Here is a 288,358-nt window from a genome sequence, read left to right on the forward strand (position 1 = left end):
TATAAATAAGTCATTACTAAGGGTTTGCCTGCTTTTATTTACAGGTGAGTGATGACTGCTTACCTGGATCTCTTGACCATGTTTGTGATATCGATGCTTTCCAAAGCAAATAAAACCATAACTATGCTCCAGGTTTTTAATTAATTAATTAATTCCACAATTATTTGCTGATGCCAATTAACATATGAACATAGTATGTGTATGTGTGTTAGCAAGTTAAGTTAGCATCCTGGGCTCTCATTCAAATGTGGCCACATCAGGCTCCATTAAAAAAATGGTGAAGGCCATAATGCTAAAGGTGTTCACAAGCAGTGTTGGTCAAGTTACTTGAAAAAAGTAATCAGTAACTAATTACTGATTACTTCCCCCAAAAAGTAATCCCGTTACTTTACTGATTATTTATTTTCAAAAGTAATTAATTACTTAGTTACTTAGTTACTTTTTAAAACACGATTTACAACTTGAATAGGTGATAAAGTGATAGATCTTTCAGCCCAATTCTACTTTTTCTACATAACCCATCATACAAAATGTAATCAAATGGAAAAGTCTCTTTTAACTTTATGCATCAAGCAAAAATTTAATTATATGCAATATTCTCTGACTGGAAGAAATTTGTTTAATATTTAAACCTATTTTCTGCACATTCCAGCACATAAAATATTTTTTGTGTGTGTTTGCACTCAGTCTTTCAAATAGACGCAAGTAAAACACAGCAGAAAATAAATAACATCAAAGACTAGCGGTCCTGTTGCTCTATTTTCACCTGTAAAGCAGGAGTGGAGTAGGCGGAGGTTTACCCTGGTGCAGGTGTGCCGCAGCGGTCAGTGGAAGAATCCGCGAGTTTCTCTGTGAATTTCCCATTACGTCGTAGCGCACTCGTGCTTGCTTGGAAGTTTAGGGGTTTTTTTCGCTGTAAAAAGAAGTTTTTTTCCCACGCACGACGGACACTAATGTTTTTGTCACTTTTTATGGAATCAAACTCAAACTAAGGTCAGTACTTCCACGCTTTAAACGCTGCACGCTCATACTCTCTCCCGCACTCGATATATTCTCCATTGTTGATCTGCACACAGCTGTTGCCACGAACTTCGCACTTGCTTACGTCACTGTCATGAGACATTCTCGCAAAAAAAAACACGGTTTTAGTAACGCAGCGTTCCTACGGGAAAGTAACGGTAATCTAATTACCGTTTTTGCAATAGTAATCCCTTACTTTACTCGTTACTTGAATAAAGTAATCGGATTACAGTAACGCGTTACTGCCCATCTCTGTTCACAAGCCTACAAGTGACATGCCAGTAGCTAAGTCCATCTTTCATATACAGTGCATTATGAAGTACTCTGCTTTGTTTACCGGCTTGATGCCAGCATCATGTGACTGTTGTGTGGGCTAAACAGGTCCCTTGACAGTTAAGAGGAACTACAACTAGTCACGGTTATCTGTATTTTTTTAAACAGTTTTTGTAAAGTTCCCCAATGAAAAATTTCCCTTTTGGCAGATGTCTAAACTGTATTATATTATTTTAACTTGCCAAGGTGAGTAAATCCTGTTTTTTTTGTATCAGTGTTGCAGACAGCCACGGCAGCTTGATTGTGGGCAGACAAAAGGGCAAAACCTTGAAACTAAAGCACCCAAACTGAGCTCATGTATGATTAACACCGTAAGTTGCCAGCTATGCTGTCTTCTCCTCTTCTTCTTCTACTACTACTATTTCACCCCATTAGGGATTGCCAAATCTCACTATATTCCCACATCCACAAGTCTTCTCTGTGGTCTTCCTTTTTTCCTGCTTCCTGGCAGCTCTATATTCAACATCGTTTGTCCAGTATATCCACTATCCCTCCTCTGCACATATCCAAAACATCTCCGCCTTTCCTCTTTAATTGTGCCTTCAAACCATTAAACTTGAACTGTCTCCCTGATGTACTAATTTTTAATCTTGTCCATTCTGGTCACTCCCAATGAAAATATTAGCATGTTCAGCTCTGGAAGCTCCATCGACTTCCTGTCTTTTTGTCAGTGTCACCGTCTCTCAACCATGCATCACAGCAGGTCTCACTACTATCTTGTAAACCTTCCTTTTCACTCTTGCTGCTATCCTTCTCTCACAAATCACCCCTGATATTCATCTCCACACATTCCTGCCTGTAATCTCCTCTCTTGTGCATTGTCCGTTAGTTTGGATGTTTGATCCCAGGTATTTAAACTCATGTATGTTCACCTTTCCAACTATCTGCCTTTTTATTCCTTTCAAATGACTTTCATTCCTCTTCTCTCCAGACGATACCTCCACCTCTCCAGGCTCCCTTTCACTTACTCTCTACAGATCACAATGTTGCAAAAATCACAGTCCACAGAGACTTCATCAGTCAACCTGTCCATCACCATCACAAACAGGAAGTGACTCAGAGCAGATCCCTGATGTAATCCACTCCCACTTTGACCCCATCTATCACTCCAACCACACACCTCACTGCTCTTTCTTGGCATGAAGAAATACTGTTACTGTTACTCATCAGCCTTATCCCTCTGTAGCTTCTATAGCTCTGCACATCACCCTTATTCATGTAGCCATGCAACCTCATCAATATATTTATTAATCTTCAGGCACTGGCTAAGCTAACTTTAAACCTAACCCTAACCGAATGTATTCGTTGACATATACATATATACATACATACACATAAACAGAAGACTGACCTTCCCATTTAAGTGTTATGCAGCCGCCCCAACTTACTGCTGGGCTTCACTGTCACCAAATCATTTAGGGTGGATTAGGAGCAATGTAGCAATGAGAGGCGAGGAGACACAGTCAAGGATAAGTCAGGCAGGGAGTTTGGATCCCTGCAGTCTGCCTCCAAAAGCCGTCACCTCACCAGAGGCTCCAAACTGCGACATGTCACACCACATGACACAGAGACAAAGACGTGAAAGAGCAAGAGGAACAAATCATGAGGAACATATCGTGATGGAGGGAAAAGAACGAGGTGATTACAAAAGAAATATATAGTGAGGTGCAAAAAGAAGTTACACAATTGTAACGACAGCTTGACAAAAATACTCCCACCTAACCTTGAGTGTTCAACAAGGGCAGCCTGTCTGTGTGACATTGTGAAGGAGTCAGCGCAGTGTGTGTGTGCGTGTCACCCACATGTGTCAGTGGTAGTTAGCGATGTGGAATTGTGTGCCTGTGTGTGGGGCACAGCAGTGGAAATGACACATCACTCCATCAGCAAAGTGCTACTTTGCAACAATCACCATTAAAGAGATGATGCTCAGCAAAACAGAGACGGTAGAGGAGAGTTAAGAGGAGGACGGGGACCAGCAGACAAAGACTTTCCTACTGACCCACAACAGGAGGAGCTTTGTCATTGCTGTCCATCTACCACGCTGTGAGACACAAATAAAGGTACTGAGTGGCAGCTGTTGTACATATAATGCACAAGCCTCTGCTGCTCATTTACATTTCTCTGCATTAGTAGTCCAGACTAGACACAAGTCTTACAGAAAGAAACACTGACAAAGATGGCGGATAGCTGACGTGAATAGAAGCAACACTGCACTGAGGACAAATGCTCATAAGGCAAATACTGAACCAGGATCTTCTTTTAAAGCTGCACCTCGTGTCCACTCCACCAAATAATGTGTCCATTATGTTCCCTGTGATAATTGACATATTATCTATCTTTAATGCTTTTTTTTTTTTCATTTTCGTTGGCAGGTGTTGGTAGAAGAAAATAGCTTGTGTATGAAACTGCTCATAACATGATTTCTGGAAAGAGACGTTTCATTTTGTTTCTGTTTTTCAATTTTTATTTTTTGGGAGTTTTGAGCACCATAAGGCAGGTGTCATTTGGTTTCATTACATTTAAGATGTGAAGGTTCTCAGTCATCCAGGTCATCGTAGTCTACTAAGGAGTTTGGAAAGAAAAGCATCTGGACTTCTTTACATTTATTGAACTTAAAGAAGATGATGCAGACATTTCTTTGCCCAGCATCTTCAAAATTATGCAACTCCTGGGGTGTATGATTAGGATCTAACAAAAAAAGGGTTATGCAATTGCCACTTGCTTCACCTTATTACGCACAAGTTATCCTTTGGCACTGGCTGACTTACTGGCTACTGTAATCTGGTTGCAATGAGGGAAAAATCGAATTTTAGAGATCTACAAAGTCCCAGTTAGGAGGTCAGATTGATGGTAGCTTATATTGCTATTTAGACACTGTAGGTTTGCATCTTGTGATAACCTTTCTGTTTTGTGAAGTTTTTTTTCTTCCACTTTTCATTTCTTTAGTTTTCCTTGAATCCATTCATACCTTTGCTTCTTCCCTGCTTTAGATTAGGCAAAAGCAGGACATGGTTAGGCTCAGGAGAAGACACCACGGAACTAACCACACACACTGAAAAAATCACAAGTCAGGAGTGAGTCCCATCTCACTAATGTTACAGTCAGGTGCATTAAAAGCTGCCTTTTGTTTAAATGAGGCAGTTCTGTCACTCACACAAAGCAGCAATAATTGCATTGAGAGCGAGAACAGGCTGGCAATGCACACCAAAAACAATAATAATAGACAAACAGCGCAACAGAGAGACAGAGAGATAATATGAATATTTAATTCTGGAACAAAGTGTGCACATCATATCATAAAACAGATTTATATTTCAACAGTTCTTAACATGAACACACTTTTGCTTTGTTCCACAGGAAACTGAACAAATCAGTTTTGGACTTCTACTTTGTGATGCAGCGAGTGATTGGTGCATATTTACATTTCTGCATTGCCTTCTGTTTTTTACAGCACAGCAGGTTTGAAAGTGCTGACAGGAAAATTCCCCGAAACGTCCTTTCCATCCACTTTTTTTCCTCTAAACTGCTCTATGAAAACGAAGACAGCAACCAGAAATAAAACACCGTCTCGCACATCTGAAAGCATGCGAGGCATCTTCTGCTTCCTGTGCTGAAATTCAAGCGAAGGCCATTCTCAATTAAAATTTCAGCAGACACAAAGAGCCATAGAAGCATTCACATACAAGTCTGGCTGGTAATAAAAGAGACTTTATGGCAGAAAGTGATGCATGATCATTTCTTCTGTGTTATTAAATCGATGACTGATCTGATTATGTCCACCAGCCACGATCCCACTTTAACGAGGTTTTCACTGGTGAGACGGAAGCAGCTGTCACTTCTCGTTTTGATTTCTGTTGGCAAGGCCCGATGGTTTCTGAAGTACCTGCTGAATTGCTAAAAAAAAGAAGAAGAAGAAGCTTCAGTGTAGTGTTTCTCATGTTTGGCTGTTAGTGAGACAGAATCAGGTTAGAGGTAACAAAGCCCTTCTGGGGTTTGCAATAAAAGAGAATTCCCATTTGCAGTTTCTTCACTGAAGGTGCAAATAAACCTTAAATGGAAGTAAATTTCCTTCAAGAAGAAACTGCCTTACAGACAGTTCACATCTTCTCAGACATTTCCATCTGTTAAGCATAAAGTTTATTTATCTTTAAGTCTCTGAGTTATTTAGTTGCTCCACCCCTGCTCTGAAACTTTTTTTTTCACATTTATTACCTCTACTCCATGAGGCTATGTGACCCGTTTGGTTTGTCTGGTTGTTAGCAAACAAAAAAGTTCATAAGTTATGGGTTTTCATCGTTTTCTTTACCAGAGCTAGCAATTAGCCTAGCTTCCAAGCAGACGAGTGATTCTTTTTTAAGAGCTGATCCAGATCTGTGTTGACATGTGGCATTTTAAAAAATTGCAGGAGATAAACGGTGCTGAAAATTTAGCTTGGTTCACAGGATTCACAGCCTTTCTTGACTCCTGTTCAGCCACGGTTCAGAAATCTATCCACTCTCCCTCTCAGTGTGTCAAAGCTTCTTTTCATCCCACAGATTCATCTACCTGATCAACAAACTCTTAGCGAGATTCTCCGTGACACCTTTTGAAGATTTCATTTGTCTGGCTGACTCACAGGTCACAACGCACAAATTTTCCATTCAGGCTTTTCACAGTACTTTGGCTGAGGACCGAAAAGACTGGACTACGTGAGCTGAGGGAAGGACCTACGTGCCTGCTGGGTCTCCTAATCCTGATGGCATGAATAAACCCACAGCAGAGACACAGAGAGAGCGAGAGAGAAAGGGGCTTGTCGTGATTGGGTGCCCTGAAGCCTGGTCGGGGCATGACGTCGACCTGCCTCGAAACCAGTCCTTCTCCCTGCAACTACAATTTCCCTCGCTGTCTGTCAAACGGATGTCACAGACACTCTGCTGCACACACACACACATCTGTCACCTTATTATAGCGCACCTCAGGTCTTGACTGCATGCCTCAGAGATATGATGCATAATTTGTTTTGCTATCAGCCCCCTGCTGCCTCATCCATCAGCTGTGAAAGACATTTGTGGGGAATTGCGTTCCTCCTCTGATAAGGCTGCTGTGATGTCAGAAGCCCAAGCGCTGTGGGGATGATGACTCATGCTCATCACCGGAGGAACCCCTCTGCAACCCCACCCCCAACATATCTCCACACACTCAGCCCCGATGGCCTTCTTGCTTTTACCTCCTCATAATCCCCCATGGACTCCCACTGGTGCTCTCTCAGTGCAGTAATTGGTGGCCTGGGTTTGCTTCTCAGCAATGGAAGAGGGGGTGGGGGGGTGAAGAACAACTACAATATGGAGATGAGGTCCAGAGTATGAGTCATGAGGGGAGTGAAAGTAGAGCAGAGCCCCTCCTTTGATATTCCTCACTACAACCCTTCTCTCTTATGTCTTGCCACAAAATTTAAGGACCTCTGGTGTTATGGGAGTAAGATGTGACCTTGACTGAAGTGCAAGCTACTTGGAAATAAAATCACGGCTTCCAAAAGTCACACTTTTATTTATTTTTTTAATTCACAAGCGTATGGTTCACACGTTAGACAAACTGGCGTTAATGGCTGAAAATAAGATTCCAGCATCTGTCTCTGGGATATTTGCTTCATTTCGACAGACTCTTTAAACTCAGTTTCAGCTCCAGAACGACAGAAAACTGTCGGCACCAGCGGCTCTTTTACGTGGTGACTCAGGTATAATCAGTCTCTGGCCAATCATCCAGCGCTACTACGTCAGATGATGAAATCCGTTAAATCTGATGCACCATCTAGATTCAAGTGCAGCACATAATGACTAAGTCGTGATATCCTTCATCACTGCTGAACCCTCATCTTAGTGGAAAGTCAGCTTTTTGATATTCGTTCAATGGCGGGCTGAGAACTACTGAGTTCTAATTCTTGATTCACAAGTTTTTTTGTCTTTTTAAGTAAAGTTTAGGTTTTTGATTGTCAGCTTAGAGGACTGAACTGTTTTTAAAGTGTTTTTTACAAGCAGCCACTAAACATAAAAAATATGACTGTTAATAGGACCGTGTTATCGTTCGCAAAGGTATCACTTTGCTTTTGATAAACAAAAATTATTGTGAAAATTGTGTAGGATGAAATTGTTTCAGTTTTATTATGAAGTAGACTGCTTTTCTGGTTTTCTGAGGAAGAAGTTCAATTCAGAAATGCTCTAATCTGTGATTTTTACTGCAGATCAGACCGGAAAACACAACACACTGCCCTATCATACACAGTAAAAGAACATCTTTGTAGCCCTCGGCTCACGTAGTGGCTCAAAGTGTTTATTTGTGAAATATCTAATACTTGAGTGCAGCCCAGTGGTTCAAAAGAGGAAAATCGACGTGTTGATTCAGTACTATAGGCTCACTGCAGGCTCTCTCTGGGTCCTGTTTTTAGTTTAGATTCAAAAGAAAGTTAAACTCTAAAGCCTGAAATGCTGAATTTGTAAGAAGTATGAACGTTGCCTTTAGATACACAAGGACTAAATGACATTACAAACATCACTGTTATAGGTAGGTCAAGGTCAAAGTCAAATGTATTTATATAGCACATTTCCAGACAGACCATGCTGCACAAAGTGCTTAACAATAAGAAAATAAATGCCATTGAAACAGAAACAATGTATATTAAAAAAAGTACAACAATAAAAGTAAAAGGACAATAAGAGCACAAGAGACAATAGTTAAGTAAAGATGACCTTTAACCTTAGTGGATGGTGTTTAAGAAGCTGGGAAAGTTAAGAACATTTATACCAGAAGACTTGCAAAAGCCTCACTAATATTCTAATAACGACAGCTAATGACTTAGTAGCTAAAGGTTATTAAAAATTTGCTATTTTATTAACCTAAAAGCAAGGGTAAATGCACGGCGGTGCAAAAAAAGAACCAAGGTTTCTTTCATTGAAGTCACAGGCAGGAAATCAAACAGAGAGCAGCAGAGGCAGATTCAGGCCATACCAGGGTCCAGAGAAATAACAAAAGCCAGAAAGTAGCGTAACAGGATATAAAATAGTTCTTTCTTTGATACACTTATTTGTTAAAAGAAGGGACAATGCACATTTATTAACACACATATTAAATCCACTCTGCAACCACAGGTTACAGTGCTGCAATTTCACCCCTTCCATGTTTTTGCTTATTTTCAAGCCTCTTGTGCCACCAGGTGGTTGGTGCTATGCTAGACTTCACTGAATTCAAAATCGCTGTTTTTTCCATGCTTCTATTTGACCATAATATAATAAACAACATCTGGGTCTTCTTTCTTCTGATTGGCTGCCCCTCACAAACACAGAGTTTAAACAGCATCATAAATATCCAAGATTAGAAAATAGTGCCTAAAGAGTCTGTATAGCCCAAGATTATGTCTCACTGTGATCTCTAGGCTGACTTCATTTATCACTGTAACCTCTGTAATGCGTACATGAGATAAATGCTTAGATTTAGAGAATTGTGGGGGGGTTTTTTGTTTGTTTTTTTACCTGATTTGCCCATAGTGTCTGTCGGGCATTATCATCCTATTTTTCTTTAATATGTTGTAAACATTTAAAGCAAAACACCCTGAATGAAAGCTGAAAGTCTTCACTTCAGTCACATCTTGACTGTGTGGTTTCAAATCCACTGTGTACGCACGTCTAATTATTTAAAAAAGAAAAGAAGTTTAAATGTAAAAAAGTCTTAGTTAGTAGATAATACTGTTCATTGGATGTTGGATGTTTTTAGTGTACGTGCTGATATGTAATGTCATATAAATATGTAGCACTGGCGTTGTCTCACAAAATTATATATTCAATCGGTGCGTGTAATGAAAGGATCAGAAAGATGAACTTGAAATTTTATTTATTTTTGAGCTTTTATCCTCTAGGTGGCAGCATTTTGCACAGTATGAAACTGATAAGAGCTCCCTATTAGATACCACACTGACAACAAAATGGCTTTATCATAATGTTCCAGATTAGTTCAAAAGGAGGACAGAAAGGACGTTCTGTCTTTCAAAAGATGGGCAGAAACACGAGTCTTCTCTTTTTTTGCAATTTCATTCTTGTGACACACGCTGTGCCCGATAACTGTGAGATTTACTGCGATGCAAGACCAGCTGAAAGGCATTATATTCATTATATTTTCAACATGCATTCACAAAAGCCATTTAAAAAAATGAGAGTAAACCTGCAAGCGAAGAGTTTGTATTTTACTACTTTGTCAAATACATATAAAGACAAGCTTGTCCTTTCATCATCAACAGTTTCCAGGTTGTTGTTTGACTTTAAAATATCTTTTATAGTTTATAACAGTCATCGCTGCCGATGGGAGTAAACGCTGATGTGGAGTTCTAATCAAAACCCAGATTATCTGTAGCTACAGAGACTTTCTCATGAGAACATCTTCTTATCACACTTACACAGTGCTTTTGTACATCTTGGGAAGTCGTGCTTCGGAATAGTTTCTTACAGGCTCTAATCTCCTAAGAATAATAATACATGCAGCAGATGTTAGTGCAGTGTGTTACAGATGGGGGGCATAATCTATTTCTCCCTGCCAGAGTCCTGTGAAACCATGGACATCGTGTCACAGATTTATAACACATGTACGCTGCTGGCTCTACAGTTTAGAAAAACACGGCCCCTAAAAGAGATGCTGAGCAGCATCACTGAACTGGATCACTTTCTGACAGTTATTGTTAAAAATCACTTTGCATGATGAGAGTTCATATTAATATTGTCGCACATTTCAAGACATCCAGTTTGACGTGGTTTATAAAAGGCTTTATGAAGGATGTATATAAACAGAAGCAGTCAAGTTACAAATTAGACTATTTATCAAGGAAAATAATCAACCTGAAGGTCGGAAATTTCAGGTGGGGGGGGGTGGGGGGGGGGAGGCCTTTGATTTTGATTTGGATGATTATGAGACAACATAATCTAGTTCGGCTTAACAGAAGTACTCAGGGTTCAGCTGGTCTCAAAGCAGATGAATGAGCTGTGTCAGTTTCGGCTTGTGACTCATTAAACTGTAGACTAATCTTCTTGCAACCTTTTCCCAAAGGATTCCTGTTTGCCTGTCAGCTATAAACAGTTCGAGCCGAGTTATCATTGCTTCTTATGATGTTTGATTAATATTTAAATTAATGGAAGAGAGATAAAAATTAGAGAAATCTAAAAGAAATGCTTTTTAGTAGAAGACCTTTTCGTTTTTATGAGCTGCTACAATTATCTTCTGACTCCTGTGATTCATCGAGCCACCCAATAAAGGGCTTCAGACATTTATGTTCTTAGTCACATCTAAGAGACACTCTTTCATTATGAAAATGACACATCACTTGTGGAAAAAAAATTGCTGCTTTGTCGAGATTTGTGCACATGTGGTAAATGGGAATCATGTGATTAACAGGTGACTTGTATTTAACTTGGCGTAAGCCATTTGCTTTACAATACATTCAGCAGTGACACACTTCACAGTATTAAAAGCTCGGTTCAGTCCTTCAGGTTTGAAAATCTTGGTGTTTTTATTTTAAGTATTGCATCATCAACTTACACAGCTAGAATCGTCATCAGAGTGCATGTTTTACAAAGGATGGCCACAGGTTCAGAACAACAGGAGGGCTCCCTACTGCACTTGGGACTGCTTGTTTGGTTGGGCTAACTTGACTTCGTGGACCCGTTTGCTCAAATCAACCCCCTGAGAGAGACTGACACCAGAGTGGAGTGGGGTTTTACAAAGGACACTGCAACTTCCACTTCACGGGGCTGGTGCACTTCTGGCCAAGCTGTCCCCTAACCACCACTGAAACCTTAAACACAGGTAAAAATACAACTTTGTGATGAGGATATGCTAATGAATTTTGCAGCATGGCCAGAAATGTTTTGTCAGACCTCTCAATCAGCTGATCCAGGACTATTCTGCACTGGACTGAACATCTTTTGTTTTTGCATCGTACGCTGAAGAGCTTGTCTTTTTTTAAAAATGACAAACAGCCTTCAGAAGTGTGATATTTACTGAGTATCAAAGTGGCAAACAGCCCACTGACATCTGTGCAGACTAGTCATGGACTAGGTGCCTTTCTAAAGCTCAGCTTTAGTAAGAACACAGAGATCACACACATACATACACCCATGCACACACACATAGTAGACTCACATGAGTGAGGACAGACCTGGCCTCAGTAAAACCAGTTCTTTTAGTGTTGTTTTTGTTTTTAACCCGTCCTGGAATCATCTCGCATCTCAGCATTTTACAACGTGGGACAAAATGACACACATTTTGTGATAAACACTCAGTTTGTCCCATCATAGTAAAACACAACATTGTGTACTGTGTGAGCAGGTTAAAACACTGCAAAGAACTGATCGAGGTCTGAACAAGAAGAGAAATTCATTTGTCGCAGAACACTGAGACCTTTGTCGTGTCAGCAGTGCAGTTTCATAAAACCAACATAAGAAGAAAGCAGAAACAAAGATCAGATAAAGGTAATAACTTAAAACGGGGCAGAATAAATGTAAACTGTCCTCCACAGAGAGAGAGAAAGAGATAAAGAGAGAGGACACTGAGGTGTTCTGAGGTGGTTTTGGCTTTTTTTTTTTTTTTTTTTAAATATCTGAGCACCAAAAGTGGTGACTTTCTGATTTAGTGCCAAGTCCAACAACCTCAACAGAGCTCCGCAAAGAGCGTACATGTCGAACTCTACACTGTAACGATGTCCATCAGAGAAACCGAAGGTTTTGTTCTTTTGTGTTTTTATTTCTTTAAATGCTCAGTCGGAGGAGTTGTAAATGTAAGACACATTTTGTCAACTAAAACAAGTCTAATAGAGACTACAATCCTCCTAATAGAGGAAAGCGGAGTTTTAGACCCCTTTTATTTCATAGCAGCCGGCTCAATATTTGCCAGTAAAGTCTTGGCTATGGGTGAGTCTTGTGCAGAATTAGCTCCCCTCAGTACAGACCCAGAAACAAAGTCGAGAGCATTTCACCTTGCGACAGCAGAATGGGTATAAAGGTTCAGCCTGTGCTCCTGTTTCAGGTCTGTGATGCTCCTCACAGGCCTGGTGTGTGGCTGGGGAGTCAGCCCCGAACAAGGCTGGTGACTCTAAACAGGCGAGGCTCAGCACTAGGAGCAGCTTACGGGCCAATTACATTTCAAGTGTCCATTGAATAAAACAGCAAAAAAATGAAAACAAAAAAATGGCTACATTTTCTTAACCACTCTCCCACCCACCCGGCAAAAAATAGAAAGAAAAAAAAAAACAAACCTTAACAATAATCCATAAAATATACATTTTTTTAAAATAAGGAGTGAGGAATAAACATCAAAGAGAAGAGTAAAATAAGACAGAAACAAAATAAGTTAACCTTCTCCCCATTGTGTGTTCTTTGAGGGATTGCAGAATAAATATTCATCATATTCTTAGTTTTTTTTCTCTCACACACAAAATAATGGTTGGCAGCGCAACACGACAGTGGTAAAGAAAAACAAAGCGAACTGCAGCCGAAGTGCAATTCTTAATGCCGGTGGAGTAGGGATGGAGTACATTGACATCATACAACCCGTTTTCTTTTTCCAACACTTCAAACTTTCCCTCCACAGATCACCTGACCACCATTGGAATGCCATATAATATATTTTTTTTCTTTTTACTTAAACCGCCATTCACAAACAAGAGAATAAAAACTGTCTAATTGATTAAAAAAACAAACAAAAAAACAAACAAACAAAAAACAAAAACAAAAAGAAAACAGTGAGAAACAAAGTCTGCATTTTCCAACAAATGCCATTTTAGATCACTGTTTACAACTGGATGGAAAGTCGTTCTACTGTTTCTATCGAGGATATCGTTCCTTTTACCTCCTCGGGGCGGGGAGCGGGGACAGAGAGGGTAGCGTTTGAACGTTTCCATCAGCAAATTTTATCGGAGGATAAAAATTGTTCTAAACTTTCAATTTAAAAATGCACAATAAACACAGGTCAAACAGCAACAGAGGCAATAGTTCTATCTGTAAGCACTACTTTTTTTGAACTCATTTTTAAAGTTTTATTTATTAAGCTATCTGTATGTACAAAAAAAAAAAAAAAAAAAAAAAATGTGGACGGTCACATGAGTCTTGAGGGAGAAAAAAAACAAACAAAAAACGGGAAGGAGTTCAAACTGACGAAACAAAAAACTGCACGAGTTATTGCTTGTTACTGCTGGAGAGAAGTTGGACATCTGTTCCAAAGCTTGTAGTTTGGATTTTTTTCCCTTGTTGCTGTTGTTTTTGTGTGTGTGTGTTTCTTCCTTCTTGGTTTGTGCCATTTCTATGGACAGCTCTAAAGTAGATAAGTGCAGGATAGCTTGTAGTAGCTGCTTGTCGAGGGGAAAGAAACCAAAACACACGCACGCACGCACACACACACACACACACACACACACACACACAAAGTTACAATTTCCACTCTTTGAAAATGCACTGAGCACCCACATCCGACAGGAATGTTTTCTTATTTTTTTCCCTCCGTTTTTGTGGCTTGTTTTCCTCCGTGTGTGGTCGGAAACAATCACGACAGATGCGCTTTGTTCGCTTTAAAAGCTTAGTGGTGGATCTGATCTGCTTCCCCCATTGGTTGGTTGGTGGGTTTATTTCACAATAGCACCAATTCAAGGGTCAGAGCTTCTGTGGTGTAGAGCACAGGTAATATGAAAAGAAAAGAAAAACCTCGATAAGACGAGGAAGAAATTCAGGGCTGCGGGGACGAGCTGTGTAGATATGGCAAAGTTCAGCCTCAATCCAGTCCAGATTTAGCCAGGCCCAACGCCAGAATAATAAGATATAGGCAAACACCCACATTAGACAGAACCAAACAGACAATTATATTAATTAAAGAGCATTTTAGTCATATTTGGGGCTGTGTAATTTGAAATGCATTTGGGGATTTTAAAGGTGTGTGGAAATAGCAGATAAAAATCAACAGTTAATTTTATGTTGTGGCTTCAAACTTCAAGATGATGTCTACGTCTCTGCTCCTCCTTTTAAAATAAGATTTGAACCAATTGGCAGTCTGTGTTTGGGTCCCTGGTGTCAGTGTTGGTCGGAGCGGTTCAAAGTTCAGAGGCGAGAAAGAGCTCTCACTGGAACGCCTCCGAAAGTGGGTTGAGCAGCGTGGAGGGGAAGCGTGGGGCAAAAAAAAGAGAAAAAAAAAAAAAAAGGCTGGGAGCAAAGGGGGGACACTATTAGCTGGGTGCGTGCCAGTCATCGGAGATGAGACTGGATGTGTGTGTTTCATAGGCATGGCTGGATGGATATAACAGATGGGAGGGCAGGCGAGTTTGGCAGGAATGTGATGGTCACGTCGGTGGGGCGGGGCTCTAGGAGGAGAAGGCAAGTTTGACGCTGCAGGAGGAGTAGCCCTCATCACTGGCCATGCTCTGGAGGCTGCTGTGGTCGTCCAGGTCGCTGGTGCTGGCTGTGCTCACACTGTCCAGCTCTCCATGGGAGAACTCCGTGCTTTCCACGTCCACCTCAATCTCCTCTGTAGGATGGAAAAATGATGAAAGGGGAGAAGAACAGATCAATTTAACATATTTCCACTTTCATTGAGGATTATTAAGAAAACTATTCTCTGCTGATACTTTATTTCTGGATATTTTAAGAAACTTCCTACGTTTTATATTGTTTGCCATGTTGTTTTCTCCTTTGGATAAAAGCGGTGCCAGAAATTTGTTTGTTTTGGAGTTTTTTAAAGATACAATATCTTAGAGAAAAGCCTTACTTATACAGCAACATGCTGTACTGTATGATGACACAGTATCTTACACAGTATCTGGCTTGTGCCACAGCACTTTATGAAAACAAAAATACAGAATATGAAAAGAAAGGAGATTGTAGTCAGTTTCATTTTCAGTGGTTAAAATTGTCACCTCACAACCAGGGTGACACACTAATGATGGCTTTAATGCTTCTCTGTTAGGTTAGAGTCATTTTAACATAAAATACAAAGGAAAACATGTCCCTCATACTTGACATCGTTACAAACAAACAGACACCATGTTGGTTTTGCTTCAGTTCAGGAAACATTTTGCATTTTAAATCTGATGTCCTTCATCAGCACCTCGACATGCAGTCTCAGAGGAGCTCTGACCAACCCAACCTCAGTGCTATAAAATTAGACCGACAGCAGCTGGAGGCTCTAGCTGTTTTCACACATGCACTGCAGTCATGACAGAGGTGCATGTGAGAGCACAAATGTCCAGTGTACTCATACTAGAAATGAGCTGTTTTTTAACCTGCTGGCCCCCTATTGTAAAGTCCTTGTGATGGCAGATAGCGGAGCGCAGCTAATACCCTTGTGAATTTATCCATGTGTGAAAACATGTTTTGATAGCCGTGTAGATGCTTAATTAAAAATCATGCATGCCACCTTACATACCTTGATCAGAGTCAGAGCGGTCGGAGCAGAGGGTGGAGCCCACACTGTCCATGCGTATCCTCTCTCCCTCCCCTGGGCTGTTCTGGGCTGCAGCACCACTGCCTCCACTCAGCAACTCCAGCTGACGCTGAAGGTGCCTCTGCTCGCGCTCCAGAGACTCCAGCTGGTACTGGCTCTTCCTGTCCGCCTCTTCAAGTTTCTGGTGAGGTGAAAGAGAAGAGGAGAGGAGTCTTCACCAAAAGATATTATAGACATTGTGTTGTGCTAAATAATCATATTCATGACTTGTAGGGATCATTAGTTATAAAAAACTTTACTGTCTATGACAGGGAGGAAGAAAGACATTCAGCTGCTTTGCAAAAGAAACTCGATCCTTGTTAATACTTTCTGAAGTCTTACTAGCTTGTAAATGAATTCATTGCTTTTCAAGGCTTGCCAATATCCTGGAGAACGCACAGGAGGGTTAAGTGTGTAAGCAAGAGGAAAGCCTCATAAAAATAATGCTGAGAAAAGAGGTTAGACAAATGAATAGCCAGCAAAGAAACAGGCCTTTTTCATACATTCATGTGAGAACACAAATGTCTGAATCAATGGGCTCAGACTAAACGGACTTTTCTCCGCCAGCTCCCCACAAACTCTGGTGTCAGATTGAGCCCATGTGAGAACAGAAAAGGTAATTGTCCAGAGAATTCACAGCCATCGAGCCTCCATAAAAGGGTGTGAACAAACACATGGACAATGCCCCAGAAGCTCTTTAGTATTCAGCAAATTAAACAAGTTTGTCCCCTCGGATTTTCCTGCTGTCAGCGACGACACCCCTAAATGATTTTCCTCACCTGTCTTGTTTACACCGTGTCGGCTTGTTTACGCCTTGCACCATTATGATACAAATGAAGGCCGTGGCAGGGCCCGATACAGCCACATTGTGATGTAACCTTGCAGCCTTATGTCATGGGTGCCAACATTAATGAGCGTGACTCCCAGCGACAGACCAAAACAATAGGCCATCAATAAGCGATGAAGAGACTCAAGTTGACAGCAGCAGCAGAAGTGCGAGCGGCAGAGCTGGCGGAGGCCCACCTCAACAACAATATCGCCTTTGTACATGTCCTGTCTGTTACGTGAGTGCATGCTATGCCTCGCTTTCCCCTTACAGACTGCTCACTCTCAGGCAGTCACATGCCTGCTTTTAAAGTGGATAACAAAGTGTGAAGTGTTACACTGCCTGCACAATTACTGTGGATTCATTTTATCATAAAGGTAAACACGAGTTTGGTCTTTCCAAGCAAAATATTTTTTCATGTGTGACGAATGACATGACACACCATGTCCTACAGTTTTTCTCAGTCGCTTTGGTGCATTTCTCACAACAGAATTAAACATTGCACAACAGTTAGTTCAACCACCACAACATGTAGTCGTTTTGGCACAACCCTGTGGCGGTTTCACGTTCACTGCGTCCAAAGGCAAATGCCTTTGGACATGAAGCAGTTGAGTGAGTACAAATATCTAAAGAATGGTCACGTTTGACTTCCTATTCATCACTATCTCCTTTCTTTTATCATGAATGTCACAATTATTCATACTTGTACCGGCTGAATAGTCATTGTCCTCACAACTAATAGTCTTCATTTCATTGCTTGTGTCAGTGCACTCAAAATTGTTGAACATCTTGTCAAACACTTTGTACACCCATTTTGAAAACCCTATTTTTAAGGAGTTTCCATGAAACCCCTGCACACGTTTGTATATCTTGACGAAGCGGGATTCAATCTTGCAAAAGGCGTGAACGAAATCACATTGGAGAAATAGCCACCATTGATGTCCCAGGCCAACGAGGAGGAAATATTTCAATGTGTGCAGCAATCTCAGAAAATGGCGTTCACACCCATATTCCTCGTATTGGTGCATACAATACACAACACCGGTTGGCTTTTCTGGACGCTCTTTATAGGGACCTAATCCCACAAAATGAAAGGGATGATCCTGGTGACAATCGGACAATGTATGTAGTGGTTTGGGATAATGTTAGCTTCCATCACTCTGCTGTAGTCGGGCAGTGGTTTGCAGCACACGACAGGATACTTATGGAGTTTCTTCCTCCTTACACTCCATTCCTAAATCCAATTGAGGAGTTTTTCTCTTTCTGGAGGTGGAAGGTATATGACAGGCATCCACATACCCAAATGACCCTGCTAGCAGCTATGGATGCAGCTTGTGATGACATCACAGCAGAGTCCTGCAGAGAGTGGAGTTGACACTCCAGAAGATACTTTCCCCGATGCATCGATAGAGCTGACATTCGCTGTGATGTTGATGCAAATATGTGGGCAGACAGACGGGAGCGTCTAGATATCAATGATTGATATGCAGCAGTGTCTGTTTTTCAGTTTTGTTTTTTTGTTTCATAACCACTGGAGTGAGGTTTACTGTCTAAGTGAGTTTATGTTTGCTGTAAAATGTTTGATTTACTGTATTTCCCCAGTTTGCACAATGCTGTGAACAGTTTCAATTAAATATTATCAAGAGTGCATATGGAGTGTCTTGATTTTCCTTTACAATTTATGGTTTTCAACATGCCATGCATGCTGTCCAGACTTGACATGTCATTGGGAAGCACCTACAAAGAAATCCGTCACAATGAGAACATGTTCAAACCATTTGATTTTGTGACCAAAGGTGCTGGTGTAATGACTTGTAATTGTGACAGCCCTGACACTTTGATTGATATAAGTACTTGCTTTTGATGAATGTATTATCTGTTTTGCTCAAGGGATTTGTTGTTGATGCATTGACAACTTATTTTGGACACCTGACTTTTCTTTTTGATGGAGTGACTCACTTTTGCAAGTTATCCACCATGTTTTGCAGTTTGCACTAATTGTTTTGAGAAGTGCCTTAGTAGTGGTGGAGAGTTCAATTCTGTTGTGAGAAATGCACCAAAGCGACTGAGAAAAACTGTAATACTTTCACCTTTCAAATTATTCAGTGATCTATCTAACAACCCTTCATTTGAATAACTGGCACAAAGCCTTGTTTTCTTTTGGGGGGGGGAGAAGTTCTCCAGTCCACAAGTTCTGAACAGAATTTTACATCAGGTGAATATTCGGTCATTTTCTGAGGCCCTTTGCAGGTGAAAGTGTGTGATGGTGTATTTTCCTTCATGATCATGGCATTCTTCAAACAGCAGACGTCTTTCTGAGCCAATGCTTAAAGAAAATATGTCCCAGAAAATAGCAGTGGGTTTCAGGCTTAATTTTAAGTGCATCTCCAAATGGAAAAAAGTCCTTTCTGGCACCTGCTTTGAATACCTTTTTCCCACTGATCCGTAATTGAGTGCCCAGTCTAGAACCAGTTACACCACAAGAAGCCTGATGTTGAACCCAAGACAACATCAAATTACTCGGGCCAAAATACTTAACGGACTGACCGTTCTCAGGCAAGTTCAACTGAAATGCTTTGCCACACAACACTATCTAACATCTCATTCAGAAATCTGTCTAAATGGGGGCTGGTTCTCAGAGGACACCAACAGGACTGGCTCTGCATGAGCACTGATGCTCATTAACCTTTGAAAAATCTCTCTTCGCATATTTTTAACCCAATCATGAGGCACCAACTTGTGAGTCTTTGGTAATTTGCACCCTTTCTTTTCCTCATTTTTTTTTCTGACCAAATGAATAATAAGGTTTTCATAGTCAGCTGGTAACCACTCAGTTTAAAAACCTTCAGAAAGGCATCGTCATTAATATCATTATCATTAAAGCTTGCAGTTTCTTTGTTCTGTTTATCACAAAAAAAAAGAAAAAGAAAAAACAGGACCAGCTTTAGCTAAGAGCTGGGTAATCATATGTACCTTTATGTGTGCTTTGGCTTTGTTGAGCAGGCCCAAGGTAGTGTGACGGCTGCAGTCAGGTCCTAGGGGTATGAGGGCCTTCAACCGCTCCAGACACAGCCGCAGGTGAGCTCGTCTACAAAGGAAAAAGTAACAAAGAGGAAACAAAAGCATAATTAGATAAATAAAAAAGGAACAATAGGGCAGGGCGGCTGTGTATACAGCAAAACATGAAATACAGTGTGGTAGTTGTTTGTCTTGTTCAATAGCCTCAGGCAAGTTCATGCAGATTGGGGGAGTTCTTTAAACAAAGCATTGAATGTGTAGCCCATTGTAACTATGTATCAAAGGTCTAAAGGCTCTTAGAGGAGCAGTGCACCCTAACAAATAAAATATGGCATCTCTCTTTACTTGTGATGTCAAGCTATTTAAATTATTCGATTTAAATTATTATTTCGTCTGTAACACCCTTGCTTCAGTAGCTAGATGTAGGCAGTATTCTGTTGTCTTTGGGGTGCTGGCCTCCACCCGTGACAGATTTGGCTTGAGTCTTGATCATCTCAAAATTACGGGTCAACAACGAGGAGGTTTATCATCTGCATGTATTTAATAAATCTAGGTATGGATACTTGTCTCGCCTACATTACAATAAGTTTCATCTGGCGATAAAAGGCATGGTGGTGGTATAATGGCATTTCCAGGACCTCTCTCAGCTCATGTAGTCCATCATCCTGACAGTACCTTATTCTGTGACTGAAGACAAGCCCCAGGTACTATCTATCCTGCTAATGGACCAGAGTTGAGAGGTAAAAAGAGATAATTGTGGCTATAACACAATCACTGCTCCATTAGCAGGGGCTGTCTTTCAGCTAGCCTGGAGGGAAAGGTGGAGAGACATTAGGAGGCAGTAGACTTAGTGGAGCAACCAAGACTCAGAAACGTTCTCTTGGGACGCTTACAGGAGACAAACTCAAGGGACCAGAGCAGGGCTTCACTGCACCAAGTTGCAAGATGGGCTAGACAGCTCTCTGCTATGCTCTTTAAGACTGTTGGATACATGTAAGTGCTGCATAGAGTATATCTGTCTGTGTGCATATGTGTAGGGGTGGGGGTCAGTGTGGATGGTGTTGATAAGAACATAAGAGCAAGCCATTACAGCCATTATGCCAGTAATGTGTGCGTGAGTGTGTGCTTCAACAAACACTGCATGTTTGGGGAGGGAACTAGGAGGAGCCCTGATTCAGGCTGCGTGAGTAAAAGTTAGGAAGTCACAACACACAGACACACACAGCCTTTTATTCTGGGAGTTTGCATGATGACTATCAGGACATCTGTCCATTTAATCAGTTCTATTCACAGGACAAAGCAGAGCCCCCCCGCCCCCTTTTCCTCTTTATCTGCGTAATGTATATCTGCGTGTCTCATCTCAAACCCTCGTCTACACATACATCAGTTGTCACTTATTCACATGCTACTCGTTTACAGCAGCCTTGAGCGATACACGCAGCTGCACCTGGGAGACGTCGAGGACGTACAACAAAGCACAACATGGCCGAATATTTCTGAGAGTGATTAGAGTTCAGTGTATTCTGTTAAAAGCTATAATCAGGATTATTACTGGATTATGTGGAAATAAGGCATTAAGCGTAATTTGCCATGTTTGCAGTCCAACCATTTTGAAATCAACTGAGCTATGCACGTAGTGTGTTTTCAGCTCTGCTGATATGCCAATATATTATTTATCAGGGAGCTGTTGCTGAAGAGCTGGCACAAATATTAATTCGCGTTACACCAACCTCATGCATGTACACACAAGTCTCATTCACTGCTTTTTTCTAGTCTATATGCAAGCATTTTTCCACAGATGGCCATCGGCTGTCTGGTAAAGAAGCGGTGAGGGCAGAGCGGGACACAGTGCTGATGTGTGGGTCTGTCTGTCTGGCTTGTTAGGCATTTAGTTAACAAACTCCAGACATCGGAGACCACAGCTTTCTCCTCCAGTCCCAGAGAGATAAATGTAAATATCTTAGCAGACAACCCCAGATAACCCTCCACTTAAAACCACTCCTCTACTCCTTCCATCCTTCTCTCATCCTGACCCACTGACATGGACCCCCCCCCCCTCCCCCCCAAAAAACAAAAAACAAACAAAAAGAAACAAAACAGAAAAAACAAAAAAAACCAAACCATGAACTGTTCTGTTGACCACTATCACCACATTTCTATCACTGGATATTACTGAACTTGTGCTTCTCGGCATGTAAACCAGTTTGTCACTGGTCTGGCTGCTAAATCAATTTTTTTCTTAAACAGCATAAAACCTCAAACACCAAAGGAAGAGATTATGATGATGATAAATAGTTTGTCACCTATTTTATCACTGTCCTTTCCTGCTTCTGACCTTTTTATAACCACCTTTGGTAATGTACTCAACACGAGCTACAGTAATCGCTAGTAGCGTTCAAAACCCTCTCTGTGCCTCTTATTGATAGACAGGCATGTGAAACGCCTGTGTGGCATGCGTTCTTATCTCTGGGTGGATGACATGCTTTACCGTGTAGCACTCCGATAACTATAAATGGCAAAGAAGTCCAAAAAGCATAACAAGGAGCGTCAGAAGAGCAGTATGTAACTGTGAAAATCAAAACTGAGAAGGGTTATTGTTGTGTAATTCTTCACTATCACATTGGACAGGCTGGTAATAGGAAGCCAAACTGGAGGTGTTATCCTCGACAGGGCAGTGTGTCAAAAATGATCGTGCAGTATGTCCCTAAAGCTACAGGCAAGCAAAGATAATGTCAGACACGTTCACCATGTTAGTCACCAACATTAACTCGAACACCAGGCAGCAGATGTGCATATGGTGCAGTCCCTGCACAAGGTGTTCAATTCAGAGCTAAATGACCTTTGAATGTCAGTGTGATCAACTTATTTCCAATCCTGATTGCAATGACCAGCCCTGTTGAAGAGGCTGGTCTTGAAGAAGGGTACAATAATGTGGCTTGAGCCACACAGAAAGACCTCTACATCACTGTGTCAATCTAGATAAAGTATAACTGTCTTACTTAGAGGCTAAAGGTCATAAGTTCCTGGCTACTGTTGATGCCTAACAGAGCAGGTCTCTAATCCCTAAAAAAGGCTTGTTTATCATGTAGACCAGCAGCCAAAGAGCTTAAGCCCTTTACAGCTTACAATATGAGTGCAGGCTTGTGACCATAAATACCTGCTTGCTGCAGGCAGTATCACCTCCACCCTGTTGTAGCTATGTAACCAGCAATAGAGCCTTCTGTTCCCAGAGTTCTTAGAAAAGGCCGGTGCCAGTTACATAAACAGCTATGGATTTACTGTGTAGCCCCATAACTTCATGTCCTCTGCTGCTAATGCTAAGGACTGCTTAAACATATTTGGTTAAAGGATATGACATCACAGGATCACAGGGTGATTCAGTGGTGACTGATGTGGAGTCAATTTCAGTGGAGTTAAATAACAAGAAGTTGATTCTGTTCATCTGGACGTAGCGTTTTCTGTGAGAGAAACGTTTGGTCACTCATCCAAGTGACTTCTTCAGTCTCAGCTGACTGCAGGTTTCCCCAACCTTATAATTGGCTGTGAGGTCAGTTTCTTGATCATTAATATGCAATCACTGGTCAAAGATTATGGGGTTTAAATAGCTCTCCTGAGAGGAACGACCACTTGTTGAGTTCATTTTTTTGTATGTGTGAGTAATATTTTTAAAGAAGATTTTATAATGTTAAGGTGAGATGAACATAAAGTCAAGGCTTCCATATCTGTACAGAAGACTGAGTGAGTGCTTGTTTTTGTTACATGGACTAATCAAGCTATGATATTAATAAATCCAATTGAACAAAAAATAATCATCTCATTCATCAAACAACAGATGAACAACGACTAACAAGATCTACTGTGTGACTGGGAATCTTTCCAGATATCTGTTAAGTGACAAAATGTCTAAGTAGACTAAAACCAGCGAAGAAAATAATTCCCTACTTTGCACTTCCAGAGTTTAATGAATGGCATGGCGATGTAGGTTGAATGAAGAGTTCTCCATCTGTGGCGGATTAGATGGCTACCCGTGGCTACCAGGACCTGTGCTACCAACTGTCACGCAGAGGACAGATCACTCAGTGACAGTAAGCAAAACAGCCTAGTTCTGTTCAGTAGAGGGAAATAACTGACAGTTAGGTAGTGAGTTTTCCCCCACACTCTCTTATAAAAATCATCAACAACAACAAGAAATATATATCCTCTAATGCATATGCACATTTATATGAATGCACTCCCATGATGAATCCTAAAAGACAAAGCTTACAGGTTGAACACTTAGAAAGCCAGCCTTTCCTTTTCCTCAGGAGACAGTGATGCACTTCCATGGAATGTATGCATGCAAGTTTGTCATGCTTGGAAGTCTGGGTGTATGAACTGTGTCTTGTGTTCCTGAAGGACCCCAGATGGGTAAGCAGGCAAGCACGAGCTCTGCCTTTTGGCTTTGGCATGTGACCGAGCCGCCAGGCAGCCCTGGGTCACTGCACTGCACTTTTCTTTCATATGCACCCCTCAAAATCTAGCTTCTCTGTGAGTCATGTGCACAACATTGCCTTTTTATTCTAATAATCACATTTCTTTTTTTGGTACTTGCTTTAGTTCAGTTTAATACAGACTTACCTTTTATGTATAAGGGCTAACAACACTTCCGAGTGTAATTTAAATGCTTCTCATCGTTGCAAATGAACAATTAAATTCATGATTGATAAGATGAGAATTTATACTTTAAAATTCTGCACTGCTCTCCTTATATGCCTCTAGCTGTTTCGCATGTTGTCAAAATGCGTCAAACTACCTCCAATGTGACTGAAGCAGAGTTCTTTTTAAAGAACCACTTTGAAGCGCTCCCCGTTGGTATGGAGGAGCTGCCCACCATTACTCTGACAGAACCTACGCACATCCTATGTACAGCAGCTCAGCACTCGCCTCCCTTTTTCTTGTATCATCCATGCAGGAACACACGTGCAGAAAAGGCTTGCCTTTGGAACAGCAATGAAGGGCACAAACACTGCAGCGCATCCATGCTTTCCTACGTATTCTGACATGTTGCTGTTATTCCCACACGATTAACACGACAAGTGAAATGTGAGGAAATCAGAACTGCAGTGTCTTGGAAATGTTTCAACAATGTATGAGAGAAGTGTGAAGATATTATGACTATGATCTGCAAGTAAAAATTCTCATTTAAACACATCCTCAGTTCCAGCAGAGACTGGCATGTGAATTAAATAACAGGCTTTGTATTAACCACATGGATTCCTCAATAAACACAGGAATCCTTAATGAAACCTTAAATGTTCACATCTTTAACTAGGATCTTCAAGGACTGAACACCTGAATGCAAAGAGTTATAATATGACATCTCAAAGGCACACTTTTGGTTCTGATTATTTCTCATTTAAAGTCCTCTGGAACCAACACAGTTACTCAAAGTGTGACTTATGGAGGGGAAAATGTAGCTGCCCTAGATTCTAAACTTGTGAATACGTAAATAATGGATCACTTCTCGGGCCATCTACGTTGTCTGACATAATTATTGTACATGCTTTTAAAGGAAGTCTCAGATTTCCAGCCCAGATACCAGTCAATGCACTTCTCTTTTGCAAATTCCCCACTCTCTGAAACCCACTTAACACACACATACAGAGACAGACACACACACAAAATCTGACCTACTTCTAGTGCATGTGGAGGGAGAGGATGTGACCCTTCGCTCAGTTATTACACTAATTACACGTCGCCACTGACTGTCTCAGTGGCAAATCTTTTAACGTGACATAAGAAAGGAAATTAAGACATCATTAAACACCCTATTAGGGAGGGGGAAGAATATGACTTAGAGGCAGTTCTTTTGTTCCTTCCTCCATCTGCGGTGTCAAGACTCATTTAAAGAAAATCGTGATTCACATGATGTCAACGATTACTGAAGTGATTACAGTATTTTATAATGCAAAGCCTCATTTAAAGTAGACTAAGCCATGTTCATTGAGGAGCTACATCAACTTCAACAGTAAATGATCTATTTTGAGGGGGAGTGCAATTAAATCGAAACAAACAAAAAAAAAATAAAATGTGGCCACAGATGTTTTTTTTTTTCCTTCCTGTGCTTTGGACATTATTTTCCAGAACATTCCAAATCCATTACTTCGTGGTTAAAAATAGCAAATGTGAGATGCTTACTGCTTAAGCTACCCAAGCCCAGCCACTACGGCAAATCACACGCAAGGCTCCTTCTCACAGAGGATACAGAGTGAAACCACATGTGGCACCGTGGTCCACACCACAGATGGTGACATGTAATATAAATGAACAGGGCGCTAATCAAATGGAAGTACCTACATTTGTCCCATGATACTTTTGGTGTAACTATAAGAACTGAACAGTTTTAAACAACTAATGCAAAGATTGTAACACTTTAGCCAAAGCCTGATGCAGGTACAGATCATTTTCATTTAGGTTTTTTGTAATTTATTCCTTTCTTTGTGTAAAAGAAACAAATAACTTTTCATTATCAACAATTAACTGTCTTTTAGCCCTTCATTTTACTAGTTTTGAACATTTTCCCAGTGCTTAACTGATGTTACACAGCAGAGGAACAAGGTGTCCAAACAGTGGTAAATGTCATCACCACCACTGGAACAGTCAGTTAGGTCAATTATTGACACTACGGTCACCTGTATATGTTACTGATATATTGGTTCCATTTGGAGTTTACCTTAAAAATGAATAGATATAAACAATATATCACATTAACATGTACATTAATAACTGTGTCCTGCGTAGCTCAACAGCACGAGCATTTCTAATGTTATACAAACAGATACACACAAAACAGTAAGGGAACAACAGTTCTCTGCTGTTCTCCGTGTTTGTTCACCACCTTTCTTTGTTGGGTTTTACTACAAAGGCCACGGTTGTGTTTTCTGCTAAAGTTACCTCTTCTAGTACTCTCTGTCTATTATGCCATCTATGGCTTTCTCTCTTTTTTTGTTTGTTCAGGTGGGATCATCTGTCCCTCTCACATGACTGCTGTCAAGCTGAAGCCAAGGTCAGATGTCTGACCCTACAGAGCAGGGCACCTTACGAAATACCAGTATTTACTAGTTTAACTACTGGAACAGTAATCAAAGAGGCACCAGCCTGGCTGCAAAACTGGAGCCTGTTGTATGTGCTTTAGCCAATTACAGGTTTATTATCTGAGCTATAAATGGCAAGTTAAGGAAATGAGAAGTGCAGATGGAGATGAGCTTACATTTAAGGTTTTACTTAAATGTAAAACAACTAAAATAAAAAACTTGTGTTGATTCATGATTTTGCAGATGGTTCAAACATTTGCCCATGGCTCGTCCATAACGTGCTACGAAGTCATTAACAGCTACTGACAATGCACGGGTGCCACAAATTTTTGAAAGCTATATGATTGTGAGATTATAACAAAGCTAAAAAGCTGCACAACTGACAAATTAAGATCCGTGAAAGTTATATTTTACCCATCGCTGATGCGTGCGCTTGTTCGCCACATTTCTACACGAACATGGCACGCACAAGATTAGATCAATCCTTGCTCTGAAGCAACTGTAGGCTTTTTTTCTCCTTTCTTTCTTTCTGAAAGCCTGATGCCTTCCTCATCTCCTCTATGAAACATGGACAGATGGGATGAATGTAGAGAGTCAGAGTGAGATAGCAAGGGTGAGGGATATAAAGAGTGAGGGGGGAAGGGGAGGGTTCTGCCTGTGTAATCTGCCCAGAAACTGGCCATGGGCACAAACGAGCGGCGGTCTACGTGGAATTCAACTGCGCTTAGTGATGGCAGAAGTTCTTTAAAAAAAAAACAAAAAAAAAAAAAACACATCCTTAGCCCAAAATTCATCATGAACATACATATTGCATGCACATGTGGCATCAAGAGCTGAACCTGCATATTAGTTAACCGAATTAATATTTGGATTTGTAAGTTATTTTTCTGTTAACCAGCGAATAAGCTGTTGGGAAAGGAGCTATGCTGCTCTTGTGGTCTGTTATCCAGGAGGGTGCACACCGTCTATGTTGCTTCCAACTTTCTCTCTGGGTGATCATTATTGTTATGTAAATTTAGACAAAAAAATAAATAAATCACAGCATGCCAATAATCTCTGATGCATTATGTCAGCCAAAATTAGTTAGAAAAATACTCTAACTGATCTTAGCCCGTTAGTATTAGAAAAGTTTGTTTGCCCAGTTGGACAGTGACAGTAGGTGAGGGCTCATAAAGTCACTTCCAGTTTTAATGGCAGGAAAATCTGGAGGCGTTTCTTTTTCACAAGACAGGGAATATATAAAAAGCACAGCTGCCACAAGGAACAGAATTTTGAGTGTACTGATATATATCTAACTAGAAAAGTTTCTTACATGGTCAGTGCCTTACGAGCAAACGTGATTTTTCACAGATTTTTACTGCATTTGATAAACAGAAAGGGATTGCGTCACATTTCCACATACAGCAGGATCCTTCTTGGCTAAGGAGTTAAATAATAATTAAAAAGTATTGGTACGCTACACAAACTATGCCAAATGAGGACAGTCTGGTTAGATGACAGGGAACACAACAAAACAAAAAAATAAAAAATAAAAAATGCAAAGGGTGTGAAAATGCATTGCCACATGTGGGTGGGTGGGAATGAAACTACTGAGCATTCAGGCAGTTTTGACCTCAATCCCAAAAAAAGAGATTCAGTGTGTGGAAAAGAGAGACAATTTTTCCAATGGCAGTAAGCTCACAATAAAAATGTATATATGGATATGAATTCGGAGCTAAAACGAGACTGGAAACCGAGGGCAATAAAATGCAAATGGAAGTTTTAAAAAAATAAAATAAAGAAAGAAATCACTGTAGACCTGCAGAATCCCTGCCACAAATCTAAAGGACACAACTGGTAAATAAAATAGAACACAGTTGACCAGGCCACAGCTGGTGTCATGCTAAACTTGCTGAAACACATTCATGACACATGGCAAAGGAGAGATGGAGGACAGGCTGAAACGAATGAAAACAGATGATACAAAACAAATCACTTTGAGAGAACTGGGATGAAAGCAAAAATGCGTCAATTTACCCTTTTCGAGCAGCAACCACAGACATAAACACGTGCTCACGCACAAATACACACACGTGCAGAGCGTGCTGGAATAGAGAGAGGGCGATGCGCTCTTTGTGTGGCTGGGCCAAGAGACTCTGGGGCTGAAACCCATCACTAACGCACGGATTAGTTCACACGTGCACACTGCCTTTTAATCTGGTCCACTGACAAAGGTTGGACGAGAGAGAGAGAGAAACAGAAAGAAGGAAACTGACAAATAGATGGCCTGAACAAAAAAGAAGGCCACAGAAACAGAGCCAGAGTTGGAGGGCAAAGGAGGAATGGGGGGTGTAATTGACGGGTCGGAGGTGACGAGAGATGGAGGGCAGGGCACTTTAAAAGAGTGATACCACCTGATCTAAAATACTACCAATACATGTGTCTTTGGCAAATGGCCTAAATCCCACAGATTAGATCATGTGACTGTATACCTACACTACTCAAAACACATTCATTTCTTCTTTTAGGGAGCAACCTCTTTTTCCATTTGTCTGCTCTTCAGCTTGAGGACACAATGGCACACACAGTCACTGACCCATCGGCAACCCTCAGTTTCCCTTCAGCCTTCTGTCAGTGGAGGGGTGAGGGCAAAAGCTTTGGATTAAAACTCCAGTATGGCTTTTCTCCAAAAATGGGCCTAGTGTAAAGCCAGGGACATCCAACCAGATGTTGGCTCTGGGGGCAGGTTGGGTCCTGTCAAACAACAACCCCCTTAGTTGTTCATGTGCTTTAATACATCCAATTGAGAGTGGGGGAAGGCATGTCAGCCGAATGCTCTACATCAACCTTTAATGCGCAAAATGTACACGATTCTCTCTCTAAATTTACTTAAAGTCACTGAATCCAGCTGGTGGCATGCAATTCTACTGAAGTTATGCATTAGTTTTAAACATGTGCATTTCATATGACTTTCAGTGCAGGTTTGATGATGAGAAAGTACACGAGGCAGTAAAGGGTGGAGACTTTTTTTTCCTATGCATCTCCATCACACTGCTCTCATTGGTGAAAAATTAACCTCTGTGATTGGTCAGAAGACAGTGGTGTTTTCCCCCTTTTTCCCCAGCTGTGAGGCTAAAAATAGAAGCAATAGTCAGATTTAGCCTAACTGAGTGTGTCTTGCACTTTCAGCTAGCATCCCCTTTTACCTCTTTCTATCCTAAGTCACCAGGCAGATCATTTAACAAGCTTCTTCAGGAAAAAGGAAGGGACGCAGGAACATTTCTTCCTGGAACATTATGTAACCCCAGCGTCACCCATTTTCTCCAAAGTGGCCTAATCAAGCAGCCCCACACAGTTTTGTTAATGGCACAGGTCAAAAAACCCAATGTGTAGGAGGAACATTTTGCAGAGTATTATGGTACAGACTGTGTGTACAGCCTGTACCCTAACAAGACCGAACACCTACAAACTAATAAAAAGAAAATGTTTCTATTTTAATCAGTGAAAATTTAACCAGGTTTTGAGTCAGAGAGGGGATTGTTTGATGGCTTAAACCTGCTGACTAAGCTTCTATAGCCATTCAGCTTTATTCCTTTTGGTCACACCATCCTTCCACAGAGTGCTGTGTAGATGTACTCTTGCAGGATAAAAGCACAACAAGAAGAAGCCCAGACAAGGGGTTAAGGGTCAGAAGAGCCGAGACAAGATGTGAGTGATGAGGAAGCCTTCAAGTGCCTACATATAATCCTCTGTATGGGTCTTCTTTACACCTGTCTACAGAACATTTGTGTCGGGACGAAACAAAGATCTACGGTCTTATCTGACGGCAAACCAGTGAGGATTGCCAGAACATGCTATGTCCATGACACCTTACAGACCTGTTTTCAATCAAGCAGTATTTGATACTGAAATTACAGATAGTAATAAAGGTGTGAGATAATTATAGCACCCCATGTAATAAGATGATTCAAACTGATCATTCATTTGACCAGGAAGTCTTTTAAAGAAGCAGTTACAACAGTTATTGAGCTTACATTGGCAGCATGCCAGTGATAACAAATGTTTGCAAACTTTTTTTTTCAGATTTTAACAGTACTTTATTCCATTGTTGTTTCCTTCTCAGTAAAAAGGTTCTATTTGTCTATTTTAAAAAAACAAACAAACAAAAAAAAAAAAAAAACAAAAAAAAACCACAATCTGGAGGCTTATGTGGATTTTTCACATTTTTGATGTTAAAAGGTAAGTGCTCCCCGAAAAGATGTATGTGACTGGCCTGCTAAGAATGCCAAACTACAAAAAGGCGTTACTGTCAGAACCCTCAGAAACCCAGCAGCAGGTGCGATTGATATGCAAATCAGAAAAGGCTAATCCAGTTTCCCTCCACTTGACTCAGAATAGTTCACTTATGCTACCAATGTGGCACAAGTGAAATGCAAACGTCTCAGCCTGTCTTATAGTTGGCTGAAAACAATACACACATTCCAGAACACACAATTTAAGTGTGAAGATTCTTTCACCATGTTATGAGTGAACTATAATTTTAAAAAGAGAAAATAACGTCTTCATTGCAGCTGGGAACCCTCCACACTAGTCGGTAGAGCAGGTAGACTTCTAGCCAGAGCTACAAATTGACTGTTTGCCAACTGAGTACAGGCTTATGTCCTACTGACAGGGCAGAAATGCTCATTGTACACACACTGAGAGTTTATATAAGGCTTGCGTGCTTCTTAAGGCTCCCTTAATTAGGTGTGTTTGACCAATCTCTCTACTCATCCCATCAGCATCTCAATAACTTCCTTGTACTGAGATACCATCGTTGGCTAAATCAAAGCTTAGCTCGACTATTCAGAACTGGGTCTGAGTGGTTTCAGAGAGAGGGTAGGTGACATGCCTCAGCACATGTGCATGCTCTAGCTGGGCTCACCAGACCAAAGATCAAGTCTCTTAAGCTGCTTTTCTGAGCCAAGAAAAGCTTACAAGTCGTCACGTTGGTCAGAACAAATGGTCCCAGTTTTAGACCCTGCAGCAGGGCCTGAGAATGGGCAGCACTCCCTGGACTCGAGAAGCAGTATTGCTTTCTTCAAGAAACATCAACACAGTCAGAGTAACCCAGGCTTATTCATGTTCGACTGCTCATTCAACCCAAAGGCTGGAACAGCAGTGCAGTGTTTTAAGCCCACTGGTTAGAAAGAGCAGAAATGAATGAGGGCAGTCAGTGGCAACAAAGTAATGTGCCATTTAAAAAATGTGCCACCCTTCTTTAGTGATATTTAGCTTAGACTTACTGGAAAATTAAGAAAAGCTTTCAAAAGTCTGAACACATAAAGAAAAATATTGCTGTATGGGTTGTGACTAGCTGAATCACAGTTAATTTTGTGTCACGCATGCATGCGTGTTATTGCGTGTTATCCACTTTTTACATTTTGGACTGGATTTATGCCCAGACATGAGCAGATGAATATGATTTGGTATGTTTGCAGTTTGCTTTAAGACCTTCAATGTCAGTGGTGTCCTCCTGATAAAATTTACAGCAGAGATAGCAAAGGTGTTTTTTCACATGACTGTCATTGATCAAGCAGTTTTTTTTGTTGGCCAGTAACGGTCTGCATATTCTGAAAAGAAAGTGGGCTTTAAAAGCAGGGACTAAACTAGGTAACTGCATTAATAAAAACCTTCTTTGAACTCTGAAATATGTGATCCCACTCAGCTGGAGACTATATATTGGCCTGAAAATTGTCATAATAGGTGTTGTTTATATAACAGCTAAAGGTAAATCCGACCAAGTTCATGTCAAGTTCATACACTTCACACATACACAAACAAAAGGTGACTGCAAATGAGGCATTACATGTTTAGACAAAAATAAAAAATAAAAAAAAATCAGGACTTCACAAACACTCCTTACATGCCAGGCAGGCCAACCTCTAATGGCTAAGGGTGTTTCTGATAAACATATCCACAGAATCACTCTCAGAGGTGTTTAGCTCATTCTTTGAGGTGCTAAAATACCCTGTGCAGTGGTCGCTTTGCTCACCGCTGTGCCATCATTGCACAGATGGAGCCATTTATAACTGCAATTAAGTTGTAAGAAGCCGTTGCAGTATTCTCCAAAACGATAGGTTTCTCCACTCAGACAATATCACGTCATACACACTGATAAGGAGGAGAAGATGTCAAAACCGGAAGCCAAGAGTTGTCAAGTGTTTTTTGCAACGTTCTTTCCAAAAACTCAAGTTTTTCAAATTACTCCAACATTTGTATTTGTATGTGTCCGAGCTTCTGTGCAGGATTACCATTATAATGGCCGTAAAAACCGACATGATTAGTGAAAGACTGTTCCACAAAGATTGTGTCTTGCAATACAGGATGTGATGTGAAACTTGTCACCAGAGACCCGCGACACGAGCCACATGGCGAGCATAAAAACGGCCTTAGGCAGCTCCTCCGTGTCAAATCAAAAAGAAAAGCTAACATTGGTTTTACTACCTGGGAAAATTTTCTGACTGCATTACAGACCTGGCCTCAACGAACTATATTAAAAATGGATGAGTGGCAGTTCAGGAGGAACTCAGATGATAAGCAATGGTTCTTGTTTTGTTGCCTTTTGATTGATGGCTTTATTATTAATCAATAAAACAAGCTTTTACTAGCTATAATAAATCCACAACTGCTCGAGCCCCTACAGATTCAACTCCGAGCCATAAAAAAACCTCTTAATTGTTTAATGTTATGCACATGCTTTACACAACACGCAACAATAAATCACCAACTAACCTGAGCACTCTGAATTTATAATCAACACGTTTTAAAGAAAATGACTAATAACCATAAGGCCGTGAGATCAAAGCAGTCGAACCACAACATGCAGTCATACAAGCCTTTTACTGTTAAATCCTACTAAGGGAGTGTAATTTAGCAGTGACATGTGGAGGTGAAATAAGGCTGTTAGAAGGTACATGATCAAAGCGGCAGATGACTACGTTATCTGGTCCCACGGTAAGCATCTGGAATGTGTGTGGGGATTTTTTCCCCCCCTTTCGGTGCCTTTTATCCGTGTCCTAACGTCTCTGCTGTCACACTGAGTCTACAAGCCTCAGAGGTTATCAAGAGCTGCGGTAGCCATGCAATGCAAATCATCTTGCCTGCAGTAGATACACAAGTTTGATAAGTGTTGGAAAAAGCTTCACCCAGGCTGGACCATAAAGGAGCTGCTTCCAATTTACAGGACTTGGAATTCTGCTGACATGGAACGAAAGCTGCTTCTGTTGCACGATCATGGTATAAGCCTGACACACTTGGATGAACAACTATGCTCGAAACATATGACTTACATTGGGGCATGTGCTTAAAGGGAATTGGATTAGCTTCTGGCAAAAAGAGGGATTATAAATGATTCTGACTTTGAGTGTGCTCTAAAAGGATTGATTACCATTTCAATTTTTACTCTTTCTTTGCAAATGGAAATGTGAATTACCGTATTTCCCGGACTACAAAGCACACCTGAATATTAGCCGCACAAGCTAAAATCAGGGGAAAATCCTGTTTTGTACATACATTAGCCGCACCTGATCAAAAGCCGCAGGTGTTTCAATATTGACTTATCATATGTAAGAGAATATGCACAAAGCGAATTGTCAGGAAAGAGATGGCTGTTTGGAGACACACCCCTTTTATTAATATTTTGAAAATCAAGTTATGGGTACATATTTGCACATGTGCTGTGCTTCATAAATGAGTAACAAATGTAGTACATAACAATAACCTACAGCACACCAGAAAAATAGATTCAGACTACCTTTTAGGCTCAGGTGCAGTGACACGGCTTTAACAAGAAGAAAAGTCAGTCATTCACCACCATCTTCCTGCGCACTAAAACCACCAAAGTCCTCTTCTCCAGTGTCGGAAACGAACAGGCTCAGGATGGCTTCGTCATCCACTCTCAGCTTCTTTCCTTCGTTGTCACTTTCAAAACCAAAGATAATCCTCATTGTCATTGTCAGTGTCAGAGTTGAACACCCTCTGAAGGGCCGTGGCGGTGTCCTCCTCTTCATCATGCAGCAGTCCAGCCCTTCGAAATCCGTTGGTGATCGTGGATGTTTGCACACTTTTCCACGCTGTCAGAATCCACCGGTAGAGTTGAGCACAACTTGCTTTTCGCAAGTTTATCGCCGCTCGTCATCCACGACTCCCGCTGAACGCATAGCGCTACTTTGAAGTTTGTTTTTCGTGCTACTTGTACGGCACTATGTTGCCTGGCGGATGGACATGTGACCAACATACCACTCTTGAACCCCGATCCTTCCGCCAGGCAACCTAGTGCCGTACAACAGCGGAACAAACAAAACAAATCGTCTTACGATATCACAAAAATCATGGACAATCTATAGAAAAGCCGCACCTGACTAAAAGCCGCAGGGTTCAAAGCTTGTGCAAAAAGTAGCGGCTTATAGCCCGACAATTACGGTAGTCTCTTATTCGCCTGCTACTAAGCTGCAACACCAAGCTAACTGTGTCAAGCTGAAAACAAAGACAAGAGTGAAGAGAAGAGTGGTGTCAGTATCCAGACTTGGTACAGGACAGCTTATTCCTGGCCTGCTCTGCTGCTGCATGTCTCTCTAAGACTGCAAAGTGCAGCCAGGAAAAAGAGGAGGGACGGGATAGAAAGTTTCACTGGACATTATGCACGTATTGCGAATGAAAACACACTGACACTAAACTAACGCACAAATGAATGGTCAGTCGTTTTTAACATTTAAACAAGTTAGCTTATTTCTGAACTTCTTCAAACCATCTCTAGTGATTTAGTGCTTTGCAGAAAGTAGGCTGTTTTTCAGGGGATTCTACAGACTGTGCCATTTAATTAAAGGAAGCAAAAACAGCACAGTCAGAAGATTCCTGTTCATACAAACTAAGCATTATTGTGACACAATTAGGATGCTTACTTTATGAAGTAATCATTTTTTGGAGGAGTAATATATGATGCAAACAGAAGATAGCATGGAGTATAAAACATCAGAGCAAATGGACAAACAAAACTCACACAGATATAGATCACCAAATCTAATTCAAACTTTTAAAAAAAAGCATTAGAGCAAAAAGGGTAGGAAAGTACACCTATTCTGCATCTCCTGTTATAGTTAGCAGTGATTCCCACATATAGGCTTTATACAAATCTACTCTGAATGACCATGGCCATAAAAACAAGCCTTACTACAAGATCAGCCCAAAGAATGAACAAATCCATCCTTCACACTGTGTTTTAGGAACAAACAACTGAGTTGGCACATTTTTTTTCCCCTTTGAAATGTATTTGCTGGGGTGGAACGCTGAAAGAAAAAAAAAAATGCAACTCCGCATGGGTGCTGCAATCTGCTGAGGCCATTCAGTCGACCAGCCGGCCTTGTGTGGCTTTGTATATGAGCACCAAGATGAGACATCAACTCTTGTCTATATTTAGATCACTGGACGGCTCTCCTTCCAATGTTCCCATCCTTTCAGAAAAGGCTGCCAGGGAGAATGGCGAGAAAAAACAGGCTGAGGTGATATGTAATTACACTGAATGGTTCCAGCCTCTCGCATCCTTTCATTGTACCCACACGCTCAGAGATAATGAAATGGAAGGCATGCGTTTTTTCATATATTTACCATAAATCCTGCAAGTCGGGCCATTCTTATTTATGGTGTCAAAGAAAAGGCTCTAGTGCTTGACTGTGCATGGAATAAAGAGCATAAACACCAGCAAGTACCCTAGTAGTGAACTCAGTCTGATAAGGGCTTCCAAGGTGCTGTTGCTCTTAGCAATAAAACCATCCCAAACCAAAGTCTGGTTAAATGCACCACTTCCTACACTGCAGATACCAACTTGAATGCAGACATAATTCAGTACAGAAACATAAGAAACTTTAGATGCAGATACAGTGCTGAAATTTATGCTGCTTCTACATACTACATTGATTTAATGTCATTTCACTTTAAGTTTTTAAATCATACCCTAGGACAAACGTATGTCTGCTACACACTAAAATTGCAGGCGTGTACACAAACTGGACACAACCATTGGACTGCAAACAGAAAAGCACCCGTATTTTATTTGACTGAACAAAATAGGCTTAAAATAATTAACATGATAGTCCAAAGATCTAAGCCTAGCCAGAGATGCAGCTTCAAAATCACGCCTCTCTGTTAGTAACAAACAAGTTGGAAAGTAAAATCATAACCCTGCTAACCAGTGCAGTTCTGCTATACTTTGATCTGGAAAATGAATGGATCTATGCTGTGCCAGAGTAAAATGGCATATAATCACTTGAACGGAGCAGTACGTATCCACAATCGGGACGAGGGTGTAGACATAAACGTGCAAGGAAAAAAAAGCCTGCCAGTACTAACAAATGCTTATGTTACAACCTCAGTAAGATGTAACTTACCACAAAAGAATGTGGCTCAAACATGCCCAATATCGTTATACGGCAACTTCATTCATTCGATTTTAACCCTTTTCTGACTGCTAGACTGGTCAACCATTACTGAATATCAACTAAGAGCTCAGACAGAAGTTTATGTCACACATACCCACAGAGTTATATGCAAAAACGTGGAGAAGGAAACTGCATATGATTCACTGTTACACAAAAAGGTGGAAGGATTATGCATATTAGAGGTGGAAATGGGTAAGGTGAAACGAAAAGGAGGAATTCATGAACCCAACTGGGCCACCCAAGTACTTTTATCTTTAAAGACCTGTTGAAAAATAAGCGTTTACTTAAAAGGCCATAACCTTGTAGGGGAAATGAAGAAGTAGGTCATAACAGACTTGATATATGTGGGTAGGGCATGTATGAGCCTGCAGTCTGTGGTCTGTGGTCTGATTAAATCCGAAATATGTTTTAAAGATGCACTGCCAACTCACCTATTCTTTTCCAGCTCGTTATGTGTCGACCTGCAAACAAAAAACAAAAAGCAGAAGCTGTTAAAAAAAAAAGAAAAGAGAACAAATGTACAATTTTGCCTTAATGAGCAAGCAAAATAAAAGGTACAGGGCGTCTTTATCAGAAAAAAAACAATTTACTTTACATGGGTAGTATTAGAATACTAAGTATGTATGAGCTAGAAAACCACGGGCTGAGACGTGAATGGTGAATTGGAGTGTCAAATTTGATTAACAGATTTATTAATTAATCTCAAACTAGACCAATTCTAAGCTCAGTGCACTGAAGCCTTTACACAAACAAATGTCAACGTGACATCCAGGAATGCACTGTGGCACAGTGCCTCTTCCTCAATAATGCAAGGGAGGATGTGACACTGCAGACACTTCCATTCACACTGTGCATGTGTGTGCGACTGGTAAAGTAGGAACGTGCGCACACAAATACACAAAAGCAGCCAGGATTCAGTGCTCTGTTAATAATCTAAAGTGAATCAGCTCGTCCCTAAGAGTGTCTGTGTGTGGAAACATACTGAAAGGAGACAAGGCCTCCCCCAGATTTTTTAAATGGCCAAGTTCCCTTTCACACAAACTGCACTCTACCTCCTCCCAGGGGGCAAAATGGGGGTAGGGGAGTGCTGCTGGATGCAACCTGGTCAAGCACTTTTCTATAGCGTGGGTTATCAATACTGCAGTATGCTTTTTTTCTTGCCATCTTGGTAATAAGCATGCAGGAAATATGGACGAAGCAAGAGGTAAGAACAGAACAGAGGGAATGCTGCGGTTCCATCTGTAAAAATTGGCCCAGACTCAGAGGAATTCATTTTTTAATGAATAGATTACTGTTTATTTAGTTGGATATGCTAGACAGTATGGTAAGTCAACTGTGGCAGTATATTTGATTTGACATGACAAGGTCTATGACCAGGCTGAGTAGCTACTATTACAACAAAACCCAGGCACATTTCAGACACTGCAGGCTATTTGCTTAAAACCTGAAGGAGCCTACATGCTCACGTGGATGCCTTCATCTTTTATATACATTATATAAGCACTGAAATCATGTATGGCTGTGCTCTTCACCAGGCCAGCCACACAAACTAAAATCATATGAATGGTGCATTTAAAACAGCATAATCTCTTTTTGTTTAATGGTGATCTCCATAAATGTCATAAAAAATGAGCTAACAGCCACACATTTAGTTCTTTATTGGGAAAATGAATAGCCACAGTCTTGTGTTGAACGCTGACTTCTTTGCACACATGTAATTATTTTCATTGTCTCCAACTCCGCTTATTTCTGTAACTGTCTGATCTGTAAAGTCAGATCAACAGTTGTGCTAACAGAAGATTAATACATTGGAGTGCATAATTTGCGTCATCTGCTGTCACAGTGGTTTCACTGAGTCTGTGTTGCTTGGTAACCAACATCCTGCTTTGTAACCTTTCCAAACTCTGAATGTTTTACCAAAATGTGAACCTTCATTTGGTTCCCTTTAAAAGCGCATTTAGGGAACAATGTTAAAATTCAGGATTCCAAGGAACTTGTGTGAAACCAAACTTCTTTTTTTACATTTGGGAAATCTCTTCAGCTGCTCTATTTCACTATACTGAAAAATGGCCTTTCATTTGGCCTAAGTCAACTTACGTGGGTTTTATCATCACAATCCTTTTTCCCTGCCTCCTGAAACCCATATCTGCATGTCTGGACAGTGACAGCAAGGCCACACAGAACAGCAGCATGCTTCCTTCTGCAGGCAGGCATGCATGTATGTGTACGCGTATGTGTGCGCATGTATATGCATGCAGGGAGTGGGTCAGCGAGATAAAGCTGCCCTGCTATAAACGGTAGGCAAGAGAGGACAGATTCAGATAAGCCCATCACTTTAAGCCTCAACACGCTACTGAGAAGGCAGATATAACTGGAGCAAGCAACTAAGAGTGTGTTAAAATAAAATGTAATATTAATGTAAATATGATAATGAATAAATTAGCATATTCTCTAAGATGTCGGCTTAACATTAATTTTAAAAGGGTCCTTGGAGTGTTTATAAGTAAGGAATAAACAAGAACATGTTTGAGACTGAAGCTTAGGTATATATGATGTTCTTTTTGTCATTAAAAATGCAGACACAGAAGATGGCTGCATTGTAGATCTCTTTGGCTAATGCACCATGCCTTTAATTTGCTCACTTGGCTTCTGTCATACACAGGATCTCTGAATGAAAAAGGCCCATCGAATGATCTTATTTTTTTAGTTTGCCAGATGCCCATCTCCCCATGGGAGTAAACGAAACCACATCACAATATGAAGCTGTGAATGGGTGTTTAATACAAAATGTGTTAACGCAATAGGCGAGTTGTAAACATAGCTCTATGAATAGAAACAACAAGCATTATCCCTGCACAGTTTTATTGGTAGTGCTTCTTCACATCTCGAAGCATTTAAAAACCAAATCTTTTCTCTTTGCCACTTGCTTCCATTTTCTCTCCTGCATACGTAAACAGTTTGATTACAGACTCTCAAAGTTGTCCCACTTTAGAAGCAGATTTCAGAAAAAGCATGCATTGTGAAAGCTTACAGCTTTTCTAGCATTTAACTTTACATTAAGCATCATTAATGTGTCCTTATGGATATTCTCACAAGACTAAATGCTATGAAGAGTTATGAATATGGTGTCAGACTAACAATATATCTGATCGTGACTGTTGCCATGCAGAACTAGGCAGCATTGTGCGCTCATGATGAGTAATGCGCAGTTCCTGTTTGGTGGCCTTCTCTTACATTAATATTAAAAAGCTCTTCAAGAGTACGAGTGGGCTTTGTGTTTGATGTATGACTGTCGATGGAAAGATTAATGTAAGCAGCCTAACTTAAAAAAAACAAACAAACAAAAAACCCACACAAATCCAGTGGATCCTCCCAACTCCTGTTACTAAATACAAGTGTCTGCCATCAGTGAAAGTAATGTGTTTGACAAGGGCCTTAATCTATGTGACAGTCATTATCAGCGAGTGTTACTAAGCATATGTTCCATAACAATCACCAGTAGCTTTGAAATTATGCAAACTGTGAACCCATGTTTTTTTTTTATAGAATATGAAGGTAAAGATGAAATAGCAAGTCAGTGATTATACAAAACATAAGTCCTATAAATGGCTCCACATATTCGTCTTTTGGTGTCTGCAAACAAAACATGCCATAAATAGCAGCGTTTCCTCTTTAGGGGATAAGACTAAATATCCCTTTCTCCCACAGTGAAGTGGAGAATGCATACTAGGGGGAAATACAGAAAGTCAACCACAAAAAAAGAAATTACTAAATTTAAAAATCACGGGAAAATGTTTCTGCATTGTTTAGGCAATAAATAGAAGAAGTAGAAGATGTTGCTGCAACATTTTTTTTTCTTAAGCGACATTTTTCGTTTTAAAGTCTTTACTTTCACCATGATCCCTAACCTTGACCACTGCAGTCCGTTTGACAATCAGCTGATGAAAAGCCAGCAGAGCCCCTGTTGCTGCCACCCCCCGTCAAATCCACCGAACCAGCGGTGTTGACGGTCAAACGTGCACGTAGCTACTATAGATGTCTCTACAAGTTCGAGGATCGATCTTTTGTTATTCAAATGTCAGTGTCTCTTTACCTAGAAAGCCCCTTTATCTGAAAAGCGTAAACGCTGCAATAACCAGCTGGCAGCAGTTTAGGATCACATGCTATCTGCAGCAGTGTCATCCATCCCAGAACTTCACTTTCATTACTGGCATATAAATAGCAAGACGAAGAAGAAAACAGACACTTTTCCCCAGCAATCACAAAAATGACTGAGAATAGTGTCTTACCTATTGTGGTTACTGCTGAACTTCTTATTTCGGAATTTCCTTTGCCTCTGGTAGTTTGTGTTCTGATTTGATGGAAACGTCGAGGCATATCCATGTTCACACTCTGTTGGAAAAAAAAAAAAAACTGGTGGTTAACTGACTAGCCACTTTTTTCTTTTGGGGGACACTTTCTACTTCGAAAATCACCCTTTTTGAGCCGACAACCAGTACAGGGTTGTCACTGCCAACTGAGACATTTGGAAATGTTATTACCTCTTTCTCTCCTTTCTATGTATTCTGCTGCTTCCAGTAACCGCTGGATATTTATTAGCTGAACAGCCGTCATTCTTTCCTGAGGCTGGCTGTGTTGGACGTTGCAATCTAGCTTTGCAAGCAGCAGCAACGACCGCTTTTTAATTACAGGGAAGACAGTGCATTGGTTATTATTAAAACTGACGTGTTATATCCTTGTTCCGTGCCTTTGCTGGCTCATGAACAGCCTTCGCCAAAAGGGAAGGAAAGAAAAAAAAATCCAGTGTTCGCAAGCTAGCAAGCTACAGCCAATCCTCGCCAGAATTCACTGTTAGAAAAAGAAAGCGTATCAAAATATTTAAAAGTTTCTACGAAACACGATATCAAATTTTTACAAAATTGGATAAAAACAATATAAAACGTCCCCGAGGGAACCCTGAACCAGCAATGCGCGTGCTGCAGCTCGTTTCCTCTCCTTTCCTGTTTGTTTACTTAGCTGCTCAGCTGAGAGGCGGGGATCCAGCGGCGGGAGAGGCCGGCCTAAGTGCAATGCATTCTGGGAAATCGAGTATTTTGGTGAATATGGTCCATTTTACCTCAAACGCAAACATTCCATTAAGTTCACAATTTAGCTCACCTTTACTGAGATATATATCGATTGGAAAATCATTCACGATTGTAATAATGTTTCAACTGCAACTACAACAGGTCAGTGTAAATTAATACATACATCTGGCAGAGTTCCAGTGCACAGATCAGCAGAAATTATTTTAAAAAATGGTGTGTTTACTATTGTTCTTGCAAAGTTTAGGAACGTTGTTGCTTCTTTTCATGACAACGTCATAAATGCATGACAAAAAATAATAAAGCATTAATTAGGGCTGCTTTTCATATTTAAATTACTAAATATCCATGTAATTCCATATTCTTGCCAGACTACGAGTCCTATAGAAAAGCCCTACAAATCCCATCCTTCACTGGGACAGTAGGCGTGTCTTGGTCGGCTGTAGCCAGGCCCAGCAACACGTGACGTTGCTATCGAGCGTAACTTCGATTGGCGAAAGGCTTTGACAGGCGGCGAGGGTTGAGCTCGCCTCTAGCCAACCGCAGGAACCTTGCGCCATGTGGAAGCCAGTGCGACACGCCCCCCAAAATAGCAGGAAGCAAACAATCGAGAGGACTGCTTTCTGTAGAAAATTTCCCACGTTGCATTATTATAGTCGATATCACTTCAAAGGCTTTCGCAGCGCGTTTCACCCAACGTGACTGACCTTTCTGCACGAAAAATGCCGTGCACAGAAAAATGCATATATAAATTCGTCTTTTCGGTCTTTTAAAGTCACGAGTTAGATGAAAGCGAAGCCATGAAAATGATCATAAAGAGTCGTTTTTAGTAGTGCATTGCCCAGATAACATGTCATTACATTGGATACGTGCCAATCCAATACCCATCTGAATGATCGTGCTTTCTGCAATCAGCCAACTTATCTATAATTACATCATTTCTTATAACGTGATAAACAAGAAAATCATGCAAGGTCGGATATTTTCTAAAAGGTCGAGTCAACGCCGCGAGCTATAGCCGTGGCGTTTATCTATAAAGTTTCAGTTTGTTTCACCGATCGAGTCTGCGGGGGCACAATGACATCATCCTAAACTGAGTTGGAGGGCGCTGCAATGTGGTCAGATTTATTATAACGGAATCGTAGCCAACATTCACACCCACACACCTAATCATTATGTCATATTGCTTTGTCTATGCAGCAGGGAGGTACAAAAATTATAGATCCCTGTGTTGGGAGTTGTGGAGAGTGACATAGCTCTACACGAAGATAATGCAGGTAAAAATAGTCCGTAAAATTACGAAAGCTTATATTTTTCTCCCCTCCCGTAACTGCAATAAGTAAGGTCACCTAAATCAGTCTGGTGCTCTTTCATATTCTGTGTTTACTGCAGGCAGCGGTGCTTAGTTGAATGAAGTCAACCCTTTGTTGTCTGAATCTGTTGACAGTGAAGTCTTTTTTTTTTCCTTCCTGAAATTCAGATGCAAAGGGGGAAAAAGATCAAACGCAGCACACAAATAAAACTCACTTCCGTCCTTCCTCTCGGCGCTCTCAAGAAACCTAGCAGCCTCCAGCAAAACTTGTACATTTTTCAGAAAAGTGTTGATCTGCTCCATGTGGGAGTCTTTGGAGTTGAAGACGTCATTGAAAGGACAACTAGACATCTCGAAATCTTGCTGATCCAAGAGAGACGCATCGGAATCAAAAAAGAACTCCTCACTCTTCAAACTTCTTCTTTGCCTCTCACTTTTGGCCATTTCCCCCCCTCTTAGTTTCCGAGCTTTCTGGCGACGGGCTGAGCGCAATTCGCAGTGAGGCAGCTTCTGGGGGACGCTGCTCTTGTCAGATGGTGTCTCTTTTCTTTCTTTCTTTTCTTTTTTTTTTTATGAATGCAGGGTGTTTAATGTGGAGCAGTGGCCAATGTCAGTAGATGATGGTGCATGGGAAAACAGGGAGCCCGGCCCCTTAGAGTCTAAGGATTCCTCATGGTCCCTGTGCCCGCCCTTGAAGAGAATACAGAATCGTGCATGCATGGACACTATACCAATGAATCATATTTACATGTTAACATTACATAAGAGTTTCATAATTCTGTTTTACGTGGCATCACATTAAACAAAAATAAGCATAACTTGAGTTTAAACAGCAATGGCAGGTTTGGGACTAACAGCTTTTATTGTATTCTACTGCTGTTTACAGAAGTCAAGCTATGAGAAAGGCATTTAAAACTTGATTTGAAGGTAAAAATAGTTTTTGTTGTTTTAATTTGTTACAAAGAAGTAGGAAGTTATTATTTTCTTCACTGACCACGCTATTTGAGCAAATAAAAAGGTTAAAAAAAATAAAATAAACGAGGCTCTGTGCATGTTTATCATGCCTATACTGTTTTCTCACCAGCATTTTTTCCAGATCTTTATGCCATAGTATACTCCAAACTGAACCTCCCACTGAAAGTTACCATCTGTAAATCCAAACAAAGATCAGTACTGGAGATTACTGGGCTACAAACATGTCTAGTCATGTTCCTGGGTCAATGGCCTAGGATTTCAGAACTCAGACTTTTTATTAAATATGTTATTATTTATTCCTTTGTATGCTTGTTTCTTTTATAATCAATTGTGTTGTTTAGCTGCAGTTGCTTTTTGTAGTTGAGTTTAGTTAATTTAGTTGTATCTCCAGGTTTAATTTCCTCTTATTCATTAGTCTCTATGGTATCTTAGCTCTAGGTGTCAATTGTTTCAGTATTTTCTTGTATTTTGCCTCTTCTGTTCCCATTGGGTTTTGAGTCTTGATTACAGTTTGTTTTCTATAAGCTCTTGTTTTCCCTTTTATATAAAGTTTTCTATATTCTTTTCAGTAACTCACTTCCTGTTTTACTTTGACAGTAAACTAGCTTTTGTATTTAGTTTTACTTTCTGGTCTTGTTTTAATTAGCTTCAGCTGTGTCCCCACACCCTCACATGTCCACGTTTCTTGATTACCTCATGTGTATTTAAGGCTTCAGTTTGACTCAGTTCTTTGTTGCATCATACTGTTTACTTGCTCAGTTTCCTTAGCATATTCGCTGTGTGGCTATTGTAGTCATTCCTGAAATCTGTAGTGTTCTGTGCCCTTTGTTCTTACAAGTTTGCTTCTAAAGTTTGCATTTGAGTCCCTCACTGCATATGTTTGCAGCATTGTAGGCCTGCAAGAAGACAAGCCTAAGATGAATTTACTATAAAAACACACACAAATTCCCAAATCTGAGCTTTAAAGAGAGGTGAGAAAGAGGAGCTTGAAGAACTGTGTTAGTATAAGACTGATCCCACTGAAATGACAGAAAGGGTAACTGAGAGATAAGTTCTTAGCCTTGATCTTGTGCCATTTTCAGTAGACCTTTAGTTAAGATGTTTTTATACTGCCGCAGAGTCCATTTTGAACCAGAACATGTCGAGGCAGAAGCCTGTATGAAGCCCTGATACACCCCCTCACTTTGCCACTTCAAAGAGCCAGCAGCAGCCCGTGATCGTTTGATGTAAAGTTCACAGAAGCAGAAACTTTAGTCCGACACAAGGGGGAATCTCTGAAGGTCCCTCCTTCCCCTGCCCCACCACCTCTTTACCCTCTGTGAGGGGTAGCTATGGACGAAGGAAAGCCATTTCAGAGGGATCCCGATTGGACTTTGAAAGGTGCCAGCGCCAGCACATGACAAAATGCGTGGATTTTCAAAAGGGCTTGGCAAAACCTCTTTGGGATTTCAGGACAGAGTTGAACATTATAGGTTACTGGGCCTACTTTTGTAGGCTCTGCTTTTCATGCTGTCTTTGCTTCCTGAAGTGCATAGCTCCAGGGCAACTTTTTTTTGTCAGTGAGCAAAGTGTTTATATAGCAATAGACATGAAAAGTATAGCATGAAAAGCTCTAGACGCAATAATAATATTTTCCTCCTCCTGAAGGTTTGGGCCATTCAGGTCACGTGCATTAGGAGGGATAAGAGCTGCTAAGCAGAAGGGAGTCATGTGTCCCAGCAGGAAACACTGGTAACAGTGAGACGGTACAGACTGAAAGAGACTATTGCTTAGGGGTACGTATGTCCTGTGACATACTGTTTGAAGCTCCCCACACACAGACACTCAAACCACTCATCTTCTGGCTATTATTCTGATTAAAGGATACCCCGTGATCTTTACTTTAAAGGTAAAACCTATGACCAAACAAGACGTAGTGAACTATAAACATCAAGAGAGGAGACAGGAACAGAGGTCAGGCATTTTCAAGGAGACACGCTCATTTTTACGAGCCTAAGGAACAAACCACAGCTCATAAATTAGGGGCATTAGGAGAGGCAAGGGACTGTGATAGGAAGTTACTAGTTTCATATAATGGAGATAAAGTTGCTAAGAAAAAATATGTAATTAAATTACAGTTACTTACTTACATAGAAACCCCCCCCCCCCCCCCCCCCCCCCCCGAGAGAGCATTTAAAGATAGGGCATTATCTCATCATTGGTATTGTCTTTCTCCTATTTTAGGGTCGTTATCTTACAAGATAAAGATATATATATATATATATATATATATATATATATATATATATATATATATATATATATATATATACATATACATATATAATAAACAAAGTTAAATGGAAAAAGCAGAATTGTCAAAATGTTAGTGATTACAAAATGATAAGATGCCATTATATTCTGCATGGTAAAAGGCTTATTGAATAAAATACTCATTTTGTTGCTTTCCACTTGAATGTGAACTGCCTCTGCCAGTCAAGAGTGCATTTCTCCAAGCAACATGAGTCTGCCGTGGCCTGCGACCGGCCAGAGCAGGTGGGTGGGCATGTCGGTGTACAAGAACGTCTTTCAGTACGAGACATTCAATAGTATCTTCCTCCTCAGAACAGGAAAATGCTCTGAAATGACTCTACGGTGCACAGCTTGTTTACCAGGTGCGAAAATGCTGTTAAATCTGTAACCTTTAGAAGATAGCTCTGCTCCATCGCCTAGTTTAAAACTTCTGCTAGTGTAGGAATGCAAATTGACTGAAATATACTAAGTTAGACAACTCAATACTGGAACAATTATTCATTATTTTTTTTCATCTTTCACAGAATGACAAAATAACACATTTTAAAAGGCTGAGACAGGAAGAGAGCATTCTGGCAATGTGCCCAAGGATCAAAACAACTTCTTCAGTGTCTCCTTTGGTTTTTTCTTTCCCTATCCCACCATTGGCATACACTGATGAGACAGCTGCATGAGATAGTGCGGTATCCCGACCTTTGCTTCAATGACAGAAAGCTATCACTTTAACAGATTGATGAAGCCAGCAATATTACACATTCGAGGTCTTAAAAGGCCTTAAGATGGCAAATTCAGGGAGCATGTTAGCATGCTGACGTTAGCATTAAAAGCTTAAAGTGCCACTGTGAGCCTCAAAGAGCTGCTAGCTAAGTTTTACCTGAGAAATTACTTATGAAGTGTGAACTGCTGACTTTAGTTAGTTGAATGATTCAGGACTAGCATTCTGAATTTAAATGTAGAGGAGCTACAGTGATATGATGATGATGATAAAGTAAAGGCAATGATGACAATCCATGATTAAAATTTATGACAAGTAACTACGTTTTCAGAGGATGTGAAAACACTTTGAGGCATATTGAATACTGACGTAATCCTGTTTCGCCTTGGGGCAAATTTCAGAGTTTGATTTTGCAGCAGTCATTATGCATCATCTCCGAATCAACGTCATCCGCCGAGTCTCAGTGGACTGAAGTGATATTAGAACACGACCGAATGAAACTCTCAAATCTTTCAAACGCACAACACAAGGAAGCTAAATGGATTGCCACAATAAAGATGCACCATAATGGTCACTCTCACCCCTTATTGCTCCCATGAAAACTCACTGACATTTTCATAAATGTCACCAGTTTACATCATTCTCGGAGGACCACTTCTGCTAGTGGTGTTCATGGGTAATTATACAACATCCACTATGTGCACCTCCGCACTCAGGAGGGAAGAGTTGGTGGAGAAGAGGGAAAAAAAACCAACATAGAGTAATATAAGGAGGAAGAAAATTGTTAAAATGACAATGTGAGAGTGGAGAGAATATAAACGAAGCTCCTCACAATGAACATGCACAGCCCTCCTGAGTGACACTTTTGTTCTAGCGTTGGGGCTGAGAGATTTAAAGAGTGGCTATTCATACTGCTGACCTTTTTACAGCTTTGTGTTCTTGTCTGGTTAGTTTTCCAAAACACCAGAAGCACCCCTTTGCTTCCCATTCACCAAAGGGAAGCCATTTGACCTCAACCTATGCTGTTTCCACACGAGTAAAAGTGTAAAGCAAAAGAGAACTGCTTTAGAAGACGTGTCTGTGAAGGTTCTCAGAAGACACACAGTACTCGTGCATGGCTAAAATGCAGAGTCCTGTAGGAATGTCTAATGTAAAGATACATATGAAATACTAACAATAAAAAAACATGGTATTTTCTGAGAGTGGTAGGCGACAACATGAGTGTGAGCGGAAGTGTAACACTAATCTAAATCAGTCTTTTTTCTGTCGTTTTGGCCTGTTGCTGTGGTTAACAAGACCTCTGACAGAGCCCCTCATTCTTAACCTTTGTGTCTCCTCCTCATCACCCATGTTTGTTCTCCATGGGAGGTCAAGCCTGATCACACAAACACTAAATACATGTCGTGCCTTGCTGTCTTTTCCCCCTTCAGAGATCAATTACTGTAATTTATGGGCTCCACGTGAAACAGCTATGGTGGATCTTTACAATAACGTGCGCGCACACACAAGTCAGCAAATCCCGGGCTGAATTGTCGTAGTTACATAACAAATAGCTATCTCTGTGCTTCAGTTACATCTATTTACAAAACTCACTGTGCAAACAGAAAGCCAGCTAGCACAGGTGTCCGTTTATAATTGCTGCCTGCACAAAACATCGTCCATCAGATAGAGCAAGTGCTTGTTCAAGGAAAATGATTGGGTGTGGGTGACAAAGCTTTTTTTTTTTTCAGGAGCTTCTTCTACTGACCTCATGTTGACACTGCAGGCTATGCTACTGTCAGCGAGCTTATTTACCAAAGGGCCACAAGCTGTGGGGTTCTCTGCTTTGTCAGGGATTTCTAGCCAAGATACTATAGTCTTCCATCAAGATTGCAGTCAGGCCTTTCCTTTGTTTTGCTCAAACCATACAGCCACTGGGGGAAAGCTTCCTGGGTATAATCTCCATTTCAGGATATTTTCAGCCTTTCCTTGTGATACAGTATCAAAACAACACATTATACAGCCCCACCCTAACCTCTTCCTCAAATCAGCAATGCTGATGCAGCTACTACTACACCTCTCAGTCTCAATTCTCACTTCCTGTCTCAACACTCTTCCCTGGGCACATTTTCACCACATCTTAAAATGCCACTCCTAGAACACACCTGCAGCATTAACAGCACCTGTTCCCTCACAAATATGCTGATGAACTGACAACTAGAACGTAAACCTAACAGGCGACAGACTAGTGTCTCCCCTCCCAGGGGCAGTTGCCCTTTACCTCCCGATGACCATTGTTCGCCTCCGTTCCCAGGCACTGACAACCGGTGACAATAGCCACAGCAGGAAAGTCAGGAAAGTGGAAAGCAAGTGCCCACGTGAGAAAATGCATACAAGAAAACATGTTTACGCATACATCCAAAGATGCATTGTTGCACATTTTACAGGCAGCATAACAACAGAGTGAAACAAACAAACTCGGCTGCACAAAGAACTGAAACAAAGGGCAAAATCGGAGTTGTGTGCAAAAACACGCAAAGATGAGGAAGCAACGAAAAACACGGCACAGACATGAATTCAAGCGATGGGAGGGGTGAGGTACACAGAATGGCATAGACACTGTTACAAACCGTCCCGTGCAACGCCCTATAAAGTATAGCAGAGAGAAGTCTGATGGTAAATGCTCATTAAGAGTTTAAGGGAATCACATAAAACCTGCACAGAGAGTACATACACATGCTCACAGATCTTTTTACCCAGTTAAGTAGAAAGATAGACAAAGAGGCAGATAGGGGGGAAAGACACACTTCCAACATGTTCATTCTCTGCTGTCAGTGAGAACAGGAATGAAGACCAGTGAGAAAATACTTCACATGCTAAGCTGTCATTTATCCACAGGGGCCTCAGACTGCTGTCTCTGCGACTCCACTGGAGGTGCAGCATCGTACGCCCCTGAAGATATTAAAACAACCTTCCCTATAGCCACCCGCCTTTACAGTGCTTCTCTGATGTGGGATGTTGCCAAATTATCCAGGGGGACCTTGGGGCAGTGTGTCTCCTCTGCAAATTAGAGAGTAGAGACAGCTAAGGAAGATCAGAAAAAGAGGGTGTGCGCGGGACAGAGAGAGAATGAGAAAGAGACTGCGGAATCAAAGAGCTAATGACTTGCATAGGAGGGGGGACATAATGGGACTCGAGCAAAACAAGTCGATGGAAAAACAGGACGAGAAACAGGAAGAGACATGACCTCATCCTATGTTCCTTGTTTAGCCTGATTATACTAGTAAATGGCAAAATAGCATTCATTTGTGCTCTCCAGCAGGTGCTACTGGAATCGTAGTAGTGATGACTCCCTCCTGGTCACTTCCTAGAAAACATCCGTGGGTTTCTAGGGACTGCCAAGTACATTCTGTTTCTTATGGGTTATATAAAGTTAACACAGAAAAAAGGATTTTTTTCTTCCACTTTTGTTCAAATTTAAACAATCATAAAAATTCAGTTTATTCCAGAAATGAACCTAACAGTGTTTAAATTGATAATTATACTTTTACTGACGATGCAAAGCCCACTCTTTGTGTATTGGTTTATTAGTTTCTTTATGTGTTACTCAAACAGTAGGTTGATTACAGATTCTTTGTCACAGTGGTAACCAGTGACTTCTCACCCACATTATCCTTTAAATACAGAATTTTCCTTTCCAGTGATCCTCCAACTTTGGCGATTTATTTAAGCTCCAAAATGTTCTTATGTCTCCTTCTGAGATCCACCTGTTGGCTCAGGGGGGATGTTTTACTCAACGCTCCCTGATCTGTAATTGGGTCATGTATTATGACGTGTTTTTTGTTACCGTTTCTTTATCAATGTGTAATTGAAAAAGCGTTTTTGTTGCATATGGCAAGTAAATTATCATCCACGAAAAACGTTCTAGCATCGTTGATTATCTAAAATGTTGCCTGCAGATTATGTCAAGCAGAAACCTTTATTCCGGTTGTTGTTTTAAGTCATTAGTTTATATATTAAAACACTACGAACGCCACACGCATTGTCTAATCCCTCCAAAACGGGAGGAGCAGTTAACACCATTGCTCTCATCTTTCCTGCAGCTGTAGATGAGTGACCTCACATCCCTGGAGAAACCAGACGATGGCGCGCACTCAAAGATGCTAAAGGAGAGGTGAGAAAAGGAGCCAGAGGAGAGAAGAAAACAGTGAAGGAGGCAGGGGAAGGCATGCTGTGGGAATCCTCTTTCTGTCATTTTCACACTGATTTCCTGTTGTCACTGCTCTTGTGTCCTGTCCCAGAGGAAATCCTCGATTCCTCTTCTTGCACACCCACAATTCTCATCTTCGGTTGTGTTTATTTCCCTTCCTGGTCTGCTAAATGCATCTTTCTTTTGGGTTTAATACCTGTGGTAGTTTCGTCTAAATTCATATCTGGCATTCTCAGGTTCTGTGTCAGACGAGCCAGCTTCATTTATTGAGCGCATTTCCAACAGGGAAGCTGAAGAGATATAAGCATATCCAATGTAGGGGTGAAAAGAAAAAGGGAAAAGGGTTGACATTGATTATTACATGTGTATGCTAAATCTGACCTTTCTGTTTATAAAATCCATCTCACGTTTACTGATCAGATGAGCTGTCCATGCTTGAACAAGTGACTGGTCTGATAGCATCAGCACAGCATCTCTTCTCTTCACATACTTACCCTTATTTTTCATTTTTTGTGTTTTCCTTTCTTTTCTTCGTACTTCTCCACCTTCCTCCCCCCGGGGTCTGTCTGTGAATCTCCTCCACTCCCTCCCCTCTCGTCTGTTTTTTGAGGCTGTTGGAGGGTGGGGAGGGGGTGCCGTCTGGCTGGGTGTGCTGCCTGCGAGAGGAGCAGCAACCTTACTTTGGGTCTTTGCTGATTTCATTATTTTCATTATTGGGAGACTTCCACCATGGCAATCCCATTAGGATAAGACGGAGCCCAGCAGGAGAGGGCACGCTGCCTGGGGGTGTCAGTCTGTGTGTGTGTGTGTGTTGTGCGTGTCCCACAGGATAAAACACAGCACTTAAGCATGGCTGTATTTAGCCAAATTGCCAGGGGTTTAAAATGGTAAATGTTTTAGTTTTGAAATTTGTCAGTTCAGTTCCTTCGTATAAAAGATAAACTGCTTTTGTTATTCTTTCAAATTAGCTACACAAATATGTAATAACTTAGGATTTGAATTACTGAGTTCAGTCAGACATGGTGAAGCCCAAAGTTAGCAGGCAATTTTCAGTGAGTTGACATAAATGAGCATCACTATATTTACTGTCATTTTGTTATACTGTCAGCTCACAAACAGTTAAATGATGTTTTCAAACTGAACTGGCCAAGTAAGGCTGGAACTATAAAAGTGATGCAGACAGTTTGCATGAATTTGCTATGCAGTTCTATATGAATTAATTAAAAGCAACAGTTGCCTCAAGGTGCTTTATATTGTAAGGTAAAAATCCTATAATATCAGAGAGCAACCAGATGATTTGCTATGACCAAGCACTTGGTGACAGTGGGAAGGAGAAACTCCCCATTAACAGGAAGAAAATTCCACCAGAATCATCTGCTGCGCGGAGAAAGAAAAGAGAAAAAAGGAGAGCAAAGGGAGATAGGACAAAGTACAGGCTATAGTTAAGAAAAGATGCAATTCACTGAATTGCAGTAATGCCGTATAAACGCCTGAGCTGGGGAATGAAGAGGTGAGTGGAAAAGAAGTGCTTATTAGTCTATTGCAGTGTAAACTGAGGCCTGATTTAGAATTCTTTGTAGATCTTCGTAGAGCCTATAATGTAACCTGTGATGACATTTATGCTTTTCTGGTTTATTACGTATTAATTACCATGTCATCCTGTGCCAGTGTTTTATATGCAGTACCAGCTGACAGAAAAAAAAATTGCTGGGACCTTTTTCCTTATTGGTCTATATCCAGACAGGAGAGGGACCTGATAGACAAAGGCTCTGCCTCCTACTCCGCTTTTACACACTCTAAAAGAACCACAAGTCAGCCTGTAAGCAGAGCCCTCTGTTGGGATGATGCTATCATTGAATTCTGTTCACATGAAATAATCATAAAAATACACCTATATTTATATATATCTGCATATACTATATCAAGCTCTTAATCATCATTCTATGTTCTGTCATTTCATGGTAATAGCTAATCAATGTGGGGTTCCACAGGGTTCAGTTTTAGGCCCGCTTCTTTTCTCTCTATATCTCCTACCCCTTGGGTCTATTTTCAGGAAACATGGGATTTCTTTCCACTGCTACGCCGATGACTCCCAGATTTATTTCCCACTTAAAAAGATAAATGGCTTCTCAGTAGACCCGCTGCTCAGATGCCTTGATGAAATAAGGACTTGGATGGCTTTGAACTTTTTACATTTTAATGAACAGAAAACAGAAGTGATGGTTTTTGGTGGCGCTTCTGAGGCCACTATTATAGATCTTGGTTCACTGGCACAGTATGTTAAACCAGTCATCACTAATCTGGGAGTTAAAATAGAGGCAAATCTTAAACTTGAAAGCCAGGTCAGAGCTGTTGTAAGATCTAGCTTTTTTCATTTGAGGGAATTAGCCAAAATAAAGCCTATCTTATCGAAACAGCATTTTCAGACAGTAATCCATGCCTTTGTTACTTCTAGGCTGGATTATTGTAACGCACTTTATTTTGGGGTTAGTGATGCGTCCATTAGGCGCCTGCAGGTTGTGCAAAATGCTGCAGCACGTCTTTTAACTGGAACAAAAAAGTTTGAGCACATTACCCCTATTTTAATTTCACTCCACTGGCTACCTGTACATTTTAGGATTGTTTTTAAAATTCTCTTATTTGCTTTTAAATCTCTTAATGGCCTGGCCCCCCCCTACCTCTCGGAGCTACTACAACCATATACACCTGCCCGTTCCCTTAGGTCCGCCAATCAGCAACTCCTTAAGGTACCGAAAACTAAGTATAAACTTAAAGGTGATCGTGCTTTTGCTGTAGCTGCTCCAAAGTTGTGGAATGATCTGCCCTTGCATGTTAGGCAGGCCTCTTCTCTCTCTGAATTTAAAAGTCTTCTTAAAACATATTTATTCGCTGAAGCCTTTGGCATTGATTAGAGGGGTTGACTCAATTTGTTTTAACATGTTTCAATTTATTGTATCTATTTATTTTATCGTATCTCATTTTTATTTTCTTTACGTATGCTATTAACATGTACAGCACTTTGTGAAACTCTGGTTTTATGTTAAAGTGCTTTAGAAATAAAGTTGGTATGGTATGGTATGGTAATTATATATATAGTTTTTAAATTTCATTTATTTATTATATTTTTTCAGTCTGTTCACTATGCCTTTTTTAAGATAAGAGATAAGATAAGATAGAACTTTATTAATCCCTCGGGTGGGTTCCTCTGGGAAATTCGACTTCCAAAAAAAAGCACAGCAACGACCGAAGTTACAGTTACAGAATTGTTATATATATATATATATATATATATATATATATATATATATATATATATATATATATATATATATATACACACACACACACACACACACACACACACACACACACACACATATATAAATACAGAGACAAATATAAATAAAATATACAAAGGGGATAAATAGAATAAATAGGAATAAAAAATAAAAATACAAGTGAATTGCACATTTCAAGTATTGAGTCTATTGCACTGTTGACTAATTACAAAAAGTATTGCACAAGGTATTGCACAGTGAGGTGAAGAGGCACTACAGCTTAGTTGTTCCCCCCTCCTTTGTCCTCCTGTTTCCCCGACCTCTCCCCTCCAGAGAGGAGTTAAACAGTCTGATGGCGTGTGGGACAAAGGAGTTTTTAAGTCTGTTAGTTCTTGTCTTGGGGAGAAGCAACCTGTCACTGAACAGACTCTTCTGGTTGTTAATGGCCGTGTGCAGAGGATGCCTGGCATTGTCCATAATGTCCAGCAGTTTCTTTAATGTCCTTTTCTCTGCCACTGTCACCAGAGTGTCCAGCTTCATGCCGACCACAGAGCCAGCCTTCCTGATCAGTTTCTCCAGCCTGGATGAGTCCTTCTTTGCTGTGCTGTTCCCCCAGCACACCACAGCATAGAAAAGTACTCCAGCAACCACCGACTGGTAAAACATCCTCAGGAGCTTCCTGCAGATGTTAAAAGACCTCAGCCTCCTGAGGAAGTACAGTCGGCTTTGGGCTTTTTTATACAGGTGCTCTGTGTTGCATGACCAGTCCAGTTTATTGTCCACCCACAGCCCGAGGTACTTGTACTTGTTGACCACCTCCACCTCCTCCCCCTCTATCTGAACCGGCAGTGGACCTGCTCTAGACCTCCCGAAGTCCACAACCAGTTCCTTAGTCTTTGAGGTGTTGAGTTGCAGGTGGTTTGTGTGACTCCATGCGACAAAGTTCCTCACCAGACTTCTGTACTCCTCTTCCTGATCATCCCACATACACCCCATGATGGCCGTGTCATCTGCAAACTTCTGAATATGGCATAATTCAGAGTTGTAGCAGAAGTCAGAGGTGTACAGGGTGAAGAGAAGAGGGGACAGCACAGTTCCCTGTGGTGCTCCTGTGCTGCTGACCACAGTGTCAGATGTGATGTCCTTCAGCCTGACGTACTGTGGTCTGTCGGTGAGGTAGTCGGAGATCCAAGCCACCAGGCAGGGGTCCACCTCCATCCTGTTCAGTTTTTCCTGAAGCATACAGGGCCGGATGGTATTAAAGGCACTGGAAAAGTCAAGAAACAGTATCCTGACCGTGCCTTTTCCCCCATCCAGGTGTGAGTGGGCTCTGTGTAGGAGGTACAGGATGGCATCCTCCACTCCGACACCCGCCTTGTATGCAAACTGTAGTGGGTCCTGGGCATGTTGTACCTGTGGTCGGAGGAAGTTGAGGAAGAGCCGCTCTAGAGTCTTCATAAGATGTGACGTCAGTGCCACCGGTCGGAAGTCATTCAGCTCATTGGGCCGGTTCTTTTTGGGGACCGGGGCGATGCAGGATGTCTTCCATAGGGCGGGCACTCTCCCCAGTCGCAGACTGAGGTTGAAGACTCGTTGTAGCGGCTCCCCAAGTTCAGCAGCACACGCCTTAAGCATCCTAGGACACACCTTGTCTGGGCCTGCTGCCTTTCTGGGGCGAAGCTTCCTCAGTTGCCTCCTGACCTGATCCACTGTGACACTGGGAGATGTTTGGGAGGAGGGGAGGGGGGGAGATGTCTTGCTGCTGAGAGAGGGATTGGAGGAGGGGGGTGTCATGGTGTCAGGAAGGGGGGGAAGCGAGGGAGGCAGGAGAGTGGGGAGAGGACTCTGTAGTGAAGGTGAGGGTGAGGGTGAGGGTGGGGGGGTTGGACAAAAATTACTTTTTGTGCCCTAATATACGTACGACATACATAAATTCATCAGATTTAATTTTGTGTTTTCTCTGCACGTGACTTATTTGTATGTAAACAAATCTGTAAAACAATTCTATGCAGAAGTCCGATACAGGGATACAGAGCCAAAACATTTTAGTTGCTGGAACATCTCTCAATAAAATCCAGTATTTGATTTTGAAAGATGACACATGAAGGTACCAAGTGAGAGTGAGAGCTTGTACAACTCCAGTGATTTTGTCACGCTGCATTCTTATGTAAATCACAGAGATACACAGACTTGCACATTCAAAAAATGTGTTACTGGAATCCTATAGATTGCACTTCCTACTATTATTGTGCATTTAAATGGAATGGAAGAACAAGGAAGCAAAATACTGCTGAAATGTTCAGCCATCTCTTTTGTTCCCTTGCCTTTTTACTAAGCCGTTCATATTTCAGACTTGTTTTACAAATCCATCAATCATCTGGGCATGAACTGGAGGGGGACAACAGGGGTTTTCGTCCAATGATTAGATAAAACTCTCAGTCTGTTCAATATGATGCCTAAAGAAACACTAATCAGAGTTTTCTCTTCAGTGCAAAGCAATACTTTTTGTTTTGCTTTTTCTTTAGCGGATGACTGAATTACTCCTGGCTGGCGCAGTAGCTGAGGGGTAGCTCAGTGTTTTTAATACTTCTGTGAAAACTGCAGACACTTGGCTACAATCTCTGTAAGAAGCAGTGCTTCCATCTCTATCTCTAAGTCTAAATGAGGCCCTTAAGAACCATAAGATGACAGAAAACAACACACATACTTATATGGCTTAAAGAATGGTCTGAATACATGTGACCAAGTGTAAGGCTAACGCAATGAACACAGTGAACTTTCACCTGGAGTAACACCAAAAGGTGAGGGCTATGATTTTCCTGCCATGTCTCAGATGCCTACAGTCAGGAGGAGTCCCCCCAAAACTCTCCAGTACTACTCCACTTCTACAACGATTATTTTTTAGGGGTCAATGGCTGCAGTTAACTTGCTACATCAGTAAAAGGCCTCTGATAATGATCAATCCATATTATATACAGTAGCACTGTATCTGGACTGAAACTGCTTTATTCTATTGCTTTGATCATTAATTTTTAGTTTATAAATATAATTAATGGTAGAAATCCAGTTGATCATGTGCCTTATTGTCCAATTAGTTTCAGAAACAGTGTGCATGTTTGAATAACATACAGCTAGGTCTGCAAACATTTGGACAATGACACAAGATTTGCAGTTTTTTTCACAGAACATTACAACAGTAGACAGCCATTTTTACATGCCCATGCTCTGCCTGGCCTTTACTGGAGTCACGTCCCATTGTTGCAAGTTTACGGCTCTTTCTGCATTATTTTTGTCTTTTCTAAGTGAAGACATGCTCTACTGGGTTGAAATAGGATGACTGACTTGACCATGGACCCATTTCTTTGCCGTAAGAAACTTTGGGGTTTCACAGCAGTTACAAAATCTTGGTGTCCAAATACTTATGAACCTAACTGTAAAGTCTACTTAATGTAGAAATGAATAACTGTACTCCATAGTACTGCACAGGTTTCAAAGGGGTGTGGTGAGTTGGATCTGCTGATACATAAGATTTCTTACTACATTGTAAATTAAAACGCTGACTTCACAAATCCTATTGGGATTATTTAACAGTTGTTACCAAGCGTCTAGAAACAACTGATTACAGTCTGTGGCTCTTACAGTTTTTTAGCTTGATGTGCAAAAAAAACGAATTATTCTTCAAGTAGTTTGTATAATCTTACAAAATCTGGTCACACAATGCACTAATCTCAAAACAGGATCACTGGGACTTTACAGCTAGATAAAATGTTGCAAGTCTTGGTTAGATCAGTTGTAATGGCCTTTGGCACAAACAGACCCTTGAACGCATGACTGCAGCTTCCAAATTCTAAAATAAGTCTAACATTTCAGTGTCACTCTAAGTAAAATACATGACCTTCTTGCCATAAATTTGGTGTTAAACGAAACCTGGATCACGCAGGTTATCAGAGATGTATTTACCATTATTGCTGTGCTACTCCAGCCTTAGAAAACTTACGATTGCATGGACTTGAAAACAAGCTGATGAAAGAGGAGTAATGCATGAGGTTTTTTTTTCATTCCCGTAGGGTTAGGTAATATGTTTAACTGATACTTAATTTTGCCCAGCAAGACCTGACATCAAAAAGCTTTTATAGATGTTCCAAATCATTTGATTAATATACTGACACATTTTAATTTTATACTTAGAATTTAAACTCAGAAATGAAAGTGTCCTATGTATCATTGCTTGCTCCTCAGTCTGAGTATCACTAGAAAAACGGCTAAATTTGATTAAAACAAAAAAAAAAAAACAAAAAAACCTTGCCTTCAAAAAGTTGGAACCACTCATGTTTAGAGTGTATTTTAGAGTCTTTTTGGTCCCTGTTTTGGTTTAATGTCTCAGAAAAAATGTTTGAAAACTTTTAGCTGGGTGACAACATCTATAGTCTTTGCTTTTTCACTTGGTAGCAACAGATGTTTTGTTATCTCATAGGTACCTGTATACTGATAGGCCTTCAAATTAGCAGGGAAAGCTACATTAAGGACAAATGCCAACTTACATGCTGTTGTCTGTTTACATTTTTTGCAGTACTCGGCACTGCTTTACATGTTTGATTGTACTGATTGGTTGAACTGAGAAGTTAAAGGCTAATTCACATTTTCACATTTGTCCTGCAGTGCCAGACTGTATTATATTCACACCTGACTGAGATTCAGCCAAAATGCAAAGCACCTCTAAACATTATCATTCTGAGGTGATCGCTTTTTCACATTCCCAGTGTAATTTCCACATGACACGAACAAGGTTTTTCCTTAAGCAGATAACATATGCAGATACAGATTGCATTTTAATGCCAGGTGTAAATTAAGCAGTGTATTTTGGCAAGTGCGCCATGAGGAGATACGTCATTCTTAGGTTGCAGGTTTGTTCCAACTACACCCACTAAGCAAAACTTCACTTTGCTGTGCTGCTGCTAATGACTCAGTATTGAGCATTGTGGTTTTCAAATGCATATGTTTGCGAAATATAGTGTCAACAAGGCCATCGGGGTGCAATAGATGTGGTTGCAGAAAGACTTTCTGTCCTACAGAAGTCTATGGGAAAGCTTCCTCTTTCCTGTGTCCTGTGTAAACACTTTGCTACTGAGTTTGTGGTATCAATACCGTGCAAAACATTAAGTCCATTTATACAATTTTGGTCTACATGTGAAAAAGGAGGATTATATTATATAAAAAGGAGGAAATTATTATGAGCCAATATGCTCATTGGCTACTTGTGATTTCCAAGTCATCAGCCAACGGTTTACAAATCAGATCTACAGAGAAGAGGCTGTGAAAATGCTCATCTTGAGACCTCACTTCCCAAGACAAATCAGTACCTTCAGCCATCCTTCGTGCTGCCTATGACATATGTTCTTCCACATTCTAGTTTGGCAAATCACACATTGTTTTTTAAGTCTGCTAATGTTAAAGCTTCTGTACTAGCATTGAACTTCTATGATCTCGCCAAGTTCTTCACAAAACTTGGGTAAACCCCCAGAACTATCTCAATAACTCATTGGAAAACTGAAATCTGACACTAAAATAGTCCCCTTTCTCCCTTTGACCAGCAATGGAAATAGGGTGACCTTAGCAGTTGGTTGTTTCTGGGTAAGTAGGTCCAGGATGGGCCTCAAGCAAGGCAGAGGCCCAGCCAAACAATAGGAGCCAAAGGGAAAGAGCAGTGGAGGGGGTCCTCCAACCTCTACAGCCAAAACTAGGTCTTCCATTCACTGAGTTGTTGTCCACAGACAATGGGGCCGTATGGGGGTGAGGGAGAAGTGAGTCAGAACTTTAGGGCCATGTTTAGCTTGTTGGTGCCAGGCAAGCATATTTAGGTGTGTGTGTTTATGTGCTGTGCTTATTTTTAAATGACAAACCCATCTACATAAGCAAAACAGAGAGCACAGACAGAAAGAGGCCTTATAGATTAGCAGTCCCATTGTGGCTCCTCAGCAGTCTAAATATGTCTCCCCATTGGACATCTGCGCCTTACCAAAAGCAAACGGCTCGCCTCTATTCTTCTCCCACTCTTATAGCTTCTGAATGGTGATTTGATGTGTATTGTTCAGCTCTCTGGTCATGAACCATGCTCTGTGATATTTTACTCCCAAAGAGGTTTTAAAAAAAGTTGAATGGGCCCTTTAGTATCCCATTTCCATTGCTGATTACATGTCAGATGTCACGTTTTTTCCTCTGTTTTGCCCATTCTGCCTCTCGCTGGATATTAAAATGAATTATGGGTTAAGGTGCAGCTGTCACTATATGGAAGTTTTAGTTTACTTTCTTCGTTTTGCCTTTACGTTTGATGTTTAAATTTGTGAGTCTTGATTCACTTTTCGGTGAAAATTGACTTTAATGGAAAGTTATTGCTCCACTGATTAATTCAAACATTATCTTTGAGGAGGGGTGTCTGGTCTTTTTCTCTCAAAAGTCTGGGCAGAGACACTGAGCTATGTGAACAATTTCGGCAAGTCAATCGGCAACTCCCAGGCAAACACAGCCTGCCATTGTGTGCCAGTGTGATGGGAGAAACTGCGGAGAAGAAAGAAGAGGGAAAAGTTGATATGCCATACTGTGTAACTGAGAGGAGGGACAGAGCTGAACAGAGCCAGCTGCAGAGGAAAAGAAATGACTGTTTCTAATTCTTTCTTTCTTTCTTTCTTTCTTTCTTTCTTTCTTTCTTTCTTTCTTTCTTTCTGTAAGATGGCAAAGGATGAGTAGAATTTACTGATAAACAGAAAGGGGTCGAATTGCCTCCACCTTGAAGAAAATCTTTAATTCGGCCCCTCTTTTGCGGGCTGTTCTAATTGTGGTTGTATACGTGTGTGTGAAGGGGTGTGCAGAGAAGAAATGGGTAGCTATCCCCCCTTCTTAGACAAAGGCGCAGATGGCTGGCCCTTCTCAGCTTTGGGGTGGGGTGGTGCAAGCAGACGCCCGCAATGGAGCTCCATGCCCTCCCATGGAGTTCATTTCAGTTCCCCACTGAAAGAGACAGCAGACGGGGGCGGGGGGGTTGTCTATAACAAGAAGGTTTTAGAGATCCTGACCTCACCTCCTCTTCAGCACCCCAATGCCCACTCACCACTGGCCCACTAGCCTTACCACTCAATATGTCACATAGGAAGGTGGGAGGAATGCCAAAGCACAGAGGGGGGATAGGACCAGACTGAGCCAACCTGGCCATACCCAAAAAAGGGTGGTTTAAGTTAAAGAGATCAGACTGTGCTCAGTTTGGTTTAACAGAGATTAGCTATCTTAATTTTGCACTGTAATGTAAAGGGAAAAAATGGACAAAATGAGTATAGCATATCCACTGTCCTTATCTTCAGGAAGATGGGGAGACATCTGGGCGTGCAATTTTACAAAGCAGCAACCTCCATGGCTTTAAAAAGGAAGCTGACTTGGAAGTGAAGATAACTGCTGTTCCTAGAGTGGCCACTTGAAGCTGGCTTCTAAAAGCCATATTTCGATATTAAAAGGGCTCTTGTGTTTGGCCACGAGAAGCTTCTCCAAAGATGTCAGTCATGACATTGACCCTCTCACCCTCATCAGTATCAAATCATCTGCTAAGAACCCCTGGAATTATTATTTTCTGACATCTACTATTTGGAACTTTTAGTACACATTTTAATTTTAATTCCACCTTAATTTATAACTCATTTTGCATGTACTCAAAAAAGGGCTCCAGGGCTTGTCTCAGTCATCCGTAACCCATCTTCAGTGGGTCTGCAACATAGCAGCTAGGCTGCTAACAAAAACTAGCTTGTGCTAGCAGTTCACCTGTTCACTAGCTTCCAGATCTTTTTTAAAAATGTTGTTAATAACAAATAAATGCCTAATGACCAGGCTTCTGCTGACACCTGATGTGATCAGGGTCTCTTAACTGTTCCACACTCTCAATTTTAAAATCAGTCTCAAATCCTGTTTTTGAGATTCTAATGCCTAGTCTATCATCTCAGCTGAATCTGTGGCTTGTTTTAAATGACCACAAGCTGAAAACTCATTTTTTAAAGGTTAGCATTTTCTTAACTGACCACATGTTTGACTGTTTGTCTAAATGCTTGAACATGTATTCTTATCCTTAACATGCAATTTATTCAACTGTGAAGCACTCTGTAATGTAATGCATGTTTTAAAAGATCTCTATAGTTCATTTTCCCCTTTAATAAAAAATTTATGCATGCAAGTAACTGTAACTGTTGGGCAGCTGGGTTTTTTAAACTCTTCCATGTGCAGGTCTCTCCCAGGACTGGCTCCAAGATGGAGTGCTGGTCACACCAAACCAGGTGAGGTAACACAATCCATTGGTGTTTCCTTCATAGAGGTGTTGTGAATTGCACTTTATCAAGCTACTCACCCAGGACCAGTTTGCCTTGGGAGACCACACCAGGGGAAATTGCTCCTGGGATCACATAAACCCCTCCGACATGAAAAGGTGTCGGTGTTCCAAATAGAGCTACCACTGCTAGTGTGCTGTGAGCTATTTTGCATATCCAGCTGGGAGAATGCCCCGGTGTTTACCCGGGACACATCAGAATACATCTTTCGGGCTCTCACCTGGTTTGGAAATGCCGCTGTTGTGTCACTGGAAGACCTGGAAGAGGTGATCGTGAATGGATGAATGGGATAGATGGGAAGACTTTTTGCTACATCTTACTTAGTCAGCTTTGGGCCAAGGCATGCTTGCTGCGTTGCCAGTTTTCCATTCATTATACACAGCTAAGCTAAGCTGGTTTTAGAGTCGACGTGATGCATGTGGTAAGCATCTTTTCATCTAACCCTCACAAGACAGCAAATCAGAATAATAATCAAAATGTTGACCTATTTCTTTAAAAACTGACGCCAACCTCCAGAAGAGATAACGTATCACAAAAATCAAGAGCTACACGGTTAGCTAAACACAGATAGTGACAAAGACAGAGATGAAGCGATAGAGAAAGAAAAAGGGGGACTATTTAAGCCAAAGTTATCATTCCCTCACTCTTATCTCACATACTTGTTTTATCTTTTGAAGGAGGTTGTTTTCATGTTTATTCATGTCACAGTCACCCACATTAACTTGACCCAAAGTAGGCTGCCTTGTTTTGTTCATTTAATCCACCTCAGACATCTTGTTCGGTTCACAGAGCTCTCAATCTTCCCACTCATGTTTAGGCTACACAAAAACATGTCAACATATATTGTCTACTTTCCCTAAGAGGGGTTTGATTAAGGGCAGGATTCGGTGAGAGATAATCTGCAGGTGATTATCTGTGGTAGATAGGAACGAGGAGTGGGAGGCAAATTCATAATTCCTATGTAATACACAGCACTTAGTCCCTTTGACCCAATGACCCATATCCTGCCTTGTTAAGGGGGAGCCTATATTGTGATACTGAAAGGCTTACAATGGCTTAACTGGAGAGACCTCAGGCACAGAGTGGCGCTTGTCAGCCCACTCCTGATCCAGGGGGATTTCACCACAATGTGTGCATTATAATGGATAGTGGGGTGTATGCAGGGGCTATGGCAGCTGTCCCATACACTGTACACAAAGTATAGTAGATATGTGAGTGTTAATGGAAGAAGAAGGGAGGGAGATAAGATTGTTGGCAAGTCAAGAAATTGTTTATTGGTCAAAGGATGAACCATGTTGTGTAAATGTCTGCCTGTGAGTGTGTGGTTTAAGATATTTTAAGCCATATTTAAAAGGGATGTTTGAGAGTTTAGACTTAGTTCTTAGTTTCAGATTAGAATGATTTTTAGATTAGGGTTAGAACAGGCATTGAGGTTTAGGATACAGTATGTTAACAATTATCCTCAAAAGTATAAAAATACTAGAGTATGCCTAAGTGCATGCATGCCTTTCTGATAGTCCTTTAAATCAGCTACTGAGACAAGAGTAAGACGTGCCCTTTTAGATTAAACATTTATGCATACTTAACCAGATTTCTGAGTATGTGCTATCCAGTTTGTGTCGATTCGGTATGCATTTGTGCACATGAATGTGCGCATTGCAGAGTGAGAGAGATAAAGGGTGGATTGTTTTTCAGTCTGTACGCATGAAGACATTGTGTGTATAATGGGACAAAGGACAAGAAATGCACGAGACAAGGTTTTACGTTATAGTCGTGTAGTGTGTGTAGAGTCGCCGAGTGTAGCCTGACAGCGAGAAGTCGCAGAGCCCTCATTAGTAGCCAGTGAATGGAGGCCAGTGTGACCCGAGTAGCAGTGCGCAGAGAGGAAAACATGACAGAAACATTTTTTCCCTCACGCTTTTTACTTTTTGACAACTTACAGCAACACAACACCAACAGTAGAGGAGTAGTGTTCTGTAACCAGCTGCAGCAGCTACATGTGTGTTTGTTGCTTCGTGAATGTAAATCAGACTAATTGTTTTTTTTGCAGTTAAGTGATGTGACGATGAACAGTTGCAATAACTGTAGTGCATTGTAAGCACTGCACAACAGCATGATATACCAGCAATTACACATCTTAAAGTCTGGTTAAAACAATGTAAAAGTAAACATGCAGACTCTGACTCCACTTTTAGGTCACAGCAGTGACGAGGGTGTTGGTATGAGGGTCAACATCTAAAGTGACCTGTGACTGTGCTCCACGCTGAGTTTAATGTGTGTCATAAACCGCTCGGAGTGAACAGAGCGGACGATAGGTCAGATGTGAGTTGAAAGCTTGCGCATGAGCCCACATCAAACACAGTGGTTTTTGTGTGGAGAGGTTCTAGTCTCATCGGCAAATGAAAATAATTTCCCTTGTGGGAAGCGTGAAATTGGGAAAATTCTGCCAGCAAATGTGATTACCATAATTTCTTTTTCTATTCAATACAATAGACAATGAACGTCGCACATATTAATCTAACATCTGGATGATGGTGATTAACCTTTTATCGTATGGTGGCTTTTTATTTTAGCGTAAAGTCTTCCCACGTGAAAAAAGAATCAATAAAAATAGATTTTAAATTGTAAATCTATATGTACACATAAATTAAGAATTAGACTATTGGTGTTTAATTCAAAATTTAAACTTATGTGATAAAATATGAAAGCGGCTACTCACAAGGAAATCATATTGTGAGACATACAAATATTAAAATTGACACAATAAATACAGAAATCACAAACAGTTCTTTTTTTACAGCAGCTGACCTTTAGAGTGATTTATATGCAAATGTACCAAGTACGATATTGCGTTTTTAATTTTTAAGAGCCAGACTTTTATGCCCTTCCCCTATTTCAAGCAAAACTTCAAACTCCGTTCTAGCGTGAAGATACAACTGGACAGAAGGTTTATCTTGATTCACAGTCTCCTCTGTCTGCAGTCTTTCACCTCTCTCCACCTCTCATATCTTCCCTCTGTCTGCAACACCATTTCCTCCCCTCTGCCCTTCATCCTCACCCTCCTTTTTTTTCCCTTCTTCCTTCTTGGCAGAGAGTGGTTCGCTGGGGAGTCACACTTCTGTCCCTCCTCCCTTCGATATCACCCACTGTTGCTGTTGTTGCCCTCCAAATCTCTGCTGGCAGACTACGGATGGGATGAGTGAGGCAGATAGAAAGAAATAGACTTGTACCTCTCCACTAAACTCACCTCGTCATCCCCCACTACTGTTGTTGTCACCCCTCCAAATCTCTGCTGGCAAGCTACAGACACATAGAGATAGAGAGGGGAGGTAGGAGGCAGGAGGGAGGAGAGTTGAGTCTTCTCAACAGGGGGATAGTTCTCAGGACGGCAGGAAATTGCCCATGTTGTTTTTCGGTAATCCTTTTTTAATATCAGGTTTTGGGACCAAGGGGGTGGGAGAGGGTACGAGTGCGTGAGTGTAGAGAGAGACACAATAGAGGGATCCAGGCCAGACAAAACGATTGGCGGCTCCCAGGGGGATGATATCGTGTCTGTGTGTACACACATCTCAAGTGCTGGAAATGAATAGCATTATGAAACCATCACAGTTTCTGTTTCTCAGTAATGCCACCATTGATATTCACTGAGATGAATAACACGAACAAGCTTTTTTACTCTTACAAAGCTCCTTTCACAAAGTTCCAGTGAGACAAATGAGCCGTTCCTCAGCCCTGAAATGTAAAGATAAGCTGCACCGATCGGTTGGATGACTCGGTGTAATGTCAGGTGTGTCTTTTGACTTACAAAGTCACATCACTTGAGTTGAGTGCTCCTCATCTCTATGGAGGGTTTCACCATTGTTCAGCCCATTGTTTCTGCTTTATAGTCCAAGACTTTATTGGTTTAGATCGCTCTGATTCCTGTCATCAACCTGCTGAAGGCCAGCAGACAGCTCTGATTCCTGATAAAGTTTAGAAACCTGGCCAACCATAGTTAGAAACAAGCCGGTGAAAAAAGATGAAGCATTTTGCAGAAATTGTAGGTGACAGATTGCAGATATTATCCTCAGGAGCTGAATGCAAAACTATACCTAACTGTCCTAAAATGTGAACAACTACTGAAACAACATTCACCAGGTGGCCAGAAGCTGAACGTCAAACGAATGCTAATGCTGCTTTATCACTGTTACGTGTGTAAATGTGCAGATGTTTGCTCTCAGGATCACTAAAAACTTAACAGTGACAGTTTTATAACCTTTTACAGCTAGTTTCCTCTTCTTTGGTTTGTTTGTTTTTTTTTACTCAGCTTCTAAAAACCCAAAACATTCCTCCAGATTTACTTCACTTCATACTTCAAGGCTAGATAAGTATGGGCTCATACTGATAAGGGGGAGAAGGATCTGTGCCTGCTTTCTCAGCCATTAATCAGTGTCACTTAGGGAAATCCAAGCCTCCCATTAGTGCTCCATTGTGAAGATAGTAGCTGACACACAGGAGGAGGATCAGGCCACAAGACACAACTCACAGTAGCCTGGTTGCACCATATTGACCCTCTGCATGGAAGATGCATCCCTTTTGTAGAGCACTCTTGTTCTCCTCCCCCAGACCTTTCTCTCGACTGGGCTGTGGCACATAGAGAAAGAAGAAAGGAAAGATGGGAGAAAAAGGAGGAAAAAAAGAAAATGATGCAGTGTCTCCATTAAGGCATTGTCAGAAACATGTATATCACTGTCTTTCCAGGATGCCTTTTAACCCTGTTGTTTAGCACAGAGGTGATATATCCCTGTCGACGAACAACATGTACGCTGCACATGTTCAAATTATCTAGGAGGAGCAGTCTAATTTCTAGAATATCTGGGTATGAAAGGAGAGAAAGGGTTGAAACAGAATGTAAAAGTAATATCTAGTGCTACTTTGGAAAATGCTTTAGATTTTAGAGAACATGTAATAAAAAAACATGTTAAAAAAATCTTTCCTTTTATTTAGAAACAATTTTCTAGATTTGGCAGTTACTTATTGTGGGAGAAAGTGCATAATTATACAAAAAAAAATTCTTGAGTCATCAAATAAAAAGGCATTTTTAAAAGATGCTGATCGTGTGATTTAAAGAGAATCTTAAACATTGTAGCTGTGATCATAGCATCATTGAAAGGCTGTCCCTCTTGGTGTAATAAGTAAGTAAAATGTAGTTATTAAGTGCTTTTCACAGACAAACAGTCACATAGTGAAAAAAGAGTCAAATGAATTAGAATATTAAGTGTATTAAGAATATTAACATAGCTGGTTAAAAAGATACAGGTATGGATAATACAATTAACAGGTAGCTTTAAAATAAATAAGTAATAATTCAATAAACTAACAGTAAGCTTTTCATTCCCAGGGCAGTAGTCCTGTCCAGCCCAGTTAAGCAGCATTTACTCCAGTCCAGCGCCCCCTCAGGGTCAGTTTGACTGTCAGACTGTCAGTATGATTGGACCTTTTCCCACTTCTGTCCAACCCAGCAGTGCAGCCCAGTTAAGTTTGGGACATTTTCGATCTCCTCATCTTAACTTATATGGCGAGGCAACACTGTACCGAGCCAAGTCGAGATCAGCACATTTCTCTTCCTTCCCGTGTCCCTGGTTTCTTGTGATAAGGATGTTATGTAATGGGTGTATGTAGTTGACAAGGGAGTATAGATCAAAATGAGTAGCCCTACGCCTTCCTTTCATTTTTTGCTGAGGATGCACAAACATTCCCTCCTCTCATCCCATTTGTAAAAGTACATCGATGTTTATCGCAATATTAACGGATAGCTGAGTGCATAGCACTGCCGCTGATCAATGTACTCAGAGGTCAGCACATGGTCAAATTAATAGAAACACTATATGCTCTTTAAAGTAACACATAATGTTCGTTTTTGGCACTGAATAAAAGTTGACTTTTAAAACATACTGATCAGAAGTCCAGCCCATGTTACTATTCCTTTAAACCTTTAACAAACAAAGAGGAAAAAGATGCTATTGATCATCGATGGAGGATTAGATTTGCAGTAGGGGCAAAATGGGAGGAGCATATAAGAGAGTATCCACTTACCCTTTTATTAAATTTTTCTTTAGCAGATAGGCTGTTAACAATAACTATCTAATGGTCCCACATCACCCTTATTCTTTCCTCCCTTCGTTGGCTTTCACTGAAATTCATAATTGATTTTAAAATTGTATTTGTAACATATGTATGACCAAGCTCTTGAATTTATTCATCTGGGGGCAAAAAAGTCATAGATTTTAAAACTATAGATTTTAGTCCTGTTCTTTATTACGTTTCAGGAAGATTGTCTCTCTTAGCATTGCTAGGATTCAGCCAAAAATAGTAATCTAATTGGCTCGCATCAGTCCAATCAGCTTCTCATTTATAGATAAAAAGCTATACAACCTTTGAGCCCCGTGTCCTCAGCACAACTGATCACCAGCTAGTGTAAAAAATGAGAGCATTTGACAGCTAATGAGTCTGAAATGGACAAATGACAAGTTAAAGGAAAAATGTGAACTTTTGACCCCTACAGTGAAGGGATCCAGGCGCAAGCATGAGAGAAGGGTTGCTGTGAATCAATACAATATTGTTGTGAGTGAGCAGCAATCTGCTGAAACACTTCTATTCACACGGCAGTGGTCACTTCCAAGATGAGTTCTTCCATCCATTATGGCGCAAAGGATCAGCGAATGGTTTGAATATTAAAATAATGTGATTCATATGCTATGGCCATCATAGTTACTATACATGAGCCCAGCTGAACGTCTGTGGGAGGGTGTAAGGTGCATTGAAGCTTCTGGGGACGTGTTCTGGTCCACAACACTTTCTCCTAGATTTTGTCATTCATCTTTATTGCTTTGTTGCTCATTCTGGAAGGAGAACCTTACTATCATAGCCAGTTCAAGTAATTCAGATCATTAGCATATCAACCACCACAGGAGCCTGCGTGTCTAACTATCAAGCCATTGTCAAGGACTCGACATTATGTCGTTGTACTCTTGGATGTTGATAATAAAAATGGCACTGGGTTTCCTGTTGGATGAGCAATAATAAAACACCAAGATAATACTCCTCAGCAGAGTTCCTTTTCTTGGTTTCCACAAACAACATTTATAATCTCCCTCCAAAGGCTCCACTGAATTGAAGATTAGGGGGCAATAAGTGAGATCCTTACTGCTTCATAGCGCAAAATGAACATAATACATCTTCAAGAGTTTGACAGAGAACCTGATCAATAACGGTGACTTCACACACACACACACACACACACACACACTGATTTGCAATTTTAACCTACTCACTGATGGAAGTCAGTTTTATAGAGGGACCATTAGAGGACGCACTCTATCCAAAAGCTAAATAACACAGGCGCAATATAATTACAGTATAATTCATTGAGATATCTAGTAGATGCTCACTGGGTGCTTTTGCTGGAGCTCTGATTAGTTAGCTACCTCAGTTCAGTAGAGAAAAATAGATTTTATTACTTCTGTCGATAAGAGGCCATCACAGTGAATCTGTGCTTGCAGAAGGAGTTCATTAAAGGTCACAGGCATCTTAATCAGAGATGTTGGGCCATTTGCTTTAGTAGTATCGGTTTCATGCGCACAAACTTGCACACACACTTTTGAGTTATTTGTTTCTAAGGCGATTTCACCACAAGTTTGCATACATTATTAAGATAAAACTGCGCTAAAGCGATCAAATGCCAGACTGAATTTACGAACATCTCGAGCCCTGCATGTGCTTCTCTTTCCTTTTCAGCCTTTCTTGTGCGATAATTGCCTCTCTCTCTCTCTAACTTTGAAGCCATCTCACCCCCTCACTTACTCTTTGGTAAATTTTGAATTCCACCACTTTTCACAGGGTTAACATCAGAGTTAGAGATGCTTCATTACAAACTATTCCATCACTTAAACCTGGGATGAATTTTACAGCTGACCTAAAAGGCGTGCAGGAGAACACAGAGCATTACTTTCAGATCTGACCCGTCTGACTCTAGTTAGACTCTAACTCTGTCAACGCCATAAATGTAGTTTTCATCATTATTTTTTCCTGTTTGCCAGATAATGCTCTCTATTTGTATTTATTAAAGTCACCGCTACATGCTGTAACATACAGACCCTAATCTAAGACACTCCCAATCTTTCTGAATCCCATTAATTGATTAATTCTAGCATTTTGACAGATGTTTCAATATTCTATATTACAAAGATACATGAAAGAGATTTGTGGTTTCCACGGGCCAGATTTCTTAAAGCTCTGCTCCACAGCAAATTCTTCTTTCACTTCAAAAAGCTACAGGATTTAATAAAGATGTACAGCATCATCTTCATGACTGAAAGGTGTGGACACACTTATTTTTGCAGCCGGGCTTATTGCATATTTATTTGTTGGACTTTCCCTTTCATAGCACAAAACTTTGTTTCCGGCACACAATTTAATGCCACAAAAAAGGACGCGTTACTTTAGTTGTGGGATTTGTGATAGTTGGAGCTTTCATTTAAAGTAATGAAAGAGAGAAATGTTATCAGGAATAGAACGTAACTGTGACGTGTGGATGACTCAAAGCTGTGACTGTGACTGCAGTGCCAAAACTCTGGCTCTGTTCTGAAGCTCTTCACTCAGTCGTCACCCAGAGTGCTGATAGCTGAGTCCCTCTCTGCACCTCAATGATACAAGTATTCATAGAAACTGAGCAGAACTGAACAGAAACTGTTTCAGTTTGGGGGCTTTTTTTGTTAAATTTCTACACAGAGATTGATGGTAATGTTGTCACCACCACCACATTCATCAATATGAAAGTGTAGCCAGTAGCTTCTTAGCTTATCTTGGGGGAAAAAAAAGTCTGGAAAGAGAGGAAAACAAACTCAGCCTACCGGCTTTCTTTATCTCACTATGAACACATTATATCTTGTTTGTTCAAGAAGACCAAATGTAAACACACCAATTTGTGGTTTTGGGTGGAGGTTGTGTCCCAGACTATATCTCAAACATTTGTAGTGATTTCCTGGAGTATTGTCATTTGAGTTGAGTTAAGTTTAGCAACTGCAAGCTATAATTTAGAGCGAGTGTTGTACTTTTTATATCTGTGAGTATGCTATGGATCCCTTGCATCTGAGTGAGATAAATTTTGTGATCCCAGCAAACAGCCAAGATGTACGTCTGGGCGTGGAATATATGTCCCCTAACAATCCCACTCACTGAGAGGCTGTGCACACACTTGGTGTTAACGACGGGTCTTTGAGTTAAGGCTTAGGGCATTGGTTCCCAAACTTTTTTTGCTAGGGCCCCTTTGTTTTACAAGAAAAACGCCTCTCTGTGCAAAATGGGTTTAAAAACATAAACTGCTGTGGGATACTGTTTGTCTGTGATTTAGACAGGGGGAACAAATTGTGGCAGGATCAGCCTGATGTTATTTGTATCCCGCTGTAACTTTACTGTATAAAGAGCTAACATCTCCAACATGTCAGGAGTAGTTAGTCATTACAAGAAGTGTTAAACTTGAGGGGGTAGGGACAAATAAGTATATAGTATATACTTCTGCCTACTCCTTTTCAAACAAATAATGGAATGATATTTTGTAATGATTGTGAAGGCACATGTTTGAAATGTTTGAAATAAAAAATTAACTGAACTGAACTAAAAATCAAGAATGGGGGATACTGTTTGTCCGTGATTTGGAGAGCCCAGCGCTGCTCACGACGCAGGGAAAACCAATTCTGTCAGGGAGACCTACCTCGGCACTTGTGCAGGTGAAGCCAAAGGGAAGATATGCTTCACCATATTTTCGAGTCTTTGGCTTAGAATGAAGTTGGTTTGGAAACATATTCAGCTATGCTTCATCTCCTGCTTTGCGTTTGTGCGGGAGCCCCGTGCTAGCAGTTTTTCCCTTTTCATACCGGGCCCCCCTGCAATGACCCCCCACACTTTGGGAAGCTCTGGCTTAGGGTATAAATTTAATAATAAGTTTTGGGATGGCCTCTTTCTACTTACATGAACAGAAGGAGGAAGTTCCAATTCCAGTCACTGACAAAACAGAAAGTGTTTCATGAGATATTCTACTTGTTTCTTTGTTTCTTTCTTGTTCTTTCAAGTTCCTGAAAGCCATTACACAGTGTTTATTTCCAAAGCAAAACTGTTTGACACGCAAACCTCGTATCTGGAAGGACAAGAGGTTTCAACATGAAACAGTTACTACACCCTTACAAACTGTGATTAGTGAGGCTTTACTGGCAAAGACCTAGTGTTAGAGGACTTTATAACACACTTGCAGTTAAGGTTAAATGGTCTGCATTTCATGTGAAGTTCTCAGCATTCTCGTGTGGCCTCCACAAGCAAAAAAAGAGGGGGGTGGGGGCTAGACTGGAATTGGGCCAGATTTACTTGAAGACTAGGATGGGGACGGCCGCACCTGCTGTTGTTATTGTACTGTTTTCAAGACCTCTCCTTGGAGGATGCATGCAAAGTATCACAAACGTGACAACATTTGTCTCACCTTCACTCAAGTAGAGTCATAATTATGGATATAAAACTATAACAATGACATTTAATGTGAGAGAACAGACTTTACCTGCTTACGTACTAAAAAAGAACCAGATTTCATTATGTATCCTCCAAGAAGATGAGGAAGAATTCAGCAAGACCAACTAGTCATCTATGATAACTACAAGTAAATATAATGAAATCATTATACCGAAGAGTGAGAAATTGGTCTTTTCTTCTTACTGTGTTTCCAAAAAAACGTGTCATTTAATTCCAATTTGGGCCACCCTGCTAAAGACAGTCATTTAATGCACATATGGAGCATTCGTATTAAGAAAAAACTGCAAAATAAGAAATTGTGATTTTTTTAATGGTTTGTCAGAAAGTTAAAATTGTCACAATTTGTTGCATACAAGAGGTATCTTGCATGAGAAAATCTAACACCAGTTTGCAAAAGCTGTGTGGCTCTGTGTGGGTGGGTGGTCCCAAGGGGTGTGCATTTGCACTCAGCCCTAACTGACCCCTTATGTTGTTTATCAGTCACTAATTCATCCCAGTGGCATCTGGGTACTACTGCAGTCTGTCGTCACTGTGAAGCTTGGAGTGGTAGGGTGTCTAGCTAGGTATATTGTGGTGGGGTGGGTGCTTGTGTGTGCATGTGTGTTTGTCAGTGCATATGGGATGGGCTGTGCTCCCAAAAAAAGGCCTATCATGGTTACCACACTCCCCTAGCAGAGCATCCATCTGGACGCAAGTAGTCTCATTGTTTTGACACTCACAGCAGGATGCAGTCTGGAGAGGAGAGGGGAAGCCCTCTTCACCTCTTTAACAGTGTTGAACATGATGTAGCAGGATGGGTCTGTGTATAATGTATGAGTGTGTGCTGGTTTACAAATTTAAAAGGATAACTGATTATTTGAAATTGAATTAAAACATTTAATTATTGAAACTACAGCAGTGGGAAGTGAGGCAGAGGGAACGAGGCTCTTCTCATTCAGATGACAAACTAAAAAAAGAGCCTGGATCAGACTTGTTCAGTCCTTTTCCTTTGTTTGTTGCAGGGTGTTTATGTTTATGTTCCCCTGTCCTTTCCTGTTATTTGAGTAAGTTGTTGATAGGGCCCTTATTTGATTTATTAGAGGAGTCATATTTATAGATTGTTTTCATTTTGGCTTTAAACTCAACCGTGTCAGTGGAAATTCCTTTAAGAAAAAATAAACCGTTAAACACCTCCTCTCCTCTGAGCTCACGCTGTGCCGGCGCAGAGTCTCCTAGAATAACACATCATAGTCAGTTTTCTACATCACTGTAATCAGTTTTACCCCATTTTCTTAACAAACACCATTTATAATGTTGTGTTGAAAGAAAAGTCAATATTCAATGAAATTCAGAGAATATATTCTCCATTACAGGGAAAAGGCATACATGTTCTACTTAGCGTCACGAGTTAAATTAGATGCATGACTATTTTTCTGGAAAAAATTTCAATGGTTTTATCACTCACACTGGTTTTCAGTAGAAGTAAAGAACAAACAATTACCTCACTCTGGAGCAACTAGATGGTGTCATCTTCACCACGAGACACACAAAAACACGCAGTGTCACGGGATCGCTCGTACAGATTTATTGTTCACAACAGGAACGTTGCCAGATAAAGTGCTGTATACTGGTTTCACATTCACTGACGCCAAGACAGGGTTACACTGGTTTTAAATGCTCTCTATGGAAGCCAGCAACATGTAAAATATAAATGATAACAGACAGAAGACGTGAGATAAAAGAAATTACGGCTCATCCGGTTTCCCTCGTCTCACTCTCGTCATACACCAAACTCACTCCCGTACTGGTGTCTTTTGTCGGGTTTCTCTGGATGCAAAGATTCAGTTCACGATGAGTCTTAGTTTTGGAGTTAGCCTGCTTGGAATAACACAACAATTTTCATTCAAAGTTCTCCATCACTAAATTCACATTAAACTGATTTTCTTTTGAAACATTCAAACATTCATTAAAGTGCCAAACTGAACGACCTGGCTCAAACATACAACTGTAAACCAGCACTGATCACAAGTGTATATTTTTTTAAGTAATGTTTTCCCCAGAGAAGTTCACGTTGCTGATATAAACCCAGCAAAGTGCTGAAAAGCAGAATAGTTGTAGACATCATAATAAGTGAGGGGCAGCCCAGGGTGGACAATCTATAGCAGCTTAGCATCAAAATTATACATTTCCCTCAATTTGGGGAAAACATCTGAGGTTGCAGGAAAGTAAATGTAAATAAGACATTTTTAAAAAAAGCAGTAAGGACATTTTGGGGGTGAAGAGGAAAAAGTGCTGCCAAGTCTACGTAAAGATGTGCAGACTCTAAAAAATCTGCGAGAGACATCCTTCGGGGAAGTTAGCACACACTATTGTGATGCTAGTTTTGCATATTTTGGTTTGCATCTTGAAATATAAATGCAATCAAGGCACAGTGGCTGCTCATGTGCACACACCTTCAAATTGGTTTTGACAGTCCATGCCGTGCAGTGACTGATTAGCTCCGACGCGAGACGGGCTTTTTGCCGTGGTACGGTCCAGTTGGGCTTTAAGTGTCAGGAAAACTTTCAGACAGTAAAATGAGGTTTTGCAAGACAAAACAAATCATCCTAAACAAAAGAAAAACTCATAAAGATACATACACTGGAAGTGATACAACACAGAACACGTTTTAAAGCTGTGGTTCCCAACCTTTTTAACTTCATGAAGAGGAACACATTTAAAGACGTTTAAGTCAGTTTATAGGATATAGGACAAGGGTGAGATTTTTGCAACAGCATCAGATGCGAATTAGTGTCTCTGAGTGGAACTGAACCAGCAACCTTTGACTTTGTTAGTCCAAACCACTACACTATGGAGATATATCCATGATGTCATATATTACTCCCAATCATAAGCCAGTGCCAAAAAATTTAGAGCAGCTCTGAACTGTTGTAGATAATATCTAAAGATGTGTATGACGACACACAAGTTACAAACAGCAGGATCAGACATTAAATCATTTTCTTTTTTTAAACATGCCAGTTCAAATCTAAAACTGCACAATTATTAGAATAGGGAAGGGAATTTGTTTGGAAACGTGCCCTGTGCCTCCCTCCCACACACACACTACTTGGGCAACTCTGTCACCTAAACTGAGCATGCCCAGAAGTGATAATGCAGCTGATACAAATTATCTCATGCTGCGTGATACATATGAAAGAAAAACTCTAGTAAATCTCCCAAACTGAGGTCACATGTAAAAAAAGGCTATAGCCTGTATATAAAGGATGGCTGTAGCCACATTACATCACCCACTCCTACACATCATGACCAATCTTACTGAGGGTCTGAGGGCTTGTTAATCACAGTGTAGGCCTTCACCAAATTAGACCCTATTTCATTGTTTATTTTATTCTAAAAGTAGTTTACAATATGAACACTATACTTTATTAAATAACAGACAATAAAAGGGGAGAGTTACTGAGATATTAAGTGAGAAGTCTACTTGCATCTTCTTCTATGCAAGTGGATTTCTTTCTGCAAGCACTCGCCCACTGCTGGCTATGAGTCAGAATCCAGGTTTAAAATGGCTTTATTATTCAGACTCAGAGTATACTACTACTACTGGATTTGTGTGGTAGGGTTGTGATTACTACAGTTTTTTACATTGAGAAGGGCTAGGGCTGCACTAAAGCCTCGACCAGTATTGACTTGAATTGTAGGTACTTCATTTTTTTTATTTCAAAGGGAAGGAGTGTTTGGAATAATAAAGCTATTTTTAACTCTTTACCCCTTGAAAGCCTGCTAGGAGTAAGCCCTTCAAATCCTTTTCTGAACTAAGCAGTTTCTGGTGATTGGGTTTGCATCAGAAGTTAGTGAGGGTGGTCTCTGCCTTTGCTGCTACCTTTGGAAAAATCTGGAAACTATTTTAATGGCAGACTAAAGACAACATTTTTATTCTAAAAGGTCAAAACTCATTAAGGCCACAGAGCGGGTCATCAAATAACGTCTTTATAGGGAAAAGCATTTGGACAGTGTGATGCATTTATAAGGATGCATAGTTATGGTTATTGACCAGTTTGAGGAAAATATTACAACAGTTCAAATAAAATGACTTGTCGTCACTCATGTGACTTACAGATCACCTCGCCCTTAGGTTGGGAACAACGGCCTTAAAAATCCGCTGTAATAAGACTTCACGTGTGAAAATAATGACAAGGATTATTCATAGCACAACAATAACTTGTCACGGAAAGATTTCCTTATACACAAACCTTACAAAGTGCTGCTTTATATAGCCATGGGATCATGACTCAATGCATATGTTTACTCTCATCATGACTTCTGTCCTTCCAGAGTTCTTGGGTCTGTTGATGATTTTCACATTTAATCAGTGCCATATTTTTCAGTTTGAACTATAAACACACATACGTATACATTCATATTAATTCACTCCTTGATTAAAGATAAAGGCACCAGAGTCCCCCCACCCACCACCACCCCACCCATGCTCACTCAACAAAGCGTCCTGTATGTCAGCACAGGTCTTTCTCTTCCATGAGGCTGTTCTACAATACTGAAACCTCATGAAAATGCAGCATTAAGCTTATAAAACTACTCCGTTCATGGAAATGTTAAAGTAAAATGATTGTGTATGGATTATGTCAAACTAAAGCTGAAGAATGATATGGACTGTGAAGCACAAACATGAAAAAAAAATGAGCATCGGGTTCTTAAAATACAGTTTTATTTGTGAATTTACACAGATTAGCAATACATCTAAAAGCAACTCCATTAGATAACCATTTATATAGGATTTTCACAGGTCACAAAGTAGCTTGGCTCATTCTGGCATGCCAAAGCAAAACTCGTTCTTTTTGTTTGTTTACTTTTTTTTGGTTTGTTTTTTTGTGTTGAACAGAAAAAAAAAAAAAGAAAAAAAAAGAGGGTGAGACATTAGCAAAGCAAGGTGCAAACAGTCAAAAACAGATGAGAAAATAAAAAGGATGTGATGCAAATTCAGTTCATCTGGAAGCAATTTTGCTAAAAAAGAAAAAAAGTTAATAAAAAAAAAAAAAAAAAAAAAAACACCACCTAATGCATTCTGCAAACTTAAAAAAAAAAGAAAAGAAAAGAAAAAAAAACCGTACTGCGATACAAATGGAGGATGAAAAAAGATTTCCTGGAGGAGCGATGTATCAAAGAAAACCAAAAAAACAACATCTGAGTGGTGAAAATATGGTGTGTTAGTATCAGGTTGTCCTTTTCCCCTGCTCCTGTCTACTACACACAGATAAGCACTTCCATTTCCTCTCTTTCTCCATCTTTCAGTTGTGTGACCTCAGTTCTTCGCCCGGAGCCAAAAGCTATCGTTTAACACGGCTAAAGATGTGCCCCTAAACCCTCCCGCACTCCCTCCAAATCCAATACTTCACATTGCTAGCTGGGATATTGGTACATCTGGTTAAACTGCAGGGGGGAGGATATGCAGCAACCCATCACACTTTGGCTTTGCTGAGTTCAACTGTGGGTCATCCGCCAGTTACAACAGGATCGTGTTTAGAAGAGAAATTACAGGAGGGGAGGCTTTAGAAGCTGAAATAATGACCGGGCCCGGAAAGGAATCATAAAAAAATAAAATGTCCTATGACCTCCTAATGATGTTCCAGTTCTTGGAGGAAATAAAACAGCAAATTAAGCAAGGAGGCGTAGCTGCTGTGAGTGTAGCCACTGCAAAAATATAAAATAAAATAATAAAGTTTTGAGGTGCCTGAGGGGTGTCGATGCAGTCACTGGGGTGATTTAACAGAGTTCTTATTAGGGTCTATGACGCCTGAGCAGGCAGATAAGAATCACAACCCTTGTCTTATTAAAATAATGGAGGAAAAAAATTACAATATGGCTTAAAAACACACGCACGCACGCACAAACACACCAAACAAAAAGACGTCACCGCTCTACTCTCCATGACCCATGCTTCCCATCGCAGCTGGGGACTGCGTTTAGCAGAAACGCTGCTTGAGCACAGTAATATTTTCTCACGTGTGACACCAATGAAAGATTATTCTGTCCGTCTTCATTCAACTCACTTTCTGGGTCCTGACCGCTCCCCGACACCATGCCTCGCTTTCTACTTGCACGACTTTTACCAAATTACTTCACGATCCTCCTCACTGGTGAAACCACTTGCAACTAAAATGTGTTATATACCACAAAAAGTGCTGCACCATGAAATAAAAAATATATAGCTAACGAGAAAAAAAATCTATAGCCAACATATCCAGTTTTCATATATCTGTGTTATATAGTAACTTTGTGTACTCTGAAGGTTAGAATATAATTTGAAAAAAAAAAAAAAAAAAAAAAAAAAAAAATCAGGCATCACTACAGAAGACAGCCAAATAAATTCAGTTGCTGCAAAAAAAATAAAACAGGAAAAAAAGAGAAATCATGCATAACATCTGTATTCTCTGTAGAAGCTTAGAAATGAGTACAAAACAGTCAACTAATACCAAATTTGTGTTCAGTAAAAATGAGATGACAAACTAGAAATAGAGATGCTTGCTTAAGATGAGATTGTTTTTTCCTCCCATTAATTTGGCAAAAAACCAACAAACACTGAGATGAAAAGGACAAGATGAAAAAAAAAAATGCTACATAAATATTCTCTCTCAGATAAAAGTTGTGATAGACTGTCAGCCTCACTGTCTCTACTCTTAAAACTCATCTGTAGTTCAACCACAACAAGCTGAAAAGAAGGTTTTTGTCAGAAGCCTGTGCCTACAGTAGCCTGAAGAGCGTGAGAGAGCCTCTCTCACAGTAAATAAATCAACACAAACCCTGTGGCTGTTTTCTTTTTCCCTCTGAGACCAGTTTTCCAGTGTGACTTGAAATTTTATGTGGTCTCGCTGTTCCGTATGCAGAGTCAGGTGACCGGGATATAAAAAAAAAAAAAAGAAGAAGAAGGAGGAGGTAAAAGGGCTGGAAGGTCTTAGAAGGGGAGGAAAAAAAGCGTTTCTTTTAAACGTGTGCAGTTTTACAACACTCGGGCTGCATTCCAATTATTTGAAGCAAGAAAAAAACAACGTGGTTTCACGTTCCATTTTTCAACCCGGGAATAATCACAGGAGTAGCCAAAAACTCAGGATCTAAACCGGCCTTCAATGACACTTTCAAGGAGCCCCGTTAAAGCCCTGCACAGGAGGTCAGGTGTGCAGACACCCCACTACCAGCCCTAGCCACCCCACATCTGTTGCAGTTTTAATCTGTGGCCTCACTTGCCCGCCCCAAACCCCTAAGCTTTCTTGTCTTTTTGCAGAAGGAGAAAACGTCTCTTTTTTTATTACAAACAGATTTTTGTTAATTCGTTTCCTCTGCCTTTTGCACATAAAACCTTTTGTTAAAAAACAAATAAAATTAAAAACATAAAAGGACATTTAAAACAAAATAAAAACAGACATTATTAAAACAGAAAACGGGGGTTTGCTTGCCCCTCATTCTTCTATGCAGATGATCTCCCCGTCTGCCTCGCCCCCTGCTGCCTGCTCGCTCTCAAGCCTCCGTCTTCTCTTTCTTTTTGTTTTTCTTCAGGAAGGATGGGGTGCGGAACTTCTTCTTCTTCTTGGTGTTGGGCGACTTGGAGGGCGAGCTCTCGGGGGACAGGGCCTCTTCGATTTTCTCCCCGGAGCGCACGGTGATCTCCACGCTCTCGACGCTGGTGGTCAGCTGGCTCACGCGCTTTGACAGCTCCTCGTCCACGTCCCCGTGGTCGTTTTTACCGTTCATCAGTCCTGTGTGGTTCTCTGCGGGAAGGGAAATTAGCCAGACACAAGTTAGAGGTGAAAACATCGGGCACAACATCTGCAAGATGTGATAAATTCTCCCACGACAAAGAAGAGCTCCCTGGATTTAAGTGTTCTTTGGAAGGGATACATGTAGGGTAAATCTATGAGCTGCAAGGCATTCTCTTTTCAAATAAAATATTCTTTGGCTTTTTACATCATGATCATGTTTAGCATTTTGGCATACAAGCTATTATCTGGTAGTTAAACAGAGTTCATTAAAACTGGCTCTTTTCTAGTCGTTTTCCACCAATAGGAATCTTCAGCTTGTGGATGTCCACCAAGAACAAACTCATAACTATTACTGGTGGAGCATCACTGAGGTGCATGTTCATGTTATCATATTGGAGGAATGACTGATTAAATCAATATATTTTCCTCACACTGAATATGTCTCATCTCTTATTGTGTCTCATTGTGTCCTCTTGTGCCAAATGCGAGGCTCTGTTGTCGGATGTACTAATCACACAGTGTCCCCGTGCTCTACATATTTCGTAATATCCCTGCGTAAAAACCCCAGTGACCTGATAGCCCAGAGAGTCTGCCCTCCTTTCAACCCAACAAAATGGGAGCTTTGAACAGCACACTGCACACACTGCCTTAATCGGTGTTCACGTAACATGCCGGGAAGCGTCACATCTCCGTTCTCTGTGCTGCAAATGCAGGTTAACCAATCCAGGGCGCTGGTTTCATATTACGCACCAAACGTGTCCTCTCAGGTTATTTTCATCATTGCATAAAAACCAGATGGTTGGACTAAAAGGCTTGCTGTACACCACGGCTGACCTCATGGTGACAGTGTCAGAAAATATAGGTCCCCTGAGTGAACGCGACGTTATTGGTTAATTGTTATTGTGTGGTTTTGCGTGTTTGCCCTGGAAGGAAGTGGACAGGAAGCCAATCCCATAGTGCCATTATTTACAACTTGTAGAGAGACCTCTATGATCCTGCCATTTCTTGGCGGCACACCAAATGGCTTCAAATGTCAATCTTGCGTGTTAACAGACGAAATACATTCAAAGGGCGGCAACAGGCAAGAAACCCAGTGATGTGAAACTTCCCATTACCAATCCCTCAGATCTGTGATGTTAACACCAAATGAACATTCACTCTTGATAAGTCTTTATAATGATGCGTGTAAGACTGCGACAAAACCTCAAGTTTAGATAAAAACACTGAATGAGCCAAATAAGAAAATCAATACCGTCTTGTATCTTTCATTAGGAAGTGATGCAGAGCATGTCGGCAAAGCTCTCAATTTATTGGCTGATCCATGTTCCTACTCTCATCTATGGCCACAAGCTGTAGGTAGTGACCAAACGAATATTTAACTGTTGGCAAAATGAGCCTTCTTTGAATGTCTGGGCTCTCTATTAGAGATAGGGGTGAGCAGCTCAGAGGAGAGATGCTGCTCCTCTACATCAAAAGGAAAGGCGACTCAGGCATCTGATCAGGACGCCTTCTAGGCAAGGTGTTTCAGGCATGTTCAACAAGGAGGAGACCTCTGGGCAGGACATGGTAGACAGCTTACCCCCCCAAGACTGTCTGGTGAGAGGGGGGTCTGGGCATCACTACTCACACCGTAGCAGACCCAGATAACTAGCAGAAAATGGAAGTATGAGTTTTCATCAGGAGGGAGTTCGTTTATCTTAGCAATAAAATGAGAGAAAAGTGCTGGGCTGATATAACCACAAATTGATGCCATTTCTTGAAGCAGCTACTCTCTGGCAACCAATTGCAAAATCACAGAAATCCCTGAATGCTTGATAAGTTTACAAGACTTCAAGTCTTTAAAAATTGCTTCTCCCATTGCTCTAAAAAACAAACAAACCTTTGGACCCTCAATGGCAAAATAATAAGTGTATAAAATATGAATTCATACCTTTCAGGCAATGCTACATTTTCATAACCCAATATAAATTTGAATTGTCCAAAAAAAAAAAAAAAAAAAGCCAGAGAGGTATTAAATGTAGTGAAACTGTTGCAGTTTCATTGAATTAGATGACCACGTTTTAACATGAAAGACTAGTTAGTACAGCATGAGCTAGTTCAGGCACTGTATAATAAGCATTTAGTCTATTGCAGTTAAATTTACGCTCTCATGCTCGTCCACAAACACACGTCGGACATTAAAGTCAAAAAGCAAGACAGTGAAGCTCATTCTGAAAAACAATTCAGTCTGTGAGTGAGTGATACCTTCTTTAGCTGAAGTGCTTTGCGGGGACTGGGTGACAGACAGAGACTGAGAGAGAGTGGAGCCATCGTCAGAGGTTAGCTCGTGCTCGCCATCTGCAGGGAGGGTAGGGACGGGGCCAGGTGGGGGGAGGTTGTGAGGGTTGGATGAGAGGATTGTGGCAGGGTGTAGGGGGTGGAAGTAGAGGGAAGACAGCAGGGGTGAGTGGGATGAGAGGTTGGAGGGAATTGGGATGAAGGGTCCGGAGGGAGTGGGGTGGGGAGGTTGACAGATTAGTGGTAACACACACACATGTTAGAATCAGGGCATGCACAGCTGTTTTCCAACAAAATTTACAAAATCCTTGTCTGCTGATCACCCAGCTATCAGAGTGCCATCAATCCACCCGCCCCCGGGCGTGGGTGGCTGAGCACACACTGTAACATTTTGCTAAACCTTAACACAGACAACGCTCTTGATGGTGACTTGTGGTCCACTGCTAGCTAGACCACCAAAGTTTAAACTTTCTTTATGAGATGTCTCATTTACATAGACTGAAGTATTTGTATTGTGAGACATTTAAATACAGAAAAATTTAGTTTAGGGCAAGAAAGAAAAGAAATCTCAGTCACTCTTATATAGAATAAGGAGATTATGAGAAAAGTTTATATTCTTCTTTAAAATAGATAAAGAAACAAGCATAATGAGTCCCCTTTGAACTTTAGATTCTTAAACAATTCTATCCAACCATAAGGAGCACATAGTGTTGCCACGCAGCTTAGCTACAGTAGCTTAATTTTATTTTAAACACCAATTAGTCTGAATGAAAGACGTTCCCTGATCACTTTAACACATTCATTAGTACGTTCGGGCTTACACATCGAGCTGGCAGTCGTCACAATCATTCACAACTCCTACAAGCACAGCGTATAGGACGTGTTTGCATAACAGCCTGATCTGTGCAGTGATAGTACTCGGTGTTCTGTATATACACAGATAAAAATGCGTGCGAGCCTCAGATGAGATGATCTCAGTGTGTGTAGTCATTTGCATGAGCTTTGTCACCTCATGTGAAACATATAGCACATAATACGCATCTGTACATGTGTTCATACATATCTATGTCACATATAGCTCAATTTGATCAGTTCTCTTATATAATGCGCATTATAATCAATCTGTTTTTTAAAAAATGATCAATATATACAATCTGCATGTCACAACTAATCGCAGGCTAAGCCTATAAACGTGTGTGTGCGTGTATCAGGCCTTTCCAGACGGTCTCCAGCTTGTCTCCAGATTGGTCACCGGGGATTCATGGGGCTATGGGGGCAAAAGTGTCATAGCAACGGGCTCTGATCATGTGGCGGGTGTGAAGACCTGCTGTCTGTTCGCTCTGCCATCTTAGTCACACTGGCCCCTTACACACATACAGTCGCACCATGTTTCATATGCACAGAAGAACATTTGCAGCCATCCATACACATGGCCTTACCCAAATATACACAACACACAAATACACATTCACTGTGCTCCAGTGTGACAGAAGGCCCCCCAGATATTGATTCGCTATTGATTTTTCCTCTGCCTCTCTGAAAGATAATAGGACAGAAGGCTAATATGATTAGCCTTGACTTGTGTGTGTATTTGTGTGTGTGTTGACAAGGTTAACACAGTTTAAAGCAGCCATAGACCTTGCATATAGATATAGACGTATAGGTATATAGATGTGCGTCTGTGCACGCGTTGACCGAGATCATTTAAATCTTTTGTTACCACCAGACTGCTGAGAGGGCACAAAGGAAAGTTGAGCTGTTTACTAATCAGTCTCCAAGGGGACGGCTTTGTAATTGCAGAACCAATTTTAAGAAATCCTGATTAGTTTTAAGCTCAAGTTGAAATCTGCTCCAGCTGTTTATTTTAAGGACTTTTGAATATCTGGCTCTTAGTGTCTTATTTTTTCCACAGTTTAAAGTCTTTTAAAACGTGCAAAAAACCCCTTTAATGACTCAAACACCAACAGTAGTTTTAGGTGCCGATGAGCTTTTAATCCAGGGGCAACACAAACTGATTTCACTCAGCTCTCAAGAGATACAAGCGGAACCGGATAAATTCATATTCAAGATTTCTTGAGGTCTTAGTTTTTCCTTCAGGGTTATTAAAGATGATTGTGATGGTTAATAGACCAGCATTTAAAAAAAAAAGAAGATTTACTTTAAATAAATGTATCAAAACCATGATATAAAGTGATAAATTAAAAGAAAAGGACCAGTTTCCTGCACCGGAGTAAACTGACGCCAGCACCCAGCTAAGCAGATGACAATTCCTCTTGCTGGCTCAAACTAATCTCCCGATGTGCGCGCTCAAATTGTATCTTGCATATTGATTATTGATCCAATTTGTTTCAAGCCCCGGCTCAATATTTTGTTGTTTAATGAACCTTCACCGATTGGTAAGGTCGTCTGCAGCTGGCAGCAGGAAAGAAAACTCTGGGTTCGAGTTCATCTCGCCATGTGTGCGTGAGCTTTGATGGTTGTTAACAGAAGTGTATTCGTGAGCGTATGTGCCGTACCGCTGAGGCCCAGTTGCCTTCTCTCCACGTTCTTGCGATACTCTTCCAGCGCCTTCTCTGACAACTCACTGAAAGGGTTGGGAGGCAGGGGAGCCATCTGCTCTTCCTCTGTGGGCACGTATGGCTGGGGAGGAGACAGGCAGAGGGGTGAGGATGGGACACACGTACACAGAGAGAAATAATCAGGAGGCACTGGCACACACTCTGAAATTTAAAAAACAAACCATGTACTAACACACAAGCACACACCAAAGGTACACGTACCAAAAAAAAACATGCACACACACACACACACACACAGAGAAAACAACACCGCCTCTTTAGTCATGACTGCACTGACCGACTTAAAAGAAAAATACGTTTTTTAAAAATGGCACAAACACCCACTGTGTCTGAGGATGACAATCATTCATTAGAGGATGACTAAGGCAGCTCGTGTAAAGATAAAACCACATCACAGAGTCCACATCTAATCAACTCCACGCAAGATGTTTTTATTACTCACATTCGTGCACACACACACAACGCACTTGAGCTTAAATCTCTGCTAAGCTTTCTGCCTAAAAATGTCAGAAAAAGACTCGTGCTCCAACAAATCATCACACTTCAACAACTCTCACGAATAAGTGCAGTTTCGTTTAAAGCAAACAAGTAATACATTGAAAACAGTTGTCAATTTTAAAGCAAAACACATGCAGTGGTTTTTGATCAGAACGAGTGATGAAGTGTTAAAAATCATAAAACGAACAAAAAAAAAGTAAAAAACTAAAAACAACCACAGACAGGAAAACGTACGTTGGTATTTACCAGAACGTTTATCTGCACCAGATCCTTCAAGACAAAACATTAAACCACGAAACCATCAGCACCACAACTTCTAGTTGAGACATTTTTACTTCACTTGTTCCATTAATTTATACATTCAATTCTATCCTTGCTAGTAAAGTGAAACTGTCAAGAGCTTCATTTCATCCGTTATAAATGTGTTTACTTGTCTCCCCCTAGTGTTCAAGAGATGTCATTAAAGTGGCTTAAACTGGCAGTCTGAACAATTTTGGATAAAGTTTTTTTTTTTAATAGTTTTGGAGAGTCCTCCTCCTCTAATGTTCTCACTAAGTCATTAAGATTAGGAAACTCCTGTAATATGCAGAAAAGCTCTATCATAATCACAAAAAAGCAAATCTCTAATCAGCCAGAACAACTAAGCCCACCTATAAGTTTCTCCTTAAAGTTAGATAAAGATGTCCTGCAAACCTCAACTGTTTTTATAGCATTATCAACACCAGCTATTCTGGATTTTCTTCAAATATCTGTAAGGACTTTCTGTTAATTGAAGAATATCCTGCAAAAACTGTTTGTCATGTACCCCGGTGTGCCCTTTAAGAGGAATTAAAAGTATTTATTGTTAAGTCACAGCATCTAACTGCTTAAACTTTATGCATTTTTTGTGAAAACCTGTCTTGTTAAAACAGATATTAGATGTTACACATCTACAGTTTACCACCAGATACTTTCTTCTTTGAAGCTCTGCTCTCTAAAAACGACGGTTTCCACAGAACACGAGGTTTAGAGGCGAGAAAGAGGAAATTCTCACCTTTCGCGGTTCATCGACAGGGATGCCTGCAAGGTGCTGAGACCGCGGCCCTGATGACATCACATCAAGCCGGTTCTGCTCTCTGATCTGTAACGGGACGAAACACACGGTGACTTACTCTAATAACCCAAACAAGTGAACACAAACATTCTGTCAGGAATCAGGACAACATGCCTGATACAGTCAGATGTTTCAGTGCCTAGATTTGTACTGATTTTGTAAGATGCTCTAAAACCAGTGCAGTGACAGTTCAAATGTAGCCGTCTTCACAAGCACTGACTACAAATTATACAGTAGTATGATTACATGGGGACCAGACTATACACATAAAAGTATGGTAGAAAGAGACACTCTTGACAACAACTGTACAGTAGGCGATTCTTTAAAATTATTTTTATAACTAATCTACTTTGATACTATAAATGTTAAATTTAGGGGACTGGCTGCTGTAAATCCTCACCTCTGTTAATCTGAATGATTGATTTCGACTGTTTTCTGCTTTGTTTGGTGATTTCTAGATAATCTTTATTGAAACATTATTACCTTTATAGTAAAATTAATACTATTACTATTTAGCATGGCTCTAGTTAGCTACCCCCTGGTGTAGATATGCTCATATTTGGCTTTCAGAATAGTAAAACAAAAAAACCTGATACTTCAAAGTAGCATTGTGGCTGTTATGCCCTCCTTAAACATATGAGGCTATGATAGAGATTTATTTAATTATTAATTAAGTGTTAATATCCTCACACTTTTAAACAGAACCCAGCACAAAATAGTAAAGTGTATCCTACAATTTCTGTCACTCCATCTTTAGATTTTCGTCACGTTGAAAGCATCAAGCGTCTGCTAAAAATGGTAGTTTTACTTACTTTGTTCCTCTTCACCAGCACTTCAGTGGGATCTGTGTTGAGAGGGACAAACTGATTGGGATCCTCGATACGAATTGGGGTTCCTGGGTCATCTGCCTTCATCCACTGTTAACAGAAGACCAGTGAAAACTTTGTTTCAAAAAATATAATAATAATATTAATAATATTAAAAATAATAATGATGATGCAGCTGAACCCCTGTAGTTCACAATTTAGCCACTAGATGGTGATCTAGTACCATTTGTTCTTAGCACTGGGATGCAAGTCCAGCCAAAACACAGCAGTCCACAGTAGCTGTGGGTATGTACACACCAACTTTCCCAGCCACACTGCTCACCGTGGTTGTCCGGCTGTTGTAGCGCTCCTCTCCACCTTCTACGCTGACCTTGGTGTAGCTGTTGGGTGAATTGAGCCAGCGTGTCTTCTCCCTCTGCTGCCGCTGCTGGAGAAACTTGAAGGGCAGCCGTGTTGCACCACTATCCGCGTCCTCTTCGAACATGAACGCTGTAACCGTGGCGGGGATCTCGACGTCGCTCTTGTGCCTCGGCTTCTCCCGGATGATGGGGTGCCGGTATGCATAGCCTGTCCTGTAGCCCTAAAAGGCGTCGCAGAGGATCACATGTAGGGTTTGCTTTCTTTTATCTGGTTTGTGCTGATCCATACATTTACATAGGCCTTGTCATATGTCACAGTAGTCTCCCCACATCATCCATGACTACTGCTCCAGAATAAGTTTTGTATCATGACATTGATTTCACAGCTGACATTATAAATAATAAACATTCAATCGGTTTCGTTTTTAGTACATGAACGACAGAAATAAGCATTGATTCCTGTAATGCTGGTTGGCCTGCCAGTTTCATAGTTAGTCACATGGAAAAGAAAGACTGTGCTTTGACTGCAGGCTTTCTGGCAACACAGAGGACAGCGTTAGATAGTCATTTCCTGTCTGACCCCCTTTTTCTCTCACCCTTTTCCCTCCATCCTCTTCCTTTCCTCTCTCTCTCTCTCTCCACTTTATTCCCAACCATCTTTTTCTCTCACATTCCCATCGCTCGTCCCTCAGTGCACTCTTTTAGTCCAGCTGGTTTTCAGACAGTTTTCCACACCAGGCTTGACAGCGAGGTTCCGTTCTTTTGTCTTTCCCCCTTTCCTTTTCATCTCAGCCCCCACATCTCAGTCGATACTGACATTTCAACCTAACTGAGCTGGCGTGATCTCCTCCTGCAAAATTCTGCTTTATATTCAGACATTTCTAAATATTCACAGCTGGCAGCTTGCCGAGACACAGTATAACTACTCGATTTTTCTCCCACTTTCTCCCTTTTTGTTACAAATGTGCCTTGGTCCTGTCCTGAATCCAAGAATTTATCTGACACAAATGCCGTTTATGAAGTGTGTAAAGGGGGAGAGTAGGAAAGCAAGGGAGACAAAGATGAACTATTCAAAGTTGCAACAGTCTGGGAGGCAGTGATTCATTGAGAAAGCAGAGGGGGAAAAGAGGAGAGAAAGGTGGGAGGGAAGCATGGAGAAAGGTGAAAAGTGTCGGGTGAAGCAGGCGAGCGAAGCACACGCGGATAGAGATGCAAGGAGGACAAAAGGCATGAGAATCTGAGACAAGGAAGAACATTCAGCAAATCTCCAGGGACTGAACCACTCCAGATTTTTAAAGTTATCACTGTACTAACAAAACACTCCTCCATTTCCTTTAAGTTTCATTTGCTGTTCTTTCCAAAGATGAGCTTTGGAATCAGCACTGCTTCTTTGCATTGCAAGTTAAAAGTTTAGTTTACTGTAGGTGGCGCCCTTTTCCAGTATTGTTCACCCACACTAGCCACCACAGCTAGTAGCTGAATAGTTCTCCATCATTAGTGCAACAGAAATAAGACTGAAACAAACAGAAAGGTGAACTAAAACGAACCTCAGACCAAATGTGTGCCATAGTGGTTAAACACCAGATGTGACACTTTTATGAAATCCATATAGGCCTGTTATTATCGTTTTATAAATCAGTAACTGAGTGCTTTCACACTGGATACCCTTGGATACCAGGGATTTGTGTCTACTCCTGGTTTTGAAGCAGGGATCTTACTCATGTTAAGTGAAACCAAGATGGGTTACTTTGCTAAAACAAATGATTACACTCCTGATTTCACAAAGCCACAACAAGTAAAGATTAAAATGATTTATTTTATGATTATTATGCATTTTTTGTGTCATATATATCTTTTTTAAAACTATGCAAGTGTTTATTTAGGTCTTTTTTGTGTCTTTTTCGGGGGGGTTTGTGTGGTAAACTGACAAAACTTTCACTTTTGATGTTTAGGTTTTTCTTTATACACTTACCAGATTATCCAGCATCCTCATCAGAGACTCAAACTCCAGCTCACCGATTTTCCACTTGTATTGCCCAGCCATGTTGACAGCACCCGCCGAGGCGACGGCGAACACTCGTGATTTGTACTTCTCCTGGTCCAGCACTATAAGGTTGTCCACACCTCCAGCACAAGAAATGGCATTAACCTGAGGACAGAGGGAGACAGACGTGAGCTTCTACTGGTGGCTGGTGGCTTACGCAACACAAAAATAAACAACACCCCCCTCCTTCTCATAATACATGTGCGGCATTGGATCATCTATCTAAAAGGAGCATAAGCAGGAACAAATTTCCTGACCATTTCCCCTGCAGACTAAAAGTGTCATTTAGCAAAACCAAAATGAGAGACCCCTCCGGCTACCACGGCATTGAATTTACAGTAGATGACATGCAAACATGCCTGAGGGGATTTATTTCGAGAAATTAAGCTGGGCTGGGCTTTGCGGGATGGATTAATGTTTTCTTTTGCTTGACCAGGGAGAGTCAATCAGGAGATTTGGTTTGCTGTTACAGTGGAGCGGGGGGGGCACAGCCGTTCATCTCTAAAATCCACCATATTCACCAATGAACAGGAAGACACGCAAGAACAAAAAGCAAGACAACAGAAATCCAACACAGCTGTATTTTCACTTATTGCTACAACTGCCCCTTCAAAATGGAAACAGCTGCACAGCAGTCAGCTGCACCAACCAAACTACCACCGAGCAAAGTGGGCAGCGTTTATCAGCTTGTTACAGTTTGATATTCTGGGTAATTCACGTGGATGTTATTTTGACATGCAGCATCCACCTAATCGATGCTGCAAACCAAGCACACACCCCAAAGTCAATGACACTCACTAATAACCTCCACCAGCAGTGCACTACAACACACACCAGTAAAAGATCCACCATCCTGCAGCCCACAGGACCCAAAGAATCCACTGCTGGACACCAAAGGTCACTTAAAGAGGACGTCTGGCAATATGTTAACAGGTGCACAACAAACAGATCCAAACCCTTATAAATACACGGCAGTGAGAAGTGTCTGAATGACCACTGAGATTTAAAAAAAAATATTATTTCTTATGTTCCATTTCAAATACTGCTGCAGCTAAGTTGAGCTAATCCACAATCCCTGACAAACACGCCACCGCTCTCCGGGCTTATCGCCATCTTATCGGAAAAGATTACGCAGACCGACACATTACATGAAATATGAATATACACTTAAGATAACCTCAAAATGAACATGCAGTCAATAAACATTCATTCATGCTGCCCAATTCTCACCCCTTGAAATCTTATGTATCACCTTCTGTTCAGCTTTACTAATTAAAAACAAAACACGGAGAACACCATCCTTCTCTTAATGCTGCTTTGGACCAGCGTCAACAATAACACATCAGATTGTTACTCCCTTCATCAGACTCCTAATAGCCTTATTATAAAGCTGTGTTTGGCCAACATTTTCCACATGGGGAGAGATTATGAGTTAGAGTGTTCTTAAAATAGAGAGGGAGAAATGTGAAAGCAGCTGTGGAGATTAGATTTAGCAGGAAAGCTACCGCCCTCCTGGACTAATGCGTGTGTTTGGAAGCCGAAGAGAGAGAGTGTGAGTGTGAGCGTGTGTGTGTGTCGGGCAGGAATGTACTGGGTACCAGCAGCACTTGGCTCTGCAATGTGTACCTGGATTTCACAGGCATACTGAGCGCTGTAGATGTAGTGAAAGGCCTCTTCGATGGTCTCCCCGAGAGCAACCACGCCGTGATTCCTCAGCACCAAAACCTGGAACGCGCACACAGAAAAAGTCATTGTAAGCATCAGAAGAGTCCGATCACAGAGAGGCACTACAGGTCCATTTCTCTAACTTGTATTAAATGAGACCGTTAGATGGTGTTTATTTTATTTATTCAGCAAGTAACCAAGTCAATGGAAGTACTGATGGAGAATGTGCGTGCTCATGCTGATTTGTATCCAGAAGCTCTGTTTTCTCTAGTTCTTAAAAAATGTTGGCCCAGGGGACAGAAGAGCTTCAAGAGTTTGAAGGTTGAAATCATTATGATTTTATGTATCAACAAGGGCTTGGCCACTGGGTGATGACATCAGAACCTGGCAACAGACAAGCAGCGGAAACTCCCTTGAATTCCCAGAATGTTTTCCAGTTTAAATTCCATCAACCGGTGATTTTTTATTTTTTTTTTAAAGACGCCAGAAAGCAAGACATACACATGGAAGGCAAATAGAAAACCCAAAATAAGGGTGCCTGACTGCCCTACTATTGCTCCTTGTTCGAAATAAACACCCTGATATTTCAATCGTTTTCCTGTCTTAGGTTAAAGGGATGAGATCTAAAACAGGCTTGATTATTTTGAACTACCCCAACATATGGGCCTAAATTGCTCCAAGCCTCTAAAAGTTTTGGTCTGTTGTCTGAAAGACTGCAGAAACGCGACTCAAAGACACATTTTGGCTCTTTTTTATCAGCAAACCTCTGGGACATACACACTCCAGTCTGAAGCTAGAGATACTGGTAGAAAGCTTTTTAATACATCTGCACAAAGCTAAGTTTATTGTTTGCACTTTTTATTTACCGTGTGGATTCTTCAAATCGCAAACCAATTATGCAAAAGTGATGGAAGATGTTGCGCAATGTTTAGTCTCCTCGCTTCGCCTACCTTTGTTGTTGGCCCCAGGGCCTTCTGTAGCTCTATGCGCTCATCCTGCTCATCCAGACTGCCCTGGTAGTTGTAGTAGGCAATATCACCCAAGATCAGCGCCTCTTGGGAAATGGGCAGGATACCACACTTCATAGATGACACCTGAAGCAGGAGAAAGGTGAGAAGGAGACAGCAGAGACATGCCAGCAATGAGAAACGTTGACCGGTGGATTACAGCTGTATAGCTGCATTATTCTTTAACGTTCGGCAGCAGATGTTTCTCGTTGGTGCTCCTGTGGGAAGAAAGCTTGGAAACTCTGGCGCTCTCTGATGACTGCGGTGATGAGCCTCTTTGTTGTTGCAAAACTTTCATTTCTGCGCTGTCGAGTCGTTTAAAGATATTCCCTTTTGGTCGAGGTGTCAAGGTAATTTTACGGGATATCACTTCACTATTCAAATTCATCCAGCCTGAAATACCTCTTCTCAAATTGAAATCGCACCCCTCTTAAAAAAAAAAAAGCATCAAGCACCAATCTGCAGGGAAAATCATCACAGAGAGGTTTGCAAGGTTGGGTATAATATAACGTGTGGTAATGTGAACTTACAGCTGCTGTGGCAGGAGTGTGCACGTGTATGATGCAGCGGATGTCTGGACGCATGGAGTAGATGGCAGCATGGGGGCTGAAACCTGCGGGGTCGATCCTCAGGTTGGTGGAGCCCTGGTCGATCACATCCCCGATGATGTTGACTTTCACCTGGGGAGGCAAGGATAGGGTGCTTTGAGGATATCTGCTTTGAGTGGTTAAAAACACTTTAACCCAAGCAATAAGCGGCAAGAGTACGGCAGGGCTTTAGAGGCCACAGAGAGACGATGTACTGTAAACCATCACAACATCAGTGAAATCAAATATGCCGATACAAAACTAGCTCACAAGCAGGTTATAACCCTGCAGTGTTAACCAAGCAGGCCTAAAGATAAGCCAACATCTGTGAGTATGATGGCACAGAAATCACATTACAACTAGAGCTGGGCGATAGAACGATAACGATATGTATCGCGATATAACTTTTACTCGATAGAGAAATTAAGCTATCGCGATAGACCTCGCCGCTCTTGTCCTCTTAAAAAAAAAAAAAAAAGTCAGCCAATCCAAATTAAGTAGCGCAGAGCCGAACCAATCACAGCCGCAGCGTCACGTCGCGTGACTTGTTAGTACAGCACAAGTGCCAAGCCGCACGTGTGTTTGTTTGGGAAGCAGCCAGCGGGTAATGGAGCCAGCGCATAATGGAGGACATGAGTGTGCCGACTAGAAAAATCAACCGAGCGTGACCGAAGAGAAAACAGATGATGGTTCCAACGCCGGAGAGATTGTCAAACGGAAGAGCCATAGAAGTTCCGTAGTGTGAAGGTATTTCGGCTATTTCAAGTCTGACAAAAAACAGAGTAGCGTGCACTGTAAATTGTGCCGAAAGCAAGTCTGGAAATACAATAAACTGGTGCATGCGTCACACTGTGCGCCACGTTATTGTTTCGGTGAAATTAACTTCTACAATACTGTTACTGTTAATTCTACTCTCTGCAGTGTTTAAATGCTTACATATACACACAGTTACTGTCCGTCCACACACACGACTCTGTTCTGCTTCTGTGCCCCAGCTTTGTTTACGTTTTCAGACCGAGGCTTCTAGACTTCTGATTGGCCAACGTTTCTGCACGGTTAGGAATCTAGCGCCACCTGCTGCTTTGGCATGTTCATAGCAGCGTTTTCTTTCATTTCTCCCTTTATGTGTGGACGGGATTATTTTTTAAAACGAAAACGGAAAATCTCCGTTTTCAAAAATACCCGTGTACGTAGCCTCAGTCTCTGACTGGAAGCGCTAATTCGTCATTCGGCTTTTGTCAGACTAAAGTAACTGTTACAACTGTTTGAAAAGCTAAGCTATACAACAAGGAGAGATTGAGAATTTCCTTTTAGTTCTCAGTTTATTGGATATTGACAAAAGTTAGTCAGTTTTGTCTGTTCTTCTGTAAAACAAACTAAGATTTATTTTTAGAATTAATATTTTGTTTCTAAGTGGAATTGACAATTTAGTAGTCTGTTTCGTTTGTTCTATTTTGAAACTTAGACGCTTTAGCGGCTGCCTTTTGTGTAGTTTGCAATATTTGCCTTTATCTATCTGAAAAAGTCTCATGTTCCTTAAGTACATCTACCCTGTTGAACTTATTATGGGAAATAAATATTTAAATAAAAACAAGCTGCTGATTATTTCACATTTTACTTGTGAGCAACGGCACATTTAAATCTTACAAATATAGTTATTTGGCTTATATCGTGATAGATATCGTTATCGACTGAAATGAAAAAAACATATCGTGATATGAAAAAATCTCATATCGCCCAGCTCTAATTACAACAATTCCTCCTTTCTGTATGCTCATCTCTGGGAAATGAATTTACGCTTTACCAGGAAACATAATAGTGGAACGGAGTGGACTCACTGTGACAACTTCATTACCAAGCAGTTAACAGTTATTCGATTACATGACCGGAGAGAAAAGCATTCGAGTCAAAAGATATATAGAGGACCTGGAGGGACAGAGAGTACAATACCGGGGGGGGGAGAGAGACTGATAACTGGACACAGAGACTGTGATATAAAACCTGGAGGAAGAGCAAGTGCAGATGTCAGTCCTCACAGTAAAACCTAATAACAAACCGAAAACACAACTTTGCCTGCAGACCTTGTGCACAATTGGCATCACTAAGCACATGTTGTTCTGTGATACAAGCCAGAAGCAGCCTGCTCACATTTCTGACCCCCCCCCCAACAAGGTCCAAGAGTGTGTTATCACACCAGGAACACGGCATCCATCATCCAGTCAGAGGCTCATGAAACAAACCCAGTTCAAACTGAGCCAGCTCAAAAGTGTGGGGTTTGGTACTTAAAGTGTGCGTGGAGCAGGAAACTATTTCCTTCCAAAATTAAAGGAATTACATTTTTTTTTTAAACCCCTTCAAACTCGGTTTTTAATCTCTCATCATCATATTACTCAAACTAAAAACCCACCCTTCCCATCCAGGGCTTCTTCAGAGCTGTGCCTCTACTCATTAGCTTTGGTAGCAACAGATCATTTTTATTTTAGGAATAAAAAACGATTCAATAACAAAAACTGCACAAACCTACTGGAGGTGTGGCTTTAAGTTTTCACCTCGCAGAAAACTTGACACTCGAGTATTGATCACTGAGAATATAACAGATTTTTTAAAAGTAAGACCAAAGTGTTACCATGGGAAACTTGCCACTACTCAAACTTCTGAATAAATAATCTTGTTTTACTTGGTTTGAGGTTTATAACTACTTGGATAGTTTAGAGTGTATTTCCTTTTACATCCTTTTTAGATCTGGTCACTACTTATTCATTCTTTAGTAAAACAAGGAAATTCAGTAAGACATTTAACCTCAGAAAACTGCATACGACTAAAAATATTGTTGAAAATTAACCATATTGTGTTGGCACGGGGCCAATACAGCGCCTGAGCAATTACCAGCTCGACTGGTTAATACGTCTCTTTCCTGAAGAGAGTCCACAGATTGTTTCCAATCTTTGGGTCAAATGAGGCTGAAAATCCTCAGACGCATTCTGAGTGGTGTTCAGACTTTTAAAAGGCATATGGGTGTTTGGGCAGATGAATTTATTGATCTTTCCAGCAGAGGAAAGTGAATGGCACTAGCTAAGCGTGAGTAACTAACCCCATCTATGTCTCCACACACCCTCTCCTGACAGCCATAGCCAGCTGCCGTGTGATCGAACACCGTTATGTCACATGGCCGGTCCATTATTGGATCACCCCCGTCACGCCCTTCAAACTTCAGCCCTTCAAACTGAGAGGCCCTTATGGCCGGTGTAGCACCTCTAATCTTAAAAATAAGTCAAAGGACGTGTCAAAGAATCTGAAATGTGATGCAGCTGCATGGTAGGGAGGGGATTAGAAGCTGATAAGGAGAGTGGGGCCAGAAGCAGGCAGTTGAAACTGAAAAGGAAATCTCTGAATTCCTTCAAGGGTTCAAGGTTGCCTGATTCAAGCAAATCAAAGAGTAAAGAGAGTAATTCTCTCACCTTTTGACTCTGATGTGTAGTCAACAGTAATTTCAATGAGAAGTTTAGAGACATGAAATGGGAAACTTTGCTGTGACTTCAGACTAAACTAAAACAACCAGATGGACCAAACATTTTTTCTTTTCAACTCCAAACTCAAACTGACCTCAGAATCACCTCAAAGCTCAAAGAGTAATACTGACAGGGAGAGACAGATGCAAACTAACCAAAGCCAACTGCACCACAGCTGACCCCAACACAACCTTTGACACGCTTTATTCTGGATGACTTCCTCCTAATCAATTTCTTTGCCTTCCTAAACTCTTGAACTTAATCATGTAACTATTGAGCTTACTAAGACAAAGCCGGCTGAAAGTGGAGAGAGAGATTAAACAGATGGATATAAACAAAGCAGTGCCGGACTGGCATCAAAACACAAACACTAAGGAAAATCTGGAAGTGCCAGGTTACACGAATTTGTTCTGTCTTTCAGCGTATGCAGTGCTGTGGTCAACTTTACTGCCCGACCACAGGATAGATGGATGTGGTCCAGACAAACAAACTAAAAATACTCACAGCTGAATAAGTTTGCCATATACTGCTTTTAAGGATTCTGTGGCTTCTAGTAAAAGTTATAGCGAGTACGTTTGATTGCGTTTGCAATCATGGACATGATTAATTACACTTTACAATGATTTGAGCCAGAGACAGAAGGTAAGAGCATCATCTGTTACTTTGTGCAGCAACAGAGCTAAAACTAAGACTAACACAACATCGTCAAAGGTAAAAGTTTTCTTTTTGCTAATAGAATAACAGAAAAGTATACTTGGGAGGATGAACAACCAAGAAGCCTGAATGGACTTATCAGCCTTGAGCTGACATTTGACAATGAATATATGGCATGAACCAATGAACCAAAATAAATATGAACCAAATACTGCTGGCATTACTGCTATTGGTAAATAAATAAATATCAAGTTTTATCCTGATTATTTTGTTGCAGTACTGAACTATTATTTCTGTGTGCTAATCAAAGACATGTCAACGTCCATGTCTAACTAGTTAACTATTGCAGCAACAGGTTTTTGAGGCAGCAAAGTTACCCTAGTGAAGAGAGTCTGTTCTGGCGGTTTCAGGTAGGTACGCTTGTTTTGTGTCTGCACTGCAAAGAGAATTTATTGTCTGAAATTATTATCAGCAATTTGGCACTTTATTCCCTTTTAAGGAAATAAAGCAGATTTTCAGGGCAAGTTTACAGTGTCTGTGCTGAACTAAAGCAAAAAAGACAAACAAACCCCTATTAAATTAAAAACAGACTCAAAAATGACTGAGTTCAACAAGGACATGTTCAAACCACTCAGCCACCCACGAGGCTTTACTATCAGGAAGTAGCAAGTTAGGCGCAGAGATTTATATCACTACCTTCTAACCACTCTCGCAGGTCAAAAAGTGAAATCAGCTTGTCAGCGAGGTGCTGACAGATTTCACAATCTGGCTGCAGAAGCACACCTGCAGCATATTATCCCGGATTTTATCTGTTTGCGCAGGTGTCGAAGACAAAGTAGGAGAGTACAACAAAGCTACTACACAGAGGCGAACCCTGGTTCTGTTTTTTAAATTGTCAAATGGAAAAAGCAGAAATAAACAGAAGTCCGACAATCGGGATGAGACATGTTGATGAGACAAGAGCAACAGAAAGAGAAAAACAAAACGGAGACAAACCGAAATAGAAAGTGAATTAGAGGGAGCTGAAACGTACAGAGGGAGGTAACGAGGTTGCCAACGAACTCTTAAACCCATTATTGCACATTTAGCGCCGTGGTATGTCGAGCACAGCTGAAACTGGGGAGACCGACAGACTGAACCACCTACAGTGTTTGCTGACAGAGAAACAGAGCGGCTAATGTCAACATGAGAGGTGCCGGTGACACAGAACATGATAAACACGTACACAAAAGGGACAGTCAGAGAGAGACGGTGGGATCTCGTGCACAGAGAAGACCAAAAAGCACTGGAAAAAAGTTCATCTGGTAATGGGAGAGCGCTAGTTGAGTAAAGCAAATGCAAAGCCATTACAGTCCAATGTAATGCTGGCACAGTTACACAGAGAAGGATGCTGACGCAGACATTTACGATGCATTTCATTTGTAGCAAGAAATTAAATTAACAGGCAGAGCTTGTAGTTAAAAAACTGTCTTTGGATGAGACCACAGTGGCTCGTGTTTCTTACCAGGTTTGAAGCAGATGCCTCAGCAAATGAGAGTCCTCTGGGGATGATCAGGATGTGGTCTTGTTCTTTACTGACTCGGCCCTAGGAGAAAACACAGATTGAGGACTAAAGGTTACTTTTAGTTAGAAAAAAAATTAACCAGACCCAAGTTGGGACTGCATTAGAATAACAAAGCATTAAGAAAGAGTTGAAATATGGACTAAACAGTCAGATCTGCAATTAAAACATGCTTGCCAGCAACCTCCCTGTACATTTCTGTGGGCAACAGGGAGTCAGATACAGCATGAAATGGAGGAACTTGGGTGGAAGTGGACTGCAGAGTGGTTTGCCGTGGTCCAACCACTATGGGGAGTCTAAAGTGGCTCAGATAGCGTGCCTTATATGAGACAGCCATTTGTATGTGTAGAAGTGTATCAGCTGAGCCATCAGCTGATGTGGTCACAAAGAAATTATTGCAAAATGCATTGAGGCATTGTAAAGTCATCACTACTAGACTTTCTTGGGAATTTTGCACGGCACTTAAATAAAAAAAAAGAATAGTGCAATATATAGCATTTAAACAAAGGCATAGAATAGTAGAGGACATTCTGAAAGTCTGTGTGGACAGTTTTTGAACTGTAGTATCAGTTTTCTGTAGAAAGTCAAAGGTTACAATAATCTTTGTTGTGAATGACAAGCCAGGTATTTAAGTTGTGATATTAAAGATGTTTTTGTAACCTCGAGACAATTACTGTTAGACTGAAACACCCTTGAAATGACAATAAAAGCTTTCTCTGCAAACAGACCCTCAATGTTTGTACCCGGAAATAATACAGGAGACGGTAAAATTTATGAACTAGATAGATAATAGGGAATTTCCAGTACATCTGTGCTTTTGGAGTAGTGTCTTACTGTGATGTAGGAGTTGGCGAAGTGTGCCCAGCTGAACAGGTCCACCAGTCTGTAGAGGCTGGCCAGTTTACAACGTGTCAGCTTCTCGCCTTTCACCATCGTGGTGGATTCCACTCCGTACAAGTCGTTGATGGGAGTGACCATCCCCAGGCCTAAATGATCATGGACGATGAGAGGAGGGGGAGCAGGAATGTTAAAAATGCAGATTGCGGATCAGGTGGTATTAATATCAGTGACAACCATTCAGGACCAGACATCTGTAGCTAGCATCTGGATTTGTATCTAATGGTGTATCTGACTCTACATGAGAATCCTAATTTACACAGTGGGGTGATGCGAGCAGCACTCAGTCCTTTAATGCCTTTTGTTGTCTTTAATTACAATATTTAAAAAATTAGCTAAACCAAAAGGCTACACAGTTTCTGACGTCTAATTTAGCATTAGTTGTGCATTCCAAGGCTTTGACTTCACATATGGGACTCTTGGACAGAAATTGCAAAGGATCAAAACCCATGGAAATATGCACGGCTTTTCCGGAGTCTGGGGCTGGGATGTCTAAGAGTATTTATGCCCTTAAGCACACAAAGCTCATGTTTGTGTATAGATCTCCTATATTCCAATATTGAGGCTGTGCTTTTGTTTTTCAGTGCAGTTCAAAGTTATTGCACCCAGGGCGCGGATGGCATGTGTTAGTGTCTGGTTGTCTGGGGTAACGAGCACAGTGACCACTTACTGAGGGGGGAAGTGTTGAAACCGGCAACTGTGCTGGCCATAAAGAAGTCTGCGATCTGCCTGAGGGCCAGCAGGCCAGTGGGGTTGTTCCCCTTCCGTTGCTGCTCTTGGATCAGGCTCTCCAATTCCTCCTTGAAAGCCTGAGAAAGATAGGGAAAGACAAAAGGTTGAGAGGGGACACGAGCCAACTGAGAACGTAATGTGTCAAGAACTACAAATCTAACCCTCAAATTAAGAAAAGCAACAGTAAAAAGGATTTACCGGTTAATCTTCACATTGTGACTTTTAGCACATTATCAAGCCTCGTTTAAAAAAAAAAACAAAAACAAACATTTTTATTCCATATATAAAAATGAGCCTTTACGTTCAACACAGGGGGCTTTAATCAGGTGTTATGCAGCTTAACTGGGAGACACACACACCCACACACACACACACACACAAAACGAAAACATTTCACTGAAACTGGACATCCAGGTGTATTAATCTCAAAGTGAGGCAATATCACAAAGGAAACTAAGACTATGGCGAGACAGATGAAGATAGGAGGGAGGAGAAAGGAGTAGATTAGTAGTGACAGAGAGATAAAAGAGCAAAAAGATGTGGGAACATTCAAAGAGACAGGAAGAATGCGAGTAAAGACAGGAAGATCGTGGGAGACGTGCTAATCACAGATTAGACATCCTATTTGGGTGTCAATCTGAATCATCCTAAGAGCGCTCTACGAAGCTGGGCCCAGATTGGCTAGATACACAACAAGCTCCGGAAAGGTTGCTCGTCTGGTTAGCTCGCTGCTTGTGCTTTGATTGGCTGCTTGGTGTAACTGGGAGAAAGTTAGTTTGTAGCTAATCCTCTTGTCCAGTCATCTGCTGAGTCCACAGACACGATACAGTATATGCTAACAAGCTCTTATGCAGACCCCATAAACGCACAGCTGATTGAGTGACATAATACAGAGTACTGGGTAAAGCATCTTTCTCACAGTGCTCATAAATCAAGTCGAGTCATAAATCCTATTGTAGATGTTAGCGTTTGAAATATGATGGTGTTTAAAACTGCAGGTAATATTCAGCTAGGCTGTATAGATAACAGCAAATGAAGTAATAAACCCATCTGTATCTCCAGATAACCTTTGTAAGGTTTTAACCTCCCCCGGGGGCTTTCTCACCTCTCTACCAGCTGACTTTACTAAAGCTGTAACCAGTACGTGCGGGTTTCGGCATTTAATCACACATGTGATGTTCTTATACAGCACATGCCGACGACAGGTAAAGTCCGACAGTCTGAGTTTGAGATATTTGATTTGATCAGCAAGAGTTTATTTTGTGTTATCGTTTGTTTTGGTTTCAACTTTTGTTTCTACCTTTTCCTAGCAGACCTTGGTCATCCAAATAGCCTCATCAATGAGGTGTTGTAGGTAGGTAATTGCAAATAAAAGGTAAGTTGTTACTGATATACCATCAAGCTAAAGCTAAGTGATTATCAAATCACAGATACTGTTAGCATGTATGACTTAAGGTTTAAATAACTTGTGTAACTTATTTTAAAACCAAAAGATCAGAAGTGTTTGACACATCTTTACTGACTTCTATTCCTTCTTAGTGTTTATGTGCCATTTAACACAGAGTCTCTTCTAAACACATCTGTCCAGATCAATTAGTTGTTTTCATCATCTATTCATCTCATACACCTTTACATTTCCGTCTATCAGGTAAATCATTAAAATCTTTAGTTTTGTCTCCAATTGAACTTGCCATCATCACTGACAATAACAAAAACACTATGAAGCCTCTTTAAAGTCCTGATTGAAACTTAACACCAGTGATGGAAACCTCTGGAAAGAAAAGAGCACCGCAAGAAAGCTGAATGAATCCACAAACCCTTTTTCCGAGCAATGAAGCCTCCAGTAGGAAAACATCCAATATTGATACCTTTATTTCAGTACTTATGCAACAGTCCACACACTCCCAGTGGAGCTGCATTAGTGCACAAAAACATCACTGACACTTAACTTCCTCTTTTGCCCTTCAGTCACCACACTGGGATGAGTCCATTAGTGTTATGCGAATGTTTTGTCGTTAAATGTGGATCAACCCCCTGCGTCAGGACACTGCTGGTTCTGAACTACAGCCAGACATTCCTCCATCCCTGGTGGTGAGGTTGCTGGAGCAACTGGTCTGCTGCGGATGTCTGACAGTGGTGGGTCTTCTTTGTTTTAAGTTGCTGTTGTTCTGGGTGTCAGTGTTTCGGAGACTGTTGTGCAATCAGACTGACATTAAAGTCACTGTACTAAACCTACAGTAAATTAGAGCCGTGACTCAGAAACGTATCACTGCGGCAGAATCCGTGTTCCCGACTCAACTACAAAGTTCAGTCTGTGCCTAAAAGTTCTCTCTAATCTCAAACTGCGAGCTTGTCACTAGTTGTTCTTGTGAAACTGATGACATAACATGAGCAGAAATCCCATCATTTGGTACAGTTAAACCTTTGACATTGACATTCTACCGTTCCTTAGAAGTGGCTAACATTTAGCTATTTAAACACTTAGCACATACCCACCAGAGTTGTGGGCCTGGACACTACGCTGATAATAAGTCCAGTATACTGCATTTCTGACCTTTTCTCATTAAGTGCTGAGGGATACAAGATGCATAACAAATGAAAGGGAAAGTAGTATCAAGTGCAATCAAAAAAGCTACAGCGTTTAACTCTATTGACTATAAATATTCTTCCACCTTGGAATTCACTCATTCCATTTTGCAGTCACTTGTCTCCAGTTGCCTAGGTAACACTAACATATTTATTACCAGGTCATTTATTAATCAGCTGTTTCCTGCGCTCTCATTGATAGTTGCTTCCATCGCTTGCCTGGAAGTTGAGTAAAGTTTATCTCATCTCCAGCCCACTTTGGGTCATTTCTCCTGTAGTCACTTAAAGTTACAGAATATAATTCACGTTCTCTGATCCCTGGTCAACATTTCACTGCGAACACAGCTTAAAGGCAGAGAATACGATTGGCATCATTTCTTGATCATCAAATCCATCCATGTCCCTTGAGACCACTTCTAACAGGATACAGTTCTTTCAAAGAGTAAAGTTGATCATTCCAACACTGCAATGATTTCCAGGAACATGATTTTTCTCTACAGGGACTGGCAGACACAAAACATTCCAGCAAAATGCCTCTCATGACAGAGCTGCTAGATCAACACACTGTAGGAGTTAAGGACTTTGGTTTTTCCTTTAATTTGTCAACCAGTTTCCGTGTGACTCTTCAGTAGCTGAATGCGCCACCATGTTCAGCAATGTAGACCAAGGCAATGAGCAAGATGAAACAAGAGAGATGTGAGAGAGTTGCAGACCCAGAAAACAAAATAACAAGCTGAATAGCTTCATAGAGCTTACTGGAACCACAAAGAAACCACAGAACCACACGCTATTCATTGTTAAAAGAAAAATGTCATCCCAAAAGAACATGGTTCAGTCATGGTTCTTGTGTTGCTTTAGATTTACAACACAAGCACAATTACCTGTTCAGTACATGGATTCAAATGGCAAACATTTGTGCCAATCAAGTGGCAGAAAACACATGGGCATAGCAACACACACACACGCGCGCGCACACACACAGGCATCTGCTCTACAATTTATGTTTCGCCATTCCCAAGAAGATTATGACAGCAGGGATTAGGTTCCCACAGAATAATCCAGGGACCAAAAAGTGGATCGTATCATTAATATTCAGCAAAACCTCCACATCTCCACAACAACTAAATGACCGTCACATGTCAAGTTTCCCTTTTAGCCACAGTGCTCTACCTGCTCATCGTTTAAATACAGTTTCCACCTTGACAACCTTGACATGTGGGGGATGGGTGTCAGGTGAGTTTGGTTGTCACCAACAGACAACCAGGCTAATCAAGTCTCTCCACTTACTGGAGGAAAAACAAAACAAAACGATCCAATCAGAGAAATGAGGAGGTGTTTTCATGGCTGCTCCAAAATGCCAACAGCCAATCTTTCAAAATTGAACTGCAGCGCTGCTGAGAATGTTAAGTCGACATGAGGGCTGGAGCTCGGCCAGTTTCTCAGTGGAAGGGTAAAAGCCTGAGGGTGGTGAATATTAAAAAAAAAAAAAAAAAAAAACGAAAAATCAAACTGAGTATCTGTAGGAAAACACAAATGGAGTTTCAGATCTTTAGAATCCAGTCTATGTTATGTTAATTTAGCATTTATTTTATATTACAGTTGGCTGATATCGAGCTTTTTCATGCACATATTTGAGCTGATTGACTGAACCATGTTCTTGTGTGGTCTTGTGTGATTAGACCAGTAGAGAAAGATATTTTTGGTGCTATTCCACCGTTTCTGTTAAAACTGGTGTTGCAGATGCAGGTGACGTTTAAACCGTTGATGTCATCCTGTGGAAAAGACAGACGGGACTTTTTAATGAGAGTGTTGGAGCAAAGTCGACCTTGCACGTCTGTGCTTGTGCTCATCAAAGAAATCTGTGTTGCTCCCGATAGTTTCACCATTACCGCGCGCACACACACACACACACACACACACACACACACACACACACACACACAGAGCTCATGTCTTCATGTAAAATTACAGTTTTCTATGAGTCATTGCAACACAGTTTAACTGAGTGCAATACGAAACAGGTTACTGCTTTAAACTTTAAAAGATGAACATTAAGTTTCAAGTAATGTAGTGTCTTCTACAAACTATCTTGGGATCATTTACCGTCACAGGTTAGGTTTACGTTCACCTTGAAAAAATAAAAAGCCTTGCATTACAGCCAAACTGAAGGAACACAATGACCTGCAATTTCAGGGTTGCTGGTAATAAACTGCATCTATCTAAAAAAAAAAGAAAAAGAAAAGAAAAGCACAGGCCAGGTGAGGCCTGTAATTTCAGACATAGCCTCTACAGTTATGTCAGCACAATGCTTTTCCTTCAAGCCACCAACGTGACAGTGTTACAAAGCATACAGCTGCCTGCCTGCAAGCTCACCAATGCTATTGATTCCTCCTCATCTAACCTCTGAGCCTGCACCAGTAGAATTTGTCCCCAACAGCAACGGCAGCAACATCTCTCTCACGTACTCGACATAAACCCCTTACTGTCTTCTAGGATGATACACTTTACAGACAGCGAAATAAACATTGGGAAGAGGAAATGCATTCTAGTGACTGCAATCTAACAAGGTGGTTTATCGATGTATGAAAACAACCATCAATAGTGTTTGAGTGTCTTTTTGTGCATTAAAAAGATCTGCTGATAACAATTTTTGCACCCAATCCAGCTTCTTTCATAATACATAAACTGCCATCTCAGAACATATCCTGGAGCACATCATCACTCACCTGAAAGTACAACGCCACACAATATCGAACCCCTTGCAGTAATGTTCACATAAAGACGTTCTAGACCAGGGGTGTCGAACTCCAGGCCTCGAGGGCCGTATCCTGCAGGTTTTAGATATTACCCTGGGTCAACACACCTGAATTAAATGATTAGTTCATTACCAGGCCTCTGGAGAACTTCAAGACATGTTGGGGAGGTCATTTAGCCATTTTAATCAGCTGTGTTGGATCAAGGACACATCTAAAACCTGCAGGACACCGGCCCTCGAGGCCTGGAGTTCGACACCTGTGTTCTAGACCAACTTTATTCCAAGAAACTTTATTTAAAGGGCCATACAACCATATTTTCACAAATTTATTTGAAAACCAAAGCTCGGTCTTCAGTTTGGAACCGAGCATTTAGAGCAAACAGGTTTTGCATAGTCTCTGGCTCTGAACACAGCAGTCCAATCCTATGTTTACAAGGGGCAGCCAATCAGAAGCCAGCTGGGTTAAAAAGAAGGTGCCCTTAAAGAGAATGGAGCCAAAACAGTTCGTTTTAGACAGGGGATGGACTAAGAGTTGAATCATGCAAAGCTACTCTAGCTGAAGAATATAACTATAGAAGTGGAATCTTTTAATATATGTCGACTTTTATTTAGCGTCATAAGGTCACTATTAGTGGTGCATCTCTAGTTTTAAATAGTATCATGCAGCTATTTCATGGTAATTTGGATGTTGACTAGAGCACTTCTATCTCTGATTCTAAATGAAAAAATATATATATTGATTTAAGCTGCCATATGGAGAAACTTGATTATACCCAGTGGATTTTTTTCTCTCTTTTTGAGGTTACACAAAGTGGATGTAACACTTCAGCGTGTTGCTCTGTTATCCTGAGGGCGCTGCTTCACGGCTGGAAGTTCAAGACCTAAAAGATCCTGTGAAATGCCAAACTGAAACACAGCCGCCAAGATCTGGCTCTGAGAGGAAAGGCGGTGGTTTTTAAAAGAGTCTCTGGAGTGAGTTCAGCCACTAATGTTCTATCAAATGAGACCTTCAGGACTACAACAAGAAAAGGGGAAAAAAAACGTAAATGAGAGCAGGCATGACATTTGCTTCACACGAGGGGGTTCTCAGCAGAACCTAAAGCACCATAAATTATCCACTTGTGTTTTCTGGAAAGTGCATGCAGGGGGATTGCACTTCCTCTGCAAACCACAGGACAAGTGCAAATACGGCTGAGTAAATTTACCGCTTGGCATCAGTAAATCATTTCTGCAGGTGATGAACAGTCTGTGCCACAAGATGGAGAGAAGTGGAGAAGTGGGGGGAAGATGAAGGGGGGGGGGGGGGGTATTAACACAAGAGAAAACAAGACGGGCAATGACGATGAAAACGGAAGCAGCGTGTGAAGGCACAACTCCAATTCAATTTGGTCTGATTTAATCTCATTCTGATGGCATTTTAACCTTTTGGACCAACAGTGGCAAATCAAGTCACGTCAACCTAGTTCTCAGCAGTTAGAGGGAAACACAGAGGCTTTACTGCCATGACAAAATGAAGCGTGGATTTGCAGCCAAAATCCTCCTTGCAAACATACATAACAGAAAAACCACCCCAAGGCTCAAAGGCCACCTCGACAAAATTCTAATCATTGCATGTCACAGAAAACACTCATCAAAAATCATCAAAAAACAGTAGAAAGTAGAAAGATCTTCCTTTTCAATTCCCTCTTCAGACGATTGACACACACAATAACAAGAAGTTCTATAGCGGAAAAACATGTTCTACTGTTTATCTTAAGGCTACTGGCGAAACCTGGCCGTGTCTCTCTTTAAGTGCTTTAAATATAACGTCATCACATCAACAGGACGAGTCATTATTTTTCAGCCATCTCCGTTTTGTCACACTGCTGGTATGCCCGTCATTGTTGCACACAAGCAAAAATCACAGTTGTAGCTCTACAGTAGATAGCTGGATATGTTGAACAGCTCAAGGTTTGACTTTAGACTTTAAATGTAAACACAGCTGAATGAATGAGGCAAGTGGATCAAGTCAGCTGAGTTGATTCAGACCTGCCTAGTCTATATTCGTCCAGCTTTAAATACAACCTGCCATTGGAGCAATACAAACATGTAATCTGGAGCCGCCACTAGACCCATAACACTGGAATGAAAACAAATAGAGAAAGAAAAATGGAGAGAGAAATGAGGAAAGCAAAAAAAGAAAAAAAAGTATATACAGCTGGTTGCTGTAGTTGAATGAAAAAGTGCAAACTGAGAAAGAAGGAAGACAGAAATGGAGATAAGCCTGTGTCCAGCTGGTGCCACACACACACACTTCTTATTGTTGTTACGGCTGAATATGAATAAAGAAGCACTGAGACTAACTGTCTTCGTGTACGGGCTGCAAACACTATATAAGCCAAAGGGAACCACCTGTCACTGCTGACTGAAAGCTATTTGGCTCAAATTCAAAACCGCATAAAGCAGGAATACCATACAGACATACCACTGTAGCACACAGGCAAAGCTACAAGTACATACACACACAGTTAGATGCAGTTGCAAATAATAGTGAAGGGTAACCTGCGATGTTCAGATGTTAAATAATAAAAATTATTACAAGTGGAAAAAATATGTCTTTTCAAGATTGATACTAAAAAGTATTTGGTGTAAAAATGTCCACATGAGAAAAATAGCTGAAAATTATAATTAAGCATTTATAGACATGTTGAAAATACATGTCAACGTGGTAGATTCCTTTAGTTTGGAAAGTTTAGTTTTGCTTGCACTGGTGTTATAATGTCAGGCAGCTCTCTCACCGACCGCCTCTGCCATTAATTCAGTAATCTAAATCAGTGCGTCTGTATCAGCAGTGAAGTTAGAGACATAGCACAAAAAGGCCTGAGCCATTCGGCTCTGGATCAAGAACGCCCTGCAGCAAACTGTCTGCATTTAAGGGCCCTGTTTTAAGTAGACAGTCATTTTCTCTCCTACAGCTTACTTGCGGTACTCCCGCTCTCTCTCTGACACACACATGATACCAGCAGAGGATCAAGTGGAAACCTGGATCAGGAGCAGCGATACTGCCCTTCCAGACATCTGGCACAAAATACGGCACGCCAAGAAAACCACTCTGAGCATGTGCAGAATGTAGATCAAATTTAAAGTTTAAAAAAAAAAAAAAAGTACGGGTCAAACCACCAAGCTGTTACTACCCAGAGTTGATCACGCACATAGACACTTCCTGGATTGTACACAATCACTCTCCTTCTCTAGAAGGTTGTTTTGCATCTGCATCATTCATTGCATGTGTAACGTCTAACTTTATCCTGTCCCCAGCCTTATCATTTGTCTGTGCCTGCTGATTTGTCACAGCCTGCTGCTGTGCATACTCTTTAATAAGTGTATTTGTTACTTTAAAGTAATCCCAAGTACAAATGCATACTGACACATGTACACACCTTGCACCTGCGTCCCCTCGTAAACAGTGTGAAACATTTCAGCTAAAGACCAGCCTTGAGTCAATATCGCAAAGTAAATAACGCCAGTGTGCAGGCTGAAAGGCCCTGTTGTAAAATCTCCACACAGAGTGATGCAGCTGTTCAAAGGGCACAATACAAATAGCAAGATGTAAAGACAACACACTGTTGTCCTTACAAGAACTTGCGTTTTCTCAATAAGGACGGTTGGGATATTTTTGCAAACAAATTTTATGCTCAAAAATCCACAAAATAATATATGCGTGCAAAATAGAGCTAAAAAAAGACGACTTCTTTCTGTGATTCTGAACTTTTTGAATGTTTCCTTGTGTTGCACAATCTTCACCCTACATTTTGAAGTTGGCGCCAACAATAAAATGCAGCACAGATAAGATATCACGGTGCTTTACCTTTCCAGAACAATGAACGATTATTTTAAATAATAAAATAAAAATAAAAATCGAGTGTGCGATTGCCAGGAGGCTCAAACATCTAACTGCACCATAAAACAGTAACTCTTAAGAATTCAGACCTCCAAGGAAAGGAAATCGGATAACATTAGTTGTCTTTGCTAAGATTTTTGTCAAGGAGTTGTTTACTTTAAAAAACCTGACCTAACATGAGTGCTCTTAGTGGGAGGGCACTTGAAGAGATTCAACGGTAAGTTTGAAAGAGGGTGTGGCAGCTTGTGGTTATATTAAAGCTTGAGCAAAGCCAGCTGCTGACTGCTGTGATTCTTTAGTCGGTGTCATAATACCAAGGGAAGCATGAACGCACAAGCACATGTGATGCATTCACTGCTGTAACTTATTTTGAAACCCCTTGATTAGGGAATAATAACTGACACAAAGGAGAAAAAAGGGAACCGATTACACAAACATTTAGTCAGTGAGGTGAAACCTTTGCTTTGCTTAAACAAGTTCTCCATTAAATTGGAGGAAAAAAAACATTACTCTTTTTTGGCAAAGTATTAGACATTTAATACATCTGTTTATCTTGTTCACAGTTGTGGGAGGCAAGAGGAAGTTCCAGCAAGCACCAAACAGGTAAAACAGACAGCTCATTTATCAGGGGGCACAGAAATATGAATAGGCTGACATCTACTTTCATGTTTATAGTTGGAGACTAATAGCCAATGCATTCAAGAAATCTGAAAACGTGGAATATAAAGAACAATGCAGATATGAGCAGGGCATATAAATCCCACAAAGATAGGCTTTTTTGCCAGTCGGTAGATTCTCCAATCCTGCAGCTTAAAGCTTCCTCGACTACAAACATTGTTTGTAACCATGATGCTCCATAATCAGGCCCATCAGCAAGTTAGCAACCCGAAATGTATTATCCGTTTCAAAAATATCCGTCAATGGGCTGCTTACCACATTTGCCCTGCACTGTGCAAAAGGAGGATTCAGCCACTTAAGGTGTTGGTTGATACAGTTGAACTGCTTGGAAAACACTCAAGCTCTGTACAAGAAGGGCCAATGTTGGCTCCATCTTCTGTGCAGGCTGAGGTCTTCTGGGGTGTGCAGGTCCTTTACGACACAGCTATGGCTTCTGCAGTCTTTTATCTAGTTGTCTGCCAAGTAGGTGGCAACATGAAGCAGGACCAGAAACGACTCAATAAACTGGTGAATAAGGCCGGCTCTGTTTCCTCGACTCCACAGAGGTTATTTGTGAGACAAGGATGTTACCCGAGCTAATAACCTTCACGGACAACACCACCTATCACCTGTATGAGACAGTGGAGGCTGCACACTACAATACCCTATATAAGATAAATACCTAATAAAAGAAAATATTCAGTGTATCTATTATTAGTCACACTGCACTTTTTGTACATACAAAAAAAACTCTGTGACATATCTTTTGTGTTTTAACATATACACTTCCTCGGAGTGGGATTAATAAGCTCTGTCTATCCATCTAGAGGTTGCTCCCCTTTAGGCAGTATCCCCCAGTAGGCAAATGTACACTAGTGATGTCTTTAAAACCTCAACGTGTTAAAAATTGTTTGCTCAGTCTCTAAATTTGCACCAAGGGGTCACTAACATTGACATTTACGTGTTTAAAAAGAAACAAAATGATGTGTTTTTCTCTTAACTTACGGGGCTCTGTAGTATCTGTGTGACACGTTTCTTCTGCTCCAAAACGTTGAAGTCCTGTCGGAGGTCGGGAGACATGTTCCTGGCCCTGATGTACTCCGGATCATTCACGTCGACACGGTCGAAGTAGCGCTCCTTAGTACCTCCACCAGGCGGAGGAGGGGTGGTCACCACCCCCTGATGGCTGTCCGCACTCATGCCTGTTTCACCTCACTTGCTTGCTCTACAGCTGCCACTCTGACTGTCACCTGAAAAGCAGAAAGGTTGACATGTTACATGACACATATGAAGCAATTTAAAAAAAAAAAAAAGGCAAGCAAGGAGAGTTTAACATTTAAATTAAAAGAATATTTGTTCAGGGTGTTTGTGGTTTTTATGCACGTAAAATGAAGGGTGGTAATATACCAGGAAAAGGTGTAGCATGCAAATAAAAAGGGCATCAAGATCTAAGTCAGATTAGCCTGTAAGGAAAAATGCAAAAGCTGAAATGTGCCATGTATCGATCACAGGATTTATACTTTTGTCGCTCTTAAACATGAATATTTTTCAATGAAAGTTAGTTGAATGCCAACAAACAGTCATGTTTAAAATTAGCTAAAGGCACGTAGCATAAACGAGACCAATGATGAGTAAGAAAATGGCATGCCTACCACCTCTCTTTTATCAGATGAAAACACACGGAGGTGTATCATAAACAGGAAAAGGAAGTCCCTGTTATCTCTATACCATAGAGGTGCTACTCTTCGGTTTGATGGAAATAAAAGTTCTATCCTGCAGTTCATGTCATTCGCTTGCTGAGTCACGACTACATGTAGGTCTTGGTTAGGTCACACTGACAGATCAACTAACAAAGCATACAAATGGGGGCGGGAGGAATTTTGTTTTGACATCCAAGACCTTGACTGCTGAGGTGGTTTACTCCCACTGTTCATTCTCAGGTCAACTGGCATGACAAGCATTTTGCAGGATGCAGGAATTGGTAAATGCAACAATAGAAAATGACTTCAGCGCTTTGCTTTCAGGCCAAGAGTCAAAGCCAATAAAGTCAAAACAAAAATACTAATACAAAAGATTAAAAAACAAAATGCAAGCAGAGATTTAACATAAATAAACACTGCATCTTCCAGGAGCCCTTGTTAGCATACGCAGCTGCAGTTACAGTGCCAAATAGTAAGATGCTGGTGTATCATGAAGAGGCGGAGCTTATGGGATGGCTACCAGATGGTGTCTTGGCTTGGACAACAGAGGAATGACAGCAAAAAAAAAAGTTCAAGGAAATAGATCCGAAGTTTTTTTTTCTTTTTTTTTTAAAAATGCAGTAGTCATCTGACAGCACCAGAATTAAAATGTATAGGTTCCTGTGCCAGCACAGAGTCCTCCTGTATTTCAATTCAGCGTTGTCATCTTAGCTTAACACTATAAGAAACAGCAGGGTTTGAGCGGTGATTTAGATTGACACATGCCACTAAGCCACTCATTCAGGTCAAACGCCAATTAAAACTGTGGTTGAGATTAGACAAGAGTCACACACAAAACAAAGTTTAACGAACTCCTCACACATGGATGACAAATTAACCAATATTTTCCTTACTCATCACTCACATTGGCGTGTGACTGATTTATGGTTTTTCTCTCTCTCTTCAGGAAGAAGCCTGAACCCCGAGGCTGAAATAAAAAACACTCCATTTGTGTGTTTACTCAAATATCCATTAAACATCAGTATTTCCTATATGTCTTTACCTCTAAGAATCCAGGACTCAGGAAACCACTCTTTGTCTGCCTGATCTCCCTGCCATAGCTCTGATTTATACTATAAAAACAAATAAAAGCCTCCCAAAAAGTAAAATCCTCTTTAACTGAAGGCAGCTGGGCAGCACAGAGTTATGTAACATGATATTGAATTCATCCTCCTGCCCGCACTGTTTTGCTTGCTGAACAACTTTACACAGGCCTGATCAACAAAAGCCCAAGACAAAAGGTTTTGAGAGCAGGACTTTGATATAAAGACTTGTATAAAGATGCATTTGCTGTGCTGTCCTGTTTCGTGCTTTATATCCACAGCTTTTCCTATATCTTCGACTGCAGGTATTCTGAGGAATACCACGTGGGAGAAACTTGACAGATGTGTAAATAAGAAATGCATTTAAGGACGGTGTGATTGACAGTAGAAGCTCACGCATAAAGTTTGCTGACTGGAATCTCTGCATGGCTGAATGCAACAGCTGTAGTTTCACCAAAATAAAACGACTCCCCCAACCCCCCACTCACACTCACATGCCTGAATACACCACCCCATCCCTGCTCTGTCACAACTTCAGCAGTCCCCAGCATGAACTTCCACCACCCCCACCCCCACCTCCCCCAGTCTCTGTCAATAGATCATTGTCCTCATCTCGAATCATCTCAGTCTGTTCAGATCCAGAGGAATCGACGTTTTTGGAGCAGTGGGGGTGGTTGTGTGTGTGTGTGTGTGTGTGTGTGTGTGTGTGTGTGTGTGTGTGTGTGTGTGTGTGTGTGTGTGTGCGCGCATTTGAGAGAATGCACAATTAATCCGAGTAAGAATGAAACCCGATCCTCACATTACACCAGCAACATTTATAATCTTAATTTCATGCTCGATGACAGATGCTTACACTTTTTGAATGCAGCCCACTGAAGATGCCAGTTTATACTGAGCTTTGTTCAGTGAAAGACTGGAATTTACAAAGGCAATGGCCATTAAAGTGTGGCATTGCGTGATAACGCTATTATTGCAGTCGATGTAAACTTCACAATTCTATGGCTGATAAATGAGGTGGGCTGTGTTTACTGATGTGCACTAGACTGTGACTGCAGCACCCGAGGTCAGCACAACCTCAAGACCTTTAGTGACCTTTCCTCTTTTTCCTCCTTTTCCTCCCATCTGCACGTTTAGAAGCACCAACAGACAACATGTTTTCATCTGAGGGTAAGCTGTCCATGAAAAAGTTTCCATTTATAAAACAGTGCCACGAATCACTGCTACGAACCACAGAATGCTCAATGTGACTTTAGTTAGTTAGATAACAAATGCAGCGAGTTAAAATTGAGCTTGGCCTTAACTATCAGGTAAGAATAAGAGGTCAGGCATAAAAACCAACTGTACAATACAACTGTATTTAATAAGTTATTTCATGTATAAAATGACAGAAAGTAACTTAAAGTGCTAAAAGAATGACTTGAAATATCTTATTCAGCCAAAATACATCAAAGCAACTCTTTACAGTTCGTTACATCCTAATGTAAAATCTTATTTATGTGTAGTATGAAAATATTTGCTGCAGAGAAGAGATAGACGAGAAAAAAGGACAATTAAGGATGCGTACATGTTTGTGACTTTTCGCTGCAGTTCAACTGACCACTTCCTTGTATTTGAATTGGTTCTGTGGACAGCCTCCATTAGTGGAACTCGATGTTTATCTCTAAGACAGAGGACTCATCCATTACACACTAATACTTCTGACATTTGGAAATGGAGAGCAAGTGCCTGAGACAAGGCATAACTCTCCATCTTCATCTGATGACAGCTGGCTAATCTAGAAGCCTACACAGACCTCTCTCCAGTCCTTTAACTCTGCTCTGTTTCACTTTTATCCATCTCACTCTGATGTTTCGTCGTATACAATACGCAAACTTGCTAGAAAGGCAGGAGTAAAGCAAGAAGCCATGAGTAAACATATGTAGTCACAAAAACTCCCTAAAATGCCGAGTGACACTGCCCGGGCTCTCCACTCACACACATGCATGCAGCTACTGTCTTTATCGTGCTGGGGCAGATGGACTTCAAAAGCAAGCCTGCCTACATCTCTGCCACCTCTAAAAATAGACAAACTGCCTTTTGGGCTGTGTTACAACCCTAATAACAACAATACCAGGAAAGAATCTGTGCGCCGCTAATTATATCCCCGAGTGCTGCAAAAAGCAGCGCGAACACACACGCACACAGTGACCTGTAGCGTAAACTTTGCTAATGCACACACCCAAACACACAGAGACAAGTAGGTGCGTTCCCTGTCCAAACACGCCTGCGTGAGAGCTCTAGCAGTGAAACTGAAGGACAATGTTTGAGCCAAAAGCTCAGCAGCTTACATGATCCTCCAGCGGCTTTGCTATGAGATGAGGAAAGCTCCTCTTGAACCCATCACTGTGCCAGCAGCAAGCGTTACCCATGACACAGGGTAATGCCTAGGGTTGCCAACTCCCTGAAAAATAAATAAGGGACACCTCGTGGCCAGGGCCGGGCGACCCAGTTGTCTTCACCCTTCCCAGTGTGGTGAATTTTCTAGCTCTTTTTTTGTGTGTGAAATTATTTTTTTAACCATTTGACTTGAAGTTGATTTAAGTAGATGCATATTCTATTCTTTGTGATATGAACACATGTGAAACAAATGATCATTTAGCCATTTATTTTTAGCTCAAAATGACAACATTAACACAGTAAAACAGGTCTCTTTCTTAAACAGAAGCCTGTCATGCTTAACTTTTGAGAATATAAGTAAATCTTTCTTTAAAAGAACTCTGTCCTGCTTAACTTAAAATAATAGAAAACAATAGAAAGAAAAATATTCTTGTAACAGTGCACATTTAGTGCATTTAGTACAATTGGCTTCAGTTGAGGTATTATTTCAGCTTTTCTAAAGCTAATCAGCTGCTCCTGTTTGTAAACCCGCTTGTTCCCATGATTACGCATCATAACTCATCATCATTATTCATCTATGTATTACTTTTATGTATTAGTCATCAATTTGTTGTAATCATCTATCCTTGCAGTTGTTTATTACACAAAATAAATTATATTATCACACTTCTGGCCACATAGCGCTGATATTCACTGCACATGCCCATATTAACGTTTTCCAGCCAGGTGTTTTCCTTTTCCCATTCTTCCCTTTCTCTGAGGGGAACAAACATTGCTGCTCTAATGCTGGGCTCACACTGTGCGGTTTTAGGCCCATTTTGAGCCGATTTTTGAGTGATCGGACCGATTTTGGCCTTCATCGTGCGTCGTGTAGTATACGTGGGGTAACGAGAAGTGATTAACACCTCACGACCAGCTCCCGATCATCAATCGCTCGTGAGGGTGTCACCACAGGCGCTCACACTGCTCACGCGCAAACGTAAACGTTGGTGAAAAAGACGGCGCAGCACGGCTGTGCAGCGTGTGATCTGGACACAAGCGATGGAGGCACAACTTGTAGAACTTTGGAAAGCTCATCCGAGCCTTTTCGATGTGGCATCACAAAATTATCACGACCACAACAACCGTGAAAATAGTTGGATTTACACTGTTGCTCAATCACAGCTGCCTGATCAATGTTTTTCATTAGCAATTTAGCAAAGTTGATGGTGGTGGTGTGTGTGTCTGTGTGAGTGAAAGACAGAGAGAGCGAGCGACAGATTTTCTGTTATAACCTTCATGTTATGGAGGCACAGTGTGAGCACTCAGGTCGCATCAGAGCATCGGGCGGTATAGTGTGAGAGTACATCGTGACATACGAACTTCTAACCCCTGCGAGTCAATCGTGCAGTTTGAGCAGGAGCTGAATAACGTGACTGAAAAAAAAAATCGCACAGTGTTTGCCCAGCTTTAGGTGTACTGTCGTCCGAGACTTGCACCGCAGAGTCGGCGTTTGTTCCCCTGTTGGCCATGCTTGTTGTTGTGGTCATCTGTTGTCTTCCGGTATTTTCTCCGCAAGCGACCTTTCCTCGACCAATGAGATGAGCGGTAATCTGAATTGTCATACTCGAATTGTCATAAGTGTGCTGTCAGCTCATTGGTCACAAAGCAGGAGAGGGGCTGGGAATTATGTTTTCAAACAAAGTGTTAATTCCATAAACATTTATAGACTACTTTTGATTCTCACTGTATTACGGGACAAAGTGCGTCCCTTATTAGCTCAATACGGGACGTGTACTTTTGTTTCGAAATACGGGACGATTCCGTATTTTAAGGGACGGTTGGCAACCCTAGTAATGCCTGGCTATCAGTTTAAGCTGATGGTTTCTTATGAAATCTTGATTTAGAGCAACGACTAGTGACTGTGAATGCATTTTAACTTGCAAATATATTCAGTCTAATATGTTTCTCTCTATACTTCATCTGTAAGGATTCTAAAACACTCCCTGCTATCTTCCTTCACAGAGCTAATCTTCTCTGGTGCTCACACTCAGTGCACTATTATTGCCAGACGTGTTTACAGTGCAGAGGTCTATATGCCTGAGCGCCCTGGCAGCCACACTGACATGGAATTCCCCTAAAATTGCCAATCGTTTTTTTGGATAGTAACCTTTGGAGTCATGCCCCGGGTTCTAGTGGGAGCAGAAAACAGATCCCAAGTCGGATGAATGAAACAAAAACATCCGTCCATACAACAGAGGGAATACATACAAAATATGCAAACAGGTGTACTGACACAAGCAGCCGACACACAAATATAATGCAAGCACAACCAACCTTGTGTTTATTTCCTACGTGGTCAGTGAATGGGAGAGAATGGGGAGTAGTAGTAGGCAGCTGAGGCAAAACACATGTCTCTGTTTTTCACTGCTGCTTGGTGCCCGTGCACAAATTCCACCAGTGAGTCCCAGAAAGAAGCCGGGAGAGACGAGAGAGAAAGAGCGGGATACGAATAACCAGGCGGCGATCAGAAAACCAGTCTGTCCACGCGTCCCTGCAGATTTTCCATATAAATGCTCCTCGGTGAAGCTGCCAGCAGACAGCAGATTCTCCCAGATTCTTACAGTCTCCCCGTCTTGGCTGCTCCAGCGTTCATCAGATAGAGAAGTATCAACAGCTGTGAGTGTGTATGTGAGAGGATCTGTGTATGTGCGTGCCCTCAGTGAATGGGGGCGTGTGTTTGTGTGGAAAAGAAGCTAAAGCGACCACGTGATGCAAGCTTAATCCCCCGCCCACTGGCTAAAAAACACACACACACACACACACACACACACACACACACACACACACACAATCAGGCAAAGGCATACATACAGGCTTTTTGACCAATCAGAGCTCAGGCTCACACACTAATCACACCTCCCCTCCTCCACTGCCTTCTCTCTCCCTCTCTCTCTCTCCATCTAGTCTAGCCTTTTTCTTCCTCTCTTTTTTTCTTTGATCCATTCACATCCCTCACATTCCACTAGCCGCTCTCGCTCGCTTTCTTTTTATGTCTCTCATTCACACCCACTGCTGTCCTTCCCCCCTCGCTGGGCGACTGTACTAAAGGTCAGTGTTTATTAGTTTGGCTGGAAGCAGCATAACTGCAGCCGCACAACCTGCTGCAGCAGAAACTGCTCGGCTTTCACTGTCACTTCTGCCCCATTGAATCAATGCTATCTGGCTCTCTGATAAAATCAAATACCAACAGCCTCACAAAAGAACATTGTTAAAAAGTATCATTTAATGCCATAATTCAGTCACCCGTCTGTCAATACATCTGTCACATGACAGCTCTCTGCAAGTCTGTGGCCCTACTCACTTCGCCTATACATTTTTCTCATACTTGTTGCTGTTCATTGTATCTCTAAAGCCATTTTTGAAGCCATGACGACATCTTGTATTTCTACACTCCCTAAACTTGCTCAAAAGCACTCAAAGCATTTTCTCTTTCTTCACTCTATGCTGGTGAGGAATATGAAAAATGTGTCCTCTGGTTTTCCGTCTCTCTTTATCACCAAAGCTGTTTTTCATGCATGAACTCCAAACAATGTGACGAAAATCAGGTTAGGACGCTGTGAAAGGTTGTACACTACATCAGATAGTGTGTTTTGAGTTTTAAAAAGTGGGTGCTGTGTGCACTAAGAATGCAAAAGGAAGTTCACAATACACCCATACACTTTTTACGAATTCATCAACTCTTCCCTACATTATTCTCATATTAACACTGTCAGACATCTTGCAGACTCTTTAACAGACTCCAATCACACAAGCCTAGAGACCAGTTGGAGACTGAATGAGTTGGTGGGTGGTTGCTGAAAGTTAACTGCTGTCGTTACATGAAACTGGTCACAAAGAGGTATATGGTGGTCCACCCAAAAAAAACCCTAAAACCGAAAAAAACTAACATTTTTGTGATTTGTTTGGTCGCTATCAGACTGTCAGGGTTGCCTGTATTGTCCATTGAAGACACTGATATGATGGTTGGCCACAAAAGGTACAATTAACAAAATGGCAAACCAATACAGATTATGAACTTGAACAAAATATAAAATCTGGCCTTAAAACAACTGCTAAGCATTTGGACGAAAAGTGATTAGCAGAATGATAAACAGAAGTGTCTTAAAGGGAAAAGAAAACAGGCGAATGTTGCCTTTCGGTACACGTTAACAGGCTATACAGTGGGAACATTAGCACAGTCTCCAGCTGAAGGAGCATCTTCCGGCTCTGTACCTGTTGAGCAATCAAAGCAGGAAATAGACTAAGTCTCTACAACTGCAAAACACAGACCACAAACTCAACCCCCCAGTGGGGAATAAGCTAAGCCACAGATGACTTAACCACCAGAGAAACACATGGCACACATTTCCCCTTGCAATAGTTGAATACAGTCCAATTCACAAGCCATCCATGCAGAAGACAAACAAACAATCCAGGCAACCAAGATGTCAACAACTTGTCAGCCAGGTCATTCATTCTAATGTTTGCTTTTAAAAGATCAACGCTTCACATCAAATGCAAATTTACATATGGATGCTTTACACACACTCTGGATTTAACCTTGTAAGAATGTACATAGTGATGATGCAGATAAGCTGAGAGACTCAGCATCAGGTATAGTTAAATGAAGACATGCATTTGAAGCTAAAATCCTAAAATATGAATAATATAAAGAAACTATTTCTAGGCACTTTAGGTATTTAGACTGTGATCTTTCAACAACACTTTCAGGAAGTTGTCATTCAGAAGTACAACAGTGACCCAAAGCACACAACAGGGTCATAAGGACATCCTCAAGATAAGAACAAGACCTGCAACAGATGGCATGGCCCCCACAGAGCCCTGATCTTCACATCATCATTCAGGGATTACACGTGGAAACACTGAGACAGTCTTAATCTACAAGTCACTACACTTAACATGTTGTTAGCCAATTAATATAAACGAATGATAACATTAATTTGTTAAGCATCATAACCATTTTCATTCAACTTTCAACAAAGCAGCACAAGTTGCAAGGTACAGTAATGGCACGTCAAGTACCAGTTGAGTCCTGCAAAAGTGTGTCACTATCATAACAAAACTCACACATTACGCAAAATGTCATGAAATTTCCTTCATGAGAGCCCTAGATAACAAAGGGCTATAGTACACATTTGTTGTGATCGCCTGATGGCTTAGATGATATGGAGTTTTTGTTTAGGTTCCTGCAAGAGTAACGGTGATAACACTGCTGCAACAGACGCCAAGCCACACCCATTTGATATCTCACAGCTGGAAAATTGCCACAAGATAACTTTATCAAAGCCCTGCATTATTTTGTGACATCAGAATTTCCTCCTGAGTTTACATCCGACTTCATTTTAAAGCTCAATTTTTGCCTACAACACAAAGTGGTGAAAATGTGATGCTTGTTCAGGTCGCACAACAAATAAATGTGCTTAATAAAGAACCCAGGCAAGAATTTTAATGTGCTAAATGTATACAAGTTAATAATACTTGTGTGTAAGACTGTAATACATTCCAAGCATCTCAAGTTATTGTTGAATTTAAAACCAAAGGTGACATGTGCTATTTGTTATTTTCACTGGGGAATTACCCTTTACCGGGAAATCTACCATCATACGTACGTCATAGTCGCACACCTGTCTGAAATCCTACACCGTAACTTGATTTGCACCACCCTAGAAATGCAAGTACACACCATGCTGACGTAGCCCGCAACAATTGTGATTGGCCTGTTCAGGACCCTTGATTCTTCCTGCGTATTTCCGACTACTTTAGGTCACAAAGGAATGAACAAAGAAGTAGAAAAATAAGTTTTTTTCTTTTTCTTCAGAAAAAAGAAAAAGAGGAAGAATAAAAAAAAAGAAAAAAAGAAAAAAAAAGAAAAGAAAGAACCTGACCACAAAAAAGTGGGGATCCATGAGGGAAACAAGTCCCAGTGTTTTGTTTCCATTGGCTGGCACTGCATATAAAACAGTGGGAAAACACCACATAATAATGAACACTAATTGCACCAGCACAAGCATAAATGGAGTCAACAGCTTATCGTTCATTCCATCTTTTCAACAACAGTGGAGAGTATGAGATAGGTCAGACCTGGGCATGGTATGGCCTGTGAGCAACATCCGGCGCATTGATTGTACCAGACCATAAGGTCCATGGGAAAATAGGATTTAAACAAAAATCCTAATAAGTACATGTTATGCAAGCAACACTGCGAAAGCAAGGAGGAGTTTTCTTTAAAGATATAATGCATTTTGGGGTCAACTTGAATGAGAGCGTCAGAGGTCAAATGTGACATGATATTTGAATGCAAACTATATTGTGATATTTAGAATACCCATATATCAGTATCATTTGTTTGTATTGACAACATTTACAAAAGAAAGTTGAATTTTATGGACAGTTTTAACGAGAAGACATTTTATGAAGGAATCCCCATGTTTCATTCCCCACAGCCCCTTTTCCATTAGAAGAAGACAAATCCTTTTATTGTCATTCAATAAAAGTTATACATTCATAAAGAGTAAGTATTTTATAAGGCTGTCATGTTTCTGTATCATCCCTTTCCTATTTGACCCAAAAAGATCAGCCTCTTTAATGATCTGTTATTTTTACCATTTTAAGAAAATTATATTGTACAATTTGTCATCCAATTAAAGAATATTTGCTACATCAGTTTGCCTTGCATTTTATCTGAAATATAAAAGCTTAAATATGCAGTAACTAAAGCTTTCAGACAGTGGTCGCATCAATTATTATTTGTCTGCGAGACACTTACAGGTACAAACGATATGATTTTAACTGACATGGAATATTTGAGACACCAGAGTTAAATTCTTCCACTGAGTATATAAAGTGTATGTAAATGTAAATTCTGTCATAGTTGTACCTTCAAAATAAAATGAGACGAGTCACACGAGCTTGTTTATTAGCTAAAGTTAGCATCGTTGGTGGCTAAAAGGACTAAGCTCATGGCTGTGGTGTTGGCTGTCCCAGATACATCACATGCAGATGAAAAAATACAATTTACTCAGATAAAAGTCAAACATAAAATTAAGATTTTATGCATTTCCTTCGAACATCACAGCTGTAGCCGCTACTGACATGGCTGCTAGTCAACAGGAACTGCCTAGCAACATAAATGAAAAAAACAACTTTCTTTTTTCTTTTTTTTTAAAAAACCCGGCAATGACAGAAATGGCTAGGGGGGGGAAAAAAACCCTTTGTTATAGCGTTCATGTCGCATATTAATTACATCGCTGGATGTGTTGCTATAACAACAACTTCACACATTAGGTAGTACTGGATGATAATAGAAAACCAATCAATCCGAGTTGGTACTTATGGAAAAGTGGCTTATATGTCTGTATTGTCAATTCAAACAATAGCAGTGACTAACATGTTTTTTTAAATACCTTTATATAGCATTATCATCACTTTGACTTTTCAGGTCAATCCAGTGCCCTTGAAGGAAAGGTCAGAGGTCAAATGGGAAATTATATTTTAAATCTTTATACATTTAGCATTTGTTAACAATACACACCAGAGGGTTTTCTCAAGGCCTTTTGTCAAATTTCGGTCAACAAATGATTAAGATGACTCTGGATCTTGGTGGATGCAAGCCAAATTTTAATGGATTGTTAACGTGATCCAACTCTACACCTCTACAAAGGTTATTTTTTTGTTTTTTCCTCTCTCATTCTCACTCTCAAATCTACCTTCATATGTGAACAAACATTGTCTCAGTGACGAAGTTTAACAAATCCATATAGAGATTACCTTTCAGCGAGGATTACCTGTCTGCTCTCCTTTGAATTTCCACCTCAGATTTAAACCAGACTTAAACCGAACACACTTATTCAAATTGTTAAAACCTGGCATCTACTCTTGCCAGGAGCAGTTTATACAGGGATAAAATTAAAACTGACCAAAAATGAATCCAGTTTATTGAACTCAATTCTGCTTGACAGTTCACAACAATCCCAGTTTCTCATGTGATCCCATGGGAAAATTAATTGCCCACCCCTTTGATACATATTCCTCACACAGTCTGGTTGCCACTGGCCATGTACCGTATTTTCACGACCATAAGGCGCACTTAAAAGTCTTAGATTTTCTTCAAAAAGTACGGCGTGCCCTATAGCGCAGTGCGCCCTGTGTGTTGTAAGGAGGACGTAGTAGAGAACACCATGAGAACGCTAAAGGGTGAAGTGTGGGCGCAACCCTGAAAATGGCAACGAGACACGCTTATGAAGCACAGTTTAAACTGAAGGCCATCAGCTACGCGGAGGAACATGGAAATCGAGCAGCGGCGAGAGAATTTAAGATTAACGAATCGATGGTTCGCAAATGGAGGAAGCAGGAAAACAAGCTCCGGCAGGTCAAGAAAACGCAGCTGAGTTTCCGCGGACATAAGGCGAGGTGGCCCGAGTTGGAGGAAAGACTCGAGCGGTGGATCATCGAGCAAAGAACGAGCGGGAGAAGCGTTTCGACGGTCACCATTCGGCTAAAAGCAGTTTCACTTTCACTTTTTATGAAACGGTGCCATTTTTCCATCCGGACCAGGACTACGGTAGCGCAGCAACTTCCAGCGGATTATAAGGAAAAGCTGGCCATCTTCCGCTCCTACTGCAGCAAACACATCGGCGACAAAAACATCCAGCCCAGCCACATCACAAACATGGACGAGGTCCCGCTCACTTTTGACATCCCGGTGAGTCACACTGTGGAGAAGCAGGGGACCAGCACGGTAGCGATACGCACAACGGGGCACGAAAAGTCTTCTTTTACTGTTGTGCTTGACTGCCATGCTAATGGACAGAAGCTGCCGCCTATGGTGATTTTTAAGAGAAAGACTTTGCCTAAAGAGAAGTTTCCAGCAGGAATCATCATTAAGGCAAATGAAAAGGGCTGGATGGATGAGGAAATGATGAAAGAGTGGCTGAGGGAGGTGTATGTAAGGAGACCAGGTGGTTTTTTCCACGCATCACCATCGCTCTTAATCTGTGACTCTATGCGTGCCCATCTCACAGCCGATGTGAAAAAACTAATGAAACAAATGAACTGTGAGCTTGCTGTCATTCCGGGAGGCCTGACAAAGGAACTCCAACCGCTGGACATCGGTGTGAACCGCCCGTTCAAAGTAAGGCTGCGAGCGGCCTGGGAGCGATGGATGACCGATGGAGACCACAGTTTCACTAAGAGTGGAAGGCAGCGCCGGGCGAGTTACGCCACAATTTGCGAATGGATTGTAGATGCTTGGGCTAACATGTCTGCTGGCACTGTTGTTCGAGCTTTCGCAAAAGCCGGCATCATTTCCGAGGAGCCGCACGGCACGGAAAGTGACTCTGACAGTGAAGAAAGTGAACCTGGCATGTTTGATGGAGATTTAGCGCAGCTGTTCAATTCAGACACAGAGGATGAGGACTTCGATGGGTTTGATTGATGATAAAAATGTGAGTACCAAACTTTGTTTTGCTCCTGCTTTATTGTTAAATATGCACACTTGTATGCTTGTGTGTTGTTGATGATGACGATTACTGGTAATAAAAATGTGAGTAAGGTACCGAACTCAGGTTTGCTCCCGCTTTATTTTTAAATACGCATACGGTACTTGTATGCGCCCTATGATCCAGTGCGCCTTATGTGTGTGTTAAATACAGTAAGGGCACACATAACTGAGACTGCGCCTTTTAGCACAGTGCGCCTTATGGTCGTGAAAATACGGTAATAATAGGCAGATTCCCTTAAATGGCATCAAATACATGTGGAAGAAATCCCTGGAGTGTTTGCTCAACTGGCTGCAGCTGGCCTACACCAACAAACAAGCAGCCATCACACGACTAACAATTTCTTTTCCCGAACAAACTGTCTTCTACAGAAAGAAGAACAACAATGCACTCTGGGGACATTTTTGCAATGCTGATCTGTGAGAAAACATGAAGAATGCTTACAGAAAATACCTTTATTGGTATGCAGCAGCTGGAGGGGACCTTTTATTTGAGATTGAGGATAATCCTTCACAGCTCATCTAAAAGAAAGTGCTTAAGAGTAATAAACACCTATATAGCAATCCGAGTCAAGAGAAAGTAACACTGCAACAATAGTGCAGCAAAATCAGCTTGGGCATCTCTGTACACAGCTGTAAATCCTTTAATACAAGTGTATTATCCATTTATAATCTGTTATATGCATAATTCTATACAAGCAAGATTTTTGTCACACTGCAGCACTTTCGCTAGAAGAATATGCAACGGACAAAAAACCTGCTTTTCGCAAATCACATCTGAAGAAACCACTTAAAGATCAACTAAAGATCATAATAACTTATGAAGGATCACACTACAATCAATTGATTTCCTTGCACTCTATCCTGTATGGTGTTACTCTATACTAACAGCTCCAGTTGGTAAAATATTAGTTATATTCACACTACCAAGACCTGTGTCTAGACAGCATTCTCTTCTGCAGTGCGGCAAATATGCCAAGTATAGACTGGCACAGAAAGGAGACCGATCCCTCTCAACCCCTCCTTCTGGAAGTCGGTGCATCACTCAGCACTTTTACAAACTCCACACACACGGACGCACGCAGACAGCTGACTCTGTGAAAAAAAGCTCTGTGCACATTGTTGAATAAAGCCACTTTCACACAAAACCCCAAACAGTTAACTGTATAAAGATAACAGTGTAGTACAGATAGAGACACGCTTACGTTTTGAGCAGTTTAAGTTATTTTAATAGTAAAACTGAGAGTATCTGAAAGAGTTTTAACACAATATAAAACTATTAAAGATTAACTACAAAACCATAAGATAAACTTTTCAGACGTGACTACTGACTCCAACAATCTGTTATCAGCTTTCTGTCATTCAGACAGAATGCTGGGTAGTCAGTCTGTCGATGCTTTCTTGGTCATTAGCAGACAGGCGTGCATGGGTATCTAATCATTTGTATCCATACAGTTCAGATTTGCGCACCAAGTCTAGCCAGATTTCTGAATTTACAGTAAATTACAGAAAGGCGTGTCAAAGGTCTGAATGGATCTCTGGACATTTTTGGGAGAGCCGGGTTGGGAAATTTCAAGTTGCTTTTGCTCACGTGAGGAGGAGACTCACTTTTAGAAATCTCTTATTTAGATCATGGTGCTGCCTGGATAATGCTCTAAAGGAGAGTCTGGATATCACACAGACTTTGTACCATGGAACTGGCATCTTAAAGACAGTTTTATACAGTTTGGACGTTTGTGTTCTTACATGCAGTTCCACCCGGTAACAAAGTTCAGGGCTGCAGTGCATGTGTGAAAACAGCTTTTGTTTTGCCATTTCACTGAGTACAAATGAGAGCACCATCCAGGTGGGACCGTCTCAAGATGCTGCCCAATCAACAACATATCTCACTGGGTGATGAGAGCAGGCTAGTCTCTGAACAACAGCTAATTATGGCTGTGTGGACACCAAAATTACTGTTATTTCCCCTGGTTCAGTCATGTGAGACATGACAAACAAAGCTGCACTAATCCTATACATCTAAAAGAACGCTTAGTGCTCTAACACACTCCACACAACTGTTATTAACTTTAAAGATTAATGAGTCCTTTGCACACTACAGTACTCAAGTAATCCTACATTTTTTGTTGAAGTCATCCACTCCTTGAATCCTGCGATAAGCCGTGGACAAAAACGGAGCACAACAGAGGAGAGGGCCCGACAGTTTGCTGGGCTGAATGCTTGCTGGTATCCATTTACAGCCAAAGCCCTGCTATCAGCGTTCTGTCAGCATTTCCCACCAAACGGCGAGCAGTAAGAGGAGAGGAGCAATAGGGCACTTTCACTGATGTTAACTACCAGGGAATATATAAACATTTGAACTCATGACCAGGGGAAAAGGAAAAAAAAGGACACCACACGCACACACAATAAAATAGAAACAGACTAATGTGGAGACTCCTCAAAGGGAAAAGGATGGATGTGGATTTCTTAACATAATAAGACAGTTAATGGTTATAAGGAAAAACCCCTGACCTTACTTCAAATGCCATTTGCCCACATGTCAGGAAGTTCAAGTTTATTCCTTAAAGGAAGTATAAATTCACAGGACAACATCAAAACTGCTTCACAGTTGCCAGCTCCTATGCAACATCAGATACTCCTCTTGAAGGGAAACATTTTGACAAACAAGTCCAAACAGCAGGATGACACAAACTGCAAATTCCGGTCATTAATCTCACGTCTTCACTTATTCAAAGCAACCACAACCAATTAAAACCGGAATCAAAGACTTTTGACAAAACTATGTCACCAGTGTCCAAACACACACACACAATCCCATAAAGTTATCGCTCACACGCATGTTTACGCGACTCTAGTCTAGTTTTACACTTGTATAGGAGTCATAATAAGTAGTCACTAATCCCTGTTTGAAGGGTAAATAGGCATTAAGAGCAGAGCTAATGTTTAAAATAAAGAGACACATTCAGATTCACTTCCTGGAGCCCTCGCTGGTAACAAAGCTGTGCCTGTCTGAGCAGCTGTGTTATTTAGCACAGAGAAGAAATACACGCACACAGACCAATGCATGAACCTACTCGAGCGTGAACAGGGAAGCCTGCTTCTCCCTCAAGGTTCAGGTAGAGACAATAAACTTCTGTGGAGGCAGAGAGGGTGAGCAAGGAAGCAGCGGGCCTGTGTGTGTATTTTAAGGAGTTTGTTTCCTCCATTGACAGAGATAAAACGTGGCCTAGAAGGCCAACAATGGGAAGTCACCGCCCAGGCATCACCCTCTGTCAAATGTGCTATTTCAGGTCGACGGCAGAACAGCACGAGTGCTTAGGAGCTTCAGTGTTTGGAGGAAATTTAAACACACAGATAAGATAACATCTCGGCTCACAGGCGATCAGTCAAGATGAACTACGTGAGTCATCTGCAAAACATTTGACTTTAACTGAAAAAGATCGTATCATATCAGCGACTTGCACAATGAATTGACCGTAAAAACAAAAACGTTGTTATGGCCACTTTAGCTACTGTGAACAAGGAGGTAATTTCCTCCTTTACTTTATAATGCTCAGCTGTCCTTATTTCTAACCAAAGCTCATGTTTAAATTTAAAGTGACTCTTGTTTCACTGGAAATACTTCAGTTAACCTTGGTAAACAACGCCGCATCATATTTCTATGTCTCAGCATTTCTGGCATCTGCATTGAAATCTAAAAGAGTCTTTAACTACTTTTGAGTTTGAATTTAGCCGAGATTTACAGTGTTTAACAATGTTGGTAACACCTGTGACAAGCACAGGTGATAAGTTCCCAGCTGCATTGTAATATCTTTGCATGCAGTCTTTATCTCTCTTTAATATTTCTGGGGTTTCTACGCTTGTAATAATCATTCCCGTGTACTGTCGTCACTCTTAACAGTCACAGAATATCAGATTACCTCAAATCCACACACATGAAAATCTTCCCTTCCTTGTTGACAACAAAATGCCATGCACACCTCGAATCCACACTGCAGGAGAAAAAAAAATATTAATATAGTCACCTCCTTGTCCAGGGTGTAGTCTGGCCCTATGGTAGCTAGGATGGGCTCCAGGTTCCCATGACGCTGATAAGAATAAGTGGAAGAGAATGAATGGATGGAATGTAGTCTGAGCTTCCACGTACACTATATGGATAAAAGTACTGACCTGCATACGCATTACAGGAGCCGTTAAGCCATAAAAGTTTATGACATGAGGCTCTCGGCCCACAGTTTTTATGCTGATGTTAATGCGAGAGTAGGTTTGAAACTCTGCAGTGATTGAGTCAGCACAGCGTTGGCGACTTTTACACACCGGTTGCCTCAGCATTCATTTCCCCACTTTGTCACCTCAGGTTGCGGAATTCAAGGTCTCCAATTTTCAATAATGACACTTCCTTGTAAAATATCTTGGAATAAATTCTACAAACTGAGATCTTTCAACAGTGGCATCCAACTGCAGTACCGCACTCAAACTCAGAATCAGAACCAGAATACTTTATTAATCCCTAGGGAAATTATGTCAATGTAGGATGTTGACTTCTATGTATCATGTAAAATCTGTGAATTATTTAGACATAAGGGCCTGGGGTGATAATCAGCCTGGAAAATTAGGAGGGCGGCATATATTTTGGACTTTTGATTTTATTTTAAATCTTACAGCTTTTCCTCCTGATAAACAGCTTACCCACTTCATGGATGTCCCACCTGTAGCACAGTAATTAAGTAGCACGACAATTCCTGTTTTTCCCCACAATCTACTATAGAAATGAGTGTTTTTCTGTGAATTAACAGAAACCGTCTTTAAATTCTTAGTTTAAATCATGCTGACACACTTCTTTCATTTGTAACAGCAGAACTTCATGTAGAAAAACCAACATATACTTCTGAAATTTCATCTTTTTCTTATTTTAAAGAGATCTTAGTTAAACCTCTTCATGCTGACAGAAAGGGGAGTTTCACCGGTCTAGCCCACTCAGGATCAAAGGGGGCTGCATGTGGCCCGCCATGTAACACAAGGTTAAAATCCCTACTTTAGAGCAATCCACTTTTTTGGGGGACCAATAAAATGAAATTGAATTCATAGATTAATAGTTGTGTTTCTGGTACTTTTTTCTGAATTTCAGCAGACACTTTATCAGTTACTGTATTTATTTATTTCAAACACAGTAGCATGACTATTCAAAGACTGTCAGTGAACTAAAACGTCGAAGTCAACATCCTGCTCCTTAAACAAACTTTTAAAGGGACACAAAGGTGCTTTGTAGTATTACATCCCACAAGACAGTTCCTCTGAATGAAAACGGTAAAAGAAGCTCACCTACTTTTACCTTTGGCACAGAAAGCAGTGGTGCATGTCACACGGAAGTAGACAAAGACATTCAAAGCTTCAAGCTTCATTCTTCTCTCCACTCACTTAGTTTATGCTCATACAAGTAGCAGTAAAATAGCTCCCTGGATACAAAGCCCGTCACATTAATTCAAGGCTAGGACTCGGAGCACAAATCACTCAATCCTGCTTTCAATGTCATTTCAGAGATGACTACATTTTCTATTTTGACTTTCAATATTTTCATCTATATTAACGTCATTAATTCTTCTTGTTGTGATCAGAACTGTTGAATCATATTTCTGCTGCTTCTTTCAGGACACTGGTCCGCTTTTCATTTTTCTCTTTCATCTACACAGTCTTATATTTACAAAACAAGAAATACAATAAAAATAAGATGCATGGTGCATAATGCATTTGATGAGCATCATCCTAATAGTGTTGCAACCAGTCACAAATTTTACTGGTTCCTGTGTAAAAGAAAGTTTATTTCATTAAATAAATGAATCCCAATCTGGATCCTGTTGTACGATTCCTCTGAAAAACAGATCACATGCCAAATTAAGGTAATCCATAACACAAGACACACACAGACACACACACACACACGACTGCTAATCACCCTGTAATTATAGCTGGTAATGACAGAGTTACAGACACACTTTAACGGGCCCCTGTTGCTTCACCCACACAAACAATCACAATCCAAGGCCGGGCGTCTCAGCTGCTAACCGTTACCGTATGTCTTCACCGCCAGACACTGCCTTTATAGTTGGGCACAGGCTAAACAGCAGAGCGCTCTGAATTGCTCCATGGCTACACAACACAAGCTGTGCACTGAATTAGTTTTGGTGTGAATTACTTGACATTTTCTCAAAGCTTTCGCTGGCATCAATGCCTGATTGAGTGGGACTGGCAAAACTGGACTGTCCGATTCTGCTGCCTTCAAAACAAAATTCACTTTAGAAAGTTTTTTGTTTTGTTTTGTTTTTTTCCTTTTTTAAATAAATGGCCCCTGCTTAGGATTCAAATCACAGCACTCACCGAGTCTCGGTACACAGGTTCAGCTCCATCAGCGCACTATGGCCACTTATGAACAGGGTTCACATTTCATTTAAATGATTAACTCAAGGATGCAGCTGCCTTTTCGTACTACATGTTAAAATTTCTCATGTGGCCCTTTTTCCCCAACTCACTGAACACAGCTGACAAATCCAATATACCTTATAAGCAAGCGTTCCATTTTGTAACCTTACACTTGGGTTATGCTCACAGTCAACTACTACATGTGTGTGAATGTTGCATTTCTAGTTTTGTAAGGTTACAAAAATTGGTAATGGAAGACAAAAAAACTCAGGTTCAGAAATTTGGGTCTGACAAACAGTTCTAAAACCAAAGCTGTAAACAGGCTTAGTTATACTATTCATAAAGCTGTTTGGACATACAATTGTTCAGACAGTGTTGGAGGAACTTATCTAATTCAGGGTTAGGGGGTGACTGTCCAGTCTCTGATGAAGCACACGGTTAAGCTCATACGGGGATACATTGTTTGGCTCCTCCACATATCCGTAGTATGCTATGTTGCAGATTTCCCCAATAATTTGGGACGACACTCATAATATAAACGAGGCAACACGGCTTTTTCCTATGAGGCAACATCCCTAACCTTTGCACCACCTTGTCGCGTACACATTCCAATAATCTGCTATAACACAGACTTGGTTCTACAGAACTGGCAGATACAGTGTGTTTAATGGTCAGTGCGACTACATCACATATTCAAGTTCTCACATAAAAGCCTGCAGGATTAGGTCAAAAGCATGAAAATAGCTTCAGTATCATGGAAAAAAAAACTGATGCTTTCTATAAAATATCCTATTATTTAAAAATGGAAAACAGCAATAAAACCAAAACTTGGATGTAAAAAACATCTTGTATCCTCTTTCACCCCTTTAATATTTACAGCAGCCGAATAGATTTTTTTCCGCACTGCAGTAGCTTACATAGATTTCCTTGCAGAAGACAAGAATATACTCGTGTCCTGGATTTCAGTCGGATAATGAAGCTTTTTTTGAAGTGGCAGTCTTAGGGGAAACAGAGCGGAGCACTGAGCAGGAATGTTTCGCTATCACAGTAACAGTGGCAGCAGTCATTACATAAGACCATGATAAAGATAAATCAATTGAATGTGTTTTATAATAAAGTGGACCAATGTGCTCTAGCCATTAAATTAAGCAGTTCATTTCAATGCAAATCTTTTCTAAGTCAATCACTTCACACCAGACTGAACCTTTGTCTGGATGGGTACCAGTATCCGGTGCCATTATGGCACCAGTTCTGACATAAACGGTAGTAACCAGACCGAAATGCAGCGCACATTTTGGTGTTTTACTTCGGTGCTTTTTTTTTTTCCTGAGATGTCATACATTTTGGATTCCAGCCAATCATTTTACGTTTCCGAGGATAGTAGGCGGGCCCAGGTACGTACGTTCTTTTAGAACAGAGCTACAGATTAAAAATGCCCAAAGCGAAGCGGTCAAAGTCGGGTTTTCTTCACAGCAAAAGATGCAAACTCAGCAGCCTGCAACAAGTGCTTTAAGCCGATACTGTGCAAAGGAGGTAACACCTCGAATCTGATGAAACACCTGGCGACGAATAGCATGTTTTTAAAAGCCGAGAAATGCGCCGTATTTGATAGCTTGCTGCGAGACCTCACACCGAGCACATCTGTGCGTGGGTTGCCTGTTATCGGACCCGGAGTTAGCAACATCCCCCAAAAAACCTGAAGAGGAGAGTCCTGGCCCCTAGCCCTGCCAGTGTAGCAGAAATGATGAGGATGATGATGGCAGCAGCAGCAGCCGTTCTTCTCTGCGTGAGTAGCTTAATGTTGTTCGTGTGTAATTTACGTTGAGTAGGCTAACCACGTTATTACATTAATGCACGTAAGGTGAACTAGCAAACACTGTCGTAGTTACTGTACATGCAGCTGTCTTTTTGTTTGATGGCAGATACTCCCTTCACCCTGGCCAAAAAGGCTAAAATGACCAAAGAAAAAGTGGAAAACAGCTAAACATGAGAGGTTTTTAGACAAAGTTTGTTTTTTCCATTGATTAAGCACTGCTTCCAGCCAAAGAGTGATGCCATATATCCCCTATAGCTGCAGAAAAAGCTAACGTTGTTATCTTTTTACAATAAAACAGCTGAACATGAGAGGTTTTTGGACCAATTTTGTGTTCTCCATTCTTTAAGCACCGGTTCGAGCACCGTTTAAGCACCGGCACAGTTTCAAAAGTACCGGTTTGGCACTGGTATCGGATAAAACCTAAACGATACCCATCCCTAGTCTGCACCAGGTGACTAAACACACTTTGCTTGAATAAACATATGGAAACAAGCAGGGATTTTATCCACCAAGCAAAAAGCAAGTTTGGGGGGGATTTCTGTGCTGCATGGACAGTTGATGCATACGAGGTGTATTCCCTGGCAATCTTTCACAGGCTTGTCAGAGAAGAACTCGAGCTATTTTTCCCTCCATATGAAAAGCTGAACATTTTAAATCTTACTCGTGATCGTGTGTGTCAAACTGTGGCTGATTTATTTTTGCGTGCTTTATTAGAAACAGGAACGGCGAAAGTCAAAAATTGATGAAAAACTAAGCATGCAACATAAAAGCAAATATCCATGACATAGAGAATGCACCCCGGCAGTGCTACTGAATGAGCTCTTTTTAACAGTGAATACAGGATTTTCATGGAAGGCCACAGTCACATGGCAAATCGGTAAGTAGGCCTTTAATAAGCGCGTACGTTTATGCTTCAGGGGAAAATACATCTTCCAGAAATCTTTGTGAAATGAAGCAGAGCTTTTCCGCTCACAGAGAGGAGCATTCTTTTCCACACGGAAAAAGATTTCTTACCAGTGACTTAACTCCCAGCTATAATAAATGCACATCAACACTGGGGCTGGGTTCCATATTTTCGCACCGTCAGAGACGAGCAGCTGTGGAACGTCAGGAGCTTGACCCCGTGTGATAAGGTGGGAGTAGAAACAGTTTAAAACACTAATATTCAGCATGTACAATTATATATCAGAAGAAGTAGAGTTCGGGAGTTCATTGCGAGTTCGTGAACTTTCTCCTTTTCTAAAGAGATGTGATACTGAAGTCTATTCAAATAAAGCTCATTATGTACTGATGCAGCATTGAATTATCAAGCAATTATGCACTGTTCCTGTTGTCAAAGGGAGTTGCGACATTGTTGCTGAGAGCCACATGACTCCTCTGTGGTCAAGCAACGGGGCAAAACACTGAGTGGGCATCGACCACAGAGCTGCTGTGCGTGTGTGCGCGCATTTCTGGGGGGACTATCCATTACACAATCCAAGGAAGCAGACAGATTCGATATGTCAGAGTCTGTGTCTGGATGAGGTCATTATGCACGGAGCAGAACTGCAGGCCCATCTCACCAGCACAAACACACATGCAGTCGAGCATGAGCACACAAACAGGCGCACACTCGCACGGGTTTCTATGGCAACTCCAAACAAACAGTCGGTGCATGTGGTGACCCCACCCCAACAGAAAGAAAAAGGGAGAAACCAAGACTGAGAAGCAAAAACAGAAGTAAAAGTAAGATAGAAAGTGAGATGAAACATCCAGTCACATATGCTTTACTTTCTAGATCCCAAGTGTCATTCATAGGAGCATCTGCACCGAATATATACATAAAAGCTCTTAAATTATATTTACCATATTCTCATAATGCTAAATCTACTCTCAGAACTTAAGAGCTCCACATCTAAAACCAGATTCTCTTGTTAAGTCATTTGGAAAGTTTCACAAAAAGGCTGAGGAATTGTGAAACAGCCTCGTCCCACCAGTATCCCACAAGCCTCTTATGCTATCCTACCACACAGGTCGAAGACAGAGCACACAGAGACCGCACATCAACCAGCCTCCCAAAAGGCATTTTCATTTAACTCCAGAAAAACGAAAGAGAACACACCAACAATAGACACGCAGCTTTGTGTTCAAGTCAAGGCCACTTATTGAGGCTTAGCAACTTCCAAGGTCAGTCAAGGTTGAAAACACCCACATCCGCAGATTAAAAGAATCCTTACATGTAGATGTTTTGCTGGTTGGAAAAAAAAAAAAAAAAAGACAAAAGAAAAAGTTTGACCACTTTTGGCATTTTCCCATGTTTTGCATAGTCCATCCTGCCATCACAGAACATTTGACTCTGATAAAAGGTTAGGAGGTTAAGGGTGACATTTCACCAAACCTGTACGTGCCTAGGGTATTCTATATAGAAGATAAACATAAAGATAAGGTCTCACTCTAGAGACTAAAGTATCACATGAAACCAGCTGCAGGAAAGCAAACAAGCAGCTCTTCTCAGTGTGAGCCGCTGTCACCGTTTTGTGAACCGTTTTATCATATCAAACGATTCAATAACATGTTGTCAGAGGAAAAAGAGAGAGCCTCTGGGGTGTCTATTTGTTCATGAGTCCCTCAGTGTTTCCGGGCCTGTCAGGCTCGAGCCTCAGGGGTTGTGACACAAAGTCATACAAAGCATCCATCATGAAAAGTAAAGCAGGAGCAAAGGGTGCTGATGACATCCAGACGGTCGGGCATCTTGCTGCACGGGCCCCTGGGATCCTTTCCTAGTGTTGTCAACAAAATCTACTGAGAGTAAATGCAATGGAGCCCAAAAACATGGAAGAAGATAAAACAAGTTTATCTTTGTAGAGGATTAAAAGGTCTTTTAGGGGTTTTAGTTTTTTCATTTGGAGTAGCTGTCACAAGAAAAAATGTGTGTGTGTGTGTGCTAAAAAGCAACTAAAGAAACGGGCACTTCTTTTAAAAAAAAAAAAAAAATCATGATCTTTAATGGTATTCCAGCAGTGACTGTTTTGCTGGACTTGGGAATAACCTGCTAGCTATCCTGTACAATATTACAATATCAGTTCCACTTGGATTTGGTCAAAAAAGAAAAGTTGTGAAAGCAGATTACAAACAAAACAAGTTTAAAATAGAAAAAAGTATTTCTGGTTTGTACAGTTTCGCTAAAATCAACTTGAGTTCATGTGGGTTTGAAATTCTAAGAAGCCATTATCTTTACTCAATCTGTAATTTCCCACTTTTGTGGTGTGTAATTAAATCTATTCATCCTTTTATCTCCGTTCCCTTATCGCTGCCACTTTCCGGTTGCCCATATGAGTAGCCTGCAGTGATTCAGTGTGTTGCCCTCTTTCCCCGTCTTGGTATCACACATACAGTTTGTGTGTGCGTGCATGAGTGTGAAGGAAGGACAAACTTCCTGTCAGGATGTGGGGTCCTGCGGAGGGACAGCGACACACGGCCAGAAGTCATAACTTTCTGCTGAGACCAAGTGTGGCATGGTTTGTGTGTGCGGGCGTCTTGTTCTAGTGCACGCATTCATGTGCAACTGTGCGCATCTTAATTGCTCTGACCACTGAGCATACTTCGTTTCACTGCAGCTATGTCGCTGATCGTAGGAAATTCTCCAAAATGAAAGAGATTTCAGGCTCGTACTGTAGCACAGCCTTCATTCATACAAGCTTCACTGAGACAACTTCAAACATACATGAAAATGACCATTATCAGCGCCTATCCTGCAACTCAATCATAGCAAAGGGTTTCACTGGTCTATAGGGAGTCCGCATAATTAGACCACCAAGGCGGAAGAAAAATAGTCCACAGCTTGGGCCTCAAAGATGCCCTCTCTTCCTCACAGTCACCACTCACATCATTCCAACAATGTTCACTTATCTCAAACTGTGTATTCTATTTCTTGCTGTTGTTCATGTTCTTATCTGCACAAACAGCAAACAGTGTACAACTTGTGACGTTCCAAACTATTTATTTATTTATTTTAATGAAAAAGTAATTCCTAGAAAAAATAAATAAGAGCAAGGAGGAGGACGATTTCCATGACACACCAAGGACTTTAATATTGTGATTAATACGCACTATGAAATTAGACTTTGCTTAAAACCAAGCAGCAGATGGTTTCTGGCTATAGAGAGAACACTGCAACCTTTCCAGCCCCACTATCACATGATGTCCCAAGCAGCTTCATATGATGTTTTCATTTGCACAAACATACTTTTAGGTCATAAAAATGTGGCAGAAAGACATCACCACAGCAAACAAGGCAGTAACTTAACCCTCTCAGGCTCAAATTAAACTTTTTGTTGCTAATGCACAACCAAGTCCTGCAGTGGTACTTCTGAGTAAAAAAACCTCATAAAATATGTATGTGGGGTAATCAGGTTGTTAGTTTTTAATTGTTGCAAATCGGCAACGCCTGCCTCGAGAGGGTTAACGAACTGAATTTCAAAAAGTGGATATTAATCCAATTTTAGCTACATTCTTCATTTAACTTGGTGAAATTTCAAGGGACTTTTTTCTGCAGAAACACATGAGCTCACATGTAACGATCTCAGTCATTTTCAGCTTTATGGATGTGGATGAGCGTTACTCTGTGTTGCACAAGTAGGTCCAGCTGTTTCCTCACACGCCCTTCACGCTTCCAATTATATACCAGTTCACACACGAGCTACCATCCTTTCCCGTCAGAATGAGCATAAAGGATGCTGAAAGAAAAGCTTTATATTGTTTTAGGATCCAATTGTTCCGGACAACCAGTGTCCTACATGACTCACAGTCACCACGGAGACCGAGACCTAGTGATGCAATCAGGAAGGAAAACTTTGGAGCAAGCGTGAACAGAGCGAGGGCTGAAATAAACTTTCTGTGAAACTCCAATTTGCCCGAGCCGCGCGCGCACACACACACACACACACACACACACACACACACACACACACACACACACACACACACACACACACACACACACACACACACACACCCCGACTTCAAACAAACCATTTCAAGTACATTTGGGAAACCTACAAGTTCTCTCACAGTTTCCACAAGTAATTTCTCTTTCACTTTTCACGTATAGTGGTGGGTGAATGTTTTTGATTTAGAAGATTTTTTTTGTGAAGGGGGTGTAATGGGAAATACTGTTCGGTCTGAAGGAACCCCAGCACTTAAGCTTCTACTGCAGTGGCCGCTTTGCCAAATGCAAACCTTGTGGTTCCACGAACTGTTAAAATGGCCCAGAACATTAAATGCGTTGTATTATAATGGTGGAAGCTCATAAGTTTCACACAATAAAGCCATCACACATGTAATAGATTTTAGCATAAAGCGTAAGCTTCAGACTACTCTGAACTCTACACAGATATATATAGAGCCCTGCGACAAACTGAAGACCCATCCAGCGTCTATTCTGCCTTTTGCTCTGTGGTAGTTGGGATAGGCTCCAGCCCCCCACAACCCTGATAAGTTGAAGAGAATAGACAGATAAACCAGATATACCCAATATGGTCATTCTAGATGAGGAGTGTCAAACATAAGGCCCGGGGGCTAAAATTGGCCCAGCAGAGACTCCAATCCGGCCCACTGGACTAACATGATGAATGTCACAGAGGGCATAGATTTTGGATTTTTAACTTTAGAGTCCTACCAACACTCTTCTTTCATATACAACAGCAGCGATTCTTTGTTATGCAAAAAAAAGAGACATGCTGTTGAAAAATTGCACTTTTTCCAACAGCAAAATATCTCAGCGATGACACGATTAGTTAAATGTGTTTACACTGACAGAAAGGTTACTTTAAAACTGTTGCACTCGGGATCAAAGTGGGCTATATGGAGCACCACCAAGTAAAATGAGCTGTCTCTCTGTCCCAGATGCACAGATCTGTTTGAGTACAGAAGAACAACACACACACACTGTTCAAACTTTCTAAGGCAGCTCAAGCAATCAAAAAATGGCTTGTTTCAGATGCTAGATGAACTGAAGGGTTGCAGCAATGCCTGGTATAAGATAAAGATCTCCATTTATGGGTGATATTACAGATATTTGTCTGTGAAATAAGGGATATCCAACCATTCTCTTCCACTTATCCAATTGAGGGTCCATCCCAGCTGTCTTAGAGCGAGAGGACAGGTCAGATAGACAGGTCACTGTGGACTGTGGGAGGAAGCCAGAGTACCCAGAGAGAACCCATGCAAACACGGGGAGAACAAGCAAACTCCACACAGAAAAACCCGGCCTGATGGTGGAACTGAACTTAAGACCTTCTTACTAGTTCAATGCTGTAGTAGTTGGAAGCTTTGATGGAAATTTCAACAAGAAGGCAAAATACTTCTAGTATAGTAAGAGTGTGTGTGTGTGTTTTTAATTCTCCCTCTTTTTTTTTGGCTGCTTCACATCTTGAAATAAGGATTTTTAGATGCTGTCAACTCGCAGCATGCCTGCAACACTACCACACGTGTCAGTGTCAACTTGACAAAGATAGGGAGCATTCCATTGGACCTAATGACAGCCATCTTAAAGCCGCTGTAGATGTGTGCATGGCAGAACAAGAGAAAAGCAGGCGGTGGAAGGATTACACAACTGATGGTGGATCATAAAGTATTTAGTATTTATTTATTTATTGTCATTGTCAAGAACAATGAAATTGCGTTTGGGGCTTCCATACAACCCAAAAGAAGAAGAAAATAATAAATACCCCTTAAAACCCAAGTGTACATATTTAACCCAGTGTGACTCCAATGCAATAGGACAATCCTTGGCAATAATGTTCGTAGAAATTCAGACAAAGACCTGAGAAACATGACAAAATACAACAATGCAACCCATTCAATATTATTGTACTGTGAGATATGATATCAGATATGATAGTTATCTATTTAAGAAAGAGGGGGGGGGGGGGGGGGGGGCAGGAGGGGGAAGAGAATAAAGATATGATGCACCAATGCAGACCAGTTCATTGCTATTAAGAAGTTGGATATGGTTATTGTCCGTGAGAGGGGGGCAGAGAGTTCAGGAGCCTCACAGCCTGTGGATACAGGCTGTTGGCCAGTCTGGATGTTCTGGCCTGTATAGACCTGTACCTTCTCCCTGAGGGCAGCAGATGGAAAAGGTGGCGCACAGGGTGATGTTGGTCCCGCAGGATACTGTGCACCCTCCTCAGACAGCGAGTGGGGAAGATATTACTGATCTCTGGCAGACTTGTTCCAATAATTCTGCCAGCTTCTTTCACCACCCGCTGGAGTGCTTGCTGATCGGCCTTGGTGCAGCTGGGGAACCACACTAGAAATCCATACGTCAGAACGCTGCTGATGGCACAGTTGTAGAAGTTCAACATCAGAGATCTGGGAATGTGTGCGCTCCGCAGTCTCCTCAGGTAGTAAAACATGAGGGATTATCTTTTCAACCTTGAGACTTAAATGTCTGATTATTTCCCTACTAGGATAAAGACTACTGAGACATTAATTCACGAAAAACTGCTGCGGGCTAATGGTTACCAGGAACTACAGGGTGTCACTGTGCATCAGCATCAACTTCAGTCGGCTCAGCTCACTTGTCTTGGAAATTTGCGCCACAGTTTCTGGCTTTGATCCTACTGCTTGAACTAAGACTGTACAAATTTAAGAAACACAATGGCAACATTCAACAATTAGACTTAACAGTTTCCCTAAGAGATATTAGATGTTGCCCCGAAAGAACTCTGACCAATATTTTAAGAGTCACTTTGTTTGACAAAATAATTTTATGAAAGGCTGTAAGTACCAGCAACCATATGTGAACAGCATTACAGAATAGTAAAAGTTCAAAACACTGGGAAAGGCATAAATACCAGTTTCAAATAGCTACCCTTCATAGCTAAATGAAATCCCAATGGAATAGCCTTGACATGGCTTGACAAGGTTACTCACTGGTTAGTGGTTCAAGTCCCAGCTTGAAGTCTCAGGCTTCACAGAGACACTGACTTAAAAAAAACAAAACAATATTAAAATATAACTAAGATCATTACTTCAACATGAATGAATTCATGAAATACCTGATGATTAAAGCATCGTCACGTATGGATAATTATTTATCCACAAATCATTACATTTATTTACATTTTCTGAATGATCCCCATGCTCAGTGCAACCTTAAGTAAAAAGGGGGTACAGGTTCTCATGTTACGACTTAATTAGCCACCAATTTGTCGGTGAGGCAGGTAAATGCATGGATCACCCCCAGGGTCCACATTGCTGTGTCAGTTCCAGTTAAAAATGAACAAATGCAGGAAGGTAGACACTTTCTTTCCTGCGTTAGGTGGGGAAAAAAAGACAACTGGAGATGGAGAGTGACCTCACTGACTGCCTGCTGCTGCACTCTCAGTCTCCTGGCCTGTGATCAGGGGAGTATTGGCAGTGATAAAAATCACTGATACATTTTTCAGCTGCACAGGGTATTACCACAGCTATGCACTGAAAAATTCCACAACTCCCTTCTTTTTCTTTATCCCCTGAGACTAGCAGATACCCTTCTTCCCATGTGGTGTCCCTCAAACTCCTTAAACATCATCACCGTTTATTAACAACTGGATACAGGAATATCCCCAACAATCAACCACTGTAACACCAGACAGTAATCTAAGTAGCACCTCCGGACCAGAAAAAGACAAGTATTGCTAATGCGGCAGTGACTTGACTCCATTTACAAGGTGTCTGATGGAACATACAGACGGGTCGTCTCTCTTTTAATCTCAACGCAATGCCAGTTACCCTTGAGCAACACTTTGCACCAAGATCCCTTTCAATCTTTCCTCTCTGCTTAACCAATCACAGAAAACACCCACCAGCACAGCAGGTCCCTCCCGGATCTGGTGTTTAAACACGAGCATGAAAGGATTTTTCCACATTTAAAATGAAGGCAGAGAAGATTTATGACTGGTAAGTGGGCGATATAAGTCTGACCGGGTATTGCACACAGAGAAACTCGCCGGTCACAGAAAAGGAGACACCATCAGAGGTCTCTTATTAACAACCCACAATGTTTTATGGCTTTAACAGAAGACAATGGTGTGGAATGACAAGTCTAGGATTTGAAGGGAGAAATGATCTGATGGTCTGGTCATCTGCTTTTGACAAGCTTTTATAACCATTTCTGTGTATGTGTATAGATCAGGGGTGGGCAATCTCAGTCCACGAGGGCTGGTGTCCCTGTAGGTTTTAGATGTGTCCTCGAACCAACACAGCTGATTTAAATGGCTAAATTAGCTCCTCAACATGTCCTGAAGTTCTCCAGAGGCCTGATAACGAACTAATCATGTGATTCAGGTGTGTTGACCCAAGGTGAGATCTAAAACCTGCAGGGACACCGGCCCTCGTGGACTGAGATTGCCCACCCCTGGTATAGATACATACATATAGATAAAAAACAGAAGGTAAGCTAAAACATAAATAAGAATATTTTTATTTTAAAAAAAAAAAAAAAAAAAAAAAAGGAAGGAATTGCTGCGGGCCATTCGATCCCTGTACAACCGTTGCAGGAGCTTGGTTCGCATTGCCGGCAATAAGTCTGACTTGTTCCTGGTGGGTGATGGGCTCCGCCAGGGCTGCCCTTTGTCACCGATTCTGTTCATAATTTTTATGGACAGGATTTTTAGGCGCAGCCAAGTGGCGGAGGGCTTTCACTTCAGTGGCCTCAGAATCTCATCTCTGCTTTTCGCGGATGATGTGTTTCTGTTGGCTTCATCGGGTGAAGGCCTCCAGCTCGCACTGGAACGGCTTGCAGCCGAGTGTGAAGCAGCAGGAATTAGGATCAGCACCTCCAAATCTGAGGCCATGGTTCTCAGCCGGAAAAGGGTGGAGTCCCCACTCCGGGTCGGGGACGAGATCCTGCCCCAAGTGGAGGAGTTCAAGTATCTTGGGGTCTTGTTCACGAGTGATGGGAGAAGGGAGCCGAAGATCGACAGACTGATTGGTGCTGCGGCTGCAGTAATGCAGACGCTGCACTGGTCCGTCGTGGTGAAGAGGGAGCTGAGTGTAAAAGCGAAGCTCTCAATTTACCGGTCAATCTACGTCCCTACCCTCACCTATGGCCACGAGCTGTGGGTAGTGACCGAAAGAACGAGATCGTGGATACAAGCGGCAGAAATGGATTTCCTCCGAAGGGTGGCTGGCCTCTCCCTTAGAGATAGGGTGAGAAGTTCGGCCATCCGGGAGGGGCTCAGAGTAGAGCCGCTGCTCCTCCACATCGAGAGGAGCCAGCTGAGGTGGTTCGGGCATCTGACAAGGATGCCCCCTGGGCGCCTCCTGGGTGAGGTGTTCCGGGCATGTCCCACCGGGAGGAGGCCCCGGGGCAGACCCAGGACATGCTGGAGAGATTATATCTCTCGGCTGGCCTGGGAACACCTTTGTGTTCCCCCAGATAAGCTGGAGCAGGTGGCTGGGGAGAGGGAGGTCTGGGCATCTTTGCTTAGGCTGCTGCCCCCGCGACCCGGCCTCGGATAAAGCGGATGAAGATGGATGGATGGATGGATGGATGAAAAAAAAAAAAGCCTTGTGGGCGCAGCTGGACCACATTTGATTGACACAAATAGTAAAAGTTACAGTAATTTGAGGTATGATGCTTCCCATTTGATCCCATGATACTTTGGGTTCATTAAAAGGGAGCAACGTCTGGTTATTCCTGTTATTCCTACACTGAGCTGAGTTTTGTGAGCATTAACAGTTTAGTTTGGGTTGTAAAAGAATTAGCAGAGTGGATAATGTGCTGATGTACATATTTACTCATCAAGTTGTCCTCCCACCCTGATAACACACACACTCAATGAAAGGATTTATCAAGGTCGTACACGTAATTCATATATAGTGGAGACAGAAAAACACATTTTTTCCCCTGTGTGTCTGTTTGGTAGATTCTAACTTTACTTTGATTTCTACATCCCTCTTTGTCTCAGCTTTTCTGCCTGCAGCCTGTGTGCGAATCCATCCGTCTCTAATCCTCATCCTGTTCGGCTCACTGAAACCTCGGCGTTCATTTGTTAAACTTTTTCTTTGGCGTCCAGTACAGGCTGTCGGACTGTGCCCCCTCCTCTCTCTCTCTCTCTCTCTCTCTCTCTCTCTCTCTCTCACTGTCCCGCCTGCATTTCTCTCTTTAGATAACTTTTGCTCTCCATCCTTCCCCTCAGTCCCACCACCTGTGTGTCCTCCTCCTCCTCCTCTTCTTCTTTAACCCCTCTTTCATCTCCTTCATCTTCCACCAGGTCATTCTTCTCTCACACACTTTCTTGTTGAGAGATAGACAGTGCAGCATCTTGGCAGCCCTCCACCCTCCCGCCTGGACGGAAAAATAAACAAGGGTCCACATGTTCCCAAGGAATTTTAATGACTTCCATAACTCTGGCCATTTTACCTGCCAAACTCCATGGAGCGTGAGAGGGAAGCGGCGGACTCTGAACGAGCTAGTTTAGCGGCACTGATGACGAGCTTTGTGATCCTTTGAAGCACTAAGAAGCTTTGAAAGAAACCAGTCTGGGATGTTGTAAAGGACAAATCCGTGAGCTAAAAGTATACAGTGTCGAACAAAAAAAGCTGCAAATGTGAGTTTGTGTGGCATTTTACGAATGCCCTACAAACATAAACAAAGTACTGCATCAAAACGGTGAAGGGGATATTAAATGCCCTGGTGTATTGCTCAGTGTTAGAACTTTTTAGTGCAGCACAAGCAGCAGTCCTACTTATATAAGTATCCCGAAATTATGTTACTGTGCTAAAATGGTTGGCTCAACATTTGGCTTACAGGAATATTGCAGAGAGCACCTCTATGTGTCTCCCAGTGATCAACAGCTTCTGGCAGCTACATTCCTCTGCCTCAAACATTGGTGCACAAAATAGACGACTCTTTTGAGAGTCTTTAAAAAGTCAAAGTGAAATAAAGGCACGCATTTATTGTTGGTGTCTTCTCAAAGTTTTATGGTGATAAGCACACTTGTAATCACAAAACATGACAGAAACTGTTGTATGAAGAATTAAAGGATAGCTGTAGAGGAAGAGATATAAATCCTGCTTGTTTTTCATTTTTCACACCAGCACAAAAAAACAAAAATAGGCCAAGCAATGTGTAAAAAGTTCGACCAAACAAATAAAATCAGAACTGAAAGGATTTGTTATCATAGCCATTTAGCCGTTTCTCAACAAATGCCATGTTTAAATTGATCCATTCATTCAGCTCTGTGATCCCTTTGTTACAGACAGTCAACTATGATTTGTATAGAACCGTTTCTGTGAAAGACCACCACAGGCTAAATGACCGATAATAAAATCCCTAATGGCTATATTTTAAAGGGGCCACGACCATAGACTGTCAGGCTGAGCTGCACAGACCTGACCTGAGAGAAGACAAGGGGCTATGGAGGTCTCTTTCAAGGGCTGGGGCTGAGCAATAAATCTGAGCAAATTGTCTTCCCAGACTAAATCTTGAGACTTACTTAAAACAGTGAGAAGCACAAAAATTGTGAGTACATACATGAAACAACTCCACAAAATAAAGAAACTCTAGACTATCAATTTCATTTCCCACAAGAACTCAAATCGGAAGGTTTTAATCTATTAAAAAGGATTTATTCTCCCTTGCACAACGGATTATTCATTATTCAGATTTTGTGTTACATGTGTGCATCTTTAGCTTGTCAGACCTGTTCTACACCTTTATTAACACAGCATTACGAAATCAGACAATGTGTTTTATTACAGATGTGTCGGCAGCAGGGAACACCCAGCCCACTGGCAGGACCGCTGTTTAGATTTCAGTTATATTTTTCTTTCCCTCTCAACCCGGGACCAGCTGCAGAGGAAATGACAATAGAAGGGGAGATTCATAACATCTCCTCCCACCTACCCACGCTCCCAACTCACTCACTAATTTCTCCCTCTATGCGTGCCAAAATGGCCTTTTTTTTCCTGCCCATCTAACTTGTTCAACTTCCCACCCCACTTCTTAATCTGCACTTCTACTTGTTTCATCTCCAAGTTTGTAACCCTTGACCCATGTAATTGATACTTTCATAAATTCAGGAAAATCACACATGCACATTTGGTTTCTTCCCCCCTTTCCCTCTCAGGACTCCATCCTCTCTCACGCACAAGGAATCTGGGATGTGTTCTCCAACTTCTCTAACTTTAAGTCTTCAAATCTAGTAGTCTTTGGGGTGTGGACCCACAAAACTCCCCCAGGCTTGTAATGTTGGACCTTTATGCCTCAATGTTTTCACTTTTAAGAGGACTGCCGATTCCTTATTGTTTAGCATGTATAAAAGTGTTGCATTTGTTTCAAATAACTACACAAACACTTGAACCTTTTTCTGATATCCCCGAAACAAGTGGACTTCTTTTGGTTTGAAAAATATCGACATATGCAAACTTTAAAACATGGCAAACATAGTGCTTTTCTACTCAACTTTCTTACTACAAGACATGCCATTATATATGCCTAAGGATTTTTACCCTAACATTCACTTACTCACATGGATGTATTGAGGTTTAGCACCTTCCCAGAAAACCAAAGCACTAACCTTGCAATTGGTTGACAGCAGACACTAGCTCCTGGGCCACAACCCACATGAACTGACAAAGCGTAGAAGCAGAGCCTCTAATAATTTGGGTGAAGTGAGTATGAATAAGCACAATGACAGTATAACACAGTAATCTCCCAATCTTAATTTACAACAAACTAAATGAATAAGAGGAAAGAAACTAACAGCTGAGGTAAGACTGACAGGATTCACTAAGGACGGGAAACAAGTGTAGTGTCAGTACACCAACATCATTGAACTATCACTTATTTTACTTTGGTGCACGCACTGTTAAAAAGTGCTGGAACCAGATGTTCGTTACCAAGGCAGAGACTGTGTACCAAGTTTGGTTATAGCCAAACATCAACCCACAGCTGGTTCCAGCACGGAGCTCTTTAGCTCCACTCTGACGCAATCCCCTTGATGGGAGGCGTGGGACATCAAACTTTAGTCTCTACCCTCTGTGCTCTACTCATATATCCACTTTTGGACAGGAGAAACCCCATCCTGACTTTATAAATGACTTCTAGACTGTAGTTAAGAAGCAGAGAAGTTGGAAAAAGGGTCAGAAAGAAAAGAGTGAAAAAGGATTTAATAAGGAACCTGGGAGTCCTGAGCCAATCTACCAGGACAGAGAACTCATCCATCCATTATTTTTCTTCTGCCTATCCAAATTAGCGCCGTGGCTAGGCTAAAGTCTAACTCAGTTGTCATGTGACAAGAGACGGGGTACACCTTGGACAGGCTGCCAATCTGTTGCAGATCTAACACAGACAACGCGCATGCACGCACACACACATCAACGTTGCTCTGACTTCCCATGTTGAAGAGGCATTTCATTTGAAAATTCCGACTGGAAACTCAAATTCTGACTCCCAGCTTAATTTTGTATGCACCATTAGAATGACCAATTAACTTAATGTGCAAGTCTTCAGTCCCCTACTCTAGTGAGGTGTGTGGCAGAGCAGTTCATCTGCTAATTGGAAGGTTGGCGGTTTGATCCCTGGCTGCTTCAGTCTGCATCCTTGGGCGAGATACTAACCCCAAGTAGAAAAAGTGCTTGTTTGAATGGGTGTGAATGAGGCAAGTTGTGTAAAGCGCCTTGAATGCTCAGAGTAAAAACAACCAGTATTCAACAATTAGTCCACCAGTTTTATGGTGGGGAGCTTTGGAGTCCTGTCCAAGTTATTGGTCCAGTGGGTCCTGTACATCATATCCTTAGGATATGATGCAAATTTATTCATGAATTTGTGCTGGTTGTTTGCTACCATTTTATCTATAAATCATTCTTCTTGGGCTCCACTCCATCTTTTCTAATTCCTCAACCTGCCACACATCACATTACACTCAGCTGTAAATCCTAGGACAAACACCACATGTAGAAAGCCAATTACCTGTCAAAAAGCACTCTTTCCTTTCCTGTGAAATTCACACTTTGTTCTCAGAGCTTCAAAGACAAATTTGTAAAGAGATTTTATTCTGGGTGGGATTCTGTATTGGAAAATGAGTACTTATTACCTGGCATTTGTAAACAATTATGGTGATAGTCAGTAAGGCTTAACTATAAAATTATGGTGATAGTCAGTAAGGCTTAACTATAAAAAGTTAATGAAGTTCCTTTCAACCAGTTGACTTTTTCCACAGGAAAAAAAAAGAAGAAAAAAAGGCTTTGGTTTTAAACCAAGTGGTAGCCTCCTGTTTTATTAAAGATCAGCATTACTAACACCAATCATCAGGCATGTCAGGTCAAAAGGGTAGTAGCGTTCATAAAAAAAAAAAAAAATTAAAAAAAAAGTAGAGATATCTTAAGGTTAATGACACAAGCCAAAATTAGCCAACTGACGTCAAAAGTGGTAACGGAGCACAAAAAGGAAAAATGTTGTGATGCACAGCATCTCCAAAAGATGAAAAGGTCAGTGTCTTCCAGTATTTAATGTATTTTATGCTCTTCCATGTTCTTTCAATAGCCTCTAAACTTCTGTGTTGTCCAGTGCTTAAGTGGGTCCAGACGGCTGTGGATGGTGCTGCAATACTTGCACTTGGGATCAGGTTCACAAGACAAAGACAACATACAGTGTTAGGCCACACAAGCTGTGCAGGGAAACACAAGGAGCACTCTGCTTTGTACATCTGTGAGGTACTTTGGCACCAAGCACAGAGTGAATGTGGTTGAAATCAAAGCACAAACAGGTGGGAGGTTCAGTCAAATGAGGAAGAGCAAATTTACCTGTGGCAACGGGGATGCAGTCTGCTTTTACAAACATTTGAAAAAAGGGGGTCATTCTAAAGAGCTCACTGAATTTGAGTGTGGTACTGTAATAGGATGCCAGTCCTCAATAGGTCAGTTTGTGAAATAGATATTCTACAGGATGACTCAGAACTGAAAGTATAACCCGGGCACATGAGAGCTACAGCTTTGCATTCTGTCCTCGGATTTCTTTGGCTAACATAAATACTACCCAGAACATATAAACACAATAATGTAGCTCATTAAACTTTTAAAAGTCGTAAGGATTCAACAAAGGCTCAACTATAAAGTACTGAACTACAGAAGTTCCAGTTCCCTGTAACACATGACTCCTTAACTATGAGATCTAATATTAACCTGCCAAGGGATGCAGCTGCTTGGTGAAGACAATTTCAGAAACCCTTCCCATGAACTTTGACCTCACTAGCACAATCTGTAAAAAAAAAAAAAAAAAAAAAAAAAAAAAAGTGTTGGGAGAACCTAAATCGTTATTGGTTTCACCCCACAAGACTCAGCTCACTGTGGCCAGGGTAAAATGGGAGCCTGGGTTAGTGGGGTCCAGCCACTGCTGGGCAAAGATCAACCAATTTATGGTACTTAACTGACGTCATTATCCAAGGGATTACTCAGAGGCTGGAGTGCTGCAGTTTTCTGCTGTGGACGTCTTTCATGCATGACTCCAACAATAACAGCAGCAGCAAACCAGCAAACCACACGGCATCAATCTTTCTCTTTGGGAGCGTTTATTGCAATCTGATTGAGTAACAAGCTTGCAACATGAATGAAGATGTGAGAGAAATGACTAAAATGTCAGTCCCATGAAAACAAAATCCAACAGATCAAAATTCAAGCCTGGGGGGAAATTGAGGATTTGGAAGCCTTGTTTATGTAAATGTAATGCTTGAAAGACCTCAGTGCTGCCTAAATGCTCTCCACTGTAAACAAAAAATAATAATTTCACATTTACTTTTCTGGTTCAAAGATGATTTTGCTTTAAAACTACATGAGCACCTGCATTCAAGCTGAAATGTGTGCAGCCATTTTTTCAGCTGTGTTTGCCCGTCTATGGGACCCAGCCCAAAGCACTTAATTTAGAGCTGGAACGCAGTATTCAATCAGACCCTAATCATGATCTCCAAAAAGACCAAAAAGCTTCAGCGCTTTCATTACTCACAATCTGATTTTCTTTATGGAGCAAGCCAACAGGTGACACTCCACAGACCTTCAGTGTGTACTTTCATATAAACAGTTAAGGCAAAGATTTAAAAATAAATAAATAAAAATGAACAAAACACAGACCGGGCACACATGCACAAAATCACCCCCAACAAAAAACAACACAAACACATGGACTGTGGTTGAGGATGAATTTCTTGAAGGCAAAATTAAGTTCAGCTGACATAGACAGCTGGAAACCATGTTGTATGACATAATTGTGGGAATAATACCCAAGCTATTTACCTAACACGCACATGCACACACTACAGAGAGCATAAGGAATAGAGCCAGTGAGGTCGCTGAGGTTGATTGAGAGACCAGAAAAATACTCGCTAACAGTACGTGTTCACCCCCTCAGCCTCAGCATTGGGAGATAAATTTTCTTGGATAGTTTTCTGGGACGTTGTTGAACTACATGGTCAAAGCACAATAAGTCAGATGTAAGTTATATCTCAAAACCTTGACCTGAGAGCAGGCATGTGGTGTCAAGTTCATGTGAATACAAAAAAATATATATATATTTGTTTTAAAAAAAAATGCCTCGGGAGAGGAAATCAAGGCCAGAAGGACCGCAAATCATTTGGCCTGAAGCACCAACATTTTCTTCAAGGGCCCAGCACACAAAGTCATTTCTGAAACAATGAGAAACCTCAGAGGAGACCAAACAAAGCCTGCAGCAAGGGTCCTTTTTTATTGCTTTTTCTGCAGACGAACTCTGCACAAATATCTGATTGGACATTTCAGGATTCATTGGAGCACCAAGGCCATCGCCATGGCAGCAAGTACAATGTGTACACACCTAATAATCTCCTCTGCAGCAGAACTGAATCTCAAAGCAGAACATTTTTCTGCTCCTGTTAAACCTCCACAAAGCAACAGTAACAGCATATAAAGCTGCAGCTAGCAGTGCTTTGTATGTGCACATTCAGCCTCCTCGTCAAGAACTCACCAGATTTTAAGTCAAAGTTTGAAAATATTTTGATGTTGGTTTAAGGCTCAATGAGAGGATGAATACCAATTTCAATAATTTAAAAATTTTTTTATCCAAGACAGAAGCAAGATTTGACATGCTTGGCCATTATCAAGCATTAGAGCATTTGAAACCCCAAATGTATGATTTTCAAAAACAAAGTCTGTTGAGGTTGTGTGCAGTGCGCACTACTGCACCTAGTGTGGATTACAGTATTTTTCGTTCAGCCTGGACGATAAAGGTGAGGCAGCCAACAAAGACAAACCTGTGAGGACTATTTGCTCACCACACTGAAGACAACAGGAAGAGATTAGTGAAGAAACGTACAGTCTGTGAGCTCAGTGGCTGTATGCAGTAACACTACAGAGGCAGGTGTGTTCCTGATGTGAATCAGAGACTTTATTACTTCAGCACTGAAAGACAAATGTGACAGCAAGTCAGAAAAAACACAGGTCAGTTCTAAGCTTTGTAACCTATGCACATCTACGTTTAAATTTGCATACACTTTGTTGCACTGATGGGTAGCTTGAGATCTTAGCATAGCTCAAAAAGAACTGCAGCACAAACATGACTCAACTTGGCCCCAAATTTCCTTCACAAACAGCGTGAGAGCTCTTGGATAAGCTGCAGAGCATTTGAGCAAAAAATAAAAAAAAATCTGTTGTGTTGAAATCAGAGACTGTTGATCTGAAATGGTGTACAGATTTCTGTGATTCAGTTCTTGAGAAGAAAGAGAAAACAAGTAGAAATGATCCATAACCTCGAGGCATAAAAGGCAATGCCTTGATCATGGAAAATGCCTAAAGCTATATAAATCTAATGAAGTGAAGCAAATGTAAGCAGAAATTTCAGGGAAGACAAAAAAAAAAAAGACAAAAAAAGAAAGTGAGCAAAGCGCAACAAAACCACCGGTTTTCCCAGTCAGTCAGTCATTTATCCAACCATGAAAGGGGGCCTTTCATAGGAATACCCGGAAAAACAGTCCGAAATAGAAACAAGCTGCTCCTAATGGCTCCTTATCGCCGTTCAGTCGACAGTAAACTGATATCTATGAAAAGAGATTCACGAGAGCACTTGACTGTATCACTCCTTCCCCTCAAGGGAAAAAGGAACCACAAGAAAATAAAGCAACTTTTTTAATCCTTAACCTTAAACTAAAATTTCATATTATGTAAGAGACCAAGGTAATAACTCACGCCTTATCAATACAGCCCAGATGCAAAAATCCCAGCCCCCTCTACAAACTACAAGCACATGAACCTACCCCCTACCACCTTCCCATAAGCATGCTGACACTTGAGAGGGCGGCACCTCTCTTAAGCACACAGAAAGCCATCTCGGGTGCATTCAAAGCTCCCAGCTCTATTCTTCTCCGCAGTAAAAGAACTCCCAGTTTGAAAGGAGGGAATCGGGCCTCTGCTATTTCATTTAGCATGCCAGACAAGTCTCTGAATCCCTCGTAAACTTCCTAATGTGTAATGAACTTTTGTGAACAAGATACCAAGAAGGACAGTGCATGCCTTAAAAAGAAAAAAATGAAACAAAAACATGAGTTTACCACTGATGCGCACACTTTCCTTTGCTGCGGTCAGCTCTAGGGAATGACAGAACTGCAGAGCAGAAACATGAAGGGACAGCAGTGATACGAAGGGGAACACAGCATCCATTCAGTCACAGAAAATACAAAGATGTGCACAAAACACGGAATAAAAAACTACAGTTGTGGAGAATCTTCAGTACAAACCTGCTGCCGCCAAATCTTTCTCTTCAGACAGCTGCGATCCACCTGCGCTACAGCGAGTATGCTGCCGCTACTGCTCTCCCTCTCTCTAACACGCCTCTCCCATTGAAGCCGAATGCAGTGTAAAATTTTGCGTCGTCTGCCCGCTTTCTTTCACGCTCCTCCTACAGCATCTTTCCCCCCCTTCCTGGAGTTGCTCCTTCTTCCCTACTTAAGCAGGACGCACTCTGGTACATCTGGCAGAAAATACGACGCATCTGCTGCAGGAGCTGCAGAGGACTGGCCAGCATGAAGACAGAAGGGGGCTCTGTGAATTCAGCAGGAGGCTGATAGTGACGGAGGGGTTGAATATGGAAGGGGGGGAGGGGTGAGATGACAGGGTTATTCGCCCCCAGGGGTGCTTCAGAGATCTTTTGTGAAAAAGGTCCAAGACCTCCAAAAGGTGTTTTTTTTAGCCATTCCTTCTTTCAAACATTTGTATAGACTGGAACTTGATAACAAAGTGAGTAATGCATAAGACGGATACTTTAGATGGTTGTGCAATAAATTAAGCTCGCTCCTTCTATTTTTCCTCCTCCCAGTCCCCATTTAACTTCCTTGAAACTTATTAAAACACCAATTTGTATTTATTTTTTAATTCACAAATGGCTCTCCTATACTTCCAGTGTTGCCAAATCTTCCCCCTTCCTGCACTACACAGTCCCTCCCTCCTCATTAATCATTAATCCTCCTGATGACATTCAGCACTTGATAGCAGCTCAACTGCCTCCTCATGTGAGGAATCTCCTTTGACACAAAAGAGTTTGGAGGAGCGTTTGATCATATAAAGAAAGGAGGGAGGAGCTGCCATTTAGAAATGGCTTTTTAGTTTAGAAATACAATGATGTGCGCCAAATCGGTCCTTGGCTTTTAAATGAATAGTTGGATAGCAAGTAAAAGCCTTAATATTTAATGATGACGAACACAGACAGAGAGAGATGTTAACAACAACAACAACAACAACAACAACAACAAGTACTGCGCCCGCACCGCTCATGTTCTGACTTCACCCTGGCAGAGTTATCCATGCAAATGAGGACTCATCTTAACCTTCACACTATCCTGACTTCCGTGACTGTGAAGAACCTGTTGCACTGAGCACTTGCATTCCCGTGTACTGCACACAACAGATCTTTAAAACGGAACCATTATGCTCCTTTTCATCGCAATTATTTTAGCTTTGCATGATTGACAGTTCAAAACACTGAACTGTTCTTTATCAAAAACATTTATCTCCTCACTTTATTGTTTCAGTTGTACTTCTATGGTTAATCCATACAGAGTCGACAAAGTAGACTATACAAGTTGAAGATTCCATTGCAAAACATTAATACCTGCGCAGGTGGCAATGACTGCAACGTGTAGATACATTTCTAAGGATGTGCACTTTAGGATATGATATGGTTTTAGAAGAGTTTGACGTCACGCGCCTACAGCAATGAGTTAATAGAAGTATAATAGTATCCATTTAACTTCCTCTTAAATGGTTACTCCTCAGAAAGTTTGACTGGCCGGTTGGCGAGCCACGTTGGCCATATTTGTGAAAGCTGCTCAGTCACATCATAAAGTGCACTTAAGGCAGTCTAAAACCTGAGTTTTGGGGTCATGGGGATTATTTGCACTTAAATGGTTAAAAGTGATCATATGACATAAAATCAGGAAACGCATAATCGGTCCCCTTTCAAGATTTTCATTATTAAGATGTGGAAAAGCATCATGCATGAGACGTATTCTAAGGACTGCACAGCAATGCTAAAATGGGCCTCGTGTAACATTCCAACTTCCATCATGTATAGGAAATTGTTGGGGTGTCTAATTTATGGTTTGTCAGAGAAACAAACAAATCCAAATGAATATTTAATTGGTGCTTCTGTGGAAAATGCTTCCATTTGGAGGGTAAAACATTGGCCTTATTGCTGGCAAACCAAGGAGGCAATAATTATAGGAAACAAAAATACAAGTCCATACCAGCACAAGAAGCAAATGAGCCAGTTGAGCCTATAAATCAATTTGAAATCAATTATTCGAGCAAAGAGTATGGGATTTATGGGAGAAACAGCCCCAGCAAGCTACTGTATATGCAGCTTTCAGTCTCTGTGGCAGGGATTCCCTGCTTGCTCTGCTGGTCTGTGCGGTGAGTGTGGTTTTACGTTTGTCAAACTGCCTCGGACGAGCGGATCAATCGCTCGTGGCTGAAAGCAGTGAATCCCCACACTGGAAACTATTTTTAAGGAGTAGTGTGTTTAAACTGGTTCATGTGGCAGAAACATCTTCAGCATTCATTTCTCTGCAATGAACGCCTCATACATGTATTTGTTAAAACTACATGTTTCTCACAATAAGCCACACATCCATCACCACAACCTTCTCACTGGACATACCCGCACCAAAATAAACAACACAGCGGGAGCATGAACGGCTCTAACATGGCAATAAAGGTGTAAATCTAGGCTGGTGTGTATCTGTGTTTGCACACCTGTCATCTGTGCATATAAACTGACCTACGCTACATTGCTTGGCTGTCAGTATCACTCCATTAATCTTGATTTAGCACATAATATTCCTCAGCTCAGAACTGCAGACTCGACCACCAGACAGCTATGCGCGTTTACATGAATGTCCTCACTGACTGAGCATAGATGAGACACATTTCAAGGGCTCCATCTACATTTAAAGGAAAAGGGAGAAACAAAGTATAGCTCACTTTGTCACAGTACATGTGAAGCTCATTAACAGCAACTGTTTGATAAGCAGAGAAAGAGGAAACAGACAGTACTCTCCTCCTACTAACAATTTTGTCACAAACCTGCTGATGGTATCGAAGTAAATAGGCACCATTTTTTCCTGCCAACATCAAAATCAAAAAGGTCCACCGCCAGTATTCTTAAGCTTTTACTCTCAGGATTTTTCATCCTCTCTAATCTGGACCACTATTTTGCATTTGAGAACACTGCTGACATTGCACTGGAATGCCATATTTGCCATTTGTTCCATCTTGAGCCACAATAAATGATTCTTGGATATGATCAGCAGTTCTTTCCACTGCTACATGTGACTAGCATGCAGCATTTCCTCATCGAAAACAACACAGTTTTGGCCAAGGGCTGTGCAAACTACTGGCATAACTAAAGCATCACAAAGAAATTCTTTGAATGTAATAAGAATGTACTCATTTGAAAAGAATGCAAAGTATGGATATAAATCAGATTAAACGCCTAGAAAAAGAGAGAAGGAAAAAGAAGTGAACCTCTCTCCCCAGAATTTAACTTGAGTAAATGAACCCATTCTACTCCCTGCAAACCCAAGAGGATACCAAAGCAACGCAAGTGCTGACGCAAGCTTAAATCCCTTGAAATACCCAAAGGAAGTGCAAGGATTCACCTGCAGAGTCTGCAGTGGTCTACTGGCTTGTGTCCAACATTAGAAATAAAGCATGGCTGAGAAAAAGCAAAGCAGTGACTATTACAGGGATTTATTGTGTTTGCCGTAGCAAAATATGAGGCGTGTGTTGTGAAACGACTCGGGTAATTAATGCAGAAAGCTGCCATCTACAGTGGAAAATAATGTGTGTGTATGACTGTTTTCACAGGCAAGAAAATGAAGCATAGAAAGGGCTGATACAAGTGTCAGCAGCATAATCGCGTAACATAAAATAATCTCCTAAGAAGCCAATGAAGTTTCTTCTCATTTAGCCATATACGGTCGGCACCCTTTAATAAATTATTCATTAGTAAAATATTACTTTTGTCTTATAACGGTTGTAATTAAACCTGACAAATAGGCCCCAGGCTTTATTAATCACCCAGATGTATTTTTTTTCCTTGTTTGTTCACAGACTCAGATGAACCGTGTCCTGAGACGACCTTCTCCCCCTGAATGAGGTGTGGAGACTCTTGGTCTATGTGGGGGAGGGGGGCTCCGTTTAGTTTCCTGGGTTGACTGCAACATCATGTGACACATGGTGACTCACTAATGAGTCCGCGTCTGGCACAAGGTCAGGAGGTGCATATTACGGTCAAAAGATATATTTTGACGGGGGCTTGAACTCCACAGCGTGACCCTCAGTTTAATCGACTTCTTAGAATAGCACTAAAGCTATGCTGTTAACAGACCAGCTCGGTTAAACACATACTACTACCATGCGAAGAAATTACGCAACATGTTAAATTACTTTAACATGTTGTCAAAAAAATGTGAGCTATAGCAAAAACACCCACAAAATGTAATTATGCTGGAAAATATTACAATTTAATTCCATCTCCCAGTGCGGTCCAGAGGGAGCAGTTTTGACATGAAGCAGATCTCAGCCATAACTGAAAGGACTGAGAGGCCCAGCCTTCAAGTCTGACTTAAACGGCGACACGAAGGGAGAGATTCAGACAAACACAAATCACTGCCAAACATTGTTACTTACAACACCCACTCCACGGCACATTTCCACTGCCAGCTGCCAGATTCAGTAACAAAAATATTCAATAAAAACAACCTCTTATTTTATTTTATTTTAAAATCTGTCCCACATTGTAAATTAATTTCGGATGAGCTATTGGAAAAAACAAACAAACAAAAAAAAACTGGATTGAACACTTTCAGATGTTTTATGTATGATCAGTAATTAGTTACTGATTACTTTTTTCAAGTAACTTGACCAACACTGATGATGACTTAAGAGTATGGCTCTGTTGTGGACAATGTAATTGTGGCTATCACTACCCTCTAAATTTGAGCCTATTGGATAGACCGGCTTGTAAAAAAACAAACAAAAACACAATCTTTGGAAGATGTACTTTTATGGCCAGTTGTAGTAATGTAATTCTCTACTTTTGTACCCTGTAAAAACAAAAAATTCTAACATTTAAGAGTCAGCTTGGTGATTTGCTCTTTGTTCAGTGCAAAGAATACAACAAAAAGTTTCAGATGAGAGAGACGTAAAGTATCTCACTGTTTACCAAATCCACTTCAAAAACAGAACTAGGGCAAAGAAATAGAAACCCCTGCTACTAGATCTTCTAAGTCCAGCAGCATAACAAAGACCACATGCAGTACTATACATTTCATCCACCCACGCTTCATGGTACACAAAAGCACCACAGAAGCAGACCAAGGGAGCATTCTCTTATATTACTTCTGTTCTAGAAATCACAGCAGAATGACCCTCAATTACACTGACAAATACAGCTGTACAAGTAGAAAAGCAACAGCCACTAAACTAATGATTAAAAAACTATTTACTATTGAAACACACTGGTGGCTATACAGGCTTCAAAACATTGAGAGCCCCCAATTTAGAAGCACTGGAATTGACATGATTTTACAAAAGATTGAAGCTACCAGTCAAGAAAGGTCAAGAGGAGTGCTCATGCATCTGTTTATCGAACCTATTAATCAAGACACACACACACAAAAAGTATTTTATGATGCATTTTTCCATTTACAATCGACTGTCAGGTCAGTGAAGCCATCTATCCGATATGGACCTGACCACTGTCAGGTCATGTCAACCTCAGAGCGCTGAGCTGTAACACTCCCGACTCCTCATCTGCCCTTTACTGCAAGTCCATTTTCTGCTCTAGTGTCATGAGGGGGCTGTAATGAAACAGCCTATTGTGCACGACAGAACTGCACCCTGCCTTTGACACTTCCACAGTGTGCGAGCGTGCTCGTGTACGAATGTGTGTTTGTGTTTTTAAGTGCGCGTCAGTGCGCTCCTACTTTCCCATCCTTGCAAAGCACAAAGCGGTTGTTTGTTGCACTACAAAAGCCCCACAGGCCACCAGTGCTGAAAGCAGAACTTGTGTCAGTTTGTGACTATGCATTATATGCTTAGCGAAATATCTGCTTTTGTATCTATACGAGCAAAATAATGAAGAAATTGATGGCAGCCAATTTGTATTTCCTATGTGCATTTGTGCATGCGGTCAAGATGTGGCCGCATACTCCCAGCCTGCGTTTCATTGGGATGTGACTGATGATTACAAGACCCATCATGTGGCTCTAAACCAGAGATCTGCACCACAAAACCATGGCACACAAACAGACATCCATAAATCTGATCATTTACAGCTGCCAGACCAGACCAGGCCAGACCCCCGTTCTTCCATCTGAGCAAAACTAGCCAAAAAGAAAGAAAGAAAAAACAGAAGCAGAGGTTATCGAATCATATCAAATTTGGCTGTGAAACAATTCAAATAGAGCACATGCACAATCAGGCACAGGCACAAACACAAAGTAAAACAACCAACTCCTCTGGCTGCTGTCAGGACTTATGAGTCACAGAAGAGACAGCTGTTATTCATCAGGGAGACACCCATTCTGATTATAATTAAAACAGCTCAGAGCCATAAATCAGCGTGTCAAGTCCTTGGAAAGACCACTTTGATTAATACTGTTAAACATGGTCATCACAAATCTGTCCATGCCGAAAGACAGTGCAGCCACCACAGGGAGGAAAAAAAAAAATGCATCTCTTACCTACTACAACAATGTCTTTTCACTCAACTTCAAAACCTATTCAAGCACCTTAAAAATCAATACACAGTTCCACCAAAGGAAGAGGATTGTAGTAAGCTCTGCCCCGCTATGCTGTAGGGCTGGGTTGAACATCATTATATCATTATCCATGTCAGATATGCCCAGCCTTTTGTGATTTCCAACAAAGACTCTCCCTGAAAGTTCAAGAACTGCATGGGTTTTTAATTTCCACCATCTATAAAATCCATCTTGGGTTGAATGCTTGCAGGTTTAGAACAGCTGGCCATCTCTGCAGTGAGAATTGTTAAAATCATATAATTCAAACCTCCTTTATCCTGAAGATTCACTGAGTTTTCTCTAAACTGAACCCAGCTTAGCATGTGTTTGGACTTGTCTTTGACTGGGAAAGTGTCCGAAATAATGGAAGAAGTAGGATGGATGTGTGTCGTCAACTTTGTCCATCTTTAAGGAAATGTATCACTATACGGTTTTTAAATAAGAGCAAGTGTTGTTTACTCCAAATTTTAAAAAAAATACATACATTTTCATATTGACGTCTACAATAGTTTGCAGAAATGTTAGGCTGACTTAATATCAGATATGATTACAGCACTCTACCCTAAAAGTAGATGGATTTAAATGTAAATTCTAATAATATAAATGAAAAGTGTCTGTGTATATGCCTTGCCAGTTTTTGGATCAATTTTTATTAACTAAAACTACAAAATTCATTCACAAAGTAACTGGAATACAAAAACTAAGTTAGGCTGTTAAACCATATCTCTGTATATTCTTTCTTGAACCTTAGTGAGTAATAACAATATCCTTGGACAGTGAACCAAGGCTTTCCAAAACAAGAGAACGTAGAACTAAGCAAAGCACTGCACTGGCATGTCATCATCACCTAGGACTAGCATATCACTGTGCACGTTGTGATCAGGGTGAGGCACCACAGCCAGGTCTGAACACCGCACACACTTTACTGAAGGAAATCTAAAGGAAGAAATGGAAGCCAATCTTCAAAAATATGTTTTTAGATCAAATGTTGCTGGAGACAAGTGCCATTTACAGCACACTTTCAGTCTTAGCATTACTGCTCCTATAAATACTCGGGTCTTGTGCTTCATTTTTTGAGCTATTTCGCTTATCAACCTTTCTGTGCTGACACTCTCACTGTCATTGGGCAGCTCGGGTTTTATACTTCTGTCATTGTTGTTACAAAGACCTCGACTATTAGGAGATGCCAACTGTTTCTATGACTTTCAGCCACTCATAGAAACAGTCATATTATACTGGTTTACAAAGAGACAGGACAGATGTAAAAAAGGCATTAAAGTTGCTGTACACAAGTCAAATGAAGAACAAGAAATATTAATTAAAATCATTTTCCTTAAGTTTATTTACCACATTGTTGTGCACCCATTTCACAACAGCCTCTATTAACGTTTGCAAGAATTTAAATGATGCTAGTGTCTCTCATAGCTCGTCTGCGGTGTGCTGTAACATCGCTGAATTATTATTTTTTTTAAATTATCTTCATCATCCCTTATTACATCACTGCTCTCTTAGCAGAATGGAAAAGCTGCATTTTTCCCCTCAAAGCTGGGAGGCCCCAAAAACCTCTGATGACAAATACGTCAAAGGCAAGCTGATTGTCGCTTATGTCTTCTCAGCAGCAAGAACATACAGAACAGTGACATTTTGTAATTTTGCCACACGTTTGCCATATTTACTCGTTAGAACATGCCAGTATTCCAAGGACTTCAGCCTTGTTTGATTAACAGATTCGTTATTACAAGAAAATGCAATTACAAAGATGCTTAATACAGTTCAATAGTGTATATTACTTCTGAATTCCTGCTGCAGGATAAACAAAATCGCAGAAAGCACTACGAAACTCATTAAAGGATTACATCGACAGACGTTAATCCACTTTCTATTGTGGTATAATTTATAAATGGAGCATTAGAAGCTTAGCCAGATGGCTTAGCTGCAGTTTGCACTTTAAATGGCAAATATGTCCAAATCACAAAGCTGTCAGCAACGGATTCCCACTGGAGCTGAATCCTTGTCAAGAACAATACTAAATCAGTTGGTACAAGAGAATTATTGGAATGAAAAAAAAGAGCTATCCCAACTCGGGTTTGTTTTTTTTAACAAATTTTAATGCAAAACAAAATTTTAGCTGCTCAAATGTTGCTTGGAGATTGAATATGGGCTTGGTAAAACTAACGTAAAAGAAAATGTACATTAGAAGGATAATAGTGGATAATATTATCAAAGAGGAGTGCTCCAGCAGTGCTCAGAGATAAGCACAGACTCTAAAGTACTTTTGTGTCTGCAGTTAAATTTGCTGGGACCTGAAATGTTCTCATACAGGAATTAAAGAACCAGACAACTTGGTATGTAACACTTTGAGACACACCAGCAATCAGAGCTACGCTGACTTCTTCTGACCTTACAAGCTCTGAGCAACTACGTCTGAGAGAGATCCTTTAAAAATATCTGACAGAGAAAGAGGGAGAGCGACAGGGTAAGATAAGACCGAGGTGCATAACGAGAGACAGATCAAGTAAAGACATACAGAGTGAAAGAGGAGTGAGTGAGAGGAGGGAGATCTTGTGTCGCTCGTACGTCAACGGCCCAAAACAGAAAGCACAAAGCACGCCGCTGCTGTAAACACAGAAAAAGATCCTTTCATTTATCAGATAGGAAAGAATCAGACTGTGGCTAGGAGATCAAACTCATGGGAGTTCCCTAAAATTCAATGAGTCACAAACATACTACAGATCAACAGTGTTGCAGTGCTGAGCCAAAAGAAATTGTTTTAAATATAATTAACAAGAAACACAAAAATTTTTGTCTTACATATGGATGGCTGGAATCAGCTTTTACTGGCTCTGATCCAATAATATCTTTAGGATTTGGAGAAATACCTCCAAAGTGCTGCTGCTCTGCTGTTAGTTTCCTCCACATTACGTCAGCTTTGGGTGATGACAGATACAGAATAAAGAACTCAAATGAATAGATCGGATCATGTCACCAATATCCAGCTTTCTGGGCTAGTATCAGACTGATATCCGATCCACTACTGTCAAATTCCTAGAATTGAATGAATTCTAGGATTGGCTTTCAAACTAAAAGCAATACTGCCATATGGCCCCCACAAACTCAAACTACAGGGGACAGGCACACGATGCTTCCATCAGAAGACTTGGAAAAAAGCTTTGTAGTTTCAAATTCTGAAGATGGTCAAACATCCAAAACCCATTTTGCAGTGGAAAAGGGTTCTGTGGGCTTCTGTGGACAGTGGAAGTTTATTCGAGATAACAAAATTCTAGGACATTAGGACTATCATTTGAAAACAGAACAACGGCAACCACCAACCACGAGCTTTATTTATAACCAGGAATCATACTTGAGGTTTTGAACTGGAAAATCTGCACAAAACCAGAAAAGTTTCTACTGTGTGTCCAGGTATGTAGACAGTTGTATATGTTTAGAAAAAAAAAAAAAACCCAACTGTGTTTGTCGGGAAATAAAATTCATAAAAGATCCATTAATATTGGTTACAAACTAAAAGAAATCGCGCCACGTCATAAAAAGTGCAAAAGCTTTTGCACTGTAGTCTATGCAATCATCCTTATTAGTTGTAAGATTTTAAAACTCCTAATGGAAGTAAAATAAACACAAGGTCTCCACTATAAAGCTGGTACTGACTTAAAATTGCACTGGAGCAGAAAAACAAGAGTGACAAATAGGCTTAAAAATATCAGTCACCAAAAGTGGAAGCAGACTATGTGTTAACAGCCTAAATACACATTAAAGGCGATTAAAATTTGAGCTACTTTGCAGAAGGGAAAGGTCTGGTGCTTTTTTCTCTACAGAATGACTTTGAGCACATAAAATCTCTGGCCACAAGTTTACCACTGACCGAAGCTAAGTCAAGGCTCTCCACAAACCTTTCAGTATTACACTCCATGTACCTCCCTTTGTCCTTGATAAAACCATAGAGGAGGGTGGAGGCATCTGGACTACAGACCGAAGAAAATAAGAACTTTCCATTTCACTCAACACTACATTTAAGACTTTACTCACCATCCTCTGTTCTGCTGTAAAATAATACTCAAAGCAGCGCTGTGGTGTTTATGCAGTGAACAGGTGTTGCGAAAGCTTGTGCAGAAGCTTAAATGGTGCGTGCTGATGTCAAATTTCTTACCTCTCTGGGGACTGGCCAAGGTGATGACGTCTCGCCAACTAGGACAAAAACAAAATAAAAACTTTTTTTTTTTACTTTCTACCTCCAAGTTCAGTAAAACTCTGAGCCACATTGCGAGTCTGTGGTGAGGACATCTGACACAGAGGCTGATGCACCCACTGGTTTAAACATTTACGCATTGTGCGCTTATGAAGTCTGTAATCCTGAAATACAAATACAGCAAATTAGCCAGGAATGAGTGAAACAAACCTAAAATCAAAGGTAGAGAGGCATCTCACAACAAAAGTAATGAAGTCTACTTTTCCCCCTCAAGCCTTTTCATTATCCCATCTGAGTAATTTAACATACTCCCAAAAATCCAAACAAAAAAGAAGACATTTAACTAAGCTAAAATCTGAAATGTCTCATGGACTTCCATCAGGAATGGTCACAATGTGTTAAACTAGGTCGAAGAACAAGACGAGTCTAGAGTCTAGATTACGCAGTCTTAGGAGCTGAAAACGGCCACTTGAGGCTGCCCTCAAAAACCAATTGATCCCCAAAGAATTTTCGATTAAAATACCCAACTCCATGCATGAATGTAATATTTTTATAGTCTGTTACAAAAATTGATTTGGGTCTCTAGTGAATTTACTCAAGTCCACGAAGAGGTGCCTTTCTGTATTATTCACCAATTTGGATCCAGTTGATGCTTAAAGTTAGGGGCATGACTGCTTCACCTGACACGTGTAAATTGCTATCTAGAAGGCCGCACCTTCAGTAATTCAAGTCACTGAATTGGACCTCTGCACTGTTTTTTGTGCTGTTGATAACTTTAGAGTACTTTTAATTGAATTATCTGTCAAATATCATGGCTGGCTGTGGTGACTGTTTTACTTTCCATGCTTTTAGGGGTTTATACTGAGACGTCCCTGACCTTGTATCTAACCAGCTTCCTTACAAAGGAAATTGTAAATGTTCCCCCCCCCTCTTCTTTTACAAACGTTTAAGAGTGTACTTTAATTATCCCTTTACTACCATTTCCCAGTAGTACCCTGGCCATCACTGGATGTGGCTCATTTAGAACTCATTATTGTGCATGTATGAGCAATTGCACTGGTCTCAGTGTGTGTTCTAGGTCACAGCGGTCAGCAGTTTCCAACATAGAGACTAGGCTGTGCCTCTGTACTGTAATAGCGGCTACACCAAGCAGCAGGAGGCCTGAGGGACACGGTTTGCCTTTGATAGACATCCATGTCATCTGCATAAACACCAACTGTGTCAACACCAGGGAGCATGGGTCACTGTAGAAGAACGCGAGTGCAGACTGACAGCATGTTAAATGTGTTTTTGCTAAGTGCTGCGCCTGAATTCCATTCCAATGACAATTGGTTACTGGGAATCAAAAACATTACAAAAGTGTAACAAATATGGAACAAGGTAGTGCGAAAACATTGGGAACATTTAGGCTTGGTCGGTGCTTTTTTAGATCAACAAGTAACTGTAACTTAAGTAGGCCTGAGAATAACTTGAGGAATACCTCAATTTCCATACCTGGATGATTGATCATGCATCAAGACGTTTTGGAGTATATTTATATTTTATTTTACAGGATTATCTACCCAATAGTATGGTCTTCTATGAGGTACAGGCCATCCAAGAAGTCTTTCTTCAACTTTGATGAATGAAATTCTAACATTTTTTTTTCTAGTTACTTTGTAATACTTTACAGGTACCCACGTTTGCGTGTTATATGCCAGCTAAGTTTACAAGTAATATTTATAATAAAGCACTGCTAACTTAGTACTCTATCGAAATGTGCGAAGATTATCTGGTTCCACCTGATTAGTACTCCAAGTGATCATCGTGAGTAACGGGCAGAACAATTACATCCTCTTCCACTAGAGGGCAGTGCAACTACCCGCTATCATTAAATGGGTTGCCAACTGCCAGTAAAAAAGACGAAGAAAAAATGACGCAATAGACATGCGTGACGACGCGTGATTGCAAAAGATAAATATTTGAAAAGAAAAAGTAGTCGATCTGATCTGGGTCCTGGAAAATTCCAACCCAGATGAAGAACCTATCATGAATACTGGTCAGAATAAAGCAAAAAAAAAGGTATACTGGGGACAAACAGAGTCAATTCCACAATACCCGGTGCACGGGGAAAAATTATGAATATGCTTTTTGTGATATTTTTGTTTGTTGGTGTGCCGTACAATTTTTCTAATGTGAAATATATGTGCTGTGCATCCAAAAGGTTGTGAAACACAGCTCTATCCTCTAGTCTAAATATGGCCATGTTTGGCTCCAGAAACATCAAAATGGTAAAGGGCAGTCCTTAGAGATCTCTGCTTGGATTATTTCTGTTACTGTTCAGCTAAAACCCATCAGACAGACGAAAAAGAGGAGTTCCTGCTGTCTAGATTACCTAACTGTGGACACAATGACTGGAATTGTCAGCTGGTTCTAGAAATATGCATTATTGGAGCACTGCATGAGGCTGTATAAATGTAAAAAAGCACCAGATTTTACAGTAGTTATGGAAACACCTCTGTCCGGGTTGGCTGACTGAACAGGAATTGAAATCACCTGGTTGAAATGTTTTTGTGTTAGTGCAGGTGGAGAAAGGAATTTTCCTCCACTTCTCAGGTGTGGACTGACATGAGAAGTGTGAGAAGCATGAATCTCATTGACAGAGGGTCTGTACTCTTTTACAGCTCCGATGGTGAACTTCCTTTTTAAACAAAAGCAGAGAAGTCCGCAGACCACAGAGTTCTTTGGCTGAGTGATCCGACAGAACTCCAGGGTTCTTTATTCAGACCTTGGTATTCATCTACCCCAACTCTAGTAGCACAGCAAAGCCAATGATTTAGCTAAACCATGGCTATTGTGCTTCCACACTTTCACACCGTCAGCAGAAATAATAATTGGCATTAGAGAAATGGAACTAGCAGAAAGAACTGCTTCAAGTCATTAGCAATGCCCAGCGCTGCACTTAACATACTACTCACTTTTTCCTTGGGCGACATGCAGGGACAGTTACATAACCGTTTTTGCTGACCACTGTGGTGGCCCTACTGATTGGGAGGATGTGACTGTCCAACCATGCAGCATGACCCCCTTTAGCCTTATTACATAAAGTCCAGACAAATTAAGTGCAACTTTTTAACCATTTGCTGCTTTAACCTTATTAAGGGAGGTTACTAATGAAGTTTTCAACCAATTTTAGGTAGCTTCTAATGGAGTGATAGCACCTCCATGTCATCAGCTACTATAGAGACCTCTTTTAAAAGATAAATAAAAATAGACAAGATGAGAGAGAACTTTGCTTGTAGACTTGTTAGTTTTGCAGCAGTTACACAACTCATTACTCTGATTTTGTCAAAAGGGCTTAGAGAGATGAGTGAAAACCCCAATGGAATTTTGACAGTCTTTAAATTCAGACTCATGAAGAAGAGGACAGGTGTTCCCTCTACAGCTATTGACCAGATTTATCCACATTGGGAGTAGACAGCCAGAAATCAGGGCACACAACAAAGCAAAAAACTATCAAATCTTGAGGACAACCTAAAGGAAATACTGGCATGCATTAAGATTTGTTTATTTTCACCATCAGTTTCAGAACAGATGGCTGATAAGGCAGGCTGTCAGAACTGTGCCCGTTCAGTAGGATGCAGCAGCAGATGACAGTTTTTAAAAATGTTATTCGGATGTAAGACATAAACCCATTTATGCAAGTAAACACACATGGACTCGTGCAGCTTTGTTAACTGACTACAAGTACGCAAGCCTTTACCTTTTCTTCAGTTTCTACAGCTGATTTAATTACAGTACACAGAATTACCCTCTAGTATTCTCAAATTAAATCAAGGGAAATAAAATTAGAAGAGACATATTACATTTAGCTTGCTTAACTTTCACTCTTAATTGTTCTCCTTGAGTTCCAACAGCAGTTTGTCAGATGGTGCGTTACTGACGTGTGTGGATAAATTCTTCCACAGCTGTGCTACTACTGTGTTAACATTTAAAAGTGAAGAAAATAAAGTCGTTTTTCACATCCAGTCATTCATTTCCAATCTGTTCAGCTGAAAACAAACAAACAAACAAACAAACAAACAAAAAAAAAAAAACAACCCCCACCACCAACAACAACAACAACCACAACCCCTGAACTGAACAGTTTTCTCCACCTTCTTTTTGCAACAATGTCAGACCTGATGTAAGCATCAGATGTGCAAACAATTTGTGGGGCGTTATCTTGATTCCCACTCTGAGTTATGAGTTTGAAGTTCAGGAATTTACTAAAATATTTCTACGATCCACCAAACTCTATTACCGCAGCCCACTACAGAACTTGCCTCTAGTATATTCTACTTCATGCGTATCCCTATGATAGAGTACAAGTTGTTTTTGATACCCACTCTTCCTCAATCTGTTGACCACAGTCAAAATTTCAAAATCACTTAAGCCCATTTTAAATGTTTCAGAAGTAGCAATATCTAAATATGACATCAGACATGCCAAAACAGAGTTTTATTTCCTTTTGGATATTATGTTCTCCATTAGTCAAAAGATTGAGGATATATTTTAGTCCACTCTTAGAAAGTGTACAGGTAAAAATGCCTTTCCACTCATGCTGAACACTGAAAGCACTTCTTCAATACAACCCACATTCATTTATATTGCTTTTTATTTCATACACTTTTTAATCAAACAGGCACAAACTTCCCAAAGTGTTTTTCAGAGGTTCAGTATCTTGCCCATGAAAGCTTTAACACGAGGACTAGAGGAATATTAGGATTAGTAAACTACTAGCTCTTCCTCCTGAGCCACAGCTGCCCCTTGGTTTCTTTCAGTTTAATACAACCCTGACTCATGACCTCAAAAATATAAATATATACATAAAAACTAAATATTAGAGTGAAATTATACTAAACTACACCTATGCTTTTTATAATTTGACTAGTCAAAATGAACAATGTGAATGCTCGCATCAATAAACACGCCCCACCCAAACGGAACAGTTCTCCGTCAACACAAGGCAAACCAGTTTTCATTAATTAAGCATCAGATGAATCCTGTGTGGGCTACAAAACAGCTCCAAACACTAGCACCACAAACCCATAACGGCTTATGCAGTGTTAAAAAAAAAAAAATCAATCTTTTTCATCACTTTAAGACTCCACAACAGCATTTATTCAATAAGAAACTCACTGACCAATGATATTATCATGTTCATGAACTTATAAGATAAACTTTCAAGACTAATATTGTTAAATATTGTCCATTGTTCTTATGCAGTGTCAGAGCCCTCTGTTGCTCTCTCAGGTTCATCTTGTGTTCGTTGTTGGCAGTCAGCCACACTCACAAAGCCCATCTGAACAGATCAGACAGCTGCTTTAACAGGAAGAGAGTCATGTTGAAAGATGGGTTCAGGCAAAGTACATGACAAACACCATCCTGGATACAACCCCAATAAGCACTCATTTTTGTTACAGTTTATTTTATTAACAATAACAACTCCAAAATGCGATACACTGTTAATCCCAGAAGATAAACTCTCCTCTTTGTTTAGGCGAGAGGTCAGGCTCAGCCGTGCATCAGCTGAAGCTGATGTGCAATCGAATGAAACACAGAGATGTCTTGCTCAAGGGCATTTAAGCGGTACTTAATGGGAGCGCCAGTCTGGTTAAACACTGATCTGACACTTTGAACAGATATCAGTCTTAAGTTGGCGGGTCTATTACGTCTTTACTACACCATGTATCAGCAGCTGTGCACCAGCTAGGACAGCATGGAGGAAGTTGCAAAGGATCAGCAATTTGGACATACTTCATATTTGTTACATCAACAGCTTTTCTTTGTATGAATGATTCTTTTCCCCTTTATTTTTATTTATTTAAGCTAAATTGCAAGTTGGCTGACCCAAAATGAAAACCCGATCCGTATGATGCTTTCAGAGCCGGCTCTTAGTCGCTCTCACTCGCTAATATTCCATTTAAACCCTCGTCAGCAAGCACTTAATGGGACATGATGTGCTGTTGTCAATTCAATTAATATCATTATATCATCTGATATAGACTTAATTGCTTCACACTAACAAGAGGTGAATAACGATAATAATTTTTTCATTATTTTTTCCACTGAATTCATCTTTGGCCTGTTGTCACTGGTATCAAATATTTGTTAGTATATTTTTAGCCAATAAATACCATTTTGGTAAATTTATATTCTTGGATACATTTGTTACAAATTTATTTTCTAGAGTTAGGAAAGTAATTTCAAGCCTGATGTTCCCTTAAAAATAAAAGAATGACCTTCAGCCGCTTTGTCAGAATGAGGAATATAGTTCATCAATTTAACACTGGCACCAGATCAGTCCTCTCTATCAGCAGATACCCAAAGTCAAGGTATCTGCGTCATATTGGCGCCATCAAAATTGGATTATTTCTCCCCAAATCAATGAACGAGTTAGCTGATTGATGCATTTTTCCAAGACATTATAACATTAACTATCCTAATAAGTTCAACTGAGCTTCAACTTACAGCCTGTGTGCAGATGTGCTTTTGATTTTATTTTGAAGGTGGTTGTAAGATGGATGTTTCTAACTCTAACACACTTCATTTCAAGATTTTCAAGCTCTGCCAATGAAAAGATTTCCAATAAAACTCAACACTAAAATGACCAAGACTGATCTCTCCTGTCACCACATATATATCCAAACAATCTGGAATTTTACAAGCACATTTATACATAAAACATAAAGCTGTTTTGCTAAATATTCAAAGGCTTATGACTTCAAGTGCCCAGTTAGACACTAAAAGCACAATAGCCAACATGGAAGTTTGTATTGTAACAAAGAACAGCTGAAAAACTGAGCAAAATGTTTACTGTTTGAGATGGGTTTTTCCCTTTTAAACACACGACATTAAAACTGCATTAAAAGAGTTTTAAACCCCCCCTCCCATAGATTCTTGCGAAACTCATTTCCAGCAAGTATTTGGCATTCACTGTATTATTGGTGCTCTCATTATGTCCATGATGGAAATGTTTGGGACTTGAAAAGTTAAACTCACTCCCACACAGATGTGTCACAGATCGATTTGTCATGATTTCCCCTTACTGTGATGTTCCACAGGCCATGAAACACACTTTTCAGGCACAATAAAACAGATTGAGATTCAAACTACTGACAAGTGTAGCAACACTGCTTTGAGCACAAGACAAATGACACTCGTGCAAGTTAAAAGCAATTGTTCTTGAAAACCCATACTGTGTTACCGGCCCATCAAGGGCTCAGAGACAGTCTGCAGGTATCACACGACCGTGTTGCGTTTGTTTAACCTCACACCCAAAACATATCAGTAGCCATCCTGAAAGGACGGAACAAAAGATGGTCCCTGCCAGAGATTTCCTCTGCTGAGGTAGAGGAAATACAACATTCCCATACTTCTCATCCTGTGACAAGAGTCCAAACATGTGACACAACACCACATACATCTGATAGGGTATCTCCTCTAGACTGCAACAGATACATCCTCAGTGGAAACAGTGTCTGAGAGTGAGAACTGATAACTGTTTGTCATCTGTTTAAAACGCTTAAAGGAAAAACAGAATCAAATTATTTTTATGATTTAATCAAAGTTTAATATGGACTACTTCAGAGTACTGCTGGGAACTAGAAAAAGAGCCTATTTGCCCCATATTGTTTTCTCTTTATTGGCTTCCTGTTAAACCTAAACCGGATTTAAAACCACATCATCCCAACAGAGTACTTTGAAAAATATTCCTAGGAACCACAAGAACAAAGTAGAATGGGAAGCAGAGCCTACAGCTTTCAGGCCCCCCCTTTTATGGAAACAGCTCCCAGTTTGGATTCAGGAGAGCAGATTAGATTAGGCTCAACTTTGATAAAACTTGTTCAGGTCACCCTGATCTACCTCACCGAGCATGTCTTCTTCACTCACTGTTTATTTATACACCACTTTGCATTTATTCATTAGCTATTGTTAATCTCTGGCTCTCTAACAGTCCATCTTCCTTCCCTCACCCCCCAGCAACCCGTCCCTGAGCCTGGTGCTGTGAGAGTTTCTTCCTGTCAAAGGAGACTTTGTCTTTCCCACTGTCACCAAATGCGTCCTCTCATGTGGTCTGTCTGTCTTTATGTCTGTAAAAAGCTGAACTGAAAATTACCTTTAAAAAACAAACAAACCCTTTACAAAAAGGTTATACTATAAAACAATGTCCAACTATCTATACCACACAATATAGTGTCTTCTCCCAGCTATGTCCTGTGTCCAGGGAGGAGACACAAATACGTTGGGGTTGCACAATAAAGGGCATCTGCCATAAAAATCTACCAACTGAGCTACAAGCTGTGTAAACCCCTTCATAATAAGGCAGCCATTAAGTAAAGTAGCTCATGTTGGATAAATAATGGATAAAATAAATAACAATAATTTATAATGATTAAGCCACCTGTAAAACATCATTATGCATCTTCTGAACCAGTGTCATTGATTAAACTTAAATTAATATTGTGTATGTTATTACTGAAAGACATTTATACAATCTAAACAGTACCTGGTCATCCAAATTTCTTTACTTATACTTAAAACTGAAGGTGCAACACAATAATTCTGGCTTAGCTAGTGATGAGAAATAAAATTTGTGCTAAGAAAAACAGAACAAGATAACTCACAAATCTAAACTGACATATCGACATGACTTGACAGACTGAAATACAAATGCAGCGTTTCCTCAGTCTTTGCTTAATGACTTTAGGGTGGATCTTTTCTTTATAAAAGTGCAATGTTGCAATCAGAATACACAGGATATTATGCAATATTGCTTCTTAAGTAACTTAAACTCATAAGATATAGCAAACACTGGATGTGATGGAGTGCAATCTGTTATCTTACGACAGCCTGTTTATTTCTGTTCCGTCTCAGCAGGTTTCCCTCTATAATGACTGAGAGACTACGGGCAAACAATCCCACAGCCAGTAAGACCTACAACAGATAGATTCTGTGCTGCAACACAGATACATATATTTGTTTGCGCTTTTAATTTTCAGTTAGTATTAACCAATTTCAGAAACCCATGGACAAATTATAAAATGAAAGATGTAAAATTAGCATCTAAAAAGTAAGAAGCACCATCAGCAAGAACAGGAACATAAAAATGTGCAGTTTACTTAAATTCAATGAAATCTAAAGGGAACCCAGGTGTATACACATCAATGTGCTGTTCAAATACACAAACATGTAAAAGAGTGTAATGTGCAAACAAACACAAGCCATGCGCACACACAAACTACCCTAAAAACGTGCTGTCGGGGCTAGTGAACAGAATGCATCACTAATGACATGCAGCAGCCCTCCAGCAAAGCTAAGGCAGAGCAACAGCACAGTGTAATAAACGCACTGCTCCTGCACATACAGTACTGCGATTTGTCTTGCAGAAACATTAACCTCGATACCAGACTGAGGTGGGAGTTCAGAATGAGGTAAGGTCCCAGCTTTAGTAATGACGTCAAAGCGCACATAAAACCCTCTGGAATATTATACTGTATTTGTACTGGAGCTCTTGAGGACAAACTTAAAAGTTGTTTTAATGATAGCCTGAGCTGACCAAGTATTCGCTTTCAGGAAACTGTCAGATTTAAGGTAGAGTGCAGGTGATGAGCTACATGCCTCTGTACATGTAAATTGTTTTTTTCCCTCTTCAACTTCTTTTCCACCATCAAGTTACACCCGGACACTTTACCAAGGTTTAAACACTCAAAAATTTGCTGTTGCTTAAATTTCAGTGAGTCCTTTCATAGCTGTCTGACGTGTACACATTGTTCCAATGCATTCTGCATTTAGGGAATTTCAAAGACACTTTTGGACACATGGGAACTTTTTTGACACTTTACCTGTGAGCACGCAGATGTCCAACACAGTCGGGTAGAAAAGGAAACAGTCTGCCGGCATCCTAACAAGAAGTGTGTATGAGGTTCAGCTGCACTCATGTGAGAACAGAACTGGCAACTGTGCAAAGAATTCACAGCAAACAAGCAGGTGCAGCGGGTGTCACTCCTGCACGCCCAACCTACCCTATAAATAAATCTGAGTATAGAGCTCGGTATAGTGACGTCATCAGCGACTACATTATGGAACCATTGTTCACGCAAATCCAAGCAGACAATGGAATATATGGAGGTAGATGCTGCTTTTGAGTTAAATTGTGGAGATTGCTGTGTTGTAAAATTACACAACTGCACATTTGAGTAAGGTGGAAGCAGCAACAAGGATCTGATGTCACGGAGCCAACTATATATGGCTTGGCTAGCAGTTGAGTTGGAAGAAGAAAAGACATCCTAAGCAACATTTTGGAAATTATGTTGACCACCCCATTGTCACGTTGGTGACTAATAACACATGTAACTGTTGTGGTTACATGTCGTAATGCTGTTGCTATGTTACACACCTTAGAAGTGGCAGTCACCTTGGCTGTAGCTACATGGCAGCATAGCTAGAATATAGGAAACTCTTTCTACAGCTTCTGCAATAGTGCGATGCTGCCCCACTGTTACACGTCAAACGCACAGAAGTTGGAGAAAATGGGAAACCTGAACATCGGTAACTCAACCCCTCCTAACATCGCTCCTTTGCCTCGTTTAGCTTCTCTCCGTGTCATGCTGCTGATACCGCTGCATCACATCTTATTACAGGTAATTTGGGTGTTTTTTGGGTGGTTTCTGACTTGATTCTTGAAACATTATCTGGAGTTCATACCACTATAATGTGATCAAGGTTGTTGCACATCTGACTCTACCAAGTTATATGACTGTCAGATCTCAGGAGTACAAGTCTACATAACTCGATCATCGATCCAGCAAACAGAAAACTTACTGCAGTTTAAAATATCCGTCTGCCTTCTTTGGCCTCTTTTGAATTCACGTTACAACATTCATGCAGCATGCATACAAGGGTGGCATGGCCATGTGTAATTCAGCATAAGAATTACAGCGTGGATTTGCTTCATTATGATTCTGTCACCAACACTCACCGTCCAAGTCCATTTACTGGTACCGGTTACCTTCAAATACAACATTTCATTAAGGCCAGCTGTGACATGTGCTTAAAATAACATCAAATGATTGCTGAGTGATCCCTGGGAAGCACAGGTGCAAGAAAACCACATGGCTGACTGTCTGGGGTTCTCAGTGTCATTAAAATCAAAACAATAACAACTCTCACTGTGTGCCATATAAACGTCAGCACTGTTTTGTAAGAAGACATTGAGATTCATGTCGCATCTTGTCACACCCTACCACAGCACACAGGCAAATATAGCAAACTAAAGCATGACTAAGGATAACAAATAGTTTCCAAAACAAACTCAAGGTCACACTTGACAGTGCTGATGCTGCATTTTAGTCGAGCACAAGAGTTGAGTAAACAAGCTGACCCACATAGCGATAGGACAGAGGAGCACAGTACAGTACATACCCACACCAACACCAGGTTTCAGCAGCTAGCCGAGGCTCAGCGCACCTACTGAGATTTGTCACAGTGTGTGATGTGACAATACCATGGTGTGCCCCTGTGCGTTTCCACAAGGAGGAACCAAGCCAAGGGCGTGCCTAGCAGATGATGTGGTAAATGTAGCTGTTTGGTCACAGAGGCAATAAAGTGTGTTTCCTAAACAAGGCCAACCGGAGTTCACTCTCTCACACACTTACTTTCACTTCTTTTTTATAAAAAATACTGAAGTCACAAGTTAAACGATATCCAAGAATAAACAAAAAAATTATAAAAAAAAACAAAAAAAACTGTCAGAACCCAAATGGCCCACAAAAATACCACATTCAAATACAGTGGCCAAAGTGACAAGTTCATAACGGGTCCAGAATTTCAAATAATTACCTAACCGACTTTGAAACAACCAAGCTGGTAACTGGGAAACAAATGCCACAGTATACATATATTTATACTGGCTATATAAATAAATCATCTGATTGTTGCATACAGGCCTGAACTGTGTGCTTTTGTACTGTTTGAACAGGAGTTATGGGGATGTACCAGTCAGGCCAATGCTGAGGTTTTTGTTTAGGTTAATAATTGTTGGACCTTTTGCATCAGGAAAAACACAAACATTGTTTATTAGCTGGATCCCAGAATTTCCATACAGTGTGTGAAAACAGAATTTCAGCTATTAGTCATACTCAGAAATGGCACTAGTGCATCCTTTCCAGATCCCCCGGCAGCAAGGGGATCAACACCCATAATGATGGCATGAAGGCATCCATAGAAGCTACTCACATGACTGGAAACACACGCACACACAGGATTAGGCTCCAATTAGGCTGACATGTACATGCTGTGAGGAATGGATTCAGATGACATTTTCTTCCCTTTGTCAGGAAATATGCGAAATGACACTCTGTTAATTGAGCAGATTCTGTGACCTGGAAGATTTCTCATCTAATCTCCATATTCATGCACAGTAATGGGAAAATGCCCCCCTACACACTCAACCCAGTGAAAACAGCAGTGTGGTTCTGTGACAGTGTTGCAACTACTTGCACTTTAAATTCTGATTACACCCACACATAAGCTACAAGTGCTACAAAGCACTGTTTTACTTTACTTTACTTTCTTTTTAGTTGTTTGAAGGGAACCTGCAAAGTAAGAATGTCATTGCTCTGCAGAGCCATTTGTGTTTTGCAGTGTACATGACAATAAACATCTTGAATTTTGGTTCTTGGCAGTTTCCAGTGGGATCTGAAACTTGTTGACCTGTGTAGAGAGACTTTTAATAAAGCGACCACCAGGGGGTGGTTCATAGGAGCCATCGTCTGCCCCGAAAGTTCATTTGGCTCCAAGTCTCCTTCACCAGTGGTCATTGTCTGGCCGCGTTGCCATAGTTCCTATGCTCTAATATCTATGGAAACGCCTTCGAACTGCGTGAGTAGACCCATTGTTGACTCTCTGTCGGGCCTGTCCTCACACACACGCTCACAAAAGAAACTATACAGTGAAACTAATGCTGTAAATATCAACACACATGCACATATTAATAAACACACCTCCCCAAAGCTGGATAGAAGTCATTTCTACTTCACGCTGGGTCAGATGCTTTCAGTAATTCATCCGCCCACAAGTGTATAATAAGGTTATTCTAACCCCACCCCGCTGGGACCTCTGGCAACCAAACAAATGTGTAATCTAAACACCCAGCCCACATGCATATCTCATCAAACAGCAACGTCAGTGGATGCACAAAGGCATAAAACAAGGAACTGTTTGGCTCCGTCTGAGACCTCGGAGTCAGGGGAATCGACGTATAAAAAAAAATATGGAAGACTGATGCAGGAGATTGAGCGCAACAACAATGTAGTTTGTCGAGTTTTTTTTTTTTTTTTTTTTTTTTTTTTTTTTTTTTACACACAAATTATTTTTGGATAATAAATTGATGTCATTGGCTAAAAAGCAGCTATTTTGTTTACGTTACCCCTTGAAGGAAAGTAGGCCAAATAGTCGAGAATGGAAGAGGATAATGTTAATCTCTTGCTCCATTATAGAGCTGGCCTTTTTTTTTTTTTCCCCCTTTCTTTTTTTTTTTAAAAATGGTAATTTTTTTTTTCATTAAGTCTTCTTCCTTTGCTACTTTATTGGTGCGTATTCTAAAGTGGTTACCCAGTAAATGTTTAACGTATAAGCTTCAACTGCTGAAAAGAACCACAGGCAATTGAAACTATGTGGAGATTTGTACACAGACATCAATGGGACATTTTCATCTACATGACTAGTAAATGTGCTGCCATGGAAACTTGGCCCTGTATTACTGATGGCAAATAGTCTAGAACAAAGCACTAGGGTGGAAATTCCTGTATCTGACAAATATCCTTGCAATTAAACTAGCTTACCCACGCTAGTTGAGCTAGCCACAAGTCCCCCCAACACACAAACATATCCCAAGTTGAAAGGTTTAAAAGGTTGTGTATTTAATGGCCTAATCATTTCAAAGTTATCTAAGCTCATCTTATTGATTTAAAATAAATATAATCCATTATTATCATTACTACTACTACTACTACTACTACACTTACTTAGCACTTAGTTCCTCCTACGCCGAGCGGCGCATCGGGCAGCTAATGACCTCCATCGATGTCGGTCAGCGGCAACTGCTTTGGCTTTGTCCCAGGCAATGTCAACGGTTCTCAGATCATTCATAAACGTTCGACACCATCTGATCTTTGGTCGGGGTTGCTTTTTCTTGCCAGTGCATGGGAGCCATGTAATGGTGATCTTGGCCAGACAATAACGGGGTAGACGTCAAATATGGCAAAGCGGGAAGCGCAGTCAACTCTTGAGGTCTTCCTGAGTGAAGCCCAGCAGAGCAATGTCATCCGAGAAGTCCAAGTCGGTGAGATTACGTGCTTCGTGCCAGGGGACACCGATGCCAGCTTGGTCAACTGATCATTGCATGATGAAGTCAGTTACAAACAGGAAGAGGAAAGGGGATAGCACGCATCCTTGTCGGACGCCAGTATTGATCTTGAAGAAATCTGTGCAGCCGTCATCCGTCCGGACGCAGCAGCAGGAGTTGGAGTAGAGACCATGAAAGGCATCTACAAACTGCTGAGGGACTCTATAGTGGCGTAGGATAGCCCATAGAGTCGGCCGGTGGACGCCATCAAAAACCTTCTCGAAGTCAATGAAATTAATAGAAATCTTCCTTTGGTATCCCAATGTTGGTGGTGCTGGTGGTGGTCAGAGGGCCCGGTGGCGCCAGTGTCCGGCAGCCTCGCCTCTGTCAGTGCGCCCCAGGGCAGCTGTGGCTACAATGTAGCTTGCCGTCACCAGTGTGTGAATGTGTGTGTGAATGGGTGAATGACTGAATGTAGTGTAAAGCGCTTTGGGGTCCTTAGGGACCGAGTAAAAGCGCTATACAAATGCAGGCCATTTACCATGTTTGTTCAACAATCATGCGGAGGGTGAAGATTTGCTCGACGCACGACCGGCCACTCCGAAAGCCAGCCTGCTCTTCTCACAATTGTTCATCCACTGCACGTCGTAGCTGATTCAAAAGAACGAGGCAAAGCACTTTCCCGGGTACCGACAGCAACGTGATGCCCCACCAGTTGTTACAGTCATCCAAATCACCTTTCTTTGGAAGTTTGATGATGACACCTTTTGTCCAACATGCGATGTTGACCAGCAGGCGTTTAGGAGTCTTGTAAGGGCAGCTTCCAACTGGGGTCCACCATGCTTCAGCATTTCGGGGAGGATCTCGTGCAGGCCAGCGGCCTTTCCACTCTTGAGGAGTAGAATCAATGTCTTGACTTCGGCGGCGCAGATTTGTCCGATATCAACAGGAAGAAGGCCCATGGAAGGTTTTTGGCCTTGAACAGGTGGAGTGGCTCGGGTTGGTTCAGAGTATCGCAGAAGTGTTTGGCACAGCGTTGGTCTCTTTTCAGCTGCAGTAAGGAGGACGCATCCATTTTTGTCTCGGATTGGGACACAGCGGCCACCACGAGCCCCAGTTAGATCTCTTACAATGCGATATAAGGTTCGGGTATCGTTCCGGTCGGCTGCTTCTTTGTATTAAAATAGATTTGTATTACAAATCTATTTTAAATATCACTGGATTTTAAATATCCCTGGATTTTGGACTGAGAGGCTGGTTGATCATATCACTCAGTCCTACTCAAAACAATTTTCCATTCAGATAACATTGTAGCTCAAATGATAACAATAATAAAAACTTAAAATATTTTAGGTGGTTTGCATTGCTTTCTGTAAAACAAACAATGAGCCTTAAATTTCAGATTTAAAGTCTACAAAGCTATATTGTTCACCTGGGTAATAATACAGCCAAATTAAAATGCCACCGCAATACATTTGCCATCTTGTCTCATTGGGTGTAATAGACACACATACACATGCTTAAACAGCATGGCGTTTCATCCTCTCCAACCTTGTGGGCCTCCATCCTGTCTGACCAAACCCAGAGCAACTTGCCGAAACATGCCAAATGAATGACAGAGAGAGAAAAGTAAATCTAAGATGATAAAATTAAGCCAGCATGTGCACAAACGCACACATTCCCCAACAAAAGGAAAACACTCGAGTCCAAGACTCAATCAATTTGCAGTGAGAAGGGAGAGTGGAGCCACATGTTTTTGATAAGTCCTCTAGCAGAGCAGGGTGAGGTAATGATGAAGTCATCTCTGTCCTCTGGACAGGTTCAAATTCACTGGGCTGTACGCATTTTAAATAGCTTTGGGCTCACAAACACGTATACGTTTTTCTTGTGCAGTTCTGCGCAATAAAAAGACTGCATAAAACATTGAGGTGTGCAGGACGTATTAAGGCCAGGAAATAATAAAGGTGCACTAACATGTGGTCACTAAAGCAGCTCCTAACATAAAAAAAAACAAAAAAACAAAACAAAACAAAAAAAACATTCATCAATTACCTTCAGTCTTAATATCTGCCTCCTTGTTTTTCTATTCCCGTTTCCACAAAACATTACCAAGCAATCCAGACTTACTATAGACACGCCTCATTAACGGTCCCTACAGACTGCACCCACTCAACCAGTCACAGCCACTCTGTTATTAAGTCACTTAATCTATGAGGCTGTCAGTCCAGTCCCCCACCACAATGGACATTGTACTTCCTGTGCCTGAGCATTCATCTGAAGATTAACTCAGTCATGTCTTGTGCTATTATAAAACTATTCATAAGAGACAAACAAGAGATCAGCTCAGACAGAAAGACGGCAGTTGTGTTGAACCCAAAGACTCCCTTCTGCTTGGCTCGTAAAGGTTCTACGCAAATGTAACTGTGTGTGCAGAATACAGGTAAACATCATAGGAATTTAATTAAGATGCAATGTAAGTTTAGTTAACAAGCTCCAATTTGCTTTCCACCACTATCTAGCATGAGCTGGTTTACATCACTTTACCAATAATCATTTGACAGAGGGTGAGTCATAAAGTACTGAAAGTCATATTGGTGGGGAAATCCAGTTAGATCACCTGCATGTTGCACCAATGACACCGTACAAGGAAGGGCATACAGTATAGTGATAATAAAGGTAGATGTGCTGGTAGATGGAAATTTGGGAGGAAAAACAAATCTTCAAAACCATATCAGGAAAGCATGACCGAGTTGTGTGAAAGCAAAGCTTTATCATAAATTATCTGCAACAAAAGCTGGATAAACTGATAAATGTTAGTCATTTTCCCCCTCCACTCTGTCAAAGCCCAATAATCTGCAATATTCCTCTTCTTCAGTCAACTAACATTAGAACCAAGAGACAGAAACCTCACCATCTCCCCTCCCTTGAGTCTCCAGCAACTGCAATATTCATGGGGACCTTACGAAACACTTGGCGTAAAAAACACAAGAGAAAATTGAGTTTGCATCAGAGAGGATGTGCAGAGGTGGAGTAAAAATAAATATGGAATATGCTCCCCCCGTGCAGTCTAGGGCTGCCACAAACGATTATTTTGATAGTCGACTAGTCACCGATTATTTATGCGATTAGTCGACTAATCAGATCATCATCCACTGGACCTAAAACTACAGCTTATTGCACCAGCAGCATCTGCTCTTATATAACTATCATTAGCTTACAGCTTTAAGCTTTTAAGGTGCTAACTAAAAATAAAGACAAGATGATAGTTTATTCAATTTTAATGAAATTTGCAGATTGTTTCGGTAAAGTTTAATAAACTCCTTGCTATCTAAAATATAACAGGACACCGGAGTATATTCTCCAGCATCTCACACTTCTGATAATCAGCTGTCTGCTTGACGTTTATTCAGCTGTGTAAAAACTATAACTTTAATCTCAGCCAAACCGATTTACTCAGGAACAAATAAAATACTAAAAAAAAAGCCAAACAATAACATTTTTAATTTATCTAAGTGACTCATATATATTTAACCTGAGTCGCGAAAGACGGCGGTGGGTTTGAAAACAATTTGCCGGGAGTCCGGTGTTCTCACGGCGCTAGTGACCTAGCCCCCGGCTAGCTATCGAGCTAGTGGGTAACAGACGTCTCCGAAAACGTCGGAGCGCTTTTGAAAATATGTGGTGTCCTGATAAACTGAGCAGATATTTGAGGTTTACACAGCTACATTCTCGCCTGAAAATATGTTAAACGTTTATTTTGTGACCCAGAAAGAATAATAAGAGTAATATTAAAACTAACTAGCTACCGCCATTGTTGGAAACTAAGCTGGGCCGCGCTATGAATTCTGGGACACAGCTGCTTCTTCTTCTTCGGGGTTTAACGGCAGCTGGCATCCTTGTACATGCTGTGCTGCCATCTTCTGTTTCAGTCCGTTATTACACTCTTAAATCCTGCTATTATTCCTGCGTCTTTTGCGATCTTACAAAGCTTCAAACGACACGTCGACTATTAAATCAGTCGTCGACGATTTTGATAGTCGACGTAATCGTGACTAGTCGACAAATCGTGGCAGCCCTAGTGCAGTCACTGGTCTGGGTTAAATAGCTCAGTTATAGAAAGTCCCTGAAGGATTTTGAAGTAGGGCCCCTTCGATCTGAGTAAATCAGAGAAAGGGGGGAATACAGTTTTAGATTTCACGTCCATATGGCAAACATTCACAGCTTTTCAAAGAGCTCTGCTGAGCAAAATAAAAGAGGGGAAGAAACAGAAACAAAAAAAACAAAAACCCAACATCAAGCATGTCAGGGTCCAGGCATTTTGGAGTCAATTATCATATTTGTCTGGGTTCGTTTTAGGTTCGGACAACCAGACTTTGGCATGGAAATGGATATCCTTACAGAGCCTTTACAGGTTGTGAAATATCTCATACACAGAGGTGCTGATGAGATGGGGTGACATAAAGGCACAAAGAAAGCGAGAGAGGGATGGAGGAAGCTTTCTTCCAGGCTTCTGAGCATAACCAAAAAAAAAAAAAAAAAGGGGGGGGGGGGGGGAAATATGGGGGAAATTTAGGGAAATGACAGCAAGCAATGAAATACAAAGGAGGAATGACTATAAAGTCAGCTGCTGACCATTTAACTGCCCTTCACGAAACAAGCCTTGCCATATCACAGTTATTGTGACATAGGGTGTTATTAGCTGTGGGTAGGTATTTTGAACTGCCCCTACAGTGAGTGATATTCACTGTTTATTTAAAGAAACCAGATATGAAAAGATTTTTACTAGCCAGAGGTGCTTCTGCAGGAGAAAGAGCTGCCCAGTTAGACTTCAAAAAAGGCTTTATTGTGGGCAAAGTGGTACTCCCAGATAAAACTGAAGCTTGTTGTTTCCACTTACATCCAGAGAGCAAAAGTTCAACAGTTTTGCAAAAAAAAAAAAAAAAAAGGGTTTATTTGCTTCTGAACCACAAGTCTTGATTGATGAAAATTTGCTAATAACTCATGTGATTTAAGCTATAAATTTAAAAAAGAAAAAAGGATGTAGCAAACATCACAACAGGCCATTTTTAATGTTCTTACACATTCTGGATTTGGAGATGTCAGACTCAATTTGAAACTTTCTGTAGATGAAAAGAAAACATCCTGATTACAAGGATTTTGTTGTACACTTTTTAAGTATTAGAAACCGGCTAAATGCTAGACATGTGTAGACAGGCATTAGCCATCTCTGAAAACACATACTGTATGTTGAAATTGGGGATGCTCCACATATGGCAGACATTGGCTCTGTTGACCGAAATAAGCTGATCATGATTGGATTAACTGATGACAATGGCTTCTTTCTTTGTTTATAAAGCTTTTATGTCGCATCACCTGCAAGCTGGCTGGATGTTGGATAATGAAGTGATAAAAGGCATAAATAAAAGGGGAGAAAACAAACATTAAAAAGAATACAAACAATAAATTATTAATAAATGAATAAGTTAGTTGTTGTAATTTAAACACTGTTTTTACACTGGTGCAACACTAATAGTAAAGCTGATAAAGGACACTGAGTGCAGGTGCAGAAGGTACTACTATAGTATACTTGACCTTCAACTTTAAAAACTCACTGAAAATGAAAATGTTATAAATCCCTATTATAAAAGGTCAATAAAAGGGCTCCCAAGCTAGAATGTTTTCCACTGTTCGAATGAATAAATGAAAAGCTGTGTAGACCCACGGTACATGTATTATACACCAAACATGTGAATACCTGCAATGAGGAGGTCTCGCGTTAGAAGCAGCCAGTAGATCTGCAGGCGTGCACTTGTCCCCGACCTTCTCTGTCTCCGACTCGTTCAGCTTCAGCTCAAACGAGCAGATGTCCGGTAACTTTCACTGACGTTCAGGCAGTAAGGTGGTGTTGACCCGCTCCCAGCGGGTAGAGCAGGCAGCACGCATGCTGTGGAGATCATATGCCGGCTGAAGCGGAAACACGACATCAGCTCACAATATAGCAGGAAGTGAAATGTGCTGAAGTAGGCGGTGCATTTTTTTGCAAATCCCTCGCAGGAGACTGAGCGCACGTGATCCAGGCGTGCTGTTGTTGACGTGTATTATTTATATTTTGACCTGATTCAACCAGAAGGTGAATATAAAAGCTCTGTTTCACGGTTCACGGTTTAATCACATAAACATTAGTTTTAAAATAGATTTTGGACGTTTTAAATATGCTGTGAGTGTCTGTAGATTATTCGCATGCTGCATGCACACTACATTAACAAATTAAATGTCTCTTGGGAATACTGTTACATGTGGGCGTTAACTTATTTGCTCTTTATTGTACGATATACTTGAACGGCACTGTTCTGTAATGTTAAGCTTGCCTTTGGCACTCTGCGTGGAGCTGTTTAAATTATCATGATAGTTGATGATGATGTGTACTTGGGTTTATCCTAAGTTTGTATCCGCCAGCCGGAGTTCGCATGTTTTCTTCCTCCCAAAGTCCAAAGATATGCTTGGAGTTAGTTTAACTGGTGATTCTAAATTAGCTGTACGTGTGTCTCTCTGTGTAAGCCACGGGTCACAAACTCCAGGCCTCGAGGGCCGGTGTCCTGCAGGTTTTAGACATCACCCTGGGTTAACACACCGGAATCAAATGATTAGTTCGTTGCCAGGCCTCTGGAGAACTTCAACTTCGACATGGAGTTGGTCATTTAGCCATTTAAATCAGTGGTGTTGGATCAAGGACATATCTAAAACCTGCAGGACCCCTGCTGTCAGCCCTACCATAGACTAGTGTACCCCACCCCGTAGTAGATAGATTAATAGATGGATAGATGTATGGGATGAAAACTTATTCAGCAAACAGTAACCTCAGCAGAAAGAAAAACGCATAACTCACGCTACGCTGACTCCATCTACTGGTAAAATCAATGTAAAACAACTGCTCCCAATTCTACACGCACAGATGCACACACATACACGCACATACAAACAACAAAGGCCACTCTCCATTTCTTTCTAGACAAAAAGCAAAAAGGATTAAATGGATTAAAGATCTTTTTTGTCATTTTACATAGTAGAATGAAATTGTGGAAATTGTGGACGACAGCAATTTATAACTAGAATGAATAAAAGATTTTTTTCAATTAACTTTTGGCATGAGGCACAGGTTCCAGTCTGACTTGTCCTTCGCTGCATGTCTTTTCATGCTGTCTCTCTTCTCTTTCTACTGTTCACTGCTACAGAATAAAGGTTTAAAAAAGCCCAAAGAGGAAAAATAATTAAAAATCAAATCTTAACAGCACTAACAGAGGAAAAAAATATCAGAATCATGCGTAGTTTCGCTGGTGTAAAGTCTTATGAGCTAAGTATAACGTTCTAAGTGCCAATTTGTATGTTCAAAAACTGCATTTTCCAAATGTCAGAATTAAATTTTACATTATCTGCTGCATCTAAGCAAATTTTAAGCATGCAAGCTGCTGCAACATGCAAAACTGATGCACGATCCAGCCTTTATTTCCTCTACGATGGACTACCTCTACTAAGATGTCGTATTCTATCATCCTCCTCCAGTCAGACCTGTTTGCTGCTCAGAAACTTCCATATTTATTTCCACCTTAAATGATCTAAGCTTTAAAGATTACTCTCAATTCCTCAAATGCAGAAACATTTTTCTTGTGCATACAGCAATAAGTCATATGATATAGTTTCACTCTTTCATGCCATCATTCAAAGTACAGAATGGACCTCATGACAAAAATGTTTCTCAAAAGACATGGTGAAAAAATGCAACGTTTTGGGGGTACAAATGTTAGTAATTTGGAATATCAGTTCCAGATTACTTTGATTTGCGGAAATGCATTTTGGATATTTGAATACTAGCTCAGTTTTTAAATATTTGGAGAAAAGCTTTAAGAAAGTACATTTCAGTTATAATTCTTGTTATGGCATAAGAATGTGGATTACTGTAACTGTTATTAAATCATTCAGAATCCCTGGATTAATGATACAAATAAAAAGCTTTCAATTAATCTTGTCTGTGAAGGTTCTCAGTCATCCAGGTCATCGTAGTCAAAGGAGCTTGTAAAGAAAAGCGTCTGGACTTCTTTAAGTTGCTTGAAGACGTTTCACCTCTCATCCGAGAAGCTTCTTCAGTTCTAAGCTCAAATGGTGGAGAGTCCCTTGTCATTTAGCCATTTAAATCAGTGGTGTTGGATCAAGGACATATCTAAAACCTGCAGGACCCCTGCTGTCAGCCCTACCATAGACTAGTGTACCCCACCCCGTAGTATGATCCAGTTCTTTGCCATTGAGTGTCATGTGAGGCTGCACACTGTATAACCCCCAAAAAATCTGTTAACTCATCTAAAGGCATTCGTTGCCAGTCATTGTCATACAGTGCTGCACACCAATCAATCATCATAGAACCACAGTGATACTGTAAGTGACTTTGAGTACCCGTCGTACGGGAAGTTGGGAGATTGTTTATGATGGCATCTTACCAACATGTTAACAATGGGCTCCATTATAAGAGAATCGTTTTGTTAATTGTAAAGGGAATGTTTTAAAATTTGCATCACTTCACATGAGCCCTGGTTAGACTGCTTGTTTTTAGAGGGACCGTAGTGCTCTAAAAAATATCCTTATGCATATCAAAACGTTTTTCAGCTTGCATTACAGACATCGTAAAAATAATTTACAGCCTCTTTGTCTTCTAATATTTTATTTGTCAGGACATAATTTAAAAAATAATCAGGTCTTTGGCAGGTCTTAAAATTAGTTAAATACATCACCAATGAACTAGAAAACTTTACCTATTACGCTGTGTTATTATTTAGCAGTTTAACTGAGGATCAGCAAATGTGACCACATCTATGAAATCAGAACTTTTGGTTTTTCTGGTTGGGAGCATTCAAGTGTGAATGGCCTTGGAGAAGCAAGTGTTGTTGCATAGAAGGGTGAAGAAGGGACACGTGAAGCCACAATTCCTCCACAATCATGCAAGAAACAATTAGAAAACATGGATGTTACTTAAACGTGTTGCTCTCTAAAGTAGTTCTACAAGCTACTGTGTCAGGGGGGAGTTTTTTCACATGCTACATCTGATTTTATGATTATTATATATATTTATTTAATATAAATAAATGTAATATTTTGTAGTTCATCTGAAGTTGAATTGATGTAATTTGAACACCTGCTAAGGTGTTAAAGTAGTTTTTGTTGATTTATTTATTTTGGCATGTGATGGACACAACTGGGCAATGTTCATGTTTTCAGAAAATTCAGGTTAGACACAAAAAGGCTCGAGAGAAAATATCTAATTTCCCCCAACAGCATAATCCATTTTATTAATTTCTCTTTGTGTCAGAATTTGAGCGTTTTTGAGTGGGGAATGATGTTTTAATATTAATATTCCTTACAACAAAATGTCAGTGAGTATCTTATCTTTAACGCAGAGTCAAAGGACTGTTTCTGGACTAAAAAATCTTCATAAGATAAGATAACCTTTATTAGTCCCACACGTGGGGAATTTGTTTTGTCACAGCAGGAAGTGGACAGTGCAAAAGTTATGAAACCAAAATTAGAATATAATAAGAATAAATACAGTACACAACTGTACAGAATAAAATAAAATACTATATACAGTAGAATAAAATAGAATAAAATATACAATAGGATAAAAATAGAATACAAATGCTGCATACAACTGAGTAAAAATACAACGATACCAGAAAAGAGTATTGCACTTAGTGTTATTGCACATGTGTGGATGTGTGTGTTTGATCAGTTGAAGTCTTTGTTGTGGAGTCTGACAGCAGTGGGGAGGAAAGACCTGCGAAATCTCTCCGTCCCACATCGTGGGTGCTGCAACCACTGAAGGAGCTGCTCAGTGCTGTCACAGTCTCCTGCATGGGGTGGGAGATGTTGTCCAACAGGGATGACAGCTTAGCCACCATTCCTGTCACTCACCACCAGAGATGGGCAGTAACGCGTTACATCTGATTACTTTTTTCAGGTAACGAGTAAAGTAAGGGATTACTGTTGCAAAAACGGTAATTAGATTACCGTTACTTTCCAGTAGGAACGCTGCATTACTAAAACCGTGATTTTTTTATTTTTTTTGCGAGAATGTCTCATGACAGTGACATAAGTGAGTGCGACGTTGGTGACAACAGCTGTGTGCAGATCAACAATGGATCATATATCGAGTGCGGGAGAGAGTGTGAGCGTGCAGCGTTTAAAGCGTGGAAGTACTGGCCTTATTTTGGGTTTGATTCCATAAAAAGTGACAAAAACATTAGCGTCCATTGTGCGTGGGAAGAAAACTTCTTTTTACAGCGAAAAAACCCCTAAACTTCCAAGCAAGCACCGAGTGCGCTACGACGTGATGGGAAATTCACAGAGAATCTCGTGGATTCTTCCACTGACCGCTGCGGCACACCTGCACCAGGGTAAACCTCCGCCTACCCTACTCCTGCTTTACAGGTGAAAATAGAGCAACAGGACCGCTAGTCTTTGATGTTATTTATTTTCTGCTGTGTTTTACTTGCATCTATTTGAAAGACTGAGTGCAAACACACACACAAAAAAATTATGTGCTGGAATGTGCAGAAAATAAGTTTAAATGTTAAACTAATTTCTTCTAGTCAGAGAATGTTGCATATAATTAAATTTTTGTTTGATGCATAAAGTTAAAAGGTTAAAACTAATAAAACAAGTTTAAAAAAGAGACTTTTCCATTTGATTACATTTTGTATGATGGATTATGCAGAAAAAGTAGAATTGGGCTGAAAGATCTATCGCTTTATCACCTCTTCAGGTTGTAAATCGTGTTTTTAAAAAGTAACTAAGTAATTAATTACTTTTGAAAATAAGTAATCAGTAAAGTAACGGGATTACTTTTTGGGGAAGTAATTGGTAATTAGTTACTGATTACTTTTTTCAAGTAACTTGACCAACACTGCTCACCACCTCCACTGGGTCCAGAGGGCATCCTAGAACAGAGCTTTTCATATCCTCTTCAAAAGTTCTTTATAATTTAAAACAACAACAAAAAACTACAGTTGTTGCAGTCAAGTGAGAGGAGAGATATTGAAAATCCTTCTTTATTCTGGCTTTTCTAACTTTACCGCGCTCTCATCCATCCTGTGCTGCTATTACTGTAACTGCTATGACTGCCCTCTTTCCGTTTTCCCTATATTTAGTAGTCATTATTTATTTTACTCATGTGTGTGTGAGTGTGACAAACCTGTGTATACACAGCCATGTCGTCATTCAAGTCTTTGCTGCAATCAGTGACCAAAGCAAGCCAGAGACACCTGAACCTCTTCAAAGGCCCTCCAGTACACAAAACAGCTCATGGGCTCTCACATCAGGGTACCATACAGGCTTTGCTGCGCACCTCATCCTTCCATAAACTGACAAAGTGTGAATGTAACACAACATAAATGTCTTTCGACCTGTATGTTTTTGCCTGCTTAAAATTATAGTTCTAGCTGAAATTGTTTATTGTTACAATAACAGGCTTTTTAAAAACTATATATGGTACAAGTTGGAGATTTTATATGTGGAGAACCTATAAATTTTAATTTACAACATTCCTACATATAATCCGTGCTTCCTTTTTTGCGTGTGCAAACTTCTTATGAACTTTGCAGTTTCAATTTACAATTTGAAAAATACTGTACCAAAGTACCCTGGTTCTAACTTTCATGGCTACTTCCAGTAATTTCATGACCACCAGCTAAATGATCTGAAGTGACTTTGATTCATTAGGACACCGGATCAGACTTAGAAAAAGATTTTTTCCAACATCTGATGCAAGAAAACACGTGACGTGGATGAACACTGTGGCCGAATATAAAGCATTGTTTGATATATGACAGTAAATTCATGTTAACCATCATCATCCACCTAGAGTAATTTATGAATGAGGTGTGAATAATGTAGGCGCAGTTGCTTAACTGTTGGCTTAATCAATGATAGCTTTAAAAACATCTGAACAGGCTTGACATGCTTTGTGTCGTTGACATTTTTCCTCATGCCGTCATATGCAGCATAACAATGAACTCTCAGAGTAATTGCAAAGTCATTTTCACATTAGTGCCAGATCCTGTACATCTATGTGACAAAACATGTTTTTAGAGGTTTTTAGAGTGCTTCTTGGAAATGTTATCTTCTGTGTGTTTACTTTGGAAATTAACGTCTCTGTGTGCGTACAAATACAAGGTGTTTAGAACAGATTAAATTAGGCAACGTTCATGTAAAGTAGTTGTTAGAAGCAAAAAGTCATTTTTTTTAGATTATTTCTATCAGTCAGTGACAGAAGTGAGCCTATTTGCTCTTTAAGCTTTATCCATGTTTTGTAGCACGTCTTAAGAATGTGAAGTGTTTTGAGTGGGAAACCTAAACCAAACCATAACGCTATGATTCTGCTAATATAAGTTCTTCTAATATGTTATTCCACTATCCTTCTTCTTCCACACTTCTGTGGGGAAGTTCACCTTACTCTGCGTATACTGCATCTAACAATACCATGACTTTAATGTATCTGCTTCCCTTCCAGTTGCCTATATTGAGCTACGATTGCCTACTCTCTGTATGCATGCGAATCCATGTGCAAATGACTAGCCTGTGTGTACAGTGTGAGCAGAGAGAGGAACACAACCAATGCAATCAGTGATTTAAACAAGCCAAGTGACTGACCAAAACCACTTCAAAGGCTGTTAAATACATATTTAAAGAGTTACGTAGTATAACAGTATACGGTGATGGGCCATTAAGCTGCTATTTTTAAATAAAGTTGCTATTTTCTGCTATTCAGTTTTTCCCTTGAACTTTGTCAGAGTAGCAGTTTTGGTTTTCGTATACTTTTTAAGTAGAAAAAAGGGAAGAGGTAGAAATAGGGTGCAAAAGGGGAATTTTAAAGTAGAAATGTAGAAGCATTAGCGTGTTCAAAGAGCTGTGGCTCTCGTGTAAGAGTAGACTTCAAAGTTCCTCTGTGAGTTTAACATTGGGAACTTTAAACTTCCTTTGTTGTTGCTCAAGTTATTCAGATCACAATGGAAAAAAAAACAGTTAAAAAAATAAATCAAAACTGCTTAATCTGCTGCATTTTTTTGTTTTCTTTCATGCTGAATTTATTTTTTATGATTTTAGGTAGAGACATTAAAAAATGTTATGGTGCATGCTACAAAGAGCAACGTGTAATAGATCCTGTGACTAAGAAACTTTCAACTCAGTCCACAATGAAAGATTATTATTTTAAGTCTCAAAAATGTTCTTGAGCTTACTATTGTATTTTAAAATACATTAGTAAGGCCATTAAGTTCTTTTCAATGCCTGTACATTTCCGTAAAATGAACGTCATCAAGTGAGCCGCCTCTAACCATCCTGCCAGACATCCCTCCCCTACCCACGTGAATGAGACACTGTTCCCCACATGAGGACCAATCAGAGGCTGGGAGAGCACAGACTGCAGCTTATAAACAGAAGTGCAAGGAAGGCTGCATGCTTTTGAGTCACACATGAAAGACTCTTAGAAAGCAGAGAGACACATACCAAGAGTCTGTCCATTAATTTGCCATAACTGAACTTTTTCTGCTGTGACTTTTCCCCCCCAAACCTGCACTTTCAATATTTTCTGTTTATTCTGTGTTTTAGACACATCTGACAACATGTCCCTTCTCAGTGCTACTCTGCTGTTTCTTTTGCTTGGTGAGTAATTTTTAATCTTCTTATCCAGTTAGGCCAAATGGACATTATGAATGATTTATGTATTGAGCAACCTAGTTTATTTTAACTCACATGTGCTCATTTTCTTCTTATGAATGTTTTTCAAAGAAAGGTGTTAGAAGCATGTTGCCAAATAGTTATCATTTAACAGCAACTGTTTGTAATGATTAATGTATTTTGAAGTCAGTCATCCAGTAGATATCTGAGCTGCTCAAGATCAAAGCTTAGTATGCTGCATCTCTTACAGGGGATGTTAAAGTTGAACTCTGACCGCTTGAAACTAGTTAAGAAATTTGCCATTAGAGGTCTACATACACTGCATTGAACATGCTGCCTTTTGATTTGTCAACCATATTCCCATCTGTCACTTGCTTTATTTTCAAAAGAAAATCAGGCTTATTACAAGATGATTGTCAGAGCAGGATGGTGATCCAGAGAAAAATAGTACCTACTTATGGTGTAAGGTATTTAATGAATATTTAGTTTTGGGTTTGCAAAAAGACCCCAATCTGTTGTTGCTCTGGTATGTCAACACTTACACCTTAAAACTAACTAGTTATAGGACAGTTATGTTAGATTTTACCACTTCACTCTAAATAATGGGAGATTTTCTACTCACTTGACTATAGAAGCTTTGAAAATAAAGAGGGTGATTTTCTTTTGTTGTGAATCAATATAGTGTCATTTTAAATTAGAATGGAAATGGAAATCAAAATAGGGCTACTAGAAGGTATTTATACCAGGGCAACACATTGTAAAAGTAGAATTTCCCCATTTTAGTCTCTGAATAACATAAAGAAATGAAAGCTGGTGGTAACAGATAATTGGGAACAGAAACTCAAATGTGAACCAGTGTTTCTACCTTATGCATACAAACTTATCAAGTAGTTCTCTACTATATGGTAAAAATGTTTTAAAAGTGTTTCTACAAATGGAATATAAAATTTGTTCTACATATGAGACAAATGTTATATTCCCAACAAAATTATCTACCCATATTTTTTAATAAACACATTATCATATTATGTAACTATTTTTTTGACTTTCTCAGAAACTACTGTGCTGCCACCTGTGTGGCGCTCATATTTTCTTAAATAGACTGGTCACACACAACTAAGCAATTGTTATCTGTGTTTTTTCATACCTTCGTCAGACAATCTGGCCTTAAGTGGAATATTCATCATTTCTGTCTAATGCACATAAAGTGTGGTGTTTTTATATTATTACAAAATGTGGGGGTGTAAAGGTCAGGTACATGTTTATGGTCAACAGCTGATTTTGTGTTCGTTTTTATTCAAGGTTTTTTACTGTAAGACGTGGATGAAAAATCTTCTGCTACTTTGGAAATCAGATGAGGCCCAGTGTACAGTTCAGAAAAGACCGATTAGAAACTTGACTTCTTAGTATATTAAATATTCAACTTCTTGGTCATGTCAAGGTTGTAATATGTCTTGAGGGGATTTCTTTTTTAATCCTTTTTTAAGCTTTTAAGGATGTTTGTGCTGGGGTTTTTTTGTTCAGTGCTTGTGCATTGACAGCTGTAGTAATGCCGCGGCAATTAGCTTTTCCTTGTCTTCTTTTTCAGATTCCATTTCCTGTGTTCAGTTTCTGGCACCTTTGAACATGGGAGGAGTCATTGGGCTGGTGCAGTTTAACTCAATGTCTCAGATGGCCACTGTCAACGTGTCTGGGGCTGGATCCTGTCGTTCAGTAAACATTTCCCTCAGCGAGTTTCCCGTCATGTATGGCCACTTTGCTCAGCCCTGTTCTGAACAAAATATCGGCTCCAGCGTCTTCACTTTTACTGCTGATCTTGCCTCAAATTCTAACATCAATGTGTCCGAACTCTTTGCGCAAAGAAAAAACCTTGATGACTTCTCACTGTCGTTGCAAACGTGTAACGGAACTAAAGTATGCACAGTTGTAAGTCAAGGTCAGACCCTCGTAACTAGTCAGGCCAGGTTCTATGGGCCCATCGCGGGTAACGTTTATATCCGTTATAACATGGATAACGCCAGCTCCAGGGTTCTTGCAGATCTTGTGACGATCGGTCAAGTTAATGCCTCGCAAACTAATGTCACGCTCTATAGAGCTACAAGTACTGTTGCAAACTGTGATATTCTACTTAAAAGCTTAAATAATGCATCTTTGACTCCTCTGGGTTCCGTAAAGGTCGGGACCCCTTTGCAGCTCCAGAAATCCCGTCTGGACCTCAGTAGCTTCCAAACCACAAATGGGTTTCTTTTCCTTAGGGTGGGGTCAAGTTTCAGTTGTGCTCAGATCTATAATGTGCCAGTGAAACAGGTTAGAGCTGATGTGAACATGAATGGGATCAAAGGATACTTCAGTTTTCGTCAGGCTTCCCCTTTTGATCTCACAGAGTTGAGTGTCAATCTGACCAATTTACAGAGCAATGTTGCCTTTTACCATGTCCACGATTTTCCTGTTAGGTCATTAACAAACCGGTGTTCAAATGATAGTATAGGTGACCACTGGAATCCATTTAGTTTGAACAGAAGTAGCCCAACTTACCCAAGAGTCCCAGGGTCAACACATGACATGTATGAGGTGGGTGACCTCAGTGCCAAGCACGGGAGCATAGCAGGCAAAAATATGGTGGACATGACATTCACAGACTTCAATCTCCCTCTGTTTGGAAAGAACAGCATTGTAGGTCGCTCAGTCGTCATTCACCAACCAAATGGTTCGAGGTTTGCTTGCATGAGTATCAGCTATCCAGGCGAGGTTATTGTAGGCAGAGCCATATTTTCAAGCCCTGTGGTTGGTGAGGTCTGGTTCACACAGCTGGTGAACAACCCCCTCTCTGATGTATCCATATTTCTGAATTTGGCATACGGAAATCCTACAACACCAACCAAAAACCACAACTGGCATGTTCACGTCTACCCAATCAGCTCAGAGAGGGATGATGATCAAGGCCACTGTACCACAACTGGAGGTCACTGGAACCCCTTCAACATCACCATTGATGCCAGCTATTCCCTCCACTGTAACCCATCTGGTCCCCTATCCTGTGAGGTTGGAGACCTCGCCGGCAAACACAGTACCCTTGATCTTGGAACCACGTTAGAGGTAGTGGCAGCAAAATACTTCTTCACTGATGTCACCTCCTGGGTGCCCATGCCCGGCATTATTGGCCGCTCTGTGGTCATCCATCAAGCAGAAAGAGGCGGGCCAAGAATAGCCTGTGCCAATGTCACATTGGTGCAAGTTCCCAAAGCTAGCTTAGGTACATGGTTTGGCCCTGGAGTTTCTGATGGACAAGTGGGTTTCTCCCGGGCTGTGCCACAAGGTCCCACAACTATAAATGTTTCCTTAATGAGCCTGAACTCCATAGCTAGTGGTTATCATGTCCACGTGTTGCCCCTCAACCCAGGCAGTGCAGAGCCCTGTTCAAATGCAAACATCCAGGGCCACTTCAACCCACTAGCCTGGAACGTATCACAATCCCCCCCTCCTGGAGTTGGCACTGTGGACCAGTATGAGATGGGAGACATCAGCGGGAAGTTCGGCACACTTAATGATCAAAACAACTTTGAAGCTGTATACATGGACCCTGACATGTCGATGACTGGACCCTACAGCATAGTGGGAAGGTCGCTGGTGGTTCACAATGTCAGTGGAGCAAGGTGAGAATGTGTACTTTACTATTTGTGTTCTTAGCAGAGAGAAAGAAAGAACATAACGCAGCACAAAATTAAAAGGGAAGAAAAGAAAGCAATGTCATACACAGGTTACCACATCGTCTTTTTTTTTAGAAATAAAATTGTTAGCTAATCTTTTATTTTTAAATACTTGGTATCTGTTGCAAAAAAGAGGAAGTATTTATCATTTGGGACAACTCCAACAAGTGAAAGGTCTGGTTAGTTGCAAGTCCTTATGCAGAATAACCAGATATGTAAGTTGAGAGACCGACTTCTGGCACAGAAACAAAAACGTGTCAGTCTTTCGAGGACACCAGTGTAAAATGTCAGTTGCGGACATAACTTCCTGGTGTTTTGTGCCATGACAAAGAATTACTCAGCAAAATACTTTGTTGAAGATCCTCCTAGATGTCAGAACATGATACGATTTTCTTATCTTAATTGTGTTTCTCTTAGTTTATGTGTTTTGTTTTTTGTTTTTTTACAGAATTAGGTGTGCCAACATCTTGGCTGATAGACTCACAGATGGTGAATGGGTTATTGCCAAGGCTGTCTTTAATGGTACAGTGACTGGGACAGTTAGACTGGTAAGAATCATTACAGATAAAGTGTTTGGTGCTCATCTCATGTTTCTCATCTACTTTCTTTCTTTCGTTTGGTCTATTAATTTCAATAATTTCTATTTTTCTGTGACTAAATGGTTCCTCACAAAACAATAATCATCATCATCATCATTTATTTATTTATATAGCACTTTAAAAACACACCTGGTAGACCAAAGTGCTGTACAATACTAATATGCACATAGTAATAAAACCAGACATAGCAATAAAGTTAAAAAACAATAAAAAAAATAAAAATAAAAAAAATAAAATAAAATAAAAATGTCAGTTACCCACAGAGTTAAAAGCCAGGGAATAAAAATAGGTTTTTAATAAAGACTTAAAAACGGGCACTGATGCAGCCTGTCTAATGTGGAGAGGAAGGTTATTCCAAAGCATCGGCGCGGCAACAGAGAACGCTCGGTCTCCTCTAAGTTTCAGCCGTGACTTTGGGACCGAAAGCAGCAACTGCTCAGCTGACCGAAGGGAACGAGTGGGGACGTGGGGCTTCAACAAATCAGACAAATAAACAGGTGCCAGACCATTTAGAGATTTAAAAGCCAATAAAAGGACTTTAAAACGGATCCTGAATTCAATTGGAAGCCAGTGTAAAGAGGCCAAAATCGGAGTGATGTGATCAAATTTTCTTCTACCAGTTAAAAATCGTGCCGCAGCATTTTGCACTAATTGCAAGCGTGACAAAGTGCCCTGCCCAACCCCTGTTAAAAGAGAATTACAATAATCTAAACGTGAGGTAATAAAGGCATGAATAACGCTTTCCAAGTCACGCTTGGAAAGAAAGGGCTTAACCTTTGATAAACGTCTGAGGTGATAAAATGCTGATTTTACCACCCCGTTTACATGGTCATCAAAGGTGAGTGCAGAATCAATTTTAACTCCGAGATTTGTGATCGAACTCTTTAGTTGGGAAGTCAAAGCTGCAAGATCAACATCCAGAGTATGAGAAGAACGATTTGGGCCAAATAAAATTGCTTCTGTCTTCCGATCATTAAAATTTAAAAAGTTGTTTGCCATCCATGCTTTGACATCAGTAAGGCAGTCAAGCAGAGGTCCAGTTGGGAGACTATCAGAATGACTAAAAGGTAAGTAGAGCTGGCAGTCATCTGCGTATAGATGGAATGGCACTTTATGCTTTCGGAAAATCGCGCCAAGGGACAAGAGGTACAATGAAAACAATAACGGCCCAAGAATAGATCCCTGTGGAACACCCCAAAGCAGAGGGGCCACAGAGGATGAAGCCGACCCCAACTTAACACAAAAGGTTCTATTTAAAAGATAATGATTTACTGTATATGAATAAGTGTTTAACAAGTGAACATATCTGAAGTGGAAAAAACAACAACAAAGCCATGCAATTATCTCTTGCAACAAATGTAAAAAAAAAACAGTTTGATTGCCATCTAATCAGACAAGTTAGGGAGTGTGTACTACATTCATTTAACACTGCATTCCTTTGCATTACTAATGGCTTCAAGATCAGGTGAGGCATATGCTATTTTAATCTCATGAGCTCCCTTCTTTTGGATTTTACATTTTAACAAAAGGTTTTACATTTCTAATATTTAGCTCACACTGATGCTAACATCACAGGCATGATTTCCCACAGAGGATTCAACTTTTAGAAAGACAGCAGCTTTTCTTATCTTATACACCACATCTAAAGCGGTGTATTTAACTGCTACCCACTTGTAAAAGGTTGCTAATCTTACTAGCAGTGTGTAAAATACTGTATTGAGACCAGTTTGACAGAGAAACAAAAGAAGTTATAATTGAATGAGATGAGTGAATGAGTCGTAGTATAATATATCTGATAGCCTAAGAGCAGAACAATTGTTTCTTTATCATTGCTAACTTATTTTGAGCCAAGCTGCCACAAAAACATGACAGTGTATTTCTGCTGCACTGGACAGAATTCATTATGCCTACGATAGCTTGCAACAGGAAGCAAAAGGAAGAGGGGGACGAGAGCATTAGCTTAGCATCTATCCGCTGGCTAATGGTACGTGCGGTTTCACCAAACTAAAAGCTCACCAAGGGAACAGCTGTCTCTGGCAGCTGCCCTCCAGAGGCCCCATACTGAGCTCTGCACTACACTAATGGAGAGAAGAGATTGCAGTATCTCTAAACAGCCTATATGATTAAAGAGAAGTAGGCAGTTTGAGTAATCAATGTTGTTCTGCAACAAAATAGAGTGGTTTCACTCAGACAGACTGAGAATCAAAAGAAAAGTGAAATGAAATGTCATAGTGAAATACCTTTACACTTAAAGGTGGACAGCAGTATCCACAAATCTATACTCGGTTCATTTTAACGGCATTCATGCTTCAGCAAAGCAAGTGTTTAGTTGCGATTGAACTATGAGATTCCTTCTTTGTAATGTAAGCACTTTGTTTTCCTCATCCCAGCAACAGCAGGTGTTCCTCGATGGGAGTAGCAGCGATGTTACTCTGGAGGTGAACCTTAAGTCATCTGCGGGGGATAATGTAAGTACAGCTTTATATAATCTACATGCATGCAAAAAAATTATATTGGCCACCATCACAAAACTCAGTGTTCATCTGCCACCCATCAGTGTGAAACTCTCTTTAAGCCTTTAATGGGATAGATGTGTTAAAAGACATCATTCTCACACCTGTATTTTATCCCAAACTGAAGAAATCAACAGCTTCCTTGTTCATCACAACTAATCGGGTTGGCTCCAGTGACACCGGGTGCAACAGTGTGGGAGACACATTCAATCCCTTCAACATGACATCGATGGTGAGATCCTAATCTTATCTGCGTAAAAAGGACGCAAAAACGAAATAAAACAGAAACAACACACTTAAGAAATGAGAAATTGAAAGCAAAAAAAGTGGAAGAAAAAAAGAGTTTGGCCAGGTAGTTTGACCATAAGTTACTTGAAGGAAGTCCAGAAGGGTTGCTGTTTCCTGGCGGTTTGGGGACACATATTGTAATAAGGGGCCAGTCTGAGTCTAATTACAAGTTTCTTTAGTTCTTCAGTTTGAAAATTCGGAATTTCACTGAATTTAAGATTCAAAGGCTGCCCTGAAGATGATCAGTTTAAAGTGTAAATATAATAGTACATTTTTATGCTTGTAAGGGTATATGAATGTATATAATAGTATAAAGATGCTAAAAACTGCACTAATTATCAAAAGTAAATAATCTCAACGACCAAATTATTGGCTTTATATGAAAAAGATTTTGCAAAGGATCATGATCAACTTAAACCTGCCTAAATAATTGTAATGCTAACATGATTGACATGTGCTCATCTAATAATCTCTACATGTTTTTCTTCAAATGTTTACATGTAAGCATATAATATATGTATAAGACATAATATGAACATTTCTTTTACTTAATGGGACCAGTGATGCAATTGGTCAATAACCGGAGAATATTGCTAACTTCTCACTTCCTCTTCCTCTAACTTGTGCAAATCACTTCTTTCTTTCGCTTCCACTTGCAGAGACCCACCTGTTCTTTAGAAAACCCACTGAGCTGCGTGGTGGGGGAGATATCTGTAAGACATGGCATGGTTAGCCTGACACAGAGACAGTTCTATACTGACAGCATTATTCACCTCTCTGGAGACAGCACAGGTGAAATGAGTCACCATATGTGATCAGTGATAACAGCAAATACAAAACTTCAAAATCTCCAAAGAGGTGAGTTTACTTTGTTAAGTCTAATTGTTCGTTATGTTTTGTGTGTGTTATTAGTGGTCTTCAGATCTTTAGTGCTGAAGAATGGAGAAAACATCACAGCCTGTGCCGACATCCTCCCTGAATCCCCATCAGCAGCGCAGACGTTTCCCAATGTGACTACATTCAGCCGGTGAGTGTAATTACAACATACTGCATGATGAATACTTTTCATGTAATCCTAAATCACTCAAGACACTTTAATTGCTTGCTGGAGGCCATTTGCGTAGACGTTCTATAAAACTGTTCTGTACATAGTGCACTGTATAACCCTTTTATCAGTGCTGTATTAAATAGTTGTTGTTGTAGAGCTCAAGTGTTTGTATGACGTTAAAGTGGATGTTGGTGTCTTTATGTCCAGGTATGACTTCCGAAACAGGGTCGCTGACGTACTGCAAATGAACCTGGCAAGAGTTACTATCTTGCCCACATCTCCTCAGTCTGTATCTGGGGGAACATGTCAGCAAGTCAACTTCATGATATCTGGTAAGGCAGAAAAAATGTAATCAAACTTCCATATTTGGCAACCAAAAAAAGGAACAACACGATGATGTGAGAAGGTGTCATAATGTCAGTATTAATACAAGTATTTCAATAATAATAATGTGTATGTGTTAGTCCCCATAGGGAAATAGTTCCTCTGCATTTAACCCATTCACCCAGTGAAGCAGTGGGCAGCCACCAATGCAGCGCCCGGGGAGCAGTGTGTAGGGACGGTACCTTGCTCAGGGGTACCTCAGGGTAGCCGTTCAGTAGAGTTGAACCCCCGACCTTCCGATCATGGGGCCACCACTCTACCTACTGAGCTATCAGTAGGTAGAGTGAATATTGTTAACAATTTAAAGTTTGTTGAAGAAATACAAAGTACACTACAGCCTCTGGTAGGCTATAATGTCAGACAGTTGTCTTTTACAGGTGTCTTTGGCAAGGTATGTTAGGAATTCAACATGCTTCATCAGATGATTTGAAATAAAGACAAGCTGAAACTTTTTCCCACTGCAATAATGATTATTTTATTATGAACAGAGAACTTTAGCTGATGTTTTCAAACAGGCTATAAGTGTGATCTACCAGAGGATTTTTATTATTTTGAAAATTGAATTCAAATACTTTGGGTCAATGTGTGTTAGACTCTCCAAGATTGAAAATGTCAGTCGTGGACTAATGTGCTTCTAGCATTTATTTTTGATTTATACCCGACTTGTGTATCGTGAAGGAATTCGGTGTCACACCAGCAGTTACTCGATCCTTAGCCGGAACATGATGCAAATGCAACAGGTTGTTATGAACTGCCTGCAATCACGTTTTGAAGGAGTTCCCCTGGAAAGCTAAGCCACACTCTGGGAACTCACATGCATCTTCTGCTTCATGAGATGATTTAGAATGAAAAGCCAAAGCATTTTCCCCTGCTTTATTATGACCACAGAGACATTTAGCTGATGGACAACTATCAAACAGGCCAGCTAATTATCGGGTCATGTTTATTGTTTTGACAATTTAATGAAGATATTTTGGCCCAAATAACATTGGGTGCTTCAAACAGTCAAACTTCAGACTGCAAATGTAAATTTTTAATCATATTTTATTGTAAATATCTGACATATCAAACCTGAGTTATTGTTTGATTAAGAGACATAATACAATTTCTTCACCATTCAGTCCAAAACATTTGCACACACTATAGCCTCAAAGAACTCCTCACCTAGAACTGATCTAGAACTACTGCACCACCCAGGTACCAAGTACTTAAAACAATGCCTTTGATATAATTCATTTCCCGTTGCCTGGCTGTTACATTAGACTTTTTCCATTCTTGTTTATTATTTCATACTTTTAATCGAATATTATTTGATTTATGTTATGATTTTATAATATATGTATATATTATTTATATGAGGGGGCAGTGTGAGTCATATGCCTTTGTCCCCGAGTGTTCCCTTGTTCGTATTCTCAATATTAATGTTAGTCTTGCGTGAATGTTACAGCATCTATGTCAGTAAATGGTTCAGCTGCTTTAGACTGGCCAAGCTTTTTGTCAGGACATCGATACAATGAACAATAATGGGTATTGAAAATCTTCCGCAAACCTGGAATAATGAAAAGTAATTTGAGACTGGAGTTGAAGTCTGGGAGTCTCATTTTCTGTCCCTTCCTTTGTCCCAGGGGGTAACTGAGGAGAATTTCACAGCTTTCACACACTATATCACATGACAGGCATTTATACTATCCCAGTATGAAGTATAACAAAACAGTGAAACTCTAAGTATGCTAAGTACACTGGTATATGTGTAAGTAAGCACTGTTACTTTGTCTGTATGCTAAAGGGAATGTGAGCACTGGCCTGCTGAGCTCTGTCAAAACCAGTGACAAAATGGGCGTCTTCAGAGAGTCTGACATATGTACAAGTAAGTGCATTTTATACCGCTCTTAAAGCTTTGACTATGCTTTAAATGCCTTTTGGTAAAATGAAATTAACAATGTATTTAGACAACATATAGAAGGACACTTTGAAGTCCTTTTTTACAATCCAAACAATAAAATAATGCATAACACTTGAAAAACTTGGAAGCCATATGAGCTATTAATAGGGACTGGAACTGAGAACCAAACCTTGTAGAGAATCAGTTCCCAGTGGTTCAGTTCCTTGGAAATCATAAGTCTGATATCACTTAACGTTTCCACTTACAATCAATCGGCTGATTTCAGTTCGCCAAAAACAGTGGTCCAGTCAACAGTGTGGATATGGACATTACATTTATTTTTAAAAAAGGAAAATAGCATGGCGCTTTGCTAGCATGCTAATGCTAAGCTAGCCAAGAACCAGAGTGATGCTAAAGCTGACCCCAGCCCAGCAAATAACCTGAAAACCTGAACTTTAATAGGTAACAAAAACAGTGATGAGCAGTCAGGCATGACTGACAACAGTTTCTGCCTGTTCAAGTCTCTTTGTGCTAGTTACCTTACAATATAAAGTGCCTTGAGGGGACTGTTGTTGTGATTTGGCACTACATAAATAAAATTGAATTGAGTTTTCATCTTTGCTCTGTGCTGTCAGCTGTAAAAATCTAATATTTGCAGTCGCAGTTCGTGTTTTCAGTGATCATTGTTAGTCATTCAAATAACATGTGAATGCCTTTCTAATTTCTTATTAGGAGGTCCGAGTCCAAGTCCAAGTCCAAGTCCAGCCCTCACGCCATGGACTTTTCTTCTTGGCTTGATGTTCGCCTTCGCCTGTCTGCTGCCTTCAGCAACTTATTTATAGCCCGGAGACTCAGCCACACCTTCACCGTCAGTGGGGTTACATGACCTTAAAAAGATTGTGAATAGAATGTCTGTCAAATGCAACAGTGATCATCAAGCGAATGAACACAATCTGTTACATTGAAAAACAAATTTCAATCAATGAAGAATTTCCCTTTTTTCATTACTTTTATAAAAATCTAAAATATAAATATAAAAATAATAATGGTAGGTAACAAGGCTTAGGTAACAGGTAAGAGTTTAATGTTTAGAAATTTCTGCAAACTAGATTTTTTTTCTATTTATGTCATTTGGTTTCTTTAATGGGTGGGTGGTTTTATTGTATCTTCTGACCTCCTAACTTTGTTTTTCATGTATGCACTCTCAAAATATCCATGTGAAATTTTGTGTATATCTTGAAATTTGTGAATAAAGTACAATAATGTTTGGATGCCTTGTCAGTTTCCAGAGTAAATGTGTTTAAATTGCAGATGCAGTTTTTAGCTGGACAGTAATTCTGTTAAGATTTGCAAAATAAGATTTTTTTAACTTTTTCAATTCATTCCAGCAAAACAAACCTCCAAATAGCTGCAAAATGTCTAATGATTAGATTAAATAGACTGCAGTGTTATTCCTTTCATTAACATGGTGTCCAGGTAAAGTGCATATCACTTTTCCACCCATTCCCTCACTCTTTTCCACACATTCAGACAGTTTCCCACATTTTGATTAGTTTTAGTTTCAACACGTGAGCATCACGCAAACTGTCTGGCTCAAAAACCACATGAATTCCTGCTAAAACTAAAAGATGATGATCACAAAGAGCAGAAACTGACACTTAACTCTTTAAAAATATATATTTTTTTATAAGTTTAAAGGCCGTGCAATCAACCTCAAGTTTCCATCTATGTGGGTAAAAAGTTGAAAAGATTGCACCAAAATAATATACAGTATTTCAATCATTCTTAAAATTGTATCATTTAAGTTTTTCAAAAGTTTCAAAAAAAAAAAACTCCCCAAAAGGCAAAGGTTAAAATATCAATACTACAGTCTAAATATCAGGAGAGCAAATCAAATATGATACACTAGGTTTTAAAGTGTTACGGGAGAGAGGTAAAATGATCAAATAATCCAGAAAAAAAACACAATACGCAAAAGTTTAAATTGGTTTGTCATGGAGTGTAATAAACATTTGATCCCCAAGCAAAACATTACTCTGTGAAAAAGCACAGCAGTAGCTGTGGGGTGGCTGTAGCTCAGGAGGTCATCTCCTAGTCAGGTTGGTTGCTCTAGTCTGCATGTTGCTCTCTGATGCAGAGCAATATTGTGTGACAGTTAGAAAGCACTTACATAGAAAAACAAAGCAAAAAGTGCTTGTTTAAATGGGTGAATGTGAAGTTATGTAAAGCGCTTTGAGTGCTCAGAGTAGAAAAGCGCTATATAAGAACCAGTCCATTTACAATAAAACATATGTTGTAGTTGGTCAGCAGGTTTGCACACATCTCAGGGGAGAGTTTTACCCACTCTTTATTTATGTTTTTTCAGGGTTCTGTACCCATCAGTAATCTATTCAGGAGTATGTATCAGACAACCAGCCACATCTAAGCAAACAAAATTTTATAAATAAAATTTTATTCCATGTGAAAAGACAACAGAAAATGTAACAAACAAGACTGTAAAAATTATTTTTCTTCTTTTTCTTGTATTGGCTACTTCTTTTAGGGCTCACCGCAGCTGATCATCGGCATCTGTCTTACTTAGTGATAGTACCTCACGCTATCCCTAGGATCTCTGTTCTCTGTCACTACATCCATGAATCTTCTCAGAGGTCTCTCTTTTCCTCCTGCATGTCAGCTCCATATTCAATATCCTTCGTCCAGTATGTCCACTATCCATCCTTAGCATACCCAAATAATTACAACTTTGTCTCCAAACCACTCAACCTGAGCTGTCCCTCGGATATACTCATTTCTAGTCCTGTCCTTGTAAAACACTACCATCACTCTTGCTTCTCTGTCACAAATCACCCTGAGATTCATCTCCAAACACTCCACCCTGTGCACACTCCATTCTTCAACTTTCTTGTACAAAGATATAAAAAATGATAAAGATCGATCATTTAAATCCATAAAAGAAATAGAAATCTTTAAAACTAATAATAAACAAATACAAATTATTAGAAGCCACAACTTAAAACCAAAGGAATTGAACTAATGATATATTAGATGCAGGCTGATCATCGTGTATATTTGTGTGCTTGATTCAGTTCTCTCACATGTAGCCTTTCACTTACTTTACACACTTTGATTCTTTTCGCACTCTCAGAGATCTACTGCGTGGACACAGTCTTAAATATTAATGAAATGGTATTTCGTTTATGTGTTTGCAGTAGAGAGCGCATGAATTATTCACAGAGGAAGAGGCGAGTCTGGATCCCGCTACGTCTACTGGAAGAAGCTACAGTCACGTGACCACAAACGTCAACAACGAAATGGCAGCCTCCTGTTTTGTAAATTAACACAAGGTCCGAGCTGGTTAAAAGAGCGCTTCGATTTTAAATCTGAGTGTCGCATTTTCAAGGCGAAACCACCGGGTGTGTATTCAGCACTTCACTGGCTGCATGCGGGGGGCTACTTTACCGTTTTATGGTCGCTAGCTGCGGATTGAAATGCTAGCGTTTTGTTTCAAGGCGACTCAGCGCGAGTACAGAAGGCTGTGGACTGTTTTCAAAACGAGGAAAACGACCAGTCCGCCCACGCCTGTAGTATTGTCTGTCACGAAAGCTGCGAGAAAAGCGCTTCCTTTCAGCTGTAAAGCTGGATAATTAGCTAGCAACTTTCCTAATATTCCACCGGTGTGTTACCACACCCACATGTAAATCCATCGCCGATACTCGGAATGAATTAGTTATTTGTGTGTTCTGTTTGGCCTTTTCAAGGAAAAAAAGTGATGCCTTAATGGAAACAAAAGTCGGCTACAGACTCTGCGTTTGTCTGTTTTATTACTTTTTAAAAACACACTCAGATACAATAATTGGATTTTATTGAGAAAATTAACTAGCTAGTGGTTCAGATACTGAATGCAGCTGATTCATTTCATGTCAACTTGTAAACAACAACCGCACGCTGAGCTTCTAGCCAATAGGAGACCTCATCGATGTACAATACTGCTACCTGATTGGTCGGTTTGTGGATTCTTTTTACACAGCCTCACACTCACTGTGGAGAGTGATGGGGGAATCCACTGCTGTAGGTGATTATTGTGGTACAAAGGGTCACACAAATGCCACCTCAACCCAGTCAGCTTATTCTTTTAATATTTAACTCTGACTTCAGTAACAGTTGCTTATTCAGCATACTGCAGCAGAATAAAGGTCCAGGTGTGGCCTGTGACTTTGAGCTCCACGTGAATAGTTTGGTAGGTTGTCGTCAGTCTGTTCAGTTTCAGTCATCTGAATTCAACATGCCATCCGAAAAGTCAGGTAATCTCTAAAGAACCACATCTGTGTTTTGGAATTGTACCAGACTATCTGATTACCTATTGAGTACTGGTGTATCAGTGTTTTTGGACACTGATCTGTGCTTTGACAAGAAACTAGAGCCTATCTTATGATGCATTTTGAGATTGCTTTTTTTTAAACTATGTATGTTTAGATTTTTTATTTTTTTTTTATTTTAATGTTTTTCTTGACTTCTTTCAAACATATCTCCTTTGCCATTCAGAAAAGGCTATGTCTCCAAAGATAACTGGAGAGCTGCTCAGGCAGCTCCGTCAGGCAATGAAGAACTGTAAATACGTCTCTGAGCCTATACAAGCCTACATAATCCCATCTGGAGATGCACATCAGGTAAATCAAATCACATTTACTACAATAAATATCTTTACACAACCCGTTAGCAAGACACATGGAAAATCTCTCAGCTGCTCCTCTTACTTCTGTCCCTTCTCTAATTTCCCTTCTCACTGTGAACTCAATTCACTTCTTAATTCACTTTAATTTACTTCTCATGGTCTTGTCTGACCTTTGCAACTGATTGTAGCCCTTTGCTCATTACACTTCCCTAACCCTGCCCTTTTCTTCATGCACATGACTAGCAGCGATGGTGGCAATTAAAATGTTTGTTGGGTGGATGGCCACTTCACAGTGATTGTTAATGAAGCTGATTTCTCCCGTGTCCCTGTGACTTTCAGAGTGAATACATTGCACCGTGTGACTGCAGACGTGAATTCATCTCTGGATTCGACGGCTCTGCAGGTTTGTATTGCTTGTGCATGATTCCCATTGCACACTCAAGTGTAGGTATAATCAAACATTTTCACTGCAAAAAAATCTGGAACATTTGATAACTCAGAATGATATTTGATATCTCTCGTTCAGACTCGTTTGTTAAGGGTAAAGCAGAACAAAAAACACCAGTGCACCTAGTTTCATGTTGAAAAGTAGTTTTCTTTCCCATTAAAGGCTGTGAACTTTCAAGAAAGGTGTTGTTTTTTTTTTGTTTTTTAAACGTAAGAAAACACTGTGGAAATCTGGCCTTTTGCCCTGACATAACCACAGTTTTACACGAGACAAGAAGAATTCACTCTTTCTCAGGCTGCTTGTTCACTGCTGTCATTTCAGAGGTATAAACCTTATATGTTGCTTCAGAGAAATGAATAGATATGCTTTTTGTACAAATAAAGCCAAGTAGCCAAAAGAAAGTGCTGAACAAAATTTCTTCCATACTTTGCCATTCAGGCACAGCCATCGTTACAGAGCAGCATGCTGCAATGTGGACTGATGGCCGATACTTCCTGCAAGCCAACCAGCAGATGGACAACAACTGGACCCTGATGAAGATGGGTAATGTCCACCTTGGTGTTTCAGTGATGAAAAAATCTCTCTCTGTTACATAAAGTACAAACACCAACGGATCTTTTTTCTTCTCATTTAAAAAGTTAAATTTAACTACATGCGCTTTTAAAGTTTGAGGCTCTCTAATGGAGCAGCTGCACAGGCACAACATGGACATTTAGATCTATCACAGCATGAGTAATAAGGCTTGAGTCACAGCTAGACAATAAGTCAGAATGTTTATTTATTCTAAGACTGGAAAAAGTGTCCCAAACTTGAGTTTAGACACTATTTGTGTCCGCACCGAGTGTAGACACTCATACATTTTAGTATTCCATCTTCCACATTGGTATGAGTCATTTATATTATACATTCACATGTCTTGAAGGTGTCATAAACTGATTTTAATAATCATATACAGGGCTGAAGGAGACGCCCTCACAGGAAGACTGGCTGATCAGTGTTCTTCCTGAAAACTCAAAAGTGGGAGTAGATCCTTGGATCATTGCTGCTGGTAAGCTACAGTATCATATTCATGTTAGTTCAGTGAATTAGCATTGCAAGCTTTACTTGGAAAACCACTCATGCTGCAGTGAGGCAACCGAGGCTAAAGGAAATATTCCAGTATGCAACAAGAGTGCATGATTTGAACATTTCTAGCTCATCTTATTAGATTTTAACTTGCACAAAAAAAATGGAGGAATTCGTAAGCTCTCAGACAAATACACTTGCATTGTGTTGTAGAGTAGAGGCAGCCTGCAGCGTCTCCACTTCAGACCCACAAATCACCCTAAATAAATAAAAATTCAGTTAGGATCTGTATAATCAGAAGAATATTGTTTACAATCGATGGCCATTTCTTTTTAACTTCAAATTTATATCAATAGCACAGTATAGAAGAGCACACATGGTTGACAACAGATAAGACATCATCTAATACCCACATGGAGATAAATAAAGTTATCTGAATTGTCAAAAACCGAATGAAAGGACAAATTTGGGTGGATGTGGGTTGCCATGCAGCTTGCAATAACTGTAAGTAGGTTAATACGACTTAATCAGCATGAGCTTCATGAGATTAGCTGGTTGGACTTTGAAACTATGCGTGCTGGCTGATATTACTGCAGAGTGTGACTCTGTTGTCCATATGAAGTAACACTATGGGTTTTTTTTTATTTGGTATTTGTGCTTGTTAAGAAATCTCATATTGTGTTTCAGACCAATGGAAGAACATGTTCAAGGCTCTGTCCAGTGCTGGCCACTCGTTGGTAGCAGTGCAGGATAACCTTATCGATGCCGTCTGGCCGGATCGACCAGAAAGACCCAGCACACAACTCCGTAGCCTGGGATTAGACTTCACTGGTCAGTGCAATTAAATAGCATTAAAACCATTTTACATGTAGCCTCTTTTTATTTTTAATAGTAGCTTATTAAGTGTTCGTCTGTTTTTTTTAATTAAAAAAATGGTGTAATACTTTTAGAAATCCACATAATCTAGACACAGTTTAATGGCCTTTTTAATTACGTTTCCAGTCTTGAGTAACTAGATGTATAGGCATTGTATGAAACAAACTTGTGTCTTTGTGTGTTATTTATGCTTTGTGTAGGTATTTCCTGGCAAGACAAGATCACAACGCTGCGAGCCAAGATGTCAGAGAGGAAGATCACCTGGTTTGTTGCAACAGCACTGGATGAGATTGCGTGTACGGTTCAGTTTTCCTATCCTGCTCCTGAGTGCAGTTCAGTTAAGCTCTTCAATGTGCATGATTTAAATATTACTGTTCGGTACATGATAACAAGCAGAGGACACATGTGCGAGTGTCCCTTTAGATCGGTGAACGCTGAGATCCTTGAATCTAGATTCAAGGATCTCAGCGTTCACCGTGCTTTATTTGCTCTTGTTTCTGATTGTCCTGTTTATTAGATGAAGACTTATTTTGATTGTCAGCAGGTAACATTTAGGGCTGGATGGCTTCAACCAGCAGATTATAGTTGTAGATTATAGAGATGAAACCTGTAAGGATGAATGACAGTTCAATAATAACACTGACATTTTACACCACCCACTTCATACTGGCTCATTGTTTCATGAGAATTAAAGTATTCATTGCTATGTGATGCATCATAATAGAAGGAAGAATAGGGTATTTCTTTTTTTTCTTTTGTTTGTTTAATTTTTTTAATCTGTCATCTTATCGTTTTGTTTTCTCAGGGCTTTTCAACCTTCGCGGGGCAGACATTGAGTACAACCCAGTTTTCTTTGCATATACCATTGTGGGAATGAATACAATAAGGTGACGTCCAGTATGATGCATCAGTGATTATGAATTTGGACAAACAGTGCTTTACTGTAAAACTTAGACAGTAGTTTGTATAATTTGAGAGATGTCAGAATAACTGAAGTGCATTTTCATTGTGTTTAGTGCAATCACATCTGTTACTGCTAATGAAAGATAATTGTATGCAACCAGATTGTATACTATATGTATTGCGATATGTACACCGTATGTATTTAGTAGCTAGTTAAGGGCACATCCAGATTACACCTCCCAAAGCCAGAGGAACAGGGTTTCCTCCTGTGTTAACCATTTCACTTTTTCACTCAGCAACCCTTTCCTCTCTGCAGGTTTTTTGTGGACCTCAAGCGTCTTTCTGACCCTGCAATGAGAGAGCATCTGCAGCTGGACTCCCCTAGCAAACCTGAGCTCAGTATCCAGACATTTCCGTATGAGTCGGTCTACACTGAGCTCCAGGCCATCTGTGCTGCACTTGGCCCAAAGGACAAAGTGTGGATTTGTGATAAAGCCAGTTGTGCTCTCACACAGGTCATCCCTAAGGTGAGAGAAATGATTAATCAAGAGGGAAATCATTACTTGAGTCACTGCTAAATTTGTAAGTTTGCTCCCTTATGAAGAAGTGAACGTGCTGTAATTCATGTGGTAGTTTCATTTGAACAGGAAGAGACAGAATATCGACTGCAAATCCAAAACAAACACGTTACATAAAAGTTATAAACTGATTTTCATATCAGAGAGTGAAATAAGTATTCAATCCTCAAGCAGAACATGACGTAGTCCTTGGTGGAGAAATCCTTGTTGCCAAGCACTGAAGTAAGACATCCTTGCCAACCACCCATGAGGCAAGGTCTTACATGGAGCTGCAGACAAAGGGTGGTTGAAGGTCATTTTGTATATTGGCCACTTCTGAATAATCGTACCAACAGTTCCAGGCTCATGCAGGTCTAAAATCTTGTCTTTGGCATCCTTTAAAAGCTGTTTGGTCTCATAAATTCAGCAGTGATCGTTTCCTCACTGTAGATATAAATAGTTCATGTTTAGAGGCTCATCGTTGGCTTCTGGTGTTCAGGGGTTATTTGTAAATGTCAGAGAGTTTTTACAGTTTAGAAAAATATTGCCTGTCTGTTTCCTTGTACCTATCAGATGACACATTCTCAGATTATAGGGTCAGATTTTTGAAAACATGCTATGTTTTAAATTCTCAGAAATAGGACAGAGACTTATAAGATTACAGACATTTAAGTGTCTGGTAGAAATACTCATTTTCTCACCTGCATTAGCAAGTAAAACTTGAAAAATATATTGTAACTTTAGCAAAACTAACAACTCTTAATATGTAACATGAATCTGCTCTACCCGATGTGAAACTGGTTCATTACATTTATAAAAATACAGCAAAATACAATAAATATTTCTCATTTAGTATGAATATAGTTAAAAAAATAGTAAAAGAGCTGCATGTTTAATGTTTTCTCCTGATGTGTTTTTTTTTGTTTTTTTTGGGTGGGGGGGGGTAAAGACTCACCGATCTCCAATTCCCTACACTCCACTCTGCCTCGGCAAAGCTGTGAAAAATGCCACAGAGATTCAAGGCATGAAAATGGCACATGTAAGAATCACTGACCCCTGAAATATGTAGTGTAAAACATATTAGTGTGTCTAATATTTTTATAAACTGTGTGTTTGTGCTTTTGCCAACAGATCAAAGATGCAGTGGCACTTTGTGAACTCTTTGCTTGGTTGGAAAAGGAGGTATCGTATTTTTTTTGTTTTGTTTTTTTAATCTTATTTTCATGCATGCATCTCTGGAATTTTCAATTCTGGCTTCAATTCAATTGAATTCAGTTCATATAGCACCTAATCACAACAGTTGCCTTGTATTGTAAGGGAAAGACCCTCTATACACATTTTCACTTACTCCAGGAAACACACGTTTCATTTTTTTTCACTGTGAGTGTAGGAATGCTATGGTCACATGACATTTTGTCATGAGCTTTAACGTCTTCCTTGTTGTCTCCTTGTTGAGTTTCACATGCGTTGGTTTTTTTACAGATTCCAAACGGCAACGTGACTGAGATATCTGCTGCTGATAAGGCAGAAGAATTACGTAGGTGTGTTTTGTTTTGCTTTTTTGTTTAACATAACGTTGATCAAGCTCATCCAGTTTAGCTTCAACAGCTTCCTTCTTGGAAAGGATGTCTTTAAAAGATGCTGGTGCAGTTCCAATCTGCATCCTCCCTCATGTGCAACTGAAAGGGTTTTTAATTAAATGGTAAGGTAAAAATAGAGCACATAGCCGTCTTTACCAGAAACGGGAACCTCTGTCTGCCATCACATGGATGGATTAAGATCACTTATTGTCACTTGTCTGAAACTGGGCCGATTATGTTTTAATTATAAGCAAGCGTTTACAACTGTATTTCTAAAATGCATTCACTTCTCTAAGCTCTTTTCTTTATGGAAAACTAAAATATAATCACAATACGAAGCCCCTTTCAAAACAAGACAAGTCGTGTATAAATATACATATATGATGCAAAACAGGTGCACCTTCATTGAATGTCGTTAGTGAACCTGTACTGATGCAAACTTACGGTGCAAACAAAATCACACAAAAATGTGAAGGTGTGCACTGTGGCACGCTGAAAAGAAGCAGAAAGCAGAGTTTCTGTTAGATGTTTACTGTGAGCTCATCACTTCCGTGGCTGGTCCGTCACTTTATTGTCTCCTAAAACTTAAGTTTCTTGTGTTCTGTGACGGTTTTGTTTATTTGTTTTGTGAGCCTTTTCTTTTGCTTTTTATTTCTGTTGTTTTGTGTACTTTTTTTTTTTTTTTTTTTTTTTTTAGCATTTTTTCTATCTGTTACGATTTACTTACGTTTCAGTGTGCTTGAATTCTCTCGGTCACTGTGCGACCTTGATAATAGTTTTTTTTGGGGGGGTTTTGTTTTTTCCTTTAAACCCACTCAGATGTAAGGCTATTTGGTTTGAAGCCCCTTGTGTAAACTTGCAGAGTAAAAGTGTGCAGAGCACAGAATGGTCACAGCTCCCTCTACTGGACATAGGAAGAAAACAAAGTGCTGAAGTTCTGGTATTAATCTTAACCTGGTATTAAGCTTTTGCAATATTTTTATCCCTCTGGGGTAAAAAGGTGAAAGTGTCATATGTCATTTAAAAAAAATACTTTTTTAAAAACTAATAAATGGCACATTTGCCTTTTCTATAGTAAGCAAAAATAGTGCAAATATGGGAAACAAACTCCCACCAGGTGCTAGCAGGAAGTGCTGGAAGCAGGCGGAGAAGTTGTTATTGATTAAAATGTAGCTGTTTGCTGTATAACAACAAACCCCGATCATCTCAATCACATTAAAAAGAAGAAATTTGTCTGTTACCACTTAACTGGTAATTAAGAACTATTGCATGTGGCTACCTTTTGAAACCAAAGCTGTCATCAAGAAACAGTTGCATCTCGGAAAAATAACAGAAAAAAATAATAATTGGTTTTCTTTTTTAATTTAAAATGTCTGTGAAGGTTCTCAGTCATCCAGGTCATCGTAGTCAAAGGAGCTTGCACAGAAAAGCGTCTGGACTTCTTTAAGTTGCTTGAAGACGTTTCACCTCTCATCCGAGAAGCTTCTTCAGTTCTAAGGTCAAATGGTGGAGAGTCCCAGATATAAACCTAGTGGGAGTATCCCCCCACAGAGGGACAAAAGGACCCCCTGATGATCCTCTAATCACCTGAGCCAAGGTGTGAAACTGGGCGTGGGTCCCAATCAGCCAGAGTTTCGGGTGTGTTCATTGTGAAACCTGGCCCCACCTTATCATGCGAATTCCTGAGGTCAGATGGCCCAGGATGTGAGTGGGCGTTAAGGCGTCTGGGGAGGGAACTCAAAACTGGATTATAGATGGCAGAGAGTTGGTGTCGTAAACCCCCGCCTCTGTTCAAAGATGGTCGCTCACAGTGGACATAGATGGCTTCTTTCACTCCTCTTTCAAACCATCTGTCCTCTCTGTCCAAAATGTGAACACTGGCATCCTCGAAAGAGTGTCCTTTATTGTTAAGATGCAGATGGACTGCTGAGTCTTGTCCTGTGGAGGTGGCTCTTCTGTGTTGTGCCATGCGCTTGTGAAGTGGCTGTTTGGTCTCTCCAGTGTAAATATTTAAAATATTTCTCATGGTATAATTATGGCTGTCATTAATGCTTACCATTTTCTTGCACTTTTTTCAGTCAGCAGAAAGATTTTGTGGGTCTCAGCTTCCCAACAATTTCCAGTGTTGGTCCACATGGAGCGATCATACATTACAGGTTAGTTTGCAAATAAAAACTGTATTTGTGTCATTTTTGTTAATTCATAGTTTTAGCTTGTATCTGTGATTTCATGTTTTTGCTTGTAGACCACTGCCTGAGACCAACAGGACCCTCACCGTAAATGAAGTTTATCTCATCGACTCTGGAGCTCAATACGTGTAAGTAAGGTTGTTTTTAAATGCTGCAGAGCAGATGTCTTTAGGATAATCAGTTACCTCTTTACGTCTTTTGCAGTGATGGAACAACAGACGTCACACGTACCATGCACTTCGGGACACCATCTGCTTTTGAGAAGGTAAGTTTGTGCGATTGCTCAGAATATTTCCTGCCACCGGTTAATTTAATTGAATTACACTTAGGTTGACTCAGTACTGTTTATTTACAAAGACTATTATATGTATCTTTGTAATATGTGTGCTATTTTCCTCATAGGAATGCTTTACCTACGTACTGAAGGGACACATAGCTGTCAGCGCTGCCATTTTCCCCAATGGAACAAAAGGTGCAGCACTCGGCTCTGTCGTTAAGACTATGCTGATGTTGTTTTCAGTACACTGATGTTAAAAATGACGATTTTACACCAAAATAGCTAACAAAGTTCCAGATGACTCACGGTGATTAGTACTTGTTCTGTCTATTCAGGAATACAAATGTTTTATTTCTACAAGATAAACATTTTGTCGCTCATAACACGGGCATCTTTTTGGCCAATCAAGCTTGTTTACTTACAATCTTGAACTGTGTCTTACGCCAAAGGAAGAACAATCGTGTTATGATTATATCGCGTAAAAAGCCGGAAGCTGTCACCCTGCCAGGGGACATGGAAGTTTGAAATTATTACCATAGGTGCATCTACTAGTAGGCTAAGAGTTACCACTGGCTGCCACCAGTATTTTATGATCATACACTCAGTATTTTAACATGCACAAGCAGAGAAGTAAAAGACCTTTGACATTTTGATCTAAACCTCTATTCCTTTACCAGGCCACCTCTTGGATTCGTTTGCCCGTGCAGCCCTGTGGGAGTCTGGGCTGGACTACCTCCATGGTACAGGTCACGGGGTGGGCTGTTTCCTCAATGTTCACGAGGGGCCTTGCGGCATCAGCTACAAAACCTTCGCAGATGAACCGCTGGAGGCCGGCATGATTGTCAGTGATGGTATGATCTACTGTATAATGGATCATAAAATGAAGAATCTGTTGCATTTGCAGTGTTTACAGAGCAGCTGTTCGATTAATAAATGTCCAGTTATTCAGAGAAACCCCAGCAGCAAATTCAGGAAAGAGCTAAAACAATAAATACCGTGAGTACACTGGAAATGAAACAAAGTCAATAATTAATTGACTTTTTCCATTAACCTTCTATTTTTTTTCTGGGATATAATACAGTCAAAAACTGCTACATCATTGTATCTCCTCTGGAGATATCTGCTTATCCAAGTAGTGTACAAGTCAAAAGAGGAACCTGTAGTTTTTCCAGAGATTGAAAGAAAATCTTATAAAAATATCCAAATTTAACCTCCTAAGTACCCGAACTCTTTCATGGCATGCATTTTTTTCTTTCTCTTTGCTATTTGGGCTGATTGGGATGAATGTAAAAACAAAGAATTACGTGTTTGTTTGTTTTAAAAAAAAACTGACTTTTGTTTCTGAGAAAAAACGGATCCACATATCAGGACATTCACTTTTTGATAGATTAGTGGCAGTCTAATGTCCTCGTAAGTGGATATCAGGCACTTGTAGAGCAAAATGTAGTATTTTAGTCTAGAAAACCCAAAATGTGATGTCCACATGTGTGGACGCCACGTCCTAGGAGATTAAGGCTACCAAAGCTCAGCTGGCTATAATTTGTGTGTTTGTGTGTGTTATTTCTTTGTAGAACCTGGATACTATGAAGATGGATCTTTTGGCATTCGTCTGGAAAATGTGGTCCTCGTTGTACCAGCTAAGCCCAAAGTACGTGTTAAAACGGGTCAAATGAATGTTCAGAAATGCAGTAGATCAAACATACGACTTTCTTTTTTTACACATTCTCTAAATATCTATGAGTTGTTATAACCATTAAGATGTTCTTTACTTTTAATTATTTGTATCAAAATAATGAGATGAATTAATGATGTTTTTGTTTTTCTGTCTGTATGTGCAGTACAACTACAGAAACAGGGGTAGTCTGACATTTGAGCCTCTCACTCTGGTTCCCATCCAAGTGAAAATGATGAATACAGAGCTTCTCACTCAGAAGGAGGTAAGGTTTTGGTACTCGGATAAAAAGAAAAATCTGTATATGTATACTCGGAGTAGGGTTGTTCGATATAACGATATATTTTTTACGCAATCGTTTGTTTTGTGGTGTCGCAAAATGAACTGTTTACTCTTTCTCTTACATTGAATATAACCACACTACAGACAGACAAGCGTTTGTTTTTATGCGTTGTCGTTAGCAACCACCGTGTGTCCGCTTGTTCCACATAAACCTTTCACAATAAAGCTCAAGATCCTGTTGAGACTTTTCAAAATAAACTGAATCACGTGAAAGATGCAGAGTGTTTACGGATGGGAAGCAAAAAAGAGCCGCCAGGTGCTAAAAAATAAACCTTAGACTCAAACGTTAGAACAGGCTTTTCCCCGCAGCACGCCATGTAATAAATACTCACAAAAAAAAATGGCGGCTGTTACAACTTATGTCTAAAAATGTATCGTTTCATGCATCGGTTAAAACACTCGACTCCAGATACACGACGTCCAGCTGGAAACACTTAACGCAAGTCGAGCTGCCCGAGATTCACAGAATTTACAGAAAATGTTACATTTTTGTGATTTATATCGTTATCGGACGATAGATGTCTTAATATCGGGATATGAGATTTTGGTCATATCGCACAGCCCTAACTTGGAGTTTATCACAGTTATATATGTGGTAAAAACTTCAAATTCTGCACATCCAGTATTATCAGCTTTTTATTCTGTGCAGTGAAAATGAACATTCTCAGCTTGCAATGTTATTGAAATCCTGTATTACATTATGCCGTGTATATGTGGTTTGACTCTTGGCTCTCCTCTCCTGCAGCGGGACTGGGTGAATGAGTACCACAGGAAGTGTCGGGAGGTGGTTGGAGCAGAGTTGGAGAGGCAGGGTAGGCAGGAGGCATTAGAGTGGCTGATCAGAGAGACCCAGCTGATCATCTGAGGACCATGATCATTTTGCCCAGGATTACTGTTGATTGCTCTGCAGTGATAAACGTTTGTATTTTCTCATGTTTCTCCATGTCTCGCACCCAGCTTCTTTTGTAAAGCACATTACATCAGCAGTTTTATTAAAGATCTGTCAAAAGCAAGAAGCACTTTTATATCCTTACTGTTTTGTGAGGGGAAATAACTTCTGATGAACTATTAGCATATATTGAGTGTTCATGAAACATGGAATACATTATTCAGACTCTTTTAGAGCAAAAGAAATCTACAGTAGTAGTAGTTCTGAGTAGTGTATCACAGACTACTGAATCTAGGTTGTACAACTGATGTAGTGCCCTTCACATCTTGGTGAGAAGTTTTCATACACATAGCTGGAGGTGTCAAACTTCAAACCTTTCAGACTGAGTCAAGTGCCTCTAGCTAATCTTGTTAGAACTGTTTCCCACCCTCTAAAGCTGCATGTAAAATATTGGAGTGTCCAGGACGACACCACTTTTAGGATCACTGGCGAACTCTTGAAACGAGTGAGACAATGAGAGCACCTGTTGCTCCTCTGGTACGCCAATGGCTTTATTGGCTCCCTCCTCATCTTCATCCTTCCCTCCTACGGGCAGCGGGTTACTGTAGATGTAATAGATCCGGGAGTTATCCTTTGGTGCCTCTGGTTTCCTGAAGAAGGTGAGAGGGTTGATGAAACTCGTCGATCTCTTCACTGCTTTGACTGCCACGGGATCCTCCAGCTCGCCTCGGGTCACTGCGCTCTCGTATAATTGTGCTCTTTTTGACTGCCTGTTGAACAAAGCAGTAGTAATTACACTGACATGTAACTTTACTTTGGATTACCTGGTCACTCTTTAAGATTATCAGTTTTAATTTAAACAAATACACAATTTCATTCAGCTGTTACCTCAATTAAACTAGGAGTTGCACATATCTATAAACATGCTTTAGTCCATTAGGCTCACCTGGAACGGTTGTAGCAGACGGTAATGCAGTACAAGCCAGTGATGGAAAGTATACAAAAGGCCAAAGTGATGATCACAAAGTTAAACACTTTGATATCTGGGTGGCAGAAAGCAAAGGGAAAAACGGTTAAACTTTATGATAAGAGTTCTGAGAAATTAACAGAAGAACATTACGTACCAAACAGGCCGGAGCTCATGTTCTCGTCTTGCTGCTCCAAAGCTGCGGTCCCGTTCAGGTGGAGGTTCACTGCCGTCGGCACTCTGTCTTGTGCGGATTCACTCATGTTGCTGCCACTGACATCCAAAACAAGGACTCGAGGCTGGGCTGTAAAACTCTTTTCATTGGTTTATTGAAAAAAAACTCTGCCCATGTGACTGCAACAGCTTGAGTGAGTCTTTGTGGAGACCCCCCCTTCTTTGTCAGCCCTTGAGCTGGAGACCCCCCTCTTCTGCCTCTCTGCTACTCTCCCTGTTTACTGCTCATTATTCTGTTCAGGTTTCTGGGGGACACTGAGGGGAGGGAGATGCTGATCCCTTTATACTGTTTGTAATAAGCTCTGGGTGATGACCCAGAACCAGTGAGCTTGATTCAAGCTTCCACCACTGAAAGAGGAAGCAACGCAATTAAGCAAATGAAGTAATTTTTTATTGTGCAGTGCAGTGAAAGCATGGTCATTTATAGCAGAATATATATATATAGCTCTTTTGTGGAAGGATGATTATTATACAAAAGGTGCTTTACAGTTTTTACTAAATAAAATTGCAAGTGTTTCAAATTGCATTTTGTTATCTATTTAGCTTGAATTTGTAAGCATTTAGACATAAAAAGTCAAAGAAATAGTGGCAAAGTTCTGAGAGTCCTTCCTTACCTTCAAAAGTCAAAGATAATCCTTTTTTCTAATATAAAGAGAGGAAATAGCTGACTTTTTCCTCTCTCTATCGCTCTCTCTCAATAATTAGCAAATTAGAAATTCCATCTTACTTTTAATTAAATCTGTAAAGATATGTTCACATCATAGACTGTACGTAAAAGATGCATGGCGCCACCCACTGGTTGTTAAAAGTTAAACAAGTGTTTTTCCTGTTACCATGTCTGCTTTTTGAAAGCAGGCACCATAAGCATGGGGCAGAAACGGAGGAGCGTTGCACATTCAATGGTTAAAGAACATTTAGTGCTTCTGAGGTATAGGTACAAACTCTAATGAGTTCTAGTGTTACACAGAAATGGTTAACCCAAAAGTAGACAATCAAGAGGTGGCAAATTAGATAGGTATTTTATCTGAATGCGGATGGTGGTGAGAAGCTCAGGCTGCGATGGGATGGTAATAGTCAAGGATGCCCCATGCAGTGGAGTGAGGAAGGTCAAAGGAGGAGTGGAACTGCAAAGAGGGGAGCACAGAGGTGAATATAGCTTGGAAAGGTGGTCGGCACAGAGTTGGGTATCTTTAGAGGCTTGATGACTGTGATCCTGTGCTGCTGTGGTACTTTTGATCAGGCTCAGGGCTCCAGTCCTGCAGTCAAGCAAAGAGTATGACAGAGCAGCACTAGGAGTGGCAAAAGGACCCGAGTGACCTAAAGTGGATCATAAATGAGAAGTGAAATTAGGCGACATTTCAGACAAAATCCAAAATTCGGGACACTGATTTCCTTACCTTTTGTCTGTTATATTTTCACTCCTGGCTTTGCGTGTTTCGAGGACGGTAGTACAGTACAACACAACACTCCAATTAGACTAAAATCAGTTTCCACAAACTGTCAGGATCCACGGCAGAGTGCTTCCAAAGTGTTTTCAGAGCCAAAGCCAGCAAAAACGCAACAAAGACAGCATTCTTCTTTCTTCTTATGCTTCACTTCACCGTGCAGTGCCATGGGAGACATCATGCAATTAGCTGAGGATCCAATTAAAAGGGGTTTTGTTTCTCTTTGATGAGACGATCTGCCACACGAAGTGAACTTTTTGAGAATTTGAATGATCTTTCTAGAAATCTTTATGCATATTAGTTCTTAGAAAATATAATAACTTGCTATATCGAATTAAACAAGAAATTATTGGAAAAATAGTGGATAGCTTGCACTGTCAAATAAGGACTTCATGAAAACACTGCTGTCCTAACAAATTCATTAGATAGTTGTGTTTTAGGGTCCAGGGCAGCATGAGATCTCACTTGTAGCGTTTGGTAGTTCTTAAAAAACAAAAAACTGCTTCCACGACTGGCTAAACACGAACTCTCGCAGTGATCGTCTTCTCCAGCAGGTGTCAGACCTCGCCTGTCTGTTTGTACTTCAGCCTGCAGTCACATTACTTATTGAGACTGGCCCTGGCAGTTGAGGGTTGAGTGACAGCTGGGGTCTTTATATTCCAAGTCAGTGCACAGTAAAGAAAAACAAAGCCAGACTTTGTTTAACTGATTAGGAAGTATGCCATGACACAGAGGCTCAAATATGTGTTTACTAGCCTCCTAAACTCCTTTTTAAGTCTGTTTAATGTTCACATCCATTTTTTTCATTTTCCAGGGTTAAACTGTTTTGATTTAAGGGGCATGTGGGTGGCATTTAGTTGGTAAGGTTTATTTGAGCAAGGCAGTTTTCAGCTAACTCTGTTTGTGGTGACTATCATGGGAATAAGGCCCGAATACACCAACTAAATATTTCCCACTTTTACCCAGAACAACCATATTAACACTGTGGAGGAAACTCTTAGGAATAACTACCGGTACCAAAATAACTTTAATGCTTTTCTTTCATTGTACTAAGGTTGTATTAAAGATATGTATTTGTCTTGTAATTATATCATATACCTCTTACGTGTAGATTTCTATTTGGTAGCAATGTATGACCCCCCAAAAACTTAATATATAATTTATTTTTAGATCTAATGGGTGCTGTTCATGTTGTTTAAAGCCTTTCACGAGAAATGTTTATATGCATTACATTAATTTTGACTAACTAAAGCAAATTCGGAAATTGGATATCGCCAAATGTCTGTGTAACGTTATGTGTGTTTATGTATGTATGTATCTATTGCTAACCTTTGGGTAGCTATGTGAAAAATACATTTCCATTTGTTAAAGGATGCTTTCATACTTTCTTCATGCTTTCTTGCTCTTATAAACAGGAGACGTTTCAACAAATTCATCTTTTGTTAGCATTTGCAAAAAAGGGCTAACATTACTAATGAAATAATCTGTGTATCACAGTCGAGCAAAATCCAGGCACTTTGATGATAGCATGATCCTGATGAGTTTGTGTGCTTGGTTTGACTTGGAGTGCTGGAAAAGCCTCCTGAGTTATTAAAGATTAATGCTCAGTCAACAAAGAGAGACGTGAATCATCTGGTTTTGTTTTGCACTTTATTAAACTGATTTCCGATTAAAATAGTCTCATTTAAACTCTTGGCTTGTTGTCCTTAGAGATGTGTGAGGGAAAAAAAATAATCACTTACAGGGTACTCAGAAAGTACATCCTCTGTCAAGGCCACTGCCCTATTTTGTACTTTGAGGAAAGTGATCCAGATCTACATAAAATTTTCATGGGTTCTCCCCTCGTTCATGCTTCACCTCTGGTAAGTTTTTGCATAATCAGACGGACAGCGAGAAAGACAAACTTAATAGCACTCAACTCTATCCCAGAGTTACTCTTTACATGTAATGTTTCTTTAAAACAACTCAAAAATATTTTATATTGCCTATATATAACATTTTTAACTAGGACATTACCTTTGAAAACGCACAACAAAAACACAGTTAGCTTGATTAAACATGAATCACAAGACAGTAACCTAATCATGAATATAACGTAAAGCAAAGGTGATTAAAATCATTCAAATAAATGCAAAAAAAGAAAGAAAGAAAAAAAGATTCTGATACAAATAAACGCCCACGTCTCATTCAGCAAAAACTGTTTTACAAGCATGCACGGAGTTGTGTTTCCTGAATGCATTATTCCACCCATTTCATTTTATAAGGCACTCGTGTTAATATGCTGCCTTGACACTCATGGCCTTTGCCACATCAGCTGGATCAACGGTAAGTGATGGCCTTTAGACTAGACAGACATTAAGCGCGATAGAGGGCATATGTCTGAAAGGATGAGTGGATAAAAAACGTAATGTCACTGTTAATGCTTTCTCCCAAGTTCACAGTCGATCCACAACCACCACCTCATTTATCACTGCAGCACACTGTTCAGTTTCTACATCAGAAAGTTTACTCCCCCACGCTTAAAGTTCCCTTATCATTAGCTGACTTTTTGGCATTTCTAACCCCGGCAGCTTACAGAGACGGAGCAGGTGAGATTTTGACCTTCCTGCTGAATGTCTTGTAGTTATTAGGCTCGCTGGCTTGTACCCAACATCCTCATCAAGTTGCTTATTCCCTTTACTCATTTCCTCTCCTCCATTTCTTTTTCTCCCCCCTGTGCACTGGTTATCTTCTGTTTGCTCCAGAATGAGAGTTCCTTTTTAAACTTATTGATTGCCAAAAATTATATTATATTTTGGCTGAACGTATGTTATTAAGGCCCAGGATGACTGTAAAAATGCTTTTATGTTGTGGAACCATTGAGGTTAACATTTTAAACAGAGGGACAGAGTTTCATATTTTTCTTTGACTCATTAAATTCATCCAAGTCAATCAATCATCTCTCCTATAATCTTTGTCAAACTCTCCCCGCTCTTTTTGGTGAATTCCTGACCATCCCTCATCACCCAGCCTCACTCCTCCTCACCCCTCCTCACCCGTGCTCACCCACTGTGCTCCTCTGCCTCCTCCCCCTCAGTATTTATACAGAGGTTGGTGGGGAATTACCGTTCTAGCCTGATCCATTTTTTGGATGTGGTTCAGCGGGAAGGTCCTGACTTGATTTATTACACTTGTCAGTTAAATTTCTGGAGGTGCACTTTAATGCACAGAGGCTGAATAATGTATGCTGGTTGTGTTTTGATATCTCTGATAATAATCAGTGGTCATGCCACTGTGTATGATGACTTCTGTACATGGTGAAAGACTCACCGCTTAAAATTCTTTGTAAAATGGATCATCATTTAGGAGAGGAAACGTTCTGTGTCGTGTAGTTTTGGCTAAAGTGCACCATATGCATACAGTAAAATTGCATTAAAAATATATGGCTCATAGCGTCAAAAGCATACATTGGTTTATGAAATGTCTTTATTTATACGCTAACAAGCAGAAAAGAATCGTCCCTGTGATGGAAATCTAAGTAGAGCTGAATCTGCAATAATTCAAAAACTGTTGAAAATGCAATAATTCATTCATGTATATATTTTTTAGCTAATATTTTTATATTTAATTCTTTTGGTTTTATAGAATAAGCAGCCAAAAAAGAATCACACGGTTTTGGAAAATCTTAAAATTATAAGTGATTTAGTGTCAAATATGATCGATACAGTGGTTAGTAGTTAATAACTTTAAATACTGACCTAATGTAAGTTTTACAAGAGCATACATTTTTTAGATGTTTTAATGAAGACATGTATGTGTGTTTATTATTTCAGTCTGAGCTGTTTTTGTTCAGGTCGATTTGATTTACAATTTATGAATCCAGTCAATTAGCATCAGAACTGTTTCCCATGAAGTCCTGGGTCATACTTTAGTGTCTACGATGAAAGAATGAACTGAAATAATCTGCTGCCTAATACTGACGCTCATTTTTGATAATTCCCCCCCAAAAAAACACAACAGCAATGCTGTCAGATGTTTTTACTGTTCTGTGAAGAGGGTTGAAAGTTGAATTTGAGCCCAAATTTGTTATTGTGATAGCCGCTTGGGGCATGAAGCAATAACCTGTTTTGACTGTGAGGAAAATAAAGACAACCTGACCCAATCAAACCTAATCTTACAACACATGTTAGATTCATACTAATTTAAAAGACTGGAGACTGAATTTTAAATGTGTGATTTAAAGATGCCTGCTGTCATCACTGTTTTGTCCAATTAAAGCTGAATACAGGATATCGTGGCCCTCAGTGGATGTCTGTGAAAGTGACCAAGTAGTGTCACAGAGAGGCTCATGAATTGTGCATGAGTCATAAAACTACATACACACTATTTCCTTGACCTTGTCTGCCCTTTGACCCCCTACTGCACTGCGCAGGAAATGTGCTTTGAGTTCAACAAAGTTCCGTTTGTTTGCAAATAGCTAACAAAGACAGTAGTGGACTGAAGAATAAGAAGCACAGGCTTTTTGTAATGATGAATACCAAAAAGAAAAACATATGTAATAGAAAGTATTAATAATCTCTAAGTTTCACAATCTCCATGCTTAAAGACCTCAAGATTTACAACAGAGATTTACTCGCCATCATTTATTTTCTCTTTTATATAAAACAAGATTTGGCCATAAAACCGTATGTAATCTCTTAATATCTAACAATATCATGCAAGGGCTCCACAAATCTCCACTTTAATTCAGGGATCTGTTGCTCTCAAGTCTGCATGGCTCCTGGTGCGGTCAAAGGTTTGATGATCACGCAGTAACTCAGGCGAGGCTACAGCTTGTGCCAGCAAGAGCATGAGAATGAGCAAAAGAACCTGTCACCAGATAAGAAATGATATGTGTCTGCACATTTCTCATTATGTAAAAGTGTGTTTTCAATCAAAATGTAATCAAACAAAATCAACAGTGAAGAAATAATTAGTTTACATACAAGTTTTTTTTAATGTTTTTCTGTAACAGGTTTTATATTTGACTATAAAGACAGTTTTTTATACGAGTCTTAAGGTGTTCCTGTGCACACAGGTGTCTTTACTTACTTTGTCTAATGAGATATAAGCCAGGTGTAGAGATGCAGGTTTTGTGGTACAGATTCTTACCATTTCAAAAGAGAGAAATAAATTCCTCTACGGTAAATTTCTGCAGCTTCATAATTTTGCTTCTCAGAAACACAAGACAAAGAGAAGAGAAACGAGTGAGAACTCGGGGAAAGTACAGAAATAGTTTCTTGATATGTTGGCTGGCTTAAGTAAATAAAGACTCCTGTGGTCAGATTTGCAAAGAATGTGAGGGGAAAATATGTTTCCCATTCTGTCCAAAGTGTTGTAATCCAGAAGACAAATGAAAACACCTGTGCGCACCATGTGTTTTAGCTTTATACAAAATTAGCACACAGCAGCCGCTCATTAATCGCTTGTTCAGAAAACAAGCTTCGATCAACTCACTGTAAGCCGTCTGATTTCTTACAAAATGTTACACATCTTGCAAAAATTGCTTATTCGGCATTGTTTGTTGGATTACAACATTCTTATACTTATGACTTATGATACTAATACCTTGGCTTCATGTACCTGCTGTGTCCAAGTGCAAGGCCAGTACCAGTTTTGATTTAGTATTCTGATTTCCTCACTGTGGGGAAGACACTAAGAAACATTCTTTTATTTTTAAGGCAGCATCAGGCTTCACTTAAACACTGCTTTTTAAACGTTGTAAAACAAAATGTAACAAATTAAAACATCCAAGAATATAAATTTACTGAACTGGCATATGTTATTAAAATAATACATGTGCACACGACAAATATAAAAAAAAACAACCTAAAAACATGAAAAATAAAAAGACGTATGAACTGTATATTAGTGACCTTGTTCATTTGCACTTATTCCATTTGCAGCTATTTAAGGTTGGGCTAGTGTCTCCTTCCTTGCTCTGTGCACCCACCTCCTGAAATAAAGTAAGATTATATGTGGAGAAGACCTACACACAGGGTGGCTGTGGCTCAGGTGGTAGAGCAGATCAGCTCCTGATCGGAAGGTTGGTGGTTTGATCCTAGGCTTCCCCAGTCTGCATGTCATATCTTGCCTTGGGCAAGATGCTAACCCTAAATTGCCCTCCGATGCGTTCATCGGACTGTGAATGTAGATTAGTTTGCACTTGTTTAGAAGTGCTTTCATGAACGGGTGAGTGAGGCATGTTGTATACAGCACTTTGAGTACTCCGGGAGAGTAGAAAAGCGCTATATGAGAATCAGTCCATTTACACTTTAGAACACGGTGAGTTTTTATCATGTAGGTTCACAGCAGGCAATTGAGAGAGAGTCCAGAAAATGCATAATCATCAGAGCTTTTTGGTTACATCAACTCACTTGACCACGTTTTACTATAAGAACTAAAAACTTCTGCAAACATACAAAGAAAACCTGCTGTCATCATGCAGTTTCCTCCATGCTGTGTTACTTCTCCTGGTGTCAGCTGGCACATTGACAACAATGTTTCAATATGAACGCCAGTCTAACTTTTTATGGCTCTATCAGGCTAATATCAGATATCGCAGATATTGGACTGATGCAACCAAGTAACCGAGAATAGTTTCTGTAGTTTTATACGAGGTCTTTGAAAAAAAAAAATCCAATGGGAGTACCACCGAACAACCATTTGCATTTCACTTCTATCACTCAAATCAGGAACTATCACCAAGCCAAGCTCATAATTCAGCATTACTGAGATGGACAGTCCATCTCCCACGGCTCATTACTTAGTCTCATCCCACTTCAATACACTGTTGGCTGGACACCAGGAGCCTGTTGTATCTCTGAGAATATCCAGCGCTAATCATTTGCTTGCCAGGAGTAAATACAGTTTGGCAAATGGACTTTGGAGACTGTTTGGAAACTGCCAGACACTTTTTGTGTTGTTTTTTGAATTCTCTGAACGGATCTATTACGGATCAGCAAAAAGCCTGGATATCCAGCAACAGGATGGAATTTAGTGTGTAAATATGAGAAGAAATTTGTTTCAATTTAGTTCAAAGATTGAATGAATTTAAGTATTTGTCACAAAGGGGAAGGAAAGGTCTGCTAATGTTTGTAAAGCACTGCTTCTGGGAGGTACGGCAAGAGGAGAGGATAGATAATAAAAGCAGGCGTTTGTTTCAAGGTCGTAGAAGAGCAAATCACAACTGAATTATAGAGATTTACTGATTCGTGTAACATGAGAATAAGTGACACAGATCCATCAAACCCATCGTTTCTATTTACTGTAATATCTGTCTAATCAATCATAACTGAAAAGCAGGGCGGGGATTTATTTTTAGTATATTTTAGTCATATGGTCTGCCACCATATTGTGCCATTTGTGTTAATTTAGTCACATATTAAGTTTAGAGAAAGGAAAAAGTTCCCATGAACTCTTGTTCTCCCTCTGCCTGTATCGCACAGTGGGATAAAAAAGGGATTGCAAAACTGCACATGAGTTTGCAATATAAATATCCTGTCAAGTTTAACAGACTGAGGTAAAACATGACGAGGGGGAGTTCGTCATTTACTAAATCATCATTTTTAACTGAGTGGCAAATATAAAGTTATTCAAAATCTTTTTAAAAAATGGGGGAAAATGCATTTTTAAAAAAGTGAACATAAAAAAGAAGAAGAAGAATATGTACCACAGTTACAGTTTGTGTGTGAATGATTTAGTTTAGTTGGCTTGTTAAAACTAGAAAAAGGTATTATTTCATTTACTGCCCATGTTGGCTGAGGAAGTTCTGCATTTGATCCAGCTGAGCTAAATATCAGTATCGGAAACCCTTATTCAGCCTACATCTAAGTTCTACTCTAAATAAAATATCATATTTGAAGCAAAAGACTTGTCATTATAATGAGTTTACCTTGATGACCAAAGTGCTTGTGGGGTCTTTTACAGCTTACCCAGTGTGCAGTGTAGTTTCATCCTTAATGTGGGTATGTCTATTAGCGATCCGAGCATCCAGTCACTCACTTGTGTGTAGGCTCTGCAGGGTCTCACTGAGTCAATCCTCTTATCTGAAAAAACCCATCAGACATCTATTTATCTTTGTATGTGTGACAAAGCAGTGAGGGAGTGTAGTTTAACTGCTACTCCCAAAGCCGCTGTTGGCCTAAAGCAGCCTGATCTAGAGTGGCTGCAGAGGCCAGAGAGCCATCCCATGGAGCAGAGAATGGGAAGGCAACAACAGTAGACAAATATTTAACAACTTTAGATTCTAACATGTTAGAGTAATATGTAAGCACTTCACAAAAGGAGATGTGGCAAGCGTGACAAAGGATACTACTTTTTCCTGCTTGTGATATTTCTCTTTACATTTTTCCGAGGTTTCCCAAAATGTTTGTCTCAGACTTAAACATCTTCTTGGGCGTGGCACATCTAATGTCGGTGTTATCTGTTCTGAATGATTTCTCGATGAGATAACTTTTGGAAACATATTGGAAAATGTGTGGTGTTCTTGTCACCCGATGAAGTAACAATCTAAATAACATCGTACATTTAAGTTAACAAAACATTTATTATGAATGCGGAGAAAGATGAATGAGCGGTGCACTCCAAGAGAGAATATGCTGTCGGCTGAATCTCGCAGCTGACCTTTCAGCAACCTGTTTAACGTCTAAAGAAACAACGGCCATGTGAAGTTAAATAAAACATGGACCAAAGTGAGAGGAGTTAGACTAAAGTTGGAGCAGGCATATTAGTTGTATGTGAAACCTGCTGTGAGGACAATTAAAGTGTGGCCAGAGGGGACAGACGCAGTGCTCCAGGACAGATTTAAAAACACAGACTGGAATATGTTCACCCACACAGACCTGGACCAGTACGCCTCATCTGTACTGGATTACATCTCCAAAACCACAGACAGTGTCACCACCCAGAAACGGATCACCATGTACCCCAACCAGAAGCCAGATGAACCGGGATGTTCGTCTCCTCCTGAAGGCCCGCAACACTGCCTTTAGGTCAGGAGATGCACACGCCTACAGTACAGCCAGGGCTAATCTAAAGAAGGGCATCAAAAAAGCCAAACACCATTACAAAAAGAAGGTAGAAGAACACTTCTCCAACTCCAACCCCCGACGCATGTGGCAAGGACTCCAGACCATCACAGACTACAGGACCACCAAACCCTCCCCCGCATCCTCTGATGTCTCCTTCCTCAACGAGCTCAACAACTTTTATGCTCGTTTTGAGCGAGGGAACCCCACAACCACAACCAAAGCAGACATGACGCCAGACCACCAACCTATGACTCTCTCCCCCACCGATGTAGGAGCGGTGCTGAGCAGGATCAATGTCCACAAGGCTGCAGGCCCTGATGGCATCCCCGGGCGTGTTCTCAGAGCGTGTTCTGGGGAGCTTGCAGGAGTGCTCACAGACATATTCAATCTGTCCTTGGCCCACGCTGTGGTACCGGCCTGCTTCAAATCCACCTCCATCGTCCCGATACCCAAAAACTCCAACCCATCTTGCCTCAATGATTACCGCCCGGTAGCACTCACCCCCATCATCACTAAGTGCTTAGAGCGACTGGTCCTAGCATACTTCAAATCCTGTCTCCCCCCCACCCTGGACCCCCACCAATTCGCATACCGCCGGAACAGGAGCACAGAGGATGCAGTCTCCATCGCAATGCACTCTGTCCTCTCACACCTGGACAACAACAACACCTACGCCAGAATGCTGTTTATAGACTTCAGTTCAGCATTCAATACAATCCACCCCTCACAACTCATCAGGAAACTGACAGACCTGGGTATCAGTTCCCTCATCTGCAAATGGTTACTGGACTTCCTGACCAACCGCCCCCAACATGTCCGGCTGGATAACCGCTGCTCATCTACCATCACAATGAACACCGGTGTACCACAAGGCTGTGTGATGAGCCCTTTCCTCTACTCCCTCTTCACCCACGACTGCAGACCTGCTGATGGTTCCAACACCATCATTAAGTTTGCAGATGACACCACGGTGATTGGCCTCATCAGTGACAACGATGAGGCCGCCTACAGGGAGGAGGTGGATCGTCTGGCTGAGTGGTGCGACAGAAACAACCTGCTGCTTAACACCGAGAAGACCAAGGAGCTCATCGTGGACTACAGGAGGAATGCTGACCCACATCCACCCATCCACATTAAGGGGACGGCTGTGGAGCGTGTGAGCAGCTTCAAGTTCCTGGGAGTCCACATCTCCGAGGATCTCACCTGGACGACCAACTGCTCCAAGCTGGTCAAGAAGGCTCACCAGCGCCTCTTCTTCTTGAGGACTCTGAGGAAGAACCACCTGTCCTCAGACATCCTGGTGAACTTCTATCGCTGCACCATCGAGAGCATCCTGACCAACTGTATAACAGTCTGGTACGGGAACTGCTCTGCCTCGGACCGGAAGGCGTTGCAGAGGGTCGTGAAAACTGCCCAGCGCATCGCCGGAGCACCACTTCCTGCCATAAAAGACATCTACAGGAAGCGGTGTCTGAAAAGGGCTGGGAAAATCATCAAAGACCCCAGTCACCCATCACATGGACTCTTCACCCTCCTGCCCTCTGGGAGGCGCCACAGGAGCCTCCGGACTAAGACCACCAGGTACCGGAACAGCTTCTTCCCCACAGCTGTCAGACTCCTGAACTCTGCCTCCTGACATCTGACCCACGTTAAACTCATGGACTGAACATACACACACCCACAATGGACAACTGTACCCTCAAACACAATAATAACATGGACTGAACCACCACTCACAACCACTAGCACTTTATATAGCCTCTGTAGAAACTATCTACACCCTCACTTATCTTAACTGCACTACTGTATAGCTCTGTGTAAATAATCATTCTGTACATTCGATAATTTTTAATCCTACAACTGTTTACAACTTGCATAGTTCCCATTTCTGTATAGCTGTATATCCCAGATTCTGTAAAGTTATTTATTTCATATTCTGTATAGTTTTTCATATTTATATCCTGTTCATAGCCTGTACATAGCTTGTACTCACTACAGCCTGTACATACTTATAGTTATAGAATATTCACAACATACTTCATACCGTGTACATTATAACATACCATAATAGACCCATTTCTGTAATATACTCACATATCTATATTATTGCTAATATATATTGTAATATATCTATATCACTAAAGCACTTCTGGATGGATGCAAACTGCATTTCGTTGCCCTGTACCTGTGCATGTGCAATGACAATAAAGTTGAATTCTATTCTAATTCTATTCTATTCTATGTTACTGGTTGCCTTGTAGTTGTTACTTTTCTTAACCTTGATTGTAACCCACAGTCCTCCAAGTTTTCTATTAATATGCTACATGTTATTAATTACTGATTCTCTTCCACAGCATGTCTTTCATCCCATTTTCCTTCTCATACCCCAACCGGTAGCAGCAGATGGCCCCGCCCCTCCCTGAGCCTGTTTCTGCCGGAGGTTTCTTCCTGTTAAAAGGGAGTTTTTCCTTCCCACTGTGACCAAAGTACTTGCTCATAGGGGGTCATATGATTGTGGGGGTTTTCTTTGTATTTATTGTTATAGGATCTACCGCAGGGCTAACACATAGAGAGACAGACATCCATTCACTCTCACATTCACACCTATGGGCAATTTAGATTAATCAATGAACCTATCCCCACTAACTATAGACATACAATTCCTAATTTTAATCATTTTAACTTTCATGGTTACAAAATCCATATAATTTGATGAAATGTTACATCTTTCAAATATGCAACTTTAATTCTGAATGGCTTCACACTGCCAATTTTTAACTTGAAGCATAGCTTATGTTCAGAGTCGTCTCGCTAGTGCGTTAAAAGAGCATCTCACCCACCTCCGTCAGTGTGTGTGAACATAATGTAAAACTATGTTTGGTGACCCAGTGGCAAGGGCTTCAGCTAAAACCACTACTGTCTGAGATTGAAGGAAAATGTACAATTCTGCCCCCACAATACTTAGTGCTTGCTATTTTTCCTACTTTTGAACAAAATCATTAAATGAGCATTCATGACAAATGTACTTCCCTACATGTCTGTAACTGCCTCTGTGTTTCAAATACCTTCCACAGCAGCTGAATTTACACCAGTAGATGCAATTACTTCAATAGGTGCTAGAGACAAGAAATAAATCCTGACTGGAAAGCCACAGACGTCTCCTTAGAAATACAGAGTAAATCAGTGTCATTATTTTGTGTTCAGCAAGACTGACAGCTCTGCGAGGTTTCACACTCAGCAGAGGTCAATACCACTTGACCCAACTAATCCCCATGCAGGTTCTAACTTGTTGTCTGGATGGGGATATTGCAACTCGAGTTAGTGAAAAAGAAAAGTGGACGTGAATGGGAAACCAATGAATGCTTGCAAGAAAGAAAAAATGTGTAGCATGTTTAAATTGTAACGTCACATCATCTTAGGTTTGTCAAATTTGAAATTGTGGATATCACCATGCCTGCATACAAAACCGTGACTGGAAAGTTTTAGAGGGAGATTAAAAAGAAAGGGACAAACACCAGAGCAGATGAGATTAAGATAATAATAAATTTAATATCATATTAATTTATAGAAAAAAGAACTACACACAAAATATGATACAGGATAAAGGGCGTCTCTTAGCTTTTCTACCTGTTGTTATCAACCAGTGGGTGTATTCATGACCAGGACCTCCAGCTCGTCTGGCCTAAAGACTCAAACACTCTAAAAGCGATCCCAGTCAGATTTAATGATTTAAAGGAATTAAAGCTGAGTGTGAATAATACAGGCGTACATTTGAAAACAGTTTCTATACAGCTACCAACTAGCGCAGTAATGTAACGCAAAAACAAAAACAAAAACATCAAGCCTACGTTTTCTTTCCACACTTGTGTTACAATCAGATGATTTCAGTTCCAGTGCAGTGAGAATAAAAATGGTGGAGTGGTCTTAAACCTTTGAGGAGTAGAGATATGAATATTATGAAAATAACTTTTATTTTTATTGCACGAAAGACCAACAGCATGATGGTAACCAGGACACAGGCGACTGCATTATAACGCTAACACAACCTCAGTTCTTTGGCATTTGCACAGATAGACTGTTAACGTTAATAATTATGTTACGATGCATTTCAGGGCATATTATTGAGTAACAGACAAGTAATGTAACAAAATTATTTTTCCAGGTAAATAAGTAATTAAGATAATGCGTTACTTCTTAATAAAAAGGAATAAGTAATGTGTAATGCATGATATTTCTGAATAAAAGCCTCAACTCTGCCCATAGGAGGTTAACTTTAATAATAATAATCAGTAAAAAAAAAAATCTATGGTTGATTCCTATTTACAATTAAAGAACAATAAATTAATTTTGACGTCTTTCATCACTATAAAGACCATGAATAGATCAATGCCTGGGCATCTTTTTGCTCCTTATAAACTACACGTGATTTCTTTTTTCGTCTCATACAAAAGGTTTTCTTAGAGCAACTTGGCGTCAGATTCATTTGGCTACAGCTTAAATTCAACATCCATTCATCAAGATTATTCCAAGATATATCTATTGCTGCCTCACTGACTACCTCAGAACTATACAGATGATGTATTGATATGTCAACTGAGTGCTGAAGAAAATGTAGAAACTTTCATGACCTTTAACTTGAAATGCTATATTTTAATGGGAAAAAAGTGGAAAGTATGTTTGGTCAGTCTCAAACTGTTTATGTGGGTCAGTCACTTATTCTGTTTCAATCATTATCTGTAAATCTATAAAAAAAAAAAGAATAAAAAAAACCTACATGTTTGTCTTCAAGTGCTTAAATTTAAGTTGTCGTCTGTTATTCAGACAAGAAAACAGATTTTGGCAGCAGTACTAAAAAATATAGGCGATCTATCATAATGAAAGACGTCAGAAGGATGTTTTTCAGTGCAGCGGGGAGCTTCACATCATCGTATCGGTGAACGTACTGTATGCAGGTGGCTCTAAGCCCAAACTAAAATGTAAGCATTGCATTTTATCAGATATTTCATCTGTGACTGTATGAAATACTCCTAAAACAAAATGTCAGTTTTAACTCTAGGAGTCAAAGGTCATGATGGCTGTTGAGGATATCTTGTGAAACCAGAGTATACCTCATGAAGAAAGAAAATTTAGTCAAATATCTTATGCAGAAACACCATTGTAGCAAACTAGAGACTAAGGAGAACAAAGATGATGTGCTAATGTGAGGTATTGCTACCCAGTTCTGAAAGCTATTCCAAGCATGATGCATTTATGTTTTTGTACATGCTTTAAAGTATTTCAAGCAGCTGAATAAGACAAATGTTTCTCAGGTGCAAATAAAGAGAGATTTGAATCAGATGCTTTAAGCAACTGAATCATTGTGACCTTACAAAACTGAGAGAACCACTCTGAAATAAAACTATACTAGTGACTACACCGATGAAGGCCAAGCTAATTGTATTACATTAGTATTCTTATATTAATAGTCAGCATGACCTACATGACTGAATGAATACACAAACTCCACAAAGCGGGTTCAAACTCAGAATACTGTTTTCTACTATATTGGCCCACATCACAAGCTAATATTGATTTGTTCAAAAAGTTAATAGAAAGCACTCACGCAGCTCATAAAACGTGGTCGCTACTGACACTTCTGTGGTGTTTTGCAACGCCGAACACAGCCTGACAGTTCATGATTATTTTTGGAGAAGAACAAAAGATGTTATTAGAGAAGAGCCAGGCTTTTTTCTGGGAAACTTTCCACTATTATCCTCTAGAGACAATTTCGAGCAAGCATCAAATCAAAATGATTCGATATGACATGATGTGGAACTACAGTGGAAATTTAAAATGGGCCAAGAATTTATGCTATTTCCGCAATTAAGACTTGTTGTTAATTTGCTCAATAATTCTTGTTGTGAACTATCCTGGTAAGGAAATTCATGATGTCTTAGGCTAAATCCTACTGATTTATGTTTTGGCAAACACTATGCTGTTGGTTTTCTCGCTAAGCCTTGGCAAACTTTTTCTCTGGGAACCACATGCTTGATCCTGGAGTACCCACATGACAAATAAAGATGACCCAGGACGCATGTATACAGAGTTCGCTGGGAAAAAGATGTCACCAGACACTCTGGGGGGAATCATACATGTGTGGGATGTAGAAGCTGTGGCCAAATATAGATACAGATCTCTTGTATGGACACGGTCAGAAGAATTTAGCTTTCCCCCTGTCAACTGTTTTCGGAGGATGGACACGGGAAAACAGCAAGAATCCAGCGCACATCCAAGCTTATCATTCACACGAAGTTTGGGAAATCCTGGATTTTTTTTTCAGGCCTTCTTTTTAGATTTTTGGGCACCAGTTACATTGTGACTCTTGACCTTAGGAGATAAAAATAAACAGTTTGTAAAGAAGCAGTTAATTGTGAACAAAAATTCTGAATATATAAAATATAACAGCAAATAACAAAGCCAGACATTTGGCAAAGAAGCATGCTACACAGATGACTTATTGAGATTTCTTGTGAAAATCAAATATAAAAGAGATGTAAGGTAAATAAAATGCGTAATAATAGGAAAACATTTTTTAACCTTAATTTATTGGTAAAATTGCGAGCTCTGCATTGCACGAGCTGATCACTGGAAGTCTGAGCATCGTGGAGGCTCAGACATGTGGCAGTTGCATTGCAGAGTATGTTGTTGGAGATCAAGGAAAACAAAAGAAATTGTGCTAAAAGGCAAATTGATAGATTCATTGGTTTGTTTATTACATTTATTTAGAGTTTGCAGTTTTGGGGGCCACTGTGGAACACTAGATGTAAAGTATGTTTTATTTTTCATGAGCTGACAAAAACTAAAATGTGCAAATACAGATGAAAACAAAATGTTATAGCAGCACATACAGGGTTTTCTCCATGCCTTTACATGATTTCTATCTTTCAATTATAAATGAACGTAACACGCTGGATCACTTTGGAGTGTAGTTCTCCAAAGTGGAGTGTAGTTACTGCACTTTTCTCTGAACAGTGCAGTAAACATGCAAAACCACAAGCATGTCGCTTTAAGTGTTTGGCCTAACACCTCATAAACAAAGACTGTCTATGACCCTGTTTACACATTGACCTCAGTGCCGCATTCATTGAATACAGCTGTGAACTTAAAATAAACATCGGCACCACATGACATAACATATATGAAATGCCTCAGCACAAAAGTGATTGTTGTGAACTATGCTTCCATTGTACCAGAATACACAATGTGTAGCTCCATCAAAAGAAACAAGGTTTTTAAAATAGTTGCTCTGTGATGCCTGTCTTCTCTAACAGGGGCCAGCAGGTTCCTCCTTAAGGCGCAGACAGCTTTGGTGTCGGCAGCCAACTCAAACAGTGAAATCGCATACTTTGCGGCTCATGGTACAGTATGTGCATTCGCCCAAGCGTGGAGAGAGCTGAGGGAGGGAGGTATTAGGTTCTCGTCCCCAGAGATCAGACACACTGGAGGCGCTTTGGCTGTGAGGTCTCTGCCAGCTGTACTGGGATCTGTGATGAAGCTCCCCAGCTCCAGCTCCGGGAGATCCGGCTGCTAACTGAGAAACTGAGGGGGCCTCTTTCAAATCAGGCTTTGCTGAGATGATTAACTATGTTCATTAAGTTATTTAATTAATTCAATCACAACTTGAAATAGCCACAACATCCATCTTTTGACCAGCACAGAACTTAGATAAGTGTAACAATATGCTGCACTATAATTGTGTCACCTATTATCTATCTATCTATCTATCTATCTATCTATCTATCTATCTATCTATCTATCTATCTATCTATCTATCTATCTATCTATCTATCTATCTATCTATCTATCTATCTATCTATCTATCTATCTATCTATCTATCTATCTATCTATCTATCTATCTATCTATCTATCTATCTGTCTGTCTGTCTGTATATATATATATATACACACATACATAGATAGATAGATAAAACCAACCAAAGTATATTTTATAATTTATTTATAATGAATTTGCTGTTTTGAACACATTGCTTTTGATTGTTTTTGTTTTTCAGGAATATTTACATAAATTTTACTTTGTGTGTTTGTAATTATTTCCTATTTAATGTATAAATATTAAAAGTTTTTACATGGAATACAAAAACTAATATATCCAAATGGGAAGGCAGAGGTAGATCTTTAAAAAGTATTATAATTAACAAGCAATAGACTTCCCATTAGGGGAATGTTGGCTGAGTTTGCTTAATAAGCTGTTACCAAGCTTGTGCTGTCTTGAGTGGTATTATATTATTTTATTTGCCTTGATTAACATGGGATTACTTGGGTCCAATTAATGTAAATTTCACCATCATCCCAGTGAGTGGGATTGTTCGTATGGAAGTTCACTTGCCTGCCAGTGTTTCTTTAGACTTGTGTCATGCGAACTTCAAGTGGATAAGATTCTCAGCTGCTGGGTCTCTGGCTGTTTGCGTCCATGCCCACAGAGGGGTATGATCTAGGCTTCTAGGTGTATAATGTTTGACCGCCTTTTGTATAAGTGGTAGATGCCATAGTTCATGTCCGCTTGCAACATATCTAACACGGGAACACCCACATTTAACTTGATGGTTGACTTGTCCGAATAGCAAATTATATTATCCTTTCTCCAGGCCCAGGTGGACATTATCACACTCTCACATCTGGCCAGTGATGACGAATTAGACTGTCAACAGCAAAGAGAAGATGTCTCCTATTGATTTATGGAAATTTTTCTCAGTAGAAAAACAGAACACACATGGGATGTGAATATCACTTCCATGCACATTCATTCACATAGTTATTATTAACTATTTAATTCATCAAGGTCATTTAAAAGGGCAACATTTTTAGCAAAAGAATACCTCAGAGATCTAGCGAGGCACTTCTGATAAGCCTTTTAAATCTCCCATTACATCACAGTCACTGTTGTCATCCTATTTTATAAGTGCTTCATCAGATCACAATCGGTGATGATGAATTGCTGCAGCTCAAACACATATTTGTCTTCATGGAAAATTTACCGCTGATATGAATCATCACTGTGATGACAGCTGCTGAAACATGAATCTGTGTTTCCAGAGTGCCAGTAAATGCTTTTTGCTGCAGGGATGACACATCAGTGGGAAAAAAAATCAAGAAAGGTAAACTAATGCCAGTGTTGGTGTATTACACATATATTACACATATATTACTGGTGCTTTAGTGGACTAAAACAGCAGTAATAGATATATTAGGCATGCAACCTATCCCTATTTTAGATACCTTTAATAAACCATTATGATTGCCAAACTGGCCTTGTATTTATATGTACAATCTAATTCTAACAATAGCTAGAAAAATGGTATAAAAGGTATGCCACTGACTTTGTACTTAAGTACACATCGACAGAAAACCTTTAACAAATAGGATCAATTTACTACAACTCATAACATAACTGTTACTGATGTCTGTGACTGTTTGGATTAACTCTTAGATAGTTCCTTAGATAGCTGGGAGTCTACCATCCATCCATTTTCTTCCAGTCATCCAATTTAGAACTGTGGCTGGAACCTATTCCAGCTGTGATATGGCGAGAGGTGGGGTAAATACTGCATATTTGTGTTGGAGTGCTAACCATGTATGGCTGAGTACTGTGATAGGAAGTCAGAGTACCCAGAGAAAACCAACACAGGCACAGGGAGAATGTGCAACATGCAACAGCAAAGCTCCAGCTAGTCAGCAGATTAGAAGCCAGAACCTTCTTGCTGTGAGGTCTACTAACTAACGCACCGCAGTACTGCCCCAATTTACAAATTCTTTAAACCCTTTCTTTAATTGGAAACATTTTAAATCCAACAACACTGGGATACGTGCAAGAAGACAATATAAACTGTGTGTAAGCTTAAAGAAAACACCTGTTGGAAACATTTCCCAATTAGTTCAATCAGTAAAATGATCGTCTGAAAGACACAAAGTGGGTGACGATGAGGAGAAGTTGCAAATCTTCAACATTTTGAACACAGTGTTTTATAATATAAGATTTTGGGTATTTCAACATCTATTGTGCATGACCCTAGATGAAATCTCAGACACGATTGTGTAGTGAAGAACACAAATACTTCAGAAGCTATTGTTTGCAAACACATTCCACTGTATCCACAAATGCAACTTAATACTCCACCATGCATAGAAAAATGGATACAACGCTGCCATCTTCATTAGGCCTGCCAGCATGGGTCAGGTAGTAACACAGTCCAAGTGCTCAACTTGCCTGTCTGCAAGATTTAAAGATTAGATAACCAGAAATAAATAAATAAATACAATGACCTCAACTGTTGAACAGCTGAAAAGCAAAATAAAAACAAGGACTGGAAAAGATTTGGCTTTTAAAACTACATTAATTGGTTTCTTCAGCTCTCTAATGTCTTCTTTGCTTAAAGATGAAAGAAGCACACTGGTGACACGCCCCTGACAAATGTTGAATAATAGTAAACCATTAATAATGTATTATAGCAACACAGCGTTCCTTATTTTTCCGACTTATTTTAGTTACAGTAATGTTTTATGGCAGAAACTGTTTAAGTGGGAGAAATGCTGAGTATACAGTGTGTCAGATCACCTGCCCGGTGTTTTTACTAAATGGCTTACGCACATTAAACAGATTTATATCTGGCTGATATGATCATAAATATGCAACCTCGGTTGCATTTGTGTGAAAGGAGAATATTTTGGCCTCAACTGCTCTCCTTTCACACTTACCTGAAACAACAAGTGCGGAGCTGCTGCAGGCCTAAATAATGACTAACTGCACTAAGAGAGTTTATTTTAAAAAGCCGAGGTCAAAGACGGCGTTGCAGAAGGAAAATTCCACCACGAGTTCATAGCCAGACAGGGCAAAAGTCATTTTTGAAAATAAAGGTTGGTCATGAATCTGTGTCACTGTATTGTCAGAGAAGAAGAGGAAAGCATCTATAAAATGTGTCTCCGGGATATACAAATACAAATGGCTGTAGCTACAAGGGGAGGGATAATAAAACACGATGAACCCTGGATAAGTAGCCAGACAGATGGATCCTCACCTCTCCTGAATACAGTGGGGCCTACACAAGCACTTCTGGGCAAACATAAAACAGAACTGACCCTGGGCCTTTGAGGGCCTAACTCCCACCACATCTTTCAGACACAAGCGCATCGCTCAAAGTGCGCTAGCGCTAGAAAAACAAGAAAGCTTGTAGCAGGTAATTTGAGGGTTTGGTCACGGCATGCCTCAGAAGTGCAAAGCACTGCCCTAATCGTTTGTACTGAATGTCGTGATCAGCTTGTCAGTGCGGAGACCCATGCAGCGCAGAGTCTATTACCCCTCCACCAGCAGCACCACCCACCTCCGCATCTTGGCTGGAGTTGCAAACCTGAGGAGGGTTTATTGTTTCTGCTCAATTACAGTGAAACCTGGTACTCCAGCGGGTCCCATTTCTAGTTCCACACCTAAATACAGGCATGTGGTCAATTCAGGGCGAGGAAAAGTGGCTCATTAATTATTTCCTTATCAGAGTAATTGAAGATGCCATTAGAGGGACAGTTGGCTGGAGCGATTCTATTAGCAGTTCTCATTTGAGACCATAGATGGGCTGCTGCGGATTCATGCTGTCTCCTTACGCCAAAAGTAACCCCCAATGTGTCTTGAAGTCTTCCAGAAGTGCAAGACCCCAGTTTGCCTCTAACATCTTGTTTTTGTCACTGGAGGAACACAACACGACCATTAATTACGACGGTATTTGGCCATAAGGTATTGATTTCGCTATTCTCTGCAGTATTTTGAGTTTCAAAACACAACCGACATGACAGAGAAATAAAAACCAGCTGGACTTTTGGCAAGGTTGGTACTGTAAATCTTACACAACCCTTTTGGCACTGCTAATAAAACTGAACGGACAGGATTATTATAGAGGTATAATTGTGATCGGTACGCTGTCAGAGAAAACAATTAATCCAGGCGAGGCCTTGATAAAAGCAAATTAAAGCTGCACTTATCCGGATGAAATTGCGAGGTATTTTCAAATTCAGCTCAAGCCCACTAGTGATGGTTAACAGGCTTTTAAAAAACAGCTGGTTGTGGTACTATGGCTTCAGCCTTGAAACCTGGAATAAGTTAAAGAGTACTAACGGTTACTTTTGTAGGTTCTTTCTTGAGGAGGATGAATGAGGTGATGTTTCCAAATGTTCCTGTTATACTGCTTCCACCAAAGCTGTTCCAAACATATTCATCTTAAGGGATTTTAAAATGAATGTTTACTTTATAATATTATATTTAAGCTGCAGTATAAGAGGAATAGCCCCTGTAATGAAAATCAGCATCTGTGATTGAATTGGCAGCAGACAGGAAGCTGAAGATAATCAGGGCCATGTTAATGTTCAGCACAACAGCCTCAGGTATGAGAAGCGCTACAGTTCTATGTGCACCTGCTTGTTAGCAGTAATAAGATTATTTATACAGTTATAATAAAATTATAGCTGTCAACAGACAGTTGTTGGAAGCATTTTCAAATTCTGTTCTCCATGGATGGTCTCCTTAACTTTTTAGCAAGAGCTGAAAAAAAATCTGTTTTATGTTCAGTGAGTTCAGTGAGTGGCCACTCACTGCTAGCATCTCCCCTGCCCTGAGTCCCGCATCAGACAGTAGTTTGGCATGCCAGGAGCTCTCATGCTGTAGCTGTTGCAAGACATATTAGCCCTGTCTCATCGCACATTCTAGGTAACATCTATAACAGACACTCACAGGTGGTCAGAGGTAAGTCAGAAGCTGTCTGTTGCAGCTGTTTCTTTTGCACCAGGCAGAATTTTATCATTATTTGCAGGTGCATTTTCGAATGATGAGGTGGGACAAAGGGGATTTCCTCCCTCCTCAAACATCTCTTCAATTTTCTTTCTCTCTCCAGTGGGTCTTTGTGTCTTCGTTGACTGTCAAGATTAAAATATTTTGCTCCATTCTCATTATTTCTATTGGTGAATGAGTCGGATGCACGATCTGTTTTGCCTGCAGCCAAAGTGCAAATGAAAACCTTTCAGGATATTCTTAGTGTTGGTCATCAGGTGAAATCAAGTTGGGCAGGACAGGGATTTGGGGGTTCTCACTAGCTAACTACTAGCTAACTTAGTTTGACGTAACATGGTGCTCACATGCTACATCTCACTAGCTGAGCTACAGACTGAGCTACTCAGTCTTTCCAGATTCACAGAATGCCATCATTTAGGCATTACTAAGTCTAAATTAAACCAAACACAGACAAACAGAAAAAAAGATAAGTTTGTATAGCTCACTTAACATCACTTGTTCCATAGTGTAAACCTAAGCTGGTCACTGCCCTGGCAGTCATAACAAATCTGACATTGAACTGACCTTAATCTGAGGCAATAGTGGTGTGACAGATAACGGCTGGACATGCAGGACAGGAACATGAGGGCAGATTAAATTCCACTTATCTGTAGATCATAAGCATGTCAAATCCATCATACCAGTGCTACAGACAGACAATAGATGCATTGATAGACTGAAGACCCCAGGGGAAATTTAGGTTTTCTCTGCATTCTGTCTCTCTATAGCTTTTCTTACTCTTTGTTTACTGATTTATACTAATTAAATCCACTTACATTTAACATCTATAGGGCTTCAGTTTCACACATTTAGTCTTCTGTAATCCACATCACAGGATTACACATTATGAAAATAATGCTGAAATGAAAGTGAGAAAATTAGCGGAGACACTGAAATGAGCCACTGGGCTTCTCTCGTTGCCATGCTTAAATTTCCTGCAGCGTTAATTATACTAGATAAACTAGACCCAGTGTTTGTCCTACCTCTCTCATTCTACTAAAAACAATCCCCACGAGAGCACATACTTAAACACACATTCACAAACACGCACGCACGCACGCACACAAATCCAATCAAGCTAACATGCAGACTCAGATAGGATCGCTTAAATCAACACCCTTACGTATAGACCCTCGTGCATTCCGTGCAAACACACCCGAACAATCTGCATGACTGTAGTAAGAAAATAAAACATCCACCTAATCACAGTTGTCCAAAAATATTAATTTGATTGAGTTGATAAACATTTTTAAGCTCTAAATGAGGACCCTGTGGACCTCACACTGGAGGATAGTTGCTTGTTAGGGCCAGTTGGTTTCTGTCTTTTTCCTTTTTGGGGTGTGATGTAAATTTACTACACCGTGTTGCAGATCCAAGTGAGTAAAGACTAAAACTGGAGGTGGCTCCAGTTTCTTTTGTTGCTCCTTTCAAATACCAGTCCTTCTATGTGTGCAACATAAACCAGAGCCCACCTCTTCAACATGGGATACAGTGTCGTGATGTTTCTACCCTTTTGATGAATGACTGTCTGGAGCAGGTTACCTCTCTGCAGTCTGTCTTCTTGATTACCACCCATCAGCAGCTGGCTATCTGGTTTGCAGTGTAGCCCTGTGTATATATCTAGTTTTAAGTGACTTTTAAAAAATCCAAATGCTAATACTTTTGATATCAAACTTGGCTCCTTCACAGTCTGAAGAAGAGACTTGGCATAAATCTTTGTCATCAGATAATTTCTTAATAAACATCTGCTGAAGAACCACTTATGTTAGACATGAATAAATGTGCTGAAAGTAAGAACAACATTGTGCCTTGTGCTGCTGCTAAAACTTTTGAAATAATAATGTTTTTAAAAATGGCTTATTTTGTGAAACAGTGTCATCTACTGAACCAAATAGCATTTTAGCATCATTTTAAAAGACAGAAACATTAGTAAAAGCACAACATCTTGGGCAGTGAGAAAACCTTTAAGAGAAAAAGGGAAAAATAGACTAATGTAAATGTGTACGATCAGAAATAATTGGCACCGGTGCTGCTGATCGTTTGTTTCATTCCATTATATTTTGAGTGGCGTTTTATTCACTTTTTTTTCTCATTGTTTGTTTGTCTGAATCTCTGCCTTTTTAAATCTTTGTCATTGTTTTCACGTCTTTGTATATTCAAGTCTAATTTATTTCGATAAATAACAACTATTTCTGTTCAAAGAAGAGGAAAAAAACCCAAACCCTCTTTGTTGAGAAAGTTTATAAACTGTGAATGACAAAATATGTCGTAAATCTATTTGGAGACTATGACCATGGAGGAGGAGATGGTTGTAGACACATCAGTAAACAATATAGTGTGAGAAAGCTGAGCCTCACACATAGGATTTAGACTGCACCTGCTGAAAAAAAACATGTGGCGAATCTTTGATTAAAGAATGAAATCTGCAGTGAGAGTGAGCTGACTGAAAGAACCATAAACTCCCGGCCACAAGCCTCGGAGATCGAAACAACCTTCGCCACAATGCGGCACTTTGGCAGACATGATGAGATCTAATCATAAATCAAGCAAAACAGATGGCAGTCGGAGAGGTGGAGATCTCTATCCATCCAGAATAAATAGACATATCTGAACCTTAGAGGAGGTTTTACATCTCTAGATTACTTGGCTCACTGTTGTTGTTATCTTCTCTTGCTGTATAAATTTTGTGTATCTATAACACATGATCGTTCTTGCACCCAATTGAGAGAAGAGAAGTGCACTACACTTTATAGTTGCATTTTTTCCTGGAGGAGTGATGACATGACTACATAATGGTTAAAAACCTGAGGAAACAAAATAAAACTGTACCTCACATCTCCACATGTGAGTCATTCAGACTGGTTTTTGTTTCATTTTAGTGTTTGGCGTCCAAAGATCCTTCGAAATAATGCGATGTACACTATTATTTTAGGTATTTTATAATGTCTCTAATACATTGTGGTGCGGTCAAACGTCACAAAAGATTTAAAATGTAAACAAGTGTCAGGGCGTTTCAGAGTTGTCAAACATTCAAACATTTGCTATAGTCCAAGCTCTGAATACTTAATGGCAACATTATGGCGAGTTAGTAGCCATTAAACCTAATTTATACAGTTCTACATTTTTTTTTCCATCTAGGACGCTTTGAAAAGACCCCAGAAACACTATCTGACATCCATCAGAGGCCATAAATCATGATAAATGGAATTGTTGCCTCCTAAAGAGAAAAGAAAAGCTGTCCTGGCTGAGACAATCGCTTCCATATGAGATACTGTATGCAATTCAGACACATGTGAAGTGCATGCATGAATAGGTGCACAATGTTCAACCCTTCTGCTTCAGCCATAACCTTATACACACACGTTCATCCAGCCACACACACGCTCAGCGTGTTTGATTTTGTCGGAGGATGGATCGCTCATCATCGGACAACCACGCTTCATCAAACTCCCTGCAGCTTTGTTTAAATAAGCCATAGCTGCTTTTCATTTATTACCCATTTATCAGCTCGTAGCCACGCTGTAATCTAACATCTGTTGATTCTCTGACATCTCACTCATTAGAGTTCTCACTGCGTTGCTTATGTCATTAAAAATTAGTCAAACATCTAATGATTTCTGTCCAGGAAACCGTTTAGGATTGAATTACTCCTATATGAAATGTTTTCTAAATCATCAAAATACTGGGTTTTGGCATGCTACCCTGCTACGTTTAAATCATGTTCCGCTTTAGGTTTGACCCTACAGCTTGTAGCTTACGGGGGAAAAGCTTGGCCTGGAATCATATTAGATTATATTCTGGCAGCCTTCTTGATCAACTCAGGAATGAATGCATTCTTATCTGTATCCTCAGAGGATGACAGGAAATCTGCCTCTTTAAAGTGATGATAGATTTGTCCTGAAATGCAGGTACTCACATTCACACAGATGCTGGACTGTGTCCTCTTTTTCTGACTATATTGAAATTAAATACTGTGCCTCAGGCTGGCACTGAACTCGTGTGAGCTACTTTCTTCCTTTTTTTTTTTTTATAAGGAAAACCCCGTTGGAGGTTCCACAGGTTATTGTTTTCTGTACAAGAAGCCTAGGTATGTAACGACAAGCTAGACCTCCATCTTGGTCTGTGGAGCAAAATTAAAGAGGTTTATAGTAAATGGATGGGATAAAAATCATAAAGATAATTGAATTGAATTTAGTGTGTCGAGTATGTGCCTCAAAGTGCTCTGGGTGGTATTTCTTTATTACAACAACTTACTAGTACATCCTACACATTCCCATGAGCACCTCTTCAATCTATAGCGATAGCACTTCAATCATTACATCATCATCCAGAGCAGCTTCGTTCCATTTGCTTCTCCCAAACACACTTTAGGTTGAAATTAATTTGAGTTCCCGTGAGAGGGAGCAGGACATTATCATTGGCTCAGATATGTGTAGCTATGATTGGCAGCTCACGAGAGAGCTTTCCATTAAGTGGCCGAAACTTCACCTCTGACCCCACAGGAACAACATATATCCCAGTCGGCCCAACTATCCGTGGGGCTAAAAGCTTGGTCAGTAAATAGTCACGAGGGTCACACTGTGGGAGGTCAGAGATCAGAGGTAAAGAGGAAATGTGTTATTAAACATAGATATTGTTTCTTCTCTGTGTTGTGCAATAATTCAAACTCTGGGGCCTGGTGCATTTGAAAAGCGTTGACTCTATAATAATCTTCATTATCTCCAGTATTATGGTCATCCTTGTGATCAGAGTAAGTGAGAGATGCATTTAAGCAATGCAAAGCATCACAGCAGAAAGGTCCTGGGTTCAAATCCGCCAGATGCGCCGGGGCGTTTCACATGTTCTATTCATCATGTCACCATCAAAAGTATTCATATTTTAAAATATGCACGTACAGCTGTAGTTTTCTTCTTAGTTTAAGATGGCAAATAATAAATGGACTAGCTTTTCTCTTATTAACCACTCAACGTGCTTTACTTTACAATCCACATTACTTTGAGCGATATACCCTTCACAAGACATTTAAAGTATACCAATGCACAAGATGTTATTTAAAGATAAAGAGCTCAGGCTGTGCTGGTTAATCTTTTTGTTTAGTACCTTTTCCATGGACTGCCCACAGCTTCTAAAACACTGGTACCACTTTATATAACAGATGTGTGAGTTAGTGCTAATAGTAATTGTTAGCTGTTAATAGTTACCACGAGCAGGCTGAGATTTATGTTTCCACAGCTGCTGCCCGCCTGTGTCTGCTGACTTTCTCATGTGGATTTAACAGGACAATAAACATCCTGCGGCTCAGTTACCATTGAGGACACTCCGTGATCTAACATTAACACAACACGAAAAGTGATAAAACATCCGACTTTTGCATGAACTGTGACTTATTTTGCAGGAGGACAGCTTAATTGTTAGCATGGCATAAAGCCTCATGTTTATAACGAGCTCCACAACTGTATAAGACCCATTCACTCCACTTGTGTAACTCCTGGATGGGCGAAGAGATGCATTTCCCTTAATGACTAATAATTTGATTGCTATTAGGAACAACAACCTCTTAAATAATCTAAACTTACTCTATTGTTAATGGAAGTGGGTAAAGCTCAACTTGAAATCTTGGACCTGAAAGGCCTGAAGAAAATGTAAAGCAAGTGGCTGCTTCAACGTTCACTGCTTCCTCCTCACTGTGCCTATTTAGTGATAAGTTTGAGAACTTTTCAGTTTCTGTTGTTTAATTTAGCATAATTAAAACATATATTTTGCTGATAAAGAAAAAAATGAAAGTGAGTATAAACTTTAGGGGATTTTTTGATGTCTGGTTCTACCTGTGTGCCTGGAAATAAGCCGTTGAAGAAAGAGGATTTTCTGTAGGCGCCAAATTTCTGCTGAATGTATTGATTTAAAGTTTATATGCTAAAAGTGCATGCAAAAACTTTTTGGTTATATATTGTTTACTTTGGATTATTTGTGTGTTGCTTGCATGAGAAGGCAGTATGCGGACCAGTGTTAATTTCACTGACAAATAATTTTCATCATAGTTCTCAAAGTCTACCATAATCTAAAACTCAACTATAACTAAGTGAATTTTAACACCTGAGTTATGATAAAAACGAAATTATCTTTTAGTCAAAAAACTTAAAATTAACACAATAAGCAGTCAAAGAAATTATTCCAGTAATAATATGTAAAATAAACAATTTTATTAACATGTATATTTGTATAGATTACAGGTTTTAAATTAACATGACTGCATTCTTTAAAAAACAAACAGAGCCCATAAATGACATTTTCTAAGTACATATGGATGTATGTGGAAGCATGCATTTGCTAGCATGAGCCTGGCACGCACATCACCCCCCGGTCAGCATCTATCACGTTGCTCAGTCATCTCATATCAAGAACTTAAGCGCGACTCTTCTGGCTTCTTCCCCCCTGGATCTGAGATTGCTTTTAATAAAGTCTTTGTTTAGCCTTGCTTAAAGACCTTTGACTGAAAAACTCTGACATTTTTGTAAGATGCAGTAAAGATTGTGGAAACGCATTTTTCAGTAATCATCTGTACTCGGCCATTTTCAAGAGCGAACTCTGATTTTTATCGATGAGCCAGGAATGCAGTGGCTGTAAGTAGCAGCATTGTTTGATTCAGGTATATCGAGTTTCCCCACAATACCGTCTGCCTGCACAGACCATATTTATTTCAGTAGCAGAGAGGTTTAGCACAGGGAAATAAATCACTCTCATAATGTAGAAGTACTGTGTTTGTATTATGATGACTTTAAGCTTACAGCCAAGAAAATGTTGTCTTACTTAAATTCACTTCAGAGGTGGTCTGCTATATTTTACTTCAAACAATAAATGTTATTTAAGAAAACTTTTTTTTTCATAACACACTTTCAGTCTCAGCTTTTAACCTGATCAGATTAGGAATCACCACTTAGTTTATTTTATTTTAGAGTTCATGCAAAGCGTTGTCTCTCTAAACTTAACTCTGACCTCTGTGTGTTTGTCACTGGCCTGAGTGAGAGATTGATAAATGTAGATTAATTTGCCAAACGACCCTGAGTTGAAAGTTTAAAAAACATTCATCATGGCCAACCTCCCACACATGGTATCACACATGGATCATCTAGATAACAGATCCATTAAGGCCACTTTGATATTACAAGAAGTCCTCCTTTCATTTATACTAATGAGAGAGCTGGGAGGAGTCAACCCAAAAGCAAGTGAAGAAAAACAGAATGAAGCTGAGACATGGTGATTAGTAAATGTAAACCCTGCATGATTGCAGCTTTTTTGCTTGCTAAATGCTCAAATACTCAGATGGATCTCAAATTAATATGAGAGAGATTTTAAGCTCTGCTTTTCCACAGAAATGAAGAAAATCATTTTGTTGTATAAATATCTAAAGCCATGTTTATTTTTCAGAAACTAAACACTGTGAGAAAGCAGACAGCATCAAATTGGCAGGATGTTTTAACCCCTTTTGACTGTGGCTGACAAGCTGACAATGTTGTGCAGCCATGTGTGCTGGTAAACACACAGAGCATCTTTGCCTCTGTCTTCCTGACTCCATCCAGTTACCCCCACCTCACCTTCTCCTCTCCAGTTCATTGGTTCGACGTGGAGAAGCGCTGATCGCCACTTGTTCTGGTTCACTAAAGCCTGGAATCTCCTGTTTAGATCAACAGGAAAGGAATCTTCTTGGTCCTCCGAGACAGCTAAAAGCCCGTCTGTTTTAAAGAGGGTTGGGGGTCTCATAAACTTGTCAGACCCGACGGTGTCCTTTTACCTACCTAGCTTCAGTTTTAGCTTAGAGAATTCCAGGACACTCTTAAATGGCGGTTTATAGGCGACCTGTCAGCCCAGGGATCATCAGAGGTTTATGGTTGACCAATAAAAACACTGCTGTGATTCAGAAGATCCCCAACTCATCGCCGCGCTTTCAGATAAACCCCCAGTTTTTTCTTCCTGTCTCCAAAGATTAGAGGAAACCCCAATAAACTCCCCGCTCTTTTCTCACCACTTCTGTATTTGCCTCATTTATCTCCCACACTTATCTAACCCTAACTTAGATTTTACAGTATAGGACAAGCAGTATGTTTGTCTTGATGAGGAGAGTTTTGTTAGTGTGGCAAATATGAAGCCTGAGCCAGGAGGCTTAGTTAGACTAGTAAAGGGCCAATGTTTCCCTTGTCAAGGCTGACTGTGCAGCAGGCTCAAATGCAAAAGATCACCTTATGCCATGAATACCCCACGATAGCTGGTGAAAGCTGCATGTATAGACTACCATGACCTAGATGACTGAGAACTTACACAGACATTCTGCAAATTACATAAAAATGCAACAACAAAAACCCCAAAGCAAAACCCAAAAAACCTATAGCTATTTATGGCTCAATTACTCTATACTAACTAAATAATGTGTATCTGTATATTTGTGTTTCAGAATCCTCAAAATCCATCAAATGCATCAACATCCACGAATTTGACTGGATTTCATATTTTCTCCTTTCCCTGCTTGTTTTCTTTTCTAAACACATACACATTCACTAACAGCATCTTTTCACATGACAACATAGTATTTTATACATTTTCACCATTTAATTTATGTCTTTAGGTGGTCAAACTTTATTGCATCTGACCTCTTCTAGCTCGTAATGTTCACCATGTTCATCGCGAACATGCTTTGCTGTTTTCTTACCTGCACGCCCACAAATAGGATGTGACAGTTTTAGATGGGACAGCTACACGTGGTCGGGGCTGCCCATAAAATAGGCGGCTGGTGTCAGTCCCAGAGGGTTCACTCTGATTATGGTTTTCCTGACAGATGGTGGAGTTTCAGCTATAACAACATGCTCTAAATATCAAGGCAGGCTTTGTAGTCACATACAAGTTTTTTTTTTAATTTATTCTCATTATTTTTTAAATTGAATTTTGGATATTTTTTGTTTTAGTTTTGGTTCTTAGTGTAAAGGCATTTTATTGTGAAAAACTGAAGAAAGAATTCTCAGCCCCAGTAACAATAAATTTGTTTATTAAAAGGTTATAGTGAAATATTAACCTATTAGTAGTAATAAAAGAAACTACAGTAATTTGTATATAGTTTAATACACAGTTTAAGAGTTTTGTATATAGTTTAATAGTTGTATATGCTATATAAAAGACTTATTGCTACACTTATTACTTAAAAAGATATTTTTTTACTCCCTGAACCTACTCTAAAAACGTTCTGCTATTAGCAGGAGGCATATTATCTGTGAATAAAGGTGAGTGTTAGAAAACAGTTGTCTAACCACACATCTGTAGACACTGAAGTTAAAAAATGAAAAGCAGAATGATGTTTTAATTCTAAAATAAATTTAGCTATTAAAAATTATTTCTGGTAACATTTTAGGTTTTAAATGTTAACATTTAAACCTTACACCAGTGAATCATATTGGACCATTTAGGCTGGTTTGCAGTCGGCCTTTAGGTGCAAAAGAGGTGTGGCAGTTCTTCAATAAATTCATTTTTGCATTTCAGAACAAACAAAAATCTCTGAATGGAGACATTTAAAAAAGGAGAGCTTGAAACAGAAGAACAGATATGAATGTAAACACTATTTAAACACCATTTCTGAAGTCAAAGTAGTACTCAAACAAACAGTCCCACAGATGCGTCTGTTAAAAACACAGCTGGGGTTTTAAGCAGGGTTCAGATGTTGTGATACCGCCCAGTTCACAAGCTAAAAGAAACATGCATACTGTAAATGCAAGTACACCGACTCGGTGTGAGGCCTGAAAAGATTGAACGATCTTCAGCTGGTGTTGAAATAGGAAGTCACTTCACCTGTTTTCTTTGCATTACAGGACTACTTAATTCTCTAGACTCTAAATGGTAAAAGACCCTCTTCCGGTTTTTCAGCAGAGCTGTGATTTAATGTTTTAATGAAGTTCTTGCTCTCATGCATGTTCCTTTACTCTCTGCACAGCTGTAAAAATATGTATTGGCCTTCACTGAGGGACTGCTCATTTCAAACAATATTCATTCTCCCTCTGAAACAGAGGTGAGATCGATCTTCCGTGTGGAAAGATGCAACCGTGTCTGTTGATACAAGGCATATATTTATGCAATTTAGTGTGTATTTAAGACATATGGTGAAATTTATGCCTTAAAATACACATGTTGTGTAATAGATTTGTTTCACATGAATGCCCAAGTCCAAAGTAAAGAAAATTATCCTTCATGTTTCATTCTGGACTCCAAGATGTTCCTCCTATTAGTCCCTCTGTGGGTGATTAAAGTCTGGATGAAGTGAATTTATGTGAAATTCTTTGCAACAGCTGAGCCTCCTGATGTTGTCTTTATCTAAACATCTTTATATCTCAAGTATCATGCCCTTCCTCTAAAGAAAGACCTGATAGACATTCATATCTACTGTGCAACCACGATGTACCCCTACTACAAAGTAAATCCATAGATAAATATGTAAAAGACAGTAGTCAAACGGTTAAGCTATCAAAGAAAACACACTGTGAATGTCTGCATGTTATAGTCTTTTTGTTCAAAAGGTTAAAATAAAATGTTTAGGGTAAATAAACACATGAGAAATATGTCATTTAAAAAGTGTATTAATACAAATTCTAAGAAGAATATGGAAAAATTGCTTTTGAAGGAATTCAGATTTTTTTCAAAGTTGTTTCAATCTCTGCTGAAGATCTGACTGAAACTTCTACAATAACTTCGCTTGCTTCTAATTTATATTCCAGAAGTGGAGAATTAGTAAAACATCTGGCTCTGTGACCACAGCAGGTTAAGCTGAAGAGGACATCTGTCTTTAAAACCACCTGGCAGTTTCAACACTTTCACATTTCTCGTTTGAAATAACTGATACACTATCCAACACAATGCACATTTTTCCGTAAAGAAAAATACACTAGTGCATACTGTTCTGTTGATGGGGGAAAAATGACACTTCATCCCACATACGGAGGCCAGGAAACACAACTGCCTGTACCACAGCACCTCAGCTGTCAGAACGTAATCCAGTCATCCATTTGGTAAATCCATGATAAACACATGCCAAACCCATAATAACACTTTCTCTAAATACTTGTTAGTCTCCTAGAGCCTCACCCTTTGCTCCTTCTAAGTGGACCATAACTCTCATGTAAAAGTCATGTGCTGTGGTTTTACAGCCTCCAGGAGGTCAGAAGATGCAGCTGCTTTTCTCGACCACCACCAAAACCATCAAGAGCATGTCTATAAAACTCTATATTATTATTATTATTGTTATTATCATTATTATTATTATTATTATTATGTCCATTTGTGACAAGATGAGCGACAAAGAGAGAAGTAAGGCAGAAAAATAAACAGCAGAGAAGACAGGAACAGGGAAGCCACAGGGGAATAGAAACTGTAAATGTTTGTTAAACCTTCACTCAATTGTAATTAAACTCAAATGGCACAAAAAGGAATTGGCTGCAGGGTTCATATGTGTCAGACAGCAATGGACCTGCGTTCAGATGTGGTTTCTGGCATAATTTCAACCTCAGGAACAATGTTATTTTTAGGAAGACACATGGACGGAGATGCAGGCAGGTAGTGCCTTTCTCCAAAGTGAACGCACAGATCAGTGTGTAACAGCAGCACTCAGAAGGACTCACTGATTGAATGAGACAGGCTTGTTAGACTGATCTCTGTACCTGTGAAAAGCTGATTGAGAGAGATGACAAGCTCAGGAAGAGAAAATAAAGATACTGAAAGACGGACTGTGAAACAGTCGCTGCTTCAGACAAATGGTTTTGGTGCATGAAGTGGTGAGTTGAGGTGACGGTTTGTTTAAAATGCCTACACATGAGAATGAATTGAATTACATTGCAGAGCTTTGTCCCGAGCAGATGTACACCAGTTTTTTGAAAAAGTGGAGCAAGTCTAATTCAAGATCAAAACACAGTCTAGTCTCAGACTCACTATATTATTGTAACTCACAATGTAGGATTTGGGTAATAAATAAATGTTGATATAGATGTTTATGTTAAACATCTGGTGGTTTTCTCAAGTGAATATATTAGGCTCAAATATTATATATCATAGAAATAAGTATGAGCATCGCTAATTGCATTTGTAAATGCTGGTAGATGGCTACAGAAAAACAAAAAAACATTAAAAAAATAAAAATAAAAAGCAGGAAATAGTCCAATAGTTTGCATGTCACACTAATTTGCTTTCTGATAATGTCTGCCCAGAAATTAAAAAGTCCCAAAGTGTCTTAACTTTTAGAGAAAGGAAACTGTAATAAAATGTTTAAAAAAAACTTCACAAGCTCCCCCTGAGCACCTATATTATATTATGATTATTTGATCTGTGCCAGACCCTTCGTGTAAAAATGTTTTTGCAAGCTCTGCACAATAACTGGTACCAACTGAATTTTTCCAAAGACATTTTCTTTCATATGACTGGAAAACCGCTTAATGTGTGGTCTTTTTCAAACTCCAGGTACTCCCAGTGAATACACAAAACGCTCCTGGAGTGCAAAGCCTTCTCATATCTGTATGAATACATCCAAACACAATTTTTCTTTTCCACTCAGTGAATGAAAAACTAGAAGGGGTAATGCTTTCAGTAAAATACTTTAGCAGTGTTTTTATCCCTGTTGAGGTTTTCACTTAGATGCTCTTTGCCTTGTTCTTGCCTGGCTCTAAGGGTATGTTGGAGAAAATGTCCTAAAATGCTACAGCAGATGTGATACAGAGCTTATTTCTTTAAAATAATCCACACTTCGCAGATTTTTTTACTGTAGTGCAAAGTGCACCGTTAGTCTTTCATATTTACCGTTTTATAAGAAAGCCGTCACGAAATGACATCTGTGCTTTGAAGTCACATTTCTTTAAATTTTACTCCAACGTCAAACAATGCTATGCACGTGGATGGACTGTAAATGAAATGAAGGCGCAAAGAGCAAGGTTTGCAATGCAGAAACAAGTGATGGTAACCTAAAAGAAGTATCTTTAAAGACTGAATAGGGGTAGCCCCTCAGTGGCCTTTCTACTTTGCTGAAGCTCAAGACGTTCTTAATTACATCCACAAAAAGCCTGAACACCACCAAAGGCTCATTAAGAGGCTGGTGCTCAAAGGTTGACCATAGACTCAGACGAATGAAAACTCCTTCTTTGCCATTTTTTCTTCTTTAGCAGCAGCTTCTCAGGCTTTGTGGGTCGGACACTGGAACGACATGGGTTTTGAAAGATGGCTGTCCGCTTGTGTGAAGTGAAAAAGTTGGATAAAAAGGAGGGTTAAAGAGGGCTCCTGTTTGCGATTTGCTTGGAGACTTCGCAAAACTAACATCCTATAGTGTGGTTTCTATGGAAGCCAGTGTTTTTGTCCCTGGAAGCCATGAGGTCGATTTGTTCTGAACCTGGGCTCGAGTTGGTTGCTCTGGGTGGTGAAGAATTAACACACACAATTAGATTCTGTGCACATGTTTGTGTGCAGGCCAAATTTAGGAAACCTAATCTCTAATAATTAAAAGTCTCTGAAGTCTGTGAAGTGAAACCGTTTGCTTTGTTGTCCTGTAATGACAGAATGAAATGAAGAATAAAAAGGGAGAGCAAGAGGGGAGTTTAAGGGTCTCACACCAACAACTTCTAATAAAAGAAATCCTTGTGAAGGTAGTTTATTTTGGTGGAATCATTAGAATCAGTGAAGTAAAGCTGTGTGAATTTAGTAATGTTCATGAACTTGCAGTTAAACAGCTTTACAGCTTATTACAAAGAAATTCCCTATAAATAATTTAGATTTACACTTCTGTGCGGTTCATCCCATCCAAAGAAGTTTGTGCGCCGATATTAGTGAGTAAAATTCTAATACTTGTTAGTGCAAGAGGATGGTGATAGCTCTGTGATGGGTAACATCCTGGTCCAGTTTCCATTTGGCTCGTTTCATGAAATCTGAACTGCGTATCATTGTCTTGTACTATGTCTGCTTCTTTTCCTCTATTCCCACAGCTTCATCTTCTACTTTCTTTTTCAAATATTACTTTTGCAAATGGACCTGTGTAATGTTTTTCTTCCCTAAAATTTCAATCACCTTTACCGGAAGGACATTAACAGTTTTTCTTGGCAGTTATGTTCACTCGTCAGGAAATACGTCTGTCATCGAAGCAGTAAGAGTGGATATTGGAGAGCAGGGGAGGCTCACGATGTTGGGATTTCAGCTCTTGGCAAGCTGGGTTTTATTGAGGTGTAAGAAAAGAAAAGAAAAAAGGAGCGTATAGAAGACTGTATAAACACAGACCACCACCTCTTAATCCTTAGACACGGAGACATGACAAGACTCCCAACACGCTGAGTCTAAACTCAAATACAGTGACAGAGTAATTGAGATGTTAAGATTGGTTGTTTTTGGATTTTCGTCAGGGTGGAGCTTACTTACTTCGCTGTGAATTATGTGTTTAAATGTAAGCTTTCATTTGCCTTTCACCAAAGGCATTTCTGAATGTTGAACAATGGATACAATTTTTTTTTTTTTTATTCTGTCGGCTACTACCATTTCTGTCCACCAGGGATATGTTAGTTCTTAAAAAGTACATTTCTTACCTTGCAACAGTGTTGTGGTACTTATTAGTATTCAAAATAAATATAGAAATGCCTTTCTTCACCTGTTTTATTGTTTTGCACTACATCAGCTGAGATACAACAATATTCATTGTCTTATGAGCTAAGAATCTGGTCTTTAAGTCTGATGCCATTAGCCATTTCCGGGTCCAGACTCTACTTCCGGTCCCAAAGTCAAACAAACACCGTGGCATCACTGAGAGTTAGGAGCTGTCGAAATTCTTTCATCTTTAATAAAATGATCAATGTGACTGCTCTACCAGGTGTAACAATTAAGTTACAATCAAATCCAGACATCCACCAAAACAGAATTTACGAAGTTTAGCGGGAGTTAGAAGTTAGCAGGAAGTTAGCTCGCTAGTTTCTATCTAAAGATGACATAAGATAAGATAAGATAACCTTTATTAGTCCCACACGTGGGAAATTTGTTTTGTCACAGCAGGAAGTGGACAGTGCAAAAGTTATGAGGCAAAAATTAGAATACAATAAGAATAAATACAGTACACAACTGTACAGAATAGAATAAAATACTATATACAGTAGAATAAAATAAAATAAATATACAATAAGATAAAAATAGAATACAAATACAAATACTATATACAACTGAGTAAAAATACAACGATGACAGAAAGGATTATTGCACTTAGTATTATTGCATATGTGTGGATGTGTGTGCTTGATCAGTTAAAGTCTTTATTATGGAGTCTGACAGCAGTGGGGAGGAAAGACCTGCGAAATCTCTCCGTCCCACACCGTGGGTGCCGCAGTCTCCCACTGAAGGAGCTGCTCAGTGCTGTCACAGTCTGCTGCATGGGGTGGGAGATGTTGTCCATCAGGGATGACAGCTTAGCCGCCGTTCTCCTGTCACTCACCACCTCCACTGGGTCCAGAGGGCATCCTAGAACAGAGCTGGCCCTTCGGATCACCCTGTTCAGTCTCTTCCTGTCCCCAGCAGAGATGCTGCCGCCCCAGCAGACCACACCATAAAAGATAGCAGAAGCCACAACAGAGTCATAGAAGGTCTTCAGGAGTGGGCCCTCCACTCCAAACGACCTGAGTCTCCGCAGCAGGTACAGCCTGCTCTGCCCTTTCCTGTAGAGGGCGTCTGAGTTATGAGTCCAGTCCAGTCTATTGTTCAGATGAACACCAAGGTACCTGTAGCTGTCCACAGCCTCAATGTCCATACCTTGGATGTTCAGTGGTTGCAGTGGAGAATGCTTGTGCCTGCGGAAGTCTACCACCAGCTCCTTGGTTTTACTGGCGTTGATCTGGAGGTAGTTCTGCTGGCACCAGTCCACAAAGTCTTGGGTCAGACCTCTGTACTCCTTGTCGTCCCCATCAGTGATGAGGCCAACTATTGCAGAGTCATCAGAGAACTTCTGCAGGAAGCACTGGGTGGAATTGTGGGAGAAGTCTGCATTGTAGATGGTGAAGAGGAACGGAGCCAGAACCGTTCCCTGTGGGGCCCCCATACTGCAGACGACCCTGTCCGACACACAGCCCTGAGTCCTCACATACTGTGGTCGGTCGGTGAGGTAGTCCAGGATCCAGGTAGTGAGGTGATGGTCCACTCCAGAGTTCACCAGCTTGTCCTTTAGAACCGAGGGAAGAATGGTGTTGAAGGCACTGGAGAAATCAAAGAACATGATTCTCACAGTGCTTCCAGCGGTCTCCAGGTGAGCGAGGGAACGATGTAGGAGGTGAATGACGGCATCATCCACTCCAATGCCAGGCTGGTAGGCAAACTGAAGTGGGTCCAGTGATGAGCTTATTAGGCGCCGAAGCTGAGCCAGGACCAACCGCTCCAGGGTCTTCATCAGGTGGGATGTCAGAGCCACCGGCCTGTAGCTGTTGAGGTCCTTGGGGCGTGAAGTCTTTGGCACTGGTACAACACAGGAGGTTTTCCAGAGCTGTGGGACTCTTCCCAACCTCAGGCTCAGGTTGAAGAGGTGCTCCATCACCCCACACAGTTGGTCCGCGCAGGACCTGACGACCCTCGAGCTGATGCCATCTGGACCCGCTGCCTTCTTGCCATTAATCCTCCTCAGTTCCCTCCTAACCTGGGTGGTTGAGAGAGACAGGCTGGAGCCTTGTGTTGAGTGTGTATTGGATGCTGCAGTTGGGGGTGGGGGGGAGTGAGCAGGGTGAATAGAGGAGGTGTGAAGTGTCTGGGGTGGAACAGCAGCAGTGGGGGTGGGTGAGTCTGCAGCCGATGTTGCAGACTGCCTCATGGCTGAGTCAAATCTGTTGAAGAAATGATTCAGTTCATTTGCCCATCTCACATCCTCCATGTTCTGACTGAGAGATTTCTGAAAAATTAAAATGTACAGCTCTGCTATCACTTCTGACATAAATGAAGACAGAAAACTAAACAGTGGTGACTTTTTTAGGGTTACTGAATTTGGACTAGCTGGTACGTGGTGGCTAGCTACAGCTATGGTTAGCATAATATAAACACATTAGCACAGTGAAGCTGAGGGATGAACACTAACTTTTTTCCACTAAATAAAAGTTAATGCAAGGGTTTTTGATGGTTAGGAACAAATGTAATTGCATGGCAGGATGCTGTGAAAGGACGAAACGTCAGTCGGGAGAACAACTGATACAATCCATCCAAAATATGAGGTTAGTCATATTTAATTAATTCTCAACAAGCCCCTAAAAAGGGGCTTGTTCAGATTAAATAGAGGATACAAAGCATTAAAGCATGTTAAAAACACAACAACCTTAATAAACACAGAGTAACTTGGACCCAGAAGCAGGGTTCAAACGTCATCACTTTCCAACCGGATTGTCCTTTTGCGCAAAAATGATCATGTAATGTATATAGTTCACTTTTGAATAGCCGTAGACATCACTGTGATTTTTGTTCATGCATTAGGTTAAGATGATTGATGCTTTTTGATTTTTGATGATCATTAAAAAGCTTAATGACTGTGTGATGCACATGTCATAACTGTTTATTTGTGATTTAAGTGCATGGAAAACTCATTAAGTAGTAGTCATCAAAAGCATGATAAAAAAGGGTGGAAATGGATTGCAAAGCAGCTTATAGATGCTAATCTACTGTAGACAAGCCAAGGAGCTTCAATAGGGCCACTTATATAGTTTGCCTATTGCCAAGGACAAAGAGTATGAGCCTTCAGCTGTTGTGGACTGGCATTCAGAATGTGCCTGAACTTGACTGTGTGGCTTGCCTAAAGTGATGCTATGCTCAGTTGTGATATAGTGTGGTTGCATTTATTCATTAAGCCCCAAAGTGGTACCAGTAAGTATTTGTATTGTGCATATATTATTTGTTTCTCTTGCAGCACAGCTTAAAATAACATGAATTTGTTGATGTTTAAATGATCCTTAAACTAACTTGGAACCCTTAAAGAGGCAACTGAGTGTTTTTAGTTAAAGCTAATCAGAGACAAATGGCTTTGGCACTGCAAGTAGAGTAAATAAATCATTCTGGACACATGAAAATCCACAGTGGCCATACATTTCTCTCACAGTATACTGGATCCTTCTGCAATGCAGCTGGTGCTTAAATGTAATAATCCCAAAGCACCATTTGAATGCTAATCACTGAGCACCTCTGCTGATTAAAGCAAACATTAGTGAAAAGTGAAGGAATCTACTACATGCTGTGGAAATCGGCATGTTTGTCTTGAAATTAATCAGTAAAAGGACCTAAATCAAACAGACATCTGACAGCGTATTTGTGTATTGACATTTCTTTGTGCTTTTCAGTGTTTTGGATCAATTTCAATAACATTTTAGATTTTTCAGAAGCCAGGTGTTTACTGTAAAACCTTTATTTGATTTTTAAACACATTATCTTAAAATTTCCTTGATTAAAGCCTTTGCAATTTATAAGAAAAAAAACTTGAAAACTTGACTAGATACCACGCAGGGAAACCCCCGTGAGGTATCTTTTAACCCCTCATGATGTTTGGATGAAGGAGGAAGTGATGGGGGAGAGAGTGGTGCTAAGTGGACTGACCCCAGAGGTAATGATTAGGGTCATAAAGAGGGCTGTGCTCCATGGTTATTAAAGGATCATAAAGAGCTCTAAAGGGTTATAAAGAACAAGTCTGGAGAATATTAACAAACGCTGTAATTCAAATCAACACTGGCAAGCATTCCACCCTACCAGTTTAGCAGTGTCTTGTATAGAAAGACAAGCACAGAGAGCTTTAAACTCACCTAAATGGTACATTTGCCAAGATGATAGGGAAGAAATGTACCAGTTGAGATGCTAAATCACTGAGTAATTTGCTTGTTTAGTTGCTAACGCTGTTACTGTGCAAATCAGCTTTGCACAGAAAGCAGAGCCAGTGGTAGCTAGACTCGCACGCCAGTCTCCTATCAGTCTAGCTTCAAAGACTAAAGGATTATCCACAATGCCCACAATGAAGCTTAGTTTATGGTCATTATATCAGATGTTATGAGGACGGGGATTTGTTGTTTTCTTCTCCTGAACTTCTTTTCCCAACTCAGCAAAACCTCAGCACTGGAAGAAGTGGACACAGGAAGTAATGAGATTGCCAAGTTTGCTTGTTTTTTTTCACCAAATATTATCCAGACAGTCTATTTTTTTCAAGCATATCACACGTGTATAATCAAGGACATGCAGTGAACAATAACACAGTTGCATGGGTGTTACTGCACTCCGTTGTTTGTGCTGGTGTTTCTGAGATGGTGTTCTTCTTAAATATCTTCAGATGTTTCTGATGCTTAATGTTAATACTTCCTCTATGTATTTTCTATAGTGCATTTAGTGTCTAGTTCTTAGTTCCTTGTGTGTGTGTGTGTGTGTGTGTGTGTGTGTGTGTGTGTGTGTGTGTGTGTGTGTGTGTGTGTGTGTGTGTGTGTGTGTGTGTGTTCTTTGTTTAGTTATCACACCATTTCCTGGTTTATTTTGATAGTTATTTGTCTTTTTTTAGTTTTTTTTAGCTTTTAGTTTTACTTCCTGTTGTTTCTTCATTTGAATAGTTTAGCTGTTGCTTGTTTTCCCAGCTATCTCCACCCCAGAAATTGTGTTTTGTATGTGTATATAAAGTGCTGTCTTACCCTTAGCCTTTGTCAGAGTGTCAGTGTATTCTCTAGTGTTTTTCTTGCAGCTTCTGGTTTATGTTACTGCATTCATTGGTTTTTATTAGAGTTGTATGCATTAATAAATCAGTCGCCTCAAACAGGCTACGAGGAGAGAGAGAGATACTTTTCACTTTGACGTCATTTTAAATGATGTATATTTTGAGATTTTACCAGGCAAGCACTGCCTGCCTTGCTTACCCTGATTGAGGATCCATACCAAAAAGATATTGAGTCACATGCAAATTGCTGAAAATTTTTTAATTTTTACTTTAAAAAAATCGCTTGCAAAGAATAACATTTAATTTTGTGAATAAGAATGTGCATTCATAATTTGAAAATACAGAAAAAAACTACTGTTCATATTGTTCATGATCATATTATTCACAATACCCACAATGCTGTTATTGTTTTTCACTGACATTTTTTTTCCACATTTTGTTTTTAAAAAAAGGATTGTAGGTTTCTATTTGTTACTAATAGTTAACATGAATATAATAATAATTATGTTAATTATCTGAAATAAAAGAACTCTTGGAAATAAAAAATGTGATTATTATGATTATCATAGATAAACAAGTTGTTATTTACAAACTTTCTAATGCGGATATTTTACCTTATAAATGAATAAAAAGCCAAATTAATAAAAAAAATCAAGTGCCATTGTTGAAGGGCCCATGCTTGGTTCGCCTTGGGCCCCTAAATCCTTAAGTCCATCTCTGCCTACGTCATCATCCAGTGCACCAGGCTGGTCCAGAGGACTGTGATAATGGGAACCAGAGCTTCCTGAGCTACCTGAGCCACCACTAAAGACAGCAGCACCGCAGATCGCTCACTGCATCACTCCATCACTCCACCACACTCTCTTTCCTTACCTTGAAGGATGAGACCTGGATCTAGTCTCAGCTGGCCTCTGCTGCCCCCTCTATTTATCCTTATTATGCATTTACAGTGTTATTATTTTGTTCTACATTTTCTTTGTGAAAGTTATGTTTAAACCTCACGCCCTCACTTTTTTGTTCTCTTTTGTCACTTTACCACTCTTGCTCAAACACAGAACATACAGGTTTGTGTTTTAGTAATTAATCAGCCACAGATCTCTGTTGCTTTTAGATGTTTTGGAGCCACGTGCTCATAATGAGAAATGGCTCCTAGGCAGTGAATAACAGACCACTATGTCTCTGTGTGCCTGTCTGTCTGTCTGTCTGTCACCGTGTGTGTATGTTTGTAAGTTTCCTCACAAGTGACCAGAGGTCTAACTTACATAAATATTTGGTTCCATAAAGGCTGTTAGCGCTGGCTTATGAATCATAAAGCTCATTAAACGGGAGTGTAAATAAACAGTAAAGCGAGTCCTGGCGCCCTGCCGAGCTGCCTTTCCTTCCATAATTCAGTCTGGGCTCCGACTGTTGTGGATGGATTAATTCAGCTCTTTACCTGGACGACAGGTCCTGCTGTTTGGCTTTCTAACCTGCTCGGCTTTCCTGAATTGGACAAAAAACAGTAAATTAGCTGAAGGTTGTACCCGGGGCATAAACTTGTCTAACAGCCCATTGGAAGCTAATGCTCTGGATTTGTTTGGGAAAATCCTTCTGACATTTGGTTTTTTAAGAGGTGATTCTGGCTTTGGTCGTTAGGACGGAGTCAAAGTTTATGATGCATGGAGAGAGAGAGAGAGAGAGAGAGAGAGAGGGCGTGCATGGTGTGTGTGAGAGAGAGAGGAGGATTTTCATTTAGTAAAAAAAAAAAATTATCTTTTACTCCATGTCTATTTTAATAAATTCAATAATGTTCCTCAAATTTTTTATGTAAAATTATTTTAAAAGAAATTATCTTACAGACGAGAAATGTCTCAAGATCACATTTTCACTCAACTTTCATTTCATTTTCACAGCCAACATAATTCAAGATAACAAAATGCATGGGGTATTGTACAGAGGTTTGTCACATTAACCTGTCATCCAGCATTCATTATTTTCTCACGATGTTTCTTCACAAGACAAACAACCTCCTAAAGGGCAAAACAAGCTTTTCTCCCACTGGCTACAAATTGTTTTTAACTAGCTTTAGCAATAACAGAACAAGTTGCCTGCTAGCTACTCAGTTTTTTTCCTTTTTACTTCTTTTTTTTTAAATGAAGTTTTTTGACAACTTGTAAAAATGTTGAGTATAGAACTCCTATCCTTGACTTGCAATCACACTAGAAAAACTGCACCGATTGGTCTTGTTGGTAAGTTGCTTAAATTGACACAAGAAATAGGTTTTGATTAGATAATAATGTGTTAAATATCCAAAACTGTGACTGTCTTGGAGCTGCTCCCCAGAGCATGGACTACAATGACTGGAACTATCTGCTCAGTATTAGATGAACAATTATCCACTGCTAATTAAATCTCACCTCTTCTTTGAAAATGGAGAATTCGTGTTTTTCTCACCAAAAGACAGCATCATTGATCAATCCAAATCCACAACATGTCTAATGGTTTACATTTTCATCCTTATTTCCACAACAGAGGAAAATGTGATCTTCCTGCAGAGTCTGAAGAGCATCTGAAGGAAAAACATCTGTGTGGAGCTACATTTATCAAACTGAACATCTGCGCAGATACAGCACAAACTCTGACTATGATAAACTGAGGGTTGAAGTAGGGATCATGATATCACCACTGAGACCAACACTGGAACCCATATTCAGCCTGAACACAAGAAATACCTACAAAGATCTTCAACACTGTGATCTTAGCTATTTGTCATTCCTTCACTGAGAAGGTGTTCTGAAAAATAAATACTGAAGTGATTTATGTTTCAGTTAGACAGAAATTTTGGAGCTTCCTGAGTCGCACTCCACTCTCCCATATCTTTCTGTCTACATGTGCTTTGTCTTAACAAAACACAACTTTGCAGTCCTCTCATCAGATCTTCTTTCTCAGCTACCTTTTCAAAGCATTTACCTTCTTTAAGTGATCACGGAGAAAGTCACAGGAATATTTTGTTACAGTTGTTGTCTGGGCAAAGAGACTTTGGCCTCTTTTTGCTTTCCTGGCTATTTAGAATGGAAGGGAACAGATTTATTTACAGTAAGTCATCCCAGTTGAATTAATACAATTAAAGGAGGAAAAATAAGTGTAGTGAGATAAATCATGATTGTTCTGTTGTTCTCATTTGTCAGTGTCAGTCACTTTCCTACTATCAATAAAAAGATGTTGCTTTATAGATCCCTCATGGAAAATTCATTTTCCTTGCTCCCGCTGAGGGAGGTCAGTCCACAGGGTCAACAGTGGAGCGCCGACTGCGGAGGATATGGGGTCGTTTGTTGTTTGCTCATCATTCTGACAAATCCACTCTAGTAATTCAGTATCATTTTATAGTCACACCTGAACTAACACTTAATTTAGAACAGCCAGTTAATGAAACACATGCAGGCAGAGGGTGAAGATGCAACACTCACAAAGAAAGGGTCCAGTTAACCCAGAGGTTTGAACCAGCTCCTGAACAGCTCCTTGCAGTTCACTGGTTTAACACTATCAACTATCAACATAATGCATGCATATTGATTTAGTAGTGATAGTGACCCTTATGAAAAGGACACCGAGGGAACAGTTTACCCTGCCCAGGATAGGGTTACCGGGGCCCCGCCCTGGAGCCAGGCCCGGGGAGGGTGCCCGAGGGCGAGCGTCTGGTGGCCGGGCCTTAGTCCATGGGGCCCGGCCGGGCACAGCCCGAAGAGGAGACATGGGCCCATCCTCCCGCAGGCCCACCACCCGCAGGAGGCGCCATAGGGGTCGGGTGCATTGTGTGCCGGGTGGCGGCCAGGAGCGGAGGCCCTGGAGGACTGACCCCCGGCTGCCAAGACTGGCAATAGGGACATGGAATGTCACCTCTCTGGTGGGGAAGGAGCCTGAGTTAGTGCGTGAGGTTGAGAGGTACCGGCTAGATATAGTCGGGCTCACCTCTACACATGGCTTGGGCTCTGGAACCAGTCTCCTGGAGAGGGGCTGGACTCTGTCTCAGTCTGGAGTTGCCCCTGGTGAGAGGCGGCGGGCTGGGGTGGGTATCCTAATATCCCCTCGGCTTGCTGCCGGTACGTTGGGGTTTTTCCCGGTGGACGAGAGGGTTTGTTCCCTGCGCCTTAGGGTCGGGGAACGGGTCCTGACTGTCATCTGTGCTTATGCGCTGAGTGGCAGTTCAGAGTACCCAGCCTTCTTAGAGTCCCTGGGGGGGGGGGGGGGGGGGGGGTGCTGGAGGGTGCTCCACCTGGAGACTCTGTTGTCCTGCTGGGAGACTTCAATGCTCACGTGGGTAACGACAGCGAGACCTGGAGGGGCGTGATTGGGAGGAACGGCCTCCCTGATCTGAACCCGAGCGGTGCTCTGTTATTGGACTTCTGTGCTAATCACAGTTTGGCCATAACGAACACCCTGTTCGAACATAAGAGTGTCCATAAGTGCACGTGGCACCAGGACGCTCTAGGCCGTAGGTCGATGATCGATTTTGTAATCGTATCAGCAGATCTGCGACCATATGTTCTGGACACTCGGGTAAAGAGAGGGGCTGAGCTGTCAACTGATCACCACCTGGTGGTGAGTTGGATCAGGTGGCGGGGGAAGACGCTGGACAGACCTGGTGCACCTAAACGCGTAGTGAGGGTGTGCTGGGAACGTCTAGCAGAGGCCCCAGTCCGCGAGATCTTCAACGCACACCTCCGGCAGAGCTTCAACAGCATTCCGAGAGAGACTGGGGACATTGAGTCCGAATGGACCATGTTCAGCGTCTCCATTGCCGAAGCTGCTGCATTGAGCTGCGGCCGCAAGGTGGTTGGTGCCTGCCGTGGTGGTAATCCCCAAACCAAATGGTGGACACCAGAGGTGAAGGGAGCCACCAGGCTGAAGAAGGAGTCCTATCGGGCTTGGTTAGCCTGTGGGACTCCAGAGGCAGCCGACAGGTATCGACAGGCCAAGCGGAATGCGGATCGGGCAGTGGCTGAAGCAAAAACTCGGGTGTGGGAGGAGTTCGGAGAGGCCATGGAAAAAGACTTTCGGACTGCCTCGAAGAGATTCTGGCAAACCGTCAGACGTCTCAGGAGGGGAAAGCGGTGCTCTACCTGCACTGTGTATAGTGCTGGCTAGGGATGGGTATCGAAAACCGGTTCTTGTTGAGAACCGGTTCCCACTGTTTCAATTCCTTGGAATCGTTTGCCACTTTTAAAAACGATTCCCTTATCGATTCCAGTCGCCCCGAATGACGTCATCACGTTGAGTAGCGTCTTTTACCCAGTAGGAAACACGGCGCCTGAGCGGCACAAACGCTCAAAAGTTTGGTTACACTTTATGAGAAAGGATGACAACAGGGCAACGTGCAATACTTGCAAAGTAGAGATTTCATCAAAGGGAGGAAACACTACGAATACGCAAAAGCATTTGCTCAAAAAACACGCGATTGCTTTCAACGAATGTCGTGTTTTTGATCCGCTCCGGACTAGCGAAGCTCAACCCAGCAGCAGCGGTAGCGTTTCCACGTCCTCTCCTGTTAATACTGCAGGTAACTAATCAATTAGCATTGCATATTATGTTAGCGCGATTTACCTTATTACAAAACCTGCTATTACTGTGCATTTAGATAACCATGATGAGACAGACAGAGTCTGGCTGGCTCAGATGCTGGCAGTTCTCGCTGCAGTCTACCGGTAGCGTCTCCTTTCAGGCCAGGATAGACGAATGTCACCGAGCAGTGTCTAAGTTTGTGGTCAAAGGCTTTCACCCATTTGCCACAGCAGATGATTTTCAGTAAGTGAATGTGTTTAATTGTAGGCAGGACATTACTGGATATTCTTGTGTAATTGCTACAGAACAATTTATGTTAAACTTTGTTATTGCTACAGGAGAATATTTATTTTATTATTTTACATATACATTTTTTTTCCTGGGGACCCTGTGACACACCATTGAAGAGCCGTAGGCTGTGGCTCTCTTAAGATCTCACTGTTGGGTTTGTAAGGCCATGTTACTCCTAAATTTCTATCTTGTTCAAAGAGAAGATATAAAACAAAGTTCTAAGCTAATCGACTTTAGTGTTCTCCTTTAAAAAAAAAAAAAGAATCGATAAGAGAATTGATAAGGAATCGAATCGTTAAACAGAATCGAAAATGGAATCGGAATCGTTAAAATCTTATCAATACCCATCCCTAGTGCTGGCGGAGCGCTGCTGACGTCGACTGAGAAAATTGTCAGGCGGTGGAAGGAATACTTCGAGGACCTCCTTAATCCCACTGACACGTCTTCCGAGGAGGAAGCAGAGTCTGGGGATGAGGGGAATGACCCGCCAATTTCCAGGGGCGAGGTCACTGAGGCAGTTAAACAACTCCTTGGTGGCAGAGCCCCTGGTGCTGATGAGGTCCGCCCCGAGTTCCTGAAGGCTCTGGACGTTGTAGGGCTGTCCTGGTTGACACGCCTCTGCAATGTTGCGTGGAGATCAGGGGCAGTACCTGTGGACTGGCAGACCGGGGTGGTGGTCCCCATCTTTAAGAAAGGGGACCGGAGGGTGTGTTCCAACTACAGGGGGATCACACTCCTCAGCCTCCCTGGGAAAGTCTATGCCAGGGTGCTGGAAAGGAGAGTTCGTCCGTTAGTCGAACCTCGGATACAGGAGGAACAATGCGGTTTTCGTCCTGGTCGCGGAACACTGGACCAGCTCTTTATCCTCTTCAGGATACTTGAGGGTTCATGGGAGTTTGCCCAACCAGTCTACATGTGTTTTGTGGACTTGGAGAAGGCATTCGACCGTGTCCCTCGGGGTGTCCTGTGGGAGGTGTTGCGGGAATATGGGGTGTCTGGCCCATTGCTACGGGCCATTCGATCCCTATACAACCGTTGCAAGAGCTTGGTTCGCATTGCCGGCAATAAGTCGGACTCGTTCCTGGTGGGTGATGGGCTCCGCCAGGGCTGCCCTTTGTCTCCGGTTCTGTTCATAATTTTTATGGACAGGATTTCTAGGCGCAGCCAAGTGGCGGAGGGCTTTCGCTTTGGTGGCCTCAGAATCTCATCTCTGATTTTTGCAGATGATGTGGTTCTGTTGGCTTCATCGGGTGAGGGCCTCCAGCTCGCACTGGAACGGTTCGCAGCCGAGTGTGAAGCAGCGGGAATGAGGATCAGCACCTCCAAATCTGAGGCCATGGTTCTCAGCCGGAAAAGGGTGGAGTGCCCACTCCGGGTCGGGGATGAGTTCCTGCCCCAAGTGGAGGAGTTCAAGTATCTCGGGGTCTTGTTCGCGAGTGATGGGAGAAGGGAGCCCGAGATCGACAGACGGATTGGGGCTGCAGCTGCAGTAATGCGGACGCTGCACCGGTCCGTCGTGGTGAAGAGGGAGCTGAGTGTAAAAGCGAAGCTCTCAATTTACCGGTCGATCTACGTCCCTACCCTGACCTATGGCCACGAGCTGTGGGTAGTGACCGAAAGAACGAGATCGCGGATACAAGCGGCAGAAATGAGCTTCCTCCGAAGGGTGGCTGGCCTCTCCCTTAGAGATAGGGTGAGAAGGTCGGCCATCCGGGAGGGGCTCAGAGTAGAGCAGCTGCTGCTCCACATCGAAAGGAGCCAGCTGAGGTGGTTCGGGCATCTGACAAGGATGCCCCCTGGGCGCCTCCTGGGTGAGGTGTTCCAGGCATGTCCCACCGGGAGGAGGCCCCGGGGCAGACCCAGGACACGCTGGAGAGATTATATCTCTCGGTTGGCCTGGGAACGCCTTGGTATTCCCCCGGATAAGCTGGAGGAGGTGGCTGGGGAGAGGGAGGTCTGGGCCTCTTTGCTTAGGCTGCTACCCCCGCGACCCGGCCCCGGACAAAGCGGATGAAGATGGATGGATGGATGGATGGATGGATAGTGACCATTGTGTAATTACTAAAAGACTTAATCTTTCGTGGTTATGCTTGGGAAACTCAAAGGACTCCGTTAAACTTATGGAAAGATTATGGACTTCTGCTTTTTCCCTGTTAACAAAAGGTCATTCTGGTCATAATCCTGATTGCAGTTTCCCCAAAATTTGAAAAATGAAAAGGAAGATAAATGTGGAAGACTCCAGCTGATTCCATTACATAGCTTTTCCTGATAAGTTATTGTCTAAATCAATGGATGGTGGCTTGGGCTGATGGTATTTGATAGCTAAATGCAGAAATTCTTAGCTATCAGTTTTAACTCGTGTAAATAAAATGGCAAGCAAATAGTGTGCACTTAGGGATGCTAAAACAACAAGAAGGAGTTTGACGCCCACTGTTCAAACGCATTTTCCTCTGGACCGTGTAATCCAGGGAGCTATTTTCCTTTTCCATTAAGCCAGCATCTGTGTAAATGGTGTCTTCAAGGCTACTGGCTCCCGTGTTAACCTCCGACATGCTCTGCTTTTGTTTGCTTCTGCATGGTTGATGCGGTGACCCCGTGAACCCTGCAGTGATTGTCTCACACGGTTAAGTGCCTCCTGATTGTGGGCAGAGGTGAGTGTTGATAATGTCTGTCAGATTCACCTCCCACGTAACAGGCTGCGCGTACACGCAGGCGCACGTGAGCACGCACTTTAACACAAACACACAAGCAAAGCCAACGCACAAACTACTCTGTGCTCTCTGTCCTAACAGTAAACAGTTTAGATTCGTCGATGCTTGAGAATGCTTCCTGATGGCGGAGGAAGCCATGGCAGTGATGTTGAAACACGTCAAGTGTTTTCTGGTGTGTTTATTTTTCAGGCTGCACAAAGGAAACTCATTCTTCAGTGTGCTTGAATTTTATTTAAATGTTAAGTTACTGACCTGAATCTTCGCTTTGCCTTACTCTCCCCGCCCCCACACACTAATTCCAAGTTCTAAATATTGCACACCTGCATTTATGTTTATTTTTTAGATTATTCGAGTATGAGTCTTTGTGTGGCAGCAAAATAAAACCTACAGACAGATGCCTTAACACACTCACATACATCAGCTCCTTCACCCTTCTCCCTTCTCTCACCCCTGTAACCTCAGTCTCCATAGTGACTTAAGCTGTCAACAGATGGCCGATCCCACATGGTGAGTGTTGATTTAGTCAAAGATGTGAAAACAAACCCAGTTTCCCCTCTCCTCTTCTATTCTCTCACGTCTAATATCTTTTGAAGTTTATCTAAAACTACTTATGAATCTAAAACAGGGGAGACAAGGTCATGAAAGCCTACTGTGGCGCATCTTAGTCATAAAGCTCATGTGTGCTCTCTCAAATAACCCATATTTAAAATGTATTTGATTCATTTCTAGCATGTTTATCTGTGATGCTAAATGATGTTTTGTTGCTGGTTGTGACTGATGAATTGTGGTCAAAAATTGGGGTGTGCAGTTGACTGAGTTTCTTGCTTTGGTCTTCTGGACAGCTTGAAAGAAAGAGGGGAAGAGAAAACAGTCTGCAAAACACCAATACAGAAACACCAAATACAGAAAGAAGCTGTTGATGTGGAAAACACTGTCAGAAACAGATATGCTGCAAATAATGGTAATAATCTACGAGGGGAAATGTTTCCACAAAGCCTTAATAGCTGACAGAGATGGTTGGGGGCATACTTGGTGTTGTTTGTGACTTTTGAGGTGAATACTAACACAATCAAATAGAAAACGAACATGTTGTTCTTTTTCCATCATCCTCATGATGATCACTCTTGGTGCTTTTTTCCTTCTCTTTACTTTCCCCTCACAATAACTGATTTTTAGATTTTCTTGTGTTTTGTTTTTTATTGTCGTGACTCTCAGTAAAAAACAGATCTGGTCAGCTGAATCCTTTTTAATGCATTTTGTATATATGATCAATGTCACTAATGCACTGATGTTATTTGAAGAGACTTGAACTGGTCTTAGATTTTGTTGTTTTTTTTTTCTTTAGCAAGTTTCACAAGCAAGTTTTCAATTTCTAACAAGGTCACTGCATGTTGGAGTAGATATCAGGTTGCAGAGAGCAGCAGAAGGGGAATTGTAATGAGACAAAAAAAAATCATCATAAACTAGATCTCAGATACCTGGAAGTCGGCTACCTCAACTCCCACAGTTCCCCTTCTTTAGATCTCACATTCATAGCCTGGTTTGGTTTCAATCTGAATGTGAGTGTTGCTTTGGACATTTGTAATGGTACTGCTGTCTTTATATGACTAAAGAAACCAAACAACACATTATTCAAGTTTGCAGCCACCCTTTTTCAGTCTTCATGCCGCTGCTATTAAGCACGTGGCAAACAGTTATGATTTGTTTACACTGACCCGCTGCAGCCATGCATTTAACTTAATTAGCTGGGAACTCAGATTTCCTCTGGGGATTGCCAAAGCCATGGAAACTGCGTACCAATAGGAGGATTCAAGGTCAGTGCTGGCCACTATTTTAGGCACAATTTATCATCTGAGGCATTGCTATGCACTCTGGGGTTTAAGGGACCCAGATCTAATGGAAACTGGTTTGGTGGATCTGTTTATAGAAGATACTGAGTACAGGAACTAAGAAGGGGCAAGGGAATGGTCCATGTGTCCTTTTTGACATGAAACATTAGTGAGTGATTCAGTGGGTTTGAAAATGCATCTCCTTTGGCCTGCTTGGATCTTTCATACGATCTGCTAATATGTTATCTGCCTATTACTGCGGAGGTTCAACACTTTTTTATCAGGCATAACGCCACAGGCCTGTCAGAGTAACAAAAAACATTTTTCTACAACACCTTTTATATTCTTATGTGTTTATTTGAACTCGTTTAAAGATTGGCTCTAGACTGCATTCAGCTTACCACAGTCTCTATTTCAGCCATCCCAAAGTCTTTAGCTGTCACTTTCAGCTGTACTTTTAACAGCTATCCATCATGCTTGGCTTCCAACTCCATTTTATTGTTAACTAATGATTTCACTGTTAGTTCCTTATCTTAGTGTCAGGCAGAAAGAGAAGGCCCAAAATGCAGGACTCAAAGAGGCGGAAGAAATTCGAAATACACAGCTTTATTGCTGGGATGAAGCAGAACAGAAAAACACTAACTAAACTGGGAGTACCGAATAACTAGACAGGTTGGCAGGCTGGCAAACAAAACACACAGAGGGAGTGAGAGCAGAAGACATTAACGACGCGCCGCTGAACACTGGAGGACACGCACTATAAATACTGAGGCAGGAACAAGAGGGAACGAGGAACAGGTAGGAACACAGCCGGGAGAAATTACACTTAACGAGACAAGGGGAGCAAAGCTAGACACACAGACATAAGACAGGAACATGAACCTCCAAAGTAAAGCAGGAAACAAGACACGCTTTACAAGGACACGGACTCCACAGAGTGAGACAGACAAGACACTGAACTAAACCTGCAATAACAACGAAATACAACCCGAACATTAATCCTAATACAGAAACACACCAGAATAACAGAAACACAGATTCATAATAATAAAAATCAAAGCACCAGAGAGACATAAAGAACAATCCATCATTCAAAAATAAACCAAAACATAAGGAACTCAAAATGCTGGGTCGAACCGACCCAGAACCATGACACTTAGTCTAGATAAAGACAATAGCTATCTAAAATAAACATAGTGGATAAAGTATGTTTATCTGGTGTTTTTGTTTGTTTATCTACTCTTATCACATAATTTCAACTGTTAGTCATATTTTTAGAAAACTTTTCAACTATTACTTTACTTTTTGCTTAATTGTTAAAGATGTGCTTCTCTTCCACATCCGCCTACTGGACAGGATACTGGCAGCTCAGTTTGAGAATGACTATATAACAGGGGAAACTGATTGTTGTTTCTGTCATGAAAGTGGATAACACATTTTTGTGGCATGCTGAAGATAATCAATAATCTAGCTTTAAGTGTGGTCTGTGGGTGGACAATCCATTAAGCCTGAATCTGACAAGAAATGTTGACCGTATGTGAATGTGGAAAACTTTCACAGTTGGGGGTTCACTGACTAATGCACAATCAGATTCAGCTCAGACGTGCGTGTGTGGCCAACAGTAGTTGCTGTGGGAGTTCATGCATTCTGCATTATAGCTGTAGTATTGGATTTCATTGCAACAATTTAATTGCCTGTTTCTGGATACAACAACTCAGAGAGATATTGAGTTATACCAGTACTACTGGGTAGCCTGAGGTCCAGAAACACATAAAAGCAGAAACAGCCAAGGTAGAAAAACTTGGAATGAGACACACACACACACTTATACACACAAAGGCACACAGAGTTTATCAGTTTCCCTTGAAGACCCCCCTGGACCATCTGCTCTTCTATTCAGTAGGGTGTTCAACCATGGGCTCGGCACCGAAGGTCACAGTGTGTGCATGTGTGTGGGTAGACAATGATCCAGCTGGATAACCCCCAAACACACTTCAAACCCAGTTTGTTGTGACCTTACACCTCAAACAGACCATCAGTATCTTTCAAGATGGGTGTTAAGTGCACATAAAGGTGAGAGAAGAGGTTGGGATTTGTGCGTATATGTGAGTTAGTATATATAAGTTTGTAGCTTTTGTGGGGCTATTCAAATATCTATTGATCACATTTTTTTTTACACAGGAGGATTAAGTACTTAAACGCAGGAGAGACGAGCACCAGATCAATATAAACAGTCCTACGCTAGGGCTGTTCACAGCTGCTCATCTCCCTCGAGTAATTGTAGTCTTTATTGGCATTGATTTGTAGAAGAAAAATCACTATGGGTGGCTCAGCTTAAAACACTTAAGATTTTCTGTGTGCATGTACGTGTGCATCCGTGCGTGCGTGCATGCGTGCATTCTTTCATGGCTCAGTAATGGACAATTGTACCGTTACCAGAGATAAAGGTCTTAAAGACTAAACACAACAAAATCTTTTGACATGCGTCATCTGCGACACATCAACCGAATTGTGTCTGTATTGTCAGTACAAAGGGAGAGGCAGGAAATTCTTTTCAAAACTCATATTCATTGCACATGAAATGCTGTTGGATGTATGTTGTCAAGTTTTCTTCAGAAGCCTGAATCAAATATTTTTTTTCTTATCTCATTTGGTATCGTGTAGCACACTTAGTATGCACATCTGTGTTTCCCCCAGCATCTAGATCCATTCTTTTCATTTGACCCGAAGACTTTGGAGTTGGGTGACGCCGCACAAATAAAACCCTCCTCTTTGTGTTCTCGCAATGTTTTACAAGTTTAACGTCTTTCATGATTATTGATGATTGAAATGATTGGGTTTGCATTTGGAGGTGTCAACAGTGTTTTTATGAATGTCTTGCTTGTTTTTGGCTCTACGGAGAGCTTTTTTGATGATACACTGAGTGACCATTGTGGACAAAACAGCAGGGAATTTCCAAGGGCATACAGTACATCTAGAGATTAGACACTGGATATGATATAACTATGAAAGATTACTCAGCACTTACTTTGACATGAAATAACTGACGTCTTTTTACCACCATCTGATCATGACTGAAAAATTGTTAAAAAAATCAATTTGATATGAAGGTTTCAATTGCAATCACTGTCAGTATGTATTTAGACGCAACATTTACCTTAGCTCATGCTACTTACTTAATGTCACCTGGATGTGCTTGTCAGATGTGCTAGACTAAGAAAAGCACATGCACTGTCCCAGCACATGCACTCAAGCATTGTAGTGGTAGCATCATCCTCTGGGGCTGGTATGTTGTACAAAGTTGATGGACTATTAAAGATGTGAGAACTACCTCCAAATTCTTCATCTTCACCTCAGATCAACAGCTAGATGGCTGAATTTTAGACACAACTGGGTCCTCAGGAAAGAGAGTGATCCCAAACACACATCAAAACAGGTTTTGGAATGGATAAATTCGATTTTATTTTAAAATGAATTAAAGATGTATGCTGTACACTCACTCCATATATGGCAAGGATGATTCAAACCTATGACCTGAAAGACAGATGCATTGAATTCCATCACTGCAATAATGTGATGAATATTTCTCACTTTGTAAGAGATGGTCTGACTAGACTTTTATATACGATGCAACAAAGTCAGCTCTGTTACAACTTGGAATGTCAGCCACAAGCTATCAACTACACAGTGAGCACATTATATGTGGCTGCCGTTTTAGTGTATACAAATTTAATGGGTTTTTTTTGTCTCAGACAAATGTTAGGATTCTCATTATCTCCCTTTCTTTTCATGCAGCCCTGAATATACTGACATGACGGCTGGATTTCTGAATTGATTACTTGTTAAAGTGCATGTATTCATTTGTCCTGTGATGCATTAGATAAATCATCCACATAGTTTACATTATACTATTCCTGCTGAAAGCATAACAAGATTTATAACAGACTTTTATTAAAATTATCTGGCACATTAGTGTGGGAACGCTTGAATGGAGCATCAGCTTAAAGATGGATATTAAATTTTAAACCTCCACAGGATGCTCTGTGAATTTTAGCGAATAATTTGATAAAATGGTAAACTCGCACATAAGTTGTCACTTTGTGTTAAATATGTGGACATCATTTCCCTTGAATATGTCCACATCTATATAATAAAAAATATTGTAATGTGCATCATATTATAGCTCCAGAGGTTAGGATGGAATTGCTTTTATGTAGCACAGGGATCAAGATGAAACCTTTTACCAACCTGTGCCATGGTTTTAGAGAAAAGCGACGTGGGGACTTTGATCTGTCACGTCACATTTAGTGTAAGGATTTATAGCTCTCTTCCATCTGGGAACCATCTTCTTTAGACTTCAACGGCCAAGTAAAGCACTCTTCTTGTTATCCTTTTGTCCAGAAAGAAGGAGGAGGAGGAGAGTCCTGTCATGTCTTCACAGACGGGTCATAAATTGGCAATACTGAGAGGAGGGAACTCATAATACTAGTTAATGGGTCTGCAGTAAAAAGCTGAGTGGCTGAAATGATCAGAGTGTTCTTTTGGTCTCAACTGAAATTCAGCCTTATATTGAATAAAATCTTTATTGTAGCAGATATAATGTCAGTATAAAATGTAAATGATAAAAAGTCAGAAGCCTTTATTACAGAAGGCTACTTTGAAGTTAAATTTTAAAATCTGTTATTATGTAACCAGTTATGCCAAATTCAACACATGTGGCCTCTGGTCAAAACATCAGATGATTATTTTACTGAAAAGAAATTCCATCGTATCTGTATTTTATGGCAAAAAAAAAAACAAAAAAGAAGAAACCCATCATTGTTATGGCCTTAGCAGGGCCTCCTCCTGAAGTTGCTGTTGTGTGGGTGTGGCCTGCCAGCTCTCCTGCCTTAGGTGCCATCTTTTTGTTACAGCTGACTACTTAAAGCCAGAGAAAGCTGAGCTCTAGTGTTAGAGAGCCTTGTTGGTGTGCAGCTAGTGAGCTGTGTGGTTGGTGATTGTTTACTCCTGGAGAGGAGTGTGTTTGGTGACTTATCCTTTTTTACTATTTTTCAGTTTACTGACCAATGCCTGAGTTTTGTTGTTTACTTTCTTTACATGGTGATAGCAGCTTGTCCGTCTCTTTTAGCTCACTTGTTAATAGAACGGAATAATGGAAATCAAATGGAACATCCATGACACGCAGCTCATAGAAGAAACCCACACAATTCCTAGACTGAGCAGTGAACTGGGAAATATTTGTTTGTTCCTCAGTTCTACAAAACTGTATTCAGTCTAATTTCACTCTTACACAGCTCACATGCATTTAAAAAAGCATGCATGTAAAATGGCTCAACACATACATTTATGCTTTATGAGGTAATAAAGCAGGAAATTGGTGATTTAGGTGTTGAGATTAGGTTGATGTCCAATTAGGAGTAGACACTTCTCAAGTGCATAAAATTTATTGCATGAAATTTAGTCCGCCCTTTAAACTTAAGTTGGGAATAAAGCTACTGGAGGGGTCCGAGTTCAAGATGCTAAGATTTGTGAGTGTCAAGGATTGACAGGACTAGCAATGAGCATTTCAGAGAGACCGCTTTAGTTGGACACTTTGGCAACTTATTAAGTGGGATGAAAATTAGTTGCTTCAGATATTTGTGGTGGAGCGGTATTATCTATTCTGAAAGAAAGATGCTGAAGATGCAGAAAGAAGAAAGGAAGGACAAACAAGAAGTTTGTGGATGTGGTGAGAAAAGACATGCAAAGGGTGATCGAGAACACAATGATGTGGAAAAAGATCTTCTGGTGTGGTGACAACTTAACAGTAGCAGCAAAAAGAAGCCAAAAAGTCAGCAATATTTTTATTTCAAATTTGAAACTAATGAAAAGGCTTCTGTTCTCCACACAGCCTACATGCAACTAAAAACATGATTTTTTTTTTTCCTTCTCTTCTCTCTTCGTCTCCCTCTATGGATTTCCTTCTCAATTTCCATATCAAAACTTTTTGTAAAGGATTTTTGGCTAGTTTTGTGTTAGCATGCTGTCTGTAAAGATGCTTGCAAAGAGCCAGACTCGTGTTAGCAGTATAATCTGTCCTTGATGCAGTTTGCATTTCACCATCACGCTCTTCTCCTTTTCTACTGAAAAATCTAACACTCCACTGTTATACTCCACCAAGCATATGAACTGAAATTAGTTGACTGTAGTGCAAGTGTGCATGAAGACAAAAGCAGTAGTGACATAACGTGTTATTTTTGAAACACCCAATCAGTGTGAAAAATATATTTTTTATTTTAAAACAATGACTAGTTACACCCAACCCTGTTTTTTTATACCCTTGGCAGAAGTTAAAGAATTTGTACTGATAAGAGCAAAATACAACAAAAAGCAATTAGTTAGGTACAAATCATGTTCAACATACAGCTACAGAAACACTCATTAAAGTAGTTCATGGAGTTGCTAATACAGCTAAAAGCCATATCTCCAATAATTAGTTCAATGCTCTGTCTGAAGCTATTATTACGGCTAAACTGTATCCAGATTATCTTCTTGACATTTGTTGTAAAATAATGAATTATTTTAAATGCTGATAAATGATCTTCCTATTTTTGGTCACATGAATATTTTTAGTTTAGTGCTGAACCCACTGTGGGTATTTCTCTGAATCCTTCAGTGTGTAAGTGTATGTGGATAACCAGTTTGGCAGACCTGACTGTGCTGACTTTAATCTTTCTCGCTCTTGAAAATGTTGAAGGGACAGCTGCTGAGTTCTCTTAGATCCTATCAGTGTCTGGCTTTTCAATGCTGGTGTGAAGGACCAGCTCTAATGCCTTGAAAACAAGCCTGTATGGTCTGAAGACAGACAGAAAAAATGACTAGTAACATTAGAAGAGGTAAAGAAGGTGACAAAAAACACTTGAAGCTATGGAGAGGTGGAGAGTGCGGACAAGGAAAATTGCCAAAATGGGGGAAAGAGGAAAACTGAGAAGTGAAACAGCTTTGGATCAAACAGGCAACAATAAGAACAAATGACTCGGTGCCCAGAATATTTCATGTCGTATTATCTGTTTCATCTGGAAGTGTGATGTTTGAAACAAATTACAGCTAAAAGTTTTTACACACCTTACGACAGCTGATACCCCTGGCATATTAAATCAGTCACTTAAATTGCCATTAAACCTGTTTGGTACAGGCTTGAATTAAAATATAAAAGTGTATGGGTGTGCCTATTCAATTTACATATACCTTTTATACCTCGTTTAACTTTTACATTTGTACAGCTTTTATACAAATGTGTAATTCCTCCTGCATCTAAACCTAAGATCCATTTAACACCAGCATGTGTTAAATGGAATCTAACACATGCCCCAAAACCCAAGTTTTTATAACAAGCTAATACTTAAAATTGTACATTTTTTCAGTTCAAATAATTTTATTCAGTTAGTAATGTCCTGCTTAAAAGAAACAAAAAACTAAACTGCAACAACACAAATGTCACAATAGTTAAGTTCGTCTTCTGTATACAATCCAGGATTTACAGTCTTGTTACTGTAGATGGAATTATTTCTGAAAACATGCCAGTATTTGACTGGGTGGGGAAAATGTTTATTTAGATGTGTTATTTATGTTTTGTGTACAAGAATACTGAACCAGACCTCATAGGCCTCAGTAACACAAGCCTGGAGATTGGTTGCCAGATGGTCTCTAACCAAACATGATGGAGAATTGAGCTTTTGAGTGGTTCCTGGAGGTTGCAGGTAGTTACTGTGAAACTGATTGCTAAAGCCCCCATTCACACAGCCACAGAGACCAGTCAGTGACCGCCGGCAATAACCAGTCTGCAGTGTGCATTCCATGACCGGTTGGTCATTGGTAGCTGGAGGTTGCTGGCACATGTGCCACAAAGTGGTATACAGTCCTGCACTAACAATCTTGAGATTACTTTGATCTCTAGCACGCTGGCGAGCTCACTGGTAGATGTTCAAACAAATTGATAGCAGCATTAAGGCACAACTTTTACTTTGAAGGCAGTAAATGGCATTTTTTATACAAATAAGTGTTTTCCATGGAAAGTCCAGACAACCACAGCAATCTGCTAGTGACCAAAGTGATCACAACACTCTTTTTGCATCCAGTTTTATCTAATGAGAGTCATCCACATCTGGTCGGGATTAAACAGAGTGACCAGAGGGTCCCAAGGAGTCGCTGACTGGTCTCCAGACCTGTTTGTTTGAGACATTAATCTTGCAGTTTAGTTGTTTTTAGTCCCATTGCCACAGGTGTATATGATCAAGAACTGAGCCATGTGGACTGCCTTTACATATGTTTGTGAAAGAACACAAAGACCTCCCTGACTTCAGCCAGGACCTTCATGCCATGGGTTTCCATGGCAAACCAGTTCCCGCAGGTGTAACTTGTAGTTGGCCCAGTACTTTTGTCCATACAGTGCATCAGGCAGAATCAGAGGTCATCTTTTAAGTGCCAGTACAAGGAATAGTCTGATGTTACACAGATGAGTGAAATACAACCACATGGACCACAGGAAAGTCAATGGGATTTAGTGTGTACAGAAGTCATGTGGGGGTTTGTTAATATTCACCCATGGCAACAGTCTTAACCTAATTTTACCCAGTCAAACAAACATAGCAATGTAACCATATCAACCATTTGTTTGGCAAGCGGTTTGGAATAAAACACCTGTCCAGAAACAAGCTCCCTCTGTTAAACACAGGATTTGTTTGGCTGTGGTAGCACAAACACTGTCAGCTATTGTAGCTTTAATGATTGTAAAAGGAAAGAGTACTGCCTGTCTCCCACCTGTGAGAGCGCGAGGTCTTGCCAAACCAGGAGCTCTGACCAATCTGCTAAGGTCATGACCTCAGCCTTGTTCCAGTCCCAACGAAGATCTCATCCCTGCCTGGACTTGGCTCTGCCCTCGTTCCACATCATTGCTCTGCTCGTATGTGTGACGAATAAAGGATGCTGAGAAGCCAGCGCTAAAAAAAGTGTCTGTGCAGTGTCTGTGTGTGGGGTATTTAAATTCAAGTGTGTGTGTGTTTGTGTGTGTGTGTGTGTGTGCCAAAGCCAACACATTTGTTCCTGACGTGCCAGGCACACATCCCATTAAGCCTCCGCAGCCCATATGTAATTTACATCACAAAGACAGCATCCTTTCCAATTTGACGGTGCTGGATTTGAAATGTTTCAGAGAAGAACAAACTGCAGATTGAGCAGACTCAACAAAATGCTGCTGTGTGCTGAGTTGTTACTATCAAAGCTGGGGCTGGGAGACATGTGCAAGCCAATTCAGCTTTAATTTGCCAAGTCTAAAAAGCTCAGCAGAGGAAAATGCTCTTTAAGACTCTGCCATGTCTGATGTTTTCAATTTATCCCCCTTATTTTGCCCAAGTCCTTTTGGTCTCCTTCAGCATTAGCTTGAGACAAACTGAAGGAAAATAAACTTGTCATTCTGAAACTGTCCCCTCAATCAAAAAACATCAAGGGATTGTTGAGAAAGGACGGACAAACAGCTGCTCCTATTAGTCTTTTTCGAGCAAGACTCAGAGGGGATGTCATAAAAACACCATAACTACCAGTTAAAGGTCAGTAAAAAAAAAAGAGAGAGAATGGCCAAGTCTTTGTATTTCTTATGTCCGTTCTCCTTCATGCATCTGCTCTCAACTGTAATCAACTGTAATGCCAGCAGCTCCTAATTCAATTTGTATTATGTTTCTTTAACTTAAATTCATATTACCTTCTTTAGTATTCCTGGAAACTGATTTTTCTTTTTTTCAGAATTTTCTGTTTTCAATCAGCATTCAAATCTTCATTTGTTGACTTTCTGACTGTTTTTCTCGTGAAGAGCTGTTTGTCAGAGGTCAATGCCTTCTCATACTACTCGCCAAAAGTTTCTTAAACTGAAACTTTTTTCTTTCTCTGTTGTTTTGTCCAAAACCAAATTGTCCTAAATGACAAATATGATCGACAAATATAATAACTTTTGTTTCTTGGCTGCTCTGGATGCTTAGCCTGGCTGTGAAGTTACAGCACAACAAACCCTTCATCACATTGTCCCAGGAATGTGCATGTATTCATTTGATGAAGCAGAAAATGCATAAAAGTTTCTGCTGGAAGTGCAGCTGCTAGAACTCACACCAAAGAAACATAGCCTGGCTATGTTGAACTTCGTTTTTAGTACACCCCTTATGTTGTACAAAGTCAGCCTACCCAGGATATCTTATCCACCTTCACTTACCCTAACATCGGCACTCACGCTGAGCAGTCACATGAAGACGGCTATCATCAAATGATGATTAAAACAAGCAAAAAACACTATACATAATTTAAGATGGCGCCGGTGAGGTCGGCTGCCGTCACGACTGCTCCGACCACTTTTTCTTTGTCTTTGTTTTTTAAGTTAGTTTTCAGCGTTTCTAAATCGGCAAAATCATCACCATTGGGTACATTAGGTATGACAGTGACACTCTTGTTTCTATTGGTGTACAATGTACTCACAATTCGAAGTTTTTAACTCCGGATCCGAGCTGGCCGAGTGAGATCTCGAGGGAGAACAAAGGGAAGCGGCGGCGGCCTAGAGGGAAGCGAGCCGACGTCAGGAACAGGCTGAGAGCTCGTGCACCTCTGCCTAGCATCCTGCTCGCCAACGTCCAGTCACTGGAGAACAAGCTTGATGACCTCAGGGCCAGGATAAAGTTCCAGAGAGACATTCGGGACTGCAATCTCCTCTGCTTCACCGAGACATGGCTGAACCCAGCGGTGCCGGACCACGCCATCCAGCCGGCCGAGTTCTTCTCGGTTCACCGCATGGACAGGACACGGGACTCGGGGAAGTCAAGGGGAGGCGGCGTGTGTTTAATGGTGAACAACAACTGGTGCAACAGTGCGAACGTTGTTCCTCTCACACGCTCCTGCACACCAAATCTGGAACTACTGTCCATCATGTGTCGTCCTTTTTATCTACCTCGGGAATTTACATCGGTCATTGTAAGTGCCGTTTATATTCCACCACAAGCGGACACGGTCACCGCCTTATGCGAGCTGCATGAGGCACTCACACAGCACCAGACACAACACCGGGACGCTGCGCTTATTGTGACGGGGGACTTTAATAGCGCCAACCTCAAACGCACAGCGCCGAACTTTTATCAACACATCACCTGCCCCACCAGGGGTGAAAGGACACTGGACCACTGCTACACTACGGTCAAGGACGGCTACAAGGCACAATCCCGCCCCCCGTTTGGCAAATCTGATCACGCCGCCATCTTCCTCATGCCAAAATACAAACAAAGGCTGAAACAGGAAGTTCCGGTTCAGAGGAAGGTCGCGCGCTGGACGGATCAATCGGTGGCCGCGTTACAGGACGCACTCGATGACGCAGACTGGGGCATGTTCAGAAACAGCTCCGACGATGACGTCAACGTGTTTACGGAAGCGGTTGTGGAATTCATCGGGAAACTAGCGGATGATACCGTGGAGACAAAGACTATCACAACGTTTCCCAACCAGAAGCCGTGGGTGGATAAAACCATCCGCGACGCTCTGAGATCCCGCACCGCTGCCTACAACACGGGACTCATGACGGGGGACATGGACCCGTACAAAGCCGCGTCATATAACGTGCGGAGGGCGGTGAAAGAGGCGAAGCAGCGCTACGGGAGGAAACTAGAGTCACAACTCCAACAGAGTGAATCTAGGAGCCTGTGGCGGGGACTAAGGACAATAACGGACTATAAAGCACCAACAACCGGTATGACGAACGCGGCCGTGACTCTGGCAGACGAGCTGAACACTTTCTATGCTCGCTTCGAGGCTGCAGCTAAGGTCTCCAACAATGCTAGTGTTAGCGGCGCTAACGGCTGCAGACAGGAAGATACTGCCAGCACCGGAAACGTGCTCGTCATCTCCGAGCATGAAGTAAGGAGAGCCTTCAAGAGAGTGAACACCAGGAAAGCAGCAGGACCAGATGGCATCCCAAGTCGTATCCTAAGAGACTGCGCATACCAGCTAGCTCCTGTGTTCACTGAGATATTCAACATCTCTTTATCTTAGTCGGTGATCCCCACATGCTTCAAAGAGTCCATCATTGTTCCTGTCCCGAAGAAACCCCACCCTGCTTCTCTCAATGACTATCGCCCTGTAGCCCTCACCTCAGTAGTGATGAAGTGCTTTGAACGCCTGGTCAGAGACTTCATCATTTCTTCACTACCAGACACACTGGACCCACTACAGTTCGCTTACCGTCCAAATCGTTCCACAGACGATGCCATCTCTCATCTCCTCCACACATCACTCACTCACTTGGACACTAGAAGGGGAATTATGTTAAAATGCTCTTCATAGACTACAGCTCTGCATTTAACACCATAATTCCCTCCACACTCACCACCAAGCTGGAGCATCTGGGACTCAGCTCATCTATGTGTCAGTGGATCTCCAACTTCCTAACTGGCAGACCACAGGCAGTAAGGATGGGCGGACATGTCTCAGCCTCCACCACTCTCAGCACTGGAGCCCCCCAGGGGTGTGTTCTGAGCCCCCTGCTGTACTCTTTGTACACATATGACTGTGTGGCCACTACCAGCTCCACCACCATCATCAAGTTTGCTGACGACACCGTCGTGGTGGGCCTGATCTCTGATAACAACAAGACGGCCTACCTGAAGGAGATTAGGAATCTGGAGAACTGGTGCCAGAGGAACAACCTCCTTCTAAACGTCAGTAAGACAAAGGAGCTGATAGTGGACTTCAGCACTAAGCAGGAGAGGAACTACCAGACCCCCGTCATCAACGAGTGCCCAGTGGAGAGAGTGGACAGCTTCAAATACCTCGGAGTTCACATCACGCAGGACCTGTCATGGTCCTGTCACATCAACACCGTGGTGAAAAAGGCCCGACAGCGTCTCTACCACCTCAGATGCTTGAGAGACTTCCAACTGCCCTCCAAGGTGCTCAGGAACTTTTACTCGTGCACCATAGAGAGCATCCTGGCGGGAAACATCTTAACCTGGTTCGGGAACAGCACCATGCAGGACAGACGAGCTCTACAGAGGGTTGTGCGGTCAGCTGAGCGCACCATCCGCTCCGAGCTCCCTGACCTGCACTCAATCTACAGCAGGCGGTGCTGGACCAAGGCCAGGAAGATCGTGAAGGACCTCAGCCATCCCAACAACAGACTGTTCTCTCTGTTGAGGTCAGGAAAGCGATTCCGCTCCCTGAAGACCAACACAGAGAGACTGAGGAGGAGCTTCTTCCCGCAGGCGATACGGTCTCTCAATCACACCACCACACAGTACTGACCCACACATATGGTTCTTACACACACACTGGACTTTCTGGACTTTGGTTTTGCACAACACTGGTCACTATATTCTTCATTTCCGGTTAATACTTGTACAGCTGCTGTTATTGTGTATATATTTATTTATATTTAGATTCCTTCATACATTCTTATATAGTTCTATATTGTGTATTGTGTATTTTGTTGTACAGTTATTTTATTTTCAACTTTAATTTATATATTTATCTTTATCTTATTCTTCCCAGTTAAATTTACCCTTCATTCTAATTTGTGTTGTACAGTTATTTCATTTTTAACCTTAATTTATATTTTATTCCTTCCTAGTTAAATTTACCCTTTTTAATTTTTCATATTTATTTCCTATCTTATTCATAGCCTTTTCCTTTTTTGTTCTCTTTAGGTCACGAGCAGTTGTCCAAGCATTTCACTACATATCGTACTGTGTATGACTGTGTACGTGACAAATAAAATTTGAATTTGATTTGATTTGAATTTGGAGGATGTTGAATACATAATATGTTCTGAAAGCTAGTAAACTAATAATGGATCTGCAGCTGTTACAGACAGATTAAAGTAAAATATTCAAAATACAGTATAAATGTGTGTGCACTTTATACAGTATGGGAAATATTGCTGAAAAAGTATTACTATATTAATAAAGCTTATTTCTAAGAGTTATTATTGGAGAATCTGACAGGTTACAATGAAGTAATAATGGATGTGCATGATATAGTTTTAGCATAGCAGAATTCAACCATAGGCTACAAGCCTGGAAAATTGATATTAGACTTAGAAGTACATATATAGCTTTCCTCTTTTAGGATCAAGCGTTAACGTGTATAGGACAAGCAGTTTTAAATTGTTTTAAAACTGCTTTCAGCCAACAGGAAAAACATTTAAAGGGATGATTTAAAGGATGCTATTAAAATGTGCGCACCACTGTCCAAAGGATCTTCCAGGAACACTGGTACTAGTTTACTGAGAACTTATAGGTCCATAGGTGATGATTTTGCACCTGTTGATCTCTAATTTCAAATGTAACCTGCCCCGGAACAATTTAGGTCTCCAGCATAAACCACCATGGTGTTGAACCTCAGTAAGATGTGAATCACCTTAGTAAAAGCCCAACGATAACCCTGAAGGTATGTGGATAAGC

At 40.6% G+C, this 288,358-nt stretch overlaps 5 protein-coding genes across 16 annotated transcripts; 2 read left to right on the forward strand and 3 right to left on the reverse strand.

The window, feature by feature from the left end:
* Nucleotides 1–11,897: 11,897 nt before the first annotated feature.
* On the reverse strand, nt 11,898–44,212 carry mxi1 (max interactor 1, dimerization protein). Of its 2 annotated transcripts, none has more exons than XM_085410365.1 (6): nt 43,811–44,212; nt 41,489–41,591; nt 37,631–37,660; nt 19,628–19,742; nt 15,772–15,970; nt 11,898–14,874 (listed from the first exon to the last, which is right to left on the reverse strand). In XM_085410365.1, the coding sequence occupies exons 1-6, from the start codon at nt 44,037–44,039 to the stop codon at nt 14,711–14,713; spliced, it is 840 nt and encodes a 279-aa protein (XP_085266491.1). In that variant the 5' UTR covers nt 44,040–44,212; the 3' UTR covers nt 11,898–14,710. The 2 variants fall into 2 exon arrangements, with proteins under 2 accessions (XP_085266491.1, XP_085266492.1); XM_085410366.1 differs by lacking the exon at nt 43,811–44,212 and adding an exon at nt 41,741–42,208.
* A 36,036-nt stretch (nt 44,213–80,248) lies between these two features.
* add3a (adducin 3 (gamma) a) lies at nt 80,249–185,580 on the reverse strand. Of its 9 annotated transcripts, XM_085410371.1 has the most exons (17): nt 185,430–185,580; nt 165,268–165,305; nt 112,885–113,129; nt 101,940–102,078; nt 101,207–101,358; nt 100,316–100,396; nt 94,592–94,741; nt 94,005–94,148; nt 93,016–93,114; nt 91,318–91,494; nt 89,309–89,566; nt 88,972–89,076; nt 88,100–88,186; nt 87,301–87,336; nt 86,506–86,629; nt 83,957–84,049; nt 80,249–81,721 (listed from the first exon to the last, which is right to left on the reverse strand). In XM_085410371.1, exons 3-17 carry the CDS (start codon nt 113,077–113,079, stop codon nt 81,471–81,473), a joined length of 2,091 nt encoding a protein of 696 aa, XP_085266497.1. In that variant the 5' UTR covers nt 113,080–113,129; nt 165,268–165,305; nt 185,430–185,580; the 3' UTR covers nt 80,249–81,470. The 9 variants fall into 9 exon arrangements, with proteins under 9 accessions (XP_085266497.1, XP_085266499.1, XP_085266496.1 ...); XM_085410373.1 differs by lacking the exon at nt 165,268–165,305; XM_085410370.1 differs by lacking the exons at nt 165,268–165,305; nt 185,430–185,580 and adding an exon at nt 154,542–155,526.
* A 108-nt stretch (nt 185,581–185,688) lies between these two features.
* Nucleotides 185,689–205,080, forward strand: cusr (Copper-only SOD repeat protein). 2 transcript variants are annotated; one of them, XM_085410368.1, is made up of 11 exons: nt 185,689–185,804; nt 193,325–193,378; nt 194,982–197,046; nt 197,549–197,648; nt 200,090–200,167; nt 200,340–200,444; nt 201,160–201,292; nt 201,413–201,527; nt 201,756–201,880; nt 203,719–203,803; nt 204,557–205,080. In XM_085410368.1, exons 2-11 carry the CDS (start codon nt 193,339–193,341, stop codon nt 204,654–204,656), a joined length of 2,946 nt encoding a protein of 981 aa, XP_085266494.1. In that variant the 5' UTR covers nt 185,689–185,804; nt 193,325–193,338; the 3' UTR covers nt 204,657–205,080. The 2 variants fall into 2 exon arrangements, with proteins under 2 accessions (XP_085266494.1, XP_085266493.1); XM_085410367.1 differs by having other exon boundaries at nt 203,719–203,799; nt 204,547–205,080.
* A 2,017-nt stretch (nt 205,081–207,097) lies between these two features.
* Nucleotides 207,098–219,411, forward strand: xpnpep1 (X-prolyl aminopeptidase (aminopeptidase P) 1, soluble). Of its 2 annotated transcripts, XM_085410379.1 has the most exons (20): nt 207,098–207,227; nt 208,357–208,481; nt 208,826–208,889; nt 209,373–209,477; nt 209,890–209,982; nt 210,687–210,830; nt 211,076–211,171; nt 211,681–211,762; nt 212,095–212,305; nt 213,285–213,374; nt 213,467–213,517; nt 213,818–213,876; nt 215,994–216,071; nt 216,161–216,232; nt 216,309–216,369; nt 216,507–216,576; nt 217,059–217,232; nt 217,953–218,029; nt 218,220–218,318; nt 219,141–219,411. In XM_085410379.1, exons 2-20 carry the CDS (start codon nt 208,365–208,367, stop codon nt 219,258–219,260), a joined length of 1,863 nt encoding a protein of 620 aa, XP_085266505.1. In that variant the 5' UTR covers nt 207,098–207,227; nt 208,357–208,364; the 3' UTR covers nt 219,261–219,411. The 2 variants fall into 2 exon arrangements, with proteins under 2 accessions (XP_085266505.1, XP_085266506.1); XM_085410380.1 differs by lacking the exon at nt 213,285–213,374.
* Nucleotides 219,412–219,540: 129 nt separating this feature from the next.
* LOC146668459 (uncharacterized) lies at nt 219,541–223,364 on the reverse strand. The gene is made up of 3 exons (XM_085410381.1): nt 220,409–223,364; nt 220,231–220,327; nt 219,541–220,054 (listed from the first exon to the last, which is right to left on the reverse strand). Exons 1-3 carry the CDS (start codon nt 220,512–220,514, stop codon nt 219,715–219,717), a joined length of 543 nt encoding a protein of 180 aa, XP_085266507.1. The 5' UTR covers nt 220,515–223,364; the 3' UTR covers nt 219,541–219,714.
* Between the last annotated feature and the right edge of the window lie 64,994 nt (nt 223,365–288,358).

Source organism: Rhamphochromis longiceps, linkage group LG6, assembly GCF_057381845.1.
Source record: "Rhamphochromis longiceps isolate RC_006_pf linkage group LG6, R_longiceps_female_GT1.1, whole genome shotgun sequence".
NCBI classification, from domain to species: domain Eukaryota; kingdom Metazoa; phylum Chordata; class Actinopteri; order Cichliformes; family Cichlidae; genus Rhamphochromis; species Rhamphochromis longiceps.

Coding starts and splice junctions, on each gene's coding strand:
- LOC146668459 (XM_085410381.1), bottom strand. CDS start 220,514: ATGAGTGAATCCGCACAAGACAGAGTGCCGACGGCAGTGAACCTCCAC. Junction 220,328..220,408: donor CATGAGCTCCGGCCTGTTTG/GTACGTAATGTT, acceptor TCTGCCACCCAG/ATATCAAAGTGTTTAACTTT. Junction 220,055..220,230: donor GTCTGCTACAACCGTTCCAG/GTGAGCCTAATG, acceptor TTTGTTCAACAG/GCAGTCAAAAAGAGCACAAT.
- xpnpep1 (XM_085410379.1), top strand. CDS start 208,365: ATGTCTCCAAAGATAACTGGAGAGCTGCTCAGGCAGCTCCGTCAGGCA. Junction 216,233..216,308: donor GACTCTGGAGCTCAATACGT/GTAAGTAAGGTT, acceptor CGTCTTTTGCAG/TGATGGAACAACAGACGTCA. Junction 218,319..219,140: donor AGCTTCTCACTCAGAAGGAG/GTAAGGTTTTGG, acceptor CCTCTCCTGCAG/CGGGACTGGGTGAATGAGTA.
- cusr (XM_085410367.1), top strand. CDS start 193,339: ATGTCCCTTCTCAGTGCTACTCTGCTGTTTCTTTTGCTTG. Junction 201,881..203,718: donor AGTCAACTTCATGATATCTG/GTAAGGCAGAAA, acceptor TGTATGCTAAAG/GGAATGTGAGCACTGGCCTG. Junction 203,800..204,546: donor AGAGTCTGACATATGTACAA/GTAAGTGCATTT, acceptor ATTTCTTATTAG/GAGGTCCGAGTCCAAGTCCA.
- mxi1 (XM_085410365.1), bottom strand. CDS start 44,039: ATGGCCAAAAGTGAGAGGCAAAGAAGAAGTTTGAAGAGTGAGGAGTTC. Junction 37,661..41,488: donor TTCAGCAGTAACCACAATAG/GTAAGACACTAT, acceptor TTTTGTTTGCAG/GTCGACACATAACGAGCTGG. Junction 19,743..37,630: donor AACGAGCTGGAAAAGAATAG/GTGAGTTGGCAG, acceptor TTTCCTTTGTAG/ACGAGCTCACCTGCGGCTGT.
- add3a (XM_085410373.1), bottom strand. CDS start 113,079: ATGAGTGCGGACAGCCATCAGGGGGTGGTGACCACCCCTCCTCCGCCT. Junction 94,149..94,591: donor ACACTCCTGCCACAGCAGCT/GTAAGTTCACAT, acceptor CTCCTGCTTCAG/GTGTCATCTATGAAGTGTGG. Junction 86,630..87,300: donor ACGTTCTGGTAAATACCAAC/GTACGTTTTCCT, acceptor TCTCCTCCCCAG/CCATACGTGCCCACAGAGGA.